The sequence below is a fragment of the Giraffa tippelskirchi genome, chromosome 12 (genome assembly GCF_054371585.1).
Source record: "Giraffa tippelskirchi isolate mGirTip1 chromosome 12, T2T-mGirTip1v1.2.pri, whole genome shotgun sequence".
Classification (NCBI taxonomy): Eukaryota; Metazoa; Chordata; class Mammalia; order Artiodactyla; family Giraffidae; genus Giraffa; species Giraffa tippelskirchi.
The window spans coordinates 39,892,325-40,180,682 of record NC_137286.1 but is presented as its reverse complement, the minus strand read 5'-3'; the positions used below and the strand labels follow the sequence as shown (position 1 = coordinate 40,180,682).

General features: G+C 44.8%; 4 protein-coding genes, 1 non-coding gene and 1 pseudogene across 10 annotated transcripts; 3 read left to right on the top strand and 3 right to left on the bottom strand.

Annotated features, from left to right (window-relative positions):
• The first annotated feature begins 50,305 nt into the window (after positions 1–50,305).
• On the top strand, positions 50,306–66,119 carry CFAP161 (cilia and flagella associated protein 161). 4 transcript variants are annotated; one of them, XM_081550375.1, is made up of 7 exons: positions 50,306–50,457; positions 52,007–52,096; positions 53,181–53,298; positions 55,030–55,109; positions 60,361–60,519; positions 65,067–65,140; positions 65,546–66,119. In XM_081550375.1, the coding sequence occupies exons 1-7, from the start codon at positions 50,389–50,391 to the stop codon at positions 65,799–65,801; spliced, it is 846 nt and encodes a 281-aa protein (XP_081406501.1). In that variant the 5' UTR covers positions 50,306–50,388; the 3' UTR covers positions 65,802–66,119. The 4 variants fall into 4 exon arrangements, with proteins under 4 accessions (XP_081406501.1, XP_081406500.1, XP_081406502.1 ...); XM_081550374.1 differs by having other exon boundaries at positions 53,181–53,413; positions 55,025–55,109; XM_081550376.1 differs by lacking the exon at positions 60,361–60,519 and having other exon boundaries at positions 53,181–53,413; positions 55,025–55,109.
• An 8,366-nt stretch (positions 66,120–74,485) lies between these two features.
• IL16 (interleukin 16) lies at positions 74,486–200,625 on the top strand. Of its 2 annotated transcripts, XM_081550369.1 has the most exons (20): positions 74,486–74,648; positions 90,019–90,149; positions 122,220–122,632; positions 144,685–144,793; positions 150,624–150,766; positions 151,686–151,796; positions 155,180–155,294; positions 163,671–163,744; positions 164,986–165,202; positions 167,134–167,251; positions 169,698–169,830; positions 176,039–176,126; positions 178,328–178,806; positions 183,543–183,693; positions 187,381–188,467; positions 189,346–189,514; positions 191,226–191,327; positions 194,837–195,095; positions 195,326–195,451; positions 198,510–200,625. In XM_081550369.1, the coding sequence occupies exons 2-20, from the start codon at positions 90,110–90,112 to the stop codon at positions 198,701–198,703; spliced, it is 4,128 nt and encodes a 1,375-aa protein (XP_081406495.1). In that variant the 5' UTR covers positions 74,486–74,648; positions 90,019–90,109; the 3' UTR covers positions 198,704–200,625. The 2 variants fall into 2 exon arrangements, with proteins under 2 accessions (XP_081406495.1, XP_081406496.1); XM_081550370.1 differs by lacking the exons at positions 74,486–74,648; positions 90,019–90,149 and adding an exon at positions 120,389–120,523.
• On the bottom strand, positions 76,118–76,366 carry LOC145529758 (COMM domain-containing protein 6 pseudogene; annotated as a pseudogene).
• TRNAG-CCC (transfer RNA glycine (anticodon CCC)) lies at positions 88,713–88,785 on the top strand. Its single transcript has one exon. It is a non-coding gene; the product is annotated as a tRNA-Gly (tRNA).
• A 1-nt stretch (position 200,626) lies between the features above and the next one.
• On the bottom strand, positions 200,627–209,685 carry STARD5 (StAR related lipid transfer domain containing 5). Its single transcript, XM_081550373.1, has 6 exons — positions 209,469–209,685; positions 208,837–208,886; positions 208,331–208,463; positions 205,079–205,196; positions 203,874–203,967; positions 200,627–201,226 (listed from the first exon to the last, which is right to left on the bottom strand). Exons 1-6 carry the CDS (start codon positions 209,565–209,567, stop codon positions 201,079–201,081), a joined length of 642 nt encoding a protein of 213 aa, XP_081406499.1. The 5' UTR covers positions 209,568–209,685; the 3' UTR covers positions 200,627–201,078.
• A 9,495-nt stretch (positions 209,686–219,180) lies between these two features.
• TMC3 (transmembrane channel like 3) lies at positions 219,181–273,679 on the bottom strand. Of its 2 annotated transcripts, none has more exons than XM_081550372.1 (22): positions 271,555–271,948; positions 265,958–266,033; positions 262,228–262,309; positions 256,425–256,531; positions 255,168–255,266; positions 254,923–255,065; positions 251,079–251,226; positions 250,343–250,386; positions 248,774–248,921; positions 246,723–246,832; positions 244,823–244,901; positions 242,611–242,856; positions 241,126–241,254; positions 240,808–240,875; positions 238,026–238,154; positions 236,416–236,526; positions 234,992–235,117; positions 234,272–234,350; positions 232,461–232,503; positions 229,916–230,165; positions 223,179–223,551; positions 219,181–220,200 (listed from the first exon to the last, which is right to left on the bottom strand). In XM_081550372.1, the coding sequence occupies exons 1-22, from the start codon at positions 271,608–271,610 to the stop codon at positions 219,994–219,996; spliced, it is 2,853 nt and encodes a 950-aa protein (XP_081406498.1). In that variant the 5' UTR covers positions 271,611–271,948; the 3' UTR covers positions 219,181–219,993. The 2 variants fall into 2 exon arrangements, with proteins under 2 accessions (XP_081406498.1, XP_081406497.1); XM_081550371.1 differs by lacking the exon at positions 219,181–220,200 and adding an exon at positions 273,591–273,679 and having other exon boundaries at positions 222,200–223,551; positions 271,555–271,701.
• Between the last annotated feature and the right edge of the window lie 14,679 nt (positions 273,680–288,358).

Below are 288,358 nucleotides of genomic sequence, written 5' to 3'. Positions count from 1 at the left end.
TGTGTCTCTTTTGCTGTGTTGCATATAGGGTCATCATTATCTTTCTAAATTCCATATATATGCGTTAATATACTGTATTGGTGTTTGTCTTTCTGACTTACTTCACTCTGTATAATAGGCCCCAGTTTCATTCACCTCGTTAGAACTGATTCAAATACATTCTTTTTAATAGCTGAGTAATATTCCATTGTGCATATGTACCACAGCTTTCTTATCCATTCATCTGCCGATGGACATCCAGGTTGCTTCCATGTCCTGGCTATTGTAAACAGTGCTGTGATGAACACTGGAGTACACATGTCTCTTTCAATTCTGGTTTCCTCAGTGTGTATGCTCAGCAGTGGGATTGCTGGGTCGTATGGCAGTTCTATTTCCAGTTTTTTGAGGAATCTCCACACTGTTCTCCATAGTGGCTGTACTAGTTTGCATTCCCACCAACAGTGTAAGAGGGTTCCCTTTTCTCCACACTCTCTCCAGCATTTATTGTTTGTAGACTTTTTGATAGCAGCCATTCTGACTGGGGTGAAATGATACCTCACTGTAGTTTTGATTTGCATTTCTCTGATAATGAGTGATGTTGAGCATCTTTTCATGTGTTTGTTAGCCATCTGTATGTCTTCGGAGAAATGTCTGTTTAGTTCTTTGGCCCATTTTTTTTTTTTTTTTTTCATGCATCGAACATGGAATGGTGTTCTGTTTCACATACGATAATATACATGTTTCAATGCTATTCTCCCAGAACGTCCCACCCTCACCTTCTCCCTCAGAGTCCATAAAATTGTTCTATGCATCTGTGTCTCTTATTCTGTCTCGCATATAGGGTTATCGTTACCATCTTTCAAATTCCATATATATGCATTAGTATACTGTATTGTTGTTTTTCTTTCTGGCTTACTTCACTCTGTATAATGGGCTCCAGTTTCATCCATCTCAGTAGAACCGATTCAAATGTATTTTTTTTAATGGCTGAGTAATATTCCATTGTGTATATGTACCACAGCTTCCTTATCCATTCGTCTGCTGATTTTTTGATTGGCCCATTTTTTGGGCCCATTCATCTGGCCCATTTTTTGATTGGGTCATTTATTTTTCTGTAATTGAGCTGCAGGAGCTGTTTGTATATTTTGGGGATTAATTCTTTGTCAGTTGCTTCATTTGCTATTATTTTCTCCCATTCTGAAGGCTGTCTTTTCACCTTGCTTGTGCAAAAGCTTTTAAGTTTAATTAGTCCCATTTGTTTATTTTTGCTTTTATTTCCATTACTCTGGGAGGTAGGTCATAGAGGATCCTGTTGTGATTTATGTCAGAGAGTGTTTTGCCTATGTTTTCCTCTAGAAGTTTTATAGTTTCTGGTCTTACATTTAGATCTTTAATCCATTTTGAGTTTATTTTTGTGTTTGGTGTTAGAAAGTGTTCTAGTTTCATTCTTTTACAAGTGGTTGACCAGTTTTCCCAGCACCACTTGTTAAAGAGATTGTCTTTTCTCCATTGTATATTCTTGGCTCCTTTGTCAAAGATAAGGTGTCCATAGGTGTGTGGATTTATCTCTGGGCTTTCTATTTTGTTCCATTGGTCTATATTTCCATCTTTGTGCCAGTACCATACTGTCTTGATGACTATAGCTTTGTAGTATAGTCTGAAGTCAGGCAGGCTGATTCCTCCAGTTCCATCTTCTTTCTCAAGATTGCTTTGGCTATTTGAGGTTTTTTGTATTTCCATACAAACTGTGAAATTATTTGTTCTAGTTCTGTGAAAAATGCCGTTGGTAGCTTGATAGGGATTGCATTGAATCTATAGATTGCTTTGGGTAGTATACTCATTTTCATTATATTGATTCTTCCAATCCATGAACATGGTATATTTCTCCATCTATTTGTGTCATCTTTGATTTCTTTCATCAGTGTTTTATAGTTTTCTGTATACAGGTCTTTTGTTTCCTTAGGTAGATTTATTCCTAAGTATTTTATTCTTTTCATTGTAATGGTGAATGAAATTGTTTCCTTAATTTCTCTTTCTATTTTCTCATTGTTAGTGTATAGGAATGCAAGGGATTTCTGTGTGTTAATTTTATGTTCTGCAACTTTATTATATTTATTGATTTGCTCTAGTAATTTTCTGGTGGAGTCTTTAGGGTTTTCTATGTAGAGGATCATGTCATCTGCAAACAGTGAGAGTTTTACTTCTTCTTTTCCAATCTGGATTCCTTTTGTTTCTTTTTCTTCTTGCTGTGGCCAAAACTTCCAAAACTATGTTGAATAGTAGTGGTGAGAGTGGGCACCCTTGTCTTGTTCCTGAAATAAAAGGAATCCAGATTGGAAAAGAAGAAGTAAAACTCACTCTTTGCAGATGACAGGAGCAGGGTTTTATCTCTTGCGTTCAAAAGTCCCAAGCAGGGAATTCCCTGGCGGTCCAGTAGTTAAGACTTCTGTGCCTCCACTGCAGAGGGTGCCGGTTTGATCCCTGGTCGGGGAACTAGGATCCCACATGCCATGTGGCATGGCCAAAAATTTAAAAAATAAATAAAAATATAAAATAGATAAGCAACAAGGGTTTACTATATAGCACAGGGAAATTTAAAAAAAAGTCTGGAGCAGTCTAGGAAATCTAAGCATTTCTGTTCCAGTAACAGGAAAAAATGAAGAATGTTTAAAAAAATAAAAAATGCATATTGGAGCTTGTCAAGTGCTTACTGGGATATTCTTATGCTGTCTCTCCCTTTCTGTTAATATAATGTTTTATATTAATAGATTTCCTAATATTGACTAGATATATTCCAAGGATGGGTTAGATTGGTCATTTAAAATTATTCTTCTAATGTACTGCTAAAACATATTTGCTTTAAAAATAGTATTTTAGGTCAATATTTGTAAGTATGACTTGTCAATGGGTAAGTATCAGAAAACTGATGGTTCATGATTCATATCCAGGCAGCTGATAAATTCTGTTTGTCGTATTGATATTTGTTTGTCCTATTGATATTTTAAAAATTGGGGGGTTAAAGATCCTGCTCTTCTTGAAAAACTAGGTGGATGCAGTGAGTGTGAATCTCTGTATGGAAAAGACGGTCTGAGGATTGGACAGGTTGTCGTTGTGTTGTTTTTGTTGTTGTTCTTCAGTCCCTCAGTCGTGTCTGACTCTTTGCGACCCCGTGGACTGCAGCACTCCAGGCTCCTCTGTCCTCCACTATCTCCCAGAGTTTGCTCAAATTCATGTCCATTGAGTCCGTGATGCTATCTAACCATCTCATCCTCTGCCGCCCTCTTCTCTTCCTGTCCTCAATCTTTCCCAGCACCAGGGTCTTTTCCAATGAGTCAGCTGTTTGCCTCAGGTGGCCCACCTTTAAACTGGACAGGCTCTCCAATCCCCCCAGGACCCAGCCCTCACAAGTGTGCAGCCCAGATTTTCAGTTGGTCAGAGTCACGCATTTGTGTCTCTTATCTGGTCTGTGAAGTCATTTGAATTTGTGACTCCTCTGTTTTCTTTTCTGTCTGGTCCTTTTCAGGTATTCTGGGCTCAAGAATGGAATGCTGTGTTTTTTGAAAGGGTGAAAGAAAGAATTCACCTAGGCAGATATTGTGCCTTGGTACTTATTATTAGGCCTGTTTTATTTTTTTCCAGAAATTTTTCCCCTTCCCAAATTGTTGGAATCTTCTTGCCTTCCCATCACAGCTACAGTCTGAGAATAGCTCACTGTGTCCGCCTTCCTGTGGCCTGAGGGCGGTGAGATGTCAGTTTGTGGGCAGCCTGGCCCCAAGGCCTGCACTCAACTTTGATCTGAAATATTTGCTGGACCCTTCCAAGGCTCACTCCAGAACCAGGAGGGTGTGTGTCTGTTTCCTGGTGGTGGGAGACCCATCTTTGACCTTCATGTCATTTTCCCAACTCAGCTCTGTGCCTGAAGACTGTTTTGGCAGCCCTTGGACGTCTTTCCAGCTCCACTGGCTGCCCAGGTGGCAAGTCAGGCCTCCTACTGGCAAGGGTTTTGCACATTTTCCCCAGCTATGCGATCGCTCGCAGGCTTAGGTCAACGTCACTCCAAGTTGGAGGATATTAACGACAGTTCCCAAGCTTCTCTCCAGCCCACCCAGCTTTCCCTCTTTCCGACCAGTGTGGAAGGCAGAGGAGAGAAGTTGGGATTTATGCTTCACTGCTCTAGCGTCTTCCATTTTTTCCCCTTTGTCAGCATTTCTGGAAGTTCGTGGTTTCCAAAGTTAAGGAAACCCAAATTTGTGGAAGTCAGTGTAAAAGGCAACAAATGATCATACATGCATTTCATGGTAGAGATGCTCCTTGCATTGGTCTGGAATCAGTGAAGGAAAGTCGACTCAGAATCTGTAGCAATGACTTTTATCCTGCTATAACCAACCTGAAAAAATCTGCTTAGGTAAACTTTCAGCATTCTAGACAAAGTCTTTTGTAAGAAATAACTCAATGGTATAGAGTCCTGCCTGCTTAAGAAAGGACTCATGAGGCTCTGAGGATGGAGCAGAGATTAAGGAATCTTGGATATTTACAAGGACTGGATCCAGATCTTATGTTTCTGTGGCCATGATAGCCAGAAAGTACAGTTCTGAGACCAGATTTTCAGGGACCTGTGTTTGTATAAACATGGGCTGCGACTGCGGTAAATTGGAGTGGACGTCTGCTTTTGTCTGCTCAGCCCTTTTCTTTGTCATATGGTAACAGAGCTTGACCTCCTGGCCAAAATGATGGACGTATGATCCAAGCCAGGGAAAGCAAAGTCCTCTTATGGGATTTTTCAAATGGGATCTGGAAGAGAGAAGCTCGATTTTCTTAACGTCAGAGTCCTGTGGTCAATGTGAAAAGTGAATCAGAGGGGAAAGAGACCAGCAGAAGGAGCCATGAGAGGAAAAAAAAAAAAGAGTTCAGGGTTCCACTAATTTCTGTAGCCGGCTCCACCCAGCTTTTCCCATGATTTGACAATTGGCTTGATAGGTTCCAACTTTGCTAAGCTCATTCGAATCAGGTTTGGAGAGTCTGAAGAGTCCTGACTAATGGACTACTACTCCTCGGGGACAGCTATGAGAGGTTGCATGTAATCACAGATTTTGCATTGGCTCTGCACCTCTGATTCCTCAAGGATTTAAGTCATTGCTTGGTCATGGAAGATTTTAGAGCAGCTTCTCTGAGTTAGAATTTCAGTGTGACTCTTCTTGCTTTAGTGAGCATGGTTTTTATTTTTGGTGTCTGAATTTTAAAAAATGGTAATTAAGGTGGATGCTTGAGAGAACAAGGGAGCAGATAAAGAAAGGATTCATTCCGAGTTCCCTTGTAGAGAGAATCTCAACATGTAGGAAGTGCTGGTGGTGTCAGAATGCTGTGACTAGCCCGGGCCGTGAGAGACTAATCTGTTTCTCTTCATCCCCTCCATTGCTTCATATAATTACCGTTTCATTTTTGTGGTAAGAACAATTAAGATCTTGTCTCTTAGCAACTTTGAAATTTATAATACAGTCTTGCTGACTATGCTGTGCATTAGATCTCTGGGACTTGTTTATCTATTAGTTGAAAGTTTGTGACCCTAAATGAAGGAGGGAACCGACAGAACAGGCTCTGTCTTGGAAGCAGGACTCCATCTTGGGCCTGACTGTGGACTTTCAGCTATATGCCCAGTATCTATGGAAACGACATACCAACTGGAAAACCAGGCCCCCGGAAGGAAGAGCCCCAGGGCTTGTACCTAGACTCTCCATCGCCTAAAGGAATACCCTAATTATCTGTGTAATCCAGTAGAATCATACATTCTATTATGCTTATTGGGGTATGACCACAGGCCTATTGATAACTCTCCACTATTAACTACCTAGGTTTAAGGGATATGAATCACGGGTTAACTTTGATTGTATCTTTCTTTTCCTTTGTTCAGACTAGTTTCAGGGAATTTGGGGAGGTGGGTTTGGGCAAGTACACTTAGGGTATATAAGGTTTTCACAAAAACTGGTCGGGATCCTTGGCTAAGAGGAGACTCTGCCTTGGGCCCACCAGTGTAATAAACTGCACTCCACTATCTGCACTGTCCTTCTGAGTGAGTTTGTTTCCCGGAACTCGGGGCCACAACATAAACACCATCTCCCCAATTTCCCCCTCCCCAGCCCCCAACCCCCCCCACTCCCACCCCTGCCCCCACCTCCGCACCAGTTCCCAGACCCTTGTAACCATTATTCTAGAGAGTTCAGCTTTTTTAGTTTCCACATATAAATGAGATCCTACAGTATTTGTCTTTCTCTTTCTGACTCATCTTGCTCAGCATAATGCCCTCAGGGGTCGTTCATTTTGTTGCAAATGGCAAAATTTCCTTCCTTCTCTGGGCTGAGTGGCATTCCATTGTATACAAAGAGCACAGTTTCCTTATTCATCCATTGATGGACACTTAGGTTGTTTCTGTGTCTTGGCAGGATGGGCAGGGGGAAGAACTGGGCTGAGTCAGTCTTCAGAAGCCTCTGACACTAGGAGGACCCTCTGGAGCTGTGAGTTGGGATCAGTAACATACCTGTGCATCTAACAGTCATGGGGTGTGAGAAGCCCAAAGAAGGGAGTATGGCCTTGGACAGGACAACTCTCATCAGCCCAGCCTCTCTCAGAAGAGGGCTGACCACCGGCAGCACATCCAGCCACTGGGGGACACAGGCTATCTGTCCTGAAGAGGGATCTGGGCTGCCCATCTCAGTGTTCACTGCTTATCTTGTTATTTTTACTTTACTTGCTAGTTGTCTTTTTATTTCACTGCCTGGAGAATCCAGCATTTTCTGCAATTTCCGAGGGAAATTGTGGCACTATGACCCTCTTTTCTTCCTGGCCAGGTTTGAGGTGTTTGTAAGTCTGCTGCAGATTCAACCCTCTTCCATGCTGGAAAAACAAACAAAAAAGATACATAGCATGTCAATTAGTGGACTCATTTCATTTGTTCATTCATAAATATTTATTGAGCACCTACAGTGTGCCCAGGCATGGTTCCAAGACTTGGAGATACAGTATTCAAAACTTATGCTTCCCAGGTGGCGCTAGTGGTAAAGAACCTGCTTACAAATGCAGGTGGGTTCAATCCCTGGGTTGGGAAAATGCCCTGGAGAAGGAAATGGCAACCCATTCCAGTATTCTTGCCTGGAGAATTCCATGGACAAAGGAGCCTGGTGGGCTACAGTCCATGGGGTAGTAAGAGTTGGACACGACCTAGCAACTAAACAACAACAAAAGGGAAAGTAGACAGCAAAATAACACACAAATATATAATATAGTGGTAGATAATGCTATGTTAAGTGGGAAAAAAATAGAATTAGGTTAAAGAGATAGAGAATGGGGGAAGTAAGGGACTCTTACTTTATTTCTTAAGATTTTACATTTATTTATTGGTTGTGCCAGGTCTTAGTTGTGGCATGCAAACTCTTACTTGCAGCATGTAGGATCTAGTTCCCTGACCAGGAATCGAACCCATGCCCCCCTGCATTTGGAGCATGGAGTCTTAGCCACTGGACCACCAGGGAAGTCCCAGGAATATAATTTTAAACAGGGACCTTGAAAGGCTTTTCTGACAAAATGACATTTGAGCAGAGACCAGAAGGAAAAGGAGGCAGAATAAATATGAGTCTCTGGGACAAGCGTGTTCTAGGCAGAGGACACAGCAGGGGCAAAGGTCCTAAGAGCTTGGCATGTTCAAGGAACTAGAGAGAGATCAGTGTGGCTGGAGTGGAGCGGGGAGCAAGGGAGGGAGACAGTGGGGGATTAGGTCACAGAGGTAGCCAGGGTCAGATCAGATGGGGCCCTGCAGATTCTCATAAGTTTTGTCTTTTCCCTTGAGCAGGATGTGAGCCATGGTTGAGTTTGAGGAAACACTGAGATGATCTGACTTGGGTTTTGTTTCTATTTTTTTTAAATCGTCCTTTTAAAATTTTATTTTATTTTTTGCTTATTTTTTGGCTGCACCTCACAGCATGTGCATGCATGCATGCTAAGTCACTTCAGTCATGACCAACTCTTTGTGACCCTTGACTGTAGCCCACCAGGCTCCTCTGTCGATGGAATTCTCCAGGCAAGAATGCTGGAGTGGATTGCCATTTCCTCCTCCAGGGGATCTTCCCAACCCAGGGATTGAACCCGCATCTCTTGTGTCTCCTGCATTGGCAGGTGGGTTCTTTGCCACTAGCACCAGCTGGGAGGCATGTGGGATCTTATGAATAGTTTCCCAACCAGGGATCCTCTTGCAGTGGAAGCTTGGAATCTTAACCACTGGACCACTAGGGAAGTCCCCTAACTTTGATTTTAGAAGGAGCACTCTAGCAGCTATGTGAAGAGTGGGAAGTAGGGGGACCAGAATGGAGGCAGGAATGACAGTCCAGGAAGACACGAGACCCACCTGGGGCGGTAAATGCACCACACACAGAGTCCCACACTTCACGGCTTCTGCTAGAGTGAGTATCGGTGGGGAAGAGGTCAGGCTGAGCCCTACAGCTCTCCAGCATGCAGAGGCTTGATTCACTGGATAGACTGCTGCTAAGGGCTCACCTTTCCCAAGGTGCTACTGCCCATATGGTATTTCCCAGGTTAAAGCAAAAATTTTTGGTCATTTCATTGAAATTTGGGGGAATAGGAAGATTAAATACATAAATTCAAATCTTGGTCTTTCTTTTTATTGAAGTATAGTTTATTTCCCAGGTGGTGCTAGTGGTAAAGAACCCATCTTCCAAGGTAGGTGATGTAAGAAATGCAGGTTCGTTCCCTGGGTGGGGAAGATCCCCTGGAGAAGGGCATGGCAACCCATTCCAGCATGCTTGCCTGGAGAATCCATGGACAGATAAGCCTGGTGGGCTACAGTCCATAGGGTTGAAAAGAGATGGACATGACTGAAGGGACTTAGCATGCATGCATAGTAGATTTACAATGTTATTTTTGTTGTACAGACTTTGTATGTATGTTATACATATTTTGTTATTTATTTTATGTATGTTATACATATAACATGTATGTATGTATATATGTATACATACATATATATGTATATATATATTCTTTTTCATATCCTTTTCCATTATGGCTTATTATAGGATATTGAATGTAGTTCCTTGTGCTCTACAGGAGGAGCTTGTTGTTTATCCATCCTATATATAATAGTTTGCATCTGCTAACCCCAAACTCCCAATCCATCCTTCTCCCACCTGCCTTCCCTTGGCAACCACAATCAAATCTTAGTATTGACTGGAATGGTTAAGTAAGATTAAAATGAATTGAATTATTTATGTTGAAGAAGGAAGTCAATGTATTAGGCTTTTCTTCTTTTCTTCAGACCCTTCTAAGGATTCTACACGCCAGTTTCAAGGCTGTTCCCTTCCACAGCAATGCCTGCCTTTCCCTCTGGAATGTTTACAAACTCTACCATTCCTTCATCCTTCTGGTTATGCTTGTTCATGGCGTGGCCATTTCCTTCTGCTAAGAACTTTGTTGTTGTTGTTCAGTCGCTAAGTCGTGTCTGACTCTTTTTGACCCCATGGACTGCAGAAAGCCAGGCTCCTCTGTCTTTCACTATCTCCCAGGGTTTGCTCAAACTCATGTTCATTGAGTCAGTCATGCTATCCAACCACTTTATCCTCTGTCTCCCTCTTTTCCTGTTGTCGTCAATCTTTCCCAGCATCAGGGTCTTTTCCAATGAGTCGGCTCTTCGCGTCAGGTAGCCAAAGTATTGGAGCTTCAGCATCAGTCCTTCCAATGAATATTCAGGGTTGATTTCCCTTAGGATTGCCTGGTTTGATCTCCTTGCAGTCCAAGGGACTCTCAAGAATTTTCTCCAGCACAATTTGAAAGCATCAGTTCTCTAGCACTCAGCCTTCTTTATGGTACAGCTCTCACATCTGTACATGACTACTGGAAAAACCATGGCTTTGACTATATGAATCTTTGTCAGCAAAGAGATGCCTCTGCTTTTTAAAATGCTGTCTAGGTTTGTCATAGCTTTCCTTCCAAGGAGCAAACATCTTTTGATTTCATGGTTGCAGTCACCATCCGTAGTGATATGGGAGCCCAAGAAAATAAAATATGTCACTGCTTCCACTTTTTCCCCTTCTATTTGCCTTGAAATGATGGGACCAGATGCTATGATCTTAGTTTTTTGAATGTTGAATTACCTGTGCTCAATAACTCTGTTGTCCTTGTCTTCACATCTCTTATGGCTGGAGGCCAGTTTCCCCATACTCTCTGGACTCTCATTGTCTGTGGAATGTAAAATTTTCTATTCCTGATCATTTTTTACTTTATTAAAATACTGTCTGATTCAGTTTTTGGCAGAGGATTCACTGGACTGTATTTATTGGCAATATTGTTATCTACTTAAACAAAGGAGAAAGAAATTAGAGCTGTTTAATGAGGTTCAAAGCCAAAGCGATCCCTGGAATCCCCTTTGGTCTCTGCCTTTTCAAATTATGCTCGAAACTATTATTCTGTGTAAAGAGAAACAGAGAACAGAAGGGAGCCACTGTGTTTCTTTAGGATGTTGATTAGCTTCTGTCATATAGGAGTCAGGGGCTCCCCTGGGTCTTGTCAGATGTGAACTTCAGCCCCGGAAATATTTGGAAGAGTTGGTCTCTTGTTTGGAAGCCATAATTAGCCTAACTCATCATACGTCTGGAGCCAGGAGTCACATTTCTCCAAATCACCACTCCTAGAAGATTTCTTCTTCTTAAAGAAGTGTTCCCGTAAGGTTCAATGTATTTTGTCTGGTCAAACTCCATTGTTCCCTCGCGGGTTAAGAAAGGGGAAGAACAGAACATTAGAATATAGGGAAATGATAACCTTAGACATTGAGAAAGTGCAACGAAAGCCTCTGCATACACATCAGCTAGTTTATATTTTTGTAAAGCTCACCAGTGCTCTTCTTGAGCTGCTCAAATCCCAAGTAGATTAGGAAATACTGGTTTCTATTTACAACAAACATAGTCTGCATTCACTTTTGCCTTCTTGGAGAGTGAGATGATTTCTTTTAAAGAAATATCTCGATGAGGTTGAGAAAGACAAAACCTCCTGAGCACAGCCTAAGTGCCAGAGATGAGTTGAAGGAAGCACCAGTTTGCTCTGCCTGATCATGTGGGAGAATTAGGGTTTCCCAAGGGATCCCCAGAATGAGTGAAGACCAGGGGGACTTACATATGCCTGCAGGATTCCTTCATCTTGTTCTCTGCTTGAATGAACTTGGCACATAGTAGATGCTCAATAAATGTTTGCCAACTCAATGGAAAGCAAGGGGACTGTGAGGAACTCTTGAGGGAGAATCCTGTTTGATTTCTCATAATTTAGGGTCTAGGAGTTCAAGCCATTCAACTTGAACATCAGAGGAATGAGGGATCCAGAAAAGTTGGAAAAGATTGGAACTGGAAACCTTTGGCTTACATTCATTTTATAGTTATAAAAGCTAAGCTCAGAGAAGTTAAATGATCTGCCTAAAGTTCTTATGAAATTTGAGTAGGAGCATTAGGGCTTGACCCAAATCATCCTGCACTGAGTTTTGTCCTGATTATCTGTTACTTTTGTAACATTTTGTCTGTCCTTTTGTCTGTCTTTTCCTAGGCTCTAACTACTTTTTTTCTTTTACTTTATGGTTTATTACAGGGCTGCCCAGGTAGCTCAGTGGTAAAGAATCCACCTACTAATGCGGGAGATGTGGTTTCAATCCTTGGATCGGGAAGATCCCCTAGAGAAGGAAATGGCAACCCACTCCAGTATTCTTGCCTGGGAAATCCCATGGTCAGAGGAGCCTGGTGGGCTACAGTCCATGGGGTCACAAAGAATCAGACACAACTTAGTGACTAAAAAACAGCATGGTTTATTATAGATATGGAATATATTTTCCTATGTTATAGAGTAGGACTGTGTTGTTTATTCATCCTACATATAATTATTTATATCTGCTAATCCCAAACTCCCAATCCATCTCTCCCCCACCTCTCATCCCCCTTGGCAACCACAAGTCTGTTCTCTATGTTTGTTTATCTGTTTCTGTTTTCATAGATATGTTCATTTGTGTTGTATTTTAGATTCCACAGATAAATGATATTATGTATTTGTCTTTCTCTTCCTGACTTAACTTCACTTAGTATGATAATCTCTAGGTCCATCCTTGTAGCTGAAAATGGCATTATTTCATTCTTTCCTATGGCACAAATATATATATATATATATATACACATCTTCTTTACCTATTCATCTGTCAATGGACATTTAGGCTGCTTCCATGTCTTGGCTATTATAAGTAGTGTTGTTATGTACATTGGGGTGCGTGTATCTTTTTGAATTATGGTTTTGTTGAGATCTATGTCCAGGAGTTGAATTTCTGGGTCTTATGGCAAGGTTTCCCTGATAGCTCAGCTGGTAAAGAATCCACCTGCAATGCGGGAGACCCCGATTCAATCCTGGGTGGGGAAGATCCCCTGGAGAGAGGAAAGGCTACCCACTCCAGTATTCCTGGGCTTCCCTGGTGGCTCGGGTGGTAAAGAATCTGCCTGCAATGCGGGAGACCTGGGTTCAATCCCTGGATTGGGAAGATCCCCTGGAGGAGGGCATAGCAACCCACTCCAGTATTCTTGCCTGGAGAATCCCTATGGACAGAGGAGCCTGGTGGGCTATAGTCCATAGGGTTTTGAAGAGTCAGACATGACTGAGCAACTAAGCACATGGCAACTCTACTTTTAGTTTTTTGAGGACCCTCCATATTGTTTTCCATAGTGACTGCACCAGTTTATATTCCTACTAATGATGTAGAAGGTCTCAGTTCAGTTCATTCGCTCAGTCCTGTCATGAGAACAGCATGAACAGTAGAAGATCTAACCACTGCTTTTAGGGCCATAGTCTCACTTGATTGAAGTGCAAAAGGAAATGGAATCATGCAGTAGGTTCCAAAGTGACTATTTACCACTACTGTGAAGGCTTTTGTTCTCCAAGAGAACTGAACATTTTAAAAGGGAGTAAGGCATCAATAAAGTCAAGTGGACTTGGATTGCCCAATGATCTATTTCAAGGGGACTCTTGGCATGAAATATAGATCCACACCCACCCCTGGTTATGGTTCATTTCTCTCGCTAATAGTCTCAGTCTCAGTGGCTGTTAGTGAATAATAGGTGTTATTTTCATGCCTGGTAAGTGATTCAGCCAGATCTCAGGGACGTGTCCTCCCAGGAGAAAGGAACCAACATGTTTCTCAAAAAGGACATTCACTGGGGTGGATAAAAAATGAGAGGAATGAAAGTTGGTTGTGATTAGGAAGTTTGCTCAGAGTCGTGGCCTAGAAGCTGCAAGGAATAGAAAGTAAAGATGCAGATTTGTGCGGTTCTCCTGTTTGCCCCTGGCTGGGTTCTTGCTGGGTGAAGCAGCAGAGGTGGCAGATGCTTGGACTGGTAGTGATTTGGGGCTCAGAAGTTGCTGATGCACGAGCTGGTTGTGTGGCTGAGGACAGAGCTCTGGCAGGCTCAGGAAGGAAGTGATGCCACATGGAATCTCCCTGGGCCCTGAGGTCTTGGTGTGAGAGCTGGTGGACAGTGGGCAGAGCTGAAGAGGAGGGAGAGAGCAGTTTGGATTAAACCTGAGAGAAAAGAGACAAAGTTGGGAAAAGGGAGCAGTTGAAGGGTGGATGCTGGAGAAAGGGGACTCTTCTTTGAGGCAGGTGCGAAGGTTGGAGAGACCAGCCCAGAGAGTGAGGGATTCTGAACTGGAAGCCAGAAAAAGTTGGGACGCTGCCAGGTGAAACCCCATGGGGGATGAGCTCAGATGACAGGATGGCCCAGCAGTCCCGTGGGAGCACCCAGCCAGGCACTGGCCACTAGTCAGATCCGCTGTGCATCCAACCAACAGTGCATTTCAGCAGCTCTTCCCATACACTTAGGTAGCCTGAGAGAGGTGTAGAGAATAACTGGTTAGAAGATCAGAGAGGCTGGAACAAGATGGCAACAGGGTCCTGTTAAAAAAATTTTTTTTAAATTACTTTTGTTTATTTATTTGACTGCACTAGGTCTTAGTTGCACAGGATCTTTAGTTGTGGTATGTGAGATCTAATTCCCCAACCAGGGATCAAGCATAGGCCCCCTGCATTGGGAGCATGGAGTCTTAGCCACTGGATCACCAGGGAAGTCCCAGCAGGGTCCTTTTGTGGGAGCGTCTCATGCGTGGGGCAGCCAAGCCATTTTCCTTGCATCCCCACCACGGCTAGCCTTCCTGTGGGGACCGCTGTTTGTATCGACAGAAATGAGCATGGAGGAGCCTCCAGAGACTCTTTCTTTTTCTGGTTGGCACCTGGGATCTAGTTCCCCAACTAGGGATCAAACCTGCACCCCTGCAATGGAAGCACAGAGTCTTACCCACTGCACCGCCAGAGAAGTCCCTCCAGAGACTCTTAAGATCAAGTGCCCAGGGAACAGATACGGACAAGCTGGGAGATTCTTGTTCTCCAGACCTTTTGGCCAGTCATCAAACTGTCACAAATAAAAATATCATGGACTCCATCTGGCTTTCTCTAATGGAATTTTTTTTTTTTTTTTTTTTTTTTAAAGAAGAGGAGCAGATGTTTCACATAGCAAGAAAGAATACTTAAGGTTGTTTGTAGGTGGAACGAGATCTGTATTGCGGCACTTAAAGGGCATTCATATGGAAACATTCACACACTTAACGTTCCACCAAGTTTATTTAAAATATTTGTTTTATTTATTTATTTGGCTGTACTGGGTCTTAGTTGTAGCATGTGGGCTCTGGTTCCCTGACCAGGGATCAAACCCAGGCCCCTGGCATTGGGAGCGCCGAGTCAACCACTAGACCACCAGGGAAGCCCCCACAGCCAGCTTTGAAGGCAAATTTTCCCTTCACTGATACAAGTGGCATGTTGCTGGGTGATGGGTACATTTTATCAATGATACTGTTGAAATCCCTGGTCCACCACATCATGAAAGACGTCATCCTTCACTTTCTGCTTTTTACTAGTTCCATTTTTCTTTTACTTTGAAGGTTAAGTGTGGGCTCATCATGGGAGCTACTTGAGTGAAGGCTGATGCATGGTTTCTGTTTGCACGCGGTTGCAAGGCTTTTACAGTCATTGTTTTAACATTTTGTGAGCTCCCACTCAACACCAGGGACATTGACAGCTGCTGGATACGATTATGAAAAGATGTCATCACCATCCTTCAGAGCATATGGAATGGACACAGGCCATATAGGAATGACCGCTAAAACAGAGGCACACGCAGATTCGCTGGAGTCAGGAGACCTGGTTCTGAGACGTAGGTCTGCTCCTTGGCAATCTGGAAACCCCGGAGAAGTCGCGCACCTCCTTTGAGACAGGGGAAGATCTCTGCCAGAGAGGCAAACTATTATTTTTTCATGCCTTATCACTCTGATGAAGAAACCAGAGATGTGTTAGAGAATGTTTTTTCTGCTAAACTGGGGTGCTCATTAGACCAAAGCTGACAGTGACAGCTTTGTGCCAGCACGTCTGTGGGATGTGGAAGAGAACAGAGAAACCTGTTTAAAAGATGGTTCTTGTCCCACAGCAGATTTCCTAATCCATTTTCCTTAATTCTTCACGCTTATGAATAATTCATTGAACAGTCTGAACTTGTGGCAGAAACAATTCTTTAAAAAAACCTCAGCTCTTTGCCTTTAATTGTTCTATGACAGATCGCTCATCCCATTTCCTTAGTGGTGGATCAGGCGGATCTGAAGTTGTGGTATAAAAGGTCATGAGCACATTGAATTGAATTCCTGCTTCTCTCCTGCTTGCCCAGCTTGGCTTCAGCATGAGGGACCTGGAGTGGATGGAACTGGGCTTCTCTTGTACACAACCCTCCTTTCCCTCTGTGGAGTCACCTTTTCCTGCAGTGCACTGGGGATTGATGCTTCTAGGGGCCTGTCTCTGTGGGTGTTGGTGCTTTCCCGTCATGGCTGTCTGGGTAGCAGGTGCTCAGATAACAGCTCTTGAGGGCCCCATGTGTGAATCTAGTGGAAGGTCCTTTTAGAAGTCAAAGCTATGGTTTTTCCAGTAGTCATATATGCATTTGAGAGTTGGACCATAAAGAAAGCTGAGTGCTGAAGAACTGATGCTTTCAAAGTATGATGCTGGAGAAGACTGTTGAGAGCCCCTTGAACTACAAGTAGATCAAACCAGTCAATCCTAAAGGAAATCAACCCTGAATATTCATTGGAAGGACTGTTTCTGAAGCTGAAGCTCCAATACTTTGGCCACCTGATGCAAAGAGCCAGTTAATTGGAAAAGACCCTGATGCTGGGAAAGATTGAAGGCAAGAGGAGAAGGCAGTGACAGAGGATGAGATGGTTAAATATCATCACCAACTCAATGGACATGAGTTTGAGCAAACTCCAGGAGATGGTGAAGGACAGGGAAGCCTGACGTACTGCATTCCATGGGGTTCAAGGAGTCAGACATGACTGAGTGACTGAACAGCAACTGACCTTCACAGCTCCCTGATATAGGAGATCCATTCTGACCTGGCCTGACCTCTGTTGATTCCCCTAAGCTCCCACCTTGATGACCTATCTAGAGATTCCCACTAGTGAGGTTTTTTCAATCTGCTGACCATCCGTTTTGAATGATATACCAGCAAGAAGACAGTCTTGGCTGTTTCTGTTGTGCTTGCCATTCTAAGAGAAATCCATGTGTCCTTTTTTTAAAAAAATCTCTCTTTTATTAATTAATTTTTATTGGAGTATAGTTGCTTTACAATGTTGTATTATTTTCTGCTGTACAGCAAAGTTAATCAGCTATGAAAGTGAAAGTGAAAGTGAAAGTTGCTCAGTTGTGTCCAACTCTTTGTGACCCAATGGACTATACAGTCCATGGAATTCTCCAGGCCAGAATACTGAATCGGGTAGCCATTCCCTTCTCCAGGGGATCGTCCCAACACAAGGATTGAACCCAGGTCTCCCGCATTGCAGGCAGATTCTTTACCAGTTGAGCCACCAGGGAAGCCCAAGAATACTGGAGTGGGTAGTTTATCCCTTCTCCAGGGGATCTTCCTGACCCAGGAATTGAACTGGGGTCTCCTGCATTGTAGGCAGATTCTTTACCAGCTGAGCTATATCTATACATATATCTCCTCTTCTATGGATTTCCTTCCCATTTAGGCTACTACAGAGCACTGAGCAGAGTTCCCTGTGCTGTACAGGAGCCTTTCATTACTTACTTGTTTTTTATATAGTATCAGTAGTGTATATATATATGTCAATCCCAGTCTCCCAATTCTTCCCATTACCCTTCCCCCCTTGGTATCCATACGTTTGTTCTCTACGCCTGTGTCTGTTTTGCACAAGGTCATCTATACCATTTTTCTAGATTCCACTATATGCATGAATATTCAGTATTTGTTTTCTCTTTGACTCCCTTCACTCTGTATGGTAGTCTCTAGGTCCAGGAAATTCATGTATTCTCGATTCTCCAAATTGTGGGAATTCAAATGGCCACTTGCCACCCCTCCTTTCACCAGCCATTCCTCTCCAGTTCTCTTTCCCTCCCATTCCAATGGAAGGCATGGAAGCACTTCAAACCCACTGTGACTAAGCAACACTTCAACTGGAGGAAGATGTTGATTTCCTCTTATGTCAACCCCCCCAAGCACTATGCATGGTGCTCTGGTCAGGAAGATCCCCCAGAGAAGGAAATGGCAACCCACTCCAGTATTCTGGCCTGGAGAATTCCATGGACAGAGAAGCCTGGCAGCCTACAGTCCATGGGATCCCAAAGAGTCAGACATGACTTAGCAACTAAACAAGAACAACAGCTTGGACAACCCATCATTTGGCTTTGGGGCTGTAAACCCTCCCTCCTCCCCAAACTTTCTAAATAGTTCAGAGGCTTCTGATTCCAACCAGTTTTCCAGTTTCCTTCCCAGTCCCCTAAGACTGTCTGCTAAATAGATAGAGTGGGAGGAGGAGGAGGATGGAACTCAGCTTCCTCTTTAGTCATCTCTGCAGGGGGGAGGGTTTGTGCTGTGCTTAGTCCCTCAGTCATGTCTAACTTTTTGCAACCCTATGGACTGTAGCCCGCCAGGCTCCTCTGTCCATGGGATTCTCCAGGCAAGAATAGTGAAGTGGGTGACCATGCCCTCATCCAGGGGATCTTCCCGACCCAGTGATTGATTTTCCCAACCTGCACCTCTTATGTTTCCTGCACTGGCAAGCAGGTTCTTTACCACTAACACCACCTGAAATGCAAACTGTGTTTTCCCTCAGCAGAATTTCTCAACTGCAGTTAAAAAAAAATTCCACAGAACACCCAAGTACAATGAAGGTAATGAAACATTTCTGGTACATCAAACACATGGATGAATTAATTCAGAGTAATGCACAGGTGAAGCAAAGTCATTTTCAGCCTCAGATGCTCTTCCTCATACAAACCCCTTCTAGGGCCCTAGGAGGAGCCCTGGGTATGTGTGGACATGGCTGTGTGTTTGCACAGTCTGAACAGACATGATATTTTTAACCACCTCTGGTTAGGATTGCTATCTATTTCCACTCTGACTTCCTCTCTATTCATTTCCCTTTGTGTCACTTGGCGTTGGAGTGACTCAGGTCTATTTGGGATCTGGAATGGACTTGGCGATGCATCTAGCTTGGGTTTGGTGGGATACATTTTTGTGATCCAGAGTCCTTTGCAAGTAAAGTGACATCCTCGCTCCCCATCCTCCATATAGGAATGGTTTTCAGGAACACTCATTGTCTGATTTGTCAGGACCATGTTGTCACCAAGTGTAGGGACAGGCGTTGTACCCCGTGTGAATATGCCCTGCAGCCACCAGCCCAGGATGTACGTGGATACTGGCCGAGAAACAAAGTTTGAAATAGACTCAAACTCGGCTGAGCTTGTTTTCCACATGCAACTGTAACATAAAGTCAATTCCAAGAGATCTGCCCAAATCAGGAAAACAAATTCTGGTTTAAACTTATGATGAAAGCAGTGTCAATGAATGGAGATAAATTTCTCTCATATATGAAAAAAACTTGACCAACAGGTTTTCCTCAATTTTACCATTCTAAAACTGTATATGATATTGCTAATAATGAGTTGTGATGCTGAAAAAACTTTTATAACCCATGTCAATCCTAAAGGAAATCAGTCCTGAATATTCATTGGAAGGACTGATGCTGAAGCTGAAGCTCCAATACTTTGGCCACCTGATATGAAGAGCTGGCTCAATGGAAAAGACCCTGATACTGGGAAAGATTGAGGGCAGAAGGAGAGGGGGCAACAGAGGATGAGATGGTTGAATGGCATCATCGACTCAGTGGACATGAGTTTGAGCAAACTCCAAGAGATGGTGAAGGACAGGGAAGCTAGGCGTGCTGTAGTCCATGGGGTCACAAAGAGTTGGACACAATTTAGCGACTGAACAACAAAAATGATAGTAATAAACAATTTTGATCAGCCATGCCAGAGAGAAGACTGAATTTGTTTTCTATTCTTGCTACAGAAAAGGATACTGAAAATTGTCATCATATGGAAAAGATACCTAAGAGCATGCAGCTAAAGATGTGGGGGGAAAAGTATTATAGCGGGGTGTCAGGCAGGCAGTTTTTTCTGTGAAAATTGTGTTATTTTTTCAATTTTGTGAATTTGTGTTGTTTTTTTTTTTTTAATTTTGTGAATTTGTTGCATTTTTGGCCCTTTAAACAATGGTAATTTGTTTTCATTCCCACTCCCTGCTCCCAACGCTTCCCAGGTGGCGGAGTGGTAAAAAATCTGCCTGCCAATGCAGGAGACACAAGAGACACAGGTTCCTCATTCCTTGGGTCAAGAAGATCCACTGGAGAAGGAAATGGCAAGCCACTCCAGAATTCTTGCCTGAGATCCCATGGACAGAGGATCCTGGCAGGTTGCAAAGAGTCCATGGGATTGCAAAGAGTCAGATGTGACTTAGCACACACCTACCCCCCCCCCCATTTTTGAAAAGGTCACTCTCATACCTAGTTCTGTTTTGGTGATTTCATGTTCTTCCTCTTAAAGATGGTTCCTTAATTTGTTTAAGCTTCAGGTGTCATGAGCCTGGATCAGCCTTGGTCATCCACTCTGTGTTTAGTGTTATACATCACTGGAGCTGGCAGACTTGGTGCTTGCACGTGAGGGTTTTACAGTCTTGCTAAAATAGTCATCTTCCATCTCTGAGGAGTGTTCTGGTGAAATGGAGTCTCCTCTTGCTACAGGTAAGAGTATACTTGTTTGGTGCTCTTTTGGGTTTGACTCGAAACACTGTATCATCTTTGACCTACATTCCTGGGAATTATCCCAAACAAATAATTTGAAAGGAGAAAAAGCTCCACCTTCACTGTCATTGTACATATTGTAACCAAAAGTGGGGTCTGGCTGCTTGCTGCTCAAAAGCCATTAAAGAAGCCAGGTTGGTGGAAAGGAAAATATTTTATTTTGGTGGAGGGGGAGTGGAGCAGACTGCTGTCCAAAGGCTGACTCTTCCCACTGACAACCAGGGGGCAATATCTCTTATAGGCTGAGTGAGGGGGCTCCATGCAGAAACAGCACAATCAGATACGGCAGTCATCTTGAAACTGGTCATCAACGGTCTGACCAGCATCATCTTGACTATTTTAAGTACAGTTAATCATCAGTTCTGGGGTTGATTTTTTCCCATTTCCTTAAGGCTAGTTCTCGGAATTCTGGCAGCTTCTGTCATGGCTACAGTCTGGTTATGTAGTTAACATGATGTAGTTAACTTCTTCTACACGGTGACAGTTTTAGTATCTATAAGACATCTCACAGGATATGGCTCAGAATATTATCTATAGCCCTTGAGAAGGAACTAATAAATAAAGGTCCTTGATTTTGCTTAATGACTACATTATTATTATTTGGTCTCCTCTGACTGTTTTCCTTTGTTTCCGCATGTTCTCACTTCTCTGATTAAACTTATTCTTTGGCTAAAGTTTAACCACAGACAAAAGCAGGCAGAGGACGTGGGGCACAAGGACCATAGGGTTCTTCACCTTTTCAATTTTACTATGTAAAATCTGTAAGGCATATTAAACATCCAAACTTAAGGGAATTATTTAAAAAATGATGGTTCCTCCATATACATCTTCTCTTCCCAGCTGGGCCATCAACTTGGAAAAAATATGTATACAGTTTTCCCATAATATATCCTCAAGGGATTGGCTCCAGGACCCCTCTGGATACCAAAATCCAGCAATGCCCAAATCCTTTATATAAGATGTCCTAGAGTATATTCTCCCATATACATTAAATAAACTCTACATTCCTTATAATAGTTAATACAATATAAATGCTAGGTAGATAATTATAAATAACAATGCAAATGCTATGTGGATAGTTGCCAGTGCAGGGCAAAAATCAAGTTTTGCTTTTTGGAACTTTGTGGCATTGTTTTTCTTTTCAAATATATTTTTATTTTACTTTTTGGCTATGGTGGGCTGTACATAGGCTTTTCTCTGGTTGCAGTGAGTGGGGGTTAGTCTTCATTGCTGTGCGTGGGCTTCTGATTGTAGTGGCCTCTCTTGTTGCAGAGCACAGGCTCTAGAACTCAGGCTCAGTAGTTGTGGCACATGGGTTTAGTTGCTCCGTAGTATGTGCGATCTTCCTGGACCAGGGATTGAACCCGTGTCTCCTGAATTGGCAGGTGGATTCTTTACCACTGAGCCACCAGGGAAGCCCCTCATTTCAAATGTTTTTGATCCTGAATTGGTTGAATCTGTAGATTTGGAACTCATGGATACAGAGGACTGACTATACACCATAGTGAATAAACAGATGTTACAAAATGACCTGCACGCTGACAGCAGCATGTGAAACTGTCTGTTCGGATGGTGATTGGAAGTGAATGGGAAGTGGTTGTTACAGCAATGTAGGACTGCGGGGGGTTTTGTCTTCTCTTTGCATTTTCTCAGTGCAGCCATGCTGCTTTTATGTTTGTTTCCAAAGGAGGGGCACCCAGATGCCTTGATGCTGATGTCTGGGCTCTTCCCATTTGACTTTTTTCTTTCCTCTGCACGGTCTGATCTCCCCAACCTATGTCCACAGGAACACACACACACACACAATCTTTTTTTTTAAGATTTTTTTTTTAATGTGAACCATTTTTTAAAGTCTTTATTGAATCTGTTACAACATTGCTTCTGTTTTATGTTTTGGACTTTCGGCCCCAAGGCATGTGGGCTCTTAGCTCCCCCATCAGGGGTTGGCTGACACACTGTGCCAGGTGATGACGGATGACCCCGGGGAAGGTTTCAGATGCTGTTGGGACAACAGTTCAGGGCAGAGCAGGGGGAGTGCGCGTTCTTGCCTCATAAAGTGCATGGCTCCAGGTTAGCCGTTTTCTGCACAAGGAGTTATTATTCATTTTGTCTCTTCAGTGCAGAGCGGACCCAACAGAGCTAGAGTTCTGCTTGTGGCTAAAGATCACATGCTTCATGGAACAACTCAGGACTCTTGTGATGTAGGGCCAGACTTCAGGATGGAGGTAGGGCTGGTGAGATGAGGAAAGGAGACTCCTCTTTCTCTTACAGGAGCATTGAATAAAACCATGAGCAGGAATTCAAGGAGCCTAAGGGGAAACTTAGGGGTACTGGGGAAGATGGGAGCTCAGTGGATCTCCCCATTGATGAAATGGTACCCTCTGCTGATGGGATCATGGTTCTGGAAATGATATTAAGAAAATAGAAGACTTTTAAAAAGATTAATTAATTTGGCTGTGTCCGGTCTTAGTTGCATCATGCAGGATCTTTCATTTCAGTGCATGGACTCTAGTTGTAGTTCGATAGCTCAGTAGTTGTGGCTCAAGGGCTCACTTGTTCTGAGGCATGTGAGATCTTAGTTCCCTGACTAGGGATCAAACCTGTATCCCCTGCATTGCAAGGCAGATGCTCAACTACTGGACCACCAGGGAAGCCCCTGGAAGACTTTCTTTAAGGAACTGGTTACTCCTTATTTTGTGATCGGTACAGTCCATTGAACTGGGTACCTAAGATAAGCCTCTGACAGAGACAAAGGAAAAGGTGGCAAGAGGGGCACATTTGTGATTTCCTGAAAGATAGGCACCCAGGTGATGGGGAGAGTTGAGGGGGAGTCTGGGATGGCCAACAGTTCAATGACATTGGACAACCTCGGTACTCCAGTTCATGGGAAGGGGGGAGACAATGCTTAGGAGAACCTATCTCTCCTTCTTCCCCAGATGGAGTCAATGTAGTTTATTTGTTGTTCAGTCACTCAGCCATGTCCTACTCTTTGTGACCCCATGGACTGCACCATACTAGGCTCCTCTGTCCTACACTGTCTCCCGGAGCTTACTCAAATTCATGTCCATCGAGTCGGTGATGCCATCCAACCATCTCATCCTCTGTCGCCCCCTTATTCTCCTGCCCACAATCTTTCCCAGCCTCAGGATCTTTTCCAATGAGTTAGCTCTTCATATCAGGTGGCCACAGTATTGGAGCTTCAGCTTCAGCATCCGTCCTTCAGATGAATATTCAGGGTTGATTTCCTTTAGGATTGATTGGTTTGATCTCCTTGCAGTCCAGGGGACTCTCAAGAGTCTTCTCCAACATCACAATTCAAAAGCATCAATTCTTCAGTGATCAGCCTTCTTTATGGTCCAACTCTCACAATGTAATTCATTGACTGATTGATCAGCTTTTATTGAGTCAGGCCTTCCTTATTCTGAACGCTGGGAATATAGAAATGAAGTGTCCTTTCAGAAGCTCTTGAGAACACTTTGAGAATTCTTTGAGGTCAAATACATGCAAGAAGACAAGGCAAGACTCATTGTTACTGAGAGGAGAGACAGCGTAGGTGAGCCCAAGTGAGTAATGTCCCCAGGGAGGTAGCACTTGCTGATGCACACATGCTTTCCCCTGGCAACAACAGACTTGCCGGGGACGACTCAAGAACAGGACCTGTCACTGGTAGAATTAAAATTCAAACCCAAGTGAGAATGGAGCAGTTATGACACACAACATTTCAAGGCTAAATTATTTTCAGAGTGGATGTAGAAAATCTCTGCCCAGTGAGATCATGAAATTAAATATAAGGAGCTTTCACATTGAGTTACTTGCTCTATTGACCAAATGTTCAACAGCTTTGCTGGGGAGAGAGAGCATGAAGAAATGGGCTTGTGTTCTAATGAGAAAAACATTCAGGTTAATTGTGGGATGAACACTCATTCTTAAGTAACGAGAAGGTTTGCAGACTTTGTTCCAGGAGGTCTGGAAGGAGGGAGCAAAGAGGGGGAAACTAGCCTCTCTTGTGACTGGAAACTAGACGAATAACTTCTCACTTGACTACATAACAGGGATCACAGGGCCTTGTTTGAATTCCTTTTCCTCACTGAGGGCTCAGAGGGTGGAGACTCAAGAGTTAAGGGGCTTTTCTGCTGAGCCCCAAAAGAAGAGGCTTGGGTAAGAGTCATGCAGTGGAAACCACCCACTGAAGGACCTGCAAGAAGCTGAGGGTTGGTTAGAATCTTCTCTGTCTCCCAGACATCAAGATGCCATCTGTTTAAAGTGAAGAACCAGAAAACTAATTATGACAGTGGAAATCAGAACTGCAATTGCCTTTGTTGAAAGTGAAAGTGTTAGTTGCGACCCCATGGACTATAGCCTGCCAGGCTCCTCTGTCCATGGAATTCCCCAGGCAAGAATACTGGAGTGGATTGCCATTTCCTTCGTCAGGGGATCTTCCCAACCCAGGGATCGAACCCGGGTCTCCCACATTGCAGGCAGATTCTTTACCATCTGAGCCACCAGGGAAGCCCACCTTTGTTGAGGAATATTTTTTTAACATTTTTTTTTTCTATATGGACAATTTTTGAAGTCTGTATTGAATTTGCCACAGTGTTGTTTCTGTTTTATGTTTTGTTTTTTTTGGCCATGAGGTATGTGGCCCCTTACCTCCCCAACCATGGATCAAACCCGCACCCCCAGCACTGGAAGGTGGAGTCTTAACCACTAGGACATCAAGGAAGTCCCTGGACTTATGAATTGATTGGAAAGGGGGCATGATGGAATTTGGAGGGGCTGATAGACTATTTCTTTTTAAACTTATGTCTGTTTTTATTTATTTGGCTGCGCTGGGTCTTAGTTGCGTCCTGTAGGGTCTAGTGTTCTGACCAGGGATCAAACCTGGGCCCCCTGCATTGGTAGCACAGAGTCTTAGCCACTGGACCACCAGGGAAGTCCCCTGCTTGTGTTCTTTGTCTCCAGGGAGACATACATGTTTTTCAAATTCATCCCATCATATACACAAGAGATGGGCATTTCACTGTACATAAACTTTACCTTATTAAAGATATGTAGCATTAGGAGGGAAAATTATTTTAAAATATGCCTCATGGCTTATACTTCAAAAGGGAAAGACAAACCTCAGGCTGCAACCCCAACCTTGAGAGGGTAACGGGACAGGTAACACGCAAGCCCGGATGCTGGAGACTGGGGATTGGAGATCCGGCTCTGCTGGCTGTTCATTGTGGATAGCTGTTTACCTCTGCCCTTGTTGATAAAGTAAGGGGATTTTACAAGGAGGTGGCTAAGCTCCGAACATCTGAGACGTCCCGTCCCCACTTTCTGAGACAGCGGCTGGGCCGGATGAGCCATGGGTGTGACCTGATTTGGTGGTTCTTGTGATCCGAATCTTTTCCACATGTCTGGTGTCAGCCCAGCACAGGGAGCGGAGAGCACGGGGCAATGCGATCTGTCCAGGAAGTCCCGGGCTCCGTCGTTGCTAAAATTAGAACCAGGCTGCAGCTCAGATCAAGGCCATTCCTTTCCCAGCCCCTCGGTGAGCTCACGCTTCTCTCTCCACCCCGAGCCACACAAATGCGCTCATAATTATAGCAGCCGTCACGTGGGTGCCAGATGACCTTGTGCCCGGGAGACGGCAAGCAGCAAGGGAGCTCTAGCCCTGCAAAGAGAGACAGAGACCCTCTCCTTGTTATTTTTAGTTTCTTATTTAACCTTTTTTTTTTTTTTTGCCACACACTCAAGGCATGCATGTTCTAAGTTCCCACACCAGGGATTGAACCCATGCCCCTTGCATTGAAAGTGGGGAATCTTAACTGCCAGGGAAGTCCCAACCCTGTCCCTTTTAGACAAGGTGAGGAGTAGGTAGAAAGAGAACAAAAAAAGAGGGAAAGAAGACAAAAACTATACTTAACTCTTTGCTGCTGTGCGGTGTGGTACCCATGGGTTTCCCCAAAGATAAAGAAAACACTCGAAAAAAATCTCAAAAAAATGCAATTATGATCTTTCCTAATCAGGGATTTCAGTAGCTGGCCTCTATCTGTGAACAGACTGGACTTGAGCCCCAGCTTTGTTGCAGATGAACCAGGATCTTGAGCAACTTCCCTAATTGGCTGGACCTCTGTTTCATTACAAGCAATACAGAGAAATTCAACTCAAAGGTTATCCGGGGATAGGGAACGAAGTGAAGTATACAAGGGTACCCAGGAGGTGCTCGGGTAGACTGACTGAACCCAGGTCTAGTTGGAAACATTCGTGGGTGATTTTCCGGTCTGGCTGGTCTTGAATTCGGCCTCAGATCTTACTACATTGGAAGCTGCTTTGAGGGTTATTTCTTTATTCCATATTTTCCCAGTCCCCTTCTAGGTTTGCATGCGGAGAGCAATTCCAAGGGTACTCTGACCATGAGTAGTTTCTTCTCTTTTTGAATTTTAGTTTTTGGCCAAGTGTCATGTGGGATCTTAATTCCCAGACCAGGGATCGAACCAGCGCCCCCTCCATGGAAGCTCGGAGTCTTAACCACAGGACCACCAGAGCAGTCCTGATAAGTAGCTTCTTTGTTGTTGTTGTTCAGTCGCTCAGTTGTGTCCGACTCTTGTGACCCCATGGACTGCAGCCCACCAGGCTCCTCTGTTCATGGGACTTCCCAGGCAAGAATACTGGAATGGGTTGCCATTTCCTTCTCCAGGGGATCTTCCCAACCCAGGGATTGAATCTGCATCTCCTGCAAGTCTCCTGCATCTCAGGCAGATTCTTTACTGCTGAGCCACTGGGGAAGCCCCTAAGTAGCTTCTTAAGAGCTGCCTAACTTCCGTTGGCCCCATGGTACCCAAGCTCTCAGTGCCATTTCCTCTACAATGAGAGAGGGTAAATCTGCCTGCAGAGTTGTCATGGAGATCAGATGCAGTCTCCATGGAAAGTGCCTAAGAGAGTGATGGGCACAGAGAGGATGCTTAAGATGATAGTCATTTAATAGGATGAGTTATTAAGGTTGTTTTTTTTTAAAGAAAACATTTAATTGGTTCATTAATTCGATGCTCTGAGCTTTTCAGCTGAATGAAAGCATAATCTAATTTCTTTTGGGAAAACATATGTTGCCATCTTAAAAAAGATTTTATTTATTTATTTACTTGGCTGTATCAGATCTTAGTTGCATCAAGTGGGATCTTTTAGTGGCAACATGTGAACTTTTAGTTGCCATGTGGAATCTTGTTCCCCCACCAGGGATTGAACCTGGGCCCCCTACATGGGGAGTGCAGAGTCTTAGCCACTGAACCACCAGGTAAGTCTAACATTTCACTTTTTTTTGGCCATACCACAATGCAGGTAGAAATTCCCCGACCAGGGATCGAACCCACATCCCCTGCAGAGGAAGCACAGAGTCTTAAGCACTGGATTGTCAGGGAAGTCCATGTTGCAGTTTTGTACTTGACTGCCTAGCTGTTCTGACCTGTAACACCACTCTTACCATCGCTGCCATTAGCAGTGGAAGTGACGATGGCAATGAGAAGAATGAGAGGCTGAGGTCTGCACCAGGTTCTAGTGTCAACTTCCCACAGAGCAGGACAGGACTTGCATCCTCACTGTGTCAGCCACCTGGTGACCCTCACCGGCACGCTGGTTTTGATGCCCTCACTTCAGGCTTAAGTGGAAGTCCATCTTCAGTCTTATCAACTGGACGTGCATGCATGCTACGTTGCTTAAGTCATGTCCGATTCTGTGCGACTCCATTGACTTTAGCCCCCCAGGCTCCTCTGTCCATAGGATTTTTCAGGCAAGAACACTGGAGTGGGTTGCCACGCTCTCCTCCAGGGGATCTTCCTAACCCAGGGATCGAACCCGAGTCTCTTTTGTCATCTGCATTGGCAGGCAGGTTCTTTACGACTAGTGCCACCTGGGAAGCCCCTATCAACGGGACACTGTTGAGTAAATGCAAAGGAAGAACTGCCCTGGCATAGCTGCAAAATGTCCACGTTGGGGCTGCCCAGGAAAAAGCCAGAGCACCTACTGGGAAAGGAAATACAGGAGTACTTTTCCTTCTGGGTATCCTGGTGGTCCCCTCCTTGGGCCTTTTGAAGTTCCATCTCTGAACTCTTCTCTTCCATGGCATCTACTAATAAGGACAACAGGAAGCCTATCTTTCCCATGATGTCAGTGGTGGCCTGAGGTGATGATGGGGTCTCGATTCTGAGGTTTCATTGGAGGCCGATATACTGAGAGACCAGCCCTTCTTCTCATCCAGAAATGCCTTCAGAGAGAAGGGTTCAGGCTTCTGGAGTCACATGAGTAAGAGGGAATAAGCCTTTCAGGAGGTGCTCTAGCTATAGAATGAGTTCCTTCCAGACACACAGATCTCAAGCTGAAAACCCCAGAGACCTCTCAGCTGTGGACTTGTGATGAGAAGCCAATGTTCCTCAGGTGCATGGGAGGCCCCAGAAAGCAAACTCTCCCATCTTTATGTGGAGACAAAGCAGATAGCTTAGGACTGAAGATGGTCAGACTTTTCTCTGTGGTGGCCAGAGATGGGAGCACTTAGGTTTTCGTTTCTCTCTCAAAGCTATGGTTTTTCCAGTAGTCATGTACAGATGTGAGACTTGGACCCTAGAGAAGGCTGAGAACCGAAGAATTAATGCTTTCACATTGTGGTGCTGGAAGACTCTTGAGGGTCCCTTGGGCAGGAAGGAGACCAAACCAGTCAATCCTAAAGGAAATCAACTCTGAATATTCATTTGAAGGACTGATGCTGAAGCTGAAGCTCAAATACTGTGGCCAACTGATGTGAAGAGCCAACCCACTGGAAAAGACCCTGAAGCTGGGAAAGATTGCATGCAGGAGGAGAAGGGGAAGGCAGAGGATGAGATGGTTGGATGGCATCACCGACTCAATCGACATGAGTTGAGCAAACTCCTGGAGGTGGTGAAAGACAGAGGATCCTGGTGTGCTACAGTCATAGGGTTGCAGAGAGTTGGACACAACTTAGTGACTGAACAACAGTTCCTCCCATACAAAGTAAGGAGGTTGGTTAAAATGACCAACTGTCACCTCTCTTTCCGGCCTGTGACACTCACAGATGGACGCCTCAATGCTCCTGGCCCCACCCGACACAGGATATAGCCATCCTTGTCTGCCATGTTGGTGGTCTTGCCTGGGGCCTGGTGTTACTGTCCTGAACTGCATCTTTGCCCGTGTCTTTTGTTGCCTTTCAGACATCTGTGTGGCTCTCATATTTCTCTCAAATCTCCTTTGAGGCATGCCCTCCTGGTGAATGATGGGACCCTTGACTTCATCTGTGGAGGGACACACACTGTGTCCTTGAGCACAGAGTCCTGCCCACTCAGTGTACACCAGCCCCTCTGGAGTTTGCCCCTTGAGAGAGGGCAGTTTCTTACTGAAACTTCTGGCTCACTCTCTGCTTCTGCCCACTTTGAGCTAGTGCAATCTGGCCACCAAGGTTTTTTTTTTTTTAATTTTATTTATTTATTTTTAGCTGCACTAGGCCTTCATGGCTGCACTGGTTGCAGTGATTGGGGGCTACTCTCTAGTTGCGTTACTTGGACTTCTCATTGCCGTGGCTTCTCTTGCTGTGGAGCACTCGCTCCAGGGTGTGCAGCCTTCAGTAGTTGTGGCACACAGGCTTAGTTGCCTTTGGCACATGGAATCTTCCTGGATCAGGGATCGAACCCATGTCTCCTGCATTGGCAGGTGGATTCCCAACCACTGGACCACCAGGGAAGCTCAAGCCACCAAGATCTGTAAGATCAATCTAGATGGGGTCTTTGAGATCTTATATTAAATGGACTCATGCCGACTTTTCTTTCTTTCTAGGTTCTCAGAATTTCTGCAGACATAGGGAAGGCCCTGGATGCGGGCCACGCTGTCTCGTTTTCTCGCAGAAATCCCTTCTGTCTCCGAGCTGCGCTGAGCAGGAGAATTGCTCTTCTGAGGACATCTGTGTCCTTTTGTAGAAAGCCAGTTGGAGATGCCGCTCCTTGGGTTACCTCATGTCTGTTATATAAGCATTCGCTTGATAAATTTCTCCTTGAACTCGGTGCCAGGAAAAATTTCTCTTTCCAATCTGATTCCAGAGTTTTTTTTTGTACAATGCAAAATACACAAACCAGCGCGTTTCCCCCTTTCATCCAGGAAACTGAGAGATAAATCCAGCCATCTACTGTAGTAAACAACTCTTCCCAGGTGCCTTGAAGCACATTGTTCTCTTTTACTCTGGCTTTTTCTTGGAGTTGTGTTCAGTTTCTAAAGTTTCTTAGAGTCTTTTAGGAAAGAGTGAGGAGTAAATGTCCTCTCGATAAACACCATGCATGCACACACATATACATGTCCCAGTTATCCCCCTTCTCACCCCTGCCCTTTTCTCAGCATCACCAGGCTCCATGCCAGGCCCTGGGAGTGCAGTGATGACATGGCTCTGCCTGTGGATTCCTTAGAGTTGGTCTGTTGGGAAGATAAGCAGAGGGACAAAGAAGTACATTCAAGGCAGCGCAGGGTCAGCACTGACATCAAGGGACAAAGAAAAGGTTGGAGGAGTTCTGAAAGAGAGAGCATCCCACGTGACTCTGGAAAAAGACAGCAAGATAGGGGAAGGCTTTTAGAGGCAGGACATATCAACTGGGCTGGGAATGATGAAAAGGATTTCAAAGGAAGAGATGGAGAAGAAAGGACATTTCTGATCGAAGGAACAGTTTGAATAAAGACTGGTATCAGAATAAAATAGACTGTCCTCTCCCCCCATATTTGGCAAAAACATGAGGAATCTATTTCAGTTAGTAGGTAAGACCCACAGAGGCAGTGGGAGGGAAAGATCATCTTCCTTTACAGTGATGTGTACTTTTCAATATGGGGTTTCCCGGTGGCCCTAGGTGGCTCAGATGGTAAAGCATCTGCCTACAATGTGGGAGACCTGGATTCAATCCCTGGGTCAGGAAGATCCTCTGGAGAAGGAAATGGCAACCCACTCCAGTATTCTTGCCTGGAGAATCCCATGGACAAAGGAGCCTGGCAGGCTATAATCCAAAGGATGGCAAAGAGTTGGGCACAAGTGAAGCGACTTAGCATGTACTTTGCAATTGATGGCTTCCTTGGTAGCTCAGCTGGTAAAGAATCTGCCTGCAATGCAGGAGACCCTGTTTCAATTCCTGGGTCTGAAATTTTCACTGGAGAAGGGATAAGCTACCCCTCCAGTATTCTTGGGCTTCCTTGGTGGCTCAGCTGGTAAAGAATTCTCCTGCAATGCAATCCCTGGGTTGGGAAGATTCCCTGGAGAAGGGAACAGCTACCCACTCTGGCCTGGAGAATTCCATGAACTGTATAGTCCATTGGGTCCCAAAGAGTTGGACGAGACTGGGCAACTTTCACTTTCACTTTGCAATTGATAAACACAATTTGGCTCCAATATATCAATATATCCTTTTTTTTTTTTTTAAGTTTCATTTCTGGAATTACAGCAAGAGGGGTTTGAAGGGCCAGGCTCATGAGGCTGTTGATGAGGAAGAAAGGGAGGAGCCTGTGAGTGTAAATTAAAGCACTAGTTCCCTTAACAACGCCGGCAGATGGGGAGAGTTTCCGTGCCTCGTGGTTCTCAGTTCCTTTTCTGCTGCCGAAGAGGAACAAAGAGGGAATGAGGGATTGGCAGTGATGTTTATCTTTCCAGCTCTGCAATTTCAAATGCTGGAATCCCCCAGGGTTGGGAAGAGTGGGTGTAGTCACTTCCCACCATTGCTGAAGGCGGAGGAGATGCGGCCACTTGGGTGGGGAAGAGGGGGTGTGATTTCCTCCCAAATAGGATATTTATCTCCCCAACGGGAGGCTGCAGAGAGTCATCAAGGACTTATCACCAGAAGCAGATGACCAGAGAGGAGCCCTGCCCAACTGTTTATCCCAAAGGGAATGAGTTAGCCAGAGGAGGCAGGGCAAGGGTCGTCAGATGAGGACCAGTGACATGGAGACCTCCGCGTTCACTGGTGTGTTCAAGAGGAATTCTTCCTGCTGGACCCTTCCAGGATTCCAGGACCCTCAGCAGGATCTCAGCAGCCCCTCTCAGGACTCTTGATGACACTGGAACTGGAGGAGCGAAGGTTGCTTTTGAAGTTGAGAGCAAAGGAGAACGCTGGTCCTTTCTTCCCATTGAGTCCAGAACTCTGGAATGATCATCTCAGGCCTTAGAAATCATGGGCCAGAGATTCTGAAAGTGTTAGTCACTCAGTCGTGTCGACTCTTTGCAACCTCATGGACTATATAGCCCCTCAGGCTCCTCTGTCCATGGGATTTCCCAGGCAAGAATACTGGAGCGGGCTACCATTTCCTCCTCCAGGGGATCTTCCCGACCCAGGGACCAAACCCATGATTCCCACATTGCAGGTGGATTCTTTACCATTTGAGCCACCAGGGAAGCCCTGGTGATTCTGAAAGCTCCGCAAACAGCCTGATCTGCCTGGTTGCTGAGATGAAGTGTCCACTCTGCACACTTAGAACATATCAACGGGAAGGAAGTCCCATCCCCCTCGTGACGGAGAAGGAAACCAAAAGGCAGAGGGGCAAAATGTATGTTAAGTCAAACTTATTAATGATATCATTTCAGAAATCCTTATTTTTTTAAATTTATTTATTTGGCTGCTCCTGGGCTTAGTTGCAGCATGCAAACCCTTAGTTATGGCATGTAGGATCTTTAGTTGCAACATGTGGGATCTAGTTCCCTTACCAGGGATTGAACCCTGGCCCCCTGAATTGGGAGCACAGGGTCTTAGCCACCGGGCCACCAGGGAAGTCCTTCCAAATCCTTATTTTTAAAACTGTTTTAGTAGACATGAAGGTCTTCTTCATGTCTGTCATCTAATGTTTTTTTTCCCTTTTATTTATACAAGGAATTACTTCTCTGCAGCCATGTTGTCATCTATGAAATGGGAGTGACCTTTATCTCGTAGATCTGTGAGATTAAACTAAATAAGACAATGATGTGAGGGCTCAGTCATGTCTGACTCTTTTCAACCCCATGGACTGTAGCCCTCTAGGCTCCTCTGTCATGGGATTTCCCAGGCAAGAATACAAGAGTGGGTTGCCATTTCCTGCTCCAGGGGATCTTCCTGACCCAGGGATCGAACCGGGGTCTCCTGCATTGGCAGGTGGATTCTTTATCACTTCGCCAGCTAGGAAGTCCCAAATAAGACAATACACACATATAAAGCGTTTAAAACGGTTTCTGAACATGCCATAGAAGCTATTGTAGGGAAGAAAATTCCATTTTTATTTTCTTCCACTTCTGCCTGCCTCTTAGGTTTTTGGTATAGTCTAGGATTTTTGATTATGAAAAAAAATTCAAATTGAATGTTCATTATTATTAAGTACTTTTTCTTCAAGAATGATGTAACAGTGTATTATTTTGTCACTCTATTCACTATAATTATTTCACCTTAGTTCTATGCTTAAATTATTTTATGCTTATATTAATACACACTTTTCAGTGTTTATATAATGAGTCCTTTTATAAAACACCCTCCTTATTATTGAGTTTTTTAACTTGATTCATTGCTCAATTGCATAATATTTTTCAGGAAAGGTAACCAACAGGCATATTCTGAACTGATACATACGTTGGAATGTCTTTCTGTTGCTTTAAATCATGAACAACAACTTGCTGGGTTTTGAAATCTTGCTTTCCACACTTCCCTGCGCTCAGTTTTTTTGATCCAGTCGGCAAGGAGTTTGGGACCAGCTCCATTTTTATTCCTTTGCCAAAAAGTTTTATATGCCTAGATCATTATAGGCATCTTCCTTTATACTTGGATTACAAAAAAAAAAAGGTCTTTTTCTCTCTTAGGAGTTCTCATTCTTACCAAAAATAGGTTTAAGTTAGCCAGGTATTTTCTCCCCAAATATGCTTTTGTGACTCCCTCCCCCCCACCTCCCAGCAGGCCTCCAGTTGATCTGTCCTGAATGGGGATGACTCTTTTGTTTTCTGTGGTGGAGGACTGGCTGATCAAGTCTGTATTACAATTCAAGGATTTGGCCACCAGCTTGGCTGGCTCAAGGTCAGAGTTTAGGAAATCCTTAGATCTGTACGTTTCATTTTTCATAATGCTGCTTTACTGGAGCAAAGCTTCCATATCAAATTTCTGATCAGTTCAGTCTTCCTTTTGTGAATGGGTCCATCCTGGGCTGGTAGCCTATGCATATATATATATATTTTTTTTTTTTTCCTTTTTCCCCCCAAAGGTTGAAGACAGCTACTTTTATTTTGTATTTATTTATTTTTGGCTGTGCAGATCTTCATAGCTGCACTCATGCTTTCTGTAGTTACGGTGAGCAGGGGCTACTCTCTGGTTGTGGTGTGAGAGCTTCTCATTGCAGTGGCCTCTCTTGTTGCAGCCCACAGGCTCCAGAGCAAGGGCTCAGTAGTTGTGGTACATGGGCTTAGATGCCCTGCAATATCTGGAATCTTCCCAGACCAGAGATTGAACCCTTGTCCCCTTCATTGGCAGGCAGAGTCTTAACCATTGGACCACCAGGGAAGTCCTAGGAAATATATTTCACAGCCTGCCCTGACCAATCAGAAAGAAACAGGTAGAACAGGGACTGAGGTGTAGGGACTTCCTCTTGTGTCAAATATTTATCCTTAATTGTTGAATAATGGTGGTAGAGGTGATGTTTGGGTGGCCTGGGGCCTCAGTCTGGGAAAGCTACTGCAGCGGAGGGACAGGTAAGCAGTTTGGGGTTAACAGCTATTTGCCAAACAGAATGGAAGCCAGTCAGTTTTAAAACTGGAATAGCAATGCCAGTGCATGCGCAACCCTGAGTGTCAAGGATAACTCCTTTGACCTGTCCCTCCAGGTTCTCCATCTGCTGCTTGCTTGGGGTCCTTCTGGCAGAGATGTTTTGCAACTCTGCTTGAATACCAGTGACATCCTCCACAGCTCAGAGTAAGGACAGACAATGACTGGACATTCTGCAGGAATCTAAGCATGTGCCTGAACTGACCACCTCACATTGCAAGCTGTACTCCTGCTCTCTTCTGTAGTAGAAGGTATTGCTCTGAGGATATTTGGGGGATGGCAAGTACCATCTGGATTTTTTTGAGTCTTTTTTTTGCTGCACTGTGTCTTTGTTGCTGCACTCAGGCTTTCTCTAGTTGTGGTGAGCGGGGACTACTCTCCAGTTGCAATGCACAGGCTTCTCATTTCGGTGGCTTCTCTTATTGTGGAGCACAGGCTCTATGGCATGTGGGCTTCAGTAGTTGCAGCCCTGAGACTTAGTTGCTCCACGACATGTGGAATCTTCCTGGACCAGGGATGGAACCCGTGTCCCCTGCATTGGTAGGTGGATTCTTAACCACTTGGACCACTAGGGAAGTCCTGCCATCTGGATTTTGAAAAGATTGGCATTTAATATGCAGAGTACATCATGAGAAACGCTGGGCTGGAAGAAACACAAGCTGGAATCAAGATTGCCAGGAGAAATATCAATAACCTCAGATATGCAGATGACACACCACCCTTATGGCAGAAAATGAAGAAGAACTAAAGAGCCTCTTGATGAAAGTGAAAGAGGAGAGTGAAAAAGTTGACTTGAAGCTCAACATTCAGAAAACTGAGATCACGGCATCTGGTCCCATCACTTCGTGGGAAATAGATGGGGAAACAGTGGAAACAGTGTCAGACTTTATTTTTTTGGGCTCCAAAATCACTGCTGATGGTGATTGCAGCCATGAAATTAAAAGACGCTTACTCCTTGGAAGGAAGGTTATGGCCAACCTAGATAGCATATTTAAAAGCAGAGACATTACTTTGCCAACAAAAGTCCGTCTAGTCAAGGCTATGGTTTTTCCAGTGGTCATGTATGGATGTGAGAGTTGGATGGTGAAGAAAGCTGAGTGCCGCAGAATTGATGCTTTTGAACTGTGGTATTGGAGAAGACTCTTGAGAGTCCCTTGGACTGCAAGGAGATCCAATCAATCCATCCTAAATGAGATCAGTCCTGGGTATTCATTGGAAGGACTGATGTTGAAGCTGAAACTCCAATACTTTGGCCACCTCATGCAAAGAGTTGACTCATTGGAAAAGACCCTAATGCTGGGTAGGATTGGGGGCAGGAGGAGAAGGGGACAACAGAGGATGAGATGGTTGGATGGCATCACTGACTCAATGGACATGGGTTTGGGTAGACTCCGGGAGTTGGTGATGGACAGAGAGGCCTGGCGTGCTGCAGTTCATGGGGTCGCAAAGAGTCGGACACGACTGAGTGACTGAACTGAACTGAATCTCATCCTCCCCTAGAGCTGAGCCAGAGATGGACTCTATCTATCTTTGCAGCCAAACTGTTAGGAGAATGGTGCCAGGATTTATGGATTTATTTGGCAAAAATACATCCTCATCCAGAGAGAGGAGCAGAAAATAGTGGCTGAGGTCTTAGCACCTGAGCTCTGGGATGAAGGCTGGGTCTGAGAAGGTGTGAGCACTTGGGCCATGGCCAAGTTTTCTAGATCAGGTGCTGCACAAGACCTCGTGTGGGAAACATGGGAGGAGATGGTCTCTGAAGAATATTATCCTCACTCACTCAGTCATGTCTGACTCTTTGCTACCCCATGGACTGCAGCCTGCCAGGCTCCACTGTCTATGGATTTCCCCGGCAAGAACACTGGAGTGGGTTGCCATTACATAAACCTAATATGGAATTGGCTGCCAGAAATTCTGTAGACATTTGGATTGCTTCTGGAGAGTGAGGACTGCTGTCTTTGACAGACGAACCCAAAGGGACGCTGGACACCCCAACACCCAGGGCTGATAGGCTAGGAGAGGTGATGGAACAAGGGATGCCGTTGGTTTGGGGTTCTTAAATTGGATATTAATTTTGTTGTTGTTTAGTCACTAAGTTGCGTGCAACTCTTTGTGACCCTATGGACTGTAGCCCACTAGGTTCCTCTGTCCATGGGATTCTCCAGGCAAGAATACTGGACTGGGTTGCCATGCCCTTTTCCAGGGGATCTTCCTGACCCAGGGATCAAACTCATGTCTCTTATGTTTCCTGCGCTGGCAGGTGGATTCTTTACCACTAGCACCGCCTGGGAAGCCCAGACAGTGGTGTACTATCCCCCTTTTACAGGTGAGAAAATAGAGGTACAGAGAGGGGCAAAAACTTGCTCAAAGTCATCAATTGAATATGTGATGTAGTTGGTTGTCAAGTTTTTTTCTCCTGGTAAAGTATGGGCAAGCTGACTCCTCATCAACTACTAAAAATCAGGAATTTTTCTGTACAGCAGAGAAAATAGCAGTAGAAATCAGCATGAAAAACCAGGGGTTGGCTCAACCAAATACTGCCAGGGGACATCCAGAAACAGGAGTTTTAGCCAACTTCCTCTCTCAATTTTTCGTTCTCTCAAGAACACAATGCATCTGAGTGGCCAGAAAGCTGTGACAGGGGCATGGGGCAGTGGACGTGGCTTCAAAGACTTTAATTCAGTCTTGTTGACAACTCACCAGAGGCAGGCTGGAGTGTTGGCAGCTACTCTTTTTCTTTTCTTTTTCTTTTTACTTTTTAAAATTTTTGGCTGCGCTGGGTCTTCGTTGCTGCGCTCAGGCTTTCTCGGGTTGCGATGAGCGGGGGCTCTAGTTGTGGTGTGTGGGCTTCTCATTGTGGTGGCCACTCCTGTTGCAGAGCACAGCCTCTAGAGCCTGGGCTCAGTAGCTGTGGAACATGAGCTTAGTTGCCTCAGGGTATGTGGGATCTTCCCAGACCAAGGATCTAACCCATGCCCCCTTCATTGGCAGATGGATTCTTAACCACTGGACCACCAGGGAAGTCCAGCAGCTACTTTCGAGATAAGGCATTTGGAACCCCTTTAGTGGAGGAGCTAGGATTGAAATGAAGCTCAAGGTCACCCCCATGAGGTAGACCTATAGTTTGTTACCAGCGTGGCAGCAATGGACATGGGATGGCAGACTGAAAGTTCTCGGAGAGTCTCTCCTCAGTGTTGACGAGTTGTGCCTTTTAGGAAAGAGTTTCAGATCGTGGACTCTGGCCAGCTGGAGTCCTAGCCCAGTAGGTCCAGCTCTGCCCAGCTGCTCCAGATTCTTCCCACAAGGCAGCCGCCCTGGAAACCCAAGCCTTTCTCACCGGGATTGGCAAAGTCATGGGCAATGACCCAAGAACAAAAGAACTGGAGACACTTGCCAGGCAGAGCTGGACTGTAGATCATTACCACCTCGTTCTGTAGGAGGTCACTGGTCCGTGTTCCCCAAGACGAACTTACAGGGAAGGGGCATGTTGGTGAATCTAGAATTTCTGGACAAGTTGTGAGAGTGAGAGAAACAGTGGGCAGGTTGTATACAGGCTTGGTGGGTGCAGCTGAGTATACTTCTCTGGGAAAGCCAGACGCACTGTTGTTGCCAACAGGCTGTGGAGTTGGCTTCAGCCCTGTTGCCAGCTCTGCTTGTGTGCCAGCTGGGGTGTGAGGTCAGATAGGAGCTGAGGACAATGGGAATTGGTTCCCTCTGTACCCTGGGAGTAGGGTGAGGAAATGGTTTGAGATAGCCCCAGCCTGAGCCTTGGAAAGTCTCAAGGGTTGGAAGGAGACACACACAGGGGGACTGGGAGCTCCAGAGAAGGTGTTTCCTCCCATAGAGGGGCCTTACTCTGGACCACAGGAATACAGCTCCCATGAGTTGCAAGGCACACTTCTGACCATCTATGGACTGTTCTAGAATTATTATTTTTAGAGTTCACACACTGAGGAATCATATAAAAAGATTCTGTCCAAATGCCCTATATCAAAGTCTTATATTTTTCCAGTCTGGAAGTGGAAAAGTTAAAAGAGTTCTCTCTCATAAAAATACTCCCCACCCCCACCCCCGCATCATGGGCTAGTGACAAGTCGCTTTTTTAAAAATTATTATTTATTTATTTACTAAAAAATTTTTTTTGTCACCATGCAGCATGGCCTGTGGGATCTTAGTTCCCTGACCGGGGGTTGAACTGGTGCCCCCTGCATCTGGACCCAAATAAACTCACTTTTTAATCTCAAAAAAACCCCACAAACAAAAACACAGGAGTCATTAGATTAGGACCCTCCATAATCTAGTGTGACCACTTTTAAACTTGATTACATCTGTGTAGACCCTATGTCTAAATACGGTCATGCTCATAGGTACCAGGTAAACCCGAATTGTAGGGAGATGTCATTCAACCTGGTACACAGGGGCATCTCTTCATGTAAACAAACAAATATAGATACTCAGACTCTGATGCTAGGAAAGATTGAAGGCAAAAGTAGAAGGGGACAGCAGAGGATGAGATGGTCAGATGGCATCACCAACTCAATGGACATGAATTTGAGCAAACTCAGGAAGATATTGGAGGACAGAGGAGCCTAGCATGCTGCAATCCATGAGATCGCAAAGAGTCGCACATGACTTAGTGACTGAACAACAACAGATACTCATTATTATTTTTGAGGACAGCATAATATTTTGCCAGAGATATGTATCGCTATTTACTTAAACCCATCTCCTAAAGATTGACATCTAGTTTATTTTATTTTTCGTTTTGGCTATTTTCAGCATCTGTTTGATATACACCCTGGTACATAGATTTTATACTTGTGTCATTATTTTTCTTAGAGAAGTACCATAAATCAGGTTGATAATCCAAAGGGCATGTGCTTTTATTATTTTGCCATCTCTGTCTCTCTCTCTCTTTCTTTCTTAACATTTTTATCTTGCTATCTCTCTCGCCCTTTTTTTTTTACATTTTTATTTTACAATCTCTCTTATTTTTTGGCCACCTGGCATGCGAGATATTAGTTCTCCAAACAGGGATCGAACCCTAACCTCCTGCATTGGAAGGCAAAGTCTTAACCTCTGGACCGCCAGGGAAGACACAGTCAACATGTTCTTTTGAGCACCTATATAGGAGGCTGTGTGCTAAGTGCTAGGATGCACTAATGAAACACAAAGTCCTTGACCTCAAGGAGCTTACACTGGTTCAAATTGTTCAGATCCAATAAAAACTTCTAATCACAGCAATTTGCAGAGAAACTACAAAGTGAGTTGAGAGCCAGAGGAGGGGCAAATGGCTTCCTCTGTCCAGTCTCGGGATGTTGTTGAGGGAGATGACTTTTGGGATGGTCTTGATGAATGAGTAGATGACTTGTGAAAGTAAGTGTCTTGAGTAAGGAGATTCACATAGAGGAGACATCAAGGGCAATACAAGCATCCTTCTGGGAAACCTCAACTATTTTGAAATTCTTAGAACATAATGTAAAACAGTGTCATTTATAGGAGGTGATACTATTAAACGTAGACAATGATTTAATAGGCTTTTGACATTTTCTGGTTCTTAACTTCCATGTTTATCACTTCTAGGAAGATAAACTGTAATGCCTAGAAACCCAGCTTATCAAATCCCTTTGGGAACAGAGACCCACTTGTAAATTGGGGTCTCCTGTCTGAGTCCATAGACCACCTTGTCCCTGTGTGATTTCCTCCTTACAGACAAAGAACTGTACCTGGGAGGTGCCACAAGAGGGTGCAGTTGCCTAGTTAAGGAATTGAACTTGCCTCTAGAGAAAGGTCAGAAAAGACCTTGTCCTCACAAGCTTTTCTGGTTGACAGATGATCAATGAGCATGAGAAATGGTCCAAAGTGATTATATAAAAGCTGCAGATACCTACTGAGTGAGGTGCTTGGGGCAGTGCGAGCAGAGAGTTGACTCCCATTCTTGATCCTAACTTCTCAAACCACTGAGATATTTTATCACTAGCCCTGCTGTTGGGACACAATTCAGAGTTTTAGTTTAGGTATGGAATACCACTGGGCCAGAATGCCTTCAGAAGATTTTCTGGGTTTTTTTTGCTATTACAAAAAATTGCAGGCTCATTATAGGAAAAAAAAAAGCATTTTCCTATAGAAAGCCTGATACACCTTCCACATCACCTGTGTATATGTGGGTTAAATATGTGTATAGTTGATATATGTATAGATTATGTAGGCTAGACATGTGTATGATTATATATGATGGGCTCCCAGGTGGTGCTAGTGGTAAAGAACCCACCTGCAAATGCAGGAGACACAAGAGATGCGGTTTCAATCCCTGGGTCGGAAAGATCCCATAGAGAGAGGCATGGCAATCCACTCCTGTATTCTTGCCTGGAGAATCCCATGGTGGGCTATGGTCCATAGAGTCACAAAGAGTTGGACATGACCGAAGTGACTTAGCACACACGCATGCATGATTATATACAGTACTATATATTGTATTATATTTAGCATATATGCATATGTTATGTATACATGTATGAATAGGTCATCACACATGTTTATAGATTATATCATTTTTCCTGTGAATACACATTTTAAAATGTCCATTTAAAAATACACATTTTGGGGAATTCCCTGGCAGTCTAGTGGTTAAGACTCCATGCTTCCAAGGTAAGGGACACAGGTTCAGTCCCTGACTGGAGACCTAAGATCCTGTATGCCTTGCAGCATGGCCACAAAAAAAAAAAGTAAAAATATATGTTTTTAAAAAATACACATTTTAATGATAAAATGGACATATTACATTATAAACTCTTTTACAGTCTCATTTTAATTTACAATACTATGAACATCTCCCAAATACCTTCTTGGATATTCTCAGGATATTTATCAGATTTGGATAAACAACATCCCTACTCTAGTTGAAGCCACAGTTTAGTGGAGCTCACAGAAGTTCCTTAAAGATACTGAAGGAGAAATTCAACCACTCAAGCACTGTGGTGCGTGTAATTTCTCTCCTCATTTCTTGGAGGGTTTGAGAGCTGTATGATTGAGGGAGTGCTAAATTTTAAGTCAGTGGGTCCAGGGCTCTACCCAGGCCATGTCTGGGCATTGGCTCTGTGCTTTTGGGCAGTTCAGGCCACCTCCTGGCCCACAGAGTCCACCCTAAGAGAAGGCAGAATGATACCTTCAGAGATAATTAAGTCCCTATATGGAATTTTTCTACCACACAGAGCCCTAATATTAAACATTACCACCACTGCTGTCTACTTTGGGATTATGTACAGAAAACATGCTTCATCTCCCAGCCTCTTACTCAGAACCTTAGAGTCGAGGAGAAGGAATTACTAGAAATCCTGGGATCACTAGCTCTCTGACCTTAGCCACTTCTCTTCCCCTGGCTGGGTCTTTGTTTTCCCTTCTATTAAATGAAATATTCCTTGAACTTCAAACTTGTGAATCTTGCAAACAGAGAACTCCTTGATCAAACCATGCATGATGCCAATATTTTCAATTCAATGAGCAGCAATATCTAGTGAGTGCTTACCTATCCTGTGCACTGTGCCAAGGGTGTTACATGTGGGCTCCAATTTATGCCTCTCAATAACCATAGGAAGTGGGTATTATTATTTCCTCATTTTACAGATGGAGAAACTGAGTCACAAAGAGGTCATGAATTTGCTCAAGGGTCCCACAAGCTGCCAGTGGTTAGTTCTGGGGATCTGCACTAGGAATGTTCGGCTCCAGAGCTTGTGTTTTAATTCACAGAGCTAGCCACAGAGCACAGATTTATTTTCCAACCTCCTGTAATGGTAATTTTCAAGTGAAATGATGTGTGTAAAGTGATGTGACACCTGGGGATGCTATAAAAATATAATACAAGACCCTATTTTTCTCTGGTTTCTCTCCTTTCTTTCTTCCTCCTCTCTTCCTGCATTCTCGTGGTGGCTTTCAGGTCTGGCTCCTATGCTAACTTGAGTATTTCCCGTAACCTTTCTGTGCTTCCATTTCCTCATTTGTGAATTGAAGGGACATTCTCTCTTTTCCCATCAGATTAAAGGAACTGGAAACGCTGACGTTTTGGGGAACTGTGTCTTTGCACTGACACTCTCCAGGAGTTCCTGGAACTGGTTCATTTCTCCACCACATTCTAGTGCACTGTGTTTGTGTGGTTGCTTTGCTTTCAGAGCACGTTTGTAATTACCAACTTCCATATTGCAAAAGAATAGGAGAGATGGACTCAAACAGATTTATCCTTGTTGCATTCGAAATCTTGCCCTCAATGTGTAAAATGCTTCTATTTATATCTTTCTGGACAATAAAAGCCAGCACTTTCTTTTCTTTGTTTAAAAAAATTTTTATTTTATTTTGGAGTTTAGCAGATTAACAATGTTGTGATAGTTTCAGGTGAACAGCAAAGTGACTCAGCCATACATATACATGTATCCATTCTTCCCCAAACTCCCCTCTCATTCAGGCTGCCACTAACATTGAGCAGAGTTTCCTGTGCTTGTTGTTGTTGTTCAGTTGTTCAGTTGTGTCCAACTCTTTGTGACCCCATGGGCTGCAGCATGTCAGGCTGCCCTGTCCTTCACTATCTCCCGGAGTTTGCTCACACTCATGTCCATTGAGTCAGTGATGCCATCTAACCATCTCTCCTCTGCCACCCCCTTCTTCTTTTGCCTTTAATCTTTTCCAGCATTAAGATCTTTTCCAGTGAGTCAGCTCTTCACATCAGGTGGCCAAAGTGTTGGAGCTTCAGCTTCAGAAAAGTCCTTCCAGTGAATATTCAGGGCTGATTTCCTTTAGGATTGACTAGTTTGATCTCCTTGCTGTCCAAGGGACTCTCGAGAGTCTTTTTCAGCACCACAATTTGAAATCATCAGTTCTTTGGCGCTCAGTTTTCTTTATGGTCCAACTCTCACATCTCTACATGACTACTGGAAAAACCATAGCTTTGACTATATGGATCTTTGTCAGCAAATTGATGTTCTGCTTTTTAATACATTGTCTAGGTTTGTCATAGCTTTCCTTCCAAGGGGAAAGCATCTTTTAATTTTGTGGCTGCAGTCACCACCCGCAGTGATTTTGGAGCCCAAAATGATGATGTAGATGGATCAGGACTTTCATTAGCCTGCCTGCTGGTCAAAGTGAAAGTGTTAGTCGCTCAGTCATATCTGACTCTTTGTGCCCCCATGAACTGTAGCCTTCCAGGTTCCTCTATCCATGGGATTTCCCAGGCAAGAATACTGGAGTAGGTTGCCATTCCCTTCTCCAGGGGATCTTCCCAGGTCTTCTGCATTGCAGATGGATTCTCTACCATCTGAGCCACCAGGGGAGCCTGGAAACCCACCTACTTGTCAAAGGATGGTTATTAGCCAACATCCTTTCAGAGAAGACTTTCCCACCTTGACCTTCTGGCATGAGGCTTCACGTGTGTACGTACTTGTTCAGCACTGTGTCTACCTTTTGACTCTGCATGAAGACAGGGCCCACGATTTCCATAGTACTTGGCACTCAGTTACTCTTGCATGGATGAATGATGGATCACTGCACAGTCGTTTTCGAAGAGCTCCTGACCTGAGCTGTTATTATCATTCCTCTCCCTCTCTACTTAAGCGCACTAATCCCCTCTCATCAGGGCGTCTCTTAACTGGGCTCCCTGTCCTCTACTTGGCCCTGCTGCCACAACCTATAGACCCAGCAAACTTTCAAAGCTCCACTCTGCTCTCTGTAGACATCCTCGCATTGGAAACTTTCATGGCTCTCTTTGACTTAAAGAAGGAAATTCACAGCCCTTGCCATGGTACCTCAGGTCTCCCTTCCCCCTCTGTCTTCTCCCCACTCACATTCATTACCTTGTTGCTCCTTCCTGGCCCCCGAGAGACTCCAGCTTCTTTGCCCTACTGCATCCTATTTTCTTCGTCTGGCAAGTGCTTATCTTGATTCTTTTATCTACACGTCCAAGTCCTGCCCATTTTACACAGTATTATGTCATTTGAGCCATGCAAAAATCTCATGAAAATTATTCTTGCAAGATGATTCTTTTTATTTTATTATTTATTTTTAAAACTATTGTTTATTTATGTTTGGCTGCACTGGGTCTTTGTTGCTAAACACGGGCTTTCTCTACTTGTGGCCAGTGAGGGCTACACTCTAGTTGCGGTGCATGGGTTTCTCATTGTGGTAGCTTCTTTTGTTTCAGAGCACGGGCTCTAGGGCACTCAGGCTCAGTAGTTGTGGTGTCCAGGCTTAGTTGCTCTGAAGCATATGGGATCTTCCTGGATCAGGGACAAAACCTGTGTCCCCTACATTCGCAGGAGGATTTTTAACCACTGGATCACCAGGGAAGTACAATGATTCTTTAAAAAATGTATTCCACGGTGAACTTAGCTTGAGGAATGCCATACGTATCATCTCTTTGTGGGTTTATAATGAGCATCATTACATTCAAGGCTCTGACAAAGACTGCAATAAGGTGCCTGTTTAACCCACCATTTCTCAAACTGATCTACAAGAGAACTCTTTCCCCCTCCATATCTGTTAACACATATAGCGTATTCGGAAATGCTTCTTAAAGAATTATCTGTAAAATTCTTAACTCGTTTTTATTGATGAAGATGCTAAGGCTCAGAGACAAACATAGTTGCATAAACTGAGTGAAAGGAGTGTCAACCCCATTTTTAAATTTAGGACACTATGATGACTTACAATGTGTCTTGTCCAATGAGGACTTGAAAACTTATTTTCAGCGGCCAGAAAGTTACTTGTTTCTAAGACGATAACTCTATTTCTCTTCCTCAATATCTGAACTTTATCCTACTTTTCCTTTCTAAAAATGATCCTGTCCAAGGATTTCTTTGGCTTTTCTCATTCTGCCAGATGTCTCACAAGCAAGTAACAAAAGCCTCCAATTAAATTTTTCCAAGAGCCTCATCAAATCATGAAAAAAAATAGCCAATGAGTTTTCCAATATATACCTGGTTTATGTCAAAATTATAATACTTCTAAAAGGGAGGGAATGGTGGCCTAATTTAAACAAATACTTATGGCTACATAATGAACTGAGTAAATGACTCAGAGACTAGCAATGTATGTGCATATTCCTGTTCTCATTGTAGCTTTGAGGGGTTTTGAAGAATGTAAATTTAAAGTGCTCTGTAATTGCCATAAAATAAAGATTTTATACCTTTTCCAAATTAAAAGTAAAAATTAGTCAAAAGCTCTTTCCAAAAACTCCTTGTATGTTTGCCTATAGTTTTGTTACTATCACCTGGCTTTTATTTATTTCTTTTGAAAATTTTATTTATTTATTTGACTACATTGGGTCTTAGTTGCAGCACAAGAGATCTGTGTTGTGTCATGTGAGCTCTTTTTTTTTTTTTAAAGATTTATTTATTTATTTTAGTTTTTGGCTGTGGTGGGTCTTCGTTGCTGCACCCAGGCTTTCTCCAGTTGTGGAGTTACGGTGAGCGGGGGCTGCTCTTTGTTGCAGTTTGTGGGCTTCTCATTGCCGGGGCTTCTGTTGTTGCAGAGCATGGACTCTAGGCATGTGGGCTTCAGTAGTTGTGGCACACAGGCTTAGTTGCTCCGTGGCACGTAGCATCTGCCTGGAACAGGGATCAAACTAGTGTCCCCTACATTGAAAGGTGGATTCTTTATCACTGGACCACCAGGGAAGCCTCCACGTGGGATCTTTTTAATGCAGCACACAGACTCTCTAGTTGTGGAGTGTGAGCTTAGTTGCCCCAAGTCAAGTGGGATCCTAGTTCCCCGAACGGGAATTGAACCCACACCCCCTGGATTGTAAGGCGGATTCTTTACCACTGGAGCTACCAGGGAAGTCCCATCATCTGACTTTTTAATCCACCTGTGTTGTCAGTTATGGGATGCTTCTTTATGTTACTTTATCATATTAAGATTTATTTAGGGGATCGGGGAATTTGTGTATGTTCAGGACTGTACCCTAAAGAGTGATGTCAGAGGGCTGCACACCGTTCGGGAGTAGACCTCACTAACTAGTCTAGCCAGAGTCACTAAATAGATACACAAGTGGATAAGCAAACAGCAACCACAGGCACTGGGGGTGGGGAACCAGAATACAGAGTTCCTACAATATGTTGTGTAAAATGTTCAGGTTTCACAACAAATTATGAGACCTGCAAATAAGCAGCAACATGTGACCCAGATACAGGGAAAATAACAGGTTTTGAGAGGGCCCAAATGTTGGACTTAATAAACAAAGACTTCAAAACAGTTATTATAAATATGCACAAAGAACTAAGAGAAACCAAAGTTAAAGAATTTAAGGAGGATCTGATGACAATGCCTCCTCAGATATAGAATATCAAAAAAGAAATGATTAAAAAAAGAGCCAAGTGGGGATTCTGGAGCTAAGTATCATGAAAGTGAAAGTGAAAGTCACACAGTCATGTCCGACTCTTTGTGATCCCACGGACTGTAGCTTGCCTGGCTCCTCTGTCCTTGGATTTCTCCAGGCAACAGTATTGGAGTGGGTTGCTGTTTTCCTTCTCCAGGGGATCTTCCTGACCCAGGGATCGAACCCAGGTTTCCTGCATTGCAGGTAGATTCTTTACCAACTGAACCACTAGGGAAGCCCAAGGAGATTCTGGAGCTAAGTATCATAACCAAAATGAAAAACTCACCAGATAGATGGAATAGTAGATTTGAGCTGGCAGAAGAAGAAATAAGCAAATGTGTGTGTGTTAGTCGCTCAGTCATGTCCGACTCTTTATGACTCCATGGACCCTAGCCCGCCAGGCTCCTCTGTCCGTGGAATTCTCCACGCAAGAATACTGGCATGGATTGCCATTCTCTTCTCCCGAAGATCTTCCCAACCCAGGGATCAAACTTGAGTCTCCTTTATTTACTGTCTGAGCCACCAGGGAAGCCCAAAGTGAAAGTGTTAGTTGCTCAGTGATGTCCACTCTTTGCAACCTCATGGACTGTAACCTGCTAGGCTCTGTCCATGAAATTCTCCAGGCAAGAATAAACTTGAAGATAAATCAATAGAAATTTTATGCAGTTTGAAGAACAGAGGGAAAAAAGAAGGAAGAGAAGTGAATACAGCCTTAGAGAAAAGAAATTCTACTTTATACAAAATCCCAACAGAGATTCTTCAGGTTGAAATCAGGTAATAACAGGCTGTAACTGGTATACACTTGAAAAACTAAAGAGCACCAGTAAAGATAATCATGGGCTTCCCAGGTGGCACAGTGGTAAAGAATCTGCCTGTCAATACAGGAGGAGATGCAAGAGATGTGTTTCAGTCTCTGGGTCAGGAAGATCCCCTGAAGGAGGAAATGGCAACCTGCTCCAGTATTCTTGCTTGGAAAATTCCATGGACAGAGGAACTTGGAGGGCTGCAATCCATGGGCTCTCAAAGAGTCAGACACAACTGAGCGAGTGAGCAGACACGCAAAGATAATTATGTATGTAATTTACAAAAGAGTATAATTGAACATTTTAAATCCTGATTTAAGAAGCAATTGCGTAAAGCAACATGTATGTAATTGTACTACAAAGAAAACAGATAAAAGCTGTCTTAAGTTAAGCAAATAACTGAATCATTAGAACTTAGTAAATCATATGGATTTATTAAGTAGCCTTACCATACTCCCAATTTTACAAGAAATTTGTAGACAGAGAGAAAACATGGACTTTGGACTCGGAAAATCTGAGTTACGTCTTCGCTTTGAGCAACTGTTAGCAGTTTGAACTTGGATAAACCATAGAGTTTTTGAGTCTCAGTTCCTTGACCAATCAAGTGCAGTTAGTGGTATGATGTCTGACCTACCTTCTTTGTCCCATTTATCCGTTCGAAGGATCCTAGCATGTGATGCTGTATTCACAAAGCTCGTGGATTCCCATTGGTATCCCAGGCTGCAAGCTGCCAGCTCAAATTCAAGTTCATCTCCAAAGTACCCCTTCTTTCAGTCACCACTCATAGAGCCTGACTCTCATTCTCACCATCTCCCAAGGCAGAAATGAATCTTTCTTTAGGCTCCTACGGCCCTTCATGTTCTATCTTTTAAAAAAATATTGGAGTATAATTGCTTCACAATGTTGTGTTAGTTTCTGCTGTACAACGAAGTGAATCAGCTATATCCCCTCCCTCTTGGACCTCCCTTCCATCCCCACCCCACCCCTCTAGGCCTTCACAGAGTACCGAGCTGAACTCTCTGTGCAATACAGAAGCTTTCCACTAGCTATCTATTTTATATATGGTAGTGTGTATATATGTCAATGCTAATCTCCCAATCTGTCCCACCCACTCCTTCCCCCATCCCACCTTGCCCACATGTCTGTTCTTTATGTCTGCATCTCTATTACTGCCCTGCAAATAGGTTCATCTATATCATTTTTCTAGATTCCACATATATGCATTAATATACAGTATTTTTCTCTTTCTGACCATTGGCACATCTTTAACTGCATTCATTCCATTCCTCAGAAGTCATTTTTTTCCCCCATGAATTCTTTTCTTTTTTAGTCTGGGGTTGCTGAAGAGAAGAAAGTTCCCTGTGTCTTTTGTCCTGTCTTAGTAGACAGTAAATAAAGGTGAATTACTGAATGCATTCGATCAGCATCAGGTCCCAGGGAGTCCTGCAGCAATTGTGTCCCCTGCCTACTTACAAAAATTATATTTTGTGTAAAACTACTGGCTCTAGTATATTCCAGTTTTATCAAGAGTTACTGCAAATCATCTGCTTCTTCTTGCACTTGGTATCTGGGGGAAGGAGGAGGAATGCTGTAAAGCTTATGAAAATAAGAACCACCTCAGAAACAAATCCACAAATACATTTCTTACTCTGGAAGAGGTGAAAATTGTGAGTAATTTTCCCTTCCTCCTTTTTTCTATGTTATTTTGGTTTCCAAATTTCTACATCAAGTCTGTATTGTTTTATGATTATGATGAAATGGCTGCTTGATGATTATAAAAACAGACTGCAAGCAAGCTCGGCTTCCATTTCAAAGCTCCTCTTTGCTGCTCCCTACCCCGAAGCAAGCGATACCCTCCTTAAAAGCGGTTTCTTTTAGATTCTAAAAGAAAAAAAAAAAGTTTGCGAGTATTTGGGACAAAACGGAGTCTGTAAGCTCGAGTTTTATCTCTCTCCTGCTTAGCTATTAAACTCAAGAAAAACCTAAGGATGGAAGTGAGGCGGAATGAGTTTGGGGGTAGGGGTGGGTGATAGCCCCTGGGGTGCGGCAGCGCTCAGCCAACTCGCGCGTGGTCACTTATTGGCTAGCAGGGTCCCGGCCCTTGGCCAATCGCTGGGAGCTGGGTCGTCATGGCGACGAGAAAGCTAACATAGGCGCTGGGCACCCAAGCTTGCTGGTGTGAGAGCTGGGGACGATGGCGCAGAACCTGTACGGTCCACGGGTCCGAATTGGCAACTGGAATGAGGACGTCTACCTGGAGGAGGTACGAAGGGTGTGGGGCACAGCCCACCTATGGCCCGGGGACTCCCACCCCTGGCCCAAGTTTGGGCCCCTTCTTTGAGCATCCCAAGCCTCCTTTCTCACCGAGCTCACATCCAATGTCCCTAAAACCCCATCTCCCTATGAACTCCCTGAGAATCTCACAGGCTGTCCCACAAGTTCACGCCCTTCTACCCTCTGTCTGTTTAGTTTTTAACATTTATTTATTTTTATTGGAGTCTAACTTCCATGTGTAAAACAGAAAGCTAGTGGGAAGCTTCTGTTAGTGGGAAGCACAGGAGCTCAGCTGGGTGCTCTATGATGACCTAGAGGGGTGGGATGGGAGTGGGGAGGGAGGGAGGGAGGTCCAAGAGGGAGGGGACATATATGTACTTATAGCTGATCCACATTGTTGTACAGCAGAAACTAACACAACATTGTAAAGCAATTGTGTTGGTGGTGGTGGTCAGTCACTGTCGTGTCAGACTCTTTGCAGCCTCCTGCTACAGTCTATGAGGTCCATGTACAGTTTCTGCTGTACAACAAAGTGAATCAGCTATATGTGTATGTATATATATATATATGTCCCTTCCCTCTTGGAGTTTCCTCCCATCTCCCCATTCCGTCCCCGCCTCCCTCATCCAGGTCATCACAGAGCACTGAGCTGAGCTCCCTGTGCTGTACAGCAACTTCCCACTAGCTATCTATTTTACACGTGATAGTGTATATACGTCAACACTACTTTATCGATTTGTCCCACCCTTCCTTCCACACCCCCACTGTGTTCACAAGTCCACTCTCTATGTCAGCATCTCTATTCCTGCCCTGCAAATAGGTTTATCAGTACCATTTTTCTAGATTCTATATGTATATGTTAATATATAATATTTTGCTTTCTCTTTCTGACTTACTTCACTCTGTATGACAGAGTCTAGGTTCACTGCATCTCTAGGCCTCCCAAACTCTCAACATCCCCGTCTGTGTCTCTCCCTTAGTCCAGAACCCCACTAAATTCCCTCTGTTCCTTAGAGATCTACAGACTCGAAGCTTCAGTCCAGCTGAGAAGGCAGGCACTACACAAAATTACTGCCCCCATCCCTGTCACACATCACCTCCTAAGGGTCCCAGTAGCACCCCTTTTACTGATCTTATACTCATTGTCCTGAATTTCTCCTATGGTGGTCTTAACTAGACCCTGGCCCATCAGGGAGGACTTCTAGTGTTCATCATTATAGAACTAGCAGAGATCTCAGGAGGGGGAACATAAGACCTTCAAATGTTTACTCATGTTTGTCACTGGTTGAAGTAATTACAGGTGATTATCCTTTTTCATGTCTTTCTTGTTTTTCTAAACATTCCAAATGAAATAAAAAAGTAATGCTAAAATGTAATGCTGAAAAGTCTACCACTCCCATTATCCTCACATTTCATTTTTCATTCTAAAATTTTGCTTTTTCAACTTGATGTTCTTTTGGCCTAAAAGCTCTAAGTGTCTGTATTATTCAGGACTCTTGTTGACTCTTTGGATATCATTCATTTTTCTCTTTAACCAGGAGATCATGAAAGACTTCTTAGCAAAGAGGGATAAGGGACAACTTCTCATACAGAGAAACAGAAGACTAAAAGAGAATCTTTTGAGACCGGTAATTGTAAATTCAAACAATGTTTTCAAAACTTTATCAAATTAAGTGTGAGAATATGTTAAGCAAGCAAATATTCCATAAGTGAGTGATCATTTGGAAAATTCCCATTTTTCTCTTTAAATAATCACAATGTTCAAAATTCCCTAAGATTTTAGAAGGGCTTCCTTGGTGGCTCAGCGGTAAAGAATTCGCCTGCCAATGCAGGAGACCTGAGTTTGATCCCTCGGTCAGGAAGATCTCCTGGAGAAGGAAATGGCAACCCACTTCGGTATTCTTGCTTGAGAAATCCCATGAACAGAGGAGCCTGAAGGGCTACAGTCCATGCGGTGGCAAAAGAGCCAGATATGACTGAGCAACTAAACAACAAAAACAAGATTTTAGAAACATGAGAAGTTTACTATCAATTATGTTTACATATATTTTCCAAATTAGTCATGTCGGACTCTTGTGACCCCATGGACTGTGGTCTGCCAGGCTCCTCTGTCCATAGGATTTTCCAGGTAAGAATACTGGAGTGGGTTGTCATTTCCTTCTCCAGGGGGTCTTTTCAATCCAGGGATCAAACCTGGGTCTTCTGCATTGCAGGCAGATCCTTTACCAACTGTACTACCAGGGAAGCCTCTCCAAATTAAGAAATGAATAGGTTGATGCATTCATAAGTAAAATGCCCTTTTGTTGGTGCTCAAGAAATTTTCAAAGAATGTAATGGAATAGTTATTTTCCTGGAATAGTAATGGAATCAATCCATGTGATTTCTCATGAGCTTTATTTTACTTCGTTTGGGATTATCAAGGGCTTCAATTTGGCAATTTGGGAGCAGATTGGTGGCACGAAAAGAAAGAATAAGGATCTGAGGAAATTCAAGTCCATTCCTTATTTAAAAAGGGTAGGGACTTCCCTGGTGGTCCAGTGATTAAGACTCTGCCTTAGAACGCAGGGAGCGTGGGTTTCATCCCTGGTCAGGGAACTATATCCCACATGCCACGGGGTGCAGCCAAAAATTAAGATAAAATAAAATGGAGTACTTCTGCGGTGGCAGAAGGAATTGCACGGTTTATTTTAAAAACTCCTATTTCAATTGCAGATGCAGCTTTCCGTATCTGAAGATGGCTACATTCACTATGGCGACAAAGTGATGCTTGTGAGTCCCGATCATCCTGAGACAGAGGCTGATCTGTTTCTGCGTGGGGACCTCAGCCTGTGTATGACTCCAGATGAGATTAAAGCCCATCTGAGCAATGAATTAGAGGTGCCCTGTGGCCTAAGCGCAGCTCAAACCAAGATCCCAGTTGGCAGAAACACTTTTACTATTTTGTGGTAAAGAAACTTGAATTATATAACAGGCTCCTTTGCATCACAAATATCTTTTCACTTGCAGCTTAAGGATCCCCTGGAATGAGAGCACTGCTGATTGGAGTCAGAGGTTATATGAACATTCTCTGTGATTCTCATCCTATTTTCTTATCTTGAGAATGATTGTCAAGGGGTCTTACAATCCCTTTACCGTAAACATCACGACAATGGGTAATTTGAGTTCAATTCCAGACGCTTCATTTGAAAGTATTGATCCAGGGAATAAAGTTCAGATTCTGTCTGAGAAACCAAGTGGGGTTTTCCTAATATCATTTCCTAATGCTTTGAGCTCATCCAAGTGCTTTCATTATTTTTAATGTTGCTATGCTATTTCTGCATCAGGAATATATAGTTAAATGTAAGATAGTAACGGAGATTTGCTCTTTTAAAATTAATTATCCACTAAAAATGTGCTTGAATTTTTGTAGATGAGCATTTAAGTCCTTGGAGACTAGATACATAATAACAATCAAAAGTTATTGCTTTCAGTTTGTTACTAATGATAGCAAGTTTATATGATAGGAATATAGTCAGTCCTTTAAGTCTAGGGGTTTTTTTTTGAATGCAGACTATTTATGTTAAAACAACTAAAAATTGATCACAATTTCTGTTTCTTAGAAGATTAAGAAGGAAGAGTATACCAAATGTCTGCAAATTTGTTACCTTGCTTCTCTCTAAAGATGTCAGTGTTTGGAAATGTCATGTATAGACTAGGGAATATAGTCAGTAATATCACAATAATTTTGAATGGCATCAGGTAGTAACTAGATTTATCATGGTGATCATCTCATGATGTATATAAATGTCGAATTATGTTGTATATACTTAAAACTAAATGTAACATTATATATCAATTGTACTTCAGTTAAAAAAAGATGTCAGTGAACTTGGGCCAATTCATTAGTGTAGGACAGTATGATGTGCTCAGTCCATCTTAGGCTCACAGAGTGGGAACGTTCTGTGTCCTGACTGTGTTGGAAGGTGGTGAATAAGGTGCCAGCAAGATTTGAAGGTCAAAAGAAAAGACCTTTTAGTTAGTGACTTATTTCAGTTTCTGTACATGAGTAGGCATCATCTCAGTCCTGTTCAACTCTTTGGGACCCCATAGGCTGTAGCCTGCCAGGCTTCTTGGTCCATGGAATTTCCCAGGCAAGAATACTGGAGCAGGTTGCCATTTTCCTATTCCAGGGACTCTTCCATGACCAAGGGACTGAACCTGAGTCTCTTGCATCTCCTGCACTGGCAGGCAGATTCTTTACCAGTAGCAGCACCTGGTTCGGTCTCTGGGTTGGGAAGATCCCCTGGAAAAGGAAATGGCAACCCACTCAGTATTCTGTATGCCTGGAAAATCCCACAGATAGCAGAGCCTGGTCTCTGCCGTCTGTGGGATCACATGACTTAGCAACTGAACAACAACAGCATGGTATAAAGAGTCCACGGGGTTGTAAGAGTTGGACATGACTTAGCGACTAAGCCACCAAGAAAATTATAAACAAACCTGCATACACAAAAAAATAGAGCTGTAGAATGATCCTAATACAGAGGATTGACATTATATTCATTCTCCACCGACAGTGCAGCTGGAGAGGTCATCGGTCAAGTCCTTAGATATGGGCAGAACTTCCACCTTGGGATAACAGGAGGATTTGACGACAGAATGGTGAGTCATCATGTTGCATGTCTGCTGAGACCAGTCACTTGTTTCTGGGTGGGCTACTGGCTACTTACTGAAGTGGACAGAGAACTCTACAGGTATAGGCCCCATCTCTGGTCTCATTATAGTATCAGACTGCAGCTTTTCCAAGGCAGTTTTGGGCCAGTTCTTTGCTTCCAACCTTGTGGATTACAAAAAAAATACATCCTTAAAAGCTAAAGAGTAAGGGGGAAAAAACCTTTTTTGCAATGCATCTGGTAAAAAGCAAAAATTCATACCACCTCCACTTGTAAGTTAAATGATCAGGTTATATAATAATAATCTGACAGCTTTTTTTTTTAAGTGAAAAAAAGCTTTATTCAGGGAGTTACACACTCCATAAACAGAATGTAGGCCATCTCAGAAGGTAAGAGGCCCTGACACCTCTTTAATGTTACCCATGCTAACATATGTGCATAAATCAGGGAGCATAAGTCTTTGATCTTTACCTCCACCTTGGGGATTCAGACAAATATGAATTCCAGCTGAGATGCATACCTATGGGATGGGCCTTTGGGTAAGTTATTTAACCTTTTTGCATTTTGTCTATAAAAATGGAGGTTATTATACCATGTTGTTGTTGTTTAGTCACTAAGTCGTGTCCGACTCTTTGTGACCTCATGAACTGCAGCACACCAGGCTTCCCTGTCTTGCACTATCTCCCAGAGTTTGCTCAAATTCATTTCCATTGAGTTGGTGATGCCATCCAACCGTCTCATCCTTCGTTGCTCCCTTCTCCTCCTGCCTTCAATCTTTCCCGGCATCAAAGTCTTTTCCAATTATACTTTACTACATGTGTAGTGCTTCACACACATTAACTCATTTATTCCTCCCAACAAGTCTTTAAAAATAGGGACTATTTTACTGCAGTTTTACTGATGGGAAAACTGAGGCACAGCAAATTGACTTTGTTCCAAGTCACACGTCTACTAAATGGCAGAGCTGGTGTTAATGTAGCATTTTTCATTGACTCAAAGATTCCTTTATTATTTGATGTGGCATCATCATCATCATTATTACTTTTGTACCACTAAGAAATTAATGATGGCAGTTATACTCTGAAACACCATAGATGGTAAGCTGCAGCCTGATTTTATTTTAACTTTTTGTTTCATATTGGAGTATAGCCGATTAACAGTGCTGTGATAGCATCAGGTGATGGTCAAAGGGACTCAGACATACATGAATATGTATCCTTCTCCCCTAAACTCCCCTCCCATCCAGGCTGCCGCATAACATTGAGTGGAGCTCCCTGTGCTGTACAGTAGGTCCTTACTGGTTATCCATTTTAAATATGGTAGCGTGGACATGTCCATCCCAAACTCTCCTAATTATCCCTTTCCCCCATCCTTTCCCCAACCTCACCTCCCCCAGCAACCATAAGTTCATTGTCTAAGTCTGTGAGTCTGTTTTGTAAATAAGTTCATTTGTACCATTTCTTTTCAGATTCTGCCTATGAGTGATATCATATGATATTTCTCCTTCTCTGTCTGACTTTGCTCAGTATGACAATATCTAGTGACCCATACATAATATCTAATGACCCATAATGTGCAGCTGAATTTTTTTGTATTAGTTTACTTTTAATAATAAAATTCATTGATATAATTAAATTCAATTTAATCTTAATCAATCCTGACCACGCATAAAATTCTTTTCTCGAGCTTCCTTTTTCATGAACTTCTCCATGTGCAGCCTGATTTTAAATGTGAAAATTAGAGGAAATATCTCATCAGAGAGAGGACAGTAAATCATCACTGTTTTACTAAGAGAGGAACCCTACCAACATTTTGGCTTACTTTATAAAGCGAAAATCTTAAAATACAGGGAAGATCAGAAGCACTGCAATATTTAGATGTTATTTTTTCCTGTTCTTTTCCCTTTCTGTTTCTTTCCCTGCTCCTTCTTTTCCTACCTCCCCCTTCCATCTCGTGTCTCTCTCTCTTTTGTGTAAGTCATCTATTCTTTGCCTGTTCATCGCCTTGGGCTTTAGTATCTGCTCTTTCACAGATGATAAAAATGTGTCATGTGTGTTGCTAGTATTTGCTCTCTTTTGTTGCTTGGCTTTTAACTTGTAGCTGTTCTAATCTATGTTTGAGTCAAACTTATCGGTGCTTTTCTTTGTAATTCCTTCCATGGCTCAGAGCCTTTGAAGTCTGTTCCAAAGATGTGATAAAAAGAGTAGCTTGTATTAATTTTTAGATGTCTGAACCTAAAGTATTGCTTAAGTTTATTCTTTCATCCACTTGGGATTTATTTTGATCAAGGGCTCAATGTGAACATCTAAATTTCCCCCAAATGACTTGTTGGTTGTATCTGTGTTATTTCTTGAGTAATTATCCCTTTCTTCACCAAAACGTGCTGTGTACATTATTACATATGGCTGTCTCTGAGCTTCCTATTTGGGACTATTGAACTGAAGTTGTCTATTTTTTTTATTCCCCAACTGTAGCTTTATAATACAACTTTGAGGACTTGTAGGGCTAATTCCTTCTCATAATATTTCTTTGAATTATGTTAGGAATTAATCTTTCAGTTAAATGTAGTAATAATTTTTTCAAGTCCCTCTGCCCCTATATGGGAGAAAATCATTTGTTGTTTTGACTGACGTTGTAAAATTAAGTGCATTCACCTATTCAGTAGCTTTACAGTATTTGTCTTCTGAGATGTCTGTTTCTTCAATTATTCTTTTCTTTCTTTGTTTCTTTGTCTTTTTTTTGTTGGCCACACTGTGAGGCATGTGGGATCGTCCCCAAACTGGAATCGAACCTGCACCCCCTGCAGTGTGAGCAAAGACTCTTAACCACTGGACCACCAGGGAAGTCCCTATCCAATTATTCCTTTCTACATCTCAGTAAAGTTTTGTGCTCTCCTTCTCATAGATCTGACACTGATCTCATCAAGGTTATTATTTGATATCTTCCATTTTGGAAGCTCAGAGAAGGCACTGGCACCCGACTCCAGTACTCTTGCCTGGAAAATCCCATGGACAGAGGAGCCTGGTGGGCTACAGTCCATGGGGTCGAAAAGAGTCGGACACGACTGAGTGACTTCACTTTCACTTTTATTTTCATGCATTGGAGAAGGAAATGGCAACCCAGTCCAGTGTTCTTGCCTGGAGAATCCCAGGGATGGAGGAGCCTGGTGGGCTGCTGTCTATGGGGTCGCACAGAGTCGGACGCGACTGACGTGACTTAGCAGTAGCAGCAGCATTTTGGAAGCTATTAAGGCAGGTCCTTTTGACAGTTGCAGTAAAATATAGAAGAAAAACATTGATTTTTCTACTCATCTCTGATGAAATCACTTACTCATTAATTCTAGTTGCTTCTCTTGTGACTTTTAGGTATCTCATGTTCAAATTATGACAATTTTGTCTCATCCCAAGTTCTCATACCTCTTATTTCTATTTCTCATCTTTTAATTAGCAAGCCCTTTCAGGGTATTTATGAAAAATCTGGTGATGGTAGCCATCTAGATTTGTTCCTGATTGTATTAATATTTTTCTTTATATGAAAAAAGCAATGTTTGTGACTTGAGATATATATTATTTTCCATTAGCTTGGAATGGCATGGCCATCCTCCCCATCAGCCAGGCTGAAGTCACGGTACATCTTGGACCTATCTTTCTTTCCCACCCACATACAGCTCCAGTTGTTAGGTCCTATGGCTCTTCCTTCATAATGCAGTCTGGTCCATCTTTGCATTCCCAATGCCACTTCCCCATAGCTTGACCCCTTCAGTCTATCCTGACTTAATCCCATACTGGCAGGATGCTGTGAGGTTGATCCTTTAAAAGGTCAGCTCTTCTCACCTCCCATCTCCAATGAAAAGTCGGTAGTGCTCCCTCTTCCCACCTCCCAACTGCCCTCTGCATTAAGTGCTGCTGTTGACTGGCATTTAAGGCCCTTTGTAATATGTCCCTGGGGCTTCACTGGTGGCTCAGTGGTAAAGAATCCGCCTGCCAATGTAGGGGACGAGGGGTCCATCCCTGGGTTGGGAAGATCCCCTGGAGAAGGAAATGGCCACCCACTCCGGTATTCTTGTCTGGGAAATCCCATGGACAGAGAAGCCTGGCTTGCTGCAGCCCATGGGGTTATAAAAGAGTCAGACACAACTGAGTGACTGAACAGCATCAATATATCCCCTCCATCCTGGTCCATGCTCATCCCCTCCGGCTCCCTGGCAAAACATCACCTCCTATTTGGAGTCTTTCCTGATCCCCTGGGAGAGCAAGTGTTCCCACCCGTCCCCTCCTGTAGCTCTTGGCATCCCTGCTGGACGCCATACCTTAGAGATGCTCCCATTTCAATCCTCTCTCCTGTTAGTCAGGAAACTTCTAGGAGGCAGTAACTCATTTCCACTTTCCCCAGAGCTCTTCATGCCACAGCTTTGCATAGAAAAGATGTTTAATGAACAGCGATCAAAATATGCAGAAACAACTGCCAGGTGCAGGGTGGAAGGTGTATCAGTAAACAGCTGACCAGGAACTAACGTTATAGACTTTTCAGCAAAATGGGGTGCTGCAAAGTTAAAAAGTCAGCCAGAGAGCTGACAGAAATCTCAAATGTGGACATCAATTCCAGAGGGTCTGAGGCCCCCTTGGAGGCTTACATGTGAATATCAGCTGTGCTGGTGCTGGTTTTAAGAACATTCACTTCACGCAGTACATTTCATGCAACATTATTCATAATGAATAAAATACTGATCCAAACCCGATACCCTGAACAAGAGGAGGAGTGCAGGAGGAGGAGTGCAGAAGAAGGAGAGGGAGGCTGGTATTGGGTATTCAAAGAAAGGGAAAGCAGTTGGAGATGATGCGAGGGTGAGTGGTCTCAGTCTCTGAGACGGCCTTTTCAAGATAAATTTGAGTGTCCTCATACAATCAGTAAGAGCAGGGCTTTTGAAAACTGCTTTTGAACACACTGGGCTTCCCTGGTGGCTCAGATGGTAAAGAATCTGCCTGCCAGTGTAAGAGACCCAGGTTCGATCCCTGAGTTGGGAAGATCCCTGGAGAAGGGAATAGCAACCCACCCCAGTATTCCTGCCTGGAGAATCCCATGGGCAGAGGAGCCTGGCAGGCTACAGCCCATGGAGTAGCACAGAGTCGGACATGACTGAGTGACTAACACTTTCATTTTTTGAACACGCTGGCTGTCCAGCTAGTGAACTGCTGCTCGCATAACTGTGATAGAAGACATCTGCTTGCTGTCCTTTTCAGTTATATTTATCGAGTGACCACAGGACCCTTCTGAAGTCATCCAAGAGGTCCTGGCTCCAGGAGGTGTCCCTGACCCATGAGGATTCCTACCTGAACTGCTGGCAGGCTGCCTTCCCTGATCCCCAGCTTCGCCTGGAGTACGAGGGCTCCCCCGTCCCGGTGAGCACAGCTGTATGCACTGATGCTATGAAGTGGCTGCGAAGCACTCCTGTGTGTAAGATGGAAGCTTGTCAGGACTCTGATGGCTCCTATGCTTTATGGACTTTCACTCTGTCTCTTTTTCATTTCTTTTAAAAAATATATATTATTTATTTATTTTTATTACAAATTTTTTTTGCTGTGCTGCGTGGCATGTGGGATCTTATTAATAGTTCCCTGACCAGAGATTGAACCTGTGCCCCTTTCAGTGGATGCACAGTCTATTTTTTTTAATTTAAATTAGAGGATAATTACTTTACAATATTGTGATGGTTTCTGTCATACATCAGCGTGAATCAGCCATAGGTATACATATGTCCCCTCCCTGTTAAACCTCCCTCCCACCTCCCACCCCACCCCACCCCTCTAGGTTGTTACAGAGCACTGGGTTTGAGCTCCCTGTGTCATACAGCAACTTTCCATTAGCTATTTGTTTTACAAATGGTAATGTATATGTTTCAATACTGCTCTCTCACATCATCCCACCCTCTCCTTTCTCCACTGTGTCCACAAGTCTGTTCTCTTTGTCTGCGTGTCCTTTGCTGCCCTACAAGAAGGATCATCAGTATCATCTTTCTAGATTCCATATATATGTGTTAATATCTGATATTTGTCTTTCTCTTTCTGACTTACTTCACTCTGTATAACAGGCTCTAGGTTCATCCACCTCATTAGAGCTGACTCAGATGGAAGGCACAGAGTCTTAGCCTCTGGACCACCAGGGCAGTCCCTTATTTTCATTCCTAACTCAAGTTTGGGAAGTACTGTTTTCTCCAGTGGCAGCATCCTGCCTCAGTGCTTCTCCATGCTGACCACACATAGTCACCCACACAGCTTCATAAAAATGCGGAGGCGTAGGTCCTGCCCCTGAGATGAGGCTGAGAACCACTCCCCTGACACTGTAAAGATGCTGCTGCTGCTTTCTTTCAGGCCTCTGTTAAGTCCTCATTTCTACTAAGTCAGATAGATTTATCCATTATATTCTTAATGGATTATGCATTTGGTGTTGTAGCTAAAAAATCTTTTTTTTTCTTGGCTGCATGGCTTGTAGGATCTTAGTTCCCTGAACAGGGATTGAACTTGGGTCATGGCAGTGGAAGCCTGGAATCCTAACCACTAGGCCACCAGGGAGCTCCCTAAGTCCTCAATTCTAAAGAGCCTGGGTAGTCTGGAGGAGTGAAGGACAGGGCAGGGCAGCCACACAGGTGAACACAAGGCTGGCTGTTTTCTCAGGAGTCTGGGCCCTGCGGATGGCAGCAGAGTTCTGGATGGGGAGGCGGGTCTGGCGGGTGCAGAGCTGTTTCGAGTACCAGAGGCTGTGCTATTTGCTCATGAGGTATCCAGCAGATGAAGACCGAGGGGTCATTAGAGGTTATTGGGAGAGTGCAGACTTATAGCCAGAAAGGACTTAAAGAACTGGCCATCCAGGGATTTCCAGTTACCAGCATTCTGGATCTACCCAATGCAGTGGGCTTCTCTCTGAAGCTCCACAGCCAGACCCAGGTTTGCAAAGGTCTTTTTTTTTTTTAATATTTATTTCCCTGCACCAGATCTTAGCTGTGAGATATGGGATCTAGTTCCCCAACCAGGGATTGAACTGGAGCCCCCTGGACTGAGAGTGCAGAGTCTCAGCCAGTGGACCACCAGAGAAGTCCTTGCAAGTGTCTTTCTCCCAGCATGGAGAATATACACGTGGTCCACAATGATGCATGCTTGACAGATTTCTGCTGGCCTTTGCCAAGCTTTGTTCTCCTGGAAATTGCCTCTCATCTCCACAGTTTAAACTGTCAGTATCTCAGCTTCAGTATCTGTAAAATGAGGATATATAATGATGTCCAACTTATGAGGTTTTATGAGGATTAAACGATTAGTACATTTACCATGCTTATTAGAAAAGAACAAAGAAAGAGACTTCCCTGGTCTACAAACTAAGATTCCACATGTTGCATAGCATGGACAATTTTTTTTTTAAGTGCAAGAAAAGAAGAGTGGATATATATATATATATATATATATATATATATATATGTATGTGTGTATATATATATATATGTATGTATGTATATATGTATATATATTATGTAAAACTGATTCACTTTGCTTGCACCTGAAACTAGTGCAATATTGTATGTAAATCAACTGTGTTGTTGTTCAATCTCTAAGTCATGTCTGACGCTTTGCCAGCCCATGGATTGCAGCATGCCTTCTTGTCCTTCACTACCTCCTGGAGCTTATACGCCAATAAAAATTTAAAAAAAGAAAAGCACCTGGCTCAGAGGGCACTCCTAAGTGTTCACTGTTAATTTAACGGTGGTGGTGGTTCTGTGGCTGCTGTTGGGTCAGACAGGTTGTCGGGTACCAGGAACTTATTTCTCCATCACTAACTCAAGCCACAGCCCGAGGCAGGTCTCCGAGCCTCACTCAGACACCACTGCAAAATGGAACACTTCATACCTGTCCAACTGCCATCCACATGTCAATGCCCTTCAGTCAGGAGCACTTGGGGTTGAATGAGTCAGCTTTATTTCTTGTCTCAGTGATGGAGAATGCGCACCACAGGAAACGGTGGGGCATCTCAGTAAAAGACTGTCAGGAAGGACAAGCTACAGACCTGGGGCTGTGGTGGGAGAGTTTAGGGAAGGTCTCAGGAAGTGGGGTTGGGTGCCATCAGGAAGCAGGTGTGTCTCAGTACATCTTATCTATAGAGGGCAGGCCAGCGCATGGCCAAAGCTGTCCTGAGTAAGGAAGCCGCGGTCATTCCTGTTCTCTGGGAGAGAAGGACATTTGGTATTTTGTGGTTTGGACAATGCTCATGGTTTTGCTGTGTTCAGAGACAGTTATACACTGGTCTTCTTTCTGTCTTGACCCATCGTGGTTACAGCATGGCCTTGTCTGATGTGGGTGTTGTGTGAAATTAATTATATTCCACAAGGGAACACTAAGGCATAGCTGGGGATGCCAGCCCACCTCCCGGGTGTCAGAGCTGCTTTCTCTCATCTCACACTGCCTTTAGCTTACGTGAGTCAGGATTTTGAAATAATGTATCTTTTATTTTCTGATTATAAACAATGTATGTTCACTTATGGAAAGTCAGAAAAGGACAAAAAATAATAAAAAAATTACCAGTAGTTCCACCTTCCAGAGAAACCCACTGTTATCTTTTCTTTTTCCATGTCTATGTTTTCTAAAAATTTAATTTTAACGTTTTTAAAAAACTAGGACATCAGGAATATTCTTATTTTTTCCACTTAGAAACACCACTGACCCGATTTCCAATTGTCAAGGATCTTCTCCAAATTGACTTTAAATGATGATATAATGTTCCATCATATATGTATTTATAATAATCTATTTACTAATCTATAAAGGTTTGACTTCTAGGTTATTCCATCTCTCTCTCTTGCTCTCTCTCTATATCTATATCTATATCTATATCTATATCTATATCTATATCTATATCTATATCTCAGGGGAGTGTGTAATATACTCAGTTCTGTCTTGCTGCAGCAAAAATTTGAAGTGATGGACAGACCAGTGTTACAGCTCCGTGTTACAGCTCAGTTTTATTTAGAAAGCAAAGGAAAATACATCCTTTTGGCGCAAGGGCGGGTTGACCCAAAAGACTTGAAGAGAAGAGAAATCCCCTGGTCAAGTTTGGCTCCTCTTTTTATATGTTTCTCCTCACCCTGGGCCTGCCCTGTGGAAATTGAGCTAGCCAGGAGGGCTGTTTGTTTTACCTGAGGTCCTCACTCTGGTCCTTGGACCTTTCTTTGTTCTATTTTTGTCGGCTTTTCCCTTTGTCTTTTAGCCACTGCCATTCTGGACTCCTTTTTCCTATTTTAACTACCTAATATATATATGTGATTTTGAAATAATATATCTTTTATTGAAATAATAAGTCTTTTGTTTATATATTATAAACAATATATATTCATTTATGAAAAGTCAGGAAAGTACAAAAAATAATATGAAGATTATCAGTTGATATGTATATATCTATAAGACTACTGGGCTTCCCTGGTGGCTCAGTGATAAAGTATCTGCCTTCAGTGCAGGACACACAGGAAACACGGGTTTGATCCCTGGCCTGGGAAGACCCCTTGGAAAGGAGGGCAACCCACTCCAGTATTCTTGCCTGGAGAATCCCATGGACAGAGGGCTACAATCCACAGGGTCACAGTCAGATATGACTCAAGCGACTGAGCATGTGCACTGGCATATAACTACTATATAGCATATATAATATATATATAGTATATAGTATTATATATGTATATAATATATAACTACTGGTAATCTTCATATTTTATTTATTCCATTATTTATTTATATTATTTATTCCATTATTTGGTAATGGTTTTCATATATACTATATATAGATACTATATATAAATATAAATAAATAAATATATATATACACACACACACAATATTTCCAAAGTTTTGCCTTTAGGAAACTGAAAGCCTTGATTCATAGTTCAAATAACACACTTTCTTTATCTTTAAAGGCAAACACAAAGATTCTTATCACTCACTGCCACACGAATCGCGGGCTGGTGGCCCATCGGCATCTTTTCCTAAGGTACTGTATAGCAGGGTACAGCAAAATGCCATGCTGGAGGGTGGAGGCTATGAATATAGGCAAAGAAGTTCAATTTAAAGAGGATGGCCACGCACACAAGTCCTTTGATGACGAAAAAGTATCACCACCTAGAACTTTGATGGTGTGAAAACTTCCCTTAGAACCCCTTCTATTATGCAAGTCCTTCCCCACAGAGGATTTTTAGCTATCGTGGGGTCCTATACACCTCGTCCTTGCCCAAATCTGGTGAGTCTTGCTGGCAAACACATCCTGTTTTAGAGAAACTCCTTCCCCGCAAGGGCTTTATGTAGCACTCTGCTGAACTAGGTGTTTTGAGATGAACTTAACAGCTTACTGAGGGTTGTAATTCCATTTCCAACCTGTGTTAATTCTTTCCTGCCCCAGAACCTATTTTGGAAAGGAAGCAGAGGTCGCTGCTCACACCTATCTGGATTCACACAGAGTTGAAAAGCCAAAGAACCACTGGATGTTGGTGACTGGGGCTCCCAGGAAGGACTTGTCCACCATGTTGGACCTGCCCAAGCCTCCAGTGGAGGACACCCGAGCCCTGGAGCAAGTGACAGAGCAGGTTTCGGACCCAGGGGCCGGAAACACACCTGACGTGCATGCCTGCCTGCCTCAGGGCGCACTTCCAATGTAGCTGTATGGGAAATCAACCGTGCATGCCTCAGGCTATTCTTAAGAAAGGCATAGAACTCTCCGAACACTGTATTAAAACAAAGACTCTATTCAGACTATTGAATTAACAGTGGAGGTCTAGGACACAGGAAAAAAGTTGCCATGGGCAATAGCTCAGAAATTGCATTTGAAGGTTACCGGATGACATTCCTTTGTTGATGAGCAAATTCTGAAGACTCAGCTTCCTATATTTAGATCCTCTGTAGCAGCAGCTTCTACCAGGGCTGTGTTACTTTTTAAAGCTATGTCTTTGCAATAAAGTTATCAGAACTTTACTGAATTTCTGGCTCCACTCTCTTTATCCCAACCCTGCACAATGTAGTAATAAATGAAAAATGGGTAGCTGTGGACTGCTGTGGCCTTACATTAAACATTTTCCCTCTTGTATTTCTGTGTCTTCTTTTGGTGTAGGGAAATCAAGACCTCTATTTAACCAGCCCTTTATTTTGTAGTGATTTTCATGTTGCAGAATCTCCTTATTTCTGCCTTATATTTGAAACCAGCACATTAGCTGTGGCATTCACGTCATCAGACAAAATAAATATATATCTTTCCATGTGTTTTTCCATCTACTACTCCTTCTTTGTGGAGTACCGAGGACCTGTGATGTATAAGGTGTTATAATGGGTTGAAGAGATGCCAAACCCAGTAGGGTAAGATGAGGGTTATGGCTGGTTAGCATAAAAATCTGGTCAGCCCTCCCTATCTGCAGTTTCGCATCTGCAAATTCAACCAACTGCCCAACGTGTAGCATTGATACTATGTTTATGATATGCGGGTTGTTGAATCTGCGGATGCAGAACCTGCAGATAGGGAAGCTGGCTTAAGAAATTTGAGAGTCCTAGGATTTTGGGGGCCATGGAACCCGTCCTGGCAGATACCGAGTGACCACTGTGTGCCCAGAGGCGGAAAGTAAGTCAGGTTATATAAATGCATTTTAAGTAAATGCACCTTCAAGCCAACGTGGCTTGACTGTTTTCCAGAAGGCAGGCATTACCCTGTCTATTGCAGTACAATAGGGGGAGTTTCTGCCCTTGGCTGGGCACTGGATTCACCTGTAGAACTTTAGTAATGAATGATACCTGGCCATAGTCCAGAAATTCAGAGTGAATGTCTGACCCAGCAAGGAGTCTGGAGGACCCTACCCCAGAGTGGCTGGAGTGTGTTTTGTTTGGTTGGTGCCCAGTGATGTGCAGAAAAATATGTGCAGGTTGTTTAATCACTTGTATATCATTTGTGGCTGCATGTATCAAGTTATTTGAATTTTATTTGGAAGGTGATGGCCAGCCTTCAAAGGGTTTGAGGAGGAAAGTGGCATGATTTTGCTTTAAAAAGATTATTAAGGAAGCAGCAGGGAGTGAAGGGGTTCCTGGGGAGAGATGAGGCACTGAACTGAGGCAGTGTCAGGGAAGGTGGAGAGAAGGGGATGGGTTGGAGCAGGGCTCCCCAACTCCCAGGATCTAATGCCTGAGGATCTGAGGTGGAGCTGATGTAATAGCAATAGAAATAAAGGGCACAATAAATGTAATGTGCTTGAGTGCAGTGGTTAAGACTCTGTGCTTCCAGTGCAGACGTTGTAGGTTCAATCCCTGGTTGGGGGACTAAGATCCCACCTGCCACATGGCAAAAAAAATTAAAGTATGTAAAGAACTCTTATAAGTGAAAGAGAAAACCACAATCATGCCATTAGAAAAATAAGGCAAAAGGTGTTAACTGGAAATTATATGAGAAATAATTTAAGCCTTCAATAAACATTTCAAAGCAAGTTCCAATGAAGATAATGAAATGTCTTTTTTTTTTTTTCTTCTCCTGAAGAAAGGCAGTGACAGAACCATAGAGTGTCAGAGCCCACAGGGACCAAAACTGATTAGTTTCACAATCAGTTAAGTCCTTTGGAGAATGGAAGTAACTAGGGTAAGATTCATACAGGTGCTGACATCTCCTGGATGAATCTAGCAGGCATTATGCTAAATGAAATCAGTCAGACAAAGACAAATACAGTATGATCCACTTACATGTAGAATCTAAAAAACAAAATGAAAACAGATTCATAGATACAGAGAAAAATGGGTGGTTGCCAGAATGGGAGGGGAATAAGGAAGTGGGTGAAATAGGTGTTGGGGAGTAAAAGGTACAAACCTCCTGTTATGAAATAAACAAGCCACGAGGATGTCATGTACAGCACAAAGATCAAGAATATTGTAATGACTTTGTTTGGGGACAGGTGGTGATCATTACATAATACCTGCAAATGTTAAATCGTGATATAGTACACCTGAAACTAACATAATATTGCACATCAACTATATTTCCATTAAAAGGGAGGAAGAGAAAGGAAGGAAGGAAGAAAAGAAAGAGAGAGAGACGGAGAAAGAGAGAGACAGAGAGAGAAAGGGACCGGTTTCTCACCTGCATATTTAGTCATGCAGTTTTCCAAAGTGGCCACAAGATGTCAGTGTTAAAAACGCTAACAAGTCGGCTGCTCTGGCTCAGCAGTTGAGCTTAATTTCAAAATACGAGGGAGTTTCCAGCTTTCAAAAATGTACATTTTAAGAGGGGAAAAACCATAAAAGCACTAGAGTTAGGGTATCAGTTCATTTTTTTTCCCTTGTAAAAGAAACGGTGTACTAGGTGAATGTAAAGGCTTCTTTTAAAAAACAGCATTCCAAGGGGTTATGCCAGGGGATGTTCAGGTTTAAATAAGGCCCCTCTGGGACTCTGTATAGACATTCCATCTGAAGTCTGGACTTCTCCCCAGGAAACTGTGCTAAGCACCCAGGCCTGGGACCCTGGGGTCTGAAGCTTCCCTGAGCGACAGCAGTGTGATGTCCAGGCGGTCATTCAAAGCCGTTTCTGCTTCTCTCTGGTCCTCCTCCTTGCCAAGTCTCAGTGTTCTCTAGTGGATTACTGACTTCCTCTCAGATTTGTTTATAAGATTAAATGAATTGACATAATGTATTTTTACAAATGGCAGGAGTCTTATAACTTATAACAAATTATATTACTCACCCTGGGGTCAGACAACTCAGTGAGGAGATTGGTCACTTCAGGCTTCCCAAATGGCTCAGTGATAAAGAGTCTGCCTGCCGGTGCAGGAGACACAGGGTCAACACCTGGGTCAGAAAGATCCTCTGGAAAAGGAAATGGCAATCCACTCCAGTGTTCTTGCCTGGGGAATCCCATGGACAGAGGAGCTTGCCGGGTTACAGTCCATGGGGTCACAAAGAGTCAGACACGACTGAGCACGCACACATGCATTGGTCACTTCTTAGGTGTGTGACCTTGGAAGTCTCTGTACTTCTTTGAGGCTCCATTCACTCATGGGTGAAAGAATGGCTAAAATGTCCCCCATCTCATAGGCTTGCTGTGTGATTGTATATGCTAAGCATCCAGTGTCCCATCCAGTGCCATGTCAGTCATCATACCAATTACCATGGTGGCTTGTGCCTCTCCTGCATCTCTGGGCTCTTTGTGTGCTGCCTGTCATTGCTGCAGCCTCATTTTTAAATATCTGTCTCCTCCACGTGACTGAAGTCTTCAAATACAGAAGCTGCACGTATGCATACGTAATTTTCATCTCTGTATCCTCAGTGTTCATGCTACTAAGATCTTCCTCCCTCTCTTCTCCCCAATTTACAGGTAAATGGGTGAAAACTTGGAGAGGTAAATTGAGTTGCCTGGTGTGCATGCTCAGTCTTCAGTCACTAGGTCATGTCTGACTCCTTGTGACCCCATAGACTGTAGCCCATCAGGCTCCTCTGCCCATGGTATTTCCCAGGCAAGAATACTGGAGTGGGTTGCCATTTCCATCTCTAGAGCTGCCCAGTATTGCACACAAATTGGCATTCCCTCTGCAGAGTACTTGTCTCTCTGAGTTGTCATCATGTGTTTATTTCTCTGTGTGCTTGACTGCAGGCTCCCCAAGGGCAGGAAAACCAATTCAGAGTTGTGTTCCTAGTGTCAGAACATCATCATCATCATAGCTAACATTTATGGATCGTGAGGTGCCAGGCACTGTTCTAAGCACCTCTTCATGTGTTCATCAGTTGAATCCTCATGTATAACTTGTGAGATGGGGACCATCAGCATCTGAATTTACAGGAGGAGAGACAGACAAAGAATGGTTAACTTCCTCGATGCTGTACAGCCAAGTAGGAGGAGAGCCAGGCAGTCTGGACCCAGGGCCAGAGAACAGCATCAGGCCTCTGATGCAGGAGAGGGTTTGATCCCTGGGTCGGGAAGATCTCCTGGAGAAGGAAATGACAACCCACTCCAGAATGCTTACCTGAGAAATCCCATGGACAGAAGAGTCTGGTGGGCTACAGTCCATGGGGTTGCAAAGAGTCGTATATGACTGAGAGATGGAACACACACACATAACTCACTCTGAGGAACGGCCCTAGGTGTACCTTCGAGTTCTGCATTCAGAGCTGCTTTAAAGGTGTCCTCCAAAGGGGGCCAGGAGGACCAAGGCTGCAGGGCACATTTGAATGAGTGAGAGGGTGAGTGTAAGGCTCGCCACTCGAGTTGTTCAGTCCTGGCAGCAGGAAGCAGTGGCGGGGTGTGGAAAAGACTGGGAGCTGCCATGAGCTATGGTGGGACTACAGGGGGACTTTTCTCAGCAGAGGGCAGTGCTCAGTTCCCTGGGCACCCCAGTCTGCCTTGGCATACCTGGGGGTTCAGCCCCCCAGCTGCATCTCACAAGCCTGGAGGGGTAGTATGTGGGCTTCACCTTGGGTACCAGCTCTGGGGATGTGTTGAGTCTCTCTGGAGCCCTGTGCTGAGCAGGATGGGGGATGTGTCCAGTCTCAGTGGAGAGAGCACTACAGATGTCCCAGTCTATGTAGGAGGGCACTGTGGGCCATGCCGGGCAAACCTACCATCTGATAGACCCAAATTCCTGCACCTTCTCCAGGTCTCCAAGAGCAGCCAGGCTGCCTGTTGTTGGGTTGGGGGTTCTGTCGGGGGCACTGAGTGCAATAGGCTGATCCACCCAGGATTCTGCCCCGAACACTGACGCCGAGGGCTCCAAACTCTTAACTCACTGCAGCCAGGTCACACACAGACCCCCACCCCCACCCCATCTCCTCCCCCAGAGGGAGGGAAGACAGTGTCTCCATGGCCGTGTCCCCAGCTGTGGGCCAAAGCCACCTCCCTTCCTCCCCCTGCAGCATCGTCTCTCAGCTCTGTTATTGTTGGCTGGTGTGAACAAGGCTGAACATCTGCCAGACATCTGCTCACGTCTCCTGTGAGTGCTCCCAACAGACGGGCAGGAAGTGGTGCTGCCCTGGACCAAGATGCCAGGGGCGATGTGTGAGCCGCTCCGGGACGCTGCGGCCTGCCTGAGGCTGGGGGGACCCCTGGGGTCTCTGGGAGCTGGCCAGATGGTGGGAGAACTTGGGGGTCTGCGTTCTTTCCCTCTTCCCTGGAAGGGACGGTACTCTGGTCAGTCAGTGGAAGAGAGGTGAGGAGAGGGCATATATGTTAGAAACTGTCTCCGCCATCCTGGGGAGGCAAAGACAAGAGGAACAGGCTTCTACTCCTGGGATGGGTGTGGGAAGGAGAATGGCTTTCTCGGTGCCCCAGGAAATAGACCCTGAGAGAAAGATGTGAGTGCAGGTAGTTTATTTGATGGGAATCTGTTTGAGATGATGGGAAATGAGAGAAGGAAGTTAATAGAAAGTGCTTTATTAAGCAGGTGTCCTTGGGGCACCTAAAACACCATCCATGGAGGAGCCAGAAAGACAGCCTCATCTCCTCTGTGGGAGGTGGGCTCAGGGGGAGATTTCTTCTTCACCTCCTCTCAGCCATTGTGGAGGGCTGCCCTGAGGCCATCAGCTTCCTGACTTTTCTGCCTACAGCGGGAAGTGGGCTGGGAGCAAGCCTGCAGGTGGAGGCGCCTCAGTGCTGGCAGTGGGAAGCCCCCAAGGGGGTGGGCAGGACACAGATGGTCCCTGCCACTAAGGGAGAATGAAGATCAAGGTTGAGGCTAGCTGGGCATTGACGTAGCAGTTGTTCCTCTTCCCTCTCCTCTCTTTTTAAAGTTTTTGTTTTTGTTTTTTTTTTAATATGGATCATTTTAAAAGTCTTTATAGAATTTGTTACAGTATTGCTTCTGTTTTATGTTTCAGTTTTTTTGGTCATGAGGCATGTGGGATCTCAGCTCCCCGACCAGGGTTCGAGCCCACACTCCCTACATTGAAAGGACGAGTCTTAACCACCAGACCACCAAGGAAGAGTCCCCCACCTCTTTTTCTTTCTCATTCTCTCTGCCACTGTCACTGTGAGCTTCCCATCTCCGCCCTCCCTGCTTCTCCCCTCTCTCTCTTGTCATCCCCTCCCCTCTCCCTCTCTCTGTCATCTCTCTGACTCTCACCTTTCTGTTTGTATCCACCTATCCTCTGTTTTACGTATTGTTTATTGTTCAGTCGCTAAGTCGTGTCCACTTCTTTGCGACCCCATGGACTGTGGCACACCAGGCCTCCCTTGTCCCTCTGGCCCAAGTTCATATCCATTGACTTGGTGATTCTATCTAACCATCTCATCCTCTGCCGCCCTCTTCTCCTTCTGCCTTCAGTCTTTCCCAGCATCAGGGTCTTGCCAGCAAGTCGATTGTTTTATTTACATAGCCCTAATCCTGAACAGAGAAGGGATGGGATCGTAAAGGGACTTCATCCTGTCTCCCAAGGGCTGGCCCTTCTTTCTGTTCTAGGAGACTAGGTATTTCCTCCCTATCCCCTGGATGAGTATTCAACAAGTCTCTTCAGTTCTAAAGTGTCCTTTAGCTACTTTGTGTTGCTGAACACTTAAACATGGACTCTAGTTAGCAATTAAAATGTCATTTTTCCCAGGTAATAATCAAATTGTGGACTTAATGGAAAATTGAGCCCGCCTTCCTTCTCCAACTTGGCCCCTTGCTGGCAGGAGGTCCCTTGCTAGGTCTTCTCCCCCATCTTACCTACTGCACTTTCTGACCCTTTTGGGGTAAGAGCTTGGGGGGAGAAAAAGAGATCAGGACATGAGAAAACTTCTTTCCTGATAATAAGTGCTAAGCGACCCAGCTTCTGTGTTCTCCCATTTTGGCTAACGGCCATGATGAGTGTTTTTCTTTTCTTTCTTTCTTCTTTTTTTTTCTGACCACACTGAGAAGCACCTGAAATCTTAGTTCCAGGGATGGAACCCATGCCCCCTGCAGTAAAAGGGTGGAGTTTTAACCCTGGACTGCCAGGGAAGTCCCAGTGAGCATCTGTCTTGAGGATGTTATCTCTGGGCATATCTCCCACTCCTGGGATCTTCTCTAGAGTTTCCCATGGAAGACAAATTCTCTCAGTCCCTGGGAATCCCCCATGTTTCTGAGTCTGTCCTGCTGAGGTCTGTTTACTCTTCCAGGACACCTTCTGGACAGGGCTAAGATGCCCACGTTCTTTCTCTGATGTGATTGGCTTCTGGTTCATAGGATCAGTCACAGATTCTTAGAGTCCCAGCAAATTCTAGGCACACAGACCTGTCCCAGTGCAGCCACCTCTGTTTAGTGGTCATCACAGCCTCCCTTGGCCTTCTAGGCAGAGGTGGTCCCTTTGCTCTCCCCCTAGCACAGCAGATGGTCTTCCCAGGGGGTGCTCGTGGTAAAGAACCCACCTGCCAATGCAGGTAGATGTAAGAGATGCGGATTTGATCCCAGGGTTGGGAAGAGCCCCTGAAGGAGGGCACAAAAACCCACTCCAGTATCCTTGCCTGGAGAATCCCATGGACAGAGGAGCCTGGTGGACTACAGCCCATGGGGTTGCAAAGAGTCAGACATGACTGAAGTGACTTAGCATGCAGACAAATTTAAAGTATTACTACCATATCCCAATGTGACAATTAAATACATAGGACTATTGGGAGAACAGACTCCAGGATTCTTTGGAGATTAGAGAGACTTCTCATAAAACAAGAATTATATATTAACTCATATATATGGAATCTAGAAAAATAGGTACAGATGAACATATTTGAGGGTAGAAATAGAGATGCAGAAGTAGAGAATGAACTTGTGGACACAGCAGGGAAAGGGGAGGGTGGGACGAACTGAGAGAGTGGCGCTGACATATATGCATGGCCATGTGTAAAATAGATAGTTAGTGTAATATAATACAGGGAGCTGCTGTATAATACAGGGAGCTCAGCTCGGTGCTCTGTGATGACCTAGGGGGTGGAATGGGGGTTGGCAGGGAGGCGTAGGAGGGAGGGGATATATGTATTCATATAGCTGATTCATTGTTATACAGCAGGAGCTAACACAACACTGTAAAGCAATTATCTCCAATAAAAAGAATAATAATAAAATAAAAACAGAAAGACTTCTCAGAGGAAAGGCCATCCCAGGAGAAGGAAGGGCCTATACACCCTAGCATCATTTTTTTTCCTTTTATTTAAATCACTTTATTTTTACTTGGTTATCTGGGTGTGGCTTTCAAAACCAAATAAGACATACATTTGTATGATTAACAAAATTATAATGCTCATTAATTCATGGAATATATTCAGAATATATAAGATAAGGCTAACAAAAGTAGATAACTAAAGAATTCATCTATACAATATTAGACAAATAAAACAGGTCAGTGACGACGCTGTATGAAATTATTCTTTCCTGTTTTTCAGAATCCATCTGAGAACATGCTGCCACAAATAGCCTTTTTGCTGCTAATGTCCTTGAACTTGGTTCATGGCGTGTTTTACACTGAACTAACACCTACAGGCATAAAAGGCCCACCATCCAACACCAAGACACAGTTCTTCATCCCTTGTGCCATGAAGAGTAAAGGTAAACTTAACTATATATTTTGCTTGTTTAACTGATGGGTTGTTTCTTTCTATAATCTTTTTTTTTTTTAACTTTTTATTTTGTTTTGGAATATAGCCGATTAACAATGTTGTGATAATTTCAGGGGTAGTGTATCATCTTGAAAGAGATTTTTGAAAGGCCCATACAGAGAATGCAGTTTTCAAAGGATCAAGTCAGCTAAACTATTAAGAACCATATCTCCCAAGTAGCCGAATTACCTATTGATTTAAGTATTTGTAATCTTCTGATTGTTGTTGTTTAGTTGCTCAGTTGTGTCTGACTCTCTATGACCCCAGGGACTGTAGCCCACCAGGCTCCTCTGTCCATGGGATTTGCCAGGCAAGGATACTGGAATAGGTTGCCATTTCCTTCTCCAAGGGTCTTCCCAACCCAAGGATTGAACCTGTGTCTCCTGCATTGGCAGGCAGATTCTTTAACACTAAGTCACGTGGGAAGTCCATATTCTGATTACAAAGTAATAAATACTCAATGTGGAAGACTGAGGAAAAGAAAATGTTTCCCTATTTTTTAGTGTGTTTCCTTAACATATATCTTATTTTTATATTTTTTCCTGTTTGATTTTTTTTTTTTATTACTTAAAAAATGGAAAACCCATGGTGTAATTTTCATTCAGTACTTATCATTTGATCCTTAGGCCATTTTGTTGCAGAAAGTGAAGTTCATTTTTTTTTTTTTAATTAAGTGATAGTTTTTTAATTTTAATTTTTTTTTGGATGTGGACCATTTTTAAAGTCTTTATTGATTTTGTTACAATATTGCTTCTGTTTTATGCTTTGTTTTTTTTTGGCCACAAGGCATGTGGGGTCCTAGCTCCCTGGTCAGGGATCAAACCCACACCCCCTGCAATGAAAGGAGAAGTCCTAACTGGACTACCAGGGAAGTCCCATGAAGTCTATGATTTTAGAACGATGGTAGTGTTTCAGGAAGGAGGACCCCTTCCAGGGCCCGAAACTGGGCTCTTGTCTAACACTCAGAAATGAATTCTCCAAGGAGACACATGTGCTGACAAAGCAAGAGATTTTATTGGGGAAGAACACCCAGGTGGAGAGCAGCAGGAAGGGAACCCAGGAGAACAGCTCTGTCATGTGGCTTGCAGTCTCGGGTTTTATGGTGATGGGATTAGTTTCCGGGTTGTCTTTGGCCAATCATTCTAACTCAAGAGTCCTTCCTGGTGGTGCACGCCTTGTTCAGCCAAGATGAATGCCAGAGAGAAAGATTCTGGGAGGTGGTCAGACATGTGGTGCCTCATTTTGACCTTTTCCGAACTCTTTGGTTGGTGGAGGCTTATTAGTTCCATGTTCCTTACCAGGACCTCCTGTCATAAAACAACTCATGCAAATGGTTACTATGGTGCCTGGCCAGGGTGGGCGGTTTCGATCAGTGTGTTTCCCCTAACAGTAGCAATTCTTCAACCAAGTAATCAGTTTTCACATAGTTTCAATAATTACAGCAACTTCCTTGAACAGTCTATAGAAATTCAGAAAATGTGGAATTGTCATTTCAAAAAAACTTGTTCTTTACTTGACCTCAACGATCTGCCACTTTGAAACATAAGGACACTTAAGTAATCTGCAACTGTCTGAGCTCACAGCCATCCCCAGCTTCCACTGAAAATGTCTGAGCAGGCTGGTGACTGTGGCCTTAGCATCCAGCTGTGGCTTGCTGGACCCCTCCATAGCAGGGTCCAGGGCTTCCATCACCCACTTGGGTGGGAAACCTTAATGTATATTGTATATGCCACAGAATGCAGCCAGATTTATCTATGACTTTATGTGAGCAAGCAAGTGTTAAACCACTGAATTAGGGGGTGCCCATAATACACCCTGGCTTATTCAGACTAATTTAGAAGTTGATAGTAAAAGTAAGATGCTGCTGTTAGAAAAACCTGCAGTGCATTTCGATATATCAGTTAGGTAAATGGCAGTAAGGAAATGGGACTGGAATGCTCAGCCCCTCTTATGCAGTGGTGAAATATTTATGATTAGTCTTCTGTGATCACCTGGAAGGCACATTTGGTTCCTAATGAACTTGTAGCTCTGGGGAAAGTGGTTGGAAAATCGGAATGGTGGTAATCGCATTGGTTGTTGCTGGCTATGTTTAACAAGGTGTTACAAGGAAAAGATGCACACAGAAAAGAATCGACTCATTTCCAAGAGTAATAACAGGGAATGGAGAAAGGCCAGAAATGAAGGTTGGAAAAATGAACCGCCTTGAGATGATAGCGTCAGAAATGGGATTGAGAAAGACTTCAGAGTGGCCAAAGGCAAATTCAGATTCAGGGTGTGGTACCCAGTGCCCTGTCCAGTTGGAAGCAGGGCAAAAATCAAATGAAAGGTGCGGGTCTGACACCTATAATTAAAATTTCCCTCTGGTTTTTATGTCTCAGAGCAAACAGAGGAAGGGTAGGAACTTCACACTTGTGGCTGTAGGTGGCCTGAAGGCAGCCACTGTTGTATTGTGTGAAAGAGGCTTGGGGATGTGAAATAAACAAATACAGCAGCTCTAGGAACCAAGTCTTGAAAGAACAGTGGGTGTGGTTCCTGGAAGATGGAACTGGGAAGTGACGACTGAGTCGTCTGAGAGTCAGACTGCCAAAAAAAAAAGAACCCTGGCCTTAGAAAGCCTGTGATTATTCAAGACTTTTAACCCTCTAAGCATCCTGAAACTCCAACCATGCACAGGCATCAAACAGGCTGAGGAAAGCAGCCCCCAAGGGACACAGGCTTTCCAATGTCTACTGCACAGGTGGCCAAGGAGTCAATGGAAAATGGAGACCTTTCCAAAAGGTGTCCTTGACGAGCAGTAAATAATTGCAGTGCCCTTTGAGAGCACTCAGTCACTCAGTTATGTCCAACTCTTCATGACCCCATGGACTGCAGCACACCGGCCTTTCCTGTCCTTCACTATCTCCCGCAGTTTCTCAAACTCATGTCCATTGAGTCGATGATGCCATCCAACCATCTCATTCTCTGCCATGCCCATTCATTTACAGAGTGTCAGTGTCTGTTTTTGCATTACAGTGGCAGGGTTGAATAGCTGTAGCAGAGACTTCATGGCCCACAAGCCTAACGTATTTACTTTCTGGCCCTGAAGAAGAAGTTTGCCGACTCCTGCTCTAGAAAGATGCTTCTCAGAACTGACAGCAGCCACCTCTGGCTTGATACAAGGACCCGTGTGTCTGCTGGAGATTCTGATCTTTTGAGCCGGGGGCTATAAATCGATGGGGCGATGGGTCATCCCTCGTGGACTGTACATGTTTTCTTTGTGGGAGAAGGGAGAAAAGGAATATTTGGTGACCAGACTGTAGCTGAGACTTTGAGTGGTCACTGAACATCCTTGTGCTCTTTCTAGCTGCCCACCGGTTGGGCATGGTCAGAGGGTAAGTTCTAGACAGTTGATCATGAATGAAAATGACATGTGTCAGGTCTGGCCTGAGGCCTTGAAAAGCCCACATATAAGTCTCTGTGCTCTCTTGTCCTCTGCTCTGGGACTCTGAATTCAACCAGTGTTGAGACGGTGGAGACACAGGAAGGAGACAGCCTGGGTCCCTGAGTCACCACCTGGAAAGGGCTGCCTTGGAGAGTGGCCTGGGTTGCATCAGATTTTGTGCTGATGAGAAGTAAACTTCCGTTGGGATTAAAATGCTGAGAGTTGAGGATTGATTTTGTTATTGCAGCTGAAGCTGATATTCTTTAAGAAAAAAAATTTTTTATTGAATTACAGTTGACATACAACATTAATTTCAGGTGTACAACACAGTGATTCAATAGTTGGATATATTGTGATGCGATCACCACACTAAGTCTAGTTAACATTCATCATCAGGCATAGTTACAGAATTGTTTTTCTTGTGTTGAAAACTTTAAAAATCTATTCTTAGTAACTTTCAAATATGCAAGGCAGTATTATTAACCTTGGGCTTCCCTGGTGGCTCAGAGGTAAAGAATCTGCCTGCCAATGCAGGAGACACGAGTTTGATCCCTCGGTTGGGAAAATCCCCCAGAGAAGGAAATGGCAACCCACTCCAGTATTTTTGCCTGGGAAATTCCATGGACAGAGGAGCCTGGCAGGCTACCGTCCATGAAGTCACAAGGAGTTGGACACGACTAAGCACACTCACACACTTGACTTATTTATAACTGGAAGTTTATATCTCTTAACTCTCTTCACTCATTTTGCCCACACCCCTTCCACCACCCTACCCTGGCTGCCCACCTCTAGCAACCACTAATCTGTTGTCTCTATCTATGAGCTTGGGGGTTCTTTTGTGTTGTTTTTTCAGGTTCCACACATAAGAGAAATCATAGTCTATTTTTCTCTGTCTGACTTCTTTCACTAAGCATCCTGCTCTCAAGGACCATCCATGTTGTCACAAATAGCAAGATTTCATTCTTTTTATGGGTAAATAATATTCCACTGTGTGTGTGTATACATAGCAATAAGTGAGTGAGTAAAAGTTGCTCATTCGAGTCCAACTCTTTGCGACACCATGGATTGTAGCCCACCAGGCTCCTCTGTCCATGAAATTTTCCAGGCAAGAATACTGGAGTGGGTAGCAGTTCCCTTCTCCAGGGGATCTTTCTGACCCAGGGATCGAACCTAGGTCTCCTGCATTGCAGGCAGATTCTTTACCATCTGAGCCACTAGAGAAGCCCCTAAATAAATGAAATATATATGTGTTATATATGTATGTGTGTATATATATATAAACATAAAGTTTTTTTGTCTTTATCCATTCATCCATTGATGGACACCTAGCTTGTTGCCATGTCTTGACTATTGTGAAAAATGCTGGAGTGAACATAGGGGTGTATATATCTTTTCAAACTAGTGTTTCTGTTTTCTTTGGGTAAATATCAGAAGTAGAATTGTTGGATCATGTGGTAGTTCTATTTTTGATTTCTTGAGGAACCTCCATACTGTTTTCCACACTGGCTGCACCAATTTACATTCCCACACATAGTGCACAAGGGTTCCCTTCTCTCCACATCCTCACCAACACCTGCTGCTTCTTATCTTTTTGGTACCAGCCATTCTAACAGATGTGAGGTGACATACTATTGTGGTTTTGATTTGCATTTCTCTCATGATTAGTGGTGTTGAGCATCTTTTCATATACTGAAACTGCTGTTCTGTGTGATAAAATATACATCACACTATGGAATAGTTTAAAGAAAATTGAGTTTACACTTGTATATAATTACTCAGTTATGCAATTTTGTATTTATATAATTAGTAGCTTTGCATGCTATATAAAATAGTCTTTGAAACATAAATTTTAATAACTTTCTAATGCATCATTGATTATTTCTTTGATAATGCATAGAGCTTAAAAAAGCATGGTGAGAAAGACAAGTTCATCCATTGTGCGTAAAAGGGTGCATACATGTGTGCTAAGTTGCTTCAGTGGTGTCCCACTCTTTGTGACCCTATGAACCATAGCCTTCCAGGCTTCCCTGTTCCTGGGATTCTCAAGGTTAAGAATACTGGAATGGGTTGCCCTGCTCTCCTCCAGGGGATCTTCCCAACCCAGGGATCAAACCCGCATCTCTTATGTCTCCTGCATTGGCAGGTGGGTTCTTTACCACTAGCGCCACCTGGGAAGTCCGGTATAAAAGGGTAACTTTGCAATTTTCCTGAAATAAAATTTAACACTATGTGTATTTCCTGTGATCCAGTAATTCTATATCTGGAAACTTATCATCAGGCAATAATAAGAGATGTGGACAAAAACGGATACACAAAGATTTTTGTTTTAGCTTTATAATATCAGAGTTGGAAATCATCTAAAATGTTCAGCAGGAACCAAACAGTTACATCACCGACAGCATCTCTGTGGGCACTGCCTGTTTGTTGATGTGGCTTGTTTAGCATCAGATGCTTGCAGCTTGAGGCACAGAACATATATCTGATCTATAAGTACATATCGGATGCCCCCCTTTCACACTGTACCTCTTCATTCTCTGCTGACTGCTCTACGATTTAGGGATGTGGCTGGCCAAGACTTGTCTCCTTTTCAATTCTCTGGCAACTCATGACTTCTGGCTGCAAAGATTCTTCAGATGGTGTCTTGGACATCAAACAGTGACAGCCCAACATTTGGTTACATAAAGTGCAAATGAATCATGAACACGTGGATTATATTTCCGTTCAAATACACAGGGATTTCAATTTATGGGAAATGGACTGTGGGCTGCACGAATTAGCGCTAGGTTTGGGAAATTGGTTGAAACCCCTGACCAGATCCTCAGTTTAGTTATATCCATCTGCTCTCTCTACCCCCCCACCTGCCCCAATCCCCCTTCTTAGCACCCTAGAAATGACAGCTGTTTCATTCCAGGGGATGCTAAAAGCTAGTCTCTTCTCCAAGAAAGACGGGAGGCCAACTTGATTTGCCAGAGGTTCCTGAAGTTTATTTCTTTTGTCCCAAAGCCAACAACGACTAAACAAAATACAAAACGGACCCTCCCTTCCCCTTGGCTTCTGTGTTGGAACTTTCTTAATTTTTATTTCTCTCTTTAGTTTCTTCTCTGCCTTGATGTTGCATGTCTCTTCCACTGCTGATCCCTTAAATGTTGGAATTTCCTGAGGCTCCCTCCTGAGCCCATTGTCCTTATTGTATTTTGTGCGTGCTCAGATGTGTCCAACTCTGTGCAGTCTCAAGGATCGTAGCACGCCAGGCTCTTCTGTCCATGGGATGTTCCTTGCAAGAATGCTGGAGTGGGTTGCCTTGCCCTCTTCCAGGGGATCTTCCCGACCCAGGGATTGAACCTGTGTCTCTTGTGTCTCCTGCATTGGCAGGTAGGTTCCTTACCACTAGTGCCACCTGGGAAGCCCCAGTTGCTTAGCTGCAAATAGAATCCTGCAGAGAATAAGGACAGCAGCTGATTAAGGTGTGGAGGACAGGGTTTAGGGAGGATCAGAGATTAGAACAGTAGAAGGAAGAGGAAAGGGGATCCATGGCCCTAGAGGAACAGCTGCTGTGTCCCCCACAGACAGCACAGACTCAGAGACAACCACCAAGAGAGCTCCAGGCTGGAAGGGAGGCTGACAGTTCCCTGGTGTTTCTCCTGACTCTGGGGCCAGTGTCAGGGGAAGGAGGTGTGAAGTGGCCTGGGAGTGAGACTGGCTTCAAGATCAAACTTAATGCCATCTCCTCCATGAAGTCTAGTCTAGAACAGGGGTCCTCAACCTCCAGGTCATGGACCAGTGTGTACCTCCTGTCAGATCAGCGGCAGCATTATATTAGAAATAAAGTGCACAACAAATGTAATGTGCTCCGTGTACCCCAATGTTCACATAGCACTATTTGCAACAGCCAGGACGTGGAAGCAACCTAGATGTCCACTGACAGATGACTGAATAAAGAATCTGTGGTATATACACACAATGGAATATTACTGAGGCATAAAAAGGAATGCATTTGAGTCAGTTCAAATAAGGTGGATGAAGCTAGAGCCTATTATCCAGAGTGAAGTAAGCCAGAAATACAAATCTTGTTTGTTAATGCATACATATGGAATACAGAAAGATGGTACTGAAGACTGCTGTCTTCACAGCAGTGAAGGCACAGACATAGAGAACAGACCTGTGCACACAGGTTGAGGGGGGGGAATGAGAGGGAGGGACGAATGGAGAGAGTAGCAGAGAAACATACACATTACCATATATAAAATAGACAGCCAGTTGGAATTTGCTAAATGACACAGGGAGCTCAAACCGGCGCTCTGTGACAACCTAGAGGGGTGCGATGGGGAGGGTGGTGGGAAGGACGTTCAAGAAGGAGGGGACCTATATATACCTATGGCTGATTCATGTTGATGGATGGCAGAAACCAACACAATATTGTAAAGCAGTTATCCTCCAATAAAAAAATTAATTAAAAATATGTAGTGTGCTTGAATCAACCCCAAACCATCCCTGGCATTTTCAGTCTGTGGGAAAACTATCTTCCATGAAATCCATCCCTATCACTGGGGTTCCTGTCCCTCCTTGAGCACGCTCTGGACCCTTAAGCCAGTCCAGTCCTCCCCCACTCTGCATCCTCAGCTCCCCAGTGTCCTCCCACTCTCCCTTTTGGACACTGGACTGGGTCTAGGCTTCACAACTTGGCTCTTGGACTTCCCTTGAGAACAAGCTCTGGCCTTTGGTGCTGCCTCCCTGTACTTCAGACTGCCTCAGAGAGGATGCCTGGCCTCGGGTGGACCCTGGGCCTCTTTTGAGTTGGCATCCATCCAGGCACATCCAGTTCCCCCTGGAGAGGTGGGATTCAGACAGTGGTCCTTTGTCTCCCTGGCTTAGCACTCAGTCTCCATTTCAGCATCCTGCTGAGCCTCTCCCAGGTCTCCCAGCTGGACCAGTGAGTAATCTCTCCACGGCAAGACTGAACTCACACGACCTTCCAAATAGTGGGCTTGTTACCTATCCATCACCTCCAGGGAGAGCAAAGACAGGACACCCTAAGGCTTACCATGAGACTTTCATGTTTGTTTTGATTCCCAAGTCATCTCTGTGCCCCACTGGGTCGCCTGATGCTTCCTGCATCCCTGCCTGGGCTGGCGCTGCCATTTCTGTCCTTGCTCCCTGTGCTGCAGCACAAGCCTGGCTGAAGCTCATGGTCAGCCAGCCAGGGGGTGGCCTCTAGAATCTGTGGACAACTTATTAGTTCCTTCCCTACCTTCTTGTCTAGGTTGGAGGAGGTAACCAAGCTTTTTTTTTTTTTTTTAATTTTATTGGAGTGTAGTTGCTTCACGGTATTGTATTAGTTTCTGCTATTCTGCAAAATGAATCAGCTATGTAGTAGTTTAGTTACTAAGTTGTGTCCGACTCTTTGTGACCCCATGGAATGTAGCCCGCCAGGTTCCTCTGCCCATGGGAATTCCCAGGCAGGAATGCTGGAATGGGTTGCCATTTCCTCCTCCAGAGGATCTTGCTGAGTCAAGGATTGAATGTGTCTCCTGCGTTGGCAGGAGTGTTCTTTACCACTGAGACACCTGGGAAACCCCATATTCTCTTCTATTCTGTGATTATAATTGAGATTGTGTCATTTGACCCTGTCTCCACTCACTTGGGTTAGGGGTGTCTTCAGAGAGGAAGGAGCTGTCGTTGTTCAGTCGCTGAGTCATGTCAGACTCTTTGTGACCCCATGGACTGCAGCACACCAGGCCTCCCTGTCCCTCACCATCTCCCAGAGTTTGCCCAAGTTCATGTCCAATGAATCAATGATGCCATCCAACCATCTCATCCTCTGTTGTCCCCTTCTCCTCCTGCCCTCAGTCTTTCCCAGCATCAGGGTCTTTTTCAATGAGTTGGCTGTTCACATCAGGTGGCCAAAGCATTGGAGCTTCAGCTTCAGAATCAGTCCTTCCAGTGAATATTCAGGGTTGATTTCCTTTAGGATTGACTGTTTTGATCTCCTTGCCTTCCAGGGGACTCTCAAGAGTCTTCTCCAGCACCATGGTTCGAAAGTATCAATTCTTCGGCACTCTGCCTTCTTTATTGTCCAGCTCTAACATCCGTACATATACAAACTTGTTCCTTTTGGAAAAGTAGGAAATGCAGAGAAAAAGAAATGAAAAGCACCTATAATCTCTCACTAGCCAGAGATAACCTCTGTTTATATTGTGGCATGTACTATCAATAATAATCTGTTTTCAGAAAAAAATATGCAATTTTCCATATTTCTCTGTTATTGAACTTAACTCTTTAACCCCCATTTTTCTGGACAGTGGGTTTTTAAAAATATTTATTTATCTGGCTGCACTGGGTCTTAGTTGCAGCACTCGGGACTTTCAGCTGCAGCATGTGGGATCTAGTTCCCCAACCAGGGACTGAACCCAGGCCCCTGGCATTGGGAGTGTGGCGTCTTCGACACTGGACCACCAGGCAAGTCCTGAAGATGGAAAATGGATTTTGCTAATCCAAAGCCAATTCAGTCATTCCTGGTTTACTCCCGATCTTAGTCAGGTCTTCTCTGGGTTCCTGCTCAGCCAGTTGAGGGTCTCCCTGCCTGGTTGTTATGTGAGATGGTGGCACTGGGGATGGGATGCGGAGCCTGCGGTCCCCTCTTTGAGGCATTCTCTGTAGAGGGAGCTGCCAGCCTCTCCTTTGTCCAAGAGGTTCCATCCCCTTCGTGTTAGCCACCCAGGGATCTGATTCTCTCACCACAAAGGTCACCCTGCTTCATCCACATCCAGCCATCCGGGGCTCCTGGGTCAGCTGGGGCCTTCAGGTATTTTGGGCATCTCTTCCAAGTTCACCTCTTCAGGGAACTTTCAGCTCCTCTCTCCCACCCTACCTCCACCCTCCCATGGGAACTCAAGGGATTGTTCCAGGATCTTGGTCTAACCTTCCCACGTGGACATTTCCAATCCGAGTTGGCTCAGGACACTCAAATGAGGCTCTTTCCTCCCACTATGTCAGGCAGAAAGTGGGACCTAGGTTTCTGTGTTATGTCTTATCCTCAGTATGTACTATCTGCATGTCTTGGTGCCAACCACAAAGGGGCAGAAGTAAGGAATTCCTCTGCAGGCATGTGTTCTTTGAAACTCATCTTCCCTTCAGTTGGGCAGACTTTTATCTTCTTTCAAATAAGAAAATAGCCTCTCTTATATCATCAAGTGTTTTCCCCAAATCTGTGGGTTTATGGTATAAATTTTGTGCTCTGTATCCTCCAGGCTTTGCTCTTTGTAGTCCAGGCCAAGCTTTCATCATTGAAGAAACAAAACAAAATACACACAGATTCAAATGTGTCAGTGTCCTATTGCTGCGGTAACAAATTGCCACAAAATGAGTAGCTTTAAACAATACATAGTGGGACTTCCCTGGTGGTCCAGTGGTTGAGACTCTGCCTGCCAATGGAGGGGACATGGATTCGATCCCTGCTCCGGGAAGATCCCATGTGCCACAGGGTAACTAAGCCCGTGCACCACAGCTACTGAGCACGTGCTCTAGAGTCTGTGAGCCATAAGTACTGAAGCCTGCACGCCCTAGAGCCCATGCTCTACAATAAGAGAAGCCACTGCAGTGAGAAGCCTGAGCACTGCAACTAGAGGGTAGCCCTTGCTCATTGCAACTAGAGAAAGCTCACGTGCAGTAGGGAAGACCCAGCACAGCCATAAATAAATAAATTGATTAAAAAATACCAGCACAAACTGTCTTAGAGTGCTGGAAGTCAAAAGTCCAAATTGGGTCTCCACGGGCTAGAATGAAAAGTGTTGGCAGAGTTAGCATTCTTATCTGGACACTGGAGGGGAGAATCCTTTCTCTTGCTTTTGCTGGCTCCTGGAGGCCGTCTCCACCCTTGGCTTATGGCCCCCATCTGCATCATCAAAGACAGCAGTGTCACTTCTTCAAGACTCTCTCTAAGTCTGACCTCCTCTTCTGCCTCCCTCTCCCACTTTTAAGGACACTTCCGACTTTATTGGGCCCACCTGGGCCATCCAGGATAATCCCTTTATTTTATTTTAATTGTTGGAATATAGTTGCTGTACATTGTTGTGTTAGTTTCTGCTGTACCACAGAGTGAATCAGCTATATGTGTGTGTGTGTGTGTATGTATACACACACACACACATATATATGTATCTTCCCCCTCTTGAGCCTCCCTCCCACACTGTCCATCCCACCCCTCTAGGTCATCACAGAGCAATGAGCTGAGCTCCCTGTGTTATACAGCAGCTTCCTACCAGCCATCTATTTTACACATGGTAGTGTATAAAGGTCAATGTTACTCTCTCAGTTTGTCCCACTATTTTAAAATCAGCTGATTAGCAAAGTTATCCCCTCTTGCATGTAACATAGCATGTTCACAGGTCCCTGAAAACAGCATGTGGACACCTTTGGAGGGACCACTCTTCTGCCTACTAATCAAATAATAATTCCTTTGTCTAAGGCTTAATTCATATGATCAAGAGCTATGACCTTCAGAAGTGGTCATAGTGGACCTTCTTTGTTACTGATTTAACAAAGTTTACTTTGGAGCCTCAAAGCCAGTGATTTGACTCAAATTTTTTTTTTTAATTTAGAAATGTTTCCATCATCCTATAAGTGTCATGAATTGAAAGCTATTGCTATTCTTTGACTTGTGAGAATAACCTAATGGATATTGGAAAACTTAATGGATACTGGGAAGCCCATGAAGAAAAAAAAAATCCCTCAATTTTTTTTTTTTGCCCATGCCATGACATGTGTGATCTTAGTTCTTCAACCAGGATGGAATCTGTGGACCCTGCAGTGGGAGGAGAGAATCTTAACCACTGAACCACCAGGGAAGTCCCCCCCAAATCCCTCAATTGTACTTCTCCAAATTTAATCTTGCTTCGTGCATATGGATCACACTACACACTGTGTGTTTGTTACCTGATTTAATTTGCTTAGTGATGTAATACATTTCTGACAATGTTGTTGTTTAGTCACTCAGTTGTGTCCGACTCTTTTGCGAGCCCATGGACTGTAGCCCACCAGGCTCCTCTGTCCATGGAATTCTCCAGGCAAGAATACTGGAGCGGGATGCCATGTCCTTCTCCAGGGGATCTTCCCGATCCAGGGATCGAACCCAACTCTCTTGTCACTAGCAGGTGGGTTCATTACCCCTGAGACACCAGGAAAGCCCTTCTATGACAATGAATCTTTATTACATCATTTTAATTTCTGCAGAGTATTCCCCTGTCTAGCTGGCTTCCCATTGTTGATGCACCTGGGTACCACTAGAATGCAAGGCCAGTGTCTGGCCCTCGTGGTTCTCTGTGCATAGAGTACCTGCAGTATGCTGCAGGTCTACAGCCCGGGCAGTCAGTTGGTTACTACAAGCAAGGTAGAGCAGGCAGCAGGAAGTGCCAGCCCTGGATCCCAACCCTCATCCTGGGAGAAGGATGACCCTCGGGGAGCTGTTCTGACTCCAGGTGCTGACAGCAGAGTTTTTTTTTCTTTTTTCCCCCCCTGCACCCTGCAGCACTGCCCAGAGAAATGATTATTTAAGGAAGGTGGGAGGTGGGAAGGTGGCGGAAAGGTGGAGTGGTTACAGTGACCTGGAGGTGGTTTAATTGAGTGATGGTGATTCAAGACTGTGAACCGCGGTGCTGAGTGAAGTTAGACAGAGAAGGAGGAATATTGTTTGACATCCCTTATGGGCAGAATCTTTAAAAAGAGGTGATAAGAATGAACTTATTTACAAAACAGACTCACAGAGAAGGATCTTATGGTTGCCAGAGGGAAGGATATGGGGAAGGGATAGTCAGGGAGTTTGGGATGGACATGTGCAGACTGCTATATTTAAAATGGATAACCAACAAGGACCTACTGTACAGCACAGGGAACTCTGCTCAATGTTATACGGCAGCCTGGATGGGAGGGGAGTTTGGGGGAGAGTGCTGTTGCTGCTGCTAAGTCACTTCAGTGGTGTCTGACTCTGTGGGACCCCATAGACGGCAGCCCACCAGGCCCCGCTGTCCCTGGGATTCTCCAGGCAAGAACACTGGAGTGGGTTGCCATTTCCTTCTCCAACGCATGAAAGTGAAAAGTGAAAGTGAAGTCGCCCAGTCGTGTCTGACTCTTAGCGACCCCATGGACTGCAGCCTACCAGGGTCCTCCATCCAGGAGGACCTGGATGATATTCTTGCCTGGAGAATTCCATGGACAGAGGAGCCTGGTGGGCTACAGTCCATGGGCTCGCAAAAGAGTCGGACACAACTGAGTGACTAAACAACAACATTGTCAGAAATGTATTACATCACTAAGCAAATTAAATCAGGTAACAAACACACAGTGTGTAGTGTGATCCATATGCACGAAGCAAGATTAAATTTGGAGAAGTACAATTGAGGAAAGTGGGTCCTCCCACTTTCCAGGCAAGAGTACTGGAGTGGGGTGCCATTGTCTTCTCCGTGGGGGAGAATGGATACATGTATATGTAAGGCTGAGTCCCTTTGCTGTTCACCTGAAACTATCACAGCATTATTAATTGGCTACGCCCCAATAAAAAATTTGAAAAGTTTTATTTAAAAAAGGCTATGAACAGGGACTTCCCTGGTGGTCCAGTGGTTAAGACTCTGCGCTCCCAAGGCAGGGGGCCCAGGTTTGATCCCTGGTCAGGGAACTAGATCCCTCATGCAACTAAGACCTGGTGCAGCCAAATAAATAAATATTTCTAAAGACTATGAATGGTGGGAGTGACATCGGTCATGGGGCCAGAGGCATCCATGGCAGGGGCCCATCCCTAGAAGACCTGGGCCGCTTGGCAGGTGACAGGTAACCCAGAAACTGACTCAGGGTCTGTCACTCCTGCTTCCATGGTGGCTTTTTCTCTATCAAACATAGCAGGATTTTACTTGCGTCTGCTGTCACATTGCCATGTCCTGAAAACCATCACATTCTTCCCCAGCTTTCCGGCCCCAACTCTTTGCCCACTTACTGTATATTCTTTTGGTCTTTCTGGTGGGGGGAATCCAAGGATTTCTTTAACCCAGCAATCAAATCGGTCATTTAAAATAATAGTATGCCTTGTCCAAGTCTAAAAATAGATCCTTCAGGGTATGGGAAGGCTAACAAGGGGAAGTTGGGCAGAGAACGCTGCGAGCGTTTCGGAGCCCAGTTCCCCAGGGCTTGTGTCCACTTTTCTTTCATCCCTCCTCCTCTTGACATGGGCGGGAGTCAGGCCGCCTTCTGTTTGTCTTGATTCAAGTCAGCCTCCACCTTCCCCCGAGCCCAACTGCCCTTCGCAGGACACAGACTGCATTCACCCCGCCTCACTCCACCCCAGCCCCGCGCGAATTTTATGAAAGCCGTTTTCACTGGGATTCAACAGGCGCTGTGTGTGTGTGTGGCGTGTGTGAAGGAGAAAATGAATCACTTCGACTTTGGGCAAGGACTGGAGGTGTCGTGTTTGTCCCTTGCAATGACATAAACACACCAGAACTCATTAAAAAGAAAAAAAAAAAGATTGAGGGTGGGAAGTGGGGGGGGGGACCGACTCCAGCTCTTGGGATGATCTGAAAAGTTCAGCACGTTTTCCATACATTAACCTCAGACAGCATCGTGTTCTGCCCGCTCGCAACGACTCCCAGTCCAAGAGAGAGTTTGAGGTTTTACATTTCTGTTTGTGGTACAGGAAAAGGCTTGTGATCCGAGGGCTTGATTCAGTGAAATTACATCGCCTTCTACACATTCGCTTCACAAGGAGGGCAGGAGTTGGAAGCGACTGTTTGGAGACGTTAAAGATTTGCTGGCAGAGGGAAAGGGATTTTTTTTCCTCCCTCCCTGCCGGCGGGGGGAAAAACAGTTCTAACGAGGAGTTACTTTGTAATTTTAACTCCCATTCAAATACTCCCAGCCCTAGAAGCTGCTGTTGATCCCCCAAGACTTCTTGATCCAGACCCAGAGGGACCAGTCACGGCTCTCCCACAACCTCAGAGCCCCCCGACATGAGTTTGCAGAAGAGGGTCTTCCCACGAAAGGAGAATGGTGAGTGGGGCTGAATCACGGGGAGGTGGAGATGGAGGGTTTGACTTTTTCTTTTTGACACTCTCCCAGAGGGGTGGAAGCATAGAAAAGCATTGTTGTGGTTATACTGTGTTGTGTGTGTGTGTGTGTGTGTGTGCGCGCGCCCGTGTGTGGTACAGTCCCTCCCTGTCTGTCTGCGTTGTCCTCGCGGAGGCTGGCTGAATGCTCACTAGGCTGCTTGTCAGAAGGGTGAAGGGTGGGCTTTATTGTAGGACCCCCCCACCAAAGGGGATGAGAGAAAGCCCTGGCTAGGGCAGCCGGTTTCTACCTGCCCTTTCTTCCTCTGTGAGGGGTCCTGGCAACTCTCAGGGGCAGGGGCGTCGATGTGTAAACGTCCAAAGTTGTCAGGGTCCCCACGGCTGTGCTCCACTTCTAACAGGATGCAGAACAGGAGGGGGCGCTGCTCAGCGTCTGTGGGAGACAGGAGGGCAGGTCTCTGGAGCAGGGACCCATTCTGAGCCTTCTCGGATCTAAGTGCTGGGAGGGGCGCCAGGTACTCGGGCCAGACTCCCTGCCTTGCTGCAGGTACAGCCTCTGCAATGGATCAGATGGTTTCTTATAACAACCTCCTTCTTTCACTCCGGAAACATAAACAAACAGGCATCAGGGGAAAGGATTTTAACCCCTCAGCCCAGCTTTTAAAGTCAACACTGGCAAAGCTTCAGCTCTGTTGTAACTTTGGCAGAAGAGAATAAACACGTGGTTTTCTTTTAAAAAAGAGAGAGAAGCAAGTCGAAGGCACATTTCTGACTTTTCTAGCTCCAGGAAGATACAGCCAAGAGGCTGGAACCCTGAGATCCATTTGGTTAGGTTCTATCAAAGTGTCTCTGAATTCAGAAGAAAGGCAGTGGAACATAAGGACCGAGACCCCAGGGCTGCGGGGTCTGGCTGCTGAGATGGAACCTTAGCTGAGATGAATGGGCTAGTTGGTTTGGGGAAAGGTAATTAACCTCTCGGGGCTTCCCTGTTGGCTCGGTGGTAAAGAATCTGCTTGCCAGTTCAGGAGACACGAGTTTGATCTCCCTGGTTCAGGAAGATCCCCTGGAAGAGGGCATGACTAACCACTCCATTATTCTTGCCTGGAAAATCCCACAGACAGAAGAGCCTGGCGGGCTACAGTTCATGGGGTTGCAAAGAGTTGGACATGACTGAGCGAATAACACTTCACCCCACCACCAATTTTCTATTTGTCCATCTACAGAGAGTGCAGTTGCTTTTTCATACACTTGGAATTCATTCTCAACAGATTATTTAGCGCAGTCTCTGCTTCAGGCACTGTGCTGGGCTCTGAGGATCTACTGGGAAACTGGAAGGAAAAAATCACATACACACATCAATATGATGACAAGAGGATTCGTCGCTATGAGAGGCTTTTGCTGGGGAACTGGCCTAGTCTGGTGGTCAGGGCGGGCCAGTTGAGTTGTGTGTGGAGCTTCGGGAGTTAGGTTGGGTGCAGAGGTAGAGAAGCAATGAGAAATGAACTGTCTCAGATCTTATGAGCTTAACCTTGCCTCTGTGAGCTTCGTAAACATCTGTCCATCCAGTCTGCTTTCCTCATAGCATCTTTCAAAAACTCATCCTGGTGGGACTTCCCTGGTGGTCCAGTGGCTGACTATCCACCTTGTAATGTGGGGGACACGGGTTCAATCCCTGGTCCGGGAAGATCCCACATGCCTTGAGGCAACTAAGCCCTCAAGTCACAACAAAAGATCTTGCATGCTGCAACTAAGACCGAGGCAGTCAAATAAATTAAAAAAAAATTTTTTTAAAAAGCATCCTGGTGACTTGTCAGTGCAGGGAAAAAAGAGGCTTTGCTGGTGGGGCCAGGCCTCAAGAGCCCTTCTCTCTGTGTGTCAGCCCGTTATCTCTCTTCCCCACATCTGCTGGCCAACCCTGGAGGGGGCCTCTTGGAAATCTCTCTGTAAATACCAGCACCTCCCTCCACCTGGGGGCTTTTAGCACAGGCGCTGATTTAGGACCCTGATGGACATGGACTCACTGGATTTTCCCCTGCATCCCTATAAGGCGATGTGTGCATTAGTCACTCAGTCATGTCTGACTCTCTGCAACCCCATGGACTGTAGCGCACCAGATTCCTCTGTCCATGGAATTCTCCAGGCAAGAATACTGGAGTGGGTTGCCATGCCGTTCTCCAGGAGATCTTCCCGACCCAGGGATCAAATCCAGGTCTCCCATATTGCAGGCTGATTCTTTACAGTCTAAGCCACCAGGGAAAGCCTTGTCTTTATTGTAAGGTGAGCAGAATGGGGCCTGGGGAGCTTATCCAAACGGTGGGCAGCAGGACTGAGGTTTGAACCCAGGCAGCTCTGTTTCATGCTAAAGTGTGAATTCTTAGCATGTGGCTGAAAATAACTACAGCGATCCTTAGACACATAACAGACCAATTGCCATGCTGATGTTTCTACTTCAAGTTAGGCTTCTCGGTTCCTGTGAAGTTATCAGAACCATCACCATTATGGCCTCAGAAAATCACATCAGGGACACAGTTGATTTCATACCTCCCCCAGTTATCAACTTAGCTTGCTTTCAATTGTGTTATTTCCAAAATATTATTATCAAAAATGTTCAAACATATAGGAAAGTGGAAAGATCTGTAGTCAACAAGCATATACCCACTATTTGATTCTACAAGCAACATTTTTTTGCCTTGTTACGTGACTATCCATCCCACCAACCCTCTATCCACCCATACATCCGTCTTATTTTTTTTAATTTTTTAAAATATATTCATTTATTTGACTGCACTGGGTTGCTGTTGCTGTGCATAGGCCTTCTCTAGTGGTGAGTGGGGGCTACTCTCTAGCTGTGCACAGGCTTCTTCTTGCAGTGGCTTCTCTCGTTGCAGAGCACGGGCTCTAGGACACATGGGCTCAGTAGTTGTGGTGCATGGGCTTAGTTGCCCGTCAGTACGTGGGATCTTCCAGACCAGGGATGGAACTAATGTCCCCTGCCTTGCAAGGTGGATTCTTAACCACTGGACCACCAGGGAAGTTCCCATCTTATATTTTTAATACATTTCCAAATAAGTTTCAAGCACCCCTACAATTCACTTCTAAACACTTCAGCATATATATAATGAAAACAAGCTCAGTATTTGGTGACTATTCTTCTTTCAGGTAAAGTTTACACCGTGAAATGTAAGTACCATTCAATTAATTTTGAAAAAGAGATACACCTGACAAACTTAGCTTCTTAGGAACATTACTCTCACCCCAGAAGGCTCTCCCATGTCCTTTCTCAGTTGCTTTCAGTTTTTACTAATATTAATAATATATTATGTGCCACTAGATGTAAAGACCTAATTTAATAAAATACAGTGAGAATTGGACCATAAAGAAGGCTGAGAGCCGAAGAACTGATGCTTTTGAATTGTGTTGCTGCGAAGATTCTCGAGAGTCCCTTGGACGTCAAAGAGAGCATACCAGTCAATTCTAAAAGAAATCAACCCTGAATAGTCATTGGAAGGACTGATGCTGAAGCTGAAGCTCCAATACTTTGGCCACCTGATGTGATGAGCCAACTCATTAGAAAAGATCCTGATGCTGGGGAAGATTGGGGGCTGGAGGAGAAGAGGATGACAGAGGATGAGATGGTTGGATGCATCACCGACTCAACAGACATGAGTTTGAGCAAACTCCAGGAGATAGTGAAGAGCAGGGAATCCTGGTGTGCTGCCGTCCATGGGGTGGCAGAGTCAGACATGATTGAGAGACTGAACAACAGCAATAAAGTACAGCACTGCTTCATCCGATGCTGGCCTTATGGGCAGAGCCCATGGTGGCAAAAGTGCCCAGCTCTGCTGGGTAGACCTCACAGTGAGTTCAAGTGCAGATTTTGGCTGGGGTTTGGGGTGAAGGGAGCAGCATCAAGCAGATGGTTTTGGGGGGCAGAGGAGAAGCAGGTACAGATAATGGTGCGGGCTGGGTGTAGGGTTGGAGTGGGGCTCTGGGGTCTGACAGTGAGGTTAAGAATAGGCCAGGATGGAGGAGACAGAGCAGGTGCCCTTCATGGGAACTGGACACTTGAGTGGCAAAGAGAACCATGTCAAGGCTCTGTATATACTCATGTGTCCCAGGGCCTCACGTGGGGTCCCCTCAGAGGGTCCCCTCGCCAAGCTTTTTTCACAAGAGATGCCCTGTATATCCTGCTGCAGATCAGGCTGGTCCAGGAATTGGAGCCAGTGCGAGCATCTGTCCTTGGGAAGATGAACAAGGAAGCAGCCAGAATGGGTATCACACCATGTAGGGTGTATACATTTCAACGCCTGAATGGCTGAGATGGTATGAGATGAAAACGGACTTCTGGCTCCTGCACCCTGCCTTCTGTCCTGGTCGAAGATGGCATCTAGGGTACCATAGGCGGAGTGCTGCCAGAGGAAGGCAACACTGATGCTTCTTGAAACAGCACCACGCGTTAGGCAGTGAGAACCTTCTTATTGAAATCTTTTTTGAAAATTTATTTTTATTTATTATAGCTGTGCTGGGTATTCATTGCTGTGCAGGCTTTTCTCTAGTTGCAGTGAGCGCCAGCCTCTAGTCATTGCAGTGTGAGGGCTTCTCATTGTGGTTGCTTTGCTTGTGGAGCATGGGCTCTAGACACACAGGCTCTAGATTCATAGGCTCTAGACACACAATTTCAATAGTTGCAGTGATTGGGCTCTGCAGAGTTGTGGACAGTTGTGGTGCATGGGCTTAGTTGCTCCATGGCATGTGGGATCCTCTTGGACCAAGGATTGAACCTGTGTCTCCTGCATTGGCAGGTGGGTTCTTTTTTTTGTGTGTGTAGTTTTTTTTTTTTAAGTCTTTATTTTTGATGGAAGGATAATTGCTTTACAGTATTATGTTGGTTTCTGCCAAACATCAACATGAATCAGCCATAGGTATATGTATGTCCCCTCCCTCTTGAAACACCCCTCACCTCCCTCCCCATCTCACCCCTCCAGGTTGTTACAGAGGCCCCGTTTGAGTTCTCTGAATCATACAACAATTTCACATTGGCTGTCTGTTTTACATATGGTAATGTATGTTTTCATGAGAGTCCCTTGGACAGCAAGGAGATCCAACTAGTCCATCCTAAAGGAGATCAGTCTTGAGTATTCATTGGAAGGACTGATGCTGAAGCTGAAACTCCAATACTTTGGCCACCTGATGTGAAGAACTGACTCATTTGAAAAGACCCTGATCCTGGGAAAGATTGAAGGCGGGAGGACAAGGGGACGACAGAGGATGAGATGGTTGGATGCCATCACCGACTCAATGGCCATGAGTTTGAGCAGGCTCCAGGAGTTGGTGATGGACAGGGAGGCCTGGCGTGCTGCAGTCCATGGGGCCGCAGAGTCAGACACAACTGAGTGACTGAACTGGACTGGACTGAGTGTATGTTTCCATGTTATTCTCCGTACATCCCACTCTCTCCTTCCTTCACTGCCCCCCTCCCACCTTGTGTCCCTAAGTCTGTTCTCTATGTCTGTGTCTCCATTGCTGCCAGCAGGTGGATTCTTTACCACTGAGCCACCAGGGAAGCCCTTGAAAGGCTTATAATAACACATTTTACAAAGGAGATAGCTGAAGCTCAGAAGGGGGCATGGCTTATCCCAGGCCACACAGCCAGTCAGCAACAACCTGAGAATAAGAGTTCAGCCCTCTGGACTCCTGAGCCATGGTGGACTTTTCCTGCCATACCCTTCCTGTGACTGGAGGGTGCATACGCATACCTGGGCATGCAGTTAGTTCTATCTGTCTGTCTCTGTGTCGCTATTATATCTGACCTATGCATATATCTGTCTATGCATCTGACCACAGAGATCCCTCTCTCTCCCCTTCCTCCTGCCTTTTTTTCTGTTTTTTTTTTTTTTTTCTCTTCTCATTCCTTCTTCCAACAGCTATTTAACATCCAGGGACTGTGCAGGGCTACAGAGAGAGACAGAGAGAGAAGACACAGCCCCTGGCATCAGGGATCTCACAGTAAATGGATAAGACCTTGATGAGAGAGCTTTGAGATGACAGAAGAGCAGCCCCTAATTCCATCAGTGAATTGGGAGGGAGGTGTCATGGAAGACTTCCTGGAGGAGGTGGCTCTGAGCCAAACATGAGAGCCGGCTGGGAAGCTGGGGCTCTGTGAGTTTAGAAAAGGGCAGCATGTGCGTGTGCTGAGGTGCGGAAGTGGGAGAAGGCACAAAGCCTCCAGAGGAGCTTCAAGCCTGGGGGAGATGAGCCTGTGACCTCAGGCGGGAACTGAACATTTTTACTTATTGAGTCAGTCATGTCATGACAATAACAAATTAAGAAAAGAAAGCAGGGATTTCTTCATCTTTAAAAACGTTTTTTCTGAAGCAAGTCAGGAAGCGGCTTTCCTGTGATAACTGTGTGGGCAGGAGGACTGTAGGAGGGGGCCTGGCTATTCCCTCCCAACCCTAGCTCGCCCCTCGTCCTGTCTGAACACATAGTGGACAGAGCTGGGCCCCTGGCTTGGAGAGCTCCAGCATCCTATAAGAGCCGGAAAAGATGAGGGACTCGACTATCTCTCCACCCTTATAAGAGGCGAGACCCCAGACTGAACACATGGTTCCTGACTAAATCTTGTGGAATGGAAACATTCCCCACCTCCATCCTGTCCTGGGTGTGTCAATAATTCATGAAAACCTGGCCTTTTCTTGTGGCCAGGTGGAGGGCAAGCAAGCATACCCTGTGCAAACCATCCTGATCCGGGTCTTGAAAAAGCACTACCCAAACACCAACCTTTCCCTCTCTCTTTGGTGCTTAACCCTTTCTTCACCTCCAACCCCTGTGCCTGGGCTGCTGGGCTGGGTAGGAATTTCCAGATTGCTCAACTCCGCCTGGTTTATTTATTTAGTGTTTATTCCAAGGGCCAGAATGGCCTGGACTTTGTTGTCAGATAACCTTGGGCTCAAATGCTGGCTCCGTGCCTTGGGAAAGCCTGTTACCAGCTGGTGCCTCCTCTTTCTCCCTTCCTCATCCAGAAAATAGGGATAACAAATAGCACCAACCCTATATGTCAATTGTGGAGATGGATGCTGTGTCGACAGTACTTAGTAGAGTGGCTCAGAGCAAGTGCTTTGCGAATGACAGTTGTTGCTATTATTATTATTTTTGGCTGCACCACACAGCATGTAGTTCTCTGAACAGGGATCGAACTTGTGCCCCCTGCAGTGGAAGCTCAGAGTCATAACCACTGGATTGCCAGGGAAGTCCCAGTTGTTACTGTTATTAACCAGTCAAGCTTCTGTACCTCCAAGTGTTCTTCATCCCGTAGCTGTGAATTAAACCAAATGACTCTGCTTGTCCAATCCAAAGGGCCACTGATGCTCTCAGAAGTAAACTCTCTTCTCTCAGAGAGAATTTGCTCACTCTTTTCTCACCTGTGGCCTTGAGAAACTAGGAGAGAGAGTCGAATGGGTTAAGTTCCATTTAACCTGAGCATAGTCACCTATATTATATTAAGAAAATGTCTTCCAGAACTCCTTGTAGAATCTAAAATACAAACAAATGTAGATGCTCATTACATGGCATTAGTCATTTATTTATTCATTCAGTTTGGGGTTGATTCATTCAGTAAGTGTTTACTGAGCTCTTCTGGACCAGCCATGCCCTAGGGCTGCAGACCCGCAGTGAACAAATCTGATGAATTCCTCCCGTCTGGGGTGTTTGCACTCTAAATGGGACATAGAGATACAAACCGCAGACCAAATAGACTACAGGACACCTTCAGATGGTGACGAGTTCTATGAAGAAAGTCGAGGAGATACACCACATTTTTTTTTATCCATTCCTCTGTCAATGGACATCTAAGTTGCTTCCATGTCCTGGCTATTGTATATAGTGCAGCAATGAACACTGAGGTGCAAATGTCTTTCTGAATTATGGTTTTCTCTGGGTTTATGCCCACAAGTGGGATTGCTAGGTCATATGGTAGCTCTATTTTTAGTTTTTTAAGGAATCTTTGCGCTGTTCTCCATAGTGGCTGTACCATCTTACATTCTCACCAGCAATGTAGGAGAGTTCCCTTTTCTCCACACTCTCTCCAGCATTTATTGTTTGTAGATTTTTTTTTTAATGATGACCATTCTGATGGGAGTGAGGTGATAGCTCGTTGCAGTTTTGATTGCATTTCCCTAATAATTAGTGATGTTGAGCATCTCTTCATGTGTTTTTTGGCCCTCACTGTGGGAGTTTTTAATTCCATATGGCAGCTGAGTGAACCAAGGCTGAGATGTGACCGACATCCCACAGGAAGAGTTGGCCGAGCTTGGTGTGTGGTTCAGGGGCCCCACTTCTCACCCACGTGGGGCTCTCCAGCTGCATCCTCCCAGCTTTCCTCAGGCACAAGCTCACCTTTGGGGAGTGTCAGAAGCAGAGGGGAGGTTCTTCTTTTCCTGGAAGGGTCCTGGGTGGCACGGATGTGATGTCATCTCCACCAGGAGAGAAACCGCACTGAGTCAGTGAAGGTCTGGGCTGGAACGAATTCACCTGCTGAGAGTGAGCGGGTGGGTATCGTCTGAAGATGGAGAAGTAGGACCTGGATTCAGACACAAGGACAAGGTGTGGGAGGGAGGCTTTAGGGCCCGCAGAGGCTGTGGGGTCTGGAAGGGCCAGGCTGGCCTCCTGGGCTGCCAGATTGCCCCCAGCCTTTCTCTGCCAGTGAAGCAGCCTTGGTGGTCGACCCCCGGGCTTGAGCCCTGACTGCATCGCAGGCATGAGCAGAGCAGGCGACCCTGAGCAAGGTTCCCTGCACTTTATCAGTTTTACTTATTTTTGGCTGTGCTGGGTCTTCATTGCTGCGCAGGCTTTCTCCAGTTGTGACGAGCAGGGGCTCCTCGCTAGTTGTGGTGCATGGGCTTCTCATTGCGGTGGCTTCTCTTGTTGTGGAGCACAGGCCCTAGGACACACGGGCTTCAGTAGTTGCTGCTCCCAGACGCTAGAGCACAGGCTCAGCAGTTGTAGCGCTTAGTTGCTCCACGGCATGGGAGATCTTCCCAACCCAGGGATCAAACCAACATCTCCTGCACTGCAGGCAGATTCTTTACCACTGAGCCACCAGGGAAGCACTCCCTGCACTTTAGAAGTTACTCCACTGCACCTCAGACTCAGCCCTGCGATGTGGAACTGCCCGCCCACACCCGTTGACAAAGGCAGCTTTATCCCCAAAGCGCCTCCCTTGTGACCACGGGCTCCAGTCCCACAGCGATGGCCAGATTTCCAAAGCCTTGCATGGCATTCCGGGGGCTTCCCACAGATTGCACCTACACCCTTATTAAAGCCCCTAGCCAGCCCTGAAACATTTGGTGGTGAGCGTCAGAAAGCATTCCGTTTGTTAGAAGAGAGGGTGACACAAAAGTCCCAGCCTGGCCCATACAAACAGCTCACAAAGGCCATGCTTAGGACAAAAGTGTGGGATGGTCTTTAAGGGGAAGACGGGTTAAATGTCACCCTTAGATCAGGCTCTCCAAGGGGACATGCGGGGGAAAAGCACTCTGCCCACGTGATGAGAATCCCGGTAGGACACACAGAAGTGCCTTGTCCCCTGATGCTCTGGTTCTCAACTTGCTCTATGTAAGTGAAGTCCTTGGTTCTTAAACTTGTGCCTGTGTGTTCAGTCATGTCCGATTCTTTGCAACCCCATGGACTGCAGCCCACCAGGCTCCTCTGTCTATGGGATTCTCCAGGCAAGAATACTGGAGTGGGTTGCATTTCCTTCTCCAGGGGATCTTCCCAATCCAGGGATCCAACTTGTGTCTCCTGCATTGGCAGATGGATTCCTTACCACTCAGCCATCTGGGAAGCTCCCTTGAACTTGAGCAGGCACCAGATGATCCTGGAGGGCTTATCAAAACGGAGTGCCAGGCCAGTCCCCATGCTCAGAGATTCTGATTCTGGAGGACTAGGTGCAGCTTAAGAATTGGTATTTCTAACAGAATTTTCCATGGGTTCAAACTTGTTACATAACTTATTTTTTCCATTGTTTTCCCAGAGGCATCCCCATTGATGCCCACAGCTGGCTTGGGGACCAGACAGGCTCCCAAAAGCCAGTTTCTCTCTCTCTCTTTTTAAAAAATATGTATTTGGCTGTACCACGTCTTAGAGCTTCCCAGGCAGTGCTAGTGGTAAAGAACCTGCCTGCTAATGCAGGAGACACAAGAGACATGGGTTTGATCCCTGGATCGGGAAGAATTCCAAGGACAGAGGAACCTGGCAGGCTACAGTCCATGGAATCACAAAGAGTTGGACACAACTGAAGCAACTTAGCATGCATGCACACACCACATCTTAGTTGTGCCATGCAAACTCTTAGTTGTGGCATGTGGGATCTAGTTCCCCAACCAGGGATTGAATCTAGGCCCCCTGCAGTGGGAGCATGGAGTTTTACCATCTGGACCACCAGGGAAGTCCCAATACGATGCCATGGAGAGAGCCAGGGCTTTGAGGTTGGGTGGATCTTGATTAGACACCTGGCTTGACATCTTGCTCGCTACATGGCTTCTGGTAAGTCACTGGATTTTGCTGAACCAGTAATGGGCTATGACCTTGGGTGCCCAGGTCTGGCACTTAGTAGGTGCTCAATGAATTTCTGTGCAGTGACTTTTCACCTGTAAAATGAATGTAGTGCTATTAAAAGATCCATGGCAAGATGGTGTGAGCTGACCTTATGTCAGGCTCTCTGAGATACTGGGTCATATTCATGACCTTTCTGCCCTCCCAGCCACTGCTGGGTTACCCAGGGAAGGCAGGGGTCACCTGGGACCACAGGGAGGAGCCTCACCGGCTTCTGGGCTTCTGGGCAGCATTGGCGTCCTGCGTGTTCTCTGCCAGCCCAGCAGATGGTGGACTTTGTTCTGAGTCCGAGCTTCCCAGCGCTGGCAGCCCAGCCCTTTTGGACTAAGCCTCTTCCCGCGGAGAAGTCAGATGGCTCAGGTTGGGAGTCTCCGAGCTGGCCAATGACAGGTTGGCCACATTCGCCCAGATCACCTGTCCAGAGCAGGTGCTGAGGATGGTGTCAGACTCCCGGCCTCCCAGCCATTGGATCTCAGGATCTGATTCACAGAGCAGCCTCTGGGTGAGAAAGGAACGTCCATTTCTCGTTTCTTGCTGCCTCTGACCCCAGCCTGGGTCCTGGCTCTCCCAGGATAAATGATGCTGTGGTCCCAGCTGGACAGTTGGAGAGGGAAGCCAAGGAGGGGGCAGCCTCAGGGGCTGTGAGAAGAAAGGTAAGTAGGCCCGGGAGAGAGAATGTCCCTCAAGCAGCAGTTCTGACCAGGAGGCGGTTCACAGAGGCAGGAGGCTGGCTTCTCTGACCTGCATGGGGGCAGGGCGTGATTGCTGGATCTTGGTTTCCTATTTGGCAGCTGTGCTGGGGTGGGCAGGAGCAGAAGCCGGTTACTGGGATGGGACTCGTGGACCACCTTTGCAGAATGAAGGTAGGAGGAAGCCATCTGGAAGGTCAGATGGGTTGTGGGCTGTCGCTTGTCCTCGCTTTGCAGCCCCGGGAGCTACTGGTTCGGGGATTTCTTGGCCTTAACAGCCAAGACCTCATTTTGGGGCTGGGGATGTGCAAGGAGGCAGGAGGAAGGGTGAAGAGGAGGGGGTGGAGGCAGCCCAGAGGAGACTTCCCCTGCTGCCTGCCAAGCTTCCCCTCCCCCAGGTGGGCACAGTGCATGGCCAGCTCTGACACTGGCCTTGGGAAGGCTGTCAATCACTACACTTGCTCTAGATGAGGGTCCAGTTGCTTTGGACTGATTCTGTGTGGTTTCACTCACACAGCTGGGTTGGTGCTTGTTGGTTGATTAATGTGCTTGCTCTCTGTTGTCAGAAGACTCAGCAGATTCCTTGCTCCCAATGGACACAGGGGAGCATCCACTTCCTTCTCATGCCAGGTGCAATCCTCCCATTTCTTGCTGAGCCCCTGGAAGGCTGCACCTTTGTCCCAAGAGCCCAGCGCCAAGCCTTCCCCACTTCCGCGAGCAGCCCTTGGTCCAGGTTGCTGAGAAGGACAGGATGGCTCCGTTCTCGGCTCCATTCCTTTCCTCTCTTCCATTCGCTCTCCTTTTAAAAGTGATTTATTTATTTTTGGTTATACTGGGTCTTTGTTGCTGTGTGCAGGCTTTCTCTAGTTGAGGTAAGTGGGGGCTACTCTTTAGTTGTGATGCACAGGCTTCTCCTTGCAGTGACTTCTCCTGTTGCAGAGCACGGGCTCTAGGGCTCGGGCTCAGTAGTTGTGGCACACTGGTTTAGTTGCCCCATGGCATGTGGAATCTTCCAGGACCAGGAAATGAACCCTTGTCCCCTGCATTGGCAGGCAGATTCTTGACCATTTAACCATGAGGGAAGTCCCTTCTGTTCTCTTTTGTGTCCCCAAGTTAAGTGGCAGTCAACATGTATGACCACAGTTGAGGGCACCTCCTGTATTCCAAACATGATGAGGGCATGAGCTATCAGGGTGGGCCAGCCCCCTCCTCGAAGCCAGAGATATTCATTTATCCACCCCCACTGGTGTTTATTATGGTTTCCAGGGGATGGAAAGCAGTACCCCAGCTTGGAAAATGGCATCCAGGTGGTGGTGATTGATGGGAGGCACAGGCAGGTGCTGAACCACACCTGCTTCAGGAACGCCATCCTGCAGGGCATCCCCTGGCAGCTCTTCAATTATGTGGTGACCATCCCTGACAAGTGAGTCTGGCAGAGACCCCCTCCCTGTCCCTGGGGCCTGCATCACAGTCCAGGCTGAGGAAGCTTAGGGAGCCTTCACGCACTGCTCATGGCTTCCCAGGTGGCTCAGTGGGTAAAGAATCTGCCTCCCAATGCAGGAGACACTGGTTTGATCCCTGGGTCGGGAAGATTCCCTGGAGAAAGAAATGGCAACCCACTCCAGTATTCTTTCCTGGAGAATCCCATGGACAGAGGAGCCTGGCGGGCTACAGTCCATGGGATCGCAAAGAGTTGAACACGACTTAGCAACTAAATCACCACCATAAAAATTCATTTGTAAGCAATTAGAAGCAGAATCATTCAGACTGAAGGCAGGCCAGAAGTTTGAGACCTGCCTTCTTGCCAAACTCCCCACTCCTCTTTCTGGGTTTGGAGGTGAAGAGGAGAGGGTGCACTTTGAAATGAAATCCTCTCACCAGCAGGATCAGATCTTCATTCCTTAACCTGGCTGCGCACTTCCCTGAACTGGCCCTTCCCCACTGCTCACAACCCCAGACTTAGGTGTCACCCAGAGATCTGCTCTGATCTGAATACGGAGGGTCTTTTACAGCTTTGTGACTCTGCATGTTGTTCCATCTGCTGGAGATGCTCACTCCCAAATCTCTTCTTTCCACACATGGAAAACCCTCATTCAGCTTTCAAGCCTCAGCTTGTGGGCTGATTCCTTGGTGATACCACACATAAAGTTACTTCAGTCTGTGACACTAGATTCAAACTTTTATTATCAAACTTCCCGCACCAAGAATATTACCCAGATACACATCTGTCTTCTCCAGCTGGCTGGAAAGGACCATGTCTTCATCCTTTACATCATCGTTGCCTGGCACACGATGAATCTCAGAAAACAGTTGTTGTAGAAATGAATGAACAATATCCACATGTCTGTTCTTTGCACCTTCATCTTTATTCCTGCCCTAGAACTAGGTTCACCCATTTTTCTAGCTTCCACATATGTGCATTAATATAAGATATCTGTTTCTCTCTTTCTGACTTACTTCACTCTGTATGACAGACTCTAGGTTCATCCATATCTCTACAAATGACCCAATTTCATTCCTGTAGAAAATTAATTGTAGACACAGGGGCAGGGTGGGGGTAGGATGAATTGGGAGATTGAGTTTGACATGTATACACTACCATGTGTAAAATAGATGGCTAGTGGGAAGCTGCTCCATAGCACAGGGAGAGGTGTGTGTATATACATGTGACTAATTCAATTTGCTGTACAGCAGAAACTAACACAACATTGTAAGGCAACCATATCCTAATTTAAAAAAATCTTAAAAGATAAAAATTGAATGAACATTATCAACATAACAACAACCTTAACTCTGATAATAGCACCTTATTATGTGCACTGTCTGTTTGGGCTGGCAACCCGTTTTAATATAGAAGATGTTTTTGATACTAAGACACAAACCAGTGTGAATAGAAACGTGCTCGTATATGCAGGGAGGAAAACACCTCATGAGGCAAGATAAACTAAGAGCTTGGAGTTTGGTTAGGAAGGCAGCCTGAAATGAGGAATTTACTTCAAGTTCTTCTTTGGATCCCAGTTTAAATAAGAACAAATCTATGTTGGTGTGGTAAGCTCAGCGAGTTGTGGCAGAAAGAAGAAGAGGTCTGCATAAAAGAGTGTAGAACAGACAGGGTGTTGGGGTGGCTTGTGGGAGAGAGAGCAGGGTGCCTGGGTGGGAGGGTGGAGCCCATTAGGAGCTGCTGTGTTGGCCACACTTGGAGATGCTGGAGGAGAGTGTGTGCATTGGGTGGGAACAACTGGTAAGTCTGCCTGTGGCTCTGTGCAGTGCCCCAGACACTGGGGACCACCCAGGGGGGATCCCACTGGTCCTGCTTCTGGCTGAAACTAGGCATGCACATCTGGACTAGAAATACTTCTGAGTAGACAGCTGCATCAGCGAGAACAAGGCTGTCCTGCCTGCTGGATGGAAGGTGCCCCCACCATCCTGCCCCAGACATGCTCTCCAGATGATGCACAAGCTCTCCTCCCTGCTGATCCTAGCAGTTCTCATCCGATGAGAGTCAGCCTGAGCCCCTTCCTCAGGCTCCCGTCTGCATGCAAAAGATCTGAGCAATCTGAGCAGGAGTTTCAGTGTCTGTGAAAGTGTTAGTCACTCAGTCACATCTGACTCTTTGTGATCCCATGAACTGTAGCCCACCAGGCTCCTCTGTCCATGGGATTCTCCAGGCAAGAATACTGGAGCGGGTTGCCGTGTCCTTCTCCAGGGGATCTTCCCAACCCAGGGATTGAATTCGAGTCTCTTATGTCTCCTGCATTTACAGGCAGGTTCTTTACCACTAGCATCACCTGGGAAGCCCAGGTGCGTAGCAGAGGGACTCAGTCATACATATACACGTATGAATTCTCCCCCAAACTCCCCTTCCATCCAGGCCGCCACAGAACACTGAGCAGAGGTCCCTGTGCTAGACAGTAGGTCCTTGTTAGTTAGCCATTTCATTATTAGCAGTGTATCACATCATTGTTAATCAGCTATACTCCAATATAAAATAAAAGTTGAAAGAAAAGCAAACAGTAAAAGCATGTGTGTGTGTTGAAAGAAATAGACCCATAGAAATAGACCCAATAATATTGAAAGAGATGATACATAACCTCTTAGCAAAACCCAAACCCCAACCAATTGCTGTATACATACATATTTGGGCCACAAAAGGAGACTAACTTTAAGGTAATCTCAATCATTGACTGTTCTCATCAGGATTTTGAAATAATATCAATATAAGTGATAAAAATAATTTTGAAAGAGATAATGCGTAATGTCCCCCAAACCTCTAAACGGAGAGGTTGGTATCAGGAGGAAGTGAGAGGTTTCTCTGCATGTGTAGGAAGAGGCATCAGATAGTGTCTTTCTTGGAATGGATGAAGACAGAACATCTACGCTCAAGCATCACTTTCAAAAATTCTTTACGGAGTTGTCAATAATACAAAAATAGAACGTAAAGCCTCTGATTCATTAAGAATAGGAAAGAGTGAATGGGTTGCCTGAAAAGCAAGAAAAGGAGACAGTAAGAAGCTACAGAAAGACCAAACCAAACAAATCGGAAGGAAGATGTCTCAATTAAGATATAAGATACAAGGTTGTCCATTAAATGTGTACAAGATATATAAAATATAGTATCAAATACAAGGTTTATATTTAAAAAGGAAGTCTCCCAGATTCAGCTTGAAAAAGGGAAATTAAAGTATTGAAAGAGGGCTTCCCTGGTGGCCCAGTGATTAAGAATACAACTTGCAGTGCAAGGGACATGGGTTCGATCCCTAGTCTTTGTTGCACAGAGCAACTACTGAACCTGTGCTCTAGAGCCTGGGAACTGCAACTACGGAGCCCATGTGCCCCATATGCCCTAGAGCCTGTACTCCACACAAGAGAAGCCACCGCAACTAGAGAGTAGCCCCCGATCGTTCCAACTAGAAAAAGCCCAAGTGCAGCAACGAAGACCCAGTGCTGCCAAAAATAAGTAAACAGAAGTATTAAAACCTTGCATGTAAAAAAAAGGAAAGAAATTCTCTCTCTCACTCCAAATTATACCCCACTTGTAAGAGATACATTTAAAATGAAATCATATGAGGTTAAAAATAAAGTGATGGGTAAAAACCATGCAAAGGCAGATTAAAAGAAAGTGGGGTAACAATGTTAATTCTGTCAGACAAAAGCTGAGGCAACTATTACAAGAAATTTTTACAAAATGACAAAAGAAGCGTGCGCCATGGAGATATGAAAATTGAGAACTTTATGGTGTACTCTTCTATCATTTTATAAAAGTTTCTTCTACTAAAAACATTGAAATATGTAAAGCAAAATTTTTGGAAATGTCTTACAGATATGGTACCAGATTTCAGTGAACACCACTCTAAGCTTTTACAGATTAGACCAAAATATAATTAGTTGATGACTTATAAGATGGAATATACACATATTTTAATATCACATTTGAGTATATCCATATCTGAAACTCCAAACAGAATAATCATTCTTTTCAAATGGGCACTGAACATTTAAAACATTTAGCTACATCACATTCTGGCTCACAAAATAAGCCTCAATAAATTCCAACAAATAAAAAGTGTCCAGGACACATCCTGTGGCCACGATGCAATGAAACTGGAATTTTCTAATAAAAAAATTATAAGAACAACAAGGTTAAATCTTGGAAATTTAACCGCAAGAAACTAACAATAACAACAGCAGTCTTCTAAAAATCTGGGTTTAAATTGGAAATCAAAGCTGCAGTTACAGGCCATTTCTAAAATAACAACAATTAGATCATCATGTTTTAAAATCCATGGGTGTGGCCAAAGAGTCATTCAGAGGAAAATTTCTAGCTTTTTATAATAATGGTGATGCTGACAGTGGTGGCTATAGTAACTATACTAGCCAACAAACTGTGCTAAGGGATTTACATCTGGTATTTCAATTTATTATCTGTCACAAAACTGTTGCAAGATGCCTCCTACAATCATCCCCATCTTCCAGATAATGAAACTGGAGTCACAGAAAAGTTCGGTAGATTTTCCAAGTCAGACATTTAGTAAATAATCGGACAGAGGTTTAAACTCAGATCTAGTCGGGCTCAAAGCTAAGCAGGTAACCACTGCATGGTATGCTGTTATTTCTAAAATAGAAAGAATGGGTTTGAGGGAACTAAATATTACACTCTAGAAGATGGACACAAGGCCAAAATGAGTATCAGAAAATCAAGAAGGAAAAAGGAATAAAACCAAAGCAGAAGTAAATACATTAGAAAGTAAACTGAAAAGAGTAGATATTTTTACTAATTCTGCGTCCTTTGAGAGGACCAGTAGAATAGCTCTGTTCAATCAGGTGAGTAAAATAGGAAGAAGGACCAGAGGGCCAACTGAAATGCACATCAGTGGTCTCTATATAGTAAAGAGAGAAAATTTAAACTGTGAAATTGTAAAATACATCTCTATACTAATAAATTTGAAAATCTTGATGAAAGGTCATCCATCTTATCAACAATATGAATGAACAAAACTAACAAAGGAAAACAGGAAGGGGAACACATGTAAACCCATGGCTGATTCATGTCAATGTATGGCAAAAACTATTACAATATTGTAAAGTAATTAGCCACCAACTAAAATAAAAAAAAAAAAAAATTGAATAGATCAGGGGACTTTCCGGGTTGTTTGGTAGTTAAGACTCTGTGCTAATGATACAGGGGACACGGGTTCCATTCCTGATCAGGGAACTAAGATCTCACATGCTGCACATGGTCTGGCCTAAAACATAAAATAAAAATTAAGTTTCTTAAAAAAACATTAAATAGATAACAACCAAGGAAACAATGGAAAGTTTCAAAGAACCACCTCAAACGTGATGACAGGACCAAGAGATTTTCTGGAAAACTACTTCAAACTTTAACTGGGTATATTTTAAATTGTGTTGTGTGTGTGTCCAGCTCTTGCGACTCCATGAACTGTAGCCCACCAGGCTCCTCTGTCCATGGGATTCTCCGGGCAAGAATACTGGAGTCGGTTGCCATTCCCTTCTACAGGGGATCTTCCTGACCCAGAAATTGAGCCTGGATCTCCTGCTTTGCAGGCGGTTTCTTCACCCTCTGAGCTACAAGAGAAGCCCTATTTTAAATTAGTAAACTATTTCAGACCCGGGCCTTCACCAGTGAAAGTGCAGAATCCTAACCACTGGACCTCCAGGGAATTCCCCCAATTCCTTTTTTAATAATAACCTAAGATAGCAGAAAGTGAGATGAAGGATCATTTCTTTTTGCTTTGTTTGTTTGTTTTTTTTAAGAGTTTTTAATTAATTAATTTTTGGCTGTGCTGGGTCTTCATTGGGCTCGAAGGCTTTCTCAAGTTGACATGAGCCGGGACTGCTCTTCATCGTGATGCACCAGCTTCTCATTGCTGTGGCCTCTCGCTTCAGATCATGGACTCTAGGCACTCAGGCCTCAGTAGTTGCAACACTAGGGCTCAGTAGTTGTGGCACATGGGCTTAGTTGCTCTGAGGCACGTGGGATCTTCCCAGACCAGCGATCAAACCTGTGTCCCCTGCATTGGCAGGCAAATTCTTATGCACTGTACCACCAGGCAAGTCCACCATTTCTTTTTGTGAGCATAGACATAACAATCCTAAACAAAATATTAGCAAACTAAATTCAGTTCTCTATGAGAAGAATTGGGGTCCAGAAGGATCACAATATTAGGGGCTCAGTCTTAAAAAAGCCAGTGATACGTTTCTTCACGCTGAGAACTCAAAAGAATGATCCACGACATGGCTGAGGAGATGAAAAAGCATTTAACAGGCAACACCATTCTTGGCGAAAATAATTCCCAAATTGCAATTGGTAATTTGGACGATTTCTTTAATATAATAGAAATAATTTTCTCTCAATATAGCCATCAATATTCTACTCAACTGTGAAAGGCTAGAGAATTTCCATTAATATCTAGAAAAAGACATGGAACTGCTCTATTGTTACCATTATTTATTAAAGTCCTGGAAACTTTAGTCAGTAGACTTAGAAAATAAAATAAAATAAGTGGTAAAAATATTATAAGATGAAGCAAATTTGTTAATATTCAGATATCAGACAATTGGAAACACAAGGGGAACTGTTGACTAGCTTCTGGATAGGAGAGATCTGTAAGATTGCTGGTTATGAAATAAATGTGCAAAAGTCATAACTTATAGAAAAGTTATGAACAACTAGAAAAATATTTTAATAGTGGTCTATTCAAAATAGAAAGGAAAGTGCAGAGGGATAAATGTTATTAGAGACATTTAAACTCTATATGATGCTGCTGCTAAGTCGCTTCAGTCGTGTCCGACTCTGTGGGACCCCATAGATGGCAGCCCACCAGGCTCCCCCATCCCTGGGATTCTCCAGGCAAGAATACTGGAGTGGGTTGCCATTTCCTTCTCCAATGCATGAAAGTGAAAGGTGAAAGTGAAGTCGCTCAGTCGTGTCTGACTCCTAGCGACCCCATGGACTGCAGCCTACCAGACTCCTCCGTCCATAGGATTTTCCAGGCAAGAGTATTGGAGTGGGGTGCCATTGCCTTCTCCAGACTATATGGTGAAGAACATAAAATTTGACTGAAGGTCTGAGAAAAAAAGCTCAGCAACTATAAAAACAAAGCAAAAGTTAAAAAAAATGTTCCTGGATGGGAAGATTTTCTCCCCATATTCATCTATATATCTCAGTAAAAATGTCAATCAGATATTTTCAAATCTGAGAAAATTATTATTCAGGTTAATCAGAACTACTAGCAACAGAAATTAGCCATAAATTTCTATTTTATTTTTCTTTTTTTTTTTTTTTTTTTTTTTTTTTATTTTATTTTTCAAAATAAAACCTTTTTATTTTTCTGGTTATAATTGTGATGGAAACTTATAATTAAAATTTAATTTAAAATTAAAATTTCTTGTAACTGTCATAAGAAATCAGAAATAAGAAATTAATAAGTAAAAAGGAAAAACTCCTTGTAAATTTCACCCCTCAGCATCTTCACCTGCCTAAAAACACTGTTCACAGTTTGATGTGTATTCAGGCAAGTACATTTTTATAACCCAAACTAGCCGATATGACTATTTAATGGTGTTTCTTAGCTTTACAACATACCGTGAACTTCTTTCCATATCCATATATTTTATTCTTGAGATTGGTCACATAATGTTCTGTGTGTGAGTGTACCATAATATTTTTAATAAAAACCTCTCCTTGATGTACATTTAGGTTATTCCCACTATTCTACTATTTTCTCTTTCTGTTTTAGTCCATGCATGTGTCAGGTACTCAGCCAAGACTTTCTCAGAACGATCTGCTCTCGTTCCCACATGTTTAGCATTGTCATCTACATTTTATGGGTGATCAGCTAAGTCATAAAGGAGTTCAATACTTGGTTTGAGGTTGCACAGATAAAGGGCAGACCTGGCATGCAAACTAAGGCCACCTCCAGAGTCTAAGCTCTCGGCCAGGACATTTCTGCACCTGCTTGTCATTCCTCCCAGTTACAAGCATTCTTGTGGCTAGCGCTAAGCAGCTGACTACTTTTTTCACAACAACAGTATTTATTGAGTGTCTCCTACCTGTGAAGCTTTCTTCCAAGCACTGGGATCTCTAAAAATATTTATTATTTATTATTTATTTGGCTGCGTTGGGTCTTAGTTGCAGCACGTGGGATCTTTGTTGCACCACACAGATCTTTAGTTGCAGCTCACAGACTTTCTAGTTGTGGCCCATATGTCCAGTAGTTGTGACTGTGGGCTTTTCTCTAGTTGCAGAGTGGGGGCGTAGTTGCTCTGCATCATATGGGATCTTAGTTCCTCAACTAGGGATCGAACCCATGTCCCTGGCATTGCAAGTTGGATTCTTAACCACTGGACCGCCAGGGAAGTCCCCAAACACTGGGATTTAATGAAGAATCCTTCTTAGCCAATCCCTTCAGAACAGTGGTGGGTAGAGATGCCTTTCTTCTTGAGGTTAATTATTTTCACCCTTTTCTCTTTTGGAGGGAATACATGCCGATGAGGTAATAGTCCTGTCCGTCTTCATCTTTTGTCTCAGAGGCCTGGGCTTTTTGGAGGGCATCCTGGTGACCCCACTTGTGCCTGCTTGTTGATGGATTTGATCACCTGTCAGGATGCTTGAAAGTGCAGTGTCCTCTGTGAGGGCCTCCTCTTGAGATCTTACACATGCCTTTAGAATTTTCCTGAGAGCAGACTCTAGAATGTCTTTCCAGTGACTGTGCGTGTGTGTTTGCATGCTCAGTCGTTCAGTCATGTCCGACTCTTTGTGACCCCATGGACTGTAGCCCACCAGGCTCCTCTGTGCATGGAATTCTCCAGGTAAGAATACTGAAATGGATTGCCATTTCCTCCTCCAGGGGATCTTCCCGACCCAGGGATCAAGCCCACATCTCTGACAGTGGCAGGCAGATTCTTTACCACTTGAGCCACCTGGGAAGCCCAGCAACTCTATGGGCACCCCTTAGCCCAGTGGAGTTGACACATAAAACTAACCATCACACCTGGGAACATTTCACCTTATATTGGTGTGGGAAAGGTCCATTGAGGGCAAAGGAAACTTTGAGATGCCTACCCACTGTTCATTCATTCACTGGACATGCAGATGCCCCTGCTCTGTGTGTGGCAAGCCTTGACAGAGCTCTGGGGACATAAAATGATGAGATATGGTCTCTTCCCTCTGGGAAGTAACAGTGCAGAGGAAGAAAGATCAAGTGTATAAAACTCAAGTCAACGCAGCCCACTCACTTTACCAGCTGGGAGAGAGGCTGAGAGTCGCTGTGCCGTTCGTCTAGTCCCGTGACCGTTGTATACAGACATACACCCCACTGATTCCAGCCGCAGGTCCCTGGAGTCCTATTAAAGACACTCTTGTAGAAAGAAAAGGGGCCATCAGTTTCCTCCCTTCATTTCTTATCTCTGAGTCACTCCTCAGCTCAAAACAAAAAAATTAACCCCCGGGCTAGAGTGACCAAACTTTAAAAATTGCCTTTGATATAAAACACTGTCAGAGAACTCAGAAATTTGAAACACATTTTATCAGCTAGTTCCCGTCTCTCCATATGGTTATGCACCCTCGCAAAGTTCTCCAGTGAATTAAGTGTATTTTAACCAGATGGAAATACCGTGGTCTCTTCTCTAGTGGGTTAGCTATGCCCAGCAGAGAGGCAAGCACATAAGAATTTTTCTCAGCAAGTGCTTGCAAAGTCAACAAGTGAGAAGGAAGGAAGGAAAGAAGAAAGAAGACCAGAAAGAAGGAGAGAAAGGAGGACTTAACGGACGCAGCTCCCCGGCCCCCAGTCTGGAAATTCTTCAAGTCCCTTTACAGGAAGAACCATCTGTTTTTTTGCCCTTCAACTTTATGCTTTTGACACTGCATTTTCTTTCTTTTAAAAAAAAGATTTATTTATTTGGCTGTCTGGGTCTTAGTTGTGGCACACGAGATCTTTCATTGCTGTGTATGGATTCTCTAGTTGGAGCACCCAGACTCAGTAGTTGTGGCTCTGGGGCTTAGTTGCTCCGTGGCATGTAGTTCCCCGACCAGGAATCAAACCCATGATCTATGCAATGTGAGGCAGATTCTTAACTGCTGGACCACCAAGGAAGTCCCAGTTCTGCATTTTCTCTACAGATGACAGCTTAACCAAGGTGGGTCTAAAGTACACTGAGGACTATGATGGTGAGTCAGTTTGTGTCCCTTCTGGCCACAGGATCTCCTCGTGTGGGTGATATGGAGACCCTTCCAGCATTCTGTGGAAGCTCTAACTAAAGTAAATATGATCAGGGTTTGGGAGGAAGAGCCTCCGAGGAGTAGGAGAGCTGATTCCCTGGGTGAAGTGGATCCTTTGGAGTTTTCTTTTGGGAAAGGGGAGCAGCTGGTCCTTTTAGCGCAGCCACATTGGAAGCCTTAGCTGTGCATCCTTGGGCAGCCTTGGAAGAGACCTGAAAGACAGCCTGGTGGAGGACCCACGAGGGTAGAGCAAGGCTGACAAGAGCTTGGCAAATTCTCCTACAGCCCTGGGGTAAAATCAGAGAAAGCTCATTACTTCTGACCTTTTGGTGGCTTGCCCACCAGCTCCGCTGACATTTGGTTCCATTAGGGAGCAGGAGCTGGTTCCAATGTCCTGAGCACAATTACCAAAGCTAAGCTGAACCGTGTGACCATGGTGCTGTGTTTTCAATTATTGTCTCTCTCTCTCTCCTCTCTTACTATGCCAGACCTAGAGGGAACACAGGCTCCCACAGAAGTCCAATCCTGGCTTCTCCTCTACAGTCCTTTTGCAATTGTTCTCTTTCTTTTTTACATTTTCCACAGTAACAAGGCTCATTTTGCAAACCCTCTTTGCTCTAGACTGAAGGGTTAATCCCTGGTCCCTAGCGCATCGCCAGCCTCCCATCCCGGGGCTCCACTGGACATCCCACGTGACAGCCACTGCTGCAGAAGTCACAGTTCTCTCTGGAAAAGCTTATTTTTAAAAACTGACTGTACTCATCAGACACTCCTGCAACGGTCCTCTGGGGTTAGCCCAGTTTCCACCGAGGAATTCAATCCTTCTGGTTGCCTAAACCCTACACGCAGCTAACATTTCCACCACTGAGGGCAGGACATGCCTTTTACCGGGTCCCAAAGGTCTGCACATGTCTGTGTCCTGGAAAATGCTCAGTGAGTGAGCTCACCTTTGCTGGGACAGCTCTTGTGGGCTGCGGGGGGTGGGAGGATAGATGGGGGAAGGGAACTGGGTTTGCAGTCTAAGAATCCACACAGATGGTGGTAATGCTTGGTGAAAAAGAAGGCAAGAGGCCTTTATTCTAGAGCCAAGCACTGAAGGAGAGAAGAATTTGGGCCTTGACTGGGGGTGACTGGCTCCTCCACTAGACTTGGGATGGGATAAAAGACAGTTTCAAAAAGCCTCTTGGCCTTTGAATTCACTATTTTCCATAACTTATGCCAGTGGCATCAGAAAGAGCAACTATGCCAGGAGGATTTTTTTTTTAAGCAGAAAAAGAGGAAGTTTTATTCATTTGTCTAATTGAATAGATAGTATGGCTTCAGGTATAGTATGACTTCAGGCGTGACTGTATCTAGGTGTTGGTATTATATCATCTAGGCTCATCCTTCTCTTTCTGTCTTCCTTCCTTTCTATCTTCTTCCTCTGTGAGTTCTGAACCTTCTGTGTTGGCTTCACTCTCAGGCAGCCCTTTCCACGAGGTGGTATGGGCAACTCCATATTTATAGGTTCTCTGTACAGCACCAACAGAAGTCCAGAAGGATTCTAAACTTTGATTGTCTTTCAGTATTTCAAATACCTAATGGGCCTAATGGACCAGTACTGGCTGTGACACACACACACACACACACACACACAACTTCCTTCTCCGTGAGTCCCAGGTGAACTACGGGGAATCCTCATGAAGATGAACAAAATGCAACAAGGTTTGGATACATTAATCCTTACAGTGTTGCTGGTGTTGAGAGCTTATAGTTCTGGGATGTTGAGTTGACACAATGCAAAGGAATGCCTGTGTTGGGTTATGGTGGCAGGGAGGAGAGCATTTACAATTTGAATTTGAAAGATGACACCCAGAAGTAAAGGCTAGTAATGAGAAGATGGGGGGGGGGAGGAGCTACTCTAAAAGCTTGATTTCTGTGTATTCTTCAACCAATAGATATGAGCATCGATATTCAGATTAACGAATCCTCAGGAAATAAGGCAGGTTTTGAGCAAGGAGACCACACCCTCTGGACTTGGGTTGATGACTTTGGTAAAATGCAGATGTGATAAAAAAAAAAAGTTTCAGTGGTTTTGGGGAAGGAAGCTGACTTTGTGGGCTATAGCTCAAAGAGGAGGTGAGCCTGAGGGCAGAAAGTACAGAGTGTAAAACATTTTGTTCAGGAAGAGGAAGGGCCAAAGAATAGTCCATTGTCAAAACCACGCTTGTTGTTAACAGTGTTGGTTTATATGCTTTGAAATCTGTTAAGGAGCTTCCCTGGTGGTCCAGTGGCTAAGACTCTGTGCTCCCAATACAGGGAGGCCAAGTTTGATCCCTGATCAGGGAACTAGATCCCACATGCTACAACTAAGAGTTCACATGCTGCAACTAAAGATCCCTCATGTCACAACTAAGACCTGGTGCAGCCAAATAAATAAGTAAATATTTTTTAAAAGCTATTAAGGTAGCAGTGAAAGTGAAAAATGAGTCGCTCAGTTGTGTCTGACTCTTTTGTGACCTTATGCATGCACCAGGGTCCTCTGTCCATGGAATTCTCCAGAAAAGAATACTGGAGTGTGTAGCCATTCCCTTCTCCAGGGGATCTTCCCAACCCAGGGATCAAACCCATATCTCCCACATTGCAGGCGAATTCTTTACCATCTGAGCCAACAGACAAGCCCAAGAAGACTGGAGTGGGTAGCCTATCCCTTCTCCAAGGGATCTTCCCAACCCAGGAATCAAACTGAGGTCTCCTACATTGCAGGTGGATTCTTTAGCAACTGAGCTACCATGGAAGTCTGGCAGATCTCAAGTTAAATGTTCCTACCATAATTTTAAAAAGCCGAGGGGAAGATATGAAGGGGATAAAAGAGAGGCAAGTAACAAGGAGAGGATGTAGATACAACATGTACTTTTTCTAAGACAGACAATTTGAGTATGTTTACATGCTGAGGATAAAACCCAGAAGAGAGGGAGAGGTTGAGGTTAAAGACAGACACTAATCAATGGCTGTGCAGAACCATGGCAAAGATGCAGGCCCCAGAGTCAGACTGCCTGCTTAAATTCCTGGTTTCACTGAGTTCTGGCTGTGCAATCTTGGGAAACTGACCTAACCTCTCTGTGCGTTAGTTATCTTTTTTAAAAAGCTCTTGTTTATTTTTTTGGCTGTACTGGCTATTAATTGTGGCATAGAGGATCTTTGATCTTCATTGCAGTGTGTGGGATCTTCAGTTGAGCCATGCAAACTCTTAGTTGTGCCATGTGGGATCTAGTTCCCTGACCAGGAATTGAACCTAGGCCCACTTCATTGGGAGCACAGAGTCTTAGCTTCTAGACCACCAAGGAAGTCCCCACAAGTTCCGGTTTTTTTGTGTGTGTATATGTGCAAAATTAGGATGTTGATGGAGCCTACAATAGATTTTACGAGAACTAAATGGTAAAGCAATTAGAACAGTACATCATAAGCACTAAATAAGTGTTGTTGTTGTTGTTGTTATTGTTGTTCAGTCGCTCAGTCGTGTCTGACTCTTTGCGACTCCATGGACTGCAGCACATCAGGCTTCCCTGTCCTTCACCATGTCCCAGAGCTTGCTCAAACTCATGAGTCGGTGATGCCATCCAACCATCTCATCCTCTCTCGTCCCCTTCTTCTCCTGCCTTCAATCTTTCCCAGCAGCAGGGTCTTTTCTAATGAGTGAGCACTTCGCATCAGATGGCCAAAGTATTGGAGTTTCAGCTTCAACATCAGTCCTTCCAATGAATATTCAGGGTTGATTTCCTTTAGAATTGACTGGCTTGATCTCTTTGCAGTCCAAGGGACTCTCAAGAGTCTTCTCCAACACCACAGTTCAAAAGCATCAATCCTTTGGCGCTCAGCCTTCTTTATCGTCCACCTCTCACATCCATACAAGACTACTGGAAAAACCATAGCTTTGACTATATGGACCTTTGTTGGCAAAGTAACGTCTCTGCTTTTTAATATGCTGTCGTTTGGTGTACTCTGCATATAAGTTAAATAATCAGGGTGACAATATACAGCCTTGATGTACTTCTTCCCCAATTTGGAACCAGTCCTTTGTTCCATGTCTGGTTCTAACTGTTGCTTCTTGACCTGCATACAAGTTTCTCAGGAAGCAAGTAAGATGGTCTGGTATTCCCATCTCTTTAAGAATTTTCCAGTTTGTAGTGATCCACACAGTCAAAGACTTTAGTGTAGTCAATGAAGCAGAAGTAGATGTTTTTCTTGAATTCTGTTGCTTTCTCTATGATCCAGCGGATGTTGGCAATTTGATCTCTGTTTCCTCTGCCTTTTCTAAATCCAGCTTGAATATCTGGAAGTTCTTGGTTCACATACTATTGAAGCCTAGCTTGGAGAATTTTCAGCATTATTTTTCTAGCATGTGAAATGAGTGTAGTTGTGCAGTAGTTTGAACATTCTTTGGCATTGCCTTTCTTTGGGATTGGAATGAAAACTGAGCTTTTCCAGTGCTGTGGCCACTACTGAGTTTTCCAGATTTGCTGGCATAATGAGTGCAATACTTTCACAGCATCATCTTTTAGAATTTGAAATAGCTCAGCTGGAATTCTATCACCTCCACTAGCTGTGTTCATAGTGATGCTTCCTAAGGCCCACTTGACTTCACATTCCAGGATGTCTGGCTCTAGGTGAGTCATCACACCATCGTGGTTATCTGGGTCATTAAGATCTTTTTTGTATAGTTCTTCTGTGTATTCTTGCCACCTCTTCTTAATATATTCTGCTTCTGTTAGGTCCATACCATTTCTGTCCTTTATTGTGCCCATCTTAGCATGAAATATTCCCTTGATAGCTCTAATTTTCTTGAAGAGATCTCTAGTCTTTCCCATTCTGTTGTTTTCCTCTATTTCTTTGCACTGATCTCTTAGGAAGGCTTTCTTATCTCTCCTTGCTATTCTTTGGAGCTCTGCATTCAGATGGGTATATCTTTTCTCCTTTGCTTTTAGCTTCTCTTCTTTTCTCAGCTATTCATAAGGCCTCCTCAGACAACCATTTTGCCTTTTTGCATTTCTTTTTCTTGGGGATGGTTTTGATCACTGCTTCCTGTACAATGTTAGAAACCTCTGTCCATAGTTCTTCAGACACTCTATCAGATCTAATCCTTTGAATCTATTTGTCACTTCTACTGTATAATCATAAGAGATTTGATTTAGATCATACCTGAATGGCCTAGTGGTTTTCCCTACTTTCTTCAATTTAAGTCTGAATTTTGCAATAAGGAGTTCATGATCTGAGCCACAGTCAGCTCCTGATCTTGTTTTTGCTGACTGTGTAGAGCTTCTCCATCTTCGGCTGTAAAGAATATAATCAGTCTGATTTCGATATTGACTGTCTGGTGATATCCACGTGTAGAGTCGTCTCTTGTGTTGTTGAAAGAAGGTGTTTGCTATGACCGTGAGTGAGTGAAAGTTCAGTTGTGTCCAGCTCTTTGAGACCCCATGGACTATACAGTCCATGGAATTCTCCAGCCCAGAATACTGGAGTGAGTAGCCTTTCACTTTTCCAGGGGATCTTCCCAATCCAGGGATCGAACCCAGGTCTCTCACATTTCAGGAGGATTCTTTACCAGCTGAGCCACCAGGGAAGCCCAAGAATACTGAAGTGGGTAGCCTATCCCTACTCCAGCAAATCTTCCCCACCCAGGAATCGAACCAGGCTCTCCTGCATCGCAAGCAGATTCTTTATCAACTGAGCTATGAGGGAAGCTTTGACCATAGATACTATCATTTTTATTGTTTTTAAGTCTGAAGAAACTGAGGAGTGGAATCTGGAAAACAAATGGGTGGATTGGATGTGCTCCATAGGAGGGCACATGTTTCACTATGAAGGGTATGGACAGGTAGGAATGGATGGCAAATGGACTTGTGAACTCTGGCGTACACTGTCATGTGTGTGCATCCTCTGCATGTGGTTGTGCTTGTGTGCACTTTACTGTACAGTCTTGTGTAGAGGACAGTAGTGCAGCATCTTTATTTCAAGCCCAGGATGTCCAGAAGCAAGTGTAAAAGCAGTGGTGATATAGCTGGTCCTACTGTACTTTTCAAGGTATTGTGCTGTAAGATTAAAATTTTCTGTATTTTTTTGTGTTTTTTCTTTATATATTACTTGTGTGAAAAGTATTATAAACCTATTACAGTACAGTAGAGGCTTCTCAGGTGGCTCAGATGGTAAATAATCCACCTGCAATGCAGGAGACTGGAGTTCAATCCCTGGGTTGGGAAGATCCCCTGGAAAAGGGAATGGCAACCCACCGCAGTATTCTTGCCTAGAGAATCCCATGGACAGAGGAGTCTGACGGGCTGTGGTCCATGGGGTCACAAAGACTCGGATACGACCTAGCAACTAACACTTTCAACACAGTGCTGTACTCTATAGCCGATCGAGTTAGCTGCGTACCTCAGCTAACTTGGACTTATGAACAAATTGGACTTATGAACACATTCTCAGGACAGAACTGATTTGTACGTAGGGGACTTACTGTTTTCTAGGTGGAAGAACACAGAGTACAGGACTTTGGGATATTGGCAAGAGGGTGTTTGATAAAATGGACCAGCATTTAGTTGTGTTAATTGCTCAGTTGTGTCTGACTCTTTTCAACCCCGTGGACTGTAGCCCGCCAGGTTCCTCTGTCCATGGGATTCTCCAGGCAAGAATACTAGAATGGGTAACCATTCCGTTCTCCAGGGGATCTTCCAGATCCAGGGATTGAACCCTCCCGCATTGCAGATGGTTTCTTTACTGGGTTTTCCTTGTGGCTCAGCTGGTAAAGAATCCGCCTTCAATGCCAGAGACCTGGGTTCGATCCCTGGGTTGGGAAGATCCCCTGGAGGACGGAAAGGCTACCCACTCCAATATTTTGGCCAGGAGAATTCCATGGACTGTATGATCCACGGGGGTCATAGAAAGTCGGACAGGACTGAGCGACTGATTTTCACCTTCACTTTCTTTACTGAGTCACCAGGGAAGCCCACTGAGTTAATCTATACTAAAGCATCAAGAAGAGTGTCTGATATATAGGGTACGCTCTCAAAAAGTTATTCATTCATTCATTTTTATTCATTGTTATTGGTTGCTGTAGACATGTACATGTGTGTTCAGTCATGTCCAACTCTTTGTGACCCCATAGACTGTAGCCCCCACCCCACCCCCAGGCTCTTCTGTCCATGGGATTTGCCAGGCAAAAATAGTGGAGCGCATTGCCATTTTCTCCTCCATGGGGTCTTCCTGAACCAGGGATTGAACCTGCGACTACTGTGTTTCCTACATTGCAGGCGGATTCCTTATCACTGAGGCACCGAGGTTGGTGGATAAATTGATAAAATTAAAATGTTAATAGAGAAAACAATACAATGCACCTGGGTATTGAAAAACACCGTCTTAGTTCAAGAAGATGTTCTCTTGGGGAGATTATATAATGTGAAAGGGTTTCGTCATGATGAAATGCTGGAAGACCTCTGCTTTTGCTTATTCAGTATTAGCTGTGTACCAACAGCAGTACCCGTAGGCCAAGAGCATCCCACAGTCTGTTATTCTGGCAACAGGCTTTATTTTGTGGCTTGGGCCTCAATCAGAACTCTGCAGCATCAGAGCCCCTTTAACCACCTGCCTCATGGACAGGGTTCATGCCTGAATCCATGACAGGCACTTCTCAGTGAAGAGGAGCTGAGCTGTGTTGAGAGTGATGCTGTTGACCTGGTAAGTAAAGCCAGTTTTTGACTCATCCCAGAGTTTGATCCTATGGGGAAAGATGACAGAGGAGACCCTCAGCCTGGCTGAGATACCGACCAGGTGTGACCTTGGACCTGGGGAAGGGCACACAGGTTTGCCAGGTACCTGTTGTGTGCTAAGCCCTTTGGCATGAACCATCTAGGATTCATCTTCAATTATACCCAAAACAAGCCCGGGTCAACATTAGGTGAGTCTCCCAACCTCCTTGTAGGCTCTTTATCTGGGAATTGGGCTTCCCAGGTAGCTCAGTGGTAAAGAATCCACCTGCCAAGCAGGAGACACAGGTTTGACCCCTGGGTCGGGAATATCCCCAGGAGAAGGAAATGGCAACCCACTCCAGTATTCTTGTCTGGAGAATCCCACAGACAGAGGAGCCTGGTGGGCTACAGTTCATGGGGTCTGAAGAGTCAGACATGACTGAGTAACTAAACAGCAGCAGCATCTGGAAATTGAGGGCATAGATATCAGCAATCTTCAGCCTGGACTCTGAATCCTCTGGTTTCCTTGGAGATGCTACAGGAGGGACCAGGGGTAGCAGAAGGGGACTGGCAGGTTCAGCCCATTCCTTTTCTTCACTCTGACCTGCTCTATAGACTGGAGTACCGCATACACTCTTGTCTGAAGAATGGCTTTTACATTTAAAAGTCTCACGGGTCTCTGTGATCTCTAAACTCCTACCTGGGATCTGATCACTGACTGTCCTGCTAATGCTCTTTGTGGCTTTGCATTTGAACCTCTTTCTCTCTGTCTCAGTGTCCCTGAGTGTAGAAGGAGGGTTTGGATAAGAGAAGCTCTGAGCTCTGTGAGCCTGAGAGTGATTGTTGTTGTTCAGTTGCTGAGTCGTGTCTGACTCTTTGTGACACTCATGGACTGCAGCACGCCAGGCTTCCCTGTCCTTCACTGTCTCCCAGAGTCTGCTCAAACTCATTTTGGTTGAGTCAGTGATGCCATCCAACCATCTCATCCTCTGTTGTCCCCTTCGCCTCCTGCCTCCAATCTTTCCCAGATCAGGGTCTTTTCAAATGAGTCAACTCTTCACATCGGGTGGCCAAAGTATTGGAGCTTCAGGAGGGTGTGGTAAACACTTGTGGCTGGCACAAGTGTGGCTCCCATGTGGCCGGCACCCTGGAAGGGCCAGTCACATCGAATGATGATCTCTCCATCTGTCCTGCTTCACGGACATCATGGCTCAGTTCCAGGACTCGTGTCTCGCTCCAGTTGTCTGCAGCAAGTCCCATTGCTTCTTCCCATTTCCTTTCTCCTCCAGGGACCCACGAAGTGGTGGCTAAACCCAGTCCAGTTGCCACCCATCAGCCGAGGGCTAGAGATCAGGAAAGGAAGAAGGGCAGCTTTACCTCCTCCCTGAGGATGGAGCCTCACAGCCGTTCCGGAAAGAGCAGAAAATCCACCAAGTTGCGGTCCATCTCCCGCTCCCTGATCCTCTGTAACGCCCAGACCAGTGATGACAGCTCAAGCCCTGACGAGAGATACCCTGACCCCTTTGAGATTTCCCTGGGCCAGGGCAAGGAGGGAATTTTCCACTCGTCCATGCAGCTGGCAGACACGTCAGAGGCCGCGCCCTGCAGCATTCCTGACCTCACACTGTCCTCCGAGGCCACTCAGCTCCAGGCATCTGGGAACGATCGAGGCAAGGCCTGCAGGAGGATGTTCTTCATGAAGGTGCGCCAGGGTGTGTGTGGGGCGGGAGGAGTCCCCAGTGGCTCTTGGGGCCATGAATGAAAGTCAGCACATCATCCTAGTCCAAAATCAGGGAGGCACCGAGTTTGAATTCTGAACAAGAGCAGGGAAGAGGTTGGGGCAGCACCCACTGGAACGATAACAATGAGTCAGGCTCTGTTGACCTTCCTGCCTGAGGGATTCATGGAGGTACTGTGTAAGCCCCCCCACCCAGGTAAACTGAGCCTAGATCTCTGCTGGAAAATGCCAGGTGCTACACACTGGGGAGGTCATGTCTCCAGACAGGCAGCTCGATTCACACTAGTCGAGAGCCTGATATTAATAAAAGCTGACTTGCAGGGCCCAGACCTGGCAGGAGCCCATATGTCGAGCAGCGCAAGGACTACAGGCTGAGTGAGTCTGCACTGGAATGCCGACCTTGAATGTTCTCCAGATGCCCCCTGCCAGTTCCAACACAGGTGTGAATGAGGGGTGGCCAGCAGAGCCACAGGGAAGCAGGAGAGGGGAAACTAAGTAGGGTTTGCTGTGCTTAGTCGCTAAGTCATGTCCAACTCTTTGTGACCACATGGACTGTAGCCCGCCAGGCCCCTCTGCACATGGGATTCTCCAGGCAAGAATATTGAAGTGGGTTACCATGCCCTCCTCCAGGGGATCTTCCCGACCCAGGGATCAAACCTGGGTCTCCTGCATTGGCAGATGGTTTCTTTACTGTATGAGCCACCAGCAAAGCCCATGGGTACATTTAGTCAACGTTTATAGAGTACCAATCCAGATCAGGCACTGTTCTAGAGAGTAGGCAGGCTCAGTCCCTGCCTGTGGAAAACTTTTATTCTAGTGGGGGTAATACAGATGTTAACAACTCAGCATGTGATAAAATATTCAATAGTGAAGGAATATTAAGCAGAATAAAGGGATAGAGAGGGAGATGAGGAGGGGTCCCTGCCCTTTTTGAAAAGATGATCATGAAGGCTTCTCTAAAGAAGGGACATTCAGGACCTGAATGAAGAGAGCACAGAAGTGAGTCACACGAACATCTGGGGGAAGAGCATCCAGGCAGAGGGAACAGCATGTGCAAAGACAGAAAGAGGAGAGTGTGCACAGGGTATCCAGGGAAGAGGGGAGTGGGGAGGATGGAGTCAGGGCAGGAGCCAGTGTCCACTAGACATGGAGCTTTACTCTCAGAAGGATGGGAGAACATGGGAAGACGGAGCAGGGGTGCTGGTGGTTTAATTGCTAAGTCATATGCAACTCTTTGAGACCCCGGGAACTGTAGCCCACCAGGCTCCTTTGTCCATGGAATTTCCCAGGCAAGAATACTGGAGTGGATTGCCGTTTCCTTCTCCAGGGGATCTTCCCAATCCCGGGATCGAACCCATGTCTCCTGCATTGCAGGTGGTCTCTTGCAGGCAGATTATTTACCAACTGAGCCACCTCAATAATTTTAACAAGCACTCTGGCTCCCTAGCAGGGAGTGAAGCCTAGGGAGGCCAGTGAGCTACGACCATAACCCAAGCCAGAAGTGATGCGGTTTTACTGAGAGGGTCATGGCAGTGGTACCGTGGATGGTCAGGGTAGGTATTTACTTTCAAGGCAAAGCCAGCACAATTTGTCCGTGGGAGGATGAAAGGTGGCAAGTTTAACTGCAAGTTCTGCCCTGACCAACCCAGAGATGGAAGATGGTGTGTTCTAAGATGAGAAATACTCAGAGCTGCAGAAATGACCAGTAAAAGGTGAGATGCCACCAGAAGGACATAGGATTTGACAACACAGGGGTGGGTGGGAGAGAGTCCCAGGTGGAGGGAACTGCATGAGCAGAGATGCAGCAATGAGAAGGCCCATCGCTGATGCACGGGCTCTGTGCCCAGAATGGTGTGTCTGCACCTATGTTCTGGGCACCTGTCTAGTGGCAGGACGCTGGAGACCTGGGGAGGCCAGATGAACGGGCAGAGGGCAGGAGACTGGCAAGGGGTCCAGGGCAAGCCTCACCTTCTCGTCTCTCTGTGAGTCACATGTGCACTAACTACTTCAGTTTAGACAGTGTTTTCACAGTTCTATCTCACTGACCCTTTCCAGGGAAGAAGGAAATCACAGCAACACTTGTATTTCAGGGGCAGGGGGTTGAAGTACAGCCGAGGGGCTGGAGGTGTGGGCTCATTAGTCTGATTGCTTGGGTTCGAGTCCAACTTTCCCAATTAGAAAACAGTGTGTTCCTGGAAAATTCACTTTACCTTAAACAAAAATTTTTTTTTAATTTTATATTGAAGTATAGTTGATAAACTGGAGGAGGGCATGGCAATCCACTCCAGTATTCTTGCCTGGAGAATCATCATGGACAGAGGAGACTAGCAGACTTCAGTCCATGGGGTTGCAAAGAGTCAGACATGACTGAGCGACTAAGCATGTAGTTGATAAACAGTGTTATGATATTGATAGTGTCAGGTTTACAGATGTATCCGCATGCTAAGTCTCTTCACTCGTGTCCCACTCTTTGCAATCCTATGGATTGGAGCCTGCCGGGGTCCTCTGTCCATAGGATTCTCTAGGCAAGAATACTGGGGAGGGTTGCCATTTCCTTCTCCAGGGGATCCTTGTGACTCAAGGATCAAACCTGTGTCTCTTATGTCACCTGCATTGGCAGGTGGATTCTTTTACCACAAGTGCCACCTGGGAAGCCCCTATACATGTATCTATTCTTTTCCCATCTAGGTTGTTATATAATATTGAGAAAGAGTTCCCTGTGCTACACAGTAGGTCCTTGTTGATTGCTTTAACTTTTTGTGTGTGTTTGCTCATCTATGAGATGAAGACTTTTAGTAATGATACATACCTCAGATGAGTTTTATGAGGATACAGTTATAAGTATTTACACAAGAAAATCCACCATGCAGTGCACATTGTTGTTGTTGTTTTTTAGTCGCTAAGCTGTGTCAGACTTTTTTGCAACCGGATGAACTGTAGACTCCTCTATCCATGGGATTCTCCAGGAAAGAATACTGGAGTGAGTTGCCATTTCCTCCTCCAGGGGATCTTCCTGACCCAGGGATCAAACCCACGTCTCCTACATTGCAGGCGGATTCTTTAACATCTGAGCCACCGTCCTGTATCAAAAGTGCCGGGGCAGAAAGGCCCAAGTTGAGAGCTGGTCCCAGTGTCCTTTCCTGGAGTAGCCTCTGTGTCCTCGGGAACACCCCCGCCCTGTCCCTCCTCACAGGGACTCGCTATTCCCCGCCTTGGCTCCTACCCTGCCCTGCACCCAGGCATGACTCCGTTGGCCCAGGGGGACTCTTTAGCCTCCAGCAATGCCATGGTTACACTGATTTCAAAACAACGTCTGGAAAGAGGCCCTATGACATCATGCCTGTCTCTAGAAACGCCTAATATGAAAATTAAGAAAGAGGAAGTTAGATAAACAGCCAACTGAAAAAAGGAATAAAAGCCTTATTGGATGTGTTGTGTTTGGCACGACCGGGACTAAGTCAGTCACCGCCCAGGGATGTGCCAGAGCTGGGCAGGGACGTGTAGAATCTGAAGCAGACATTTGGATCTGTGTTGTGCATTGAGGGTCCAACGGGGCTCCTTCTTCAGGGTAGCATCCAGAGCCCTGGGGAAGAGTGTTCAAAGTCAGATTCCCCAACCTAGTAAACAGAAGCTCAATGTATCAGTCCTGGACTTTATTTTTTATTATTTTTTATGGACTTTTCTTTAAAAAAAACTTCAATACATATTTTATTTAATCCAATATATCCAAAACATTATTTCATTAATATAAAATTATTATCAAATAATATCAAATAATTATCAAAGTATCTTACATCTCTTTTTTTGTACTAAGTCTTTGAAACCAGGCATATTACTTACATAACATCTCAGTTTGGACTAACAATATTTCTTTCTTTTCTCTCTTTTTTATTTTTTAAATTATGAAAGTATGGTAACACATTTAAAGGAGACTTAGAAAATACAGAACAAAGTTACACATAGTCCTACTATATATTGCAATTATTTTTTTAAGTAGATAAATTAAGATTTTTAGTTGGGGTTTCAGTATCAAACTCTGAAAAATTAATAGAATGAATATACAGAAAAGTAGAAGGATGTGGTAGACCTGAAAATCACCCTGAACCAGTTCAACAAAATTAAGATTCATACAATTTTCACACAACAGTAGCATACAAATTCTGTTCAAGTTCCCGTGGACTAGGACACATTAGAACATATCCAGGGACATAAAACAAGGTGCAAACATTTCATAGACCTAGACTTTTCGAAGGAAGGAATGCACAGACTCCTCAGCTACTCCAGACCCAATGTCTTTTTCCAAATGGAAAGAGTGTTTTTTAATGCCCTTTAAGTAGAATATGGGATGCATTGAGAGATTGAGATTGACATATATACACTATTGATATAAAATAGATATGTCAATAAAATATAAAATAGATAACTAATGAGAACCTACTGCATAGCACAGGAAGCATTATTCAGTGCTCTGTGGTGACCTAAGTGGAAAGGAAATCCAAAAAGGAAATCCATGTGGACATGAATTTGAGCAAACTCCTGGAGATAGTGAAGGAGGAGGAGCCTGACATGCTGTAGTCCATGGGGTCGAAAAGAGTCGGACATGACTTAGCAACTGAACAACAAAATGTGAATGTATAGCTGATTCACTTTGTTGTACTGCAGAAAATGACACAACATTGTAAAACAGCTATACTCCAGTAAAAAAAAGTTTTTTAATTAAAAACATTAAAGTTATAAATCAAGGTAAAATATTTTGTAAGATATATGTTCTATCCTTTCCCTTGACAAACACAAGTACCTAGACAACCAAGGTCAAATAAGTTCTTGGATTTCTTTCTCTCTCTCTCTCTCTCTCTCTCTTTTTTAAAATATTGTCTTATTTGGTTGCTCCATGTCTTAGTCGGGGCACACAGGGTCTTCTAGTTATGGCATGTGGTGATCTAGTTCCCCGACCAGAGATCAAACCCAGGCCCCCTGCATTGAGAACACAGAGTTTTAGCCACTGGACCACCAGAGCAGTCCCTGCTATTGGATTTCTCAGTGTTCTGCACTGGGATGTGGGGGCCCTGGCTCTTGGCCACCAGCCATGCTCCTCTTTCTCCTTCTACCCCCTGCACTGCCCAGGACCACAAGAGGTCTTACCTACAAGCACATGGACACCTGCAATTCTCTAATCTAGGAAGTAACCACCCTGGCACCTCTCCAGCCTCAGACTGTACACAAAGTGGTATCATTTGCTCTTGATCGGATAGACCCAGGGGAGAGAGATTATGGGGTTGGGGACACGAAGGTCCCTGGATGCAGTCTGACCCCTCCCACCTCATTTGTTTCTCAGTTTCTCTCTAGCTAAGTATTAGCAGATCACCAAAGTGGCCTGAAGCAGTGTTTATTCATCTGAGAGCTGGTGCTCTTCATGGCACTGGATGAGACTGGGTACTGGCACATGGTAGTGACTCTATAAATATTTGTGGAAAGAATGGTTGCATAAATGAACATAATGAGGCCACCCTTGACGTCGAGCGTCTATTGACATAGCCTGAGCGTGCACTGGTATTTTTTTTTTTTTTTGAGCCAACCCATGGGTTTACATTGGACGTTGCTTTGGGCATTCCCACTGGTTGGGGTCTGGAGTCACTGGACACTCCTGGGAATAGGGTGGCAGCAGATGAGACCGGACCTGGGGCAGGTCCTCCCTCTGGGGCCGCCTTCCTAAGAGGACTCAGGATGCTTTGATCCACATGGGAACAGCCTTCCTTTTGTGGAAGACCCTGCTTCTCTTTATGAATTCAAATTACTGGTTAGGGCAAGTCACCACTCACGCAGAGTGACTCAGGAGGCGCTGAGGTCGGAGCTGCAGTCTCAGTCTCTGGCATGTGCTGTTGGGTGGAGAGAGGGTGGTCAGGGCCCTCCGGGAGCAGACGGGTCCCTTCATTTAGCTGCCTGCGAGCCCGCTCAGCCTGTGGCTTTGAGGCCCAGGCTTCCTTGGCAAGTGGGAAACCCAATCCTTTGGCCGCCTGCCCCTTCCTGCCACAGAAGAGCAGCTTGTGGAGACTGAGAGCAGCCCCTGGGAGGGGTGCTCAGGGCTCCAGGACTCCCACAGAGCCAGCCGCATCCCCAGTGTCAGGGGAGAAAGGGGAGGGAGCCTAGGTGGGCCACGTGCAGGAAGTGGGAGGGGCAGCCCACAGGTACGGTTTGGGGCACTTGCTGCCTCCCAAACTGGATGTGATTTCTGATCGCTGTTTCTGTTGTCAAAGACATCTGGAGCTATTTGCCTGGAAGCTGGTCTTTTGAGTTTCATTAGTTCTGACAGGACAGCATTTGGTTAGGGAAAAAGGGTTTGGTGGAAAGAAAAGCGAGGGAAGAAGGGGTATTGTGAAGTAGTAGTAAACCATCTACCTTTCCTACTCTGTGTTCTTTCTTTTTTTCTTTTAAAAAGATTTTTTTTTTTAATGTGGACCATTTTTTCGTTACAACATTGCTTCTGTTTTATGTTTTGTTTTGTTTTTTTTCGGCCATGGGCCAGGTAGGATCATAGCTCGCCTGTCAGTTCAGTCGCTCAATCATGTCCAATGCTTTGTGACACCATGGACTGCAGCAAGCCAGGCTTCCCTGTCCATCACCAACTCCCGGAGCTTGCTCAAACTCATGTCCATTGAGTCAGTGATGCCATCCAACCACCTCATTCTCTGTCGTCCCCTTCTTCTCCCCAACCAGGGATCAAACCTAACCAGGGATCAAGTCCACATGCCCTGCACTGGAAGGCAAAGTCTCCACCCCTGGACTGCCAGGGAAGCCCTCCTACTCTGTTTTCGCTGTGGCTCTTCATATGTACATTTCAAACCACCCAAAGCTTCTTCTTCTTTGCATCCAGCCCCCTGGTTACTGGGATTCCCAGGTGGCTCAGTGGTAAAGATGTTAGGCCTTAAGTCTGCCACCTTATGACAGTAAGTCGCCTTACTGTCCCCCTTCACATACGAACCTTCAACTTGTGAAATTTCGAAGATGCAAACGTACATGCTCATGTCCCATTGCATAAGCTAGTTCACATGTCTGGCGTACACTGTCACGTGCACGCATCCTCTGCAAGTGGTTGTGCTTGTGTGCAATTTTACTGTACAGTACTATGTGGGTGGCATCACCAACTCAATGGATGTGAATTTGAGTAAACTCTGGGAGTTGGTGATCGACTGGGAAGCCCGGCATGCTGCAGTGCATGGAGTCACAAAGAGTCGGACACAACTGAGCGACTGAACTGACTTACTGACTATGTAGAGAACAGTAGTGCAGGGTCTTTATTTCAAGCCCAGGATGTCTGGAAGCAAGAGGGTAATAGAATTTAATCCAACAATTTACCAGAACCTATGTCATCAGTGTCAGGTGTGAATGACATCTCAGTTTGCCCGCTTTCTCCTATTGCTGACCACCCTTCAGCTCTACCATCTCCCACCTCCTCTCCCTCCTCCAGTCAGTAACTCTTCTTGCCTGTTCACTCGATGCCAGCCCCGGTGTGCCTGCTGTTGTACAGTATTCCTGTACTTCTCAAGGTACTGTACTGTAAGATTTTAAATGGTTTATTTTTTGTTTTGTTTTTGAATGTATTATTTGGGTGAAAAGTATTATAAACCTATTACAGTACAGTATTATATAGCCAACTCTGTTAGTTTGGTATCTAAGCTAACTTTGTTGAACTCATGAGCAAATTGTGCCTATGAACATGCTCTCAGAATGGAACTCATTTGTATGTAAAGGACTTACTGTATTTATTTTCTGTTTGTTCACTCTATTTCTTGTTCCTTCATTGCTTTTCTTTTGCCCTCCTGTGGATTACTTGCACATTTTTCAGGGTTCCATTTTGATTTATGTATAAAATTCTTCAGTATATCTCTATAATTTTCATTGTGGTTGCTATATTATCATATTGGATATGTATTGGATATTACCATATTGGTACAAACATTTTCCTATTTTGAGTGAAGTGTAGAAAACTGACTTCATTTATACCCCTTTACTCTCCCTTGTCTTAAATATTTCCTCTACATCCATTGAGTACCCCATCAGGTAACATTATAACTTTTGCTTCAACCATAAAATATGGTTAAAGAGACTCATGAAGGGAAAAACTAATCTATTGTGTTTACTCCTTGGCTTCCCTGGTGGCTCAAACAGTAAAGAATCTGCCTGCAATGCAGGAGACCTGGGTTCGATCCCAGGGTTGGGAAGATCCCCTGGAGAAGGGAATGGCAACCCACTCCAGTATTCTTGCTTGGAGAATTCCATGGACAGAGGAGCCTGGTGAGCTCCTCCATGAGTCCATGGGGTCACAAAGAGTTGGACACAACTGAGCGACTAACCCTTTTACCCTTCTGCTGTTCTTTCTTTTTTGAAGTTTTCAGCTGTTTTATTATTTTCTGTTTATTTGGATAGCTTCTCTGAGCCGTTCTTTAAGGGTACATCTTCTACCCACACATTCTTTTAGTTTTTCCTGCCTCTGAGAATATCTTTATTTCAGCTTCATTTCTGAAGGGTCTTTTATTTCGATGAATATGGAACTTATAGTTGGCATGAATTTTTCTGCTCTTGAAAAATATTGTCTCCTTTCCTGTTACTTTCCATGTTTTCAGACGTGAAACCTATCTTTTGACTTGGTCTTTTTGGGGGGAGGGAGTAGTGTATCATTTCTCTCTCTCTCTTTTTTAAGAACTTCTTTCTTTGTCTTCAGGTTTTCAGAAGTTTAATTATGAGGTATCTTGGTGCTTATTTTTTTGAGTTTCTTGTATTCAATTCTCTCACCTCCATTTGTTTCTTTAAAAAAAAAAATTCTAATTCTTGGTTGATGTCTCTCAGTTTTTCATTGGTATCAAGAGAATTTGCCAATGATGGTTGAAACATTTTTACAATGACTGCTTTATAATCCTCATCAAGTAATTCTGACATTTGATTCATCTTGGTACTGGCATTGGTGATTATCTTTTCTTATTCAAATCATGTCTTCCTGGTTCTTGATGTTAGAAATGACTTTTGATTGTATCTTGGACATTTTCATGATTATGTTGGGAAGGGGTCTCTTGATCTGGCTTAAATCTGCCATTTTAGCATATAGTTCTGTACTGCTCTTGTGGGCTTTTGTAGTAATGACATTTTAGCTTTCAGAGCCCTTGCAATGCTATTCTGGTCTGCTTCATTTTTCTGGCACAGCTAGATTTCTCCCTTACTCCCTGCAGCTCTGCCTCTCTGGCCTGCCTGGTGTCACTGGTGACCATCTGCCACTCAGGGTGGGGATGTGCAGAAGCCGCTGGGCCTGGGTCTCTTTGACCACCAAGTGGAGGGCAGGAAAATAAAACACGCAGCTGATTCTGCCCCAGTAGATAGGTCGACTCCTGCTTGTGCCCCAGTAATAGAGTGGGGGCTGGGTTGGCCTGGGGCTTGGCTGTTGCCACTGCTGCTGGTAGATCGGACCACCTGCCAGTGATGCCCTAGCTGTAGGACTTGGGCTGGGGCACCTGCCACAGCAGGCAGGTCACACCTCCTGTTAGTTCCCTGGTTGTAGAGCAGAGGCTGGGGATTTTGCTAGGTGCTGGTATTGGTGTTTCCCATTTCCTGGTCTTTTGAAAGACCAGAGAGAGCACTGTTGTTTGTTTCCTTGTTTCTTGTCTGCCTGCTGGCCGCTCTGGGTTGCAGGTCTCCAGCACTTGGTCTGGGTGTATAGTTGTTGTTCAGTCGCTCAGTCATGTCTGCCTCTTTGTGACCCCAGGGACTGCAGCCTGCCAGGCTCCTCTGTCCATGGGTTTCTCCAGGCAGGAATACTGGAATATTCTTCTCCACTGGGTCTATAGTACTTAATGAGATGGCACAAAGAATTCATGATATTATCATTCAGTAAGTCCCGGGGTCTCTTGCCAGTTAGCTTCTTCTTGCTTGTGTTCAGAATCTTTTTATTGTCTGTTGAATAGTTTTCAGGGCATTTAGTTGTATTTCTAAGGGAGGGGGAAGTGAGTTGACCCTATTGTGTCTTAGAACCGGAAATCTCAGTTCTAGTTTTTTTTAAAAAATTTTTCATTGGAATATAGTTGCTTTACAATGTTGTGTTAGTTTCCTGCTGTACAGCAAAGTGAATCAGTTATATATATACATATATTTATTCTCTTTTGGATTCCTTCCCATTTAGGTCATCACAGTGCCTTGAGTAGAGTAGCTCAGTGGTAAAGACTCTGCCTACAATGCAGGAGATGTGGCAGGAGTCATGGGTTCGATCCCTGGGTTGGTAAGATCCCCTGGAGAAGGAAATGACAACCCACTCCTGTATTCTTGCCTGGGAAATCCTATGGATATAGGAGCTTCACGGGCCCCAGTCCATGGGATTGCAAAGAGCTGGACATGACTGAATGACTAACACTTTCACTTTCACTTTTTCACTTTGACTTATTTGATTAGTGTTTTGAGGTTTGCAGCATACAAGTCCTATACATATTTTGTTGCATTTATACCTGAAGTATTTATTTTTGAGTAATTGCAATGGATATGCATTTTAATTTTGGTGTCCACATGTTCATTGCTAGTAGATAGAAATGCTATTGGTTTTTGTATATTTATTTTGTATGCTGTGAAGTGGATGATCATGTCATCTACAAATGAGGATGGTTTTTTCCTCTTTTCTGATCTTTATGTTTTATCTTTCCTCTTATTGGCTAATTGCCCTCCTTTCTGAACAATACAAATGTCATTGAACATTTTCATTCCAAAAGCACTCTTTCCTGGCTTATATTGTTTTCGGGTGATTTGCTCTATTTTAATTTACAAAGCCACAGGTATTATTATTTCAAAGTCATGTTTTTGTTTAGATTTACCCAAATATTTACTCTTTTCTATTATCACCATTCTTTGTACTACAGGCTTTCAATCTGGGATCACTTTGCTTCCCCCTAAAACATTTTTTGGGGGGATTTTCTTTAGTGAGAATACACTGGTGGCAAATTTCCTCAGATTTTCTATATGAGAAGACCTTTACTTTACTCATTCTTTAAAGGTATTTTAGCTGGTATACAATTTTATGTTTATGGTTATTTTCTCTTGACACAGTGAATTAATTATTTCAGTGTCATTGGACATAGATCATTGCATTGAGATGTGAGTTTTAAGTTTAATTGTAGCTTGCTCAAGGATTGTCTTTTCTCTCCAGAGAAATCTTTAATATATTTTGATGTTAAGTAGTTTCACTGGAACTAAGTATGCATTTCTCTTTGTTCATCTTATTTGAGATTCATTGGGTTTCATTGATCTGTGGGTTGATATCTTTCATCAGGACTGGAGATTTCAGACATTATCACATGCAGTGTGTCTCTTCCAGTGATTTCTATTCCCTCTTTCTGGAACTTGGGTTAGATGTTGTGCTTTCTCCCTCTGTCTTAATATTTCTTAATCTCTTTTTCATATCTTTCACCTCTTTTTGTTGCCATCTGGATAATATTTTTTCTGATCCATATTTCATTTCTTTGATCTTCCCATCAGTGTCATCCAACCTACTGTTTAAACTTTTTACTTATTTTTTAATATTATTAATTTTATTTTTTACTATTTTAGTTGTTTTTCAAATCTGCTCAGAAATTTTCATAGTTTCCCCCTCCTTAAAATTTTCAGTCACTTCTTTTATTTCTTCAAAATATTAAATATATTTATTTTTAATTTTTCGTCTGATATTTCCACCATTTGAAGTCTTTCCGGGTCTGATTTTGATGTGTATTGCTACTTCTGGTTCTCTCTCCTGGTGCCTCGTTCCAATGTGTGTTTTAAGTTAAACAAAAATTTATTTTTACTTTTTTCTCTGAAATCTCATAAGACCTGTCACTTTTTCTGCAGGACTCTCAGTGACTTAAGTCAAAGCTGGTTCCTTTCCCCAGAGAAGATTCGAATTTGCTTCCACCAGGTGGTTGGGACACCACTAGCCTGGAACCATTTTAAACTAAATTCTCATCTAGAGGTTTTTAAAGACATCCATGTGGTATGAATTAGGGTTGCCAACTCTTGTGAGGGCCATCTGGTAATTATTATTCCCCAGCAAATCGGAAAGGCTTTCCCCCCTTTCATTTAGGGCCATTTCCAGACTGACAATTTTCATGCAGTTCCTGAGGGTGGGATGGATTTACTTCCAGTTCACATTTAAAATGAGGTTAAAATCCTTTGGGGCTCCCTCCATGTAAGAGGAGAATCCTATTAAACTTCTCATCTTGAGAAGGAACTAGGCTTCCTGTCTGCTCCCAATACCCATAAAACTATAGAAGATGAAGTTTACATTCAGTCAGTTCATAAAATGATTCAGGACAACAGCCAGCTTCGGGGATCTGCTTACTTCTCAGGAAAGTTTTGGTGCAACATTTATTTACTTTTTAGCCTTCAAGAATTTCTTACTCATTTGCTATTTCACTGATATCTTTACATTTCCATCCAACACTTTTATTTGTTGTAAGCAGAGGGATCAAAGTAACAAATCCATCCTACTTTCAGAAACAGAAACCTCCTGTTATAAAACCTTTTTATTTACCTTTATTTTTTAAAATGTTTACAATATTGTATTGGTTTCTGCCATACAACAACATGTATCAGCCATAATTATACATATATTCCCTCCCTACTGAGCCTCCCTTCCTTCCCCCCCACCATCCTATTCCTCTAAGTCATCACAGTGTGCCAGAAGTATACAGCAACTTCTCACCAGCTAGCCATTTACACATGATAGTGTATATATGTTGATGCTACTTTCTCCATTCATCCCACTCTATCCCTCCCCGACTGTTTCCACAAATCCATTCTCTACATCCACGTCTCCGTTTGGAAGCAGCCTAGATGTTCATTGACAGATGAATGAATAAAGAAGATGTGGTACATATATGCAATGGAATATTACTCAGCCATAAAAAAGAATGAGTTTGAATCAGTTCTGGGGAGGTGGATGAACCTGTCGTACAGAATGAAGTAAGTGCACAAATGTTCAGTTGACGTGTTTACTTGAAAGAGAAAAATACGTATCTTTAGGTTAACTCATATATGGAATCTAGAAAAATGGTACTGATGAACCTGCTGTAACATCTTCAATCACTTCCCTATCATGGAACATTTCCCCTCATGTTTTCTATTACAAATAATGTGGTGATAAAGATCTTTGTACACACACCTTTGTGTCTTTTGCCATATTATTTACTATGATACATTTCTAGACTATTAAAAGGAAACAATAGAATTGAAAAATATTTGGGAGATTGACACTCTGGTAACTAATTGGTTTCTCAGGGTTCTTGCTGGTCAATGAACCAGGTGCTTTGCATATATTATTTCATCTTTCCAAAAATCCCACTGTGATGCAGTGTGATAAAAATTCCATCGAGGAGCATTTCTATTAGACAATTAGAAATACAGACTGTTTTTGGAGAAAAATAACCACTTTTTAGAAAAGTGGTATTCCCTGGAGTTGTTTTTAGATTTAGGATTGCTCTCCCCAAATTAGTAAGAACAATATTTTTTTAACCACACAATATAATTTGATGATGTGTTTGGAAAAACAAACATGTAAGAATAGTTGAGAAGAAGAGTAACGAAGGGATGGTCTTAGCAGGATGACTTTGTAGACTTAGACTGACATATATACACTACTGGGTATAAAATAGATGACTAATGAGAACATACTGTATAGCATGTATGCAACGCCCTGTGGTGACATAGAGGGGATATATGTACATGTATGGCTGATTGTCTTTACTGTACAGCAGAAATTAATACAACAATATTGTAAATCAACTATATTCCAATTGAAGAAAAAATGTAGATGACCATCTCAATGCCTGTCTACTTTTAAGCCTTCCTTGACTCTTATTGGGAAAGAAAGCCCATTATTGTCTCAGGGGCAGCTATTTTGTGTGGAAACATCACTACAAAGATAGTGACATCTATATTGATTCTTGAAGAATGAAGAAGAGTCAAGATGCGTAATGACATAGATAGGACAGGACACATGAGGGTCCACTGATAGGAAGTATAATGGGGTGCAGTGGAGGCTTGAGTCAGTTTGGATAGCATTAGAGAAGGAAGGACCTACAATGATATGCCAAGGAGTTTGGATTTGAATAATCATAGGTTTAATCAGGAAGTTGCATGAGTACCATCTGCATTTTTGTAAAATCATGACAGCTGAGTGCAGAAGCATCAAAGTGCAGATTGGGGACAGGGATCTTGTGAATCAATGAATGAATAGGTGAATATTCCATTTTAAATGGTTTTGGTAAGATATAATTCACACACTATATGGTTCACTTACTTAAAGTATACTATTAAGTGGTTTTTGCTTCCCAGGTAATGCAGTGAGAAAGAATCTGTCTTCCAGAGCAGGAGACGGAGGAGACTCAAGTTCAGTCCCTGGGGTGGGAAGAGCCCCTGGAGAAGGAAATGGCAACCTACTTCAGTATTCTTGCCTGGGAAATCCCACAGACAGAAAAGCCTGATGGGTTACAGTCTGGGGTCGCAAAGAGTCAGACAGGACTGAGCACGCACATGGTGGGGTGTCAAGTGGGTTTTAGTGTATTTTCAGAGTGGGGTAACCTTCACCCTGTCTGATTTTATTATTTATTAGACTGTGTCTGGTCTTAGTTGCAGCACTAAGGGATCTTTGTTGTGGCACCAGGGCTCTTCACTGCATCATGTGGAATCTTTGGTTAAAGCGAGAGGACTCTAGTTGTGGTGTGCAGGCTTAGTTGCTCTGCAGCATGTGGGATCTTTGTTCACTGGTCAGGGATTGAGCCATGTCCCTTGCATGGCAAGGCAGATTCTTAACCACTGGACTACCAGGGAGGTCCCACCACTATCTGATTTTAGAATGTTTTCATCACCCCTAAAATCATCTAATACCCATTAGCAGTCATTCCTCATTCCCACCTCCCCACTGCACTACTCCTCCATCCATAACCCTCTGCTAATCTATTTTCTGTCTCTATAGATTTGCCTATTTTGGACATTTACTATACATGGAATCATATAATATGTGGTCTTTTGTCACTGACTTTTTGCACTTAAAGTAATGTTTTCTGGAATCTATGCTTGCAGAATATATTAGTACCTCATTCCTTTTTATTGCCAAGTAATATTCCATTGTATAGGTAGACCACATTTTATTCACCTTTTCATTCGCTTATGGGTGCTTGGGTTTTTCTACTTTGAGGCTATAATGTATAATGCTACTTTAAACATTTGTGCACAAGTTTTTGTGTGGATGTGTATTTTCCTTTCTCTTGAGTATATACCTAAGATTGGAATTGCTGTATCATCTAATAGCTCTATATTTAATTTTTTGAAGGACTGCCAAGCTGTTTCTGAAGCATCTGCATCATTTTACATTTCTACCAGCAATGTACGAGGGTTCTAATTTTTCTAAATCCTTCATATATTAGTGGATGTTAAGCAAGAGTGATGGTAGCCATCCTAGTTGGTGTGAAATGGTATCTCATTGTGGTTTTGATTTGCATTTCCTTGATGGCTAATGATGTTCACTATGTTTTCATGTGTCTTGTGGCATCTTGTATATCTACTTTGTCCAATTAAAAATTGGATTATCTGTCTTTCCATAATGGAATTGTAAAACTCTTTATATATTCTTGATGCAAGTCTCATCATACATATGAATTGTAAAATATTCTTCAATTGTAAAGTGTCCTTCAGTTCTTCAACTGTAAAATTTCTTCAGTTCTGTGAGTTGTCTTTTCACTTTCTTGATGGTACCTGTTAAAGCACAAAGGCTTTTAATTTCAAAGAAGTCCGTTTACCTATATTTTCTTTTGTCACTTGTGCTTTTGATATCATATCTACCAAGTCTTTCTCTAGCCCAAGATTGTAGAGAAATAGTCTCATGAATATTTACTCCTATATTTTTTCTAAGAGTTTTATAGTTGTAGCTCTTACTTGTAGGTCTGAGATTTATTTTGAGTTAATTGTTGTATATGGTGTGAGGAAGGGGTTCAACTTCACTCATTTACATGTGGCTATCCAGTTGTACCAGGCCACGTGTTAAAAATATTCTTAAGAATACTTTTCCTAGACCCCACAGGCCATTGTAATAGTCTAATCTAAAAGGAATACTATGAACTAGAACATAAGCAGCGAGAATGGGGAAATTTGAGAAAGTAGAATTATAAGGACTTGGTGGCTGTGTTCATGGAGGGACCACAGGAGAAGGAGGAGTTTTGGAGGACTCCTAGGTTTCTGGTTTCCACCCTTCCTCTCCATATCAGGATGCATGTGGCCTCAGCATCCCACATGACGACGTGACCACCCCAGAACCAATCTGCTGGAGACAGTTATTTATCTTTATGGCTTAAAGTTCAAGTCTACTGCTGGGTGATCAACCCAACCACAGGAGACAAGCCTTGACCAGGAGGGCAGTGAATTCTATTTTGTGGCTCCTTTAGACTAGAACAGCTATAGCATCTCAGTTCAAAGAGAAAATGGGAAGGCTTGTATTTAAGAGGAGTAGAGTCACCAAACTCCAGAAGCATCAAGCTGTGTCAGCAATGTTGGGGGTCTGTATGCAAAATGAACCCTTCTTAGAGAGTAATAGAGCCTTCTAACTTTCAGGGAAGAGTTTAGATTCCAGAATAATGTTGCTTGTTGTACAAAATGCTGCAGAATTCTGCATCTTCATTCCGGGTTTATTCCTTGGCTACATGTGGATCGTGGTTTTTTGGTTTTCTCTTTTTTCCCCACTTCTTGAGGTTGGCTGTTCAGTCCTAGCAGTTACATGACTGGTTCTTACTTGAGGAGAGCTCCCTGATCAGTCTACCCTGTTTCCCACTCAGGCACCAAGGAGACAGATACCTGTAGAGACTACCACCCAGGTAATGATGGGGCACGCCTCCCACAGAACTGTGGCTCTGGGTCGCAGCCTCTGATGAGAACAAGGAGCAACGTGTCTGGAAATGACTTTTCTAGCCTATGACCTCAGTGACAAACCCTCAGCCTCAAGATTAGCCCCACCTTGAGAGCAAGAACAGAAGAGTTCTGTTCTGTGGGCTGACGGGGGAGCTGTACTATGGAAGCATTCACAGGGGCTCCTACAGAGATTCCTTTGATGAGACACCACTCCACCCAGGACATCCTTGCTGGAGACTAGCCAGGCTTCCCCCAAGAACCAAGAGAAGATATTTTCTCCTCGTGAGTGACCTTCTGCCATGTGATCACTTCAGAGAGGACAATAGCCATTTGACTCTTTAAACATAATCATCCATTACATTAAAAAGTATAGAGCTGAAAGTGATTATGGAAGCTGTTAAGTTCACCCCTTCAGCCTACAAAAGAGGGCACTGAGACCAAACAATTAACTGACCAGCCCAGGGTCATAAGAGGCTTAATGCTGCTCGTCTCATGACCCTTTTTTCTGCTCTAGGCCCACTGTGCTTTTCTGGTGGCGGAATCATTATGCTCAGGGTTTTATGAATTAAAGAGTGAATATATACCTTGAGATGATCCCAGAGTCTGAGTGAGCACTGGATCCTTGTCGATGTCCGGGAAATAGAAGGTCCATAGAACTTGTGCCCTCCTGCGTGCATGCTAAGTCGATTTAGTCGTGTCCAGCTCTACGCAACTCCATGGACTGTAGCCTGCCAGGCTCCTCTGTCCGTGGGATTCTCCAGACAAGAATACTGGAGTGGGCTATCCTGCTTTCCTTCCCATTGAACTTGTGCATTGCCTCTATTTTTGAGCTTTTAGGGGCCATATAGATGTTTTATTTGTTAAGATTCAACACTGAATATTCATTGGAAGGACTGATACTGAAGATGAAGCTCCAATAATCTGGCCACCTGATGCAGAGTTGACTCATTGGAAAAGACCCTGATGCTGGGAAAGATTGAAGGCAGGAGAAGAAGAGGGTGGCAGAGGATGAGATGGTTGGATGGCATCGCTGACTCAATGGACATGAACTGGAGCAAACTCCAGGAGATAGTGAGGGACAGGGAAGCCTGGTGTGTTGCAGTCCATGGGGTCGCAAAGAGTCGGACACGACCTTAGAGACTGAACAAGACAAGATTTTTTGATGCGGACCATTGTTTTAAATTTTACTTGTATTTGTTTTGTATAATTGAATTACAGTATTGGTTAATTATTGCTGTTCAGCAAAATGACTCAGTTATATAGATACATACATACATACATACATACATACTCTTTTTCATAATCTTTTCCATTAAAGTTTATCACAGGATATTGAATACAGTGCCCTATGCTATATAGTAGGATTTTTTTGTCTATCCATTCTATATATACCAGTTTGCATCTGCTAATCCCAAACTCCCAATCCAGCCTTCTCCTGTCCCCCACCCCCTTGACAACCACTGGTCTATTCTTTATGCCCCTGATTCTGTTTCTGTTTCATACTTGGGTTCATTTGTGTCACATTTTAGAAGTTTGGTGTGGACCATTTTTACAGTGCTCATTAAATTTGTTACAACTTTGTTTGTGTTTTACTTTTTTGTTTTTTGGCCATGAGGCATGTGGGATCTTAGCTCTCCCACCAGGGATCAACCCTGCACCCCCTGCATTGAAAGGTGAAATCTTAACCACTGGACCACCAGGGAAGTCCCACTATATAGCTTTTTACATACACATCTGATAGAAAATTGCTATGTGGCTCTCATCTTCTGTTTACGGTAGTACATTTCCGTTCTTCCCTATAGCAGTCATCCAGTGAGCAGATTCATAGCAGAGGGTGTCAAAGTGAAGCACGTCAGTCTTCATGACTGTCCAAGAGCTTGACAGCAGCCTGGTTAGAGGCAACTTATCAAAGCCTCTAGGTGTTGAGATGATGGCTTCGTGGCAGAGGCCGCATGTCTCATGTCTGAGACAGCTTTGGCCACAGGACATGGAGTTGTGAAGGAGAAGGACTGGCCCAAAAAGCCTTGGCCCACAGAGTCTCCACGGCTGGTATGTGCACAGTGCGATTACTGCTTCTGAAGCCAGGACAGTTAATCTGACTGGCTCTATTTCTTTAAAGGTCCAAAGTCTTGTAAGATTCCCTCTTCTGGTTGGGCTGCCCCAGTGGCACTAGTGGTAAAGAACCTGCTAAACAACGCAGGAGACGCAAGAAACGTGGGTTCATTCCCTGGGCCGGGAAGATCCCCTGTTGGAGGGCATGGCAACCCACTCCAGTATTTTGCCTGTAGAGTCCCACAGACAAAGGAGCCTGGTGGGCTACAGTCCATGGGATCGCAAAGAGTTGGACACAATTGAAGCAACTTAGCACACACTTCTGGATGTGACATTGGCCATTTCCAGGTAATCTGGGCCAAAAAAAAAAAAATGATCCACTTCTATGATTTTTCTGCTATCAATTGGCTTTTATGTCAAGCAGTTTCTAAATCATGTTTTGAACATGAGGCTTTGTCAAGAGGATTAAAATAAAGAAGGTTAACAATAAATATACTTTTTTGAAAACTTATTTATTTATTTGGCTGCACCAGGTCTTAGTTGCCACATGCCAGTTGTGGCATGAGAACTCTTAGTTGAGGCATGTGGGGTCTAGTTCCCTGACCAGGGAGTGAACCCAGGACCCCTGCACTGGGAGTGCAGAGTCTACCGTCGGAGCCACTGAGGAAGACCAATAATCTCTTTAAATATATATAAGCCCCCTCTCATATAATCTCTCTCCTTTAACACATTTCCTGGGCTACCCTTGTTAGAGAAGATAATTTTGTTCAGGTTAATATAGTGCCATCTACTGCTGAAAAAAGGAAAATGAATGTCTGGGAAGATCAGTCCTCTGGTTTTGGACATTGATATGTACAAGTGAAAAGGAATTGATATGTGGGATTTCTGGCAGGATCCCCTTGTGTCAGAACTAGATACAGTTTTAATAAGAAAAAAAGGTTGTGAGTAGACTTCTGGCTCCAGATGGTTACGTGGTTACTGAGTACACTTTATTAACTCCCCCACCTCTTAGAAATTTCTATCAAAAAAAAAAAAGCACCAATAGGGAGAAATGCATGTCAGAACAGGAAGCCATGGGAAGGGGCCATCCATATTCTGGAAGCCATGACAACTTTCTGCATGACATAGTGCAGGTGAGATTGGATTGAGGGAAGGGCTCATTAGCCTGCTGTTGACCACACAGGAAGGACAGGCTTGGGGAATGAGTGTGACAGGAACCAACTGAACTGCCTCCTCCAGTGCCAGGGGCTGGAGGGGAAGATGGGTTACGTGGAGCATAGGGAGAGGCAGCAGTAGGTCCTCCTTCCTCTCTGGGAAGTGCACCAGCTGCTGGAAGCCGGCAGGCACTTGGCACATGAAATGAATCAGCACTGCCAAGCCTGACTTTGAACGAGACAGACCTGTCAGAAAAGGGTGGCAGATACACTTAGCAAACCTCCACGCTAGAACATTAAATCCCAGGTAGCATTTGAGCCAACTAGAGTTTCTAGATAGAATAACCAATACTCCTAAATCCTATACTCAGCAAATCACTCAAGTGTGATGACCACAGAAAGACATTCTCAGACATGCAAATATTCAGAGAGCTTTCCATCTGCACAGTTTTTCAGAGAACATACACACACTCTCTGTCTTTCTCTCCTAAGGATTATGGTCATGACTAATAAAGCCAACATAACTCAAGAATTAAGTCACAATCATTGTGGCTAATAAAGTTATACAACAGGAAAACAATATAAAAATAGTTCTGGGAAGAGAAGTAAAATAATTAATACCATTATGCTCATCATCAACCTCTAGTCTTCTGTTCCCCTGTCCTCTGTTTCTAAAATACCAGGGTGAGGAGAGGGGAGTGAGTGAAAGTTGTTTCAAGTTCTCATCTTATCTGAGAAAGGGTCGTTTATTTTCTCTTTTATCACTGGCCTGATAGAGAGATGAGTTCAAGTGTGTGGTTTAGTACGTACTGCTTCTAGATTCAGTACAGAGTTTCTGAATTTTTAGTATAAAAAAGAAGCAGGTAAAATTTGATCAATATGGCAAAGTAGAAAAGCAACAACAGAATAATAACCAAATTTAACTTAAGAATATTGATTTTTCAAGTCCTAAATGAAATCTTCATAGGCAGAAATCAGCAGTATAAGAAAAATGTGATACACTCAAGAATGCAAGGATGGTTCAATATCGAGAAATCTCTTTATATAACATTCATTCAGTGACTGTTTCTAAGTGCCTGTGATGAACCAGAACAATGGAACTTACTTGGTTATCTTCTCTGAATCATACCTCCTGGCCTCTCATTCGTGTCACTCTCTAGTTCTTTTCTTCACAGCACGTGTTATTCTCTGTTATTATCTTTCAACTTTTTGTTTGTTTGCTGTTGGTGTTTCATCACTAAAATGCCTTTTCTCCAAGATCAGTGTCCTCCTTTGTCTTGTTCACAGCTATATTCCTAGTGCCTAACAAAGAACCTGACATGTAATAGCTGACATAACCATTCAACACTTAATTATTTATTTCTGGCTGTGTCTAGTCTTATCAGCTTGGAGGATCTTTCATTGAGGCACACAGACTTCTCTCTAGGTGTGATGCCTGACTCCAGAGTCCCCGGACTCAGTAGTTGCAGCCCGTGGGCTTAGTTGCCTTGCGGCATGTGGGATCTTAGTTCCCCGACTAGGGATCAAACCTGCATGCCCTGAACTGAAAGGTAGATTCTCAACCACTGGACCACCAGGGAAGTCTCCATCATTCAACATTTATTGCATTAGTTCAAAATTCGTGCAACTTCTATTCATTATTATAATTTGTATTCTTCATAATATAAAGATACTCATTTCATATTCTTTATTAAATGAATTATTATATCTATGAATTAGTAGATGACAAAATGAATTGCTATAACAATAAGTTAATGGATGGCAGTAATTCTAAATCCCTGCCTTCATAGAGCCTGTAATATAGAGGAAGAAACAGACCATCTGTCAAGTATTTCCATGGTCAGTGTTGAGATCTCAATTTTTTTTCTATTCTAATTTTCTGAATAAAAAATGGAAATTGTTTTGCAGGAAACTTCTACAACTTCCTCTCGGGAAAAGTCCGGAAAACTGGACCCACAAAGTAATAACTTCCTGTTTCCCAAAGCCTGTCATCAAAGAACACGCAGCAACTCAACCAGTAAGTGTCACTGAACCATCCTCAGGAGCGGGGCTTAGATTTTGGCGAATGCAGTAAGTCTCCTACATATTAACCTTTAAGTTGTGAACTTTCAAAGATGCAAACGTGTATTCGCAAGTCCAATCCTGGAAGTTAGTTCACGTGTCTGGCATACAGTGTTATGTGCGTGCATCCTCTACAAATGGTTGTGCTTGTGTGTCCTTTAGTGTATAGGACTGTATAGAGGACAGTAGTATCCTTATTTCAAGCCCGGGATGTCTGGAAGCAAGTGTAAAAGCCGTGGTGATATAGCTGGCCTACTATATTTTTCAAGGCACTGCACTATAAGATTTAAAGTGTTTTCTTTATTTTTGATGTTTGTTTTTTATATACATATTATTTGTGTGAAAAGTGTTGTAAACCTATTACAGTACATTACTATTAATATATAGCCAATTGTGTTAGTTGGGTACCTAGGCCAAATTTGTTGGACTTATGAACAAATTGGACTTATGAATGCACTCTCAGAACAGAACTCATTTGTATGTAGTCAACTTACTGCATTGGGAATATCGGTGATGTAGGAGATTTGGGGGAGGGTGGGTCTTTGCTCGTTCAGCCAGACTGCCCCAAGATGGTGTCCGCAGCTTCTCTGGAGCATCCTTCATTGCATGTGCACACCCTGGCCAGCTGGAGCACCTCTGCTCTTGTCAATAGAGCTCTCTGTGGGTTGGTCAACTCCTCTTCTAGGTGGATCTCAAGTGCCAAGCTGGGAAAAGCTGACACTGAGGTTAGAAGACAGGGCTTTACTCCTGCTCTGTCATCTGACAGGCTCCTTGGTCTTAGGAAGTCTGTGGTCTCTCCCAGAGTTTCTGTCACCTCACCTGTTGCAGGATGGGACTTGGGACTGAAAGATGTCATGATGCTTGGTTGTTGCAAATAAGCTAACACTAATTCAAAAGTCAGGAAATTGTGAAAAATGCAGAAAAACATTAAGAAGTTAAAACCATACCAGATCTGAATATTAGAGACCATCTGCATCTCCTACTCGGCAGGCAGATTCTTTACCACTGAGCCACCAACGGTAAAGCTTTCAGCTTCCAGCTTATGCCAACTCCGTAGTATCTCACTGGGCTTTGTTGTTTTCTTAAGACCCATCTACTGTTTGTAAATGGCCCCTTCATTCAATTTCTCAAAGTCCTAGCTCAATGTGCTTTTTGCTTCTGTCACACCCTCTCTGGTCCATGTGCCTGTAAACTCAGTGGAAAGAATACTTTTCTGCACAGGTGCAGTTCAACACCCCTTCATTATTTACTTCTCTTCTTTGGAGTGCTCCTGTTCTTCTATTCAGATGATCATCATTTTGTCAGTTATTTCTAAAAAGTGTCTTGGTTAAATCAATATTGCTATACTGCTATATTTGCTGAACATACTTTTTTCAGTTTACTCTTTCTCTTTTAATTTTTTAACATGAAGATGTTCTCATCTGATCTAATCAAATCCATCAAATTTTCCCTGTTTAATCCTAAAAGTTTCTTCCACATGTAAAGAGCTATTAAATACTTGGTGATGTTTTCTTCTAGTCTTCTTCTCGTGTACACTTATCTAATTATTACTCTATGACACCTTTAAATTGTCTCCAATTTATCAAGATTTACAAGGCAATTATAGATATATGCTTGCACATGTTTCTTGGATCATATTTGATTACAGATTTAGGAGAGAACCACAGAGGTTATATAATATGAAGATTATTTTGTGTAGAACCATATTGATTAAATTATTTCTACATAGTATTTTATTCTAGTTTTTAAATGATTTGCCTTCCCCCTAAATTTACTCTCTTTGTACTTTATTTTTGATGTTTGATACGAAACAAGAATCTAGATAGATTTTTTTCCCTAAGTGGCTGGTTCCAGCATCAGTCACTGGTAGTTTTTGCCCATCCTTTTATTTCATTTTTTGTTTACTTTGTTTATCTCTTGCAAATGATATGCACTTAGATCTTGAAAGCAAATCTGGCAGTTTTTCTAAGAGAGAAGCTTAAGCCATTGACTTTAGTATTATAATTAATATTTGCTTTTACTCATATTCTTTTTAGGGCTTCCCAGGTGGTGCTAGTGGTAAAGAATTTGCTTGCCAAGGCAAGAGACATAAGAGTTCAATCCCTGGGTTGGGAAGATCCTCTGGAGGAGGGCATGACAACTCACTCCAGTGTTCTTGCCTGGGAAATCCCATGGACAGAGGAGCCTGGCAGGCTATGGGGTTTTGAAGAGTCTTTCTGTTTTTATGGTCACTTGTCATTTGTTTTCTGTGTTTAGTTTTTGCAGTGATTTGGAAGGTTTATTTAGTTTTTTAGCACCACTTCTTCATTGATAATCAATTAGGTTTAATCAATTATTAATAATAATACTTGAGACTGTATTTTTCCGAATTGTCAGCCTTATGGGAGATGGGGTTATCTATCTCTAGACCCATTCCCATTTATTTCCCTGTTTCATAATTCCATGTAAACTTAAATAAAAACTCGTGTTATTATTGTTGTTCAGTCGTTCAGTCATGTCTGACTCTTTGCAACCCCCTGGACTGCAGTATACCAGGCTTCCCTGTCCTTCACTATCTCCTGGAGTTTGCTCAAACTTTCGTCCACTGAGTTGGTGATGCCATCCAATGATTTCATCCTCTGGCACCCTCTTCTCCCACCTTCAATCTTTCCCAGCAACAGGGTCTTTTCCAGTGAGTCAGTTCTCACATCAGGTGGCCAAAGTTTTGGAGCTTCAGCTTCAGCGTCAGCCCTTCTAATGAATATTCAGGATTGATTCCCTTTAGGATTGACTGGTTTGATATCCTTCTGTCCAAGGGACTCTCAAGAGTGTTCTCCAGCACCAGAATTCAAAAGCATGTTATTATATAACCATCAAAATATATAGTTTCCCTGTCAAAAATTGTTTTGGCTTTTGCATTTGGATTTTATAACCCCATTTTCAGTTAACTCAGTGCTACATGTTAACTGGTTTCAACTCCCTCCCACCCCGAAGGTGATAATTTTGATGTATTTCCTTGATGTTGGAACATATCCAGTAATTTTCAGAAGGGGCAGGAGAGGGCTCAGACCACCAGTTAGTGTTTTGGAGAGACTGTCCCGTCCTGACTCCAGGCCTGTGCCCTTGCTGATCCAAACTCACAGGGGGAGCAGGAACCTCAGAAAGCCTGAGTTGATTTTTTTTTTTTCCTGCCTGGCTCAGTGAAGACAGAAGCGGAGCTGGCATGGCCTGTCTTGCTCCCATGGTGCCTGCCTGTGCCTCTAAGTGCTTCTGTCCTATGGGCTGATCCAAGTTGGCCACGTGTTTGCTTGTCCATATTCCCTGAACCCAAGCCATGCACTGCTGCCCTTCTTCATACAGTGGTCCCCTTGCCCTGCTGAGGGCAGGAGAACGGGAGACTGGGATCCATTTCTTCCTGATAAAGTAAGGATTGGACTTTTGAGTTTCCCCAAAGGACCACTGAAGGGCTGGTCACATCGCCAGGGGAGCCTGATAAACACACAGACTGTCCCAGACCCCATTCAGCAGGTCTGGGTGGGGCATTGAAATTTGAGCCACTTATGATAAAACATCCAATAAACATGTTGCCTGGGCTTCCTTGGTGGCTCACTGGTTAACAATCTACCTGCCAATGCAGGAGACTCAGGTTCAATCCCTGGTCTGGGAAGATCCCACATACCTGGGAGCAACTAAGCCTATGCACCACAGCTGCTGAGCCTGCGCTCTAGAGCCCAGGAGCCGCAACTACTGAGCCCATGTGCCCTACAGCCTGTGCTCCACAACAGGAGGAGCCGATGCACCACAACTAGAGAGTAGCTGCTGCTTGCTGCAACTAGAGAAAAGCCTGCACAGCAACAAAGACCCAGCACAGCCATAAATAAATAAATAAACAAAATTATATATTTTAAAAAATCATGATCCCCAGGCAGATTTAACTCCACTTCCCAACTCTGCCCCATGATTCTTTGTCCCCTTTTTCTGGAGCATGCTTTTCTGAACCTCTTGGCTTCCTCTCTCTCCTGGCCCCTCTGGGGGCAGTTGGTCCCTGTGAGTTGGGGAGAGCCACCTCCTAGTGTGGAGAGATGCTGGGAGCAGCTGTCCTGGCAGGGGAATGTTTCCCCAGCCACTCGGATCGCTAGTGAACCACGACACCTCCTTTCTCCCCCAGGCCTTCATCCCTTTCCTCCTCCTCCCTTAGGGATCTCACATCTCTATGAAAGCCTGTTGTGTCGAATTTCCTCAACTCACTCTGGGTAGTGGCTTCCTTTCTCCAGCCTATAAACCAACTTAAGTCTCTCCCACCCTAAGAGTAAATGCAAACCAAAGCTCTGTGCCAAACTGCCTTCTTCCCTCTGAACCACCACCATCTTCCCTCTGAACCACCACCAATCTCACATCTTTCTCTTGGGGAATTTTCCCACCAAAGCCTAGTCTGCTCACTTGTGCTGAGGGACACTGGGAAAGCCCCACCCTTCTCTGGGTGCCTGCTGTCCAGTACAGTGGCCGCTGTCCACATCCCGCTCACTTGGAATGTGGCTTATTCCAAATGGAGATGCTCAGAAGGGTAAACATTGAAAAGACTAAGCACAAAAACTAAAGAAAAAACGTGAAATACCTCATTAATAACTTTGCAGATTATATGTTGAAATGATAAGAGTTTAGGTATATTGAACTAAATAAAATATATTATTAGGGACTTCCCTGGAAGTCCAGTGGTTAAGACTCTGCACTTCCACTGCAGGAGACACAGGTTTGATCCCTGGTCAGGGAACATCCCTCACACTGTGAAGCATGACCAAAAAAAAAAAATTATTAACACTAAACTCATTTTTGTTTTTACTTTTTAAAATGTGACTACTAAAAAATTTCAAATTACATATGTGACTTGCATTGTATTTCAGTTGGGAAGCACTAGTCTTAGACAGTGAGGAGCCATGCAGATAATCTCTGAAGACTTTTCCAGCTGGAAGCAGTAGGGTAGATTTCCTAGTTGGGTAAAAGGAAGTCTGAGGTTCTCCCTAAAGGAAGAGAAGATGATTGCCATGCATTTTCTTAGATCCCCAAGGACTCAAAAGTTGACTCTTTGCCTGCCTGCATTAGGGGTGTGTGGCCTTCCCTGGTTGTGAAGTGGTAAAGAATCCACCTGCCAGTGCAGGAGACCCAGGTTTGATCCCTGGTTTGGGAAGATCCCCTGGAGGAGGACATGGCAACCCACTGCAGTGTTCTTGTCTGGAGAATCCCATGGACAAAGGAGCCTGGTGGACTACAGTACTTGGGGTCACAAAGAGTCAGACATGACTGAGCACACACGCGTGTTAGGGGTGTTTATGTGCCTGTGTGCAAATGTGTGTGTAAGAGGCAGATCACCCAGGCTTCTGCCCTATCTCTCTTCTGGCCTGCCTGAATGGGGCATCATTTCTGCTTTCCTCCTCTCTCTTGAAATGCCCCCACCCCCAGCAGCAGGGACTGGAGCTGACAGATCATTGTGGTTTCCTGGGCACCCAGCATCCTACTTGACATGTAGGAGAGGCCACATCAACCCTCACTGAGTTGAGCTGAGGTGAAATGGAAGTGACAGTCCCATCCTCACCCCGTGGTGCACACAGCATGCACGAAGGAAGCCAGAATACCACCTACTTCCTCCTCCACCCTCCCCTATCATGTACCCGGTGCTGAGTGCTCCATGCTTCAAGTTCACTCTGGCCCCCAGCTCGGGAGGGCTGGCCATGGGCGAGGACGACGTTCTATCTTGAGCTTTGCTCTCCGAGAGCACAAATGATTTCTCCCTTTCTTTCCTCCTGGGTTAGGTGTCAATCCCTATTGCACAGGAGAGATGGATTTTCCGACAACCAAGAAATCAGCAGCTTCTGCAGACAGGCAGCCTTATTCCCTCTGCAGCGGCAGGAAGTCTCTCTCTCAACAACTGGACTTTCCTGCAGCAAAGGCTGTGGTAAGAACGAAGGGCAGGGAGCCCCGAGAAGAGGGAGCGAGGGGAGAACTGCCCGAAGAGCCTTCCTGGCCATTTGATGTCCACAGGGTTACAGTGGTGAGGAGCTGGCTTGGGGGCAAAGAACCACATGAGGAATGGTCACCTGTGACCATTGCCCATGGCTGCTACCATGTTGTTAGGATCTCATGGGCAGAGAACACTCCACCCGTGCAGACCCTGAAGTGAGGCTTCACGTGGATCCCTTTATTTCATCTGTACAGCAACCATAAGAGATCGTCGAGGGAAGTGGGGGCAAGTTAAGGAAGGCATGGGAGTTCACATTTTTAAAAACAATTCTTTAAAAGAGTTCTGTTTATTTATTTGACTGCACTGCAAGCATGTGGGATCTTAGTTCCCTGAGCAGGGATCGAACCTGCGTCCCTGGCATCAGAAGGCAGATTCTTAACCACCAGACTACCAGGGAAGTCCCACATCTTGGGGTTCCTGAGCCTCTGCCCACTACCCTGTGCCTGGCCCAGATGAGGGTCTCAGTAAATGTGTCTTGGATTCTGTTGAGGACATTCTTGGCCATTGGCCTCCCAGCCTCTGCTGGGGACTCTGGGTATAGGACTCACTGTCTGTGGTCTGTGATGTGCGGTCTGTGTCTCAGGACTCACTCCTGTAACAAGTCTTAGTGAGCATCTGGCTGCTGGTCAAAAGGGAGCCTGGGCTCAGCAAAGCTGCCTCCTAGAGCGACCAAAACATACCCTTGCACTGGACTCCCAACCATCCGCCCTCCATTCACCACACTGCAGCCGCCATGCGGCAGACACTCAGAAGAACAGGCATCAAGGTCTTCTCCTCCATGGGTTTTCCCCCTTCCTGGGGGAGTGAGCTGACATCCTTGGACTCATCCTCTCTCCACCTCCCCTTTTTCCAGGGCTTATCGAGACCGACACGGTCGCTCAGCACAGCTCAGCTCGTGCAGCCCTCAGGGGGCCTCCAGGCATCTGTCATCTCCAACATCGTGCTAATGAAGGGCCAGGCCAAGGTGAGCAAGGACCATGGCCAGGGGAGGCTCTTGGGTGGACACGTGTTCCCAAGGAGCTGTCACGTCACAGTGGGGATGGGGAGAGGGGCTGGGGATCCGGGCTTGGAACAGGAGTGTCAGATGCTCTCATGCAGGTGGGCTCAGGGAGGGGCAGGCAGGCTAGCTCTGCACAGAGCAGGTCACAGGAAGACGAATGTTCCCCAGTTTGTCCCTGGTTTGCTGTTTGTGAAAATAGTTTTACCTGATGATTCAGTTCAAATCGTCGTCATAATCAGTTCAGGTGCTGTAACAAAAATACCATAGACTGGGCAGCTTAAACAGCCTATATTTATTTCTCATGGCTCTGGAGGCTGGGAGTCTAAGTTGAAGGTGCTGTCAGTTGACATGCACGTTGATGACTTCTTCCCTGATTTTACGGCGGCTAAGATGGGAAAGAATCTGCCTGCAATGCAAGAGACCCAGGTTTGATCCCTGGATCAGGAAGATCCCCTAGAAGAGGGCATGGCAACCCACTCCCATATTCTTGCCTGGAGAATCCCATGGACAGAGGAGCCTGGCGGGCTACAGTCCTTGGGTCGCTGAGTCCAACACGACTGAGGACACATAGTTGATGTACACTATTATATGTTTCAGGTATACAACACACTGACTCACAATTTTTAAAGATTATATTCTGTCCACAGTTATTGTAAAATACTGGCTCTGTTCTCTGTGCTGTGCAATGTCTCCTTGTAGCTCACTTATTTCATACACAGTGGTTGTGCTTCTTCATCTCCTCCCCTTGCCTTGCCCCTGCCCCCTTCATGAGGGCTCCACCTTTATTGCCTAGTCACCTCTGAAAGTTTCCCCCTGATGTACTGATTTGATGGGGGGGAACACACATTCAGTCCATGTGTCTCCCCGAATTCAGATATGCAGGCTGATTTTTGCCTCACAGTTGAGAAATACTGAAAGATAGGAGAAAAGCAGTGGAGGTAGTGGGACAGCCCCAGTGCTCCTGGGCACACCCCGCAGAGCATGCTGCCCCGAGCAAGGAGCTGACATGGGCACCGAAGAACTTCTGGGGTAGATACGGCCGCTACTGCAGAGTTCTCAGGCGAGCCCAAGTGACCAAGATGCTTAATGGAAGAGTAGGTTTCTACCCACCTCATGATTTTGGCGTGTGGTGTGAGGGAAGAGCTATTCACTGCAATGGTCTTCCTAGAGGAAGGCTCCACACATCTGAAGTCCTCCTCTCCACCCCCCATCACTTCTATCTCCTGGGAGCTCAGCAAAGACAAACGAGGAGACACCAGTGGGAAGAGCTAAGATGACTGTCCCTCTAGTCACAAGGGAGTCATTTTTTCCAGTGCCCGATTTTCTCTGAACAGCTCCTCTTCCTGATTCGTAAATCACAATGCTCTTACCTTCTTGCATTTTTTGTTGTTCAGTCGCTCAGTCATGTCCGACTCTTTGTCACCCCATGGACTGTAGCACGCCAGGCTTCCCTGTCCTTCATCATGTCTTGCATTTGGGCAGATGCATTATAATACAGTTGACTTTGAGATTGTTTTTGAGATTGTCTTTTGCAGTGCTCAAAAGAAGGCAAGGACTTCCCTGGTGTTCAGTAGTTTAGAGTCTGTGCTTCCAATTCAAGGGGTGAGGGTTCGATCCTTGGTCGGGGGACTAAGATCCTATGTGTGGATGCCATGGCATAAAAAATAAAAATTGTATACATATAAAAAAGAAAGCAGAATGGAAAAGGGCACCAACTCTCTAGCAAAGATGATTAAAAATGGTGTCAGTTATCTCAGTGTGGATAGATTATACAGTCAGTGAGTAGACTTCATGGGCATATGCATCACTGGGCAGATTGAATTGGCCTTGATGGGAAGCAGGAAGGTATTTGGCATAGGAAGCCTGGAATGCAGAGCAGGAGTGGTGGCTTCAGAAATAGGGCAAGCCTCCTACTGTCTCCCTGATACAATCTCCACACCCAAGACCTCATCATTAACAGGCATGAGTAGGAGTGATGACAGAACTGAGTTGAGGAGGAGGAAGAAGCAGAGCTGGAAGGATCCACCAGCGCTTGAGGTAGAGTCAAAGTCAAACCACAAAACCAGCTGCCAAAACCCAGGCATGGCACCAGGGTATTTGCAGGGATCCTTCCATCAATTCTCACAAAACCCTGTTATTTTATCCTAATAGATGAGGAGGGCTTACCTGGTGGTTCAGCAGTCAAGAATCCACCTGCCAGTGCAGGAGACCTGAGACCTTCCTGGGTTGGGAAGATCCCCTGGAGAAGGAAATGGCAATCCACTCCAGTATTCTTGCCTGGAGAATTCCATGGATAGAGGAGACTGGCAGGCTACAGTACATGGGGTCGGAAAGAATCAAACACGACCGATGCCTGAATAACAATGCAGACAAGGAGCTGAGAATATGGGACTCACAGGACTTGCCAAGATCACTTGGTTAGTGAGCAACTGAACCATGACAGTGACTGAAGTCGTTCTGACCCTGGGGTCTTTTTCTTTCCCACTGCACCATCCTGCCTCACTAGGGCAGGTGAAAGTTTGGGTCTAGAGCAATTATTTCAGCCAGGAAGAAGCTGGGAGCCCAAATAGGAGCCCATCCCCCCCTTTCTCATTTTCCTACCTCTGTGCTTCTCCTGGATACCACTGGTCTCCCCCATCCTGCAACACCCACCACCCTCACCAGAAGCTCACATCAGCACTGTGTCCACACTGCTTTCCTGTCTGGCATCTGCTCACTGGGTTCTCTTAGGATCCGAAGGTGGCTCTCAGGCCTGCCACCTCTGTGATGCTGGGTGATGCATGAACTTCTTCAAGGAGCCTAGGAGAAACTGCCCAGCAGCAGTGATGCTGATACCTGGCAGCCATCACTCGGAGGGATCTTCCTGGGAGCCACGCTGCTGACCACACCCTGGCATGCTTGTGAGCTGAATCCGGAAGTCCAGCCTCCAGCCAGCATTCATGCCTTCACTCTACAGCATATGTTTCCTGAGCATCTGCCTCCGGAGGCTAGACTCTGACAAATAAGATGCACCCAACTGCCTCCTGTGAGCTCACAGTCTCAAGAGGAGCTCCCTGCGACCCAAGCTAAGCCTCCTTGGGAAGTTGTTGTTGTTGTTGTTTAGTCATGTCTGACTCTTTGTGACCCCATGGACTATAGCCCACCAGGCATCTCTGTTCATGGGATTTCCCAGACAAGTATACTGCAGTGGGTTGCCATTTCCTTTCTCAGGGGATCTTCCCCACCCAGGGATCAAATGTAAATTTCCTGCATTGGCAGGTGGGTTCCTTTATCACTGAGCCACCGAGGAAACCCCAAGGAGTAGCATGGAACACGCCTCAGTCTGACCTTCTCCTCTTCTTTCCCAGGGCCTGGGCTTCAGCATTGTTGGAGGCAAGGACAGCATTTACGGCCCCATTGGAATTTACGTTAAAACCATCTTTGCAGGGGGAGCAGCTGCAGCTGATGGAAGGCTACAAGAAGGTAGATCTCCCAGGCTTTACTAGGTGACATTTGAGGAATCAAAAGAGAATCTCCAGGTTTCCAGTAGAAACTGTTTGTGTGGGCCATTTTAAAGTCTTTATTGAATTTATTACAAAATTGCTTCTGTTTTATGTTTTGGTTTCTTGGCCATGAGGCATGTGGGATCTTAATTCCCCGACCAGGAATCGAACCCAGACTCCCTGCATTGGAAGGCAAAGTCTTAACCACTGGACCCCTAGGGTAGCCCCGGTAGAAGCTCTTGGGAATGTGTCTCAAGCCTTCAGAATCCAGCTTGCATAGATTCTGCAAAGTCTGCAGGCAGTGGGGTACATGGCCACGATGGCTCTGTCATGCCTGGCCCATTGGTTGGGTGTGTTTGCACACTCAGACTCAGTCCTGTCACTGGCCTAGGACAGAGGACCAAGGCATCTGCTCTGCCCCTTGCATTCCTATTGCTGCCTTTGCTTTTCAAGGCTCCTCTCAGTTGCTGGCACCACCCCCCCAATTGACATCCTGTTTCTTTTCTGTTGTCTGCCTACCCCAGCCCACAACCACGGGGAGCCAGGCCCAGTGCTCTAATGAGTTGGGTGAACATTCTCTGTGAGCCTGCCCCATTCTGGACTCTAGAAATGCAGAGGATTATCAAATGGGGTCCTTCTACTGAGGAGCTAATAGTCCACCCCGCTGCCCTCCTTCCTCTTCTGCCCACCGTGTGCTATCAACTGCCTCCCTTCAGCTTTTTCATCCCTTCTGGAGAGGGAAGCCCTTGAGAGGAAGGGGTTGAAGGGCCTGAGATGCTCCCCGAGTGCCCCTCTCTGTCTCCTTGTCCTGGAGGGGAGGGTTTTCTCCCCACCCTAGTCCCACCCCCCAGTCACCCACCAGTTATTGGACAAGAGGCTTGATCCCAGGTTCTAACTGGAAGGCAGAATTTTGGGGCAGATGGTCAGGGAGCAGACTGAAAATGCTGCAGGCCTGACACTGGGCTACAAATGGATCTTTAAAGACAAGAAACTTCATAACCTTCCTTCTCTTCCTTGTCAGGCCAGTTTCTGTATACTTTGCTGGGAGCCTCACCACCTTTAATAATCTAACTTGTTCAGGGTAGGGTCGACCAACTAGAGCCTTGCAGGCCATATCTGGGCCACTGCCCATGTTTATAAGGCTCACAAAAGAAGGATAGTTTTCCTGTTTCTTCAATGGCTGAAAACAAGTCAAAAGAAGTTTTGATGCTTTTGTGACAAATTAAATTCAAATTTCAGCCTCCGTAGAAAAGCTTTACTGGGACACTGCCATGCTCATTCATTGACCTCTGGTCTACAGCTGCTCTTGGACAGCATTGAGTAGTTTTGACAGACAGTTTGTGCTTGCTAAGTTTAAAACATTTTCTGTCTGGCTCTTTATAGAAAAAGTTTGCCAACTGTAACATTATACAGGGTTGTGCATATGGATTTTATTATATGGACAGTGGGGAGTGTTGGAAGCTTTTTCTAATTTGGGAGGGACTGGCCAGGACCCGGGTTTTTTTGTTGTTTTTTGTAAGATGATTCAGGAAGCTGAGTGTAAGACGAAATGGACTGGCCAGACACCAGAAACAGTAAAACCAGTTCAGAGGCTATTTTAAGAGCCAGGCTCCCAGCGCTTCAGGGTCTACCCTGAGGCTGTAAACTTGGGAGGAGAGAGATGCTGAAGGGCAAAGCAGTGGCTTCTGTGGAGGTGGCAGATGAGGCCAGAGAACCCCTGAAGGTGTCTGATCTTAGTCAACTAGAGAACAATGATGAATTACATAGGATAGGAGGCAGAGGACTGGATGAATCACAAGCTGGAATCAAGAACACATGTAAACCCAGGGCTGATTCATGTCAATGTATGGCAAAAACTATTACAATATTGTAAAGTAATTAACCCCCAACTAAAATAAATAAATTTATAAAAAAAAAAAAAAGATTGCCCAGAAAAATATCAACAACCTCAGATATGCAGATGATACAACTCTAACACCAGAAAGTGAAGAGGAGCTAAAGAGCCTCTTGATGAGGGTGAAAGAGGAGAGTGGAAAAACTGGCTTAAAACTCAACATTCAAAAAACGAGGATCGTGGCATCCGGTGCCACCACTTCATGCAAATAGATGGGGAAAAAGTGGAAACAGTGATAGATTTTATTTTCTTGGGCTCGAAAATCACTGCAGATAGTGACTGCAGCCACAAAATTAAAAGGTTCTGGCTCCTTAAAAGACAAGTTATGACAAACCTAGACAGCATATTAAAAAGCGGAGACATCACTTTACTGACAATGGTCCATCTAGTCAAAGCTGTGGTTTTTCCAGCAGTCATGTATGGATATGAGAGTTGGACCATAAAGAAGGCTGAGTGCCAAAGAATTGATGCTTTAAAACTGTGGTGCTGAAGAAGACTCTTGAGAGTCCCTTGGACTGCAAGGAGATCAAACCAATCAATCCTAAAGGAAATCAACCCTGAATATTCATTGGAAGGACTGATTCTGAAGCTGAAGCTCTAATACTTTGGCCACCTGATGCAAACAGCCGACTCATTGGAAAAGACCCTGATGCTGGGAAAGATTGAGGGCAGGAGGAGAAGGGGACGACAGAGGATGAGACGGTTGGGTAGCATCATCGACTCAGTGGACGTGAGTTTGAGCAAACTCCGGGAGAAAGACAGGGAAGCCTGACGTGCTGCAGTCCACGGGGTCACAAAGAGTTGAACACGACTTAGCGACTGAACAACCACCACCACAAGCAGGTGAAGGAAGAGGACCAAATGAAGATGTTTGGGTTTAAACAGCAGAGTGGAGTCAGGTCTCTAGGTGACCACTAGGTGGTGCAGTCCAACAGGCGAAGGAAAATCTGGGTCCCAGTTCAAGGGAGTTAAGTTTGTTGAATTGTTTTTAGGGTCATGTGGAAAATAGCTGAAGTTATAGAGTGGATAAAGGAGGGAAGAGAGGAGAGTGGAGAAGGCTGAGGCACAGCTTTAGGGGAATAACTAAATCCAGAGGCCTGCAGAGGAATCCCTGAGAGAAAAAAAGGAACGTGGATCAGAATCTTGAGACTGATTTATATCTGCTGAACTTTTCTGTGTTTGAATAAAAGGTGGAGGAGGAACTGAAGTGGCTAGGAGAAACCAGCTTCATGGATTTTCTTTCCGGGTATTTGTCTCCCTTAGTTCATAGCAATCGTAAAAGTTTGGTGAAAAAGACACTCAGCTAATTTGCAGTCCTTGATTCTAGCCTCAGATAATTGACTGAATCCCCTTTTGTAACTTCTTTCAAAAGTGAAGCTTCAGAATAGGGCTTCAAGGGGCTTCCCTGGTGGCTCAGTGGTAAAGAATCTGTCTGCCAATGCAGGAGACACAGGTTCATCCCTGATTGGGGAAGATGCCACATACTGAGGAGCAACTAATCCCGTGTGCCACAGCTATGAAAGCCCTCTCGCCCCAGAGCTCGTACTCTGCAACAAGAGAAACCACCACAATGAGAAGCCCGCGCACCACAACTAGAGAGCAGCCCCTGACAACTAAACAAAAGCCCACATAGCAACGAAGACTCAGCACAGCCAAAAATAAATACATAAATAAATAATTTTTTTAAAGAAAAGAATAGGGCCTTGAATTCACAGGGGATATATCTGTTGTGTCGACTGAAAAAAAAGAAGATGCACAGTGTGAGAGTTAGAGTTAAGTTTCATGTGGGGCAAAATGAGGGCTGCAGCCCAGGAGACAGCACCTCACAGAGTTCTGAGAGACTGCTCCAAAGAGGTAGTGGGGGAAGTTCAGCATATAAGATTTTGGTGAAGGTGGAGTTCAGTGCAATCAAGCACTTATTTTACAAGAGGTTTTCTGCTAGTCACGAGGAGCTAATGTCACCATGAAAGGACTTAGTGGTTTTCTAGATAAGAAGAAATGTGAGGATTGGGGTCATAAAATCAGTTCCTGAAAATATCTAACTATCTATAAAGATCTGCTCCGCCAGTTTCCCTGGAGCTCAACGTGCCTCACCCTCTACCCTGGACCCCCTTCAGGGCAGCAGCACAGGGTTCAATCTCCACAGAGGCAGATGGCAGATGCCCTTGGCAGGTGCCAGTTTGTAGTTGACAGGTGCAACAAAACTATTGTGTCCAGATCAAGGCTAATAATGTTTTATCTGTATTCCCCTTGCAAAAAAATGATTGTGTAAGATTTATATGGCAAAACCGAGGCTAATCACCTTCCACCAGAAATGACCAAATAAGGAATAAAGACTCTGGGGGTTCCAGAGTTGGGCTCTGTGGCTCCCTTGGGATGGACCTTCTAATAATTTGAAGACAAGTTCAGGATTTTGTGTAATGAAGAATGAGTAGTGAAGTATGAAGTATGTCCTTTATAAATCCTTCCTTTAGCATGCACTTAGTTATATTGTGATTATTTTTTTAATTAGTCAATTTTCATTCCTCAACTTGGCGTCTTCTAAGGACGAGGACTGAGCCTTTTATTTTTCTCCTCTAGTTTTAGCAACTGAACATATTAAGCTGATTTGAATATTCTCCCCACCCCTTCTATTGTCACAGACACGTTGGATAAAATAGCACATTCAAACTCTAGAGAACGAAATGGAAATGCCCAGCTTCTCAGACACAAAGAAACCACTTAATCTTAAGTATGACATTCCCAGGAGTTGATGATGTGATAGTGAAACTGATTGATGTCATTTCCAGGGCTCCAAAGAGCTCTGGTACCATTGTTTTTTATGTCTCAGCACAGAAGGAATTCAGTGAGAGACAAAGTAATAGATAAGAAGTGGTTTATTAGAATAGGACACTTGTGAGTTCTATAGGTGGGCAGATGAGAAATGCCACACCCTGAGAACTTACTAGGCTACAGTTTTATAATAATAAGGAAATGTGGGGAGGAGGAGAAGACCTTCTTTCTCTTTCTTGAGTAGACAGTTTTATAATAATAAGGAAATGTGGGGAGGAGGAGAAGACCTTCTTTCTCTTTCTTGAGTAGACGTCATGCGTCCATCATCAGCTTCTCCTCCAGGTTGGGCAAGTGAGTTTTCTTGTCCCTACAGATCAAGTTAGGTCCACAAATTACTCTTTTTCATGTGTGCAGAGAGTGTGTCCTAGGGATTATTAACTTACTGAGCTCACTGGGCAAGATGTGGGGCTCAAGCCACTGTTGTTTTACTGTTTTACTGCTTCTGTCGCATGGTTTTATTGCCAAACAAGCCTGCTTGGTTCTGCGGTTAAGCAAACCTGCTTTCCTGAGTAATCATTAGCTGACAGGGTCTCCCATATTTTTTCTACTCACAGTCCCCTAGTGGAATTAACTATTTAATCACCTACTTTGTCTCTTCACTCTGTCCCTGTCAATAGCACAGGAAGCTGCTTATAGGGCGTAAGTCCCAGGGGCTGGGGTTTGATGCCCACACAGGGACAGGGGAGGTGGCCATGGGTCCTGGGAACCTCTGAGAACCTGCAGAAAGCCTTCATGCTCATGAGCCAGCAAGCCAAGGGAAGCAGGGAGGAAACATAACTTTGTCCTCAGCTCTTGGGTGGAGGAAAGACATCTCCCTCAAGAAAACAAAGAGTCAGCCTGTGTCTGGGTGAGTCTGCAGCTTTCCTATCAGAACCTGGGTCTCAGGACTCGCATGCCACAGAGCTAATGTTACAACTAGTCCTAAACCAGCCCTGAGACCCCTGGGTGCCTACTGGAAAAAAAGAGAAAAAATAAAAGTTAGCAGTCTGAGGGCTATGGGAGTTCCACTAGAAAACAAGCTCCCCTTGAAAATGAGTTGAAAATAAAGACTATAACTTTTCAGCTATAAAAAGAATTAAATCCTGCCACTTGGGACAACATGGATGGACCTTGAAGACATTCTGCTGAGTGAGATAAGTCAGACAGAGAAAGACAGTACATGATCTTACTTACATGCGGACTAAAAACAAAACAAAAATCCTGAACTCACAGATTCAGAGAATAAATGGGTGGTTGCTGAAGGTGGGCAAAATTGGTGAAGGTGGTCAAAAGCCATAAACTTCTAGTTATAAAATGAATCAATCATGGTGACTTTAGTTAATAATATTATATTGTGTGTTTGAAAGTTGCTAAGAGAGTAGAGCTTTTTAAAAAATTTTTATTGAAGTATGGATGATTTACAGTGTTGTGCTAATTTCTGTGTATAGCAAAGCAACTCAGTGGTACACATTTATATTCTTTTTCATATTCTTCTCCATTATGGTTTATCACAGGATATTGAGTATAGTTCCCTGTGCTGTACAGTAGGACCTTCCTGTTTATCCATCCTGTATATATTAGTTTGCATCTGCCAATCCCAAACTCCCACTCCTTCCCTCTTCCAGCCCTCCACTGCTTTGACAACCACACACCTCTTTAGCTAGTAGATCTTGAAAGTTTTCTCATCACAATGAAAAAAAAAAAAAAACAACTTGTAACCAGGTGTGGTGACTAATATTAACTAGATTATGAGTTTGAGCAAACTCCGGGAGATGGTGAAGGACAGGAAAACCTGGCGTGCTGCAGTACATTGGGTTGAAAAGAATCAGACATGACTTAGCAACTGAACAACAACAATATTGTGGTGATTATTTCGCAATGTATAATATGCTGAAAAAAAATAAAAAGTAACAGAAAAACAATAAGGAAAGAATAGAACACAATCAAAAGATAAATGAATGTGAAAAAATAACTTAGACATTAAAAAAAGTAAAGTCATTGAAATTTAAAAACAAACAAACCTCAGTGGATGGGTTAGACAGCAGATAAATGCAACTGTCAGGGGAATATGTGAGCTGGAAATTATCCAGGAGGCCACCCAGAGCAATGGAGAAAAAAAGATGAGCACTATAGAAATATGGAGAATAGGTTGAGAAGGTCCAGAATAATCTAATGGGAATTCTAGAAAGAAAGAGCATCGTGAAAGCGGGGGAGTGATAGGTAATGAGAGCATGGTTAAGAATATTCTAGAATTATTTCAAAGCCCGGAACTTCAATATGAGGAAGCATCCCAATACATCCTAGTTAAAATTCAGGCTATTGAAGACAAAGGAAAAAGTATATGTAAAACAACTAGAGAAAAAAAGATGGATTGTCTATAATGGAACCATAATTTAGTGACTTCAGATTCAGCAACAGCAATCAGGTCAGAAAGTCAAGTAAAAAATACAGAGGCTGAGGACTTCCCTGGTGGTCCAGTGGTTAAGACTGTGCTTCCACTGCAGGGGGCACAGGTTCAATCCCTGGTTGGGAAACTAAAATCCCACATGCCTCACAGTGTGGTCAAACAAAACAAAACAGAAAAACAGAGACAATGCTCTCTGTTGGGTATTGAATAGATTGAATGAATGGGAGAAAGTGATTTTCTGTGCACATAAAAATGAATTTCTGGATACAGAAAAATTCTTCTCTTAAGTGTGTTAGTGTTGTGGAGACAGGACTTGGAGTAAAAAGCCCCCAGTCCTAATTCTTGTTACCATATGAACTTCAGACTTCTCTGAGCTCACTTTCCTCTTCTGTAAGATAGGATCTTCATGGCATTCTGGAAACATCACATCCAACCCACATTTACTGAGTACTAGGGAGGCCTCTCCCAGAACTGGCCCTGGGGGTACATCATCTGCTGTTACAAAGCCCCGTCTTCAGGGAGGGACTCTCTTAGGCTATCAGTGACCAGTGGGGTGATGAGAGCTCTGAGAGTGGGAGGTGCCAGGTGCCCCAAGAGCACAAAATAAGAAGAGACTGAGAGGTTAAGAGGCAGTAGCTGGGTGGTGGTCCAGTGGTTAAGAATCCACCATCTAATGCAGGGGACACAGGTTCGATTCCTGATCGGGGAACTAAGATCCCACATGCCACAGGGCAACTAAGCCCACTCATGGCAACTAAAGAAAGCTTGTGGACCACAACAAAGACCCAGTGCAACAAAAAATAAAGAGATAGTAGCTGGAAAAGGTAGGAGACACATGTTGTAGTTGAGAAGATCCATGGAAACAAGCACAGAGCTGCACAGATGACAGTGGAAAGGCAGGTGTATGATGTTTCAGCAAATGGTCCAGGGGAGAGGGCGGCATGAGGGGCTGAGGCGGGAGGGGAAGAGGTGAAGCCAGGAGGTGGACAGGGAGCCGACTGGGCCAGGCCTTGGCTAAGGACCCTGGATCCCACCCTGGACCATAAGAGGGGCCAGAGAAGGCCCAGCCCTGCTGCCCTGCCCGCCTCTCAGTGGGAGAGACTTGGGTGAGTAATGTTCTCTGTGGTGGTTTGTACATCACACAGAGAGCTGGACAGGGGGCTGGGGGAGGGCACTAGAGTTAAGGTGGGGGTAACGCCACCTGCTGGGGCCACATTCTTCTCAGCTACGATTCCTCCCTGCAGGTGATGAAATTCTGGAACTCAATGGGGAATCGATTGCTGGACTGACACATCAGGACGCTTTACAGAAGTTCAAGGTGACCGTTTGTTATCCCTCTATGGCCAAATGCTGGAGTTTCCAGACAAAGGAACCGAGCTCCCAACATCACCCTACTTCCTTCAAACCTACACATTCTAATGGCGGGCTCCTTTGCGTGGGGCACCCCTCTGATACCAATCTTGGCACAGTGCCCAAGGAAATCACAGTGTGGTCAGGACTGGTGTCGGAGGCCACGTCAACTATCTAAAGTTTATAGCACTGTTTCAAAACATTTTGTGTATTTCTGTTACAATCTGCTTCAAGTTTTGAAGACAGTCACTGAAAGGTATTTTTTGAGTCTCTGACTAGTTAGTTCAAGACTATCTTTTTGGCATATATATGTATATATGTGGTATGTGCTCACACACGTGTTCAGTTGTGTCCAGCTCTTTGCAACCCCATGGACTGTAGCCTGCCAGGCTCCTCTGTCCATGACATTTCCCAGGCAAGAATATTGGAGTAGGTTGCCAATTCCTTCTCCAGGTGATTGTCCTGACCCAGGGATTGAACCCGTGTCTCTTGCATCTTCTGCATTGGTAGGAGGATTCGTTACTACTGAGCCACCTAGGAACGGACTTCCATATAGCTCATCTGGTTCACCTGCAATGCAGGAAACCCCAGTTTGATTCCTGGGTCAGGAAGATCCACTGGAGAAGGGAAAGGCTACCCACTCCAGTATTCTGGCCTGAAGGATTCCATGGACTGTATAGTCCATGGGGTCGCAAAGAGTCTGACAAGACTAAGCAACTTTCACTTTCACCTGGGAATATATGTGGTATATAAGATGTCGTATCCATATTCAGCCATACAAATATATATCATGTAAATATATACATGGGCTTCCCTGGTGGTCCAATGGTAAAAAAAATCCACCTGTCAATGCAGGAGAAACAGGTTTGATCTCTGAGTCAGGAAGATCCCCTAGAGAAGGGAATGGCAACCCACTCTAGTATTCTTGCCTGGAGAATCCCATGGATGAGGAGCCTGACGGGCTACAGTCCATGGGGTCCCAAAGAATCAGACATGAATGAACAACTAAACAACAGCATATGTATATACAGGTTTCCATATCTCACACACACACACACACACAGACACACGCACGCACGCACACACACACTCTGCTACATGTTCTTCAGAAACATGTTCTGCTACTGTTATTCACAAAAAAATAGTAATAAATAAAAGGTAGGCCTTGCCCTGAGCTGCTGCTGGAAGCTGTGACCCTCTCTATTTCAGCAAGCCAAAAAGGGACTGCTCACCCTCACGGTCAGGACCCGCCTGACGGCCCCCCACTCCCTGGGCAGCCACCTGTCCCCCCCACTTTGCCGTTCCCTGAGCTCCAGCACCTACATCACCAAGGACTGTGGCTCCTTCGTCCTGGAGAGCCCCGAGGCGCCTGCCAGCAGCACCAAGCCCAACGACAGGATCCTGGTGGAGGTGTCCCTGAAGAAAGGTAGGCAGGCGCTGCCTCCCAGGGGCCTCACTGTCTTCCTCCACCCTCTGCTGGACCCCCCCCCAATACTGAGCTGTCTCCCAGACTTTCCTAGGGGGAATCAGGCCAGGCTGTTGTCTTTAAACAGATTTTTGTTGTTGGAGTATAGTTGCCTTATGGCTTCCCAGGTGGTTCAGATGGTAAGAATCCACCTGCCAATGCAGTAGACATGGCTTTGGTCCTTGGGTCAGGAAGATCCCCTGGAGAAGGCAATATCAACCCACTTCAGTATTCTTGCCTGGGAAATCCCATCTATAGTTCTTGGGGTTGCAAAGAGTCGGACACGACCCAGTGACTGAGCACACACATGGCTGCTTTACAATACTGTGTTAGTTTCTGCTGTACAGGAAAGTGAATCAGCTATACATATACATATATCCCCTCTTTTTTTGATTTCCTTCCCATTTAAATCACCAGAGAGCACTGAGCAGAGTTTCTGCGCTGCACAGTAGGTTCTCATTAGTTAGCTATTTTATATATAATAGTGTATACATGTCAATCCCAGTCTCCCAGTTCACCCCACCTCCCTTTCCAATTTGGTACCCATACAATTGTTCTCTATGTCTGTGTCTCTGTTTATGATTTTCCAATGTTTTGTGATTATTGTTTAACCCCAGGGTCTAGGGCTCTGTTTGCTAACAGAAACCCAGGACACAGCATCCAAATTCAGTCAATTCAGTCAGTGTGTTCTGGTGCAGTGGTTAAAATAAAACAGAATGAAGCAAACACAGATTTCTCTCTCTCACACACACACACACACACACACACACACGACCAGGAGTTACAGCTCTACGGTGAATCTGCTGGGACCTTGGATAGGTCACTTGCCCTCTCTGGGATCTTTTTCTTACTTGCGGCAGAGAATTGAGATGCTTTCACACTCGGACATTTGAAGATCAACATCCAGTCCCTTCACCACTCGAGGTGGATGCTGACTGCAAGGGGCTCAGCAGGTCCTCCCCACCAGAGTGCAGCCAGGCTGAGACCTGGAGGGTGAAGAGGAGGCGGCCGGCCCAGATTGTTGGGAGAGAGGGAAGGCCAGTGTGGCTGCAGCAAGGTGGGCAGGGTGAGAAGTGGTTTTGGAGCACTTGGTGGGGACAGAGAGAAAGAACCTGCAGGCCTTTGTAGTTTTGTTGTTGTTGTTCAGTTGCTCGGTCGTGTCTGACTCTTTGTGACCCCATGGACTGCAGCACGCCAGGTTTTCCTGTCCTTCACTATCTCCTGGAGTTTGCTTAAATTCATGTCCATTGAGTCAGTGATGCCATCCGACCATCTCATCCTCTGTCACTCTTTTCTCCTCCTGCCCTCAATGTTTCCCAGCATCAGGGTCTTTTCCAGTGAGTTGACTCTTCACATCAGGTGGCCCAGGTATTGGAGCTTCAGCTTCAGCATCAGTCCTTCAATGAATATTCAGGATTGATTTCCTTTAGAATTAACTGGTTTGATCTCCTTGATTGATTCTCTGCTAATTGCAATTGGAAATCCTTGAGGGGCTTCTGAACACTCTCTCCGTGACGAGCTATGTTCCAGCCACACTGGCTGGCCTCCTTGTTGGTTCTGCAACCTGACCTGCTCTCCTTCCTTCTTCCCTCCCTCCTCCCATCTTCCCTCCTTCCTTCTGTCCCTTCCTCCTTTTTCTTCCTCCCTCTCTGTCTTCATTCCTTATCTTTCCCTACTTGATCTCAGTATCCTCATCTACCTTGGTCACTAGTTTCTGACCCTCGAGCAGTGCCTGTTCACACTGATGCTCTTCGACTATGCATGTAGTGAATGCATTGATCAGTAGGAGACACCAGCTAACTCAGGACAAGTTTGGGCCCCTGACAGACACCAGCGCACACCTGGTCTAGTGCAGTCACAAGCCCCAGCCTCCACCCTGTTCTGCCTTCCAGAGGCTGGTGTCGGGCTGGGCATCGGACTGTGCAGCATCCCCTATTTCCAGTGCATTTCCGGCATCTTCGTTCACACGCTGTCTCCAGGATCCGTGGCGCATCTGGACGGTCGACTCCGGTACGTCCTGATTATGTTTTAGAAAAGATCTTAGGGAAGGAATTCCTTAGTGTGTCAGGAGATTGATTGGAAGATGAGATCTTTAGAGTCATCCAGGGATAGCTCAGAGCCTTTCTCCTCAAAGTGTGGTTCCTGGACCAGCAGCATTGACATCCCTTGGGAATCCCTTGGACATGCAGAATTCCAGGGCCCTCCCCGACTTATTGGGAATCAGCATTTTAAGGAGATTCCAGGGAATTTGTACGCACATCATCATGTAAGAGATATTGTCTTGGAGAATAGTGGCCAGAAACAGAAAACATGAAGTGAACACACTTTAATTCAGATATAACTGATGTTAATTGTATAGTGACATAAACAGGAGGCTCTAGGAGGTTTGCCTGTGTCTATATGGAAAAAAAGCTTACTAAGCAAATCAGTAGTATTAACTCCATTTCTTGGTAGCACAAACAAAAGATTTTTCGGCATTTCACGTGTGTCTTTTTAGAAATAACTTCTAAGAGAAGTAAAAATCTAAATTTTATTTTCAACAAGTTATCTGAGTCTAGTAATAATATTTTATTCCAGTTTAACTTGTTAGAATACTCAGTTCCACATTCATATATGGTTTATCTTCTCTCATCGAGCATATGATATATGATGGTAGCTCAGCAGTAAAGAATCTGCCTGCCAAGCAGGAGATTCCTGGGTCAAGTTCAGTTCCTGGATCAGGAAGGTCCTCTGGGGAAGGAAATGGCAACCCACGCCAGTATTCTTGCCTGGGGAATCCCATGGACAGAGGAGCCTGGTGGGCTACAATGGGGTCACAAAGAGTCAGACATGACTTAGCTACTAAACAATAGCAACATATACTATATATTTATATGTATCCCAGATAATGTATCTTCATGTATACCTTCTCTACTGAGTTTGAGTTTTTCTAAATCGGCAGGGTTTGGCCATATTTTAAAGGTTTTCCTATCACTATAGTATGTACAAGCTTGAATTAATGATGGGTTTGCTGCTATCCTAGGCAGGAGGGTGACAGCTGATTGGCTGAGCTGCTGTGTTCACCTGGGACAGAGTGGCTCAGTCAGAGTGATGGCTTTAGTCCAAATCTCTTGAGATAGTCTTCCCTCTCAGACTTGAGCTGAGTAGGGAGTGTTTTGGAAACTTTCACTTTCCTTGGCATCAGGTGCTGTCTGGCGATGGTCTTCTTTTACAGCAATGAAAATGTGTGGTTTCTTAGCAAGGAGAAGGAGAAAGGGGGGCCAACTCCGCAATAGCAATGTAGAAGAAAGAAGCAGCCGACCACAGCAGCAGGAACCATGAAATCAGTGTCAGGAGACCTAAATTTCAGTCCCTGCTCTGCTGATAACAAGTTAGGGCAGAGGATGGCAAATCAGGGCCCACCATCTGTTTTTTTTAATAACGTCTTATTGGAACAAAGCCGTACTTATTCATTTACATATTCTCTAAGGCTGTTATTTTTATGCTATGACATCAGAGTTGCAGAGCTGCCATAAAGATGGTATGGTCTGCAAAGCCTAAAATATTTACTTTACTACTGCTAAGTCGCTTCAGTTGTGTCCGACTCTGCACGACCCCATAGACGGCAGCCCACCAGGCTCCCCCGTCCCTGGGATTCTCCAGGCAAGAACACTGGAGTGGGTTGCCATTTCCTTCTCCAGTGCATGAAAGGGAAAAGTGAAAGTGAAGTCCCTCAGTCGTGTCTGACTCTGAGCGACACCATGGACTGCAGCCTACCAGGCTCCTCTGTCCATGGGAGTTTCCAGGCAAGAGTACTGGAGTGGGGTAAATATTTACTATGTGGCACTTAACAGAAAAAGGTTTAAGTCCTTAAGTGAGGTCTTATTGAGATAATTTCACCCTCTCTGCCTCATTTTCCCCCTGTGTGAAGCAAGGGAATTGGCTTGTACAAATCCCCTGTTTATCGAAGCAGCCTTATTTTTCCTACCTCGTCTCCCCCCCATTTCCTGCCTTATAAGAATGAACTCCATTGCCTTCCCAATATATTTCTTTTTATAGGAACCTCAACCAGTGATTTCTTCTCTCCTTTTAGTACATCCCATTCCTTCATTCCCTTAAACATTCTGTGTATGGGAACACAGAAGGCCCAAGAGAGGACGTGATCAGTTCACCTGTGGTTAATTGTTTAATCCATTACACTGGTTAAACTACACCCTCCATCTCATTCAAACTTAAGTTAGATGGAGAAGGACAGAAAAAAGTTATCAACTGTGGTGAATGTTGCCCCACTCTGGGATGCACTGTCTCCCATTTTGTGGTCATGCATAAAGGGGGTATGTAATGAGCTGCTTTGGTCAGTGCGGTGAATTTGGGGTCTCATCACGCAGCCTGGGCAGGAGTGGGACCTTGGGGACTCAGCCGTGCACACGCCCTGTGAATGAGCTGCCTGACGGCTCCCTGTTGCTGCCTCTTGCAGATGCGGCGATGAGCTGGTGGAGATCAACGACTCCCCCGTTCACTGCATGACGCTCAACGAAGTCTACGCCATCCTGAGTCATTGTAACCCGGGTCCCATCCCCATCATGGTTAGCCGCCATCCAGACCCACAGGTGACTCCCCCTGGGCATCCTATCCCTCCCAGGCCCACTCTCGCAGGACTCCCATGGGAACAAGAAGTGGTTGAACATGCAGACGTTGTTAACTGAGTTTGAACCAAGCATCTGTAGTAACAAGTTTCTGCAGCAGAAGTCCTATGACAAGCTCCTAGACACTGAGGCACTTGGCATTAGCTCAGGAAGTTCTCATGGCTGAGTTACAGGCCCTAGGGCAGGAAAACATAGACCCAGAGTTTCTGTTAACAGATAGAAGAGATTCACTCATCCATGCATCCAGCAGGTCCCTACTATGTAACTCTCTGGAGCTGGGCACTGGGCACACAGGGAGAAGTGAGTGAGCTCATAGCACACAGTCCTGCCCTCCAGACCCTTACATTCCTACAAGACTGGCAGAGAAATCATTGCAATACAGCGTGGTCAGTACTATGAGAACACAGGCATACAGAAGGGAAGGTTAGATAAAAGCAACATGTACCGGAAGTTAGTTTCCTCCAGGCAAAGACTTTGTGGAAGGTCATTCCAGGCAGCAGGGACACAGAGTTAAGTTGCAGAGTTGTGAAGGCACCTGCTGTGGAAGGAGGGAGAGGTAGGTTCTCGGGACTGGGGTGCAGAGATGGGAGCAGAGGGTTGAGAATGGAGTTTGGTGAGGCATTGGGGTCACATGCCAAGGGCTTTCCACGGCACGCTAAGGTGTTTGCATTCTGTGGGTGGTGGCGAGCTAGGGGAGTCTGAAGCCCTAACTGTAACATGTTCAGAATTTTCTTTTTACCCTTTGATTGCTCTGCAGAGGACAGGATGGAGTAGGTGGAGTTGGAGTTTTTTGGAGGAAGGAAACAGATGATGAGGCCTGAATTAAACAGCAGATGTGGGAGGAGACTAGAGCAGAAGGGGCAGCAAGAAGCAGCTTGGGAAGAATCAACAAAATCTGTGGGTTGGGGACTTCCCTGGCAGTCCAGTGGTTAAGACTCTGTACTTTCAATGCAGGGGGTGCAGTTTCGATCCCTGGTCGGGGAACTAAGATCTCACATGCCTTGTGGCATGGCCAAAAAATAAACAAATAAGTAAATGAAATAGACAAGCAACAAGGATTTTAAAAATCATCTTCAATTCCCAGATGTTGGAGGGGTGGGGAAAGATCTATTGGCTGATTAGGTTTGGGACAAGAGAGAGGGGAGCCTAGGAGGACTGGAGTATTTTTAGATTGGAAGACGGAGCGATGGCAACACCACAGCCAGAGCAGAGAACTGGAGAAGGGAGTGGACTTGGGAGGAGAGAGAATTATTGAGGCAGTCCAAGCTCGAGTTGGAAAAGAATTTCCAGACACAGAGCATTTCAGAAGGGAGTGAGTTTATTAAGAACAAAGAGCAGAGATAATGTGGGCAATGTGAGCACAGCAGGCCAACCTCCAGGCAGACCTGGCAGACCAGGAAGAGCCTACAGTTTCCTTGGGTTAATAGCCAATTTTTATAGCCTCACACAAAGAAAATTCCTGCTGGATGATTGGTGTTAGGTGATTGGTTGCGGTGCTACAGGTTGTTTACTGGAGTGGACATCTTTGCCTAATTGGGAGTCAGGAAGCTCGTTAGTGATGATCAGGAGGGTTTTGGCAAAGCCAAAGGGGCTCAGTCAGCTTCAGAGGTGACCTTGGTTCTGGGCTCCGCTTCTGAGGAGGCCTAACACCTGTGACCATGGGGCAGAACTCAACAAGAATGATCTCAGTTGGGGACCAGTGAGATGGAGGTACTGTAGGGTGTTTAGTTAGACAGGCCAGCAGGCAGTTACCTTTAAGGCTGAAAATGGTTGGCTTTAGAAAAGGCAGAGGAATCAGCGATCAAATTGCCAACATCCATTGGATCACCGAAAAAGCAAGAGAATTCCAGAAAAACATCTACTTCTGCTTTATTGACTACGACAAAGACTTTAACTGTGTGGATAACAATGCACTGTGGAAAATTCTTAAAGAGGTGGGAATACCAGACCACCTTACCTGCCTCCTGAGAAATCTGTATGTAGGTCAAGAAGAAACAGTTAGGACCAGATATGGAACAACGGGCTGGTTCCAAATTGGGAAAGGAGTATGTCAAGGCTGTATATTGTCACCCTAGTTATTTAACTTATATGCAGAGTACATCATGTGAAATGCCAGGCTGGATGAAACAAATGAAGCTGGAATCAATATTGCTAGGAGAAATATCAATAACCTTAGATATGCAGATGACACCACCCTTACGGCAGAAGAAGAAGAAGAACTAAAGAGCTTCTTGATGAAAGTGAAAGGAGAGAGTGAAAAAGTTGGCTTAAAACTCAACATTCAAAAAACGAAGATCATGGCATCTGGTCTCGTCACTTCTTGGTACATAGATGGGGAAACAATGGAAACAGTGAAGGACTTTATTTTCTTAGGGTCCAAAATCACTGCATATGGTGACTGCAGCCATGAAATTAAAAGATGCTTGGAAGAAAAGCTATGACCAACCTAGACAGCATGTTAAAAAGCAGAGACATTACTTTGCTGACAAAGGTCCATCTAGTCAAAGCTATGGTTTTTCCAGTAATCGTATATGGATGTGTGAGCTGGACTATAAAGAAAGCTGAGTGCTGAAGAATTGATGCTTCTGAACTGTGGTGCTGGATAAGACTCTTGAAAATCCCTTGGACTGCAAGGAGATAAAACCAGTCCATCCTAAAGGAAATCAGTCCTTAATATTCATTGGAAGGACTGATGTTGAAGCTGAAGCTCCAATAGTTTGGCCATCTGATTCGAAGAACTGACTCATTGGAAAAGACCCCAATGCTGGGAACGATTGAAGGCAGGAGGAGAAGGGGATGACAGAGGATGAGATGGTTGGATGGTATCACCAACTCAATGGACGTGAGTTTGAGCAAACTCCGAGAGTTGGTGGTGAACAGGGAAAACTGGTGTGCTGCAGTCCATGGGGTCACAAAGAGTCAGACATGACTGCATGACTGAACTGAACTGAACTGAATGGCTGGAAAGTGAGATGCAGGTGGGAGCACAACTTGGGAAGTACAGCCATGGGCATGGGTGTGATGACTTTGGGGACCCTGGTGATAATCACTATCGGTCTTTACTTCAACCTCAGTGTGTTCCAGGTGGGTTTGCCAAAGACCTGACATACACAATGGCATTTAGTTGTTGTCCAACTCTGAAGCTGGTATGATTTTCCCCTTCATCTCACAGATGAGAAAACCGAGGCTTAGAAGGGAAAAGGCACTTGCCCGATGGTGGAGCTACGAAGTGGAGAGGCTAGGATTTAAACCCATGATGGCCTGTGTTCTTAATTAGTGGATTTCTGAACTCCCAGAAGAAATAAGACAGAGAAGGGGATGGTGGGTAAGATCCACACAGGCCTGTGTGGCAGGGTTCAAACACAGCCCTGCTTAGTTAGTGAGCACTGACAGTAAGCACAATGAAGGAAATATTTATGTATTATTTGGCTGCACTGGGTCTTAATTGAGACACATAGGATCTTCTATCTTTGTTTTGGCATGCAGACTCTTAGTTGTGAGTGGAATCTAGTTCCCTGATGAAGGATGGAACCCTGCAGTGGGAACACAGAGTGTTAGCCACTGGACCACCAGGGAAGTCCCCAGTCTTAGCCATTTTGAAGCATGGAGTTCAGTGACGTGTCGGACATTCACACTGTTTTGCAGCTGTGACCATCAGCCATTCCTAGGACTCTTCATCTTGCTGAAGTGACACTCTCTACCCCTTAAACAGACCTTATACCCCACTCTGGAGATGACCCTTCTACTTACTTTCTGTCTCCCACTGTATCCCAGAGTTCCCACTGTTTGCTCTCTGATTTTGACAACTCTGCATACCTCATCTAAGTGGTGTCATATGTGACTGGGCTCTTTCACTTAGCATGGTGTCCATTAGGCTCACCTGTGCTATGGACTGTGTCAGCATTTCCTTCCTTTTCAAAGCTGAATAAGATTCCATTGTATGTAGAGGCTATATTTTGCACGTCCCTTCGTTTGTTGATGGACACTTGAGCAGCTCCCACTTTTTGGCTATTGTGAATCCTTTTGCTATGAACCTGGATGTTCAAATATCTGTTCGAGTCCCTGCTTTCCATTCTATGTGGATAATATCCAGAAGTAGAATTGCTGGATCATACAGAAGGAAATGACAACCCACTCCAGTGTTCTTGCCTGGAGAATCCCAGCGACGGGGGAGCCTGGTGGGCTGCCGTCTATGGGGTCGCACAGAGTCGGACACGACTGAAGCGACTTAGCAGCAGCAGCAGCATGGTAATTCTATTTTTAATTGTTTGAGGAACCGCCATACTGTTTTCTATGTTGGCTGTCTCATTTTACATTCACACCAGCAATGCACAAGTGTTTCAATTTCTCCATATCCTTTTCAACACTTGTCACATTTCTGTTTATTTATTTATTTTAATGACTTAATTTTTAGTTTTGGCTGCACTGGGTCTTTGTTGCTCTTCAAGGGTTACTCTCTAGATGTAGAGCACAGGCTTCTCCTATTGCAGAGCATGGGCTCTAAGGTGTGCGTGCTTCAGCAGTTGTGGCCCATGGGCTTAGTTGCCCCGAGGCAATTGGGACCATCCCAGGCTAGAGATTGAACCTGTGTCCCCTGAACTGGCAGGCTGATTCCTAACCAGTGGACTACCTAGCCATCCTCATGGGAGTAAAGTGCTATCTCATTGTGTTTTGGGGTTTTCTTAAGATTTTTTTGGATATGGACCACTTTTAAAATCTTTATTGAATTTGTTACAATACTGCTTCCGTTTTTTGTTTTGGTTTTTGGCCTTGAGGCATGTGGGATCTTAGCTCCCGGACCAGGGATAGCGCCTCTACCCCCTGCTTTGGAAAGGGAATTCCTAACCACTGGACCACCAGGGAAGTTCTCTCTTGGTTTTGATCTGCATTTCCTTAATGATTACTAATGTTGAATATCTTTTCACATGCTTGTTAGCCATTTGTCTTCTTTGGAAAATATCTGTTCGAATCCTTTGCCCATTTTTGCTTGGATGGTTTGATTGTTCTTGCTGTTGAGTTGTAGGAATCTGATTTGCCTAAGTCTTCTCCCATTCTGTGAGTCTCATTTCACTCTACTGATTTTGCCCTTTGTTGATTGATACACGGAATATTTTCATTTTGTTGTCATCCAATTTGTCTCTTTTTCTTTCTTTTCATCTATCTTTTTTTTTTCGTCATCCAATTGTATCTTTATTTTCTGTCCAGTTTATCTCATAGTTCTTTGATATGCAGAATATTTTCATTTTGAGATTGTCCAATTTATCTGTTTTTTTATTTTGTTGATTGTGCTTTTGGTGTCCAAAAAGTTCTTTTTAAAAACCCTCTGATTTTACTGTGAAGTAGGTTCTATTGTTGTCACTGTTTTGCAGGAAAAAAATTGAGGGTTAGAAGCTTAAGTTCCTTGTGTGAGTGTGTGGTTAGAAAATGAGGGGACTGGGACTTGCACGTGAGTCTGTTTGCTCCAGAACTCATACTTTTAACTATTACTCAAAGGTGATTAATTACCTGTGACAATAAGATGGCTAGGGTTATAGTTATGACATCATTGTTGTTGGTAATGAAGGTGGAATAAATGTGGAAGAACTCCCCAGAGGTAAATTCTAAAATGGTAACTCTGCCCAGTTTGGCAGCAAGTAGTGGAGAGAACGTTGGGGAGTTCAGAGGGGCCACCTTGAGAATCTCTTTATTGACAGAGTTTGGACTTTATCCATAAGATACTGCTGCTGCTAAGTCGCTTCAGTCGTATCCGACTCTGTGCGACCCCATAGATGGCAGCCCACCAGGCTCCACCATCCCTGGGACTCTCCAGGCAAGAACACTGGAGTGGGTTGCCATTTCCTTCTCCAATGCATGAAAGTGAAAAGTGAAAGTGAAGTCGCTCAGTCGTGTCTGACTCTTCGCGACCCCATGGACTGAAGCCTACCAGGCTCCTCCATCCATGGGATTTTCCAGGCAAGAGTACTGGAGTGGGTTGCCATTGTCTTCTCCACCATAAGATACTAGGGAACCACTGATGCCCAGGGTGTTTTTTGGGAATGTCAACTCTTTGTAGAGTGGGTGTGAATGAAAGACAGCAAAATCCAGGGGCCCAGCTAGGGAACTGGGTACAGGACTCAGAACCTGATGCAGAAGTTCCCACTATTTGCTTGAGGAGGTGATGTATATTTTCCAGGTCTCTGAACAGCAGCTCAAAGAAGCTGTGGCCCAGGCTGTGGAGAACCTCAAGTTTGGAAAGGAGCGGCACCAGTGGAGTCTAGAAGGTAAGGAGACAGTGAACTTGCATTTGCAGCATCTTTGTCTTCTTAGAAAGCTTTGAGTCTAGCCACTGACTCACTCTCTACCCCAGGAACACATAGTAGTCATCACAGACGAGCCTGGTTCATAGACAAGGATTGAAAGCTAACAGTCCACCAGCTAAATTGGGGTCCCATTTTGCTTTGTTTCGGAGGCACAAGAGTTTAAAATCATCTGAATTTGAATTGTTTTAAATCCACAAAATTTCTCTAGTTCTTTACAGTCCTCACCATTCTCTGTTATCTTATTATACTAGGTTGCCTGTCTCACCTCTGTCCCTATAGGCATTTGAGATTTCAACCGCTAGCCCATGATAATAGGTTCCTTATAAAGAATAATATCTATTAATGTAGTTTCTGACATGTATTGAGTTCTAATCGTGTTAGGCTTGCTATTTAAGACACTATTTCCCTGAATCTTCCCATATAGTTTTTATGCATATTTTTGGAAAAATGTGGGGTCCTGAGAGGCTCCCTTACCCCAGATCAGCCACGGAGTGCACAGATGGTCTGGGGTGGGAACCAGGCTGGCCAACTCTAATGTACAGCTGGTGGGCATTGGCCAAGTCTTTGTGGAATGTCCATATTATAGAATAATGTGCGGGCTTTAGCACTGATATTCACAAGGATGTTACACAGTCTGAAAAGTGTTCAGACAAAAGGACAGGACCCAGAATTTTATTTCAGTGCTGTTCTCCCATTTCCGCCCACTCAGCATGCATCTTCAAGGGAGGAGGACAGAGAAAAAAAGTTTGACAGTGGTTATCTCTGATAGGCTGAGGGTGAATTTTTGCTTTCATTTCTTCCTTTTTGCAGCTGACTTTAAACAAAGATGCATTTTTATTTCATGATCAGGAAAAAGCAAAAGAAAAGCTTTTTCTCTAAAGATGATTTGAATTATGAGCTTGGTCGGCCTTGGTTCTGTACTGAGGTCTGAGATGCTTGCCTGTGGGGCTCCCCTGTTGCTCCTGGACTTGCAGAATGTGCTGACATTTGAGGGAGAGCCTGGGCCTCGCTCGGTCTGTTCTCACTCCTCTGATCTGTGATGCTAGGAAAGGGGCATCTTCTACTACTAGAGACAAAGAAGGGTCAGTGGAGGGTGTGTGGTTGGCCCTAGTACTCAGAATATGAGGGGGTTTCGGAGGGGGCTAAGAACCAACAGGAAGGGCTGCATAGGAATAGAAAAGGAAGAGGAGAGTCTGGCTAAGGCACAGTGGTTTTCTGGCTTTGCTTCATCCTCATTTTTGGAAAGAAAGGTAGCCTCTTGGTTATTGTTGTTCAGTCACTATGTCATGTCCAACTCTTTGCAACCCCAAGGACTATAGCCCACAAAGCTCCTCTGCCTATGGGATTTCCCAGGCAGGAATAGTGGAATGGATTGCCACTTCCTCCTCCGGGGGAATCTTCCCAACGCAGGGGCTGAACCTGAGTCTCCTGCATTGGCAGACGGGTTTTTTTTTACCACTGAGTCACCATGAAAGCCCTGATCTTTTCATACAAAGCTCAAAGCACCTTCACAGACATTTTCTTTCTTTGATTTTGAGCCTCAAAATGTCCAGTGACCCGAAATGAGTTATCTCCATTTTACAGATAGGAAACAGAGGGTGGAAATTTGGGTTCCCCCAAAGGCCAGCAGGCTTTGAAATGGGGCATGGTCAGAATATTGATTCAGAAGCATCCGGAGGCTCCACACCTATGGGAGCGAGGCAGGGGGGTCGCAGGGCTGAGCAGAGGGGCCAGTTGAGCAGAGATGATACCAGACTGCCCCTACCAGACCACTTCCTCCCAGCAATGGAGCTCACATGGCCCTTTGGAGGTGTCCTGTGTGCAGAACTGGCTGGATCTTTCTAGCCCCGTTTCCATCAGGCATTGGAGGTGGGCTGCCTCTCGGGCGAGGTGGTCCCTGAAGGGGCTGACAGCCAGGACATCAAGCCCTTCCTTGAAGGGCAACCTTGGGGATGCATCTCTGTCTCTATGCCTGGAGACTCAGAAAGTTTGAATGATTTTCCCAGCCTGATGTCACTGGTGCTGGATACCAGACCCAAGATTTCTGAGCTTCACTCCAAAGTGACCTCCGGGGAGAAACAGACAGCCTAGGCAAGCAGCATACCCCGGCAGCAGTCCTGAGCCAGACCAGGGATGGAGTTTCATTTGTGCTTCCAATGCAGGTGTCAAAAGGCTGGAGAGCAGCTGGCATGGGCGACCCACCTTGGAGAAGGAGCGGGACAAGAACTCTGCACCCCCGCATCGCCGGGCGCAGAAGGTCATGATCCGTTCCAGCAGCGACAGCAGCTACATGTCAGGATCCCCTGGGGGCAGTCCCAGCAGTAGCGGGGAGCAGCCACCCTCCGACCTGGAAGTCAGTGCGCACAGCCCCAGCCTGCCTCTGGGGCAGGAACCAGGGGTGCCTCCTGGGGCCTCATCTAGGCACCCCCAGGAGAACCTGCCCCTCCCTGCAAGCCAAGGCAGCCACCCACCACTGAGACTCAAGAAATCCTTTGAGATTTTGGTGAGAAAGCCTACATCCTCCAAGCCCAAGCCTCCACCCAGAAAATACTTTAAAAGTGACAGTGACCCTCAGAAGAGTCTGGAAGAGAGAAAGGACTCCCTGTGCCCTTCTGGACACACCTTGCCCACCTGTGGCCAGGTAAGAGAGGGTTGAGCATTCTCTTACGCCAAGCAGGGTTGAACTGGAGCGTTAGTAGAGTGTTAGCCGAGGGCAAGGAAGGGATTTCTCCTCCATCAGAGAGAAGGGGCTGGGCTCAAGCTTAAGGCTGACTTTGGAGAGAGAGCTTTGCAGCTTGACAGACCTCAGTTGAAGCCCCAGTCTTGCTGAATGACTTCTCTGTTGCCATCCATGACACACTGGAATGCAAGGCTGCTCTCCCAGGTCTCTAAGCCTTAGTTTCCTTATCTGTTAAATGGGGCTAAGTTTATTTTATTTTAAGATTTTATTTTTACAAGCATTAGGGTTATTTATTTATTTATTTATTTATTTTTGGTAGCACTAGGTCTTCATTGCTGCACAGGCTTTTTTCTAGTTGTGAGTGAGCGGGGGCTACTCTCTAGCTGTGGTGCGTGAGCTTCTCATTGCAATACCAGCATGGGCTCTAGGACATGTGGGCTCAGTAGTTGAGCCTCCTGGGCTCTAGAGCACAGGGTCAGGAGTTGTGGTGCGTGGGCTTAGTTACTCTGCAGCATGTGGAATCTTCCTGGATTGAGGATCGAACCCAGATCTCCTGCACTGGCAGGCAGATTCTTTACCACTGAGCCACCAGGGAAACCCCAGGATTTTTTTTTTATGTGAACCATTTAAAAAGTCTATTGAATTTGTTACAATATTGCTTTTTTGGCCATAAAGCATGTGGGATCTTAGCCCCCTGACCAGGAATCGAACCCATACCCCCTGCATTGGAAGGCAAAGTCCTAACCATCGCACTGCCAGGGAAGTCCCTGGGGCTGAATCCAGAGGCTTCCTCCATGGGCTAAGGTGAGGATTCAATGGAACCAACCGAGCAGATGCCTAACAGGCTCTCAGGCATATTGGTGTTCATTGATATGACAGTTCGTCCCTCACACCCCTGCAGACCTTCGTTTCCTTTCTCTGCAACTCCATCCCCCTTCCTCACAGGAGGGCAGGCTCATGGCCAGGCAGTTGCCGTCTCTTGAGCCATTTTTAGGCCCAGGTGCTGTGCTCTGTCTCAGTTAAGCCTGACAACCATCTGGGGTAAGAGTCCCTTTCATGCCGAGGGACTTGCTCAAGTTCACGTTGCCTGTGGGTCACTTTATCATTAGGCTTCGCTGTCTTTCACTTCTTGTTCGGCAGAATTCACAGGGTAGGTGGAACTGGGGCCTCTGGTAATCCCCTCAAACAGTCTGCAGTGAGGGTTGGGAAGCTTCAGGAGGAGCAAGAAACCCCAGAGAGGAAGGTGTTGAGCAGGAGGAGTGAGAGAGCAGAGGAGGGAAAGGAAGCCAGGTTATTGAAGAGGAAGTACCATCTTGCAGAGAGCTGGCAGGATGTGGGCTCGTTAGCAATTCGTGGTGGAGTTGCCGAGGAGGCTCTGTTCCCCTGCTCCTTTTTTTTTCTTTCCAAGCAAATGAATATTTTATTAACATGGTATAAAAAAAATTTTTAAACACATGGTAGGGTTTGACCTCAAATACTTGTGAGGTCTGCTACTGAAATGAACTTACAGCTAGACAGCTTATGAATCTTGAAGATACCTAGTCTCTGTCCAGTTAAGGGTTCAGAACAGACATCCTCACCTTGTGCGCCCCCATTTTAAGCAAACATTTCACTTTCCTTTGAGCGTAAGACCTGTGAGTCCCAGAGGGCAAATTAGGAACAGAGAAGCTGGGAAGCCAGGCTATCTACTTTGTTCCTGGAGACCCAGAGGGGGTCTGTGAGGGTCACAGGGGCTACCCTGGTGATGCCCTTGTGCCCTCTGCCCGAGTTGGACCAGATATGGGGAGGGAGTCTCCCCAAGTGAGGCTGCTTGGGGAGAAGAAGGCTGACAGGGGCTCTGCTGCAGGCAGAAGTCCCCTGTCTTTGCCACCCTGGCTGCCTCTTCAGCATCCGTCGCTCCTGCCTGCACCCTCCCCACTTCCGCAGCTGCAATTCTCTGTCCTTCTGCTTTGTTCCATGTGGCTCACAGACCCTTCCACGGCCTTTTACAAAAGCACAGCCAGCACCATATTATTTTCCTGGGTGCTGGGGTTGCAGAGAAAGGATGACAGCACCATAAAAATAGGGGCTGTTTGCTGCACGTCCTTCTTCTTAAAATATCCTCCACTATGTCTGAGGATTTCTCACTGGGTGTTTTTCTCTTTGGTCCCAGTGTAGTATCTCTCCATTCTTTCCTCCTTTCCTCCATCCAGCTCCTCCTCCTTCTCCTTTTTCTCGTCCTCCACCCTTCACCTCCTCCAGTCTTTCCTCTCCAGGGTCCCAAGACCCTTCTCAAGCTTTTATGACAACCCCAAAGTCTTTTTCACCTACTGTAACTCAAGGGGACTTCCACAACCAAAATGACCTTCAGGATATTTCTTTCAACAGATGACTAGTTCTCTCCCTTCTAGAAAATCAGCTTCAATGATCACTTGTGGTTAAAAATCACTTTCTCCCCTAAGTCATCTCCTCTGTCCTCTTTCCCTTCTCTCTCCATCATTCACCACCAAGCACTGTGCCAGGAAAAACTATTTACAGCAAAATTCAAGTGAAATCAATCTTATTTCAGGAGCTAATTGAAAAAAAAACCTCCCATGAAGAGGGTGCAGTATCATGTATGTTGATGAAAAGATAAAACACATCTGAGTCTGTCCCAGCATGTAAAGTTGGTTTCACCACTGTGGTTGGTACCCAGAGCACCAGCCTATGAAAGTGTCAACCATTCACGGATATAGACAGGGTGCAGAGTTCCTTGGGTGCAGTTAAATTTCAGACACATGTCATTTTTTTTTTCCTGCTGATGAGTAACTTAGATACCATCAGTCTAATATTTTAAGCTTCTAATGTCATAGCCAAGCCTTCCTTTTATGAAGGACTAGTTCAAGAGGCACAATGATTCCTTTGGGTTGGTTGGTCTCTTGGTGTTTCCAAAGTGCTACCCTAGAACTCAGTTCTAAATAGGGAACCCTGGGCTGGGACAATGCTTGGTGAATACATTTCTAACGTGTATAGAATTATCCTTCCTAAAGAATGTTTATTGACAAAGTAGATATTAAATCTCAGGCCACAAATGTTTTCAGTTTCTCCTTTAGTCCCCCATGGTCCATTTGTTCCTCCTTCTTTCCTTCCTTTTGGAAGGGAGCTCACAGCCTTGTCTAATAGCCAGCCCATCATTCCACCTGACCCTGGAAAGAGCAGAACAGAGAAACCATCAACTGCAGTGTGGCAGAGTATTTCCCGTGCAGAAAAATTTTGGCAGCATCTTTCTTTAAATTATTTATTTATTATATTTTGTGGCTGTGTTGGGTCTATATAGTTGCAGCAAGTGGGCTTCTCATTGCAGTGGCTTCTCTTGTTGCAGAGCATGGGCTCTAGGGCACTCTGGCATCAGTAGTTGGGGCACATGGGCTTAGTTGCCCCGAGGCATGGGGGATCTTCCCAGACCAGGAATCGAACTCGTGTCCCCTGCATTGGCAGGTGGATTCTTAACCACTGGACCACCAGAGAAGCCCTATATAGCATCATTTTGATATTGGCCTTCTTTTCTTTCTGGGTTGCTGGTCTGCTTTTTGCTTCTACCATGGATGTTTATCTCTCTGGAACACTTTTCCTTGGCTTCTCTGCCTGGAGGGTTCTTACCCTTTGCTCAAGAGCCAGACAAGAAGCACTTCTAGGAAGCTTTCTGCCCCTATCTGGGACAGGACTGGTGCTGGTCCCTGCCTCTGGGCCCTGGCAACATCTCTCGCATGCTGTATGAAAACCCAAACTCTACTCAAGCATTAGAGAGTGACTTGGTGCTTGGTCCAGCTCATCCCTGAACTGGTTTGTGAAGCAGCTTGAGGCCACATCCATGCTTAATGAGAAAACCGTCCTGCCCTAGACTGATCAGGTCACCCTGGGGGCAGCAAAGGGGAGCAGTGGCACAGTTTGCAATGGCACAGTTTCAGAGTTTCTGTCATCCTTCACAACAGCCTTTCTAAATAGCTGAATGTTGTTGTCTAGTCGCTCAGTCGTGTTCAGGTCACTGTGACCTCATGGACTGTAGCCTGCTAGGCTCCTCTGTCCATGGGATTCTCCACGCAAGAATACTAGAGTGGGTAGCCATTTCCTTCTCCAGAGGATATCCCCTACCCAGGGATCAAACCCAGGTCTCCTGCATTGGAAGGTGGATTTTTTTTTTTTTTTTTTTTTAACCACTGATCCATCAAGGAAGACCATAAATAGCTGAATAATGAATCACAATGTAGAAAGCAACAGATACAAGTTTTCCTCCAAGGGTTCTAACCTTAACTTAGTGAAGACTCGGGGGGCAGATCTTTGCCTCATTGTCTTCCCCGCTGGGAGAAGGAGGAGTTGGCTAGATGTAGTGGTACACGAAGCAGAGCCAGCCCCATTCCGCACCCCCAGCCCTCTTCTCCCTGTCACAGGGGGCCTAGGATATTCACATGTGTCAAGTAGATGAGCCCTTGTCCTGGATGCCGGCTCATGTGTCCAGGAAGCAGAGGGATGCTCTGGGCCTCCAGGAGGTGCCAGCTCCCTGGTCACCCATGCAGGCAGTGCCATGGAGGAAAGGACCCTCTCGACCAGCAGGGCTGCTATTGGACTTCTCATTAAAGCCGCTCGATGTCGGCCCCCCAGTCCCAATCAGAGGGCTCCTTGCTTTCTCACAGCTGGAGGCTACCGTTTTGACACAGACTCACTTCCTGTTTACGCCACAGGAAGCTAGAGAACTGCTGCCACCGCCGCCTCCGCAGAAAGACGCAGTGGGGAGAACCCCTCACGCCGCTGCTGGCTACCCAGGACCTGCAGTTGGGCCACACACGACATCCCCCTCAGAGGGCCAGCCAGGGAGGAGGGCAGCCAGCCCAGGTAGGTCTTCATTGCCATCTGCCAGGAGGAGGGACCTTCTGGGTCAAGGTCCAGACTAGGGGAAGACTGTCCAGAGCGTTAGAGCCTCCTGTATGGCTGGACATCTGGACCTGGGCTGGTGAGCAGTCAGGGGTCCCCCTGAAGCAGTGGGGCAGCAGGACCATGGGGGTGCCATCCAGGGTGGGAAACTCTTGGCTGGAGTAGTGATGCTGTGATGCGGGGTGGGAGTGGGGGTGGGGGATGCACGGCGGTGATGAGGGGAATGCGGACCAATCCAGAGAGTCAGCTGGAGAAGGGAGCCCTTGGGAAAGGTCCCAGACACACCTACCCAACCACAGTGAGCGGCCACTGCCTCCGGGGTGACAGCCTTCTAGAAAGCTGCATCCAGCATTTCCAAGTCTGGGGATGCAGGTCAGAGAGGCATAAGTGAATAGCAGGTTGCTGATGGTCACCGCCCCCCTGCAGGCTATGGCCAGGGTGTGCCCCCATGGTGCCCCTGAAAGTGCTGAGATGTGAGCTGAATATTTAGAGCTTTGATGACAGAACATGGGATTTGGGGTCAGGGAGACGAGGGTGGGAAACCTGGCTCTGTCCTTCACCAATGTGATTTGGGGCAACTCAACTTTTTTGTGTGTGAGCCTCAGGTCTCTCATCAGCAAATGGGAAATCACAAAGAACCCCAACGGGTGATTCAATGCAGTAAGTGTGCATTGAATGCTGCCTTTATGAGTCCCTGTACTGGCTTCTCGGGAAGGAGCAAGGCAGAGGAAGAGATAGACACTGGGAGAGAGAGACACATGGAGAGAGAGACACACAGAGAAAGAGAGAGAAATGAGAATGAATGTGAAGGAGAATGAGAGAAAGAAGACAGACCAGTTCCTGCCATCAAGGAGCTCCCAAAAGTGGTAGTGGCAGAATTATAAATATATAGGCTGCTGCTGCTGCTGCTAAGTCGCTTCAGTCGTGTCCGACTCTGTGCGACCCCATAGGTGGCAGCCCACCAGGCTCTGCCGTCCCTGGGATTCTCCAGGCAAGAACACTGGAGTGGGTTGCCATTTCCTTCTCCAATGCATGAAAGTGAAAAGTGAAAGTGAAGTCGCTCAGTCATGTCCGACTCTTAGCTACACACTTACATATTTATTGCTCAACCTATTTGAGTAGCACTGTTGTTGGAGAAGACTTGAGAGTCCCTTGGGCTGCAAGGAGATCAGTCCTGGGTGTTCATTGGAAGGACTGATGTTGAAGCTGAAACTCCAGTACTTTGGGCACCTGATGCAAAGAGTTGACTCATTTGAAAAGACCCTGATGCTGGGAAAGATTGAGAGCAGGAGGAGAAGGGGATGACAGAGGATGAGATGGTTGGATGGCATCACCGATTTGATGGACATGGGTTTGGGTGGACTCTGGGAGTTGGTGATGGACAGGGAGGCCTGGCATGCTGCGGTTCATGGGGTCGCAAAGAGTTGGACACGACTGAGTGACTGAACTGAACTGAACTGAACAGGCAAATGGCCACCTACTCCAGTATTCTTGACTGGGGAACCCCATGGACATAGAAACCTGGTAGGCTACAGTCCATGGTATTGCAAAAGAGTCCAATGTGAGTTAGCAACTAAACAATAACCACACGCAAAGACACAGAAGGCTCTTGGAGGTCCAGGAACGCTGTGAATGGAAATACCCGGCACATCTCACCTGGAGCAGGGGCCCTACTACTGGAGGCTCCTCCCCACCCCTTAGTCACCCCAACTGAGGAACACACCAGGGAATATCTCAGTGCTCTACCGGCAAGAGCTCCTCGCCCTAGTTTGCATAGGGCTCTCACGTAGATTGTCTGACTGCTGAGTCTTACAACAGGCCTTACAGCAGAGCAATGCATAAATGCAGGACCAGGCTGAGAGGGCCAGACACACTTGGTAAAGCCCCAGAGTCAGCACTAACCACCCCAGCCTCTGGGATAGTGCAGAAGGTCTTCTTGGGATCTTCCAGGCTTAATGCCCTGCATGGTTGTGTAGCTTGAGGGCTGGCATTGGAACAAGAGGCAGGAGTAATCAATGTCTTCCTTACACTGGGCTGAATTCTGATACCAGGCACTGCCCAGAGCATGGCACCAGAACGATGAGACCTGGGGTGACCGAAGGGCCACACGTGCACTTGGCTTCTCGGCTGTGCAGGACCTGGGGGCCAGCCTCCCTCTCCTTGGGAAAGAGTGGTGGGTGGCAGAGCCTCCCCTGTCCTGGCTTGTTCACGATGGGCTTCCAAGAAAGACCAACATATGCTCCCCTTCTTCTGACCCCAGTGGTGAGAGGCTGAACTTGACCGGGCATGCCTGATAGAGCAGGCTGGAAGGACCTGTGGGGCTGCCCCAATGCCAACACCCAGGCTCATCCCAGGTGTATTAAGTGAGACCCAGTATATTTTAGATCCTCCAGTTTCCATTGTGCAGCACAGTTTGGAAAATCATTGGTACAGAGCTGCTTTCTCCCTGGAGCCTTCTCATCTCTCATTGACTGTTTGGGCTGGGAACGCTCCTTTGCTGAGCAAGCTGGTTAAGTCTTCGAGTAGGCAGAGTAGTAAACCAACATGACTTCAAGGACCAGATGATACTTTAATGTGTGAAATGCTGACTGAGTGAGAGAGAGGGCTGTAACCCCATTGAGCTGGGGTGCAACCTGTCTGAAGTCCTTCATGCCTGCATTGACGTGGGTGGTCCAAACCAATTAAGGCTGTCAGTGTGTGACCTATGGCTTAAAAGTTTAAATGGTAAGAGAATTGAGAATTGCTTTGACCTTTAAAGTTTTAATGAGTTATCCAAGAGGCTACTTAGTACAGCAAGTCCGCTACATACGAATGAGTTCCGTTCTGAGAGCACGTTCGTGAGTCCAATTTGTTCCTAAGTCCAACAAAGTTAGCCTAGGTACCTAGCTAACACAATCTGCTACATAGTACTTTACTGTAATGGGTTTATAATACTTTTCACAAAAATAACGCATAAAAAATAAACACAAAAAATAAAACATTTAAAATCTGGCACCTTGAAAAGTACAGTAGTGCCAGCTACATCACCACTGCTTTTACACTTGCTTCCAGACATTCTGGGCTTGAAATACAGACCCTGCACTGCTGTCCTCTATACAGTCCTAGACAGTAAAGTGGACACAAGCACAACCACTTGTAGAGGATGCACACATGTGACAATGTACACCAGACATATGAACTAACTCACATGATTGGACATGAGAGCACACATTTGCATCTTTGACAGTTCACAACTTGAAGGTTCGTATGGAGGGGACTTACAAAAGGACACAAAAGTGGAAAGGACACAAAAGTGGGGAGTCGGGAGATGAGGGTCTTGGCTCTGCCAACAGGTGACCCTTTATCCTTGTGAATGTTAGGTTCTTCAATTACACAGCATCAGAGATCAGACTAGGTATTCTGTGGGAACCCTTCTAGCTGTAAAAGGCTAGGACGCTGTGGCCTTAACTCACGCCTCTTGTCCCCTGGTTCTGTGTGCACTTCAGCCAGGTGATAGCACCTGGGATAGCAGCTTACCCACCTAGGAATCCCCCACTGTGCTCATCTCCTCCCCTAGAATCCTTGCTGTTCATCTTTGAAAGTAGAACTTAGGAGGAAAACCCACAAAGAGGTGTAACACACAGCTCTGGCCTTCTTTCTGCCCCCTAGGGACGCAAACGTCCCCAGTAAAACACCCATTGCTTAGGAGACAGGCTCGGATGGACTATAGCCTTGAGACCACAGCCGAAGACCCTTGGGTTAGAATTTCTGACTGCATCAAAAATCTCTTTAGCCCCATCATGAGTGAGAACCACAACCACGTGCCTCTGCAGCCCGACGCCCCGCTGGGTGAGGAAGATGGGATGCGGGGCCACCCAGATGGGGCTGCCGCGAAGCTGGACACCACCGGCAGCGGTCCCAAAGCTTACAAGCCGGCGGGCGGCAGCACCGTGAAGAAGGGTCCTCCAGTGGCCCCCAAGCCAGCCTGGTTTCGCCAAAGCTTGAAAGGTTTGAGGAATCGTGTTCCGGACTCCAGGCGAGAGATGGCCGCCTCCTGCCAGCCGACCCCCGCCTCCAGGGAGCGCCCCGGGCCACCCCTGAGGGCCTCGTCCTCTGTCAAGCAGAGGATCAGCTCCTTCGAAACCTTCGGCTCCTCTCACCCGCCTGACAGAGGAGCCCAGAGACTGAGCCTCCAGGCCTCCAGCTCCTCCGGTGAAGCAGCAGAACTTCCCGGGAAGCAAGAGGGAGGGCTTGCTTCCAGTCCCTCGGGGCGAGGGGCTCCCCCCACCATGGAGCAGCAGCGGCCAGAGCCAGAGCAGCTGCCCCCCGCCTCCCCGGCCACCTCAGAGTCCAGCGACCCCGGCGTGTCAGGGTACCCTCCCCTGGACCAGCAGCCCAGTCAGAAAACCCTCTCTTCCGACCCCGACCCTCTCTCAAGGCTGCTGGCGACACAGTTGGAGGGACCCCGCGGCCCAGTGGTCAAGATGCCAAGTCAGCGGGCTCGGAGCTTCCCCCTGAGCCGGACCCAGTCCTGCGAGATGAAGCCACTGGACGAAAAGACCAGTAAACTCTACTCCATCAGCAGCCAAGTGTCCTCGGCCGTCATGAAGTCCCTGCTGTGCCTCCCGTCTTCTCTCTCCTTCAGCCAGACCCCCTGCAGCCCCAAAGAAGGGGTGCTGCCTCCCGCAGCATTCAGTGAAGACCCCGCAAATAGTTCTTCCGAAGCTCCTGCCTCGGACACCGGCTTCTCTCTCAAGTGAGTGTCTCCGTCCGGTGTTCACCTCTCTCATCTTTCATCCTCTTACAATCCTCTGTGTCTTTAAAAAGTTTCTCAGGTTTGCTGAAGGATTGTCCCACCTGTTCTGTCTCTCTCTTTTTTAAATGTTTGTTCATTTTGTTTTTTGACTGCACTGGGTCTTCATCGCTTTTCAAAGGCTTTTCTCTAGTTGTGGTGTGCGGGCTTCTCATTGCAGTGACTTGTTGCAGAACATGGGCTCTAGGCACATGAGCTTCAGTAGTTGTGGCTCAAAGGCTCTAGAGCATAGGCTCAGCAGTTGTGGCAAACAGACTTAGTTGCTCTGTGGCATGCGGGATCTTCCCAGACCGGGGATTGAGTCCATGTGCCTTGCAATGCAAGATGGATTCTTAACCACTGGACCACCAAGGAAATCGCCACCTGTTCTTATGAGCATACACTTGTGTGTGTGTGAGAGAGAGAGAGAGTGTGTGGGTATGAGAGTATATGGGTCTGGTGAGTGTGTGGGTGTGTGTGTGAGAGAGAGAGAGGACATCACTCTTGGTGGTCATATAGATGCAGATTTGCCCAAAGCATCAGTTATACTTCAGGGTGAAGTTTTGAACACAGACTTCAGAGTCAGACACACCACAATCTGTGATTTCAAATTCCAGATCTTGGCATTTCATAACCACGTGACCATAGACAAGTTTCCCCACCTGCCTGAACCCCAATGTCTGTATCTCTATGGGGAAGAGATGCTAGTATCTATTCATAGACTTGTTGCATGTACTTGCTGAATCAACATTAGCACCTTCTGGGAATACAGTAGGTATGCAAAGGCTGTTAGCTCTTGTTAGCATCACTACTCATACCATGTGCTTCTCCTCCCTGCCAAGCCTTTCGGAGCTGAGAGAATACACGGAAGGTCTCAGTGAGTCCACGGAAGCCAATGACTGTGACCACTGCACCCCTCAGCCTGGTCAATCGGTTATCTCCCTGCTGAGCACAGAGGAATTAAAGAAGCTCATAGAGGAAGTGAAGGTTCTGGATGAAGCTACATTAAAGGTAGGTTTCTTTTTTATGGGCATTTACAGAGATGAAGGGCTTCCCAGGTGGCGCGAGTGGTAAAGAACCCACCTGCCAATGCAGGAGACGTTAAGAGACATGGGTTTGATCCCTAGGTCGGGAAGAGCCCCTGGAAAAGGGAATGAGAACCCACTCCAGTATTCTTGCCTGCAGAACCCCATGGACAGAGGAGCCTGGTGGGCTACAGTCCATGGGTCTCAGAGTTGGACATGACTGAGTGACTTAGCACTTACAGAGATGAAGGCCTTGCTCAGAGCAGTGTAGTCACCTCGGTTAGGTCGGAGGAGAAGCAACCCATGTAGCCCTGGGATCCTTGAAGTTGAGACAGTGGTTCCAAGGGGCAGATACCAGAGTCAGGTTGTGCCCTGCCTGGGGTAGAGGGGCACTGTAGCACTGGACCAAAATTAGACCTTCCAGTGTAGGGACCTTGTAGCTCACAAAGTGATTTAAATCTTAGAGTTGTGTCTTTTTGATCATTTAATAAAGGAGAAAGGTGAGGTTCAAGGTCACAGAGTCAAGGTTTTCTATCTCCACATTCCGCTGGCTGCCTTTCTGGCCTGCATCTCCAGGGTGATGCTGCTTGGGAGTGAGCTGTCCATCATAAATTTTGAGTTCTTGCCTGAAGACTTGCCCTGCTCACTGAGAGGTGACTGACCCAGGACTTGCAAAGGCTCCCACACTCAGTCTAGTCATTCCGAAAGTCCCACTTCCCCTATGCCTTCTGAGCATGACCCAAAAGTGTGTGGAGAGGAAGTGGTCAGGCAGAGCTGAGGCCCATTCAGCTCAGATGAGCACAGCCTCACAGGCCTTGCATCTGTCTGGGAGGCCCCAGACCATGAAGGCTGTTTACCCTGGAATCATCCAGCCTAGGAGGAGAGGGTAAGGAGGCATCACAGCCAGCATTCCCTACAGCAGGGTCCCCAGCCTCCAGGATCTAATGCCTGATGATGGGAGGTGGAGCTGCTGTAATGATAATAGAAATAAAGTACACAGTAAATGTAGTACACTTGGATCGCCCTGAAACCATCACCCTTCTCCAGTCTGTGGGGAAATCACCTTTTATGAAACTGGTCCCTGTTGCCAAAAAGGTTGAGGACCGCTGCCCTAGATCAAGGGCATGGGTGAGCCTGAGAAGACGTCTTTGGCCTCTGGGGTTCTTGCTCATCACCTGTGCACTGGCACCATCTTACCCAGAGCCTAATTTCAACCAAATGACAGAGGCTAAGTTATGGTTTTTCCAGTAGTCATGTACAGCTGGACCATAAAGAAGGCTGAGCACTGAAGAATTGATGCTTTCGAATTGTGGTGCTAGAGAAGACTCTTGAGAGTCCCTTGGACTGCAAGGAGATCAAACCAGTCAATCCTAAAGGAAATCAACCCTTGAATATTCATTGGAAAGTCCGAAACTGATGCTGAAACTGAAGTTCCAATAATTTGGCCACCTGATATGAAGAGCCAAGTCACTGGAAAAGACCCTGATACTGGGAAAGATTGAGGGCAGGAGGAGAAGGGGGCGACAGAGGATGAGATGGTTGGATGGCATCAAGGATTCAATGGACATTAGTTTGAGCAAATTCCAGGAGATAGTGAAGGACATGGAAGCCTGAACAGAGGGGAAGAAGAATACTTGCTAAATTGTCCATGCTGTTGTAATACAATGTTTTTTAATATACATATTTTCCTTCTGCAGCAATTAGACAGCATCCATGTCACCATCTTACACAAGGAGGAAGGGGCCGGCCTTGGGTTCAGCTTGGCAGGAGGAGCAGATCTAGAAAACAAGGTGATCACGGTGAGTGGCCCAGTCATGGGGTTCATCCGAGCCAGAGGCAATGACCCTTGGAGGGGGGAGCACTAGCACTTATCAGGAGGGGGATCAGAGGAATGCATAGCCCCAGGCCCTGGGCAGGAGGTTACTGCAGGAGTTTAAGATACTTGGAGAAGCATAGATACTTAACCACTGGACCACGAGGAAAGTCCAATGATCCTTAACTTTAAAAAGGTCTCTGTGTACACAAAACAACTTTAATTTACCCAAAGAAATCTGAATCACTTATGGAATTTTAAAAAATATTACAGGCATCTCAGCCTCACCCCAGAGCTGTTTTATCAGAATTTCTTGAAGTCAAAGCCTTAATGTCTCCATTTTTGAAGGTCCTGGAGAGACATTTAAAAAATTCCAACACAGTAAATGTCACTGCACTGAAGTGAAGTGAAGTGAAAGTTGCTCAGTTGTGTCCAACTCTTTGCAACCCCATGGACTATACAGTCCACAGAATTCTCTAGGCCAGAATACTGGAGTGGGTAGCCTTTCCCTTCTCCAGGGGATCTTCCCAACCCAAGGATTGAACCCAGGTCTCCCACATTGCAGGCAGATTCTTTACTAGCTGAGCCACCAGGGAAGCCCAAGAATTCTGGAGTGGGTAGCCTATCCCTTCTCCAGCAGGTTTTCCCGACCCAGGAATCAAACCGGGGTCTCCTGCATTGCAGGTGGATTGTTTACCAACTGAGCTATCAGGTTAATTGAATGTTATGTGACTTTCGTCTCAACAACAATAAAACAGGAAGAAAATTCAAAACAAATTTTTTTCAGTGTCATGTCTCTTTTGGAAATAGAGATCAGTAACCTATTAGCCACCAACATCTAAAAATTTTTTTTTAACTTTATAAGCCACTAGGCTTCCCTGGTGGCTCAGACAGTAAAGAACATGCCTGCAATGTAGGAGACCTACCCAGGTTTGATCCCTGGGTCAGGAAGATCCCCTGGAGTAGGAAATGGCAACCCACTCCAGCATTCTTGCCTGGAGAATCCCATAGGCAGAGAAGCCTGGAAAGCTACATAAAGGGTCATAAAGAGTCGGATACGACTGAGCAACCAACATTTTATCTTATTATTGGAGTATAATTGCTTTATGATGTTGTGTTAGTTTCTGCTGTACAACAAAGTGAATCAGCTATAGGTATACATGTATACATCTTGGATATCCCTCCCAACACTCCACCCCATCCTACCCATCTAGGTCATCACAGAGCACTGACCTGAGCTCCCTGTGCTTGACATACGTATGCCACCACCGTTTAGACAAGAATGATTTATGACCACAGGAGCCTTTGCCTAAGGCTTTATAGGAAGGATTGAAGACTTGGCTGTGACACATAGCACAGCACATCTAAATGGAAAAAGGTCTCATCTGGTCAGAAAGAGGCCTTGGGCAGGCAGGTGTGGTACAGGAGGCTGTTTTCCTGGGTTTGTCCACTGGGAGATGGGTGTGTTAACACGGACGGTGGTTGGCGGCGGGTGGTGGGGCCAAGCTGGAAAGGTCAGGAAGCTGTTTCTGTTCCTATTCACAGAGCACAGCTCAGGATGTGCCCAAGGCTTCAGATCTCAAGGTCCAGCCCCCTGTTCTCGCAGGACCAGCTGGTACCCAGGGTTACTTGGCACACTGCTTTCAGTCATTTCAGAGTCAGTCGTGTGTGAGCAGCAACTTCCTTCTTTGCAAGCAAGCTCTCCACCACAAAAAAGCACATAAAACCGATGAGGACCTATTTCTGACACTGAGCACTGACAGGTCACCATAAAGATGTTCCAGATGGTACAGTCTGCTTCCTAATTGAAGAGCAGAAAAGAGAGCTTGCCTGTGGGAACAACACTTTGGATCTGTGGGTCTGCCCTGGAGTGGGGAGTTTTCTGCACCCATTTCGGCCGCCACCCCTGACACTGCCTCAAAAGCCAGGAGCAGTACACATCGGCTGATCCTATGTACCAAACTTCCCCTTTCTCCTTCCATGTCTGAGAGCTTCCATTCCTTTCCAGATTCATTCAAAGAGAACTAACACTGAGTACCGTCCACTGTCAAGGACAAGCTGGGCCCCCACTGACACGTGCGATTCCTCCCCAGGCCTCAGGATGGGGGATCGTTGGCGTGTATGCTTCATTCGTGGAGGATGGATGGAGATGCAGAACAGATTCTGCCTCCTACGCAGGTCTTGTAATCAGAGGATCCTGACCACATCTGACCCCGTAACAGAATTTTTCCAACACTGAAACTGTTTAGAGAAACAAAGAACCTTGATCAGAGGATAACAGCAAAACAACACATAGCACAGTTTAGCGATTGCTCACTCATGCTGTCCTTAAGTCCTCCTAATTAAGCACATTAGAATTTACATCATTAAAAAGGCTGAGGCAGGTCTTGACTGAGAGTCCAGTGGTTAAGACTCTGTGCCTCCATTGCAGAGGGGGTGGGTTTGATCCCGAGTCAGGAAACTAAGATCCCACATACCTTGGGGCCAAAAAATAAAAAGCCCTATACATGTAAAAAAAAAAAAAAAAAATGTATTCCAGAAAATAAAAGAAGACGACTGCGGCAAAGACATGAGTTTTTTTTTTTAATCCTACTCATTTTTCAGATAGGGAACCTAGGTGGGTGATGGTCTCTTTTAACTGGAATTAAGGATCAGAATTTCTAGGGGAGGAGCTTTAAAAATATTCAGACTTCCTAGGATAGGAATTCTGCATTCTGTGAAACATGTGGCCTGAGAATTTCTCTATGAAAAAAAGAATGCTTTGCTGAACCTTTTGGGGACCACTATATTATATGGCCTGTTCTTAGAGAATTATCATGCCAGCCTGCACTGTGGAGTCTCTAGTATTTTTTTTTAATGGTAGACATTTTTGGAGCTTGTATTTTATCCAATGTTCTTAATTTTCTTAGACCTTGGAAACTTTTCTAACACAATATCTATTAATATGGCACAAAATCAGCGCTTGAAGAAAGGTACCCTGGGGGAACGCTGATGCAGAGCACAAAGGGCAAGAGTGTGACTGAATGTTAACTAGTATTGTAGCAATACAGTCTAGGACGTTGTGTTGGGAAGAATTTTGAGGGCCAGTCTGGCCATTTTTGCTAATGATCTCTGCTCTGGGTAGAGAAGGGGGTGAAGCTGGCTAGCAGCCCTGAGCTAGGACATCTTTCATTTTATTTTCTTTGAAAGAATCTTCTGGGCTTCCTGGTGGCTCAGTGGTAAAGAACCTGCCTGCCAATGCAGGAGATGCATGTTCGATTCCCGGGCGGGGAAGATGCACAGGAGAAGGAAGTGGCAACCCATTCCAGTATTCTTGCCTGGAAAATCCCATGGACATAGGAGTCTGGCAGGCTACAGTTCATGGGGTCACAAAAGAGGTGGTCACATAGCAACTGAACAACAAGAACCTGGGTTTAACTGGTCGTGATCCTCCTCAGCAAGAATCCAGATCCAATATGGTAAGTCCCGGGTCCTGACCTCCTCTGGTTTGCTCAGGTTCACAGGGTGTTCCCTAATGGGCTGGCCTCCCAGGAAGGGACCATTCAGAAGGGCAACGAGGTTCTCTCCATCAACGGCAAGTCTCTCAAAGGAGCCACACACAATGACGCCCTGGCTATCCTCCGCCAAGCTCGGGAGCCCAGGCAAGCTGTGATCGTCACCAGGAGGCCGACTCTGGAGGCCACGACCGACCTCAACTCCTCCACTGATTCCTCAGGCTCAGCCTCTGTGGCCAGTGACGTCTCCATAGAATCTGGTAAGTTCTCCTTGCCTGGTGGAAGCCTTGTGGGCCACATCACTTTTGGATGCGTGAGGCCAGTGCTGGCAGGACCATGAAGTCATTCCTGGTCCTCAGAACACTTAGCCAGCTGGGCGATGCACACGTGGGTGAATCTGCACATGCGCACAAGTTCCCGGGCAGCATCGGACAGGCTCACCCAATACCCAGAAGGAGAGCATCCCTAACAAACCTCTGTGTTTTCTCAGGAGCAGAGGCTACAGTTTGCACGGTGACCCTGGAAAAGACCTCTGCGGGACTGGGCTTCAGCCTGGAAGGAGGGAAGGGCTCCCTGCATGGGGACAAGCCTCTGACGGTTAACAGGATCTTCAAAGGTGCGATATGGGTCCCCCTTTCGGCTTCAGCCCTAGTATTGGACCAGGCACCCCCCAGGCTTCTGAGGGCCCTACAAGGCTTATCAGTTTCCCACAACCCCAGACCCCTTCAGGAGGCGGGCAGACCTCTTGTGAACTTGACTTTGCTTTTCCTCCCTGTTCTCCTTGGCTCAGACATCCCCATAATCCCTCTATTTTGCTGAGTCCTTGTAAGTGAGCCAGCCTGCTCTGGCTTCAGCCTGGTAGGGATGGGACCAAGGTGAAGTACATGAGGCCCTGAGTGCCATTTTTTTATTTTTTAAAAATTATTTATTATTTATTTTGGCTGTGCTGAGTATTCATTGCTCCTTGTGGGCTTTCTCTAGTTGCAGAGAGTGGGGGCCACTCTGTAGTTGTGGTGTGCAGGCGTCTCATTGCGGTGGCTTCTCTCATTGCAGAGCTGGGGCTCTAGAGCACTCGGGCTTAGTAGTTGTGGTGCACAGGCTTAATTACCCCTTGGTATATGGAATCTTCCTGGACGAGGGATCCAACCCACGTCTCCTGCATTAGCAGGCAGATTCTTATCCACTGGTCCACCAGGGAAGTCCTGGGTACAATATTGAAGGGGGTGCCTAAATACTCAGTAATCAAGATACAGACTGTTTCAATGCAATATTTTTTTAACTGAAATTAATTCAAAAAGCCCACAATGAACAAAACTTCAAGTTATAAATAAAGACAGAGTCCGACTTTCCACTAGCAGAACCCAGCCTCACTCACCTCATTCTAATCCTGGACCTGTCAGCTCCTACCGTTATTCAAAATGTTGAGATTTTGTTCATCATGGATCGGGGATCAAGCCAACCCTAGTTGGGAGTTACTTGGGTTTTCCTGGGAAGATCATGAATGGCATGCAGCTGTCACATACAATCACCCCTGATTCTTCATTGCTTCTCAAGCTGGACCCCCCGAGTCCCAAAGGCAGGAGTTGTAGACAAGAGATCACGTGGTCTGGGATCTGGTCCAGTTCTGCTTTTTTTTTTAAATTTTTGGCTATGCTGGGTCTTCATTACTGTATGCACGCTTTTCTCTAGTTGCAAGTGCACGGGCTTCTCATTAAGTGGCATCTCATTGCAGAGCACAGGCTCCGGAACACAAAGGCTTCAATAGTAGCAGCACATGAGGTTCCCAAGCTCTAAAGCACAGGCTCGGTAGTTGTGGTATATGGGCTTAGTTGCTCCACAGTATGTGGGATCTTCCCAGATCAGGGATCAAACCCATGTCTCCTGCATTGACAGGCAGATTCTTTACCACTGAGCCACCAGGGAAGCCCTCCAACTCTGCTTCTAACTGCCAAGTGACTATTGTCTTCTGGGCCTGAGGCTCCTGATCTATAAGAAGAGCTGTGGGTGTGTGTCTTTGGGCTGTTAGTGTTGAGACTCAAAGGCCCCCCTAGCTCTGCTCCCTGTGCCCCAGGGAGCCCCCACTGCAGACTGGTTTTGTTTCTGGGAGGTCTGCTACAACTGCTGAATGACAGGAAGGACTGAGGCTCACATGGGAGCTTCCGAAGGATTCTATGTTTACTCCAACTCTGGAAAAGCTGTATATATATAATATATATATGTATATAAATAGAATTGCTTTTTTTTTTATCCTTAACCAAGACTTCACCTTATTTATTTATGGCTGCATCAGGTCTTAGTTATGGCACATGGGCTTCTCTGTAGTTGTGTCATGCAGGGCTTAGTTGTCATACAGGCTTAGTTGCCCCGAGGCCTGTGGGATCTTAGTTCCCCAACCTCATTCCCTGCATTGGAAGGTGAATTCTTAATCTCTGGACCACCCGGGAAGTCCTCACGTCTGGGAAAGATATTTTTAACTTTTTAATTTTTGACCACACTGCATAGCATGTGCGTGTGTGTGCTCAGTCGTGTCCGACTCTGCGACCCCATGGACTGTAGCCCGCCAGGCTCCTCTGTCCATGGGATTTCCCAGGTAAGAACACTGGCTGCTGCTGCTGCTAAGTCGCTTCAGTCGTGTCCGACTCTGTGCGACCCCATAGACAGCAGCCCACCAGGCTCCGCCATCCCTGGGATTCTCCAGGCAAGAACACTGGAGTGGGTTGCCATTTCCTTCTCCAATGCATGAAAGTGAAAAGTGAAAGTGAAGTCGCTCAGTCGTCTCTGACTCCTAGCGACCCCATGGACTGCAGCCCACCAGGCTCCTCCATCCATGGGATTCTCCAGGCAAGAGTACTGGAGTGGGATGCCATTGCCTTGCAGAATCTTAATTACCAATCAGGGATTGAACCCACACCCCTTGCAGTGGAAGCTTGAAGTCTTAACTGCTGGACCACCAGGGAATTCCCAGTATTTTTAACTTTAGAAAGTCGACTTGAGATGAGCATAGGTCTCCAAGTCACTGGACCTGGATTCTAGTGTTAGTTCTGCCACCAACGGCAGCACGACCTTAGGCAAGTCTCTTCACCATCTTGGTCCTATTTGCTTACATGGGGATGAGCCTGCCAGCTGCAGGGTGATGTGGGGCCAAGGGACATGGACTCTAGAGCCACAAAGTCTGGTTCAAACCTAGACCCTACCACGCAGCAGCTTTGAAGCTCAGGTGAGTTACTGGAGTCCTTGGTTTCCTCCCACATGAAAAGGGAACAGTAACAGAGCATACCTCCTAGGACTCTTGTCATAAATGCTGAGTGTTAACACAGAGCCTGTGATATATAACTGCCCAGTATATTTTAGCTTTTTTTTTTTTTTTTTTGAGAAATGTCTATTTAGATGCTTGGTCTGTTTTATTTATTTATTTATTGGCCACATTGCACAACATGCAGGATCTTAGTTCCCTGACCAGGGACTGAACCTGTGCCCCCTGCACTGGAAGGTGAAGTCTTAACCACTGGACCACCAGGGAAATCCTGGGATGCCTCACTTCAGACCACTGAGCTCCAGAGGGATGGGCTCCAGTTCCCTTCTGAGCTGTCCTGGCTCCTCAGAGACCAAGGGTAGGTGGTGACTTCTTGTTCCCTTGTCACCCAAGGCACCCACTCTCTCCTCTCTCATCCTAGGGGTCGTCTCAGAACAGAGTGACACAGTCCAGCCAGGAGATGAAATCTTACACCTGGCCAGCACCACCATGCAGGGCCTCACGCGGTTTGAAGCCTGGAACATCATCAAGGCATTGCCTGATGGACCTGTGACAATCATCCTCAGGAGGAAGAGCCTGCAGTCCAAGGGGACCCCAGCTGCTGGAGATCTCTAGGCCTAACACCAGTGCAGACACCAGAGCCTACCACATGCAGGTCCCTGAACTGCTAATTCTCAGGGTCACAGCTAACCCCACCCAATGGGGGAATGCACAGGTGTGCTTCCCGGTGGCTACTTGCCCAGGTCTGGACCTTCTGGGACCCCACCCAGTAAGAGGGTGGTCCCAGAAGTTAGGGCACAGTCACAGTGGGGTGGCTGATACAAAGGACAGACTGCATCTAGAGAGCTTAGTGATAATACTGTGGTGCTGTAAATAAAATGGATATATGATTGGATATGAAATCCATGGCTTGCTCTGCAGGTTTTCTAAGGCCTGTCTCTGGGTGACAATCCACCCCAACCTTTGTTTTTCTCATGAGTCTGCAATGCTGGCCTGCTTGGAGGGGGTTCCCTTCATCTTGCTGCATTTGACATCAGCTGGCGCTCACAGGCTGGAGGCTAGAACCACTGGAAGGGTCACTCACTCACACACGGGCCACTGAGGTTGGCTGCTGGCTAGGAACTCAGCTGCAGCCATTGGCCTGGACACTTGCAGTCGGCCTCTCCCTGTGGCTGGGGCTTCCTCACAATATATGACTCGGTGTCCCCCGAGAGTGTGAGAGCCAGGTAGGAGCTGCATCCTTGATATGACCTCACCTCCAAAGTCGAAGAGCATCACTTCTCTTGTGCTCCATCAGTCAGAGCTGGCCCAGACCTGCGCAGGTTTAAGGGGAGGGGAAAGGCGGCTTGGGCTATTTTTGGAAAATATGGTCTATCACATAGCGCATTTGCAAAACTGCTTTTGGTTGGGGTTGGAGAGGTGCTCCTAGCCGGGGTGGTACCCGGTGATAGAGCAAGTAAAGACAGGTGACACTCCATGTGTGCTCAAGCTGTGCCAACAGAACAGACCAGCCTGAGTCTGAGACAGTGAAATACACATGGCTGCCATTTACCTCCCATGTGCCAAGCACCGTGTTGGTGTTAAGTGGACACTGTCTTCAGTAATCACAGCAGCGTCTACAGAGCGTGATATCGTCCTCTTATATAGATGAGAACACTGAGACCCAGAGACAATAAGCAACTTGTCCAGCTGGTAAATGATACAAAGAGTGAGTCCTTTCTTCTGTGATTTGGTAGAGACCAATAGGCCAAGATGAGGCTTCTCCGACGGTTCAGCAGGTAAAGAATCCGCCTGCAATACAGGAGACACAAGAGACTCGGGTTCGATTCCTAGTTCAATTCCCTGCAGGAGGGCATGGCAATCCACTCTAGTATTCTTGCCTGGAAAATGCCATGGACAGAGGAGCCTGGCGGGCCACAGTCCATGGGTTCACAAAGAGTCAGACACAACTGAGCAACCAAGCAAGTGCACAACAGGCCAAGGTGCTTTTAAATGCAGACAGAACATTGCAGGGAAACTACCTCTGTGTGCCTGACCAAAGGGATATTTGGTTTGGTCATTAGTGCCTGACTGTTAAGCTCGGGGCAAGGAAATTGATTAGCAACACCTAGTATCCTCTGATCGGGGCTTCTCTGGTGGCTCAGCAGTAAAGAATCTGCCTGCCAATGCAAGAGACATGGGTTTGATCTCTGGGTCGGGAAGCTTCCCTGGAGAAGGAAATGGCAACCCACTCCAGTATTCTTGCCTGGGAAATCCCATGGACTTGGTAACAGCAGTATGGCCCTACCAGGGCTTGGAGGCCAGAAGACTCCTGCTCCACCTTCCATAACCAAGGACAAGAAAAGGCAAATGTCCAAGGGAGCGAAGGTTCTCCTCAAATCCCACTTGGAGGTTTGCTCCATCCCGAATCAATTACAGAGTGCTTCCAGGGCCAGATTCAAACTGCCTGGTTTCCCTGGGGCACATGAAATTTAACTTATGCAGGGGAAAAAGAAAGAAAAATGATTTGAATAAAAGAGACAAAAGGAATACTGAAAGTGTTTTTCCTGAAGGCTCATCTCATTTTTTAAACATCAAGTTGACGTCTTTAAGGGGAAGGCTGGCACAGTACCATACATCTGGGGGTCTGTGGTACAGGACTGAGCTCGAATGCAGCAAAGGGGCTGAGCCAGGTTTTGGGGGATCTCTGAGAGTGACCGGCAGAGGAAGGCTTTGGACCCTAGTGTGTCCCACGGTGCCCAGGCAGACTCCCCGTCTGATGGTCGGGGGCTCAGCTGCACCTGCCGGAGAAGGTGTCCTTGGATGACAAAGCCCCTCCCGAGTAGATGGAGGATCGAGGACCCAGGGCTGCCCCCAGCTGATGTCCCTGGAGACGAATTTTCCATCAGTGTTTTCCAAAGGAGCCCATGTGCTCCCAGGCTCTCCGGGAGTGTCCCAACAGCTGCCATTTTGCACGAGCCACGGCAGTTCTAGGCCAACCAGCCAGGCTGTCAGCCGAAGAATTTCTTCACTGCTTTCTCAAGGTTGGCGTAGAACCCAGCCATGCTGCGGGGGAAGAAGGAGTCCACCACGCCCTGTGGGAGGTAACCACTGAGATCAGTCTGGAAGAACGTGACCAGGCTGGTTTTGTTTGGCTCCCTGTGAAAACAAAAACAGGGCTGTTAGGTAGCTGGAACCGAGGGCCCACTCAAGGAAGTTGCCCAAACCCAGGGATTTTGCTGGGTTCACTGCCAAGGGGTCCCCTCTGGACCTGCTTCTTTTCAGGATGGAAGCGGGTCCTCTCAAGCATGCTTCCCTGGCCCCACATGGATGCCAAGTGAGGACGTGCCCCCATTTCCATCACAGCAAGGTCATTCATTCCCTGTGCCTGACTCAGTCGGGAAATTCTTCCAGAGAACTTACTCCAGTGCCAGGTCTTGGGAAAAAGAGACAAGATGCTGCCCTCCGACCACTGAGGGCAGTGATTCTGCGAGAGGTCTGGCAACTCCTGGAGGTTCCTGACACCCTTTCAAGGGCTTTTCAAGGTCAAAGCTATTTCCCTCACAGCACTAAGATGTGATTTGCCTTTTCACTCCCATTCTCTCAGCCTGTACTTTATTCTCACAAATTTTTCCCATGGCCAGCACAACAAAGGCATGGGCTTTGTGGAGACCAAGCATTTTTGTTTGTTTATTTATTTATTTTTAGTTTTTGGAGGCCATGCCTCCCAGCATGTGGGATCTTAACTTTCCCAGCCTGGGATCAAACCTGCATCCCTTGCGTTGGAAGTACAGAGTCTTAGCCATTGGACCACCAGGGAGGTCCCTGAGCATTTTATTTGAATAGAGCTGTTAACAGCTTCACTGGGGGGGGGGGTCGGGGGTTCTAAAGGCTCTTTGATGTGTGTATCACAACAGACTGAATGCAGAAGCAGATGTGAGCTTCTATTAAGCCTGACATTAATATTTCCTCAAATGCAAAACAAGACCACTTCCACTATTTTTCTCTTTTGAAAAATAGTTCTTTTTCACAACAATATTTATGTTATCATGTAATTGCTGTTGTTGTTCAGTCGATAAATCATGTCTGACTTTTTGCAACCCCTTGGACTGTAGCACGCCAGTCTGTTGTCCTTCACTGTCTCCTTGAGTTTGCTCGAATTTATGCTGAGCTGGTGATGCTATCTAACCATTTCATCCTCTGCAGTCCCCTTCTCCTTTTGCCTTCCATCTTTCCCAGCATCAGGGTCTTTTCTAATGAGTCACTTCTAATGAATGTATCATTATTTTAAAATAAATAGTTTTAAATGTCCCAGGTTTAATGTCAAATTATAGTAAATATTGATGGATATAATCCACATGAACAAAACACTTTGATGCCCTGAATAATACTGAAGAGTGTAAATGAGGGCTTCCCTGGTAGCTCAGCAGTAAAGAATCCACCTGCCAATTCAGGAGATGTGGGTTTGATCCCTGGGTTGGGAAGATGTCCTGGAGAAGGAAATGGCAACCCACTCCAGTGTTCTTGCCTGGGAAATGCCAGGGACAGAGAAGCCTGGCGGGCTACAGTCCATGGGATCACAAAAGAGTTGGACACAACTGAGCGACTAAACAGCAACAATGGAGACTTAGACCAAAAATATGAGAGCTAAGATCCTGCATGCTGCTCAGTGTGGCAAAAAAATAAACAAACCCCCAAACCTGGCCATGACCTGTGAGAACACGGGGACAGAACCACTTCTGAGCTCAGTTCTGGGGCTGACTCATGCTGTGCTCTCAGAATCACCCATTAGGCCAGAGCATCTCAACCTCATTCCTCACTGAGGGTACACAAGATGAGCACCAGTGGGGGGATTCAGGGTGGTGACAGCTAAGCTTCTGGCTGCTCCCAGCTGGTGGAGAGCTCTCAGATCCCCAAGAAGACTGAGTGCGCAGACCCTACATGGCCAGCCTGTGACCCTGCACAGACTCCCCAGCCTCCCTGAGCCTGTTTCTTCATCTGCTAAATGGGACCATGACATTTGCCCAGCTTGCCTGGGACTAGAGGGAGGGTTCCCCACGTCAGAAATAAGGACACTTCCCCACAATTTTGAAAGCAGGAGGAAAAGGGGGCAGCAGAGGATGAGATGGTTAGGTAGCATAACCCACTCAGTGGACATGAGTTTGAGCAAACTCCAGGAGATGGTGAAGGATAGGGAAGCCTGGCATGCTGCAGTCCAAGGGGCCACAAAGAGTTGGACACGGCAGAGTGACCGAACAACACCACCACCACAATTCTTTCCCACATGCCAACAGAACTTTGGCGTATTACGTCACCGATGTGTATACGTGGGGCTCTGTAACAGCAAGGCCTACAGAGGTGTAAGGCATTTTAATTACTGGGAATCATCGTTAATGTTGCCATTGAGTAGAACATCCTCTGCCTTGGATACAAAGGAGATCAAACCAGTCAATCCTAAAGGAAATCAACCCTGAATATTCACTGGAAGGACTGATGCTGAAGCTGAGGCTCCAATACTTTGGCCACCTGATGCAAAGAAAGAAAAGACCTGATGCTGAGAAAAATTGAAGGCAAAAGGAGAAGGGGAAGGCAGAGGATGAGATGGTTGGATGGTATCACCGATTCAATGGACACGAGTTTTGAACAAACTCCGGGTGATGCTAAGGCACAGAGAGGTCTGGCATGCTGCAGTCCCTGGGGTCGCAAAGAGTCGGACACGAATGATCAACTCAACAACAACAGGACATCTTCAGTGAAGCCACAGTGAGGTCTGGGCACATCATTCATTCTAGGAGGTTGTCCTTACCCTGGCAGAGGTTCACAGAAACAACCACAGGGATGGTTAAATCCTCTCACGTAACCCGGTTTCGGGGGACAAGATGGATGCTCCACATTGGTAGCTGGAAGAGAGAGTAACAGGTCAGGGAGCTAACCACTGTCCAACCTCGGGCAGTCAGGCCACAGCGGCTGAAGGGCCTTACCAGGCACCCAGAGCGCGTGCAGACCGGTCACCTGGAGCCTGAGCTCTCCCTACTGCCACCCCCACTGTCCCTCACACACACGCATTCACATGTACGTGTGCTCACACACTTCTGCACTCACACACGCACACATAGCCTCTCCAACCTGCCAGAGTATTAGAAAAAAGAATATTTCAGGGTCTTCCCTGGTGGCCCAGTGGTAAAAAACCCACCTGCCAATGCAGGAGAGGTGGGTTCAATCCTTGGGTCAGGAAGATCCCATGGAGGAGGGCATGGCAACCCTCTCCAGTATTCTTGCCTGCAGAATCCCATGGACAGAGGAGCCTAGTGGGCTACAGTCCAGGGGGTAACAAAGAGTTGGACATTACTGAGCATACACACACGCAGGTAACTAGATTCCAAATGCCATAACTAAGACCTAGCACAGCCAAATAAATACAATTTTTTTTTAAAGAAAGAACATTTCAGATGTCAGGCTTGAGGGTAGAAGGAAGAAGGTCCCCCTCTCAAATCACAGCCAACAGAGGTGTGGATGTGCCACCACCTGCCCCCACATGGGATATTCAGGGGAGCAGCCAGGCTGGCACTTTCTGCAGGAGGAACCATAAAAAGTGCAGAGGCAGGAACTCTGCTCCTGGCTGGAAGTGGGGGAGCCGACAGCACCACAGCCCTCATGGGAAGGTGCTCCATGGGTGCAGGGGATCACTACACCCTGGGGTTCCCTTGAGCCAAATTGTAGCCCACGTGTCTGGGATATGCACTATGCACCTCAGCAGGAATGAAAATGGGGTGCTGATGGAATCTGTGTCTTCAAAGTAAAATGACGTGTGTGGACACTCTCATCTCAGACCTCCCTGGCACAGAATCCCCCCAAACCTGACAAGGGGAGGGAACACAGAAAAACAGGCCCAGGCTGTGCATGCCCCAGGGATTTCTAGCTGGTGGGCTTTCTTTGAGGAACTGGGCGGGTGTGGGGGAGACAGAGACCAGCAGCCCACTAACACCTTGAAGCAGGGCCACTGTCACTCACCGTTGGAACTGATGGTGCCGTCCTCATACGTCCTGACCAGCACCAGGTCCACGAAGTCTCTGGGGGAAATAAGCTTCATGGCGGCCGAGGGGGTGGTGGTTCTGCTGAAGAGCAGGGTCTGTCAGAGGAGAGAGGGGTCCAGCTGCATCCGATGGCCAGGCATCTGCTCCCTGCCCTGACTCCACTCGGAGCTCACCCACCCCCACATCCGGTCCCAATAACCCAGGCTCTGGAAGATGGGAAAAGCACTGACAGCAAGGTGGCATTGTGACCTAGAGGGTCTGGAGTGAACTTCCCTGGACAGAGGTGCCAGGGGTCACAGGAACACACCCAGTTTGCAAAATCTTGGGTTGAGACCTGGGCAACAAGGGCAGCCCGAATGATGCAACAAAGAGCTGGCCTGTGGCAACTAAGACTTGACTCAGGCAAAAATAAAAACAAATAAATATTTTAAAAAATAATTTTTAAAAGGATCATGAGAGTTGTCACTGGTGGAGCACGTAATAAGAGTCTGTCTGGACAAAGCTCTCCGTTGTTCAGTCACTAAGTCTTGTCCAACTCTCTGCGACCCCATGGACTGCCACATGCTAGGCTTCCCTGTCCCTTCACTATGTCCCGGAGTTTGTTCAAACTCATGTCCACTGAGTCTATGGACAATGCTCTCAGTGGTCCCTCACAACTGAGAAACTGGTTTCATTTACCCATTTGACCAAATAAGAAACCAGAGGCTTGCAGAGATGAAGGAATTGACCACAAAGCTCAGGGTGGAGAGGAGAGACTTGAACGGGGCCGGGTCTAGGCTGAGGCAAGAGAGGCCATTCCTTTCTTAGGCTGACTCTGCTTTTCTTGCCCAACCCTGAGAACAGTGCCTCCTTAAATATGTGTCCTGCACAGCTTTCTGGTTTCCCCCAGTCCCATCCCTGGGAGGGAGCACCCCTAGAACTTCACCCAGTCTCAGAATATTCCACCAAGTCCATTCCTCCACTTTACAAGTCAAGGACCCCCCCAAGCCCATGCTTTATCCCATGGTTCCCCCACTCCAGCAGGACCTCGGCCCTTTCAGGGTCATAAGATCAGGCCCCAGGATGGCACAGTCCGAGGGAGAGCCTATCCCATTATTCACTTAATGTGTGTTAATTACTCAGTTGTGTCGACTCTTTGTGACCCCATGGACTGTAGCCTGCCAGGCTCCTCTGTCCGTGGGATTCTCCAGAATACTGGAGTGGGTAGCCATTCCCTTCTCCAAAGGATCTTCCCAACCCAGGGATTGAAGCCAGGTCTCCTGTATTGCAGGCACATTTCTTTTCCATCTGAGCCACCAGAGAAGCCCATTCATTTAATTTTTTTTATCTAAACGTGCTCACTTTTTAAAACTTAAACTTATTTTAAAAGGAAGCTATTTAACTGCTGGAAATGAAAAAGAAGGTATCAGTTGGCATAAATAAAAGACAACTGCTATACACACACATGCTGCTGCTGCTACTGCTGCTGCTAAGTCGCTTCAATCATGTCCGACTCTGTGCGACCCCATAGACGGCAGCCCACCAGGCTCCTCCGTCCATGGGATTTTCCAGGCAAGAGTACTGAAGTGGGTTGCCATTGCCTTCTCTGATACACATACATACACACACAGAATTCTTGGGTTCTGATTCTGAGCCTGAGGCCAGCTGTCTGTCATAATGGAGATCAGCAAGGTGTCAAAGGCACATGAGCCCCTGAGACTTTCCGCTTCAAGTTATCAGAGAGATTGAAGGCTTGAAATGGAGTGACCTCACTAGGTGTGACTGAACTTCAGCTTCGACTGTTAAAGACCTATCACCTTCTGTCCCACCCTTCACAAAACACTGACATAAACTCCTGTGATAATGAATTGAAATGTGAATTCCTGGTGAAGGTTAAGAACACTTAGCTCCTGCCAATCAAGTAGTAAAGAACTATGGCTTGAGATTTCCTAACACCTGCTACCGAAGCACCCAAGAGGGTACTAGGTCCACAGATGTCAAAATCAAGGCACCATTCAAAAAAAAAAAAAAACTAGCAACATTTCCTCAAGGCATCTTTTTCATTTCTTTTGGCTATGTCTTTTTTTTTCCTTCTTAACTTACGTAATCAAAACGAGGTGGATTCTTAACACTAGGGGGCTTCCCAAGTGGCTCAGTGGTAAAGAATCCGCCTGCCAAAGCAAGGGACCGGGGTTGGATTCCTGCATTGGGAAGATCCCCTGGAAGAGGAAATGGCAACCCACTCCAGTATTCTTGCCTGGGAAATCTCATGGACAGAGGAGCCTGGCAGCTACAGTTCATGGGGTCGTAAAGAGTCAGATACAACTGAAGCAACTTAGCACACACACACATGCTTAACACTACAGAGGATCCCAGGGCAGGACCAACTAGATCTTTGCTGTCCAATATGGCAGCCACAAGTTCCACATGGGTATTTAAATTTACACTGAATCATGAAAATTATATAAAATTAACTATTTCTTCAAACTAGACACCTTTCAAATGTCTGTGGCCGCTTGGGCCCAGTGGCTACTGTATTGAACAGCGCTTTTGTAGAATATTTTCATCACAGCAGAAAGTTCTACTGGGCAGCACTAGGCTAGATACCACATGTTTTATCAGCAGAGAAACTAGCATCCAGAATTTACCCCCTGGCACAGCCTCACAGCTGGCAGAGGATCCTGAGTCTTTGGCCAGGACTCATTATCATGGTCCCATCAAGGGGCAATATTTCAACTAGAGCTGATGTGTGCAATCCAGGCTGCTTCACCATTCTCAGAGCTCACATTCACCCTGCACTCCTGCCTTCATTAGCCACTGCAGGGTTCTCTCAGCTCTGTTTAGGGCAGCTCTACCTCTCTGGGTCTCACTGTTAAATACCTATACCTGGTCTGAGGCTGGGTTTGAGTGTTGAGCAGTACACAACCTGTTTGCTGGGCACTGCCCTTGCCTAAGGGCTTTCCAGGTGCCACAGTGGTAAAGCATCCACCTACCAATGCAGGAGACGCAAGAGAGGCAGGTTCAATCCCTGAGTCAGGAAAAATTCCTTGAGAAGGAAATGGCAACCCACACCAGTATTTTTGCCTGGGAAATCCAGTGGACAGAGGAGCCTGGCTGGCTACAGTTGCAAAGAGTCGGACACGACTTAGCAACAAAACAACAACCCCTTGCCTAAAGGTGTCACTGACCCTTCACAGAGGGGAGAGAGTCGGCTTACTGTCTCTGGATAACAGCGCTTGGAAAGACTTACATCGGTGAGGCTTTCAATAATTTCAAAACTGTTCACATTCTCATCCCACTGAGCTCGTAAAGTCCCAGCAAGTGGCTTCACGCAGTCCCACACTTGCTCTGGTGTCCCGTTCACAATGCCTTCTCCTCTGTACCTGGAGCACAAAGAGCAATGTGACCCCAAGGCATCAACCAAACCTGTTTATCCTGGGATTACACAGAAGGACTAGAAGCCATGTCTGCCACTCTTCTTTAAGACAAAAAAAAAAAAAGACAGCCTTGCAGAGGAAGGGGCTGACATCTACCAGCCCACCTCCCCATGGGCCTGCAGAAACGGATGGACACTAAGCTTTCACAAGAATACAGTTTGAGGAAATGATTTAGTTAGATTCAGAAGCTTTTCCAGAGGATGACTGGCAAGTTGATTCCAGGTGCTAGGATGGACTGCCGTCTCAAAGGAAGCAAACCCACAGAAACATTAGGAGAGGTGTGACACCCTGAGGAGCTCTGAGCAAGGCATGCACTTACAGGTTCCCTGGAAACTCCACAGATGGCCTCCAGGAAACTGAAACTCCGTTCTGTCAAAAGGCACAGAATCGCACAATTTTAGAGCTAGAAGGGCTCTTGGGAGATAGAGCCCGATCCCCTGTTTTATGGAAGAAAAGGCAAGAGCCTCAAGAAATGCAAGTCTCCAAGGTGAGACCCAACTGATTCGTGACAGAGTGGTGACTAGTCCTGAACAAAGCTTCCTCCAGGAGGATGCGATGGACAAAGGGATCTCGTGTGGCTACTGGAAGAGCTTTAGAGCACTGGAGATTTTCAAATCACTTTAAAAACCACCACGCATCTTGTTTCCTCGGACAATTTAGGTCTGTTTGGTGCTTCCCACTCCACCCAAACCATTTGCCAGCAGGTGACCTTGGCTAAGTCATTTAGTGAAAGGGACACATACTCACCTCCTGGGGGTCACTGTGTGCACAACTGGCCCTATATTTTTTTTAAGGAAACAACCCCCAGTGGAATCTCCTCTTCAATCTAGCTCCAGGGGATGGAATGCAGAAAACCCCTCGGGAGAGGAGGGGCCTCGGGGCTTCTGAGACCCCAGCCCTAGGGAGCAAAGAAGGCCCCACGACCCCTTCCTGCCCCCCTTCCTCACTCACGCCTTCCCGGCAAATCTTCCAGCCTGATTTGTCTCGCCGGTACTGGAGCATCTTCTCCGCCACCGCCTCGCTCACCTGCGCGGCCGTCGCCGGGTCCATTGCGCCCAAAGATGCGCGAGGCCTAGGGGTCGCAAGCGTGCTGTGCGGCTGCGGCCCCGCACTTGGATTTGGGAAGCCGGAAAACCAGGGCCCGGCGTGGAGCCCCGAGTCCCGCCCCAGCCCCGCCCCCGATCTAGGATTGGTTTAGACCGTCTGATAGGTCCCGCCCTACTCTGAGAGTAGCAGGGCCGTTGAAAGACCGGCCCGGCAGCGCACACTACGCGCTCAGCCTGGGCTGGTCCAGGGCACCCCCAGCAAGGTCCAGCGGGATCCGCCTTTCGCCCGTCCCAGCTCAGGGAGGGGCTTGGGGGCGCCGGAACTTGGGAGGGCCAGTGGTGGAGAGCCAAGAGGGCGGGAACAGGTCTTGGACGACGTCGTAGGCTTGTGTAAGCATAGTGGACTTTTGTCTTAAGTGCGCAGAGGCTTTCTGCCAGGGTGGATGATGGTGAAATTTCCATCAGCTATTCCTTTCTAGGGCGGCTGTTGCAGGGGTGGGAGAAGCAGTGTGCGCAGAGACGGGGGTGGGGGTGGGGGCAGTTAGGTGGGGGTGGGAGCAGTTAGGTCATGGGAGAGATGGGGGTGGCCTGGAGCAGGGGTTGGTGTTGCAGATGGAGAGAAGAGGACCCTCGGAAAGTGTTTAGAAAGCTAGAACATAGAGATCTCTATGACAGATGGTGGAGACTGGAGGAGTAGGAAGCTCATGACTCCCACTTCCTGGCTTGAGCCGCTGGCAGCTTAACTGAGAGGGAGACCAGAGACAGGGTTGCGGGGGACATGGTGCGTTCAGTTCTGGTCTTATTCAGTAGGAGGTGCCTGAAAGACCTCTAAGGGATGTCTGGGAGACACTGGGATGCGCTAGCATCTGGGACAGAGCTGGGCCCAACTAAGAGATCACAGAGTTCTGTGCCTCTGGTGGCCTCCACCTTAAGGGGGTGAGTGGGATCACATCCCCTCAGCTCCTTTCCTCCTTTACAGCGCGGTTGTTGTCATTTAATCGCTAAGTCGTGTCCAACTCTCCTGCGACCCTATGGACTGTGGCCTGCCAGGCTCCTCTGTCCATCTGATTTCCCAGGCAAGAACAGTGGAGTGGGTTGCCATTCCCTTCTCCAGGGAATCTTCCCCACCCAGGGATGGAACCCAAGTGCAGCTGCTGCTGTGTGTGCTTAGCTGTGTACGACTCTTGCACCCCCATAGACTATCAAGTCCCATAGAATGCCTGCCAGGCTCCTCTGTCTATGGGATTCTCCAGGCAAGAATACTGGAGTGGGTTGCCATTTCCTTCTCAAGGGGATCTTCCTGACCCAGGAATGGAACCCGGGTCTCCTGCATTGCAGGCAGACTCTCTACTGACTGAGCTACAAGGGAAGCCACTGAACCACCTGGGAAGCCCTTTTCAGAGCTGTAACCAACTAAACATTTGAAAAGATCAACACCGAGATCAGTTTTTATTTTCTTTTTTGTGTGCATATTGTTTCATCTCAAATGTTAAAAAAAAATGATGTGAAGAAAATGACTACTTGAAACCATTTCATGAAGGATGTGATGGACTGCTAGATGTTGAGAGGCTGGATGCGGAATTAGAGTCCTAAACCTGGCTTCATGCACAATTCACTGTGTGCTTTTGAGCAAGTCACTTAGCCTGTTTGCTTATAGGTGAAGTGAAACCATGATAGATGTCATCCCATGCCAGTGTGATGGGCAGGTGAAGTAATGCACGTAAATGTTCCTTGAAGCCATTAAAAAAAAAAAAAAGACTTTCTTGGTGGTCCAGTGATAAGGACTTCGCCTTACAATGCAGAGTGTGCCAGTTTGATCCCTGTTCAGCGAATTAAAATCCCACGTCTTAGGTAAACAAAACCCAAAACATAAAGCAGAAACAATATTGTAACAGATTCAATGAAGACTTTTTAAAATGGTCCACATCAAATACATACATTATATCTATATCTATATCTATGTATATATATCTTTTTTAAAAGACCAGTAAGTTAACCATGGTTAAAAAATTAAGCACATCAAAATATCATAAAAAGTCAGACCACAGTCTGAGGGGAAATTAGCCTATTTTAACTAAAAGGAAGTTTTCTTAATGTACGAAGTGCTCTTGGAAATCACTAAATCATTTTCAAATAACCCAGCAGACAAAAAGGATGCATCAGATATGAACAGACACTACAGAAAAATAAGCATGGCTAACAGAGATACAAGAAGATGCAGAACCACCTCACTGTTCAGATCAATTCAGTCGCTCAGTGTGTCCAACTCTTTGCGACCCCATGAACCGCAGCACCCCAGGCCTCCCTGTCCATCACCAACTCCCAGAGTTTACCCAAACTCATGTCCATCGAGTAGATGATGCCCCCCAGCCATCTCATCCTCTGTCATCCCCTTCTCCTCCTGCCCCCAATCCTTCCCAGCATCAGGGTCTTTTCCAATGAGTCAAATCTTCGCATGAGGTGGCCAAAGTATTGGAGTTTCAGCTTCAACATCAGTCCTTCCAATGAACACCCAGGACTGATCTCCTTTAGGATGGACTGGTTGGATCTCCTTGCAGGCCAAGGGACTCTCAAGAGTATTCTCCAACACCACAGTTCAAAAGAATCAATTCTTTGGTACTCAGCTTTCTTCACAGTCCAACTCTCACATCCATACATCAGTTCAGTTCAGTTCAGTAGCTCAGTCGTGTCCAACTCTTTGCCACACCATGAATTGTAGCACGCCAGGCCTCTCTGTCCATCACCAACTCCCGGAGTCTACCCAAACCCATGTCCATCGAGTCAGTGATGCCATCCAACCATCTCATCCTCTGTCGTCCCTTTCTCCTCCCGCCCCCAATCCTACCCAGCATTAGGTTCTTTTCCAATGAGTCAACCCTTCGCATGAGGTGGCCAAAGTATTGGAGTTTCAGCTTCAACATCAGACCTTCCAATGCACACCCAGGACTGATCTCATTTAGGATGGATTGATTGGATCTCCTTGCAGTCCAAGGAACTCTCAAGAGTCTTCTCCAACACCACCGTTCAAAAACATCAATTCTTCGGTGCTCAGCTTTCTTCACCGTCCAACTCTCACATCCATACATGACCACTGGAAAAACCATAGCCTTGACTAGACAGACTTTTGTTGGCAAAGTAATGTCTCTGCTTTTAAATATGCTATCTAGGTTGGCCATAACTTTCCTTCCAAGGAGTAAGTGTCTTTTAATTTCATGGCTGCAGTCACCATCCAAAAAAATAAAGTCTGACACTGTTTCCACTGTTTCCCCATCTATTTCCCATGAAGTGATGGGACCAGATGCCATGATCTTAGTTTTCTGAATGTTGAGCTTTAAGCCAACTTTTTCACTCTCCTCTCTCACTTTCATCAAGAAGCTTTTTAGTTCTTCTTCACTTTCTGCCATAAGGGTAGTGTCATCTGCATGTGTGAGGTTATTGATATTTCTCCCAGCAATCTTGATTCCAGCTTGTGCTTCTTCAGCCCAGCGTTTCTCATGATGTACTCTGCGTATAAGTTAAATAATCAGGGTGACAATATACAGCCTTGACGTACTCCTTTTCCTATTTGGAACCAGTCTGTTGTTCCATGTCCAGTTCTGACTGTTGCTTCCTGACTTGCATACAGGTCAAAGCAGGGCAATGACTAATAGAGTTTTGCCAAGAAAAGGCACTGGTCATAGCAAACACCCTCTTCCAACAACACAAGAGAAGACTCTACACATGGACATTACCAGATGGTCAACATCAAAATCCGACTGATTATATTCTTTGCAGCCAAAGATGGAGAAGCTCTATACAGTCAGCAAAAACAAGACTGGGAGCTGACTGTGGCTCAGATCATGAACTCTTTACTGCTAAATTCAGACTTAAATTGAAGAAAGTAGGGAAAACCACTAGACCATTCAGGTATGACCTAAATCAAATCCCTTATGATTATACAGTGGAAGTGAGAAATAGATTTAAGAGACTAGATCTGTTAGAGTGCCTGATGAACTCTGGATGGAGGTTCATGATATTGTACAGGAGACAGGGATCAAGACCATCCCCATGGAAAAGAAATGCAAAAAAGCAAAATGGCTGTCTGAGGAGACCTTACAAATAGCTGGGAAAAGAAGAGAAGCAAAAAGCAAAGGAGAAAAGGAAAGATATTCCCATCTGAATGCAGAGTTCCAAAGAATAGCAAGGAGAGATAAGAAAGCCTTCTTCAGTGATCAATGCAAAGAAATAGAGGAAAACAACAGAATGGGAAAGACTAGAGATCGCTTCAAGAAAATTAGAGATACCAAGGGAACATTTCATGCAAACATGGGCTCGATTAAGGACAGAAATGGTATGGACATAACAGAAGCAGAAGATATTAAGAAGAGGTGGCAAGAACACACAGAACTGTACAAAAAACATCTTCACGACCCAGATAATCACGATGGTGTGATCACTCACCTAGAGCCAGACATCCTGGAATGTGAAGTCAAGTGGGCCTTAGAAAGCATCACTACGAACAAAGCTAGTGGAGGTGATGGAATTCCAGTTGAGCTATTTCAAATCCTGAAAGATGATGCTGTGAAAGTGCTGCACTCGATGTGCCAGCAAATTTGGAAAACTCAGCAGTGGCCACAGGACTGGAAAAGGTCAGTTTTCATTCCAATCCCAAAGAAAGGCAATGCCAAAGAATGCTCAAACTACTGCACAATTGCACTCATCTCCCAGGCTAGTAAAGTAATGCTCAAACTTCTCCAAGCCAGGCTTCAGCAATACGTGAACTGTGAATTCCAGATGTTCAAGCTGGTTTTAGAAAAGGCAGAGATCAAATTGCCAACATCTGCTGGATCATCGAACAAGCAAGAGAGTTCCAGAAAAACATCTATTTCTGCTTTATTGACTGTGCCAAAGCCTTTGACTGTGTGGATCACAATAAACTGTGGAAAATTCTTAAAGAGATGGGAATACCAGACCCTCACTGTTAAGGAGTTACAAATTAAAACAAGGGGCACTTTTTACACTTCTCTGAGAGACAACTCTGAAGAGGTTTGTTAATTCCCTATGTTGGTGAGCATATGGAAAAACAGTTGTGGGTGAGAGTGTCAATTTTTGTAACCTTCTGGGAATAAAATAATATATTAAAATTTTAATTTACTTGTTTTTTGACCCAGCAACTCCTGCACACAGGTATATAAAGTTGATTTTACCACTGGAAACAACCTATTATTTGTCAGTAGATTAAACAAACTTACAGGATATCCGTTTATTGGATTATTATGTAGCCATTCATATAATGTGGCCCAGATGAACAAAGGTGGGGCTGGAACAGACAGGAAATGCTCAATAGAGTCTAGACAACTAGAAGTATGAGTGAATATGAGTTGACTATTTTAATCAAGAGCAATTCACTCTCTAGGAAGGAAATAAAGTGGTATTTCAACCTTAACTCTAAAATAACTTAAAATTATTTAAATTCTTATCCCCACAAACTACCCCATGGGTGCATGCTTAGTCACTCAGTCATGTCTGACCCTGCGACCTCGTGAACTTGTAGCCTGCCAGGCTCCTCTGGCCACAGAATTTCCCAGGTAACAATACTGGAGTGGGTTGCCATTTATTCTTCCAGGGGATCTTCCTGACACAGGACAAATGTCTATATGTGTAGTAACAGGAAAAATGTCATATATATATATGTAAGTTGAAGGACAACAGCACTACAGATAAGAGTCAGGGCTCAAATCAGAGTGCCCTGGTTCAAATCCCAGTATCCCCATTTATGTGACTTCCGTACATAACTGACCATTCCAGAATTTTTCATCCTCATTTGGAAAAGTGAAAACAATAGTAATACTAACTCATTGGGTTGACATACGGGTTAAAGAATTTAATAAATGAAAAGCAATGAGAATGGTGCATGGCATACAGTAAGTAAATGTATATAGTATATATATGTATCATAGATCATGTATATATATCTTGAGTGAGAAAGAAATAACTCAAGTTGTGTTTGTATATGCTTATATTTCTATGCTTACATATATGTTATATATGTACTTTAGTTTGGAATATTCACTTCTAAAAAGGCGTAGAATAAACTGTTAAGAGGAGTGAGTAATGCCAAAAGACATTTTTTCACTTTATAGCATCATCTACTGTTTACTATATTAATTACTGACATGTAGGTTTGCTTAAATTTAAAAAGCATCCCACTGCTGGGCATACACACCGAGGAAACCAGAATTGAAAGAGACACGTGTACCCCAATGTTCATCGCAGCACTGTTTACAATAGCCAGGACATGGAAGCAACCTAGATGTCCATCAGCAGACGAATGGATAAGGAAGCTGTGGTACATATACACAATGGAATATTACTCAGCCATTAAAAAAATACATTTGAATCGGTTCTACTGAGATGGATGAAACTGGAGCCCATTATACAGAGTGAAGTAAGCCAGAAAGAAAAACAACAATACAGTATACTAATGCATATATATGGAATTTGAAAGATGGTAACGATAACCCTATATGCGGGACAGAATAAGAGACACAGATGCATAGAACAATTTTTGGACTCTGAGGGAGAAGGTGAGGGTGGGACGTTCTGGGAGAATAGCATTGAAACATGTATATTATCATATGTGAAACAGAACACCATTCCATGTTCGATGCATGAGACAAGGGCTCAGGGCCGGGGCAATGGGATGACCCAGAGGGATGGGATGGGGAGGGAGGTGGGGGGGGTCCAGGAGGGGGAACACATGTAAACCCATGGCTGATTCATGTCAATGTATGGCAAAAACTATTACAATATTGTAAAGTAATTAGCCCCCAGCTAATAAATTTATTAAAAAAAAATAAAAAGCATCATTAAAAAATTTAATGTAGAATAATTCTTAAAGTCGCAGCTTTGAACTCTCATAGTCTGGAGCTTATTAGAATTTTGTTTGGGGGTAAACACTGTGAAAACGAAGCTGAGGGAAAGTAAGTTTTGCTCTAGAAAGTGACTTTTGGACATCGAACATTTAAGAGATTTTTATACTTACAAAATGGAGCATGGCTTTAAAATTTTTCTAGCACTGTAAGACACTTTAATCTTTGCTGCCAGAAAATGCCAGTCCTGGGTATATGTGAAATATTCAGAGAGGCAAGCTGTTCATCCCCGAGGTCTTCACACACTGGCAGCAGGGGCCGGGTGAAGTAGGGCCAGCCGAGGGCAGGCTCTGGTCTGTTTTGCCTCCAGAGGCAAGGACAGGGCAGGATGAGCAGCTGGCAAGAGCCAGAGGGTGAGCGCCACCCGCCCACCAGAGCTGCTCAGCTGGCCTGTTTATCAGTCTGCTGGAGGCTCATTCAGAGTCAACAGGGCAGAAGGAATGACTGACATCTGTAGATCCCATTGATCAGACCCCACCCGGGAGGTTGTCAGGCCTCCAAGTCACTCAGTTGTCCAGGGCACACCTCACCCAAGTCCAAGATGAATATTAACTAAGTGCCTATGGGGCAGGGGGCCCAGAGATTCCTAACTCAAACCACCACCAGACAACCAAGGGGATGGGCCAACTGTCCAAGTGCTCTGATCCTAAAAGCTCCTGAATGGAGTATTTGCTTTCTGCGTAGACACTGATGAAGAATTGTATGCATGTTCATTTAGTCAGGCAGGTGCTAGGTGATCTACTGTGTCGGCATACAGGTACTTCTTTATTCACTGGCAAGCTACTGTCCCAACCACCTTACCTGTGTTGTGCCATTTAACCCTCACAGGTAGAGACAACTATCTCCAATTGCCTGCAGTCCATGGGGTCGCAAAAAGTCAGACATGACTGAGTGACTGAACAACATAGGTTAAGAAACTGAGGCTTGGCACTTCCCTGTGGTCCAGTGAATTCGCCTGCCAATGCAGGGAACATGGGTTTGATCCCTGATCAGGGAAGATCCCACACACTGCTGAGCAGCTAAGCCTGTGCACCACAACTATTTAGCCTGTGATCTAGAGTCCAGGAGCCGCAACTACTGAGCCCACGTGCCCTAGAGCCCACGCTCCACACCAAGAGAAGCCACTGAAATGAGAAGCCCACGCGTGACAACTAGAGAGAGGCCCGTGCATCAATGAAGACCCAGCACAGCCAAAAATAGAAATAAATAAAATTACTTTAAAAACAGAGTATCACACAGGTGAAGGTGACCAAGGCAACATAGCTAATAAGTGGCAGAACTACGGTACACACCACACCTGTTTATATTTCTGAAGGTCACATGTTGACTCATATGCTTTACTGATTCCCACTTCCCATAAGGATATGCAGTGTTTACTATGAAATGGGCAAAGGTTAAAACTTATGTACAATAACATGCTGCTGCTGCTGCTAAGTTGCTTCAGTCATGTCCGACTCTGTGCGACCCCATGGACTGTAGCCTACCAGGCTCCTCCGTCCATGGGATTTTTCCAGGCAAGAGTACTGGAGTGGGGTGCCATTGCCTTCTCCGGTACAATAACATACAAACCCTTAAAAGGAGGAAAAACACGCAAGCACACAACTACAGAGTATCAGGAAAACAGGAATGCTACCACAGATTAGGGAAGTTAGTCTTTTAGAGGTGTGTAGAAAAATTTTATTTGAATTTCATGGCATTCATGAATTCAGAAATGTAAGAAGTGACCAAGATGGACTTCTTGGTGGCCCAGTGGTTAAGATTCTGTGCTCCCAAATCATGGGGCATGGGTTCGACCCCTGGTTAGGGAACTAAGGTCCTGCGTGCCTCACAATGCAGTGAAAAAAAAAAGGCAGTGGGGGTGGGGAGAGAGTGACCAAGAGAATCATCCTTAAGTCGCTAACATTTTTACAGCAAAGTGATTCAGATTCTTTTCCATTATAGGTTATTACAAGATATTGACTGTGGTTCCTGTGCTATACAGCAGGTCCTTGTTGTTTATCTGTTTTATATATGGTAATGTGTGGGCGCTTAGTCTCTCAGTCGTGTCCGACTCTTTGCAACCCCATGGACTGTAGCCCATTGGGCTCCTCTCCAGGCAATACTGCAGTGGTTTGCCATGCCCTCCTCCAGGGGATCTTCCTGACCCAGGGATGGAACTCCCATCTGTTTGCGTTTCCTGCATTGCAGGTGGATTCTTTACCCACTGAGCCAGCTGGGAAGCTCCAAAATGTATACACTACTACATGTAAAATAGACAATCAAAAAGAATTTACTGGAACAGGAACTGTACTCAGTATCTTGTAGTATAGCACAAAAACTATACTTAGTATCTTGTAGTAACCTCTAATGGAAGAGAATCTTAAAGAGAATATATATTTATACATGTAATTATTATTATATATTATTATATTTGTGTATATATATGTATATATTTGTGTATGTGACTGAATCACTTTGCTGTGCACCTGAAACTAACACATTATAAATCAACTGTATTTCAATAAAAATCTTCTTAAAAATAATTTTTAAAAAGTGTCAGTATCCACTTCTAACTCAACATGGGCACATGTGCAGTAGAAACTGTATAAAATATGTTTAGTGTAACATTATTTTTAGCTGCAAAGAGGTGGGAATGACTTCAATGTCCATCAGTAAGAAATGGATAAATATCATGTAGTTTATTCATGATGAAACACTACATAGCAGTTACAATAAGTGAGCTTGATCTGTTTATTTCTTCAACGGACATTAAAAAGCTAAGTATGTACAATACATGCAGTATTATAGTACTTACTTAAGACATACTTACATATTGTTTATGGATGTTTATAGATATATATTTACATGCATACAACATATATAACTGTAAACAAGTGGTGAATGGACACATGCTGAACTCTTAGTAGCATGAGGGGAATGCAACCAAGTATGGGGATTAGAGTAAATTTTGGTATCTGTAATATTTTAATAACAAAATGACTAGATGGAAATAAAATGTCAACAATTGTTGACATAATAGAAGTATGAGTGCTTGTCACACTAATCTCTGTACTATTCTGCATCTTTTAAATTGCTCTAAATTAAAGTCGTACCCGATACTAAGTGCTGGACTGCATGTGAGGTGTGTTGCTCACTGAAAGCTGATGAACACATCTGCAACCCTGGATAAATATTGGCTAAACTCATGTTTTCTTAGGAATGCTGCAAGGCCTGCCAGATGGAATGCTCCCCCACCCTCACACAGACACACGTACTGCTGCCTGGGGCAGAGTTAGGCTTTTTCAGTGTCCCAGGGAGCTCTAGGCTACGGCCCCAAGACCAAGCATGTGAACTAGAGTACCCGCATGGAAGAATTCCTGCAGGCACCTGTATCACAAAGGGATGTTCCCATGATAGGGTAAGCTTTTCATCTGGAACACGCCACAACCTCCTGGGTCTGTCATGGTTGGGAGGGCATTTTGTTGTTGTTGAATCATTCAGTCGTGTCTGCCTCTTTGCAACCCCATGGACTGCTGCACATCAAGCTTCCATGTCCTTCACCATCTCCCGGAGCTTGCTCAAACTCATGTTCATTGAGTTGGTGATGCCATCCAACCATCTTATCCTCTGTCCTCCCCTTCTCTTCCTGCCCTCAGTCTTTTCCACCATCAAGGTCTTTTCCAACGAGTCGGCTTTTCGCATCAGGTAGCCAAAGTATTGGAGGGCATGATGTGAAGTAATTAAGCACTGTCAAGAAATGTGAAAATACTGCACATTTTTTCATGGTTTTTGTGAGGAGTGCTAACCTGGGTCTACATTTTATTTTTAAAAGTTTTATTTATTTATTTTTGGCTGTGCTCAGTCTTCCTTGCTGCACAGGCTTTTCTCTAGTTGTGGTGCTCTCCAGTTGCAGTACTCAGGCTTCTCATTGCAGTGGCTTCTCTTCCTGCTGTGGTTCCTGCATTAGTAGGTGGGTCCTTTACCACTGAGTCACCAGGGAAGACCTCTGTCTACTTTTAAAATGGCATTATTTATACAAGATTTTTCTCTGAGGTTAGAATTAGCTGTAGAACTTGGAAGATAATCTTGTTACCATGTCATTTATGATTCATTCATTACTCCAGTCCAGTCATTTATTCATCCATCCATTTACACTCAATAAATGTTTCATGAAATACCTAGGATAGGCAGCCTTCTGAGATGCCCCCAGGATTCCTGCCCCTGTTGTACATTTCCTGAAAATCTGTTGAGTGTGTTGGCACTTGTGAATCTGATAAGATTTCACTCTCATGATGAGGTTCTATTATATGGTAAAGGTGAATTTATTTAGATATAATTAAGATCTCTGACTAATTAACTTTGAATGAATCAAAAGGACATTATTCTGAATTGGCCTGACCTAATCAGATGAGTCCTTTAAAAGACACTCCACGTCTTGCTGAGAGAGATTCAAATGTGGGAAGGCCTTCTCTTGCTGGCCTTGAAGATACAAACAGCCACACTATGGAGAGGATCATGTGGTAGGGAAATGCAGGCCGCCTCTGGGAGCAGAACACCTCAGTCCTACAACCCCAAGGAAGTGAATGCTGCCAACAGCCACACAACATTGGAAGGTGACCCCCTAGCCCCAGATGAGATGCAGGCTCTTGGATGACACTTTGCTTGAGACCCTAGCTGAGCATCCAGGTAAACCATGGAAACTGAGATGATAAATGAGTGCTGTTTCAAGTTACTAAGTTTGTTATGTAGTGAGAGGGAGAAAACAAGTACAAAATCTGTTATATATTAGTTACCAGGGCTGCAGAAATGAATAAACACCATTCCTCTCCCAAAGGAACTCAACAGTCTGATGGGGGAGACAGAAAACTTAAAAGATAAATTTAAAGTGAAAGAGTTATCATGGAAATAAGACAGGAGTGCAAGTGGGAATAGCTCTGTTCTTTCCTTGGGGCTCATTGGCTGGGTACCATCAACCTGGAATTTTCTGTGTCTGTGAATTCCTCCTCCACCTACTACATGGAGAAAGCCTGTTGGCAGTAAGAGAAAACAAGGTCAACAAACAGAAGTAGAGTTGAAAGGTGAAAAGACAAAATCCAGAAGATGTTTGATAGTCAGGTCCAGCTGAGCCTGAAGCTAGCTTGATTCTCATCCCTCCCAGTTAAAGGAACCAATAAACCTTGGGGATTTTGTTACCTCCAACCCAAGTGTCCTGACTAATTAATACAGATATATGTGTGTGCTTAGTCACTCAGTTATGTCTGACTCTTTGTGACCCCATGGACTGTAGCCCACCAGGCTCCTCTGTCCATGGGATTTTTCAGGCAAGAATACTGGAGGGGGTTGCCATTTCCTTCTCCAAGGGATCTTGCCAGACCCAGGGATCCAACCTGTGTCTCCAGCATTGCAGGCCGATTCTTTACCCACTGAGCCATGGGGGAAGCCCTAATACAGATACAGTTAGGTAAACAGTATGGTACATTCTTCAGTTCAGTTCAGTTCAGTCGCTCAGCCATGTTGGACTCTTTGTGACCCCATGGACTGCAGCACGCCAGGCCTCCCTGTCCATCACCAACTCCTGGAGTTGACTCAAACTCATGTCCATTCAGTCGGTGATGCCATCCAACCATCTCATCCTCTGTCGTCCCCTTCTCCTCCCACCTTCAATCTTTCCCAGCATCAGGGTCTTTTCAAATAGTCAGCTCTTCGCATCAGGTGGCCAAAGTATTGGAGTTTCAGCTTCAACATCTTACATTCTTAATAAATTTTAATTACTCTGGTCACTATCAAACTGATTATTAATATGAAGTAATTAAGCACTACGAAATCTTTAAGGACAGCCAACTCATTTTGAGGTGCTTATCAGGGAGGACTAGTTATGTGTGCTGCAAGAGAACATTATAACACAAACAGGTCACTCCTAAGATTCAGGACAAGGGTAGACACGTCAGGTGAGGGTTTTGCAATTAGATGAGCTGCCTGGCTTGCTTATGATTTGGAGGTCAAAGATTGAGGTTTTTTGAAACAATCTCCTGAAGTGTCTGGACCCAGAGACCCCCGGACACAGCCCACTTGTGTTTGGTTGCTGTAGATTAGGGAGTCGTGGCCCTGTGGGTCTCTGGGCCACAACCAGCAGACGACATGCCTGGATATGCCCCACTGATCACATCTGCTGGGTGTGTTTGTCTGTCTTCCCAGAAAGGGAGGGACCATGCATCGTCAACCACACCACACTCCACCAGTAGGAGTGATTTCTAGGAACAGGATGCCAGAAGAAAGCCCTAGACGTTTGAACAAATCAGGTCATTCAGACCTGCAGTCAACTCCTGCCTTGATATGGCCTTCCTCCGGCCAAACTGGCCCTCAGACCTCAGGAACTTGGGCTGGCTGTGGGTGACCTGGAAGTACTGGTTGGCGCCACTGTTCTGCTGGTCCCTGCTGGAGGCCTCTGACATGAAGTCAGATTCTGTGACGGATGGCTCAAACTTGGCCTTAACCCTGGGCTTCAGAGGGTGCTGGGGGTATTGGAAATTCTGGGAGTGTGCTTTTTTGTGCATGTACATCGGCCTGTCAAGTTGACCCCCAAAGCCATCATTCCAAGATGTGTAATGTGTTGGTCTCTGGAGCTCAGGAGTCAGGGCCTGACTTTCTGAACTTTCACCAACATAAAAATGATGCACCCCGTGGAGGTCGGTCAAGGAGCGCGGGTGGAAGGCCCGTCTGCTCACCTGTCTCCTGGGAACCTCCTCCTCTTCTTCACTGAGCTGTGGAGAGGCCAGGGGTGCACACCGTCTCATATTCCTGGGATACATATCCGCAATGTCCCCGAAGGTGTCTATCTTGAAATGTCTTTCTGGCCAGAAAGTTGAATGTTTCTTTTGCTGAGAGTCACGTTCATTAATGAGATAGTATCTGGGTGCGTGGGACCGAGGACTATGTGGCACCAAGGCTGAGACCCCTGACCCATGGTTGATTGGCTGAAGATCTTTTCGGAAAAGAGGTTCTGAGTGAACGTCTTCAATGTGCTTTGTAAACATCCCAGGTGTGCAGGATCTGCTCCTGTGAAGGTCACTTGTGCTCATACATGGGCCACATGGATACCTGAAAGACAGAGGTAGTTAAGATACCTGTGGCTTTGGTGTTCTCAGAGCCCCAAGCCATCAAAGCGTTGCAGGACAGGTGGCCGCTGCCTCTACATTTTCACCAAAACCTGCTCTGAAGTATCAATGAGTGTCCAGTGGGGACCTCCCTGGTGGTCCAGTGGTTAAGACTCCACGTTTCCACTTAAGGGGGTGCGGGTTCCATCACTGGTTGAGGAGCTGAGATCCCACATGCCATGAGGCCAAAACACCAAAAGGTAAAACAGAAGCAATATTGTAACAAATCAAACCCCACACGTCAGGGCCCCTCCCCACAGGGGAGAGGAGAGTGCCCAACTCCTGCAGGACATTCAGGAAACTCATCTGCACAGGGAGCTGACCACACCGCACACCGGCTTGTTCAGGGGACTTACTATCCTATCCTAGACTTCCCAGTCGTAACCTCAAGGATAGCATTTGGAAATCATAGTGTCTTTGTCCTCCAATATGAAGGTAAACCAGGGTCAGGTCCCTTTGAATGCAGCAGCTCAATAACAGAAGCTACAAGATAGACTGATGTGAGGCAACAGCAATAAGAGCAGGCTTCAGGAAAAAGAACCAAGGACCACTATTAATAGGTGCACAAAAGTCTCAGAACCCCTATTCCAAATGCCACCTTTAATAACATTATAATAAAAAACATCTAGGAAAAATTTTTAAGAAATGTGTAGAACCCTGTATTAGTAATTGCCTGTGTAGTGTTAGTCACTCAGCAGTGTCTGATTCTTGCAATCCCATGGACTGTAGCCTGCCAAGCTCCTCTGTCCACGGGAGGACAGGTAAGAATACTGGAGTGGGTTGCCATGCCCTCTACCAGGGGATCTTCCCAACCCAGGGATTGAACCTGTGTCTCTTGCGTCTCTTATGTCTCCTGCATTGGCAGGCGGGTCTTTATCACTTTCGCCACCTGGGAGCCCCAGTAGTCTGCAGGGCACCATAAAAGAAAAGCACACACTGGATGCCTTAAACAGCAGAAATTTATTTTTTCACAGCTCTAGCAGCTAGACGTCCAAAATCAAGGTGTTCTTAGGGTTGTTTTTGATCAGACTTCTTTTACTGGCTTGTTGACAGTCCTCTCCTAACATTGTAGTTCTTGTTTAGTTGCTAAGCCGTATCCTACTCTTTTGCAACCCCATGGACAGGACCGTAGCCCGCCAGGCTCCTCTGTCTCCATCCTCACATGACCTCTTCTCTGTGTACACACAGAAGGAGAGAGAGTTCTGGATGACTTTTCCACTTCTTATAAGGATGCTTCCTATTGGATTAAGCCACCCCGCCCCTGGTTTGGCCCCTTTTAACCTCTAACCTCCTTATAGAGCCCATCTCCAAATACAGTAACACTGGTGGTTAGGAGTTCAGTATATAAATTTTGAGGGGATACAGTCTGGTCCATAACATTCTGGCTTTTGGCCCCCCAAATTCATGTCCTTCTCATGTGAAGAATACACTCACCCCATTCAACATCTCCAGAATTCTTTAGGCCTAGGGGCTTCCCCAGTAACTCAGAGGTAAAGAATCCACCTGCAATGCAGGAGACACAGGAGACGCAGGTTGGATCCTTGGGTTGGGAAGCTTCCCTGGAGGAATAAATGGAAACCCACTAGAGTTTTCTTGCCTGGGAAATCCCATGGACAGAGGAGCCTGGTGCACTACAGTCCATGGGATCACAAAGAGTCAGACATGACTGAGTGACTAAACCACAAGGACAACATAGTGTGTCTAGGAATTGTGGAGTGCATGCTGTGGACATTGCCCCTGATCATCTCTGCCATGTAGCTGTCCAGCTTCTTGGACAGTTCCTCCCCATAATGTATGAACAAAGATTGTCACCTTCAGTTGCACTGCCACAAGTTAAGGAACTACCAGAAGCCAGGACAGGCTTGGAACAGATCCTTCTCTAGAGCCTTCAGTGGGAACAGGGCCCTGCAAACAACTTAGGTTCAGACTTCCAGTCTACATAACCAAGAGACAATACATTTCTGTTGTTGCACTAAAAAAAAAAAAAAAAAAAGAATGTCACCTGCCATTTCTTTAAACCAAGAATGTAAAGCCATCAGGCACGGCAGCTACCCAAAACAGTGCACCCTGAGGGAATTTCAGAATGGAGACAAACAAGATACTGGCCCTAGGTAGTTGAGATTCAAATCAAATGAATTATTTCAATGAGCCCAGACTCTTGCATCTTTCCATAGAAGGACAGGGAGCTCAGCTTGGTGCTCTGTGATGACCTAGAAAAGTGGGATGGGGGTATGGAGGGAGGCTCAAGAGGGAGGGGATATATGTATACATATGGCTGGATCTTGTTGTGCAGCAGAAACAAACACAACATTGAAAAGCAATTATACTCCAATAAAAAAAATTTTTTAAAGCACTAAAATCATTAAGTTGAGGTGTCTGTATTTTGCAACTAGCAGTTATCCTTTGATGTTCCACTACATGGTTTTTTCCAGCAAAATTTCCTGTGTATCCTGACTTCTCCCTTACCTCTTTGGAACAGTCCCTCAGAACTATCTGAGATGCCATGTCCTAGGCTATAGTCCTCACTGTGTGTGTGTGTGTGTGTGTGTGTGTGTGTGTGTGTGTGTTAGTCACTCAGTCATGTCTGACTCTGTGACCCCGTGGACTGTAGTCCACCAGGCTCCTCTGCCCATGAAATTCTCTAGGCAAGAATACTGGAATGGATTGCCATTCCCTTCTCCAGGGGATTTTCCTGACCCAGGGATTGAGCCTGGGTCTCCTGCATTGCAAGTGGATTCTTTACCATCTGAGCTACCAAGGAAGCCCAGTCCTCAGTAAGTCTGCTGAATAAAACATAATTCTCAAACTTTAGGTTTCGTGTTGTTTTTTTTTTTCAACCGACACCTCTCCAGGACTATTGGAATCCCTCCTCCTTGCCAGAACCCAATATATACACAAAGACAATTCCTGTTAACTTACTGTCTTTAAAATAAGACAATCCCCCCTGCCAAATAACCCTCCTATATTTTATCTTTATTGTTTTCACTATGTTACATTCTGATCAAATATAATTCTCCATATAAGTTAGGGCCAGCAAGTCCTTTTAGATATCCAATCTCCATGAAAAGACTGCAGAGTTCTGCTTTCTTATGTATAGGTACAATTGAAATAATTGACCCATATAATGCAGAAATGGTCTTGCCAATAACTTAGCCAGCCTAAAACTAAAATATAAAAGATCTTGCCAATAATATAGTCAGTCTGGAGTGAAAACAAACAAACAAAAAAAGATAAAAAATTTAAACAACAAGGACCTACTATATAGTACAGGGAACAATAGTCAGTATCTTGTAATAACCTATCATGAAAAAGAATCTGCAAAAGAATGAGGTGAAAAGAAAGTGAAAGTCACTTGTCTGACTCTTTGTGACCCCACGGACTGTAGCTTACCAGACTCCTCTGTCCATGGGATTCTCTAGGCAAGAATACTGGACTGGTTAGCCACTCGCTTCTCCAGGGGATCTTCCTGACCCAAGTATTGAACCCGAGTCTGCTGCATTGCAGGCAGATTCTCTGCCCTCTGAGTCACCAGGGAAGTTATATGTGTATATCTATGTTTATGTAACTGAATCACTGTGCTGTACACCTGAAACTAATGTGACTTTGTAAATCAACTATACTTATAATAATAATAATAAACAGACAATGTTCTAATTCCAAAGAGACTCAAAGGCCTTAGTGGTTCAGCATCACACTTCTGCCAGCCTCATCTCCTGCCTCCCTCCCAGGCTCTCTTTGTGTGTGTGTGTTCAGTTGCTTAGTCGTGTCTGACTCTTTGTGACCCCATAGACTCCTCTCTCTGGCTCCTCTGTCCATGGGATTCTCCAGGCAAGAATACTGGAGTGGGTTGCCATTTCTGTCTCCAGGGGATCTTCCCCACCCAGGGATCGAACCCATGTCTCCTGCATTGCTGGTGGATTCTTTACTCCTGAGCCACCAGGGAAACCCCTCCAGGCTCTCTTTTCTATGGTCATTTTCCAAAGATGCTTCACTTCCTTATAACATCATACCTTTGTTCATGCTTATTCGCTGCCATGGTACATTCTTTTTTTGTTTTTTATTTTCAATTTTTTTGTTTTTTCTTTATAACAATCTCTCTATATCCCTAACCAAAAATATAATAAATGGAGATTGGTTAAATAAATCATAGTGTGTCTGTACAGTGGAATAGTAATAGACTTTTTCAATTACTAGTGTAGTAATATATACCTCATCTTTATTGAGGTATAATTGACATATAAAAATTATATATGTTTCAAGTACACAACTTGATTTAATATATGTATATATTGTGAAATAATTACCACACTCAAGCTAATGAACACATTCATCACCTCACATAGTAACCACTCTTTTTACACAAATACCATTGTCTTCTCTTTTTTTACTCTACTGCAGTGTCTCCTTTTTTTTTTTTTAACTTTTTATTTTGTATTGGAGTATAGCAGATTAACAAGGTTGTGATAGTTTCAGGTGCACAGCAAAGGGATTTAGCTTTTATATATACATGTATCCACTCTCCTCCAAACTCCTCTCCCATCCAGGCTGCCATATAACATTGAGCAGAGTTCCCTGTGCTGTACAGTAGGTCCTTGTTGGTTATCCATTTTCAGTATAACAGTGTGTACATGTCCATCTCAAAGTTCCTAACAATCCCTTCCCCTCATTCTTTCCCCTCAACCCCCTGGCAACCATAAGTTTGTTCTCTAAGTCTATGAGTCTCTTTCTGGTTTGTAAGTCCATTTGCATCATTTCTTTTTAGATTCCACATATAAAGTATGTCATACGGTATTTCTCCCTCTCTGTCTGACTTACTTCACTCAGTATGTCAATCTCTTGGTCCATCCATGTTGCTGCAAATGGCATTATTTCATTCTTTTCAATGCCATTGTCTCCTTTTAATGGAGGGATTTAATTGATTAAGAACTGCAAACTTTTTTTTTTTAACTGGTATAGGTCTTAGGTAATACTGTCTATAACTAACCAAGAATGCTCAGGAACATATTCTAGTTTATTTCTTAACAAATAAAAAGAATTGTACATTGTCACCAGGTGCGGTTTGTCCCAGAAATACAAGAATTGTTCTTTTTAAGTTAATTTAAAAAGTGGCTTTTCATCAATACTAGTTTATGGGATTTTCCTTGTGGTCCAGTGGTAAGACTCTGTGTTCCCGATGCAGGGGACATGGGTTTTATCTCCGTTCAGGAAAATAGATCCCACATGCTGCAACTAAGACCTGGTGCAGCCAAATAAATAAATATAAGTTTAAAAAAAAAAAACAGTTTATTACTCAATACTATGGTACATTCTTGGCTTTTCTCCATTAGTGAGCTCTTGCTTAGTCTTTAAGGCCGAAGTCCAATATTATTTCTCCTATGAAATATTTATGCATTCTCCATGTAGACTTACCCCGTCCTCTGAAAGTATATGTTTATCACAGAAGCGTAGCATTTATCATATTATATAAAAATTACCTATATCACTCTATCACTATACTGTCAACTCCTTGAGGCAGAAACTATGTCTGATCATCTCTGCAGCTATAGTAACCACAGAGACTAGGATAGAGTTGATTCTCAATAAAAGCTTTTTGAATTAGACATTAGAGAATTCTCTACAATAAATTTGTTTTGGGAATTCATGAGTTAGAGTGTTGTTGCCATTGATAAGCAAACAACTGACACACTGATTAAAATTAATCCCTCTGGGATTTCCCCGGTGGTCCAGTGGTTAAAATTTCACCTCCCAATGCAGGGGGTGCAGATTCGATCCCTGGTTGGGGAACTAAGATCCCACATGCCTCCTGGCCAAAGAACCAAAACATGAAAGAGAAGCAATATTTGTAACAAATTCAATAAAAGACTTTAAATATGGTCCATATTTTTAAAAATCTTAGAAAAATACTGATCTAAAAGGATAAAATAAAATTAATCCTGCTCTTCATTAAAGTAAGTCCCCAATAGAAAAAAAAAATTTTTTAAGGCATTTTCTTTTCATAGGCTATAGAAATAAATACCCTATGCTGGCAGGAAGGTTTGGTTATAGGTTATATGGCAGAAGGCTGAGAAGGAAGAATTCATCCTGCTTGATAAACTTTATCCTTTCATTTCTTAGTAGCAGCTGTCACAGGAAGAAGTGGCCTTGTGGCCCTCAGCAGAAATGGAATGTAATGGCTCTCACTTCCTTGGAAACTGTTAGGGCCTTTGAAGTCTTAATGGCTTTTTATGCTGCTTTTTATGGCCCTTAGGCCATCACTGGGAGGGTATCACCAAGGAGGCAGATTTTCTGCCGAGCTGCAGATGACTCACCTGGTAGAATAGTGCCTAGACCTGGAGAAGCCAGGAAGAGGGGAGCTGGGGCTGCCGGGCCCTGGCTGGGGGCTCGGGGTCGTGCGCTGGGCAACGGTCTCCACCCTACTACTTCTGCTGCTTGATGAGTCAAAATTGACCACAGTGCCGTTGTTCTGGGGTGTCACCGAGTGAGCCGAGGACAACTGGCTGCCGAGATCACTGTCCTTGGGAAACCTCTTGGTGGTTTCATCCTGGGTTTGGATGCGGGCTGCAGGAAGAGGGAGGGCAAGGGAAAGACATACTCAGGTTGGTGTCACTGCCAGTATCCTGACTTCCTGCAGGTGGATCTAGAGTTGTGTGCACTTGCAGATACTCCTAGCCAGATGGGTGACACTTTATCATTCAAATCATTTCTTTATGAGAGTTGGAGTTGGAAGGAAGTGTTGTTGTTTAGTCCCTCAGTCATGTCTGACTCTTTGAGACCCCATGGACTGTAGCCCGCCAGGCTCCTCTGTTCATGGGATTTCCCAGACAAAAATACAGGAGTGTGTTGCCATTTCCTCCTCCAGGGGATCTTCCCGACCCAGGGTCTGAACCATGTCTCCTGCATTGGCAGGTGGATTCTTTACCACTGAGCCACCTAGGAAGCCAGAAAGGAATGTAGGAGGAATCAAATGAACCCCAGGCCTTTTTAGCTGCACCATCTAATGGCCCCATTAGCTCTGGGGCTCTGGTTGTTTATTTATATAATGGATACAATGGAGCTTGGATGATAATTATGATGTTTTAGAAACAATTCAGAGAACATTGTGAAAAACAAATGTGGTCTTGGGCTGGAAAACGGACATTAGAGGACGATATTGCTATTCTGAGAAAATTTATAGAAATCCTAGTTTTTGAAGGCAACTGGAACTAAGCTGAATTATGCTCCATTGGCAAGTAATACTTGACAATGACAGTGGAATTTGGCCACCTGATGCAAAGAGCCGACTCATTAGAAAAGCCCTGATGTCGGGAAAGATTGAGGGCAAGAGGAGAAGGAGGTGGCAGAGGATTAGATGGTTACATAGCATCACCGACTCAATGGATATGAATCTAAGCAACCTCCAGACAATAGTGAAGGACAGGGGAGCCTGGTAGGTTGCAGTCCACGGAGTTGCAGAGTGGGACACGACTTAGTGACTAAACAACAATGAAATAGTGGAATTTTGTAACATAAGCTACAGTGTCTTCCCACAGCAGTTTTTATGTGTAGGCTTGCTCTCTGAGAAAGTGGTTGGAGTGAACACAACCCTGAGGCCTCAAGACTCGTACTCAGGCATTTTCCTGGAAGGAAACACATCCCTCCCAATTAGTTCTGGATTAAAGCAGGTGAAATGGGACTTCCCTGGTGGTCCAGTGGCTAAGACTCTGAGTTTTCAGTGCAGGGGACCCAGGTTCCATACCTGGTCAGGGAACTAAGAGCTTGCAGGCCACAACTAAAAATCCCATGTGCCGAAACTAAGACCTGGGGCAGCCAAATAAAGAAATAAATAAATATCAAAGAACCAGAGTTAAAAAAAAAAAAAAAAAAAGGAAAAGCACACAAAAGACCTGGCCAACAGAGCCTTTTGGGTCATCTTATTCATTTTCTGCAAGAGAACATAAGCCACGCAATTTTGCCATTGTCTGGTGATCCTTTTGGCTCATACTATGACCTGTCAGTGGCTCCAAGTGGCAGATGTGTTTCCTCTGAGCTGTACCTGTCCACTTTCACCTCCCTTCAGCCCACGATCCTTCTTATATTTTCATTCTTTCTACAGGGATGTTCTTTCCTTCTCCCTGGTTAAGCCTAGATGGGAACAAGTGTGTCCAGGAACCGCTGGGCAAGACAGGAAGAGGTGAGCCCACTGGGCTTGGATTCCTTACTGGGAAATCTGTTTTCATGGCTGGACTTGCCCACCTGACATTGCTCTGCAGGTAGGGGATGCAGAGGCCCCCACAGGGTCGTGGGGGACATGACCCAAGGGGCAGAGACAGGGGATGGTATCTTGCAAGGAAGAAATGAGCCACTGAGAGGAAGTACACAGATGTGAACAAGGCCAAGGCATTCTTACGGGCTTCCTCCAGAATTTTGTGGTGCTATTTTTTGCCTATTTCAATATTTCCTTCTGATTTCAGACATGTTTTGGGATTATTCACAGGCCTAGGTCTGATGTAAAAATTATAGATACAGACCAACATTTATATATTGACATTATTTTTAAAGAAGGCTTTTAGGTTATAGTTTTTGTTTCATTTTTATTTTATTTATTTTTGACCATACCTTGAGGTATGTGGGATTAGTTCCCCAACCAGGGATTGAACTTACACCCCCTGCATTGAGAGCACAGAATCTTAACCACCGGACCACCAGGTATTTGCCTATCCCTAGATTTTTATTGGGTCTAATTAATTGTGAAAACTGAACTAGTGTAGGAAGTTTTTTTGTTGTTGTTGTTTTTGTTAGTGTTGAACCTTAAACTGCTGTTTTTTTTAAAAATGCCCACCAACCAAGACACTAGGAACTCTTGTTTGTACTTACCTTCTACCATTTGGGCAACCTTTTTCCTATCTTCAGATCTTGCCTAAAATATAAATGATAATCAAACATTTGTTTTGGATTTAGCAGGAAGGAGTAACAAATACTATTCTTACGGGGACTGGGGAAGGTGCTCGTAGTTGGGCCATCATTGCTGGTAGTTGGGCCACGGCCAAGCTACTACCATCACCTGAGGACAGCATCTGCTGACCCTAAGCCTGTGACTTGAATGAATACATGCTGACATCTGAAAGCTGAACTTTAATCCCCGGCAAGTTTCACTTTTAGGGGCAGCTCTTTGATAGATTTTGTTGAGATTCTGCTAAGATTGGTTTGCCTGAGACACAAAAGAGAAATATGGATCTACCACATGGGAGATGCTTGTTTTCATAAAAATGCACTTTACAACTCTGGCTGCATCTCTATCTCTCTTTCCTTTCTTTTTTTCTCTCTCTCTTTTTCTTTTTTTATTTAGTGGCCAAGCCATGCCACCTGCAGGATCTTAGTTCCCTGATCAGGGATTGAACCCATGCCCCCTGCAGTGGAAACCCAGTCTTAACCATGTGACTGCCAGGGAAGTCCCCAGATGCATTTTTTATTTGACTTGTTATGAAATGAGTTACTGTTTCTTTACATTAACTGATATTTGTGAAAGTTTTTTTAAAAAAAGAAAGGTGGGAGTTTTTCACATGGGGATCTGGGGCTGGGGTGAAGGAAGTGAGATCTCCAGGGGCCAAATTTTAGGAGGAGTTCACTCTTGGGGCTGTGAGAGCACAGGGTCAATGTGACCTTCAGAGTCTGTGCCTCTAAATTGGGCACCCTGGTGCCTTGGTTGCCTCTTCCTAGTCCCGGGCCTAGGGGAACACCAGGGATGCGAGCAGAGGAGGAGAAATTGTGGAAAGATTGGTGAGTATTGGTTTTCTCTGACTGTTCTGAGATCTGTGGTTTGAGCCCCAAACAGGAGAGAAGGTACAGTAAGTCCCCTACACATGAAACTTCAAGTTACATACTTTCAAAGATGTGAACACGCATCCCATCAATGTCTGGCCTGAGTGACACCTCAGCTTACCTTCCGTCTCCTATTGCTGACGACCCTTCAGCTCTACCATCTCCCACCTCCACTCCCTCCTCCAGTCAATAATTCTTCTTGCCTGTTCACTCGATGTGAGCCCCTGTGTGCCAGCTGTTGTACTGTGCTACTGTACTTTTCAGGGTACTGTACTATAGGATTAAAAATGTTTCTTTATTTTGTATGTCTGTTTGTTCTGTACTTTTTATGTGAAAAGCATGATAAACCTATGACAGAACAGTGATATATAGCCAATTATGCTAGCTGAGTACCTACATTTACTTTGTTGGACTTACAAACAAATTGGACTTACAAATACAATCTCTGAACAGAACTTGTTCGTTATGTAATGACAACCAGAAATTAAAAGATAGGGAAAAGGTGGATCTTTGAGTCTAAACAGTGTCTTTGGACTCAGATTCCAACTTGACATGGGACTGGGGAGGGATCCTTTCTCCCCTCCCGGTCAGCAGAGCCAGGAGAAGAGCCTAGACCACTGTAAGCTCCGTGTGGCCACAGGAGAGGATGCTGAAACACTGAGGGCATCAGCAAAGCCTCTGCGATAGGAGGCTCATTCTTACAACAGAGGGCCTGGGTATTCTTGTAACTATATAGCCCTGGGAGGTCCTGACCGGGGGAGGGAGGGCCAAGAGTCCAAGCATGACCTCACTTGTATTCCCTGGCCAGGGACATCAGTCAGATGGCTGACACACATTCACAACAGCAAAGGTTACACAATACTTGCATTTTGGATCTGCATTCTGAGCTGGTGGTTGCTGAGCTTTAAGGATCTTGCGATGCTCAGCAGGTAATAGATGAGCATGCTAGGGTGGAAGAGCACAGGGTGGTGAGTGTACTTCATCTCCTTTCTCAGCTCTTCTGGCTGTGTTCCCCGCCAGATGTGGGCAACCAGCCAACCCCCACTCCTACCCCAGCCCACCCTCTGAGGACAAAAGTTATCAGCGAGTTCTCAGGCTGGCGAGCACCAGGAAGGGGCGGCATTCCTTTTCTCTCTCCTGATTTTCAAAGCCACCTCCATGGACCTGAAATTCTTCACGGGTGACAACAGTAAGGAAGGAGTGAAGATGGGTGAGGCATTTACAGTGGATCATGCCAGGAATCTTGGATCCACTATTTGATGTTCTTTTCCCTTTAAGTCAAAACAGACGCTACTGAGCTGCACTGTAAAATTCCATGTTGAGATTAAACCTCTGGAAAGTAAGATAATGATAATGACACTGAACCCCATGATAACAGCCACAGAGATGCCCCAAATGCTGGTGATGAATCCATCATGCTCTGCCTCCCTGTTCCCCATGGGATTCAGTGTTCCTGCTCAGATCATCGGGTTCCATAAGTGACTTTTGAATGAACTCACTGAATTTATACTCTTACTGGGAAGCAGTGATTTTCTTGTTAGCCAAACACACAGAAGTCCCCCTAAAACTGGCAGGAAAGTACTCACAAAAGTAGCAGTACAGCTGGCAGGATGACCACAGGGCTACTGATGTACCCAATCACAGAGCCAAACCACGCGGGAAAGTCCTTCTCAATGGTTTCTGACACGATGTCATAAATTTTCTCTTGTCCACTGTGAGAAAGAAAACCATAATTCCAGATGATATTGCTTTTGGCAGAAGGATCCTGTGAGCCATTAAAAAAAAGGAAGGGGAGGCTAGTTGGCTAGAGTCCAATCCTCAAGCCAGTTTCAAAGCTAATGTAAGTATCTGATGAATGTGGATGATATGTAAGTCTCCTAAGATGATGCCATCTGAAGTATTCATTTAATTAACATGCAGGCTTGAAGATGAGGTCAATAATTACTTGGGGGTGTGTGTGTGTGTATAATGTATACAAAGACTCTAAATGCTACATAATTGTATCAAAACTGACTTAAACGGGATTTTCCCAGTGGTCTAGTGGTTGACTCCATGCTTCCAATGCAGGGGGCATGGGGTTCGACCCCTGGTGGGGGAACTAAGATCCCATGTGATGCACAGCCAAAAAATAAAATTAAAAAAAATGTAAAAATCCTAATTGAAAGCAAATCCTAGGTGGAGATAACTCTAGGGACTTCTGTCTTGATGCAGCTAGATAAGTGTAGAATCAAAAGTGACACTGGGGACTTCCCTGGCCGCCCAGTGGTTAAGACTCTACGCTTCCAGTGCAGAGGGTGTGAGTTCGATCCCTGGTCGGGGAGCTAAGATCCCACATGCCTCATGGCCAAAAAACTAAAGCATAAAAAACAGAAACAATGCTGTGACAAATTCAATAAAGACTTTAAAAATGGTCCACATCAAAAATATCTTTTTAAAAAAAGTTACATGGACAATCTTTTACTAAAAGCTTTCTGAATTCTAGAAGAGTAAGACTGACCAGGTAGAACTTCTTTCCAGCACTGGAGCAATGCCTTTCCCCATTCTGATTTTAAGTGGGCTGTATCTTTTAAAGATGAGCACAAAGATGATCATATTTGAGGGCAGCTGGCTTAGCAAGTGAAGAACACTGGTCATGGATTCAAAAGACATGAATCTGCAGTTTCTCTCTGCTGTTGACCTGCTTTGTGAGCCAGGAGAATTCAGTTCAATGCAGGAGTCCTTTCCCTTCTGCTGTCAGTAGCTCCAGGCAGAGCCGGCTAAACTAAAATAACTTACCAATGTGTGCATGCTCAGTCATGTCCAACTCTTCTGAGACCCCAGGGACTGTAGCCCTCCAGGCTCCTCTGTCCATGGGATGCTCCTCTATTAATGGCAAGAATACTGTAGCAGGATGCCATTTCCTATGCCAGGGAATCTTCCCTACCCAGGGATCTAACCCGAGTCTCTTATGTATCCTGCATTGGCAGGCAGGTTCTTTACCACTAGCGCCACCTGGGAAGCCCTGACTTACCTGAATGGTCCACAGTTTAGAGATGGTTTGTACCGGACAATAGCAAAAATGGTTGGTAGCATGCACAGGAAGAGCATAAACAGAAGCATTGCCAAGTAGAAATTGTTGGATCTGCAAAGAAAACAAGTGCCAAGTGTTGAGTTCATTCCCTGGCCAACCACCACTGATGTGTATGTATCACCCCACCTCTCCTGCCCCCCAAAAACACCAACAGAGAAACCATAATCCTAATTCTCTGCAAACAGAAAAATATCCTCCCCCCATTACTGCTAAGGAAAGGGTCTGTCACAGGGTCACAGGCAACTTAGCAAACTAGAAATGGATACTCCAAGGAAATTCGTGATCACCCAGCCCAACCTGCTCATCTACGAAACACTTGCTGAGCACCTGTCCACCTCAAACCAAGAGAGGGGTGACCCCGTGGCCATCACACAGTAAACCAAATTCATGGAAAAAAATCTTTGAACCTTTGTCCCACCCATTTGAATCCTTATGTAGTGGTTCCCTCTCCAGTCCCCAGCCTTGAGCTTGTCTGAGGATGGTTTGACTCCTTCGCTGTTGTTCTTAACTCTCTCACTTGGATGTGTCTCTCAGCCTTTCATCTGCTCTGCTCCTGGCTGCTCAGGGTGAAAAATAGTTTCTACCTGATTAAGTCCTGGGCCCTAAGTTAGTATTTGAAAGCTCGGCCGCTCAGGCTTCTCCTGAGGACAGCACAGGTCTGTTTGGTGTGGAAGGCCCTGTAAACAGTCCTGAAAAGAGAATGAATGATCTGTCCACCTACAGATTCTCAGACAGCATGCTCTCTCTAATGAAACAGACTGACTAGAAGAGTAAAGAAAATATCAGTCCACTTAGAACATAGTAAATAGGTGAGTATTAATCTGAGAAGCCTTTCTATATTTATGTATACACATTCTTTATGCATGCATGCTAAGTCACTTCAGTTGTGTCAGATTCTGTGCGACCCTACGGACTATAGCCCACCCGGCTCCTCTGTCTATGGGATTTCCCAGGCAAGAATACTGGAGTGGGTTGCCGTGCCCTACTCCAGGGGATCTTCCCAACCCAGGGATTGAACATGTGTCTCTTATGTCTCCTGCACTGGCAGGCAGGTTCTTTACCACTAGCACCACCCAGGAAGTCCACACATTTTATATATATAATACATATATGTATATATATACATATAGGAGCTGAGAAAGCTCAGATGGTAAAGAATCTGCCTTCAATGCAGAAGACCTGGGTTCAATTTGAGTTGGGGAGATGCCCTGGAGAAGGGAATGGCAACCCACTCCAGTATTCTTGTCTGGAAAATTCCATGGACAGAGAAGCCTGGCAGGATACAGTCCATGGGGAGTCAGCCATGAATGAGTGACTGACACTAGATGATGATTAAACTTCAGGAAAAAGGTGTAAAGGAAGTGTCATGAGCTTAAAGAACAGTTGTGATTTCTTCCAAGGTCGGGGTGGAGGGGAGCAGTGGGCATTGGCAATGGCTTCAGGGAGGAAATGCAAATGGAGGGTGAACAAGATTTTGACAGGCAGAGAGCTGGGGAGAACCCCCTGGATAAGGCGAGTGTGGGTGATGTGAGTTCTCTCCACTCACTGACCTGGAGGCCCGGAAGACTTGCTGGTGGGGTGCATTGCAGGTCAGCACGGCCCAGCTGCGCAGGTACATGAGCCCAATGAGTTTGAGGACATTGAAGGCAGGGAGACATGGGGAGAAGAAGGCTCCCATCCTGAAACCACAAGGGGAGGCCAGTTAGCTTCTGTTCTCCTCGGGTCTGCCTTGGTTCTGAGGATTCGAGATGTGTACTCTGTGCTTAAAGAACTGAGGAAGCCCCTGGAGATCTGAGACCCAAAACCTCCACCTTCTGGGGGTAAGGCAAGTCACTTCTGCGGATGAGTTAAGAGCCTATTTTAAAATAGCCTCTTAAGAAAAAAGCAGAAAAGACTTCTCTAGTGGTCCATTGGTTTAGACTGCAAGCTCCCAATGTGGAGGGCACAGGTTCCATCCCTGGTTGGGGAACTAAGATCCCACATGCTGCACAGCATGGCCTAAAAGAAATTCTCTTGACACAGGAATGCTAAGTGTCTTTTCACAGTTAGCAAAGGAAGGACCCTCTTCTGGTCAAGAGGCAAACAGTGGATAACTACGGTTCTGAGTAGGCTCTAGATTTTGCTTGTCTATGGTGAGGGGTGGGACTTCCCTGGTGTCTCCTGCCTGTAATGCAGGAGATGCAGGATATGTGGGTTCGATCCCTGGGTCAGGAAGATCCCCTGGAGGAGGGCATGGCAACCCACTCCAGTATTCTGGCCTGGAGAATCCCACGGACAGAGGAGCCTGGTGGGCTAAATGGAGTCACAAAGAGTTGGACTCTAGTTGGGAAACTAAGATCCCACATCCTAAGTGACAACTGAACCCTCACGCCGCAATTAGAGAGAAGACCACACACAGCAATGAAGACCCAACACAGTCAAAAATGAAAATAAATAAACATATTAATATAAAAATAAAATAAAAGGAGGGGTTAGTATCCAAAGTTTATAGACATGGAAGATGGGTCTGGGAAAATTAGGTGATTTGCTCAAAGACTAATAAAAAAAAAGGGTGACCCTATATCAACCAAATTGAGAGACTTTTGGGAGTGACAGATCTGGGATAAAATACCAGGGTAACAGGGGTACGATTTCCCTGCAGATAAGTGCCAAGTAGGGAATGAAACCCAGATCTTCTGACTTAAGGCTAATCTGCTTGTACTAGAGGCTCATTCAATACAATACTTGTCAAATTTGGATTTAGCAGCAGGAAAATAAATATAGATAAAAGGATAGGGTTGATAAGTAAAACTCTTTAAGAAAAAAAAAAATTGTTTTCTCACATCAGGCAAAAAGATTGTCCATGTGATGTTAGGCAAGACACTTAGCTTCTCTCTTCAGTTTCCTCATATTTAAATTGGAGAAGAAAATACTAATTACCTCATAAGGTTTCTGTAAGGATTTAACCAATTATTACAGGTGAACAAAATAGTGCCCAACATCTAGCAAATGTAAAATAAATGTAATGTATTATTTTAATACTGTATTTATGAAAATATTTTTCAAAATAAGTGGACCATAAGAACAGAACTTTTTTTTTCTTGCAATGAGAACTTTAAAATAAAAAATATTTATTTGGCTGCACTGGGTCTTAGTTGTGACACTCGGGCTCTAGTTCTGTGACCACCTCGGGCCCCCTGCATTGGGAGCTTGGAGTCTTAGCTGCCAGACCGTCAGGGAAGTCCTATGAACACAGAATTTGAATAAAGGAATATTACTTGATTCTCCATACCTCCTGCATTTTACTGTATGATGATGAAGAGAGATTGTGTCTTGTGAATGTATGGAACATTCAGGCACTTCTTCCTTTTCTTTGTTTGCTTGTATTTTAATAGAGAGCACTTTGGGGGGTCCAGGAGGGAAAGCCAGAGGTGGAGGAATGGTTAGGGAGTGCTCCGCCATGCCCCCAGAGACACACCCATCCATGTGGATCAGATGGTCCCTTCCAGCCCTTGGCACCTTTATGAACATGATTGCCATGGCTGGGAGTTGCCCTAGGTGCGCATCCTTCCCCTAAGATGGGTCTGTCTATCCGGGGGGTGGTTGTGCACCTGGGCTCACTGAAAAGATGAAAAGAGAGGACTTCCCTGGTGGCACAGTGGGTAAGAATCCACCTGTCAATGCAGGGGACACAGGTTCAGTCCAGGAAGGTCCTGTGTCCCTGTTCAGTCCAGGAAGATTCCACACACCTTGCACTGCAACTACTGAATCCATGCTCTAGAACCCATGCTCCACAACAAGAGAAGCCACCACAATGAGAAGCCCGTGCACTGCAACAAAGAGTAGCCCCCACTCACTGCAACTAGAGAAAGGCTGCACAAAACAATTAAGAGCCAGTACAGTCAAAAAAATACAATAAAATAAATATTAAAAAATATGAAAGGAGAGTGGGGAGCTGAGGGCAGGCTCCCCATCTGTTACACAGTTACTGAAGGAAGTCTTCCTGAGGGGTCAGCAGCCGCTCCTCCTAGCCTCCCCACCCCCCACACCCCCACCTTCCCCAACAGTTTATTCTACTGGTTCTTATGCAGTTTTGTTTGCTTGTTTGTTTTACGGTGACTGATAGTGGTCTAAAAATGGACTATTTCCTTCATCATTCCTTTCCACAAAATACTTGAGAAACCATTACTGAAATAACTATTCATGTGAAATCCTTCAGTCATAAACTGTTTATGTCCTTTCTTAATTCTTATGACTGTGTTTACTATGGTCACGCCCCATCCAGTTGAAGTAAATTAAAATCTCAGCCCAGATTAGATGTAAGCACAGGCAGGAAGAATCTTTGATACATACCAAATCATTCCTTGGTTGTAGACTAAATGTAACACATTCTCTGCAATTTTGAACTCCCCGTATTCAGGCTACAAGGGAAAATGAACTTCTGCATTAAAAAAACATTACAAAGTTCTTTGCATAAACCCGTTCATTATGATGACATGCATAGAATTCTTTGTGGCCATCCCAGAAAATAGTGAATGGGGAAAGAAAAAAAAGAAATGCAAACTTAGTTTTGTACATCCTTTCTCTCATCCTTCACGTGTTTTCTCTCAGCCATGTCAGTTTCTCAGCCTGGTCATCAGGAAAGGGTGGATCCAGCAGCATCTTACTTACAAACTTGCTCTCCAGGTCCCAGCACCAGTAGTCACTTAAGTACCGAACGAAAAGTCCTCGGAAGAAGTCTATGAGCAGAATGCTGGCCACGGTGAAGAGCATGTCGATGATGGACAGCTTCAGCATCTCCTGAAACACAAGGCATCCTTGCGTGCCACCATGCCCAGCCCTCCCCATGGCCACTTTCTCATCAGGATCCTCCTGTCTCTGTTCATTTCCGTGACTTGAGCCACTGGGCCCCCTCCAATGGTGACTTCATTTTTGGCACACAATGGGCTCTCAATAAATATTTGTTCATCTGGGGATGTCCCTGGTGGTCCAGTGGTATAGACTTCACCTTCCAATGCAGGGAGGCCAGGTTTGACCCTTGGTTGGGGAGCTAAGATCCCACATGCCCCGGGGCCAAAAAACAAAAAAGTAGAACAGAAGCAATATTGTAAAATATAAACTCAACAAAGACTAGAAAATTGTGTGTGTTCGTGTTCAGTCATGTCTGACTCTTTAAACTCCATAAACTGCAGCCCACCAGGCTCCTCTGTCCATGGAATTTTCCAGGCAGGAATACTGGAGTGGGTTGCCATCTCCTTCTCCGGGGATTTTCTCAACCCAGGGATGGAACCTGTGTTTCCTGCCTTGACAGGCTGATTCTTTACCACTGGGCCACCTGGGAAGCCCAAAAGTGGAAAGACTAAAAAATGGTCCACATCAAAAACTTTAAAAAAAAATTTGTTCATTTGAATTTTTGTATTTGAGGCCAGCATTACACCAAACCAAGAAAAAAAAAATCTATCATTCGAAGCCATTTAGTAGGAGGTAACTTGAGGCATGATTATGGGATAATAACTAGGGAGTGAGATTCTCTGTACAAGACAATTGAGCAAATGTGAAAGGCAGATGGGTTCAGCGCACAGAGTTTGGAGCAGATGCCTGCATCTGGGGCATCACTCTGCTTTTACTATCCGTGTGCATGTGTGCATGCTCAGTCACGTACGACTCTTTGTGACCCCATGGACTGTAGCCCACCAGGCTCCTCTGTCCATGGGATTTTCCAAGCAAGAATACTGGAGTGAGTTGCCATTTCCTGCTACAGGGGATCTTCCTGATCCAGGGATCGAACCCACGTCTGCTGTGTCCCCTGCATTGCAGAAGGACTCTTTACCGCTAAGCCATCAAGGTAGCCCCTTAACCATCTGTCATGTGGGTAAGTTATTTAACCTCTTGTGCTTCAATTTCCTCTTCTCTGGTTCTAAGGATGATAACAATAAGATTCTAGACTAAGCACTTAGAACAGGGCCAAGCACATGGTTAATACTGCAAGAGTCTTTACACTGATTATTATTATTTGTTTTGAGACCTGGGCAATCTTAAACCCCCAATGAGCTTATTTTCCTTTTCTATAAAAGAGGCATAATGACATGTCAGAGAGTTGCTAGAGTCAAGTGATGAAATCAACTCAAAAGGGTTTTATAAAGGACAGCAACCTACCTGTCCAACATAGGTCTCCCAGCATTGGTCTTGCGGACTCCGCATGGCGACCGTGGTCTTGTTGCTTCCTGAGAGAGGTGAGATGTAAGTCGGAATGTTGGCCTCTTCCGAGGCCCAGGTGCTGTTTCTCCTGAGCCCTATTCCAGGCCCAAATGTGGACCATCTCTCTTCTCCGGGGGCTGCCCTGGTGGCAAAAAGGATGGTAGAATCTATCCAGTAACTTGTGCTATTTTGGGGAGCGGCTTCCTGCAGATAGAGGGAAGGAAGAAAAGAGGTTGCTCAGTTACAGTTAGTTCCCAAAATGTGATCAAGTTCAGTTCTGAGATTGCGTTCATAAGTCCAACAAAGTCAGCCTAGGTACCCAACAAACACAATCTGCTGTATAGTACTGTACAGTCATAGGTTTATAATACTTTTCACACAAATAATACATAAAAAACAGACCCCAAAAATAAAGAAAACATTTTTATTCTTACAGTACAGGACCTTGAAAAGTACAGTAGTACAGTTACAATTTAGCTAGCACACAGGGGCACGTTCACATCTTTGAAAGTACGCAACTTGAAGGTTCATATGTAGGGGACTTACTGTATTTGTAAATAACAATCTATCATGAACACCAAGGGTATCATTGCAATGCTTGGGAATAATCCCTTTCTGTATCTCTGTTTCTGTCTCCATCTCTCTGTCTCTCTCACTCTCCCACTCTCTCCAGCTTGGTTGATAACCACTTGACTAGAAAGGGTCCAGGAATGAACATTGTAATGAATAGTGTTTATTGGGTCACTACTAAGTGTCAGAGGATGTCCTAGGTTATAGCCTGTTCTATTTCTCATTCTCATGAGAGTGTCAGGTAAGAATGATTATTCCATGTGATAGAAGAGATGTGATAGATAAGATAGATGTGATAGATGAGGTGAGTGCTCTGTGCTAGGAATGGATGTGATAGATGTGATAGCTGAGATGAAGCTCAGCTAGATGAAGTAAGATGGTAGTAGGTGGCAGGTGGGGACCCAGTCTTTGCAACACCAAAGCCCTGATGCAGAGCCATTACTCCCCATGGCCTCTGTGCTGCCTTACAAGCCACAGGATTTGATGTTAGTCAGGTATGGCTTATATAAACAACCCTAAGAAGCCTCCTCTTCCCTGCCTGGTCTCCCCCTTCCCTTTGGGAGATTCTCACAGGTGGATCAGGTTTAACATGAACTCCAAATCTATCCTAGGCTGGGAGTGGATCCCCTGGTGGGTATTGGGAGGGGGGCGGCTCTGAACTGTTCTCCATAAGATGTTTATATTCTCCTGATTTTCTGAGTGGGTCACATGGCCTGCAGTTCTCCCGGGATCATTTTCCAGAGCTGCTGATGGCCTTTCCTGGTGGAATTCCAGGAAAGAGAGTCAGGAAACTCAGATTCTCATTCCAGCACTTATCACTGACTACCCACCAATTCTGGCCTCGGTTTCTCTATCTTGGAAATGGGACTAATTTTCCCATCCTTATGTTGAGAAGACCACAACTGAATTGAGTTTCCAACATGAAGAATGGAGTGCAAGTACGAGCAGTATGCTGACAATACTGATGATGGCCCTGTATGTGTGTGTATATATGTGTGTGGGCATGTGTGTATATATAAATATGTATGGTTGTTTATGTGTATGTATGTGTCTCTGTGTGTACTTGTGTATATATGTGTACATGTGTTTGGGTGTATGTATGCATATGTATGTATATTTGTATATGTGCTGCATGCTAAGTCACTTCAGCCATGTACGACTCTTTGCAACCCCATGGACTGTAGCACACCAGTATCCTCTTTCCATGGAATTCTCCAGGCAAGAATACTGGAGTGGGTTGCCATTTCCTCCTCCAGGGGATCTTCCTGACCCGGGGATTCACCTGTACCTCTTATGTCTCTTTCATTGGCAGGCAGGTTCTTTACCTCTAGCGCCACCTAGGAAGCCCAATGTGTGTGTGTGCATATGTGTGCACACACGTGTCTGTGTGTATATGTATGCATGTGTGTATTTGTGTGAGCACACATGTATGTGTATGAGTAAGTGTATGCATGTGTGTGCGTGTGCATATATGTGTGTAAATGTTTGTGTGTGTGTGTGTGTGTGTGTGTGTGTGTGTGTGTGTATGTGAGCATGTGCCTGTGTGTGGTATGGGGGAGGCAGTGGGCAGCTGGGCAAGTTCCCAGGACCGAGCACTCACCTCAATGCTCATGCTGTTAACTTTGTCCAGGAGGGCGATGATCAGACTGTAGAGATTCCCCAGATAGAGTACAAGGACCCTGAAAGCCACAAACCCACCTTGAATGAGCAGACCACCACACAAAATCCACGCTTCTACCGTGATTCCGGAGTGACCACCGTGCTTAGGCTAAGCGAGCGGTTGGTTGTCACCCTTGGTTTCCTTCAGAATCAGATTGTGTAAAAAAAAAAAAAAAAAAGTAGCCTAAACTCATCAGGGGCAAGTCTATTGATGCCTCTGTTTCTCTAGTTTTGAACAAGAACAATGAGGCCAATCTGTGTATTAGGAATGCAATCATAGAATTGCTTCTCTCTGGTGTCTGCCTGTGAGGGAGCTGCTGAGGAATGCTCTTCTCTCTCCTGGGTTGACAGAGGAGGTGCTGAGCACAGCACAGAGGCAAGGGTTCGAGCCCAGGGGCCGGGACCACCCCTCCCCCCAGAGCCACCCTGGAAGAGGGGTTTCCATACACCATCTCCTGATCTTTTTTTTTTTTTATATAAATTTATTTATTTTAGTTGGGGGCTAATTACTTTACAATATTGTAATAGTTTTTGCCATACATGGACATGAATCAGCCATGGGTTTACATGTGTTCCCCTTCCTGGACCCCCCACCCACCTCCCTCCCCATCCCATCCCTCTGGGTCATCCCATTGCCCCGGCCCTGAGCCCTTGTCTCATGCATCGAACATGGAATGCATACACCATCTCCTGATCTTTCAAGTGTTGTTTTTCTATCTTTGAAATGACAATTGGACTTTTGTTGGACTTCAAGGCTGACAAACAACAGCCTTTTAGCCAAATCCTATCCTCTTCAATGTCTGGAAATAAAGCTGCAAGGAACATGGCCACACCCCATGGATGCTGTATGGTCCATGGTCACTTCCCTACTATAACCTCAGAATTGAGCTGCAGAGACTTCATAGACCAGCACAACCAAAAAGATGTACCTGGTCCTTTACAGAAAACATTTGCCAACTCCTGAATGAGAGTCATTCTTCCCAAAGTGATCTGGGGGAAATTTGTGCTGTAGAATGTGATCCAGTGTTACAAGACGAAATACAATCAAAGCACTGGAGACTCCAGAGGGATGGGAGACAAGTAAGCCAGTTTCTAATATCCCCGCCCTCTGCGACCATCACCCTAACAGAACCTCCCCTAAAGCTGCACGTCTACTGACAAAGAGGCCGCTCCAGGGAGAAGACAGAGATTTTTCACTAAGACAGTGATGAAGCTGATGCTAGCAATGAAATGTGGTTTCATGGGACCGGCCCCTCTGATCTCCCCTGTCCCCAGTCTGCTGTGGCTCATATCTGCATCTACCACCTGCTGAACACCCACTGACCATCCTGGCACAGCCCCCATGCTCCCTGACTTACCCACAAGAACCTCTATGGGTCTGTGCTTTGGGGAATTATGAGTAAAGCATCTTACATTTGGAAAAAGAGCGAGTCTCTCACCTCTTGTGGTCAATCCACTGAGGGACTCAAAATGTGGGCAAAACAGGGCAGCCTTTCCTTCATCTTCTGGTCCTCTTTCTCTTGCATCTGCTTATTCTGCCTGTTTTCCCCTCTTCTCATCCTCTCCATCTCTCCCTCCTCCTCTTTTCCTCTTCTTCTCATCACCACCCTTTCATCCATCTCTTCCATCCAGTCCTCTTGGTCCTCCCTCTCCAGCCCCCTCCTTTCTCCCTACCTCCTCCCCATCGTTCATCCCCTGTGCCTGAGATGCTCCATAGGGCTAGTCCTCTGCTAAGGTTGGCGGGGTAGGGCAGAGCAAGCCCTGGCTCCTGAGAGACTGAGTTCCCACGGTGGGTGGCCAGAGTTGACCCATAAGGAAACCTCCCGGCACGGTGGCCGTACCTTGCCAGCTGGAAGCGCAGTGTGGTTCGTGGGTGGTACATCTCCAAGGCGGCGATAAGGTCGAAGGCCGACGGTGCCAGCATGGTGACGAGGGAGACCACCACACTCACCTACCAAGAGAATGCATGCCCCACCGAGCTCCTCGAAGGGCCCCCCACCCCCAAATCTCAGCCTCCATCACCTGACAGTTGATCTCATAGCCTAATGTTTGGTAGGGGAGAGGAGTATTCAGAGGGTCATGCAGTTCTTACATGGAAAATCTCCCCCAAATCTTAGCTAATTAGCAGTTTGACAAGGCCACTTTGCCATGGGTTTAATCTTTCCAGTGGTGGTGGTGGTAGTTTAGTTGCTAAGTCTTGTTTGACTCTTTGCAACCGTATGGACTCTAGCCCACCAGGCTCCTCTGTCCATGTGATTCTTCAGACAAGAATACTGGAGTGGGTTGCCATTTCCTCCTCCAGGAGATCTTCCCAACCCAGGGATCCAATCCACATTTCCTGCATTGCAGGCAGATTCTTTACCAACAGAGCCCCCAGGGAAGCCCTGTTCTTTCTAGGAACTTTCTTTAAATTGAAGACACTCATACATGCCATTTGGGATTCACTGGTGTTTTGGCCACCTTCTTCAATTACCATCTTATTCTATTTATACTTTCCTTACCTTGGATGGAAGAAGAAAATAAGAATAGCTGTTAAGAACAGAAAAGGGAAGTCTGAGAGGTAATAAATATTCTTTCTGCACATGCAAGATTATCTAGAGCATTACTTCTGAATGACTCTTGTTTCTCTGTACCTATGGCAAGTGAAAGCTGGTACCTGAGAAGTGTGAGAAAAGAAGAAATAATTTCTGAATTTATCTTTCAAAAACTTATCTACCTATCCACACACAAGCACATATTTCTATAACCCGCTTAATTGACATAAAATACAAAGAGGTATGAGAAGAGACTCTATAATGCAGTCTCAGATTCTGAAAAATTATTGTACATTGAGGATGAATGTATTGCCTGCACACTTTGTTTTTTAAATCCCAAGGATGATAATCATTTTCATAGAAGTGGTCTGAGAGGTGGCATTTGTGCTACTTCTGCCATTCAAATATTTACATGTAAATCAAATCAAACTTTCAGGACCAGAGTCTTACAATAATTAGTAAGAATTATAAGACTGTTTATAACCTTCCTCTTGGTAATCTATTCCTGGGAATAGTCACATAAATGGAGAGGAAAGGACTTTTACAAAAATGAGCCATTGGTGTGAGGCTCGTTTGGGAAGCTTTATTGAGACTTAGAAATACAGAGGGACTTCCCTGGTGGTCCAATGGTTAAGAATCCACCTTCCAATGCAGGGGATTCAGGTTTGATCCCTGGTCAGGGAACTAAGATCTCTCATGCCTCAGGGCAATTAAACCCACATGCTGCAACAAGAGAAGCCTGCACACTGCAATTAAGACCCAGCACAGGCAAAATATAGAAATATGGAAACCACCTAAATGTTCAACAATCCCCACATGGTCAACTTTGACATATGCAATGGAAGACAACGCAATTGCCAATGCAAATCCTGGTGAAGTCAGTTTCTGGAAATGTGCATATAAAGAAACACAAAGCCAAGAAAGCAAAGCACAGTCAGCAGTGCAACTCCAAGGGAAAGAATGTACAGATCTTGAGGGTGGTTTTGAATCAAAACCTTCCTCATTAAGACCGGGGATATCATTCAGCCAAGCTGGAGTGTTGCCACTCTGGCTCCAAGCCCTTGTGATCCATGCCCTAGAATAAGAGGACTACACTTTTTCCATGGAGATACTTCCAGTGAATCCACTTCAGACACACCACAACGGGGCCTTCCCTGGTAGTCCAGTGGCTAAGACTCTGCACTCCCAGTACAGTGGGCATGGGTTCCATCCCTGGTTGAGGAACTAGATCCCACATGCTGCAACTAAAGATCCTGCATGCTGCAACTAAGACCTGGTGCAAATTAATTAATTCATTAAAAATAAAAAATAAGAAACACCCAGGAAACAGAGGAGGGTCTGCCACTGTGTGTGGGTACCTCATTCTTCTCCCAGAGTGTCAGCTCTTTCTTGGACTGCGCCAGCTTCTGGGACCGGTCCACCACGAAGTAGATGAGATAGATGCTCCCAGCAAGTGAGACAAGCACCAGGATGTTGGCGACGACCCGCAGGCAGATGGTCACTGCCCTGCAGGGAGAGGCAGGTATGGGAACAGTACGCCGGGCTCCACACAGGGCACCCAGATGCATGTCTTCCTCACATTTTGACAGAATCAGGAGGATTCAGGATTTGTGTGTGGGAGAGAAATGAGAACTGGGCTTTCTGCTGGTTTGTTTGCTTGTAATAATGAATCACTGAATGAGACATTTTTGAATGGGAATGTGTTCAGGATGGCTGCAGCTTTCACATCTGAGGGAACATCAAAATCACCTGTGAGATTTGCTCTGTGAGACATGCTAAGAATGTGGAGTCTTGGGTCTCACTCTCAGAGATGTTAATTCTGTCAGTCAAGGTGGGCACTGAAGGGATCTGCATTTGCAGCACCTTGCAGGTAATCCTCATGTGGGCGGTGCTCTCTGCCCCCTGAGAACACAAATGGAGTCCCATCCTTTCATTTCATAGCTGAGGAAACAGAGGCCCCGAAGAGTCAAGGACATTTCAGGGTCATAGAAATTAACGACAAAGAGAGGGCTAGAATCCATTTTCCGACACCCTATGGAGAGTCCATCCCCCCATAACAACTGCTTCCTCTCAGGGGCTGGTGTTTCCTCAACTCCCCAGGTCTCCAGCATCCCCTGGACAGGCTTTCTGCATCACAGGATCTAACCATGAGCTTAAACCACCAGTGAAGATGGACCTAGAGACTGCCATTCAAAGTGAGGTAAGTCTGACAGAGAAAAATAAACAGCACAATTATCACTTATATGTGGAATTTAGAAAAATGGTAGAAATGACTTATTTGCAAAGCAGAAAGAGACTGATGTAGAGAACAAATGCATAGACCCCAAGGGGGTAGGATGAATTAGGAGGTTGGGATCAACATACAAACACTGCTCTGTATACCAGTCAATCCTAAAGGAAATCAACCCTGAATATTCACTGGAAGGACTGATGCTGAAGCTAAAGCTCCAATACTTTCGACACCTGATTCAAAGAGTCAAATCACTGAAGAGACCCTGATGCTGGGAAAGATCGAGGGCAGAAGGAGAAGGGGACGACAGAGGATAAGATGGTTGGATAGGATCACCGACTCAATGGACATGAATTTGAGCAAACTCCAGAAGACAGTGAAGGAGAGGGGATCCTGGCGTGCACAGACCATAGGGTCTCAAACAGTCAGACATGGCTGAGCAACTAAACACTCAACAGGGAACTACATCCCGCATGCCGCAACTAAGACTGTCACAGCCAAATAAATAAATAAATAGTAAATATTCTTAAAGAGAGAAAAATTATAGGGTTCCCACATACCACATTACGAGGTGGGTAGATTTTAAGAAAAAAGAACTGCCTGATGATGTATGAAAATGAGACAGATTCTGGTGATTTTGGTACCAAATTAAAACAGCTTATCAATGACTCTAGTATGGGGAGTTTGTCGTACATACAGGTTTTTGCTTTTCTTCTTTTCCTGTTCTTCCAGTATAGCCTCCTTTAAAGAAAGACACATACAGTATTGAAAGCTTAGTATTATCATTAATCATAAATTTTTACAAATAGTTTATGAGAGAAATGACTTGTCCAGTATTTTTAATCATAAATTCAACATCTAGACTTCATTCTACAAGACTCTATTAATATCAGAGCTTTGTATAATAATAGATTAAAAAAGGCAACTGGAGAATGGAAAGAAGAAATGGAGAAGTAAATTATTAAAATCATCAAAATGATCTAAATCATTTTTTCTCAGAAGCAGGCACCATTTAGCTGTAATGTTGTTGTTCAGGATCTCTGTCTCTGAATGCTTTTTACTGTATTACCTTCTAAGTCAATACTAAGAGATTTTATCTCCCACATAGATGTATTTATTCATTTACAAGTTATATGCATGCAACATGGTAGTAATCCATTATGCAAATTAACACAGATACACACTTGGAAATTTCAGAAGGATGAAATTTTTTTAAAAGTTCCAGTGTTTTCCTCCTGTACACCATTGGATTCTTTGGGGCATGTGGGGGACACATCATGTCATGTGATGTTGGAGACTGTACCTGCCTTGGTGTGAGCACCGTGGGAACGGGACCACGCTGACCCCCAGCAGAGGGCCAGTGGCTCTTGCTATAAAGGCTGTGGTCTGCAGAGCCCTGACTCCTGGCAGCCTGGACAGGTTCCCTAACTCACCCTGATGCTGTTCACGATGGCTGCGGTTTTGCTCTCAGCCGCCTCTGGGTTTCCAATGAGGTAATCCCAAGCGCAGAACACCCGCCAGCAGAAGGTGTAGTTTTCATTGGAAGCGCTGGCAAGGCTCGTGCGGGAGTTCTTAGCCATCCTGCACAAGAGGATCAGAGGAAACCATAATTCAAAAAAGACACAGGCACCCAAATGTTCACTGCAGCACCATTCATAATAGCCAGCACATGGAAGCAACCTAAACATCCACCAACAGAGGAACAGATGAAGATGTGGTGTGTATAATATTACTCAGCCATTAAAAAAAATACATTTGAATCGGTTCTACTGAGATGGATGAAACTGGAGCCCATTATACAGAGTGAAGTAAGCCAGAAAGAAAAACAACAATACAGTATACTAATGCATATATATGGAATTTGAAAGATGGTAACGATAACCCTATATGCGAGACAGAATAAGAGACACAGATGCATGGAACAATTTTATGGACTCTGAGGGAGAAGGTGAGGGTGGGACGTTCTGGGAGAATAGCATTGAAACATGTATATTATCATATGTGAAACAGAACACCATTCCATGTTCGTTGCATGTGACAAGGGCTCAGGGCCGGGGCAATGGGATGATCCAGAAGGATGGGATGGGGAGGGAGGTGGGTGGGGGGTCCAGGAAGGGGAACACATGTAAACCCATGGCTGATTCATGTCCATGTATGGCAAAAACTATTACAATATTGTAAAAAAATAAAATTAAATTAAAAAAAAAAAACCTTATAGAAATAAATGTACCATTAAAAAGGTACATTCTATGAACCAAAAAAAAAAAAAAGAAAAAAAAAAAGATGTGGTGTGTATAAACAATGGAGTATTACTCATCCATAAAAAGAATAATAACGCCTTTTGCAGTAACATGGATGCAACTAGAGATCCTCATACAATCTGAAGTAGGTCAGATAAAGACAAATATCATCTGATATCACTTATATGTGGAATCTTAAAAAAACAAAAAGTCTACAAATGACCTTACCTATAAAACCAAAGCAGAGTTAAGATGTATAACATAAACTTATGGTTACTAGGGGGTGGGATAAGGGTGGGGGAGGGATAAACTGGAACGTTGGGATTGACACAACATATTGCTATATATAAAACAGATAATTAATAAGGATCTGCTGCATACCACAGGGAATGCTACTCAATACTCTATAATGGCCTATATTGGAAAAGAATTTAAGAATGAACATGTGTATATGTAGGCTTCCCCCAGGTGGCGCTAGTGGTAAAGAATCTACCTGCCAATGCAGGAGATGCAAGAGATGTGGGTTCATTCTCTGGGTCAGAAAGATCCCCTGGAGTAGGAAGTGGCAGCCCACTCCAGTATTCTTACCTGGAGAATTCCATGGAGAGAGGAGCCTGGTGGGGTACAGTCTATAGGGTCTTAGAGAATTGGACAGGACTGAGCGACTGAGCACATGAGCGCACATATATAGGTATAACTGATTCACTTTGCTGTACACCTTAAACTTACACAATACTGAAAAGTCAACTAAACACTAATTAAAATTTTTTCAAAAAGACCAGAGAGGGTCATGCAAGAACAGTGTCGGGAGCAGGCTCAGCCACCGGAGGCTGCTGCGAGTCCATGCAGAGCAAGGAGCCCCATCTATGTGTGGACAGGCATAGCCCTGGCTGGGTTCAGCCCCGCTTGTGGCTTGTGTCCTCAACCACCCACTTTCAACAGTGTAAAAACGGCAAATTCTTGGGTGAGTCCATTGCATAAGCTCTCCCATCACTGGTGGTCAGGAGATCCCTGTAGGTGTGTGTACTCACTGCACTTGTGCAGCTGTGATTGTGAAACAAACTTCTTTACTTTGAACTGAATCAGTTCTCCTTGGAGCCCCTGCCCAATGAAGCAACTACCCCACCAAGTGGGAGCCTGTCAGATATCTCTTATACAGGACTTTGCATTAGATGTTAAGGCAGGAGTCACGATTCTGTCCTCAGGAGAAAGTCCTCCCGTCCTTCAGGCTAGCGGTCCCCAACCCCTGGGCCATGCACCAGTACTAGTCCATGGCCTGTTAGGAACCAGGCTGCACAGGGCAGCAAATGAAGCTTCATCTGTACTTCAGCCACTCCCCATCCCTCTCTCATCACCCCCAGATGGGACCATCTAGTTGTAGGAAAACTAGCTCAGGGCTCCCAGAGTGTGCATTATGGTGAGGTGTATAATTATTTCATATCACAATGTAATAACAATAGAAATAAAATGCACGATAAATGTAATGCGCTTGAATTATCCCAAAACCATCCCCTACCCTGTCCATGGAAAAATGGTCTTCCGTGAAACTGGTCCCCAGTGCCAAAAAAGTCAGCTGCTCTGGAGCATCTCTCCTCTTAGAAGTTTTCTCTCTCTGTCTATCTGTTTCCTGCTCCAGAGTTGATAGCAATTTGTCTCTTAAACTCCAACATCCAGCAAAGGGTTCGTGTTGTAGGTGGGGTCTTGAGGCCCACCAGAGGCTAAGCTGGAAAGCTTCCTGTGAACTTTCGGTCCTCAAGTTACTCTGCATCTCCCTGCGTGTGAGTATGTATGCTCAGTCACTCAGTTGTGTCTGACTCTCTGCAGCCCCATGGACTATAGCCCACTAGGTTCTTTTACCCATAGAATTTATCCAGGCAAGAATACTGGAGTGGGCTTCCATTTCCTTCTCCAGTGGATCTTCCCAGCCCAGAGACAGAACCCACATCTCCTGCTTCTTTTGCACTGGCAGGCAGATTCTTTACCGCTAGCACCACCTGCTGTTTTTTCTGTTATATAACAATTTAATTATAACCATAATTATAAACATAACCTTACATAGCAATAAACATATTTCAATAATATTCTTATTGGCTGATTTTTATCATGTTCCTGTTTTTCTTAATTTTTTAATTTCTTATTGGGGTTTTGGACGGCAAGAAGATCAAACCAGTCAATCCCAAAGGAAATCAGTCCTGAATATTCACTGGAAGGACTGATGCTAAAGCTGAAACTCCAATACTTTGGCCACCTGATGCAAAGAACTGACTCATTGGAAAAGACCCTGATGCTGGGAAAGATTGAAGGCAGGAGGAGAAGAGGACGACAGAGGATGAGGTGGTTGGATGGAATCACTAACTCGATGGACATGAGTTTGAGCAAGCTCTGGGAGTTGGTGATGGACGGGGAAGCCCGGTATGGCACAGTCCATAGGGTTGAAAAGACTTGGACATCAACTGAACTGATAGCAGATTAATAATGTTGTGATAGTTTCAGGTGCAGAGTGAAGGGACTCAGTCATACATATACATGTACCCATTTTTGTGTGAACTCTTAAGGTCCTCAAGTCACTGTGCATCTCCCTAGGTTTTGTCTGCTTGATAATAATGATGATGATGACGGTTTTATCTTTTTTTGTCCTAATCCCTTCTACCTGCACTTTGCTATGATGACACAAGGGGCAGTGTGATGAAGACAAGCTGGTGTGTACACAGGATCAGAGCTTCCCTGGTGGCACTAGTGGTAAAGAATCCGCATGCCAATGCAGGAGGCACAGGTTTAATCCTTGGATTGGAAAGATCCCCTGGAGGACGGAATGGCTACCCACTCCATTCGTGCCTGGAAAATTACATGGATAGAGTAACATGGTGGGCTACAGGTCATACAGTTGTTGCAGAGTCAGATATGACTGAGCAAGGACGCCACACTTAATCTGTAACGTGGGCAGATGTATGCCCTGACTTTTCAGGGTTATTGACAAGATGAAATGAGATCACCCACAGCATTTTGGCATAGATTTTGAGGAACTGAACGGACATACTTTTTTAAGAGGATGATGAAGCTGTAAGCAAACACCGCCATCCCCACCAGGAAATAGGCCAAAGGCAGCCGGTAGCCAGCTCTCCCAATCCGTCTCTCCCTGCCGTAGTAGCCATAGAAGAGGACTGAGTACTGGAGGTAACCCTGCAGAGAGAGCACTCTGTGTCACTTCTGACTCCCAGGTTCTAGAACACTCACAACCCCCTCCCACCTCGAGACAAGAGCGTGGCCAGGCCTGAACCTCACCCCCAGGGACCAAACGGTGTCCAGATCTTGGGCAGATGCAATATGCTCCTTGGGGATGGTCTTGCTGGCTGTGCTTCCAAACGGTTGGCCTGCAATGAGCTGGTGACAGAGGAAAGGCAATCATGCAGTCCTCTGGGTGGGAAGGGACCGGAAGAAAAGGGGCCACTGATCTCCATGCACCTGTGAAGATGCTGCACCTACAAGACTCTTAGGAGGTGGATTCTGCTTGATACTTGTTGATGAGGAATTCATCACGAGTGGCCAGACTTTCATTTGCCTGATTGGGGCCAGTCTGAGCGTGCTCTCTAGGCTGTACGTGGCTTCTAAGGGAGGATGATTGAAGCCACTGGGTTTCTGTAATGGCATAGGAAATGGTCCCATTTGCTTTGCAAAGATAAAGTTTAATTGAGAAATGGATTTTACTTTAACACAATGTCTGCACACTAGCCCATAAGCCAAATCTAGCCTAACACTTCCTTTTGTGTGGCCCAAGAGCTAAGGGAGGTTTGAGTAGTGGTGGTTTAGTGGCTAAGTCTTATCCAACTCTTTTCAACCCCATGGACTATAGACCCCCAGGCTCCTCTGCCCATGGGATTTCCCAGGCAAGAATGCTGGAGTAGGTTGCCATTTTCTTCTCTGGAGGATCTTCCCAACCCAGGGGTCAACCCCACATCTCCTGCTCGACAGTTGGATTCTTTACCACTGAACCACCTGGGGAGACCATTGCACATTTTTAAATGGTTGGGAAAAAATCCAAAATTGCTTCCCAGGTGGCTCAAATGGTAAAGAATCTGTCTGCTATACAGGAGACCTGGGTTCAATCCCTAGGTTGGGAAGATCCCCTGCAGAAGGGAATGGCCCCCCACTCCAGTATTCTTGCCTGGAGAATCCCATGGACAGAGGCGTCTGGGGGCTACAATCCATGGGGTCGCAAAGAGTCAGACATGATTGAGTGACTCAGCACTCATAAATAAAATTTTACGAGAATGCAGCCACACTTACTAGTGACCTAGGGCTTATTAGTCACTTTTGTATGATGTGGCAGATTTAAGAAACTGTGACAGGAACCCTACAGCCCACAAAGACTGAAATATTTACTATCTGGCCCTTTACTGAAAAAAGTTCACCAAGCCCTGTTTGGACACACAGATTATCCTTCCCACAAGGATAATGAGGGTGTCTGTCTTATGCTATAGCTCTAAACATCTCTTCTTTATAACAAACAGCACTTTTAAACTCTACTGATATAGTTCTTACCTCTGGAAGAACAATAAAAGCACCTGTCATAATCGTGAGCACAATGTTGATTCCAAATAACCATCTCAAGAATATGAAATAAGAGGCAACACCAGATCCAAAATGACCTAAAGAAAGATAAGGTAAGGAGCACAGCTTAAAGAAAATCCTCCCAGTGCAAGAAGTTCTCTGTAAAGCAACACTGATTTTTTTTCTTATATTAGGAGGACATAGACGGAGAATGCCATAATGTCCCCGTCAGGGTGTTGACCCATGATGGTCATTCAGAAGGATTAACACATTCCTTAATATCTACCAGTTACACACATACATTCTTAATCCCTAATGTCATACTTTCCCTAATGTCATATGGATCTAAAATGCTTTTTATCAGATTTACATTTCACCTATGCTCAGAAATATCAGCCTTTTTTGAGGATTTAAAAGATTTCTTTTTCATTTTGCATAGTTTGAAAAATTCCAAGGATATTATAAGGATTTTTTTGTCTTTTAAGTTCAAAAGAAATAATAGTGTGTTAGATGTTAACATTAGGGGAAAGTGGTCAAGGGGTTTTAAGAATACTTTTTGACACTTTTCCATACATCTAACCTTATTCTAAAATAAAAAGGGTATTTAAAAACAAATTTCTGTGATTTCCTTGGTGGTCTAGTGGTTAAGACTCCCTGCTTCCACTGCAGGTGGCACAGTGGAAGGTGGCAGATGGCAGGTGGACCACTCCCTGGTCCTGGAACTGAGGATCCCACGTGCCCCGCAGTGTGGCCAAAAAATAAATAAAAACAAATTTGTATTGAGAAAACAAGGGGGCTTAGAGGAAGTTGGATGGGGATATAAGTGACACTTGTAATGACTTTCTGGAGCAGGTGGACTTGTATCATACTTTGGTAAAGTAGCATCTTGAAATTTTATTTCAAATCCAGCTTATGTTTCATAATAAGTAGGAAAACACAAAGCATCACAAAGAAAGCCAAAAAAGTCACCTACTCCAAGGCTACTAAATTAAAATCACTACTAGAATTACTTTCTGGTAAATTTTTAGTGGAACCATCCATTGTCATCCTATATGTGTATTTTTTGGTATAAAACTGTCATGTCTCTACTCATCTAGGGTTAACAATCTATTATGAACATTTTGTCATGTGAAATGTTTCCCTATAAAATGAATTTTATTGTTCCATCCAATGAGTTTTATATAATTTATTTAACTTAAACCCCACTCCTTGACTCTTTGGAAGTTTCTAACTTTTCACTAGGAAGAGTATTTGCTAGCATAAATGATTCTGCAGAAATCAGTTTCTAAGGTCAGATTTCAGACAAGCAGAGCCTGAGAAAAGGGTTCAGCTAACATGATATATACCCCAAAGAAAGACAATGCCAAAGAATGTTCAAACTACCGCACAATTTCACTCATCACACATGCTAGCAAAGTAGTGCTCAAAATTCTCCAACCCAGGCTTCAACAGTACATGAACCATGAACTTCCAGATGTTCAAGCTGGATTTAGAAAAGCTGGAGGAACCAGAGATCAAATTGCCAACATCCGCTGGATCATCAAAAAAGCAAGAGAGTTCCAGAAAAACATCTACTTCTGCTTTATTGACTGCACCAAGGCCTTTGACTGTGCAGATTACAAAAAACTGTGGAAAATTATTAAAGAGATGGAAATACCAGACCACCTGACCTGCCTCCTGAGAAATTTGCATGCAGGTCAGGAAGCAACAGTTAGAACTGGTCATGGAACAATAGACTGGCTCCAAATCGGGAAAGGAGTACATCAAGGCCGTATATTGTCACTCTGCTTATTTAACTTATATGCAGAGTATATCATGTGAAATGCTGGGCTGGTTGAAGCACAAACTGGAGTCAAGATTACCGGGAAAAATATCAATAACTTCAGATATGCAGATGACACCACCCTTATGGCAGAAAAAGAACTAAAGAGCCTCTTGATAAAAGTGAAAGCAGGAGGGTGAAAAAATTGGCTTAAAACTCAACATTCAGAAAACTAAGATCATAGCATCTGGTTCCATCACTTCATGGCAAATAGATGGGGAAACAGTGGAAACAGTGTCAGACTTTATTTTTGGGGGCGCCAAAATCACTGCAGATAGTGACTGCAGCCATGAAATTAACAGATGCTTGCATCATAGTGTTGGTTCCACTTTGAACAAGAAGGTAAACTTGAATACCCCTTAGTCATCGCCTGTAGGCTCTCCAGTGGGGCTGGGGGAGCAGGTGATGTGTGCCCAAGGTCTGGAATAATGTGGGCCAAGACTAATACTCAAGAGAAGGGAGCGGCCAGAAGACATAGCAGCCAGCACACGGAACAGCTGAAAAAGGGTGGACCAGACAAGTAAAGGGATCTGGGCAGGGAACCAAGTGTGTTTGATTTTGTTGTAGCTGCTGTTTTCTCTGGTTGTTAGGGAATGGAAGGGTTCTATCAAACGGTATAAACATTTTGAAGATTTTTGGTTCAAATTACCACTTTCCCCTAGAAATAACATCCCAATTGACATTTCTACTGCTGGTATGAAAGGGATTAATATCACTTAAATGTTAAAAATGCTTTTCCCCTCCTCAATTTGTCATCTAACTTTTAACCCTTATTTTTTATGTACATAAAATTTCTTTTATATGTAGTTAAATATAACAGTACTTTCCTGGGTGATTCCTTTTTTACCTTCAGAATTTGACAGGCTTCCATTCTGACATCACATTACATTCTGACATCACATTACTTGTATTTCTTTTTATTCCCTCATGGTTTCCTATTTAAATCAAATCCCTTACGATTATACAGTGGAAGTGACAAATAGATCCAAGGGGTTAGGTTTGATAGAGTGCATGAAGAACTACGGATGGAGGTTCGTGACATTGTACAGGAGACAGTGATCAAGACCATCCCCAAGAAAAACAAATACAAAAAGGCAAAAAGGTTGTCTGAGGAAGCCTTATAAATAGCTGTGAAAAGAAGACAAGCAAAAGGCAAAGGAGAAAAGGAAAGATATACCCATTTAAATGCAGAGTTCCAAAGAAGAGCCAAGAGAGATAAGAAAGCTTTCCTCAGTGATCAATGCAAAGAAATAGAGGAAAACAATAGAATGGGAAAGACTAGAGATCTCTTCAAGAAAATTAGAGATACCAAGGGAACATTTCATGCAAAGATGGGCTCGATAAAGGACAGAAATGGTATGGACTTAACAGAAGCAGAAGATATTAACAAGAGGTGGCAAGAATACACAGAAGAACTACACAAAAAAAGATCTTTATGACCCAGATAATCATGATGGTATGATCGCTCACCTAGAGCCAGATATCCTGGAATGCAAAGTCAAGTGGGCCTTAGGAAGCATCACTATGAACAAAGCTAGTGGAGGTGATGGAATTCCAGTTGAGCTATTTCAGATCCTAAAAGATGATGCTGTGAAAGTGTTGCACTCACTATGCCAGCAAATTTGGAAAACTCAGCAGTGGCCACAGGACTGGAAAAGTTCAGTTTTCATTCCAATACCAAAGAAAGGCAATGCCAAAGAATGTTCAGACTACCGCAGAACTGCACTCATCTCACTCACTAGCAAAGTAATGCTCAAAATTCTCCAAGCCAGGCTTCAACAGTACATGAACCATGAACTTCCAGATGTTCAAGCTGGATTTAGAAAAGGCAGAGGAAACAGAGATCAAATTGCCAACACCCGTTGGATCATCAAAAAGGCAAGAGTTCTAGAAAAACTTCTACTTCTGCTTTATTGACTACACCAAAGCCTTTGACTGTGTGGATCACAAAAAACTGTGGAAAATTCTTCAAGAGATGGGAACACCAGACCACCTGGTATGACTCCTGAGAAATCTGTATGCAAGTCAAGAAGAAACAGTTAGAACTGGATATGGAAAAACAGACTGGTTCCAAATAGGGAAAGGAGTAAGTCAAGGCTGTATATTGTCACCCTGCTTATTTAACTTATATGCAGAGTACATCATGCGAAATGCCAGGCTGGATGAAGCACAAACTGCAATCAAGATTACTGGGAGAAATATCAATAACCTTAGATATGCAGATGACACCACCTTTATAGCAGAAAGCAAAGAACTAGAGTTTCTTGATGAAAGTGAAAGAGGAGAGTGAAAAAGTTGGCTTCAAACTCAACATTCAGAAAACTAAGATCATGGCATCTGGTCCCATCACTTCAGGGCAAATAGATGGGGAAACAATGGAAACAGTGAGAAACTTTATTTTGGGGGGCTCCAAATCACTACAGATGGTGACTGCAGCCATGAAATTAAAAGACGCTTGCTCTTTGGAAAAAAAGCTATGACCAACCTAGACAGCATATTAAAGAGCAGCACATTACTTTACCAACAAAGGTCCATCTAGTCAAAACTATGGTTTTTCCAGTAATCATGTATGGATGTGAGAGTTGGACTATAAAGAAAGCTGGGTGCTGAAGAATTGATGCTTTTGAACTGTGGTGTTGGAGAAGACTCTTGAGAGTCCTTTGGACTGCAAGAAGATCCAGCCAGTCCATCCTAAAGGAGATCAGTCCTGAGTGTTCATTGGAAGGACTGATGCTGAAGCTGAAACTCCAATAATTTGGCCATATGATGTGAAGAACTGACTCATTTGAAAAGACCCTGATGCTGGGAAAGATTGAAGGCAGGAGGAGAAGGGGACCACAGAGGATGAGAAGGTTGGATGGCATCACCGACTTGATGGACGTGAGTTTGAGAAAGCTCTGGGAGTTGGTGATGGACATAGAGGCCTGGCGTGCTGCAGTCCATGGGGTGGCAAAGAGTCAAACACTACTGAGCATCTGAACTGACCTAATGGCGCTTTAAAGTGAAAGATCTAGGTTATTCTTTAAAACAGTTGAATCAATTGTTTCAGCATCAATTATGGCTCTATGCTACATGTTTCAATTCCTGTAGTTTTTATAACATATTTTATTTAATATTTTGGTTATACAAGTTCATTTGAGTTTTTCCTTTTAAAAAAGTTTTCAATTAGTTTTTTTTCCATATTACACTGTGTTGTAATTTTATTGAAATTGCATTAAAACTTATGAATTGATATTGAGAAAATCAACACCTCCCAAATATTAAATCATTCTATGTCTCTTCACAAAACGTTTTAAATACCTCGTGATCAAATTTTACAGTTTTCTTTATTTCAGACTTCTAGTTATATTTATTCCTGTGTGTTGCATTTGTGTGTTTGTACTGTGTGTGTTTTTATTCTTTTAAACATTTATTTATTTCATCTGTGCTGTGCAGCATTTGGGATCTTAGTTCCCGAGCAGGGATCAAACCCATGACCCCTGTGCTGGGAGTGTTAAGTTCTTAACCACTGAACCACCAGGGAAGTCCCCCTGTGTGTGTGCTTTCAAATGTTACTATGATTGATTTAATTGGGGGGGGTGTATTTTTCTAAATGAGTACAGTCACCTCTCTCAAAATGCTAATCTTTGCATTTTGTTTTGCAATCGCCCTTGTTGTCCTTTTATTCATCTAACAGTTTTCCTGCTCTATCGTTTCTGGGTTTATATCGTGTCTAAGGCAAGAACTGACAGAAAACTGGCAGAGCCCCAGCGGAATGTGGGGCTGTTTTTAATCCTGGGAGGTGGTAGAGACAGACAAACACTCTGTCTCCCACCTCCACAGACCCCTGGGCAGCCTCAGTAAGCACTGTGTGTACAAGGGCCCTGACTGCCCAGTGTAAGAACCAGTTCGCCCCAGACCCATCTCAGACCTCACTGCTGGCTGGCCACCAGCACTGCCTCCCACCCCACTCCTCCAAGTGCCAGCACTTACTTTCGATTTTCTTTATCCTCATTTCCCAGGGGATGAAGATGACCACAAAGTTACAGGCCAAACGAGCAAACTTCCGCCACAGCTAGAGAAAAGGGAGCAGGGTTAGAGGACTTGACATTCATGAGGGCGGCAGTGACTGTGGGGAGCCCAGGTCCTACATGAGGGTGAGGCTCCCAGCGGGCGTGCTCAGTCGCTCAGTCGTGTCCGACTTTTCAACCCCGTGAACTGTAGCCACCAGGATCCTCTGTCCATGGGATTCTCCAGGCAAGACTACTGGAGTGGGTTGCCATTCCCTTTTCCAGGGGATCATTCTGGCCCAGGAATCAAACCCAGGTCTCCTACATTGCAGACAGGCTCTGTACCATCTGAGCCACCAGGGAAGCCTTTTAAGAGCAAAGTGAACACAAAATAAAGCAAAACCAAGGAAGAAATGGGTCCTAATTTCAGGCCTGGGTTATTGAGATTTGGTAAGGCTTTTAAGATCATCAGGAGCAGACGTGTACTAACAACATGTATTATAGCTTATGAACAATCTGTCCATCCAGAGTGTGTACTGAGCACCTATGTTGTGTTTCCAGTACCTCGGATACAAATCATGAGCAAGACATGTGAGGTATCAGCTGGTGTGGAGTTTGCATCCACGTAGAGGGGAGGAAACAACAAAGAATTCAACTCATTAGAACTGGGGGATAGCTCTTTGAAACAAAGGGTCAAGGAAGGTCTATCTGGGGAGGTCATACTTGAGCTGAGATGTGGATGAAAATTAATCAATAGTTCAAAAACTAGTAAGTCCTTAGAGGAGCTACCTAGAAAGGGAGAATAGACAGGAGAGGCCTGTGGGTTAGCATGAGCTGGGCATTTTACAGAAAAGAATAAGGAGAAAGGAATGAGATGAGGTCAAAAAGGTAGGTAATGGCTGATCTTGTGGGTCAGAGGAAGGAGTCTGGATTTAATTCTAAATGTAATGTATACACAATGTACATTAATGTATGTAAGATGGAATATTACCCAGCCATAAAAAGGAACAAAACTGGGTCATTTGGAGAGATGTGCCTGGACCTTAAGTCTGTCATATAGAGTGAAGTAAGTCAGAAAGAAAGTACGTCAAGGCTGTATTTTGTCACTCTGCTTATTTAACTTATATGCAGAGTACATCATGAGAAATGCTGGGGTGGATGAACCACAAGCTGGAATCAAGATTGCCGGGAGAAATATCATAACCTCTATGCAGATGACACCACCCTTATAGCAGACAGCAAAGAACTAAAGAGCCTCTTGATGAAAGTGAGAGAAGAGAATGAAAAAGTTGGATTCAAACTCAACATTCAGAAAACTAAGATCATGGCATCTGGTCCCATCACTTCATGGCAAATAGATAGGGAAACAATGGAAACAGTGAGAGACTTTATCTTTTTAGCTCCAAAATCACTGCAGATGGTGACTGCAGGCATGAAATTAAAAGACACTTGCTCCTTGGAAGAAAAGCTATGACCAACCTAGACAGCATATTAAAAAGCAGAGATATTACTTTGCCAACAAAGGTCTGCCTACTCAAAGCTATGGTTTTTCCAGTGGTCATGTATGGATGTGAGAGTTGGATTATAAAGAAAGCTGGGTGCCAAAGAATTGATGCTTTTGAACTGTGGTATTGGAGAAGACTCTTGAGAGTCCCTTGGACTGCAAGGAGATCCAATCAGTCAATCTTAAAGGAAATCCGTTCTGAATATTCACTGGAAGGACTGATGCTGAAGCTGAAACTCTAATACTTTGGTCACCTGATGTGAAGAGCTGACTCATTTGAAAAGACCCTGATGCTGGGAAAGATTGAAGGCAGGAGGAGAAGGGGAAGACAGAGGATGGCATCACCGACTTGATAGACATGAGTTTGGGTAAATTCCGGGAGTTGGTGATGGACAGGGAGGCCTGCCATGCTACAGTCCATGGGTCACAAAGGGTCGGACACATCTAAGCAACTGAACTGAAGTCAGAAAGAGAAAAATAAATATCACATACTAATGCATATGCACGGAATCTAGAAAAATGGTACAGATGAACCTATTTCCCAGACAGAAATATAGACATACTTGTAGAGAAGGGACATGTGGGTGGGACAAACTGGGAGATTGGGATTGATATATATATATATATATACTACCATGTATAAAATAGATAGCTACTGAGAAGATGTTGTATAGTACAGGGAGTTCAACCTGGTGCTCTGTGATGACCTAGAGAGGAGGGATGAGGGTGGGTGGGAGGGGGTGTATGTACATATGTAATTGATTCACTTTGTTGTACAGAAAAACTAACATAACATTGTAAAACAATTATATTCCAATAAAAAACACACAGTCATTAATCACTATCATACGAGATATAGGAATGAATAAAGTCAACCCTGAAAAAAAAAAAAAAGATAGAGGAATGATGTTATGAATGAGGAGGGGAAGAACCAAAGTGTCAGAATGAAAAAATCTGCTGTCTTCATAGTGGATGGTAAATGCTTTTGGAAAATAATTGATTAATATTTATCAAGAACCAAAAAACGTGGATCATCCTTTCTTCTACAGAGGTCATAGTTTTGACATGTATCCTAGACAAAGACTTTTAAAAGACTGGAAAAGCCATCTGTACAAAGACAATCTTTGCAGCTCTGTTAACACTAATGAAAAATTAGAAGCTATTTAAATATCACCAGCAGGCAAGTAACTAATTAAATTAACATACATCTTCCTGATGGAATATTACAGTCATAGAAAACAATAAGTATAAAAACATGGTGAGAAATAAACATAGCAACATGGAGAAAAATCCTTGTTACAGTGTTAAGTGAAAAAAAAAATCAAGACAAAAATATTTGTATACTATAATTACTCTGAGGCTTCCCTGGTGGCTCAGATGGTAAAGAATTCACCTGCCAATGCAGGAACCATGGGTTCAATCCCTGGATTGGGAAGATCCCCTGGAGAAGGAAATGGCAACCCATTCCAATATTCTTGCCTGGGAAATTCCATGGACAGAGGAACCTGGTGACTACAGTCCATGGGGTTGCAAAGAGTTGGACGTGAGTTAGTGACTAAACAACATAATTAGTCTGATGTGAAAATTATATATCCAATGACTGAAATGTGAAGTTTAAAGAAAGATACTAGCAAAGCAGTAAAAGTTACTTTTTTATACTTCATCCCCTGCCAAAAGATACTATGGAAAGTAGAGGATTATAGTGGAAGAAATAATTTTTTTCTTTGTTTTTGAAGCATTTATGAAAATTATTGGAATGTCTTTATAAATAGATACTTTCAATGTATAGTAAATTTCAACTGTAAGTAACTGAATGGGAAAAGTAACAAGCAATAATCTGGCACTGTATTATAAAATGAGCATTGGAATATGCCTGCAACTTTCTCATTAGATGAAATACAGTGAAGAAAACCCACACACATAAGTGGGCTTCACTTGGGAAAGAGGCCAGATCCTTCTCCCAAGGGAAGATCTCCTTTTTCTGATGAGTTGGGCTTCCTTGGGGGCGCACAATTTGTTAAGCAACGTCATTGGGACTTCAAATGCAAGTTTTGGGAAACTCAGACCTTCGAGCTCACCATGCTGTTCAACAACTATTAATGACAGACATTTATAACCCATATAGTACAGCAAGTGCAAGGTTAAGTACAGCTGCCTGGGCTGGGGGACCGGAGAAAGGATGGGTTGCCTGCGTGTGTGTGCTCTTTACCTCTGCACCGGCCGCTTGGTAGCCTCGAGTCCTGGTCAATCGGCCTTCAAACTTCAGCACAATGTCCTTTGCTCGCCTGAGAGAGGAAAAAAACATGGTGGTGAGCACAAGTTTATCACCCTGGTAATCTCGGCAACGTATGTGAATGTGCAGTAGGAATAGATAGCCAAACAGTGGAGAAGAGATGCGCTTATGCAAATCTTGCATTTCCTAACTTTTGATAACCAGTTGTTGTTCAGTCTCCAAGTCGTGCCTGACTCTTTGAGACCCCAAGGACTGCAGCACGCCAGGCTCCCCTGTACTCCACTATCTCCCGGAGTTCGCTCAAACTCAGATCCCTTGAGTTGGTGATGCCATCCAACCATCTCATCCTCTGCCGCCCCTTTTCCCTCCTGCCCTCAATCTTTCCAGTCAATCCTAGATCAAACCAGTCAATCCTAAAAGAAATAAACCTGAATATTCATTGGAAAGACTGAAGCTGAAGCTCCAATACTTTGGCCACCTAGTGAGAAGAGCTGACTCACTGGAAAAGACCCTGTTGCTAGGAAAGACAGAAGGCAAAAGGAGAAGAGGGCGGCAGAGGATAAGATGGATAGATGGCATCACCAATTCAATGGACATAAGTTTGAGCAAACTCTGGGAGACAGTGGAGGATAGAAGAGCCTGGTGTGCTTCAGTCCATGAGTCACAAAGAGTCAAATGTGACTTAGCGACTGAACAACAACAACAGAAACAGGGGCCTATATCAGTGAAATAATAATTCATTTCATTTCATTCATTCATTATAAAATTTTAGGCCAATTTTTTCTTTTCTGATTGGGATATAGGTGCTTTATGATGTTGTATTAGTTTCTGCTCTTCAATGATGTGAATCAGCTGTATGTATACATATATCCCTTCCCTCTTATACCTCCTTCCCCACCCCCATTAGACCCCTCTAGGTCATCACAGAGCACCCAGCTGAGCTCTGTGTTACAGCAGTGGAGCTTCCCACTAGATATCTATTTTACACATGGTAGTGTATATATGTCAATGCTATTCTCCCAATTCATTCATTACATTTTTCCATGCAAGTGACTTTCTGCACACCTGTTTGGGTCAAGTACAGTGGAACACAAAGGTGCATAAAATACAGTTGTTGCCCCAGAATAGCCCACTTAGCTAATAAGGATGACAGAGACCTGAAGCAGCCATGGGAAAGGGTGGGTGTGTAAGGACTGAGTAGGGGGCCGAGGCAGCAGTGAGCCAGGCTGGGACCTGGGACCCTTTCCTGTAGTGTGTGCACCTGGACACACCTCCCAGGCAACAAAATACTAAGAAACTATAAAGGACTAAAAATAACTGCGTGCATGCACAGTTGGGGCAAAATTATGGACAATAAGATACAATGAGACCAAAACCCCAATTGTCACTTCTGAAGAGTCAGGAACAAAATCAGGGTACTGTGCATGCCCCCTGCACACAGCACCACCTCAGGGTCGGCAGACCACCTAAGCCACCCCTCCAGCCTGATTCCTGAACACACCCTACCCTCACTACATATAAGGAACAAACTTATACCCTCCCCTGCTTCAACGAGCTGGCAAACAAGGGAAACTATTGTCTGTTCTTGTTCCCCCCTGCTGCAGCAGGGACCCCCATAAAGCCTCACCTGAATTTCTTGTCTGGCCTCTGATTAATTTCTGTTGATTAAGGAGGCCAACGCCCAGTTGTGGATGTGACTGGTGATACAAGCAAGGTCTGATGCTGTAAAGAGCAATATTGCATAGGAACCTGGAATGTTAGGTCCATGAATCAAGGCAAATGGAAGTGATCAAACAGGAGATAGCAAGAGTGAACATCAACATTTTAGGAATCAGCAAACTAAAATGGACTGGAATGGTGAATTTAACTCAGATGACCATTATATCTACTACTGTGGGCAAGAATCCCTTAGAAGAAATGGAGTAGTCATCATAGTCAACAAGAGTCCAAAATGCAGTACTTGGGTGCAGTCTCAAAACTGACAGAATGATCTGTTTGTTTCCAAGGCAAACCATTCAATATCAGGTTAATCCAAGTCTATGCCCTGACCAGTCATGCTGAAGAAACTGAACAGTTCTATGAAGACCTACAAGACCTTTTAGAATTACCACCCAAAAAAAGATGTCCTTTTCATTATAGGGGACTAGAATGCAAAAGTAGGAAGTTAAGAAACACCTGGAGTAACAGGTAAATTTGGCCTTGGAATACAGAATGAAGCAGGGCAAAAATTAATAGAGTTTTGTCAAGAGAACACACTGGTCATAGCAAACACCCTCTTCCAACAACGCAAGAGAAGGCTCTACACATGGACATCACCAGATGGCCAACACCGAATCAGGTTGATTATATTTTTTGCAGCCAAAGATGGAGAAGCTCTATACAGTCAGCAAAAACAAGACCGGGAGCTGACTGTGGCTCAGATCATGAACTCTTTATTGCCAAATTCAGACTTAAATTGAAGAAAGTAGGGAAAACCACTAGACCATTCAGGTATGACCTAAATCAAATCCTTTGCGATTATGCAGTGGAAGTAAGAAATAGATTTAAGGGATTAGATCTGATAGACAGAGTGCCTGATGAACTATGGACGGAGATTCGTGACATTGTACAGGAAACAGGGATCAAGACCGTCCCCAAGAAAAAGAAATGCAGAAAAGCAAAATGGCTGTCTGAGGATGCCTTACAAATAGCTTTGAAAAGAAGAGAAGCGAAAAGCAAAGGAGAAAAGGAAAGCTGTACCCATTTGAACGCAAAGTTCCAAAGAATAGGAAAGAGAGATAAGAAAGCCTTCCTCAGTGATCAGTGCAAAGAAATAGAGGAAAACAATAGAACAGGAAAGACTAGAGATCTCTTCAAGAAAATTAGAGATACCAAGGGAACATTTCATGCAAAGATGGGCACAATAAAGGACAGAAATAGTATGGACCTAACAGAAGCAGAAGATATTAAGAAGAGGTGGCAAGAATACACAGAAGAACTGTACAAAAAAGATCTTCAATACCCAGATAATCACGATGGTGTGATCATTCATCTAGAGCCAGACATCCTGGAATGTGAAGTCTTTAGGGAGTCATTAGTCATTAATGTGGGCCTTAGGAAGCATCACTATGAACAAAGCTAGTGGAGGTGATGAAATTCCAGTTGAGCTATTTCAAATCCTCAAAGATGATGCTGTGAAAGTGCTCCACTCACTATGCCAGCATATTTGGAAAACTCAGCAGTGGTGACAGGTCTGGAAAAGTTCAGTTTTCATTCCAATCCCAAAGAAAAGCAGTGCCAAAGAATGTTCCAACCACCGCACAATTGCACTCCTCTCACACACTAGTAAAGTTAAGCTCAAAATTCTCCAAGCTAGGCTTCAGCAATACGTGACCCATGAACTTCCAGATGTTCAAGCTGGTTTTAGAAAAGGCAGAGGAACCAGAGGTCAAATTGTTAACATCCATTGGGTCATCCAAAAAGCAAGAGAGTTTCAGGAAAACATCTATTTCTGCTTTATTGACTATGCCAAAGCCTTTGGCTGTGTGGATCACAATAAACTGTGGTAAATTCTTAAAGAGATGGGAATACCAGACCACCTGACCTGCCTCTTGAGAAATCTATATGCAGGTCAGGAAGCAACAGTTAGAACTGGACATGGAACAAAAGACTGGTTCCAAATATGAAAAGGAGTAAGTCAAGGCTATATGTTGTCACCCTGCTTATTTAACTTATATGCAGAGTACATCGTGAGAAACACTGGACTGGATGAAGTACAAGTTGGAATCAAGATTTCTGGGAGAAACATCAATAACCTCAGAGATACAGATGACAGCACCCTTATGGCAGAAAGTGAAGAACAACTAAAGAGCCTCTTGATGAAAGTGAAAGAGGAGAGTGAAAAAGTTGGCTTCAAACTCAACATTCAGAAAACTAAGATCATGGCATCCACTCCCATCACTTCATGGCAAATATATGGGGAAACAGTGGAAACAGTGGCAGACTTCATTTTTGAGGGCTCCAAAATCACTGCAGATGGTGACTGAAGCCATGAAATTAAAAGACTCTTGCTCCTTGGAAGGAAAGTTATGACCAACCTAGACAGCATATTAAAAAGCAGAGACATTACTTTGCCAACAAAGGTCCGTCTAGTCAAGGCTATGGTTTTTCCAGTAGTCATGTATGGATGTGAGAGTTGGACTATAAAGAAAGCTAGGTGCTGAAGAATTGATGCTTTTGAACTGTGGTGTTGGAGAAGACTCTTGAGAGTCCCTTGGACTGCAAGGAGTTCCAACCAGTCCATCCTAAAGGAGATCAGTCCTGAGTGTTCATTGGAAGGACTGATGTTGAAGCTGAAACTCCGATATTTTGGCCACCTGATGGGAAGAGCTGACTCATTGGAAAAGATCCTAATGCTGGGAAGGATTGGGGGCAGTAGGAGAAGGGGACGACAGAGGATGAGATGGCTGGATGGCATCACCAACTCAGTGGACATGAGTTTGGGTAAATTCCAGGAGTTGGTGATGGACAGGGAGTCCTGGCATGCTACGGTCCATGGGGTCACAAAGAGTCGAACACGACTGAGTGACTGAACTGAACTGAACTGAAGGATGCCAAGAACCCTGGTCAATAACAGCAGTGGGGACAGTTCCTAACCCAGGCCCCGTCACAGACCGGCCTCTCTACAGGTAACAGATACGTGCTCTGTCCTCCCAGACAGGTGGCTGTAGCACCAGACCCAAGGTTGGAGTTCCCTGCTTTCTCTGCATCAGCAACACTCCCTTGAGCCCAGAGCAGTCAGGGTCCACTGCTCTCTGCCTTCCACAGACCTGGTGAGTCTCCACGGGTCCAATTACTGGAGCATTGCTCCAGTAGTTTCTCAAGGTGACTGGGAGGAGACAGGTGACAGGGAGGAGACAGGTGACAGGGGATGACAAATGCAGGTCTTGAAGGGCAAGCTGTTCTCCAAGAGCTTGATGGCTGGCCTGGGCCTCCCTGGTAGCGGTGTCTCAGAGCCCTGGCTACACTTAATGGAGGATGGCCTGGTTCATTCCTTGAATTCTGACTGAAAAGTTATCATTTGCTTTGCTCAGCCTGCAGGTTAAAAAAGACTCACCCTCTTACAGTTCAGATAATCATTAATCATTAGAGTTTCTGTATGCTTTTCAAAATTCTGACAGAATACATGACTTTTTTTTAAAGATTTTTTTTGATGTGGACCATTTTTAAGGACTATTAATATGTTACAATATTGCTTCTGTTTTATGTTTTGGTTTTTTTTTTTTTTTGGCCCCAAGGCAATGGGATCCTAGCTCCTTGACCAGGGAAGGAACCCACAGCCTCTGCATTGAAAGGCAAAGTCCCAACCACTGGACCACCAGTGAAGTCCCTACATGACTTTTTGTGGTTTTTTGAAGTAGAGTTGATTTCTGGAGAAGGCCTTGGCAACCCTCTCCAGTATTCTTGCCTGGAGAATCCCATGGACAGAGGAGCCTGGCAGGCTACAGTCCTTGTGGTTGCAAAGTTAAACAGGACTGAAGCAGATTAGCACACACGTACTTGCAATAATCAATCGATGCTGTCGGGGACCTTACCTCAGCGCCCTCAGCTTCTGTCCCATTGTCCAGGGTCGACAGCGAATGTTTGCCATGAGATCTTTCTGGAACTGTATGTTCTGGAAGATTTGTTCTGGATCATGGCTGTCCCCCGTTTCATCTGCAGTAAAGCTGTCCTCCAAGTTGCTGAATGGATCATGGCATTAAGGAAGAAATCGGATTAGTAGAATTACTTCCGGCCAAGATCTTGCCCTGGGTAAGTTCAGCCTCTTGCTCTCTGGGGGTCATCTGTATGAAGCTGGTGTGTGTGGGAGAAGAGGAGAGGGATCTGGGGCATTGGAGAGAGAATCCAGTAGTGTTAGCAGCCACTGGAACACATTCACTGGGTTCTAGAACTTTGATGGGTCAGTGAAAGACAGAGGCTTCGAAGGATAAAGGATGCTATCAGAAGCTGTCATAAAAGGAACCACGAGAGTAGTTATGTAGAATTCCTGAAGAGCAGCATCTTTGGTGACAAAACAATTTCTTTTACAGGCTAACTGAAATAATCAGCTTAATTTTAAAGGAAGGACTCCTCCTGCCCCCTAACTCTGGATGTAAAATAAATAAAAACCAAACTATCTCATCTAGAGATTCCCCCCACTCCACACTCCTGCTTGGATTCATTTGAAATCTGAGATAACGATGGGAAACAGGCAGCCATTTCTATTAACAAATTAGCTAAACAAATTTACACGGGCAAATATTTCAGGGTATTAGTTACTCTCTAAGGAGAACAACTTTCCAATGTGTAGCAACATTTATTCCCAGTGAAAATGAATACACTAATTCTAATGCAAATTTTTTTCTGTAATGCTACATATTATTTTTTATCTATTGGAATATAATTGCTTTACAATGTTGTGTTAGTTTTGTAACTGGGGAAGTTTAATTTTGAATTTATGTTGGAACTGCTTCTGTGACTTTAACCCTTTTTTGTTATTAAACATACATAATGGCCTGCCTCAGGGAGATAATCTGAGCGGCCCACCAGTGTAGGATTGCAAGGAGATGAAACTATCACATCCCCCTGCCAGAGGCCTGCCATTCTAGAGAACATTTGTAAGGATTGAAGTCTTTTTACTTTGTTTCACTTCCCCCCATCTCTGATCAAGGAAAGAACCTGGCAACCAAGCGCTAACAAGATGGTTATTTTGAGGCGCTAGCCTGCCATCTTCTCCGACAGCTGGCTCCCCAATTAAAATCTGTTCCTTGCCTCAACCCTCCTCTCAGATTCATTGGCCTGTCGTTGGGCAAGCAGAGTCAGCTTGGACTCCGTAGCAGTTTCTGCTGTACAATGAAGTGAATCAGCTCAAAGTATAACATATATCCCCTCCCCCTTGGACCTCCCCCCGCCCACCAGCCTGTTCACCCTTCAAGGTCATCACAGAGCACCTAAGCTGAGCTTCCTGTGCTTAATTCAAAAGGACATGTGTACCCTAAAGCAACTTTTCAGGAGGGGATAAAGGGTATTGTGCTATGGCTATTTCTTCAAGGAAGCACTTTAAAATAAGGGGAAATAATTCCTTTGTTTTTCCTAATTCAGATTGGTTTTACTTACTCCAAGGAGAATTTTCTTCAGCTTCTCCGATTTACAGAGGTTTTAATATACTTTTGTAAATGTTTAACAAATTCAAGTAACACTCCCCCACTTCTAACCAGTCTATATTCCAACAGACACCTCATTTATTATGACAGATGTATCGTCTGCTCTCTCTTGCTATTGCTGATGGAGTAAAGAGAAGAGAAAACAGATAAAGCACATCTGTGGGTTTGGCCAGCAATAAAGGCAGGTTGGCGTGTAAGCTTTTCGATGCTGATCAGAAGAATGTAGACACTACCCTCTGTGCACATGGCTGAGGTTGCCTCCCTTGACGGATAAGGACCTGGATAAAGGAGTTTCTGAGCTTATTCTGAAGGAGAACCCAGGAAGAGGGGCACTTTGGTCCTCTGGAGAGATGCAGGCAAGGGGGACCCAGGCCTTCCCTCCTCACACACCTGCCTTCAGGGCTCAGTGGAGGGGAGGGACAGCTCACCTGAGCAGCAGGGACTCCTGATAGAAGTAGTGCTGGTTGGCGTTTCTCCGGATGCTTCTAAAACGCTGGGATGCCTTCGGTGGTTTCATGGGAGCCAGCTGGCTGCCAGGGATCAGGAGGGGTGGGCAGGGCGCTGAGAAGCAGGCAGGCGGGAGTCTGCTGTGCGAGTTGCTCTGCCCTCCAGTTCTCAGGAGCAGGACTGTGCGTCTGCAGTGATGCTCTGAGCAGAGAAGAAGCCAGGAAGCCACTCATGCATATGCATGTTAAGGTGGCTGTAGCAGCAGAGATTGGCTGGAGTCAAGACAGCCAAAGGCAAGAGGCTTGGCCAGGTGATCTAGGACCACTTGGTGCTGCCCAAATAATCACATGGGTGACCCCTTGTGCCAGGAAGGGCTCTGCTGTTTGCAAAGCACTTTATATCTGTTGCCATGACTGGTGTTCAGAAAATATTTAGGGAGGATGCAAGGCATAGCTTGTTTGTTTGGTTTTTTTAATTATCAAGAAAGAAGTTTAGAGACAGTATGAATCTTGTCTGTGTCCATGTAATAGGGAAGAATAAATCTGACTCCATATTAGATCTGTTTCTTTTACTTTAACCTTTGTATTCTATTGTGTTGAGTTAAGAATGTTGTCTATAGCTTGAAATACGCGGGAGAGCCCATTCTCAAGGCTCTGAGCTTTAAGGGTGTAACACTTCTCCATTCATATAGAGACGAAAAGTTGCAGAATAGAGAACAGTTTTTCCTGTTGGAGATCTATAGGAATACCTGATCTATGTGGACAGCTGTGGGAACAAAGGACTCCTACACCAAGACTTTGCAACAGTCAACCACGCCCCCTCCCTCGTTGTGTGCGCTGTCACTTCAGTCCCTTGTGATTCTTTGTGACCCTGTGGATGGTAGCCTGCCAGGCTTCTCTGTCCATGGGATTCTCCAGGAAAGAATACTGGAGTGGGTTGCCATACCCTCCTCCAGGGCATCTTCCCCCAGAGATTGAACCCGTGTTTCTTATGTCTCCTGCATTGACAGGCAGGTTCATTACCACTAGCTCTCAGTTCAATTCAATTCAGTCGCTCAGTCGTGTCCGACTCTTTGCGACCCCATGAACCGCAGCACGCCAGGTCTCCCTGTCCATCATCAGCTCCCTGAGTCCACCCAAACCCATGTCCATCGAGTCGGTGATGCCATCCAGCTATCTCATCCTCCATCATCCCCTTCTCCTCCTGCCCTCAATCTTTCCCAGCATCAGGGTCTTTTCCAATGAGTCAGCTCTTCGCATGAGGTGGCCAAAGTATTGGAGCTTCAGCTTCAATATCAGTCCTTCCAATGAACACCCAGGACTGATCTCCTTTAGGATGGACTGGTTGGATCTCCTTGCAGTCCAAAGGACTCTCAAGAGTCTTCTCCAACACCACAGTTCAAAAGCATCAATTCTTCGGCACTCAGTTTTCTTTATAGTCCAACTCTCACATCCATACATGACCACTGGACAAACCATAGCCTTGACTAGATGGACCTTTGTTGGCAAAGTAATGTCTTTGCTTTTTAATAATATCACTAGCTCTATTTTACCACTAATTACCACTCTTTACCACTACCACTATTCTCAGCTTTATTTTTATGTTTTGAAAAAAGTCAAACCTACAGAAATGTTGATAGAACAATACAAAGCATACAAGTACTGTATACTTATAACCTAGACCCACCAATTACTAACATTTTGTCACATTTGCTTGATTTTTATCTGTACATTTCCCCCCTACACCATTTTAAAGTAACTAGAGGGGACTTCCCTGGTGGTCCAGTGGTTAAGACTCCATTCTTCCAAAGCAGGGGACGCAGGTTTGATCCCAGGTTGAGGAACTAGATCCCACATGCCATGCGGTACAGTCAAAAAAAAGTTAACTATCAAAAGAGTGGCTTCCCAGGTGATGTTAGTGGTAGAGAACCTGCCTACCACTGCAGGAGACATAAGAGATGCAGGTTCGATTCTTGGGTTGGGAAGATCCCCTGGAGAAGGAAAGAGCAACCCACTCCAGCATTCTCCAGCCTGGAGAATCCCATGGACAGAGTGGCCTGGTGGGCTACAGTTCATATTGTCGCACAGAGTCGGACATGACTGAAGTGACTTAGCATGAATGTACATCAAGAAAGTAGCTTAGAGAGGGTAAGAAACTTGTCCCTGTTCATGTAATAGGGAAGAATAAATCTAACTCCATATTAGATTTGTTTCTTTCATTTTAACTTTTGAATTCATCCTTAAGTCCAGGACTTTCCAATAGTTTCACCACATAAACCTCCATTAAAAAAAAGAAAATTAACACAAGAAATTATTTGCTTGCAGTAAGGTTAGTTGAACTGAACTAGAAACGGCCCTTTCTGTTGAAGACTCTGCATTGGCAGTACACTAGAGACACCACAAAGGGGTGAGTCATGGAATGGGCCAAGCACTAGACAACCGGGCAGAAAGGAAATCTGTTAGCAACTCCAGGCTTGGGGCTTAGGAGAGGGACTGCATTCATGCATTCTTTTATTCTTCTATTCATTTACTATCAAGTCATTGGATTCCTCTTCCTGTCTGTCATGCACGGGTCTGACAAGCAAAGCCAGAACCCTAGCGTGGGACCTTGGGGTTCAGGGGCTGGCAAACAGGTGTTTAGATCCCTGAGCTCAGGGCGTGGGAATGAAACAGAGGCCTGGGCACCAGAACTGGCCCTCACTCAAGATGGACTTGGGGCCTTGTGACAGCTGGTCACCTGTGTGTTAATCTGCCTGAGGTCATTTGACCTGATAGTCCATCTAGATAAAATTTGCATTTATCAAATGGACAAAATGGCATATGTAATAGAATTGCTACTATTGGTTGGTTTGTGTGCGTGTTATTTTTTTAGGAAATGGCAATCCATTCCACTATTCTTGCCTGGGAAATCCCATGGACACAGGAACCTCGCCGGCTACAGTCCATGGGGTCGCAGAGTCGAACACGACTGAGTGACTATATATATATATATATATATATGTATGTATATGTATATATATATAAATATATACTTGTGTTTTTAGGGGGTGATATTGAAAGTGTTAGTCACTCAATCGTGTCCGACTCTGCGACCCCATGGACTATAGCCCACCAGGTTCCTCTGTCATTTAGAGGGATAGGAAAAGGTAATGATAGCAAATTTTAAAGGATTCCACAGGGATTTATTAAAACAAATTACGATGTATTTTTTGAATATTGGTAGAATGAGCTTTAATGTGCTCCGATGTGTGTGTGGTCTTTTTATGGTTTCCTTCTCCTGATTTTTAAAATTCGTTTTGAGTCCACCGGGCAGTCACTGTGGCGATGAGCACAAGATGAGGGGATTGTTGCCGCTCCTTAGCCCCCGATAAGGGACTCAGATTCACACACACACCCCTCCCGTCCGGCCTAGTTCCTCTCTGGGCCCCCAGCTCTCTGGGCTCCCTAGGGCTGGTTAGAAAGAGGAAATGCAGGCAGGAGATGTTAGTTTCTGAGTGCTGGGGATAAATGACTGGGCTTGCATCTGACTTCCTCTGACAATCTGATTAGCGGCTTTAGATGTGCTGGATGGTTTTAAGTTAAGCCAGCATGTGTATGTAGATAAATGACTAAAAATCCCTCCAATGCTAATAGTGGAAACACTTTAAAAAATCAGAAAGGATCCAATGTCAAGATGCACTAAAACCATTATTTTCTAGATCGACTGCTTACAAGTTCTGGGTGGTGTGAGAAGGAGGAAGATAAACAAGATTGCAAAGGAGAGAAAAATCAGTGGAGGTCTATTTGTATAACATACAAATCCCTTTCAGTTGGAAAAAAAATAAAAATTTGTTATAAATCCCAGGAGGTTTTAACAGAAATCATGAGGCGGCTTAGCTTACAGGCAAAATAACGTTCAGTCCCTTCATCATCTATAAAAGGCATTCCCCATCCCAACACTCCCCACTTGCTGCTAAGTGAATACTATTCTGAGACACAAATGCCCCTAAGGTATCATCTGAGTCCCATCAGCGATGCCAAGCTCCCCTTTCTAAGTTATCAAGTGTTTAGCTCTAGATTTTACAAGAGAGACGTTTCCATTTCTGAGATATATTTACCTGCCCGTTATATTGTCTGAGTGACACTAAAAGCTTTTGTTTGAGGTTTAGAATTACAATTTGGGTCCAGAAAACGTTATTTAGGGGAGGCATTCAAGAATTGTTTCCAGTTTTCTAAATAACAAGGGAATTTGTTCAGACATGAGAGCAAATTATTGTTCTTGAATTCCTCCTGAAATCATCTGCAGCGGATTGAAGTTGAAACTGAGCAGACCCTGGGATCCCCATGAGGGAGGCTGCGATGCTTTGTTACTCATTTAGTTATGAGAGGTTGACCACAGGGCAGGAGGGTGGGTTGTCCTCTGCTACACTTGCCCCTGCAGTAAGTGAAGACAGATTGTCACCACCCCAACAGAACCCTGTGGAAGAAGGCAGTGACTATTAGAGGGATTGCAACTGGGATACGAAAATAGAGAACTCCTGTCCTGCTCTGCAGTTGTGCTTCCTCAAAAAAAGAAATTCTTTTTCATAAGTGATTATATCTAAACGCATAAACTGTCCTAAAGGGACTTCCCTGGTGATCCAGTGGTAAAGAATCTGCTTCCCACTGCAGGGATGCAGGTCCGATCCTTGGTCATGGAGCTAAGATCTCGAGTGCCATGGGGCAACTAAGTCCGCCTGTCACAGCTAGAGAAGTTCATGCATCACAACTAGAGAAACCTGAAACAGAGACCCAGCACAGCCTAAACAAATAAATATTCTAAAAAATAATAAAATTAAATTAAAGAAATAAAAGCCAAGTGAGAATTGTAACTAGATTATTGATGACCCACTATGGGTTAGTAGTTTATCTATGATGTATCCTTAAAAAGCTCGTTGAAATATGGGTTATGTGACTGATACTCTTGCTTCTACCATGTTTAAAGCTTTCTCTTATTTTGACAATCCTTGACTTTAACCTTTCGCTCAAGGATACCGAAGGGCTTGGATTACCCTCATCCTATTTCTTGACATTCTGCAAATCTGGTTTTCATTTTTGCCATGTCAATTTCCACTCACATTTTGTTTTAACCCTTCCGGCCTTCCTTTATAACTCACTATCTTTTCTTATTACCTCAATTTTGCATCTATTGTTTCATAAAGAACCCTTTGATTTTGTTTCACTGAGAGAAGTCAGTATGGGCTAAGAATTACATTTTGTTTTCTGTAGTAAATCTCCTGAAATATGCTTTTTCTCTACCTCTTGTGTGCTTCATGTTCATTTCCTTTTTTAATGTTATGGAATTGTTAGTTAATTCTTTCTCTGTCCTTGCTCCTTGAATACCCAGTGTTCTTTTTGTTTGGTATTTGCACCCCAATAATGTTCTTTAATTTTCCTCGCTGCTTCAACGATGCTGTTAGATACAATCTCTCCACTTGTCACTGGGGGAGACTGCTGGGTGATGACTTTGTGGGATGAGGCAGTGGTTCAATTCGGTTCAGTTCAGTCACTCAGTCATGTCCGACTCTTTGTAACCCCATGAACTGCAGCACACCAGGCCTCCCTGTCCTTCACCAACTCCCGGAGTTTCTCAAACTCATGGCCATTGAGTCAGTGATGCCATAACCATCTCATCCTCTGTCTTCCCTTTCTCCTCCCACCTTCAATCTTTCCCAGAATCAGGGTCTTTTCAAATGATTCAGTTCTTCGCATCAGGTGGCCAAAGTGTTGGAGTTTCAGCTTCAACATCAGTCCTTCCAATGGATATTTAGGACTGATCTCCTTTAGGATGGACTGGTTGGATCTCCTTGCAGTCCAAGGGACTCTCAAGAGTCTTCTTCAACACCACAGTTCAAAAGCATCAATTCTTTGGCACTCAGCTTTCTTTATAGTCCAACTCTCACATCCATACATGACCACTGGGAAAACCATAGCCTTGACTAGGCAGACTTTTCTTGACAAAGTAATGTCCCTGCTTTTTAATATGCTGTCTAAGTTGGTCATAACTTTTCTTCCAAGGAGTAAGTGTCTTTTAATTTCATGGCTTCAGGCACCATCTGCAGTGATTTTGAAGTCAAAAAAAAAAACCCTCTCACTGTTTCCCCATCTATTTGCCATGAAGTGATGGGACCAGATGCCATGGTCTTAGTTTTCTGAACGTTGAGTTTTAAGCCAACTTTTTCACTCTTCTCTTTCACTTTCATCAAGAGGCTCTTTAGTTCTTCTTCACTTTCTGCCATAAGGGTGGTGTCATCTGCATATCTGAGGTTATTGATATTTCTCCCAGCAATCTTGATTGCAGCTTGTACTTCATCCAGCCCAGCATTTCTCATGATGTACTTTGCATGTAAGTTAAATAAGCAGGGTGACAATATACAGCCTTGACATACTCCTTTTCCTATTTGGAACCAGCCTGTTGTTCCATGTCCAGTTCTAACTGTTGCTTCCTGACCTGCATACAGATTTCTCAAGAGGCAGGTCAGGTGGTCTGGTATTCCTATCTCTTGAAGAATCTTCCAGTTTGTTGTGAACCACACAGTCAAAGGCTTTGACATAGTCAATACAGCAGAAATAGATGTTTTTCTGGAACTCTCTCACTTTTTTGATAATCTGACGGATGTTGGCAATTTGATATCTGGTTCCTCTGCCTTTTCTAAAACCAGTTTGAACATCTGGAAGCTCATGGTTCATGTACTGTTGAAACCTGGCTTGGAGAATTTTGAGCATTACTTTACTAGTGTGTGAGATGAGTGCAATTGTGCGGTAGTTTGAGCATATTTGGCATTGCCTTTCTTTGGGATTGGAATGAAAACTGAACTTTTCCAGTCCTGTGGCCACTGCTGAGTTTTTCAAATTTGCTGGCATAGTGAGTGGAGCTCTTTCACAGCATCATCTTTTAGGATCTGAAATAGCTCAACTGGAATTCCATCACCTCCACTAGCTTTGTTCATAGTGATGCTTCCTAAGGCCCACTTGACTTCACATTCCAGGATGTCTGGCTCTAGATGAGTGATCACACCATCATGATTATCTGGGTGGTGAAGATCTTTTTTGTACAGTTCTTCTGTGTATTCTTGCCACCTCTTCTTAATATCTTCTGTTTCTGTTAGGTCCCTACCATTTCTGTCCTTTATTGAGTCCATCTTTGCAATAAATGTTCCCTTGGTCTCTCTAATTTTCTTGAAGAGATCTCTAGTCTTTCCTATTCTATTGTTTTCCTCTATTTGTTTGCACTGATCAGTAAGGAAGGCTCTTTCATCTCTCCTTGCTATTCTTTGGAACTCCGCATTTAAATGGGCATATCTTTCCTTTTTTCCTTTGCTTTTCACTTCTCTTCTTTTCACAGCTATTTGTAAGAGGTAATGGATGGGGAGGGAAACTAGGAACATTGTCAGCCACAAATTAGCGCTTGCCATGGGCACTTGCCGTCTACTTCCACAAGGATTAAATCAGGTTCTGCTGCAGCTGCTGACCTTCAACACCCCTTGAAAGGAGTCCAGAGTAGAGAGCAGAAGTGAGGCACTCTGGGCTCTGGAAAAACTGGTAGAACACGTCTTCAGATAGTTAGATATTCTCAGGAGCTGATTTTATGAGCCAAATTCTTGTACCTCCTCATATCTAGAAAAGCACTAAAATCTTTCATGGTGACGATTATTTCTTGTGACTAGCAGAAGCTTCACGAGACCAGCAGAAACTTTCTACCAAAAAAATATATGCTTGCTTGCACGTATCCCCCCTTCACCAAAATCACGTCTCTACTGTCCTTTCCCCCCTGCCTCTTTGGAGCAGTTTCTCAGAGATATCTGAGGTGCTGTCTCCCAGGCCACAGTCTTCATTTTGCCCCAAATAAAACTTAACTTGTAACTCTCACATTGTGCATTTTTTTAGTCGACAGTATCCTGGAAAAAAGAACCGGGGCTTTGTTCTGTTAACTCCTCCCTTCTTACACCCACGGGTAGTTCTCTCCTCCCGTCTTTGCTCGCATGGCCTCTTCCTCAGATACCTGTGTGGCTTTGTCTGTCTCCTTTTCTTCTCTGTCAGGAAATTTTCCACAGCAGGAAGATCTCATTGCTGTAGAGAGAGTTCTAATCTGTGGAAAATACCGACGCTGGAGACTTCCTATTTGGAATGGCCACTCTTGTTTGGATCACCTCTGTCTCTATGATGTAATTATGAATATTCATACTATTTGTCACTGTAACCAGTTCAAGCGTGCAGTTCAGTGATATTAAGCACATTCACACTGCTATGCAACCATCATTCCCATCCATTTCCAGAATTCTCTTCAGGGTGCAAAATGAAAACTCTGTACCCATTAAGCAATCACTCCCCCTACCTGCTCTTCTCCTCAGCCCCTGGCAGCCATCATTCTGCTTTCTGTCTCAGTGCATTTGACCACCATGCTAGGTACCTCATGGGCTCCCCTGGTAAAGAGCTCAGATGGTAAAAGGTCAGTCTGCAATGCAGGGGACCCAGGTTCAATCCCTCTGTCGGGACTATCCCCTAGAGAAGGGAATGACTACTCACTGCAGTATTCTTGCCTGGAGAATCCCATGGATGAAGGAGCCTGATGTCCATGGGGTTGCAGAGTCATACACGAATGAGCCACTAACACTTTAACTTGTACATATGTATAGGTATAGGTGATTCATTTTGCTGTACAGCAGAAACTAGCACAACATTGTAAAGCAACTGTGCTCCAATAAAATTTAATTTTTAAAAGTGTGAAGAAAACAAAAATAAAAACAAACAAACAAAAAACAGAGAGTGCCTGTTGAGCCCACTGGGGCCCTGAGAGCATCACCTACCTGTGACCTCACAGGGCAGTGGTTTTAGCACAGCTGAGAGAGAGAGCCTTCTGTTCCTCCTTGTTGGTTTAACCACATGATACATGATCCTGTAAACAAATTAATTTCCCTGGGGACTTTTGAAAGCATCCTAACTGTATTATCATTTTTCTGCATAAAGGAAGCTTAGCAAGAAAACAATTATGGAATGGACTTGAAATAATCTCCAAATGGCCATCAAATAGAGAAGGCAGTCCACAGACATGCAGGAGGAGGAAAAAAAAAGGTTTTTCTTGTTAAATCCAGATTTGTTTGTTCTGAAAACTCAGTTGATCCTTTTCTATTCTTTTTCCCTTTGGGCAGAAATACTTTGGCATCATCATTTAAAAAAAATTTTTTTTTTTGTTCCTCTGCAACTGTCCACAGCTTTTCTGCTCTGTCCCCTTTACTCCAACCTAATGTCAAGGCCAAGGTAGAATTCTCAAATTTGGCCTGTTCTGGGACGAGCTGACCTGGCTGGGGCAGGGAAGATGAGCAGACGAGCCAGGATGTCAGCTGTAAAACAGCCCCTTGGTTCCTGTGTTTGCTCATCAGGCATTTGCTGAATGTCTGCTTTGTGCCTGGATGTGCACACTTCCTTAGGGATGAAATGGAAAACAAGACACCAGCCTCTCCTTAAAGCAATTTGATGCTTTATGGAATGAGCCAGTGGGAATTTGCAGGGAGCTCAAACCCAGTGCTCTGTGACAACCTAGAGGGGTGAGATCGGGTGGGAGGTGGGAGGAAGGCTGAAGAGAGAGGAGACATGTGTATACCTGTGGCTGATTCATGTTGATGGATGGCAGAAATGAAACCAGTATTGTAAAGAAATTATCATCTGCAGTGGAAGCACAGTTTCTTAATCACTGAACCGCCAGGGAAGTTCTTAAGCAACCTTTTCAAATGTCATTTCTTCTTTTTATTTTCATGATATTTCTTATGTGCAAACCACGTGTTCACTGACATGGAGTAATAAATAATGATAAAGTTAACTTTCACTAAGTACCTCCTGTGTGCTATTTACACACACATCTGTTAACTATAATAGCATTTATCATATAACTCTGATAATAAGGACAGTTATGAGGCAATAAGTAAGGGTCAACCAGGACTCACCCATATCTGTTTTTCTGTCCTTCAGGGACACACAGAAAGACTATAATTCCCAGAACTTTTGTGATTAGTCCAGGTGGTGTGGGCTTCCCAAGTGGCTCAGAGATAAAGAATCCTCCTGCCAATGCAGGAGACATGGGTTCGATCCCTGAGTTAGGAAGATCCCCTGGAGAAGGAAATGGCAACCTGCTCCTGTGTTCTTGCCAGGGAAATGCCGTGGACAGAGGAGCCTGTTGGGCTATAGCCCATGGGGTCGCAAAGAGTTGGACACAACTGAGCAGCTGAACAGCAACAGCAAAGCTGGGTCTTAGTTGCAGCATGCAGGATCTTTGATCTTTGTTGTGATATGTGGGATCTAGTTTCCTGACTAGGGATTGAACCCAGGCCCCCTGCATTGGGAGCTTGGAATTTTAGCCCCTGGACCGCAAGGGAATTCCCCCAGATACTAGTTTTCATTGTGTTGAACACAGCCTTCTTAATGATGACTCTCACAGAGCCGAGACTTAAGGTATAATATCTACTATGTAATCACAATGTAGTCTTTATTGATATGATGGATGATCTGTTTTTAATAAAAATCTCTTGAAGAATATTGGCTCAAGGAAGGACAATCACTGAAAGAACTACAGCCTTGTTTCATACGTTTGTGTAAGTCCTTGAAGTGGACCCTTCTGGTTCTTTCTAATTCCAACAGCCAGCCTAAACCTTTCAGTGTCATTCTCACATATTCTGACCTCTGTTCTTTCCTGTTGCTTGATGATCTTCCTATAAATTGTATAGGAAATGAAGCAAACGCAATTACAGTGTCCGCCAGCCCTGATGCAGATAAATAGGAGGAAGTCTAGCCAACTGTCTTCCCAAGGCAGTCCTCAGGGTCTGCTACTCAGAACAGAAAGAAGTTGGCTATCAATCTCAGAACTGCCTTGTTCCAAAGATATCATTAGCTCCTGGAGACCAGGGATCATGGGAAAGCCATTTCAAATGAACATAAGAGATCAACACAAACAAAGCTCCTTTGGGACTAGACCTATAAATTTGCATTAGAATTCTGACTTCCTGGTGAATGAATAATCTGTTGCCTCTTCAGGCCACAGCCAACCTTCAATTATTACCTCCCTTATCTTCATGTCCTCCTGCCAAAGCAGGAGACACGGGTTCGATCCCCGGGTTGGGGAGATTCCCCGGAAGAGGGAAAAGCAAACCAGTCCAGTATTCTTGCTTGGGAAATTCCATGGACAGAGGAGCCTGGCGGGCTACAGTCCGTGGGGTCTCAAAGAGTCAGACACAACTGAACAACTGAGCGTGCACACATGCACGCACGCTAAAGAGAGGACTCAGGAAGGGGGCTGGTCCTGGAAGAAAGACCAACTGTGATTAAGTGGGTTAAGGGTTTGAGCCAGGTGATATCAGTGAGAAAATCTCTCCTTCCTGTCTGCTGAAAACTGACTCATGACTTCTCCATGACCTCTCCATTTTATAGATGGGACTAGAGACTGGACTAGAAATTAATTAAGGTATTTCATTCTGAAATAGTAAGTACAGAAATTCCAGGTGCTGGGATGCATTCCAGGACTAGGATAGAGTCTCCATCTTGTGGCTAAATTCAGCTCTGCAATCACCCTCAGTACTGAACATCTTCCAAACTTAGAGGAGCAGCTAGGTGGTCAATGCCTTCCATGAGAAACACAAACACGGTGTGTCAGCTTCGCTCCAACAGGAAAAGCTTCATTCAGCCATTTGGGACAGAATTCCAACTTGTACAGTGAACTGTGCAAAGACAACTGTTCATTCTTTTATTCACGAGAGGGCCCACCATGTGCAGGGAAGTGAAGATGTACTGGTGAACACAGCACAGCCCCTGCCCCCGGTGATACCACAGTCTAGTGGGGCAGGTGCACAGACAGGGAAGTCCAGGGGATTCGACGCTATGGAGGTAGGGTGTGCTGGGGAGATTCTGGGGTACCTGGGGACACAAGCGGGTATTCTAGAACAGGAGGAACCTGAGCTGACCCCTCAGGGAGGTGTAGGAGTTAACCAGGAAAATGCATTGGGATGTAGGAGAGAGTGGTTGGTCATTACACATGAGGTAACAGCAGGTAGGATTAAATTTAATTTGTTTATTTCATTTATTATTTATTTATTTGATTTCATTTATTTTATTCTATTTTCTTATTTTATTTCATTTGTTTTATTCTATTTTATTTATTTCTCTATTTCATTTATTTTTTATTTCTTTATTTTATTTCATTTATTCTAGTCTATTCTATTTCATTTCATTTACTTTATTTTATTTCTTTTTATTTTATTTTATGCCACACCTTGCTGCATGCAGGATCTTAGTTCCCTAACCGGGGATGGAACCCATGCCCCCTGAGGTGGAAGCACAGAATTTTAACCACTGGACCATCAGGGAAATCCCTGGGTAGAATTTTAAAAAGGAAGAAAATCTTCGACCACAATGTAAATGACTACCAGGAGCTTAGGTTTTGTCCTGAGGGTCGACATTTAAATCGTATGCATTTAGAAAGAACACCTGGTGTCTTAGGAAATGAATGGATCAGGAGAGCAAGGGAAGCTGAAGAGCGAACAGTGGTCCAACTAAGAGAGCAACAGGAAGGATGGAGAGAAGGATACAGAAGTGGATTAGATCTAGGCTCTGACCAGGTCCTCGGTGCTCTTACAATCGTGGTAGCCAAGATGGGATAACAACTTTAAAAGGGATGGGAATTGAAATGGTTTTAGAAACTCAAAGGTCAGAATGATGGCTGGGTGGTTCTTGTGTGGGGTGGCAGCATCTGAGCTGCTAAAACGTGTATCAAAGTTGCGTTAGTTTTCTGTTCTATGTAATAAACTACTACAAATCTACTGGATTAAAACAACACCTTTTTTTTTTAATCTCATAATTTCCATAGGTCAGAAGTCTGGGCATTCTGAGTTCAGCTGAGTTTCTTGTTTGTCACAAGACTGGAATCAAGTGTCAGTTGGTGCTGTGGTCTCATTGGCATTTGGGGTCCTTTTCAAAGCTCATGTGGTTGTTGGTAGAATTTAGTTCCCTGCCATTGTAGGAAAGAAGCCCTGCACTCCTATGATCCCCAGGTTTGTGGCCCTGTCTGTAAGCTGTTCACATCGGAGCTGCTTATTTCTTCTGGGTCAATGTTGGGAGGGGAAGCCTCCTTTCTGTCTAATAAGATGGAGTGTCATGTAATATGATGTTGTCATCTTTGCTGTAGGACCTAGCTTAATCAAGACTTTTCCAATGGCTCAGCAGTAAAGAATCTGTCTGCAATGCAGGAGATATGGGTTCAATCCCTGAGTCAGGGAGATCTCCTGGAAGAGGAAGTGGCAACCGACTCCAGTATTCTTGCCTGGGAAATCCCATGACAGTGGAGACTGGTGGGCTACAGTCCATGGGGTTGCAAACAGTCAGACATGACTGAGCGGCTGACACTATGTGTGAAGGCCCAAGTTCACTCAGCTGTGTGACGGTACCACTACCACCCCTCTGTCTCTGGGAGATGTGAACTCAGCTCGGTGGTTGAAAGCCGCAGCTCTTTTATTTTTTTCATTTTTTGGCTGAGCCGTGCAGCATGTGGGATCCAACTCCCTGACCAGGGATCAAACCCTCGCCCCCTGCAGTGGAAGCTCAGCGTCTTAACCACTGGACCACCAGGGAAGCCCTGTAACTCTTTACAGACTCTAAAATATCACGATGGTATCAGAATTGCCGGAAAAGTTACACAACTACTGAGCCTGTGCTTCCCAAAAAGAGAAACCACTGCAGCTAGAAACCTGTAAACCGCAACTAGAGACGAGTCCCAGTTGCCGAAATTGGAGAAAGCCTCTGCGCAGCAATGAAGAGCCAATGCAACCAAAAATAAATAAACAAAATAAAATAAGTACATTATAAAATTACCAAAAAAGATGGGCAAAAAGATGGGCAAAGGCAAATTTAAGCAAAACCAAACAGGAGTCGCCGTCCCAAGACCAGAAAACATTCCATGAGAGGGAAAAGTGCATGCTACAGCTCTGAAGTGTGCACGGTTAATGCAGGAAACCAACTTTACACCTCTCCAGTGTGGCCGCCAGAGTCCCAACATCTGTTTCAGGAAGAACGCTGCTTACTTTCAGCTGTGAGGAGCGTAGATCTTATGAACGGATAAATCACTCTTCTCTGTGATACAGTTTTAGAAAGAAAGCACATCATTGAAGCTGGTGATAGAAGACAAGAAAAAGAATCTCAAGAAAGTGTTAACGTGTAACGGGCCTGGGAATAGGGCTGAACCAGTTGGTTTTTACCTTTCTTAGGAGATAAAAGTTTTAAATTTTATTAAATTGTGACTAGATGATTGCCTGGAAGATGGAAGTAGGAGAACTAAGATATTAAGACTAATAGAAAACAGACTTGTGCAAGGACAGTGAGGTAAAGGATGCTTTTCTGGAATTTGGCAAAAAGGAGTTAAATAATACACAGTATGGATCAACATAAGTTATTTCACCCATATATTACTTCTACCATTTAATTTTTTTTTTTGCTATTATAAACATTCTGCTGAGTACATTCTTATGGCTAAAGTTAAATGTTACACATGTTCATGATTATTTCCTAAAGATAAATTCCTAAAGGTGGGGTAGCTAATTCAACAGAATACTTATTTTTTTAGCTTTTATTTAAATATATTTTTTTCCAGAATGCATATTTTAAAGAGATTTGGTATTGAATTACAAATTGTTCTCTAGAAAGTCTGCACCAACTTTCTTCTCAGTAAGCATGCTACAAGAGTGAACATTTATTTC

Coding starts and splice junctions, on each gene's coding strand:
- CFAP161 (XM_081550374.1), top strand. CDS start 50,389: ATGGCGCAGAACCTGTACGGTCCACGGGTCCGAATTGGCAACTGGAAT. Junction 50,458..52,006: donor AGGACGTCTACCTGGAGGAG/GTACGAAGGGTG, acceptor CTCTTTAACCAG/GAGATCATGAAAGACTTCTT. Junction 53,414..55,024: donor AACACTTTTACTATTTTGTG/GTAAAGAAACTT, acceptor CTCCACCGACAG/TGCAGCTGGAGAGGTCATCG.
- IL16 (XM_081550369.1), top strand. CDS start 90,110: ATGAGTTTGCAGAAGAGGGTCTTCCCACGAAAGGAGAATG. Junction 150,767..151,685: donor TTCCTGCAGCAAAGGCTGTG/GTAAGAACGAAG, acceptor CCCTTTTTCCAG/GGCTTATCGAGACCGACACG. Junction 151,797..155,179: donor TAATGAAGGGCCAGGCCAAG/GTGAGCAAGGAC, acceptor CTTCTTTCCCAG/GGCCTGGGCTTCAGCATTGT.
- STARD5 (XM_081550373.1), bottom strand. CDS start 209,567: ATGGACCCGGCGACGGCCGCGCAGGTGAGCGAGGCGGTGGCGGAGAAG. Junction 208,887..209,468: donor GGAAGATTTGCCGGGAAGGC/GTGAGTGAGGAA, acceptor GCCTTTTGACAG/AACGGAGTTTCAGTTTCCTG. Junction 208,464..208,836: donor GTGGAGTTTCCAGGGAACCT/GTAAGTGCATGC, acceptor TTTGTGCTCCAG/GTACAGAGGAGAAGGCATTG.
- TMC3 (XM_081550371.1), bottom strand. CDS start 273,679: ATGAAACCACCGAAGGCATCCCAGCGTTTTAGAAGCATCCGGAGAAAC. Junction 255,267..256,424: donor CTTTTATTGTTCTTCCAGAG/GTAAGAACTATA, acceptor CTCTGTCACCAG/CTCATTGCAGGCCAACCGTT. Junction 232,504..234,271: donor TCAGAATGCAGATCCAAAAT/GCAAGTATTGTG, acceptor TTTATATTTTAG/GCAAGATCTGAAGATAGGAA.